The sequence below is a fragment of the Populus trichocarpa genome, chromosome 6 (genome assembly GCF_000002775.5).
Source record: "Populus trichocarpa isolate Nisqually-1 chromosome 6, P.trichocarpa_v4.1, whole genome shotgun sequence".
NCBI lineage: Eukaryota > Viridiplantae > Streptophyta > Magnoliopsida > Malpighiales > Salicaceae > Populus > Populus trichocarpa.
In genome coordinates, this window is record NC_037290.2 from 10,875,228 (window position 1) to 11,139,834 (window position 264,607).

A 264,607-nucleotide genomic window follows, 5' to 3' on the forward strand; every position below is an offset into this window, starting at 1 on the left:
GGTTTATGTCTAACCAAGGTTCCAATCCCTGATGGTCTTTCTTCCTCATTCTTTTTTTTAATCCCATTTTATCTCTAATTTGTTTGAATTTCTTCATAAATGTTTTTTTTTTGTAAATAATGCAAGAATGAGAAAATCTAAAAGCGAAAATAGTTTACTCTATTTTTTTGTTAAAAGAAATAAGACAAAAAAGAGCAATTGAGAGATTAAGAAAAACTTTATCTGGTCCAAATCTAGTGCCTCTTTTTTTTGCTCTCTTTCCTTTCAAGTTTTATAGCTGCAAAATAAGAACAAAAAAATCAAGTTTTTAAGTTGTTATAGATGTAGAAGAATTTTTAGAGATAAATAAAGAAAGCATTGTGGCCATGAGGAATTCAAGGGGGAACTTTACACACACATATAATCCTCAATATTTGTGCATAAATTTCATTTAATAAATCCGAAAATAGTGAATTTTTTTTATCATACTTTAAAAATCTATCAAATTTTCGACAGAGTTTCCCCTATACCGGGAAATCGTAAGTTATTGACAAAAAAAACCTGCTACACTTCAATATTCATTCAATCCACATTCCATTCATTGTCTAATCATCATAGACTCATCAAATCACAACTTAACATATCACATTAGTTACATTTCATTATGGTTCAATTAAATCATTCATAAAATAATTAGAAAAAGATAACATATAAATTAAACTAAGTATAATTTATCTACTATGTTAAAAATTTAATACAAACATTATCAAAATAAAATCTACATCAGATTGTCATGGATTTAGTTAACATTTAAGTATAACATATCGTAAAATTCTAGAGTAGTAATTACAATAAGTAATTAACATTCATATTATCATCCCTCAAAATTACACATAATATACAACATCATTCATATTGTTATCATAAAAAAAAACTATACACGATTGCAACTTCATTAATATTTTTATAAATACAAAATGCAAGGGTTTCATCATGAACTAGACCCAACGAAATTGCGAGGGTTCTGAAATCATTTTATACTATTAATCAATTAATATGACATAAAGTTTTTAAAGCAATATAATAAATTTATTGAATAACCTAAAGTATACACTTTCATTGGAAATTAAGTTAATCATTAACTTAATTTCTCTTTATCATTTCTTCATATTAATTAAAACAATCCCTTGACCTGAACTCGGGTAGTAGACCCTCAATTAGGGTAGCTTCTGTACTGCCTAGAAACAGGACATTAGTCCTATTCAAGATATCTAATTTCATAGTTCAGACTTAGAACACTAGTCCTTAAACCAAGAACTAGTTATCATGAGAAACAACTAGACCGTTTTCACTACTAGAAAAAAAAAAGATATTTTCGGCTATAAACTCGTTTTCTTTTTATATCTTTAACTCTTTTATCTTTTTCTTATTTCATTGTATTACATCTTAATTTTTATTATATTATTATTTTAATTGATCCCGAGGTTTACAACATATACTATCAATACCTATTTGTGATATATGACAATTGTGAGCTTAGTTTACATGTATAGAGGTTATGTTTTGGCTGATATAGGATAATTGTGAGCTTATTTTGCATTTTTATGTTAACCTAATTGGTTAACTTTATTATTCAAAAGTTTTTTTTTTTAAAAAGTATTTTTTATCAAAATAATTTTGAAATGTTAGTGTAAATATTTTTGTTATGTTTATTTAGGTATGATTATAAGAAAAACCGTTCAAGAAAATAAGACGAGTCATGATCTTATTCTAGGGAAGACCTTGATATTGTTGTCATTTAATCCATTCGTAACTAGCATGCAAATGTATGCAGCTTGATAAATTTAAAGAGTTACTTTTCTAATGTTACAAAAAACAGTGGGTTTTTTATAAGAGAAAAAAGTGGGTTATTTTTTTATACAGTTTGGTAAATAAATATTTTATTTTATTTTTATATTAATAATCATTAATTTAATGTTTTTTTTAAAATAAAGACATTTTAAAAATTATTTAGAAACGGAAGCTACTGCATTCTCAAACATGTAAGTATACAATCTCAATTAGGGGTGTGCATTTTTGGTTCGGTCCGGTTTTGGGCCAAAATAAATAACCAAACTGAAATTATTTTTTTTCAAGTTTTTGAACCGAATCAAACCGAAAACCAGTTCAAACTGACCATATTTGGTTAGGTTCTTTTCCTTCCAAACCAGTTTAAACCGGTTTGTCTTATTTCTATTTTCAATTTCACAACTTTGTGTCTATTTTCTGAGAAATCTTGGCTTTCTTAACAAGCTAAACCGGTTAGGATAATATCCAGAAATCCAACCCCAATTTTCTTTTTGTTAGATCCTTGCCCAAAAATTAAACTTTGCGCAAAAGATATACAAAACAAAAGGAAAGACAATAAGTCATTTGACTGAAAAAAAAAAAGGGGAAGATCAAAAGATATCAATTATTCAAATGTAAAACCAAAACGAGAGGAAACCAATTATAAATTTTTACATAAATCCACAACCGCTTGCTTACAGACTGATATTGCTAGACACATGACTTCTTTTACCTTCCTTATCTACCGTCCATCTGCTAATGTAAATGACTCCGCGAAGCCAGATGGCCGAGTAGGTATGCTAGCCTGGGTATTATCCCCACTGAGAAGAAATGAATAGCTGCTTCCATCAAATGCCTGCCATTTCAGGAGCACTTTGGGCAATGACATCTCAAAATCAATCCCATACATATCATCAGAATTTGGTCTGACATAACAATCTTCTTCGGTTACATGGATATGAAAAATTATATAACAATTACAAGGTTATGCGAGAAATAGATAGAAAAAGGATAAAAAGATTAAAGGCAAAAGTAAAAGTAAAGAGATGCGTGTCTGGAGAACTAAAAGAATTAAAATCAAAAGTGAAGAGAGGCGTGCCTTTGATATGAGGACAAAGGAGTATGGAGCAGCAGGAGCCTAACAATTCCTAACAATTTTAGGATGTGGAGTATAGAGGAAAATAAGAGAGAAGAGAGATCCAGAGAGCAAAAGAAGGGGGCGGCTGCTTGTCTTTAGAGAATGCTATTTTAGGTTTAGGGTTACAAAAAAATATCTTATTTATACTTGTTTTTTTTTAAATGTTGGCCTGGTTGAACCGCTTCGGTTCAGTTCGATTCAATCGGTTTCAGACTTTGAAAACCGAAACCAAACCGAACCGGAATTTTTTTGTGATTTTTTAATTCGGTTTTTTTTTCGGTTCGGTTTTTTTGATTGTTTTTTTTTTGGTTTTTTCGATTTAATTGGTTATTTAGTTTTTTCACTTACCCCTAATCTCAATTTTTCAGTCTAGTAATGGTATCGTTAATTTGAGCCCAAAATCAACTTTAAGTGTGTTTTTTGTATTGTAATGCACATGCTTTTTTTAAGAATTTTTTTCTTGAAAATATATTAAAATGATTTTTTTAACATTAACATATGAAACCATAAAAAATATTAATTTAATATATTTTTTAAGTAAAATATTCTTTTAAAACACACTAAAAAACATAAACCAAACACACTCCGAGCCTAATTTTGTAGTATGATTTTATATACGAAATTGTTGTTCTATGGTGTTTGATGCATAAAGTTGATAGCAATTCAGTTAATAATGGTGTTGCACTTTTCCTATTCACAAATCTTAACTTCCATGTTGATTTCACCCCAAGTTATGCTTTGTCAAATTGCTATCATTTTTCTTCTTTCATTATGAAATATAAGATAAGTGGCATTGGATGCTTTGTTTGAATTTTCTACATGAAAAAAAATAACACTATAAGAATATTTTTAATGAAGAATATTAAAAAACATATTTTATATAAATATATTAATTTGATATGTAAATGAAATATTTAATATTCCAATAATATTGATATGTTTATCTTCTTAAATCATTTGAAGAGGAAAAAAACAACACTCAATCATATCAAATTTCATTATAGTTGCCTTTGATTAAAATAATATAGAACTATATTCAATATTGTGTTCCTTTTCTCTAAATTTAAGAATACTTATTGCATTTCACTAGGAAAAAAAAAAGAAGAAAGGTAAAGAGAATTAAAAAAATTAGAAGAAAAGGAAAATACGACTGTATGGAGTCTTACGTGGCACGAAAGAAGATTGCACCATTTCCAACCATAATGCGCCACGCATGAGAAAGCCCAAGGACAGATCGGTCAATCCATAACCATACGTACCTTCTGGAATCCCCACCTCCAGTTGGTAGCGTCTCCGTCCAAAACACCAAACAAAACCGCGCACACTCCCTCTTCATCAACAAATACTTGCTACTCCGCCGGTGTCATCACTCTCACCGTCGCCTGCATAATCAAAAGCGCTTTCGGTTGCGAGTGAGTGTGAATTGTATCGATTTGGATGCAAATAAGAGATGCCGCCGAAGCAGCAATCAAAAGTAGATTTAGCAAAGAAGCAGAAGATCGTAGAAGACAAGACCTTCGGGCTCAAAAACAAAAACAAGAGTAAAAATGTTCAAAAATATGTACAATCCCTCAAGCAAAACGTGCAACCCCAACCTGACCCCTCTAAACTCGCCGCCAAGGTAATTTACAATTCCAATCCCCCAAAATATCGTTTCTTTGCTTTGATTAACCGATGCTGTGAAAAGTCCTTTAATTTTGACAGTTCTGAGTCTTCTGACATCTTATGTGTTTTTGAATTTCAATTATAAAAAAATAATTAAAAAAACAGAAAAAGAAAGAGGAAGAGAAGGCAAAAGAGAAGGAGCTAAATGAATTGTTTAAAGTTGCTGTTAGCCAGCCCAAAGTTCCTGTTGGTAATTACCCATTTTCTTCTTCTTTTTTTATTTTTTTTATTTGAATTTTAGCTTTTGTTTTATTGAAATTTTTGTTCCTTGGGAGTTATACCGATAGCTTAACTGATCAGGTGTTGATCCAAAGTCGATATTGTGCGAGTTCTTCAAAGTGGGGCAGTGCGCGAAAGGCTTCAAATGCAAGTTCTCGCACGATTTGAATGTTCAGCGAAAAGGAGAAAAGATTGATATTTATAGTGACAAGCGCGACCAAGGTTGTTCAGTTAGAAGATTGTTTTATTTTGGTTATTTTTCTATGCTTTTGTTGGTTTTTGCCTGTGTTTATGTCAGGTTTGGTTCTTACATATAATTTATGTTTTGATTTTAAGAAACAATGGAGGATTGGGACCAAGAGACATTGGAGAAGGTCGTGGAGTCAAAGGGAAAAGAGTATCAGCAGAATAAACCTACTGATATTGTAAGTTTGCTCTCTTAATAAGTGGATTTTGTTTTGAACGAGTATTCAGAAGTTCAGCTTCAATTTACCGTGTGTAATTTATAATCGAGTCACGAACTTCATATTTGTTGGTTGAAGCTTTACTTTCCTTTTGTTTTGGGCCTTGCTTAATGTGAACCATGTCTTCCTCCTATAATACTGAGAAATGTGATTTTAATCTGAGATACTATTGGTAGATATGAATTGAGAGATCAACTTAGAAATTGGATCTGCAGGGGAGGGACCAAGTGGGTTAAACAGTTAACTCTCTGTTTTAGATCCATTTCTGTAACTTATGGACTCTTTCTTTATGGTTTAGAGGATTCTGACACATGGAAGAGTAAAAAAGTACACTTTTAGTAATGTTCCCCCATAGGAAAAAGAAATAAACAGTAACTGTAAATGTCCAAAAGTTTTATTGCTGAAGTATCATTACCAGAATGAAGGTGGTGTTGAGAATTGTTTCCTTGCTAGTTCAATACAAAGGATCAGGGAATTTTAAATGTCTGTACTAAATTTGTTGCAGTACTTTGGAAAGATGATCTTGAGTTTGATTATGAAGGTTAGTAGTGAAAGTGCCTCAGCCCATGTGTGATTGATTGTATTTGATCAAGGGTGGAGGGTAGAAATTGGAACATGAGTCTCTAGAAAAGGTAGTGGTCAGGAAATTATATCTTAATTTTGATATAATAGTATAATATGCACATTAGGTGTGGTCACACACACAGACACAAAAGTGTCCAGGTGATTCGATGAAGCATATGTCCCCAAGGATTTTTGTTGGCATCAAGAAAAAAGACTTAAAATATAATTTAACTCCGAATTATGTCCTTAATTTGGGCAATTGAATGAGATGATTTAGCTCTAGCTGAGCAATTAGCCCAATGTTTTGTCTATGTGATTTACAATGAGTGCGGATATATATATGCAGGTTTGCAAATATTTTCTTGAAGCAGTGGAGAAGAAACAATATGGTTGGTTCTGGGTCTGCCCAAATGGTGGTAAAGATTGCCATTATCGTCATGCTCTTCCTCCAGGGTATGTTTTGAAATCTCAGATGAAGGCTCTATTAGATGAAGAGGCAGAAAAGATCTCCATCGAAGAGGAGATTGAAAATCAGGTGATGACAAATTTGCTAAGTTAGCCATGCTATACATTTGGTGCAGTGTAATTTTTCTCAATTGCATTACTCTTATATTCTTATTATCCATTAGTTTTTAACTAAACACCCATTTTTGGTTTTAGCGTGCAAAAACAACAACTTCAACCTCTATGACTCCTGAGCTGTTCATGCAATGGAAGAAGAAAAAGATGGAAGAAAGAGATTTTGGTTTGGCTGCTCAGAGGGCAGAGAGGGCTAAGAATGATCGTATGAGGTATCTTCCCACACACATATGCAGGCACATTTGCAGATGGATATATATGTCATAGCTTACTGGATATTATTTGCTAAATCTGCTATACTTTCCAATCCATTTCAGTGGTCGGGAGCTATTTCTATCAGATGCCAGTGTGTTTGTGGATGATGCTGAGGCATATGAGAAATATCAAAGAGAGGAAGAACCTGATGGTACTGAACAGAAGGTAAACTCTTTTGCCTTTTTTCCTGTGATTTCATACCAGGGTCAAATAAAGAATGATCAATGACGCATCAGCATGCCCAATAAAATGAGGTTGATATACAAAACTAGATGGGGTTGATGATGTACAAAATTAGATTATACGATCTATATGGAGATTATTGACATCATACAGTGAAAGTGATAGTTTCCTCATTGTTGAGTTTTTTATCGAGTTCTTCATGAAATTTTAAAACTTACTAGTCCTTCTGACCTTCTCCGTGTAAGACATAATGATTCTTTCACTTTGTTCAGGATCAAAAGGTAGCCTAGGTTAAGGATGACATGATGTTCTGTTTTCTTAGTTCTTTGTGCTTGTCTAATATGAAACCTGTGCTTGGTATTGATAAATACGGATACAAATGTTGGTTCTATTGTCATTTCCTATGTCTTCCATTAATTCAAATTAATTGAACTCCTGTGAATCGTTTCAATCTCTTGCATCTTAAATGTCTGGAATCCATAAACTGAAATTGATGTTTGCCTATTTAAAGTTATCTACCCCAACATGAAATGTAGTTTGCCTCTGGGATTCAGGTAAATGATAAATCCACTGCTGATGGACCGAGTACCTCAGCAGCAGCTGTTGGTGATGCTGAAGATCTTACTGATGACGACGATGAACTTGACATGGACGAGTTAAATGAGTTGGAGGCAAGTCTATCAAAAACTTCAATCCAAATTCCAGAGCGCAGTGGCAGTCATTAGTTTTGAGAGGCAGAGTCTATGGTCTACATGCCTTTTAAATGTTGACTCCATGATCCTGCTGCGAAGGGATTTGCATTGCTGTTGCATCGCTTGCAACCATCTCACTAGTTGTCAATGATATTTTCTGAGATTAATTGTAAGTTATGATCTCCCCTAATCTGGGCTGGTACGTTTTAACATGATGTCCTTTATTGTTGATGTTAAATCTTGCTTTTAGATTCGTCCGCAAGTTTGTGCTTTTTGGCCATCTCATTTGCAGCTACGTTTTGATGCTATATTTACCCCGTGATAATAAGCCATCTCACTGCCACGGCTTTTTGTTGCTTAATTTACGTGATGGAGTACTGTAGTTTTTCCCATCATGATGAAGGGCACTCTACTAGCAAGTGCCATCAAAACTTGACCCGGTAATTCGTCAAATCTTTTGACCCGAATTCATACCTAGACCATCATTAGGGGCTATAACCTGGTAAGATCTGGTTTCCATGTCGGGAAGATGGATAAAAAAAGCATGGCTTGAATAAAAAAAAATTTAAGATATTTTTGTTTTGCAAACATCAGATGATGATATATTGAATTTAAAATGTGATGCTTACTGGATAACGAGACAATAATATATTACTTTATGTCAATTAATTAAACTTGTGATTAGAGCTTTTATGAATATATATATATATATATATATATATATATATATATATATATATATATATATATATATTATGATGTTAAATCTTTAATTATCCTAAGGACGAAAGAAACTAGAAATAAAAAAATATTCAATTAAAAAAAATAAAAATTAAATTAAGTAAATTCACATTAATCTATCAAATATACATCCTAGGACAACTAGAGGTGTGATTTTGTGTATTAAATAACAATTTATTTTAAAGAGAGAAAGTGGGATAAATACGTTGGACTGAAAAGACTTGTGTAATTTCAAGCTAAATAAAAAAGGCTATGATTTCATAAAAAAAAGGAACTTCAATTGTATTGAATAAAAAAAATTAAATTATTTTTAATCAAACTATTTGAATTAATCAAAGTGTAAACAGGAAAAAGAAGGGAGAAAAAAAAAAAAAACACAAGTTTGAGCATCTAGCCTATTAATAGAGGCTAAGCTCGCACGCCAGGCCTTTTAATATGATTGTTATATTAAAGTGCAGATGACATGTTATACGCTTTTTATTTTTTAAAAGTGTCGCAAATAATACGTCACCTATTATTCTAATTTCTAACATTTAAAAGGTCACTGAAAAATTAGATCATGAGTATTTTATGCCAAAAAAATTTGATTTTCAATTAATTTTAACCCAAAACACCTAGAAAACATTTCAGAGACCCTAATAAACCTATTTATATCCTTAAATAACCCTAAAATCAGTCCAAAATCAACCTAGAATAAAAAAAACTTCCTGGGTTCAAATTTATCATCTCAAGCCATAAGAATGCCAAAGAACATCTCAATGGAACTTTCATCATCGAATGAAACTTTTGAACATCTCAGTGACATCAATAATGAACTTTTTTATGGCTAGAATCAGTGTCAATAATGACTTTCCTTCTCTACAATCAAAATACAACGACTTCATCTCTCCTTTATCAAACTAGGAACTGAGGAAAATAAAGTTTTAGACTGAAATAAAAATTTTGAAAACAAAAAGGACCAAAATCGATCATATGAAAAGTATGAGGACCAAAGAAAACTTTGTGTGCCGATTCTAAAACTGCAACCTATTTTCCCTATTTTTTCTTACTTTAGTCTCATGTCGTTTAATTTTTCCATTTATTAATAAATTATAAGTAATAGGCTGCAAAAAGACTAAATCAAAGAGAAAAAAATCGATAACAAAAAAAAAAAAAAAGACTTTTGAAGTCCCTAATGAATCAAGGTATTTTCACAATGCATGTGCATTATGCAAAATCTAGATGCTTTTTAGTATTTCCTTAATGCAAAGCAGCAAAAATGAAAACTTTAATTAATTCTAAGGGTTTTAACACTCCAGCAAAAAAAGATTCAACTTCATTTTAAGATCTAGGTTTTTTTTACATTTAGTAACATGATTTATATTCTCATTCATAAAGCAGTTACAAACTCTACGGGCTTTTAAAAAGAATACCACAACTACTTTAACAATGAAAATTTCAGAGAATTAATGTTGTATGATCGATCAAAATAGAGTAATGTAGTAATGTTTGATAAATTACCTGAATTTTTTTAGGCAAATAGCAAAGGCATATAATGTAACCAATATTCTTTCTTCGTCCTTTCTTTTGTTTTTGCGCAAGCCACACAATCATAATTAGAAAATTGAGCACTACAAACCTAACCACAAAGCCACTTATGACCCCACCACTAGTGTTTAAACCTCCTGGACCGGTGGATGATGTATTTGCAGAGACATCAGTTCCTTTGATTGATCTTGTAGTTGGAGGTATGATTTCTATTAAGAAAAAAAAGATAAATAGCCGGTTGTTTACCATTCTTACAGGTATAATTATTTTAAATAATTTCAGTGAATAATTTCTTTTGTTAGTATCAATTTAAGTACTAACTTAAAATTATCAATGTAAATATTATTGAGAGGTGAGTTTTGGGAATAATATGTTTGACAATGTAATGAAAAGGCAACTTATAATAGGAACTCAGTAATAATATTTTTTTAAAATAATTTGAATAGCACGTTACACATATAAATTACATGTAAAATTATATTAAGTTTGTGGCTTGTAATGTTAAATGATGTGGAGCTAAACATTTCAATTTAAATTCTACCCACGTTCACGAGTTTTATTAGGACAAGTTGGACATACTACATCCTTACTAGGTATGGGTTACAAAATTATTTTTATTTGTTATTTATATTTTAATGTCAATTTTTCTTTCTAATATATGTATTTTATGTATTGATAGGTTATATGAACTCCTTATACCGAAACTTTGATATTAGCACCTTCACCAATACATCAGAAGCGAGATGATTTATAGCTAACATATGTCTCGGAGCACTGTTTTGTTATCATTAAGATACATTATTGTGATCGAGTAATATGGCAGTTTGGTTGATACAAGTGACGAATTGCATAGTATCAATCATAAAATTAAGAGGAAAAGCAATTTGTTGGTGACTCATTCAACTTATCTAGATCTTTGGCAGGCTAAAAGAGATCAGATATTAGTATAGCGATATCTGACAATTGATATAGAAAGCTTTATGAGATGATATTTGAGTATAACATGTCATTTTATTGCATCTATATAGGTACTTTTTCTGAGACATCTACATAATCTAATTCATTATAATCCCTGTTATCCGAGACTTAATCAATTGGTATGCGTTAGTTTTTTTTTAATAATACTTATTAGATATCTTGTTTAAATATTATAGATTATAAGTGCAATTTTTTTGTATGTATATGTTAGATGCAATATTTAATACGAGAGGCTTAAAGATAAGTAGTTGCAATTTATGAAGGATTAAATGAGATGGGACATGTCATGGCCAATATTGTGTAATGTCTGTGCATGTAGCCAATCGCTTGGCTACAAGTGACATTGATTTTGTTCATATAAAAATATTTCATTTTAATAAATGATTTATTTATCTATAATATTCATCAAATATTTAATTAATAAATTTAATAATTGATTTATGAATTTAGAGTAAAAATAAAATTATTGGGATAAAAATACTTTGCAAAAGAAATTATAAAGTTGTTACAAATATAAGATTCATATTGCATCAAAGCATTGTTCCTAAATGTTTCTGGTCAATGCTCTATTAAGACTGAACATTAATTAGAGCTGTTACGATTGATATATATTATGTTCTTTCCTTTATAAAAGAAACCGTTGTTCTCATAAGCTGAGATATAAGGGAACTTAGAACTAATATGTAGGTGTTTATCGTATGACATGCATAATGAATTAACTCGCATGAGAATTCTATATGGAGAGATCACTTGTATCTATGAAAAGACTCACGTGATGGTTTTGCAAGTGATCTTTATATTTAATATCATTAAGTTATCTTATATAAAGAATGTTATGTTTTGATCCTACTACATGTTATTCTAATCAAGAGTAACAAATGGGCAGATATTGGATATTATATGAACTATGTGAAGATATTTAAGTAATTAAGAAATGATTCATCACTCTAGATTAATTAAAAAATATATTTTATCTTTTTCTAAATAGTATTGATTGTAAATCCTTGTGTACAGTGGGATAAAATTTGAAAAGAGTTTTAAATCTTATTCAAATAATCATTGACTATAGTGTTCAGAATAAACATAATTTGACAAAATAGACACACTTCATGCTATAATGTCTAAATCAGAATATTGTTGATAAATAGATAATAATTACACTAAGAAACTAGTCACTGAAAGATTAAGTCATATCACTTATGACTCTCATAATATTTGGAGGATCATGAACGGTTGCTTACACATTGTACTTGATTTTAAAATATAAATCAATTAATTATTGAATTGATAATTAATTAATTAATTTAATTACATTTTATTTGGAATTGTGATTTTTTTCACCCATTTGACTCAAACTTACACATTGTACTTAATTTTAAAATATATATCAATTAATTATTGAATTGATAATTAATTAATTAATTTAACTACATTTTATTTGGAATTGTGATTTTTTCACCCATTTGACTCAAACTCAACATCACAAACATCCACCTCTCTAACCCCAGCCCTGATCTCGACCAATCCAAAATCGGATTCTTCCTCTACATTCATGATTCCTAACTTCACGCTATTAACCAACTTGAAGATGGTGAAATCACGTGCGCTCTCCAACCGGATCTTATCAGGCTTGTTTTCACTTTTAATGACCTCAAGAAATACCAAAAAAGCCTCTGCAAAATGGAAACTCAAAACGACGCTAATCAGTACACAATTATGTACACAATTATGTTCAATAATATGTGATATTATTCAGAGAGAAAATTGATATTTTACTATTTATAGGGCTTTTAGATTGACCTATAAATAGAATGTTATACTTTTTATTTTTTGTGTAATAAATAGTACAATACAAAACACTTGAAAAGAAGAGAGCTAGCACTCAAAGATACATTAATACATTTCTTCTAAAAGTATTTAAGATATTTTTTACAGGTGGTTTGTGTGGATTACTATTAAAAGCCAGGCAATTGAACGACTTGTGTTTTACAACAACCCAATCTTGAAACAATTATTCAAAGCCGAAAAGAACATATAATCTTTAAGTAATCTTTGTATAAACCCTAAACAACTCTAGATCTGTCTAATGAGATCCTTGGGACTCCTAAAAAGAATTTTAAATTTATCGATTCTGCTGCATAAACGTGTTTCGGGAAACCTAACAAACATTACATTCTCTTTGTGTCGTGGTGGACTTCATGAAGTTGGAGATGCTTAGCGTTTCAAAGTGACATTAATGAATGATTAATCGTTTTTCATGAATAAGGACATTTTATTGGGGAGGCTAGCTTATCCACGAGCGATCCAGTCTCATTGCAAGCGTTCCAAACATGTTCTCAAGTATTCCAAGTCTGTCAACGTGCTAGGATTGTTTTGGTGTTGGCTCCTCCACGAAGACTCAAGCCCCATCTAAGAGTTGAAGCGATTTTTAGATGTAGTTAAATGATATATTTGAATGTTAAGAGAATTAATTTTGTTTAATTATGAATTTAGTTTAAATTAAATTACATTAAATTAAAAGATTGTGTTAATTGTAAATTGTGTTCAGCATTGAATAACGAATTATTGGATTGATTGTTTGTTGTGGCAATAAATTGAGAGGATGTAGAAACAACGCATCTTAAAATTTTAGAACTAAAGTTATATGTAATGCGCGAGTCACCGATAATGCATGTGACTCGCAAGGCACTAATATTGTTTGTGCCTCATTAAACTATGCTATTTTTTAAAATAAATTTTAAATTTTGTTATTTCCTCCAAAAAAAAGAAAAGTTTTTATTGTGCTACTTTGAAAAAAAAAACCTCATGGATTATGCCTCCTATCATCTAATGAGAATTACATTCGGAGTTTTTATGCCTTTTAAATTTTGGGTTTAGGTCGCTTCAACTTCATCCAATAAAATTAAATTTAGGGTTTAAGATTTATAATATAATTGTTATCCCAAAAGAAGCAATGAGTATAAGATTTGGGTGTGAAAAAACTTTTTCTTGATCATCCTCTGAATTGAGGATCATTTAGTACATTGTCTCATATTAGCAAATCTCACTTCAAACATATCCTTTTAAAAAATTTCTTCTACAATGATTAATTCCTACAGCTGAGCATTTTCAAAACAGAACCAAACAAGCATAATTATCATCCAGGTCAATTAGCAGTTTTGTATAATATTAAGTTTTTGTATTTTAAAAAATTAATTTTTTATTTTAAATTAATATTTTTTTAATGTTTTCAAATTATTTTAATATGTTAATGTCAAAAATAATTTTTTAAAAATAAATAAATAATTATTTTAATATATTTCCAAACAAAAAAAACACTTTAAAAAACCATCACTATTTCGCTTTTAAATATTCTATACCTAATTTCACTACCATTCCTAGATGCCCTATGCCTAACTCGATACATTTACAAATGACAAATCATGTAGGAGGAGGACAAGATAACGAAAGCAGACCAATGACATGGTGGTCGGCGAAATATTTGAGTACGAGGACAGCGGGGACCCCATGGCCACCGTTCACACGGGGGCACTTCCATGATTCAACAAATTCATCCTCGATTCGCTAGCTTGGACTCTATGATGATGATTTATTGAGAAAGTAAATTCTGACAAAAAGCGCTGCTTTGGGTTACAAGAGCTTTTCTTGATATCACTAACCAGCACAAGATATGGTGCAAGATTAGTTGAGCCATGTCCTACATTGCATTAAAGGAGAAGGTTATATTGCCAATTCTTCTGTTTAACACAGTGATGTTTCCAAGCTCCCCATTTTTTGGATGAATTAATGAAACCAGGATTGATTCTTTAGTCCAGCAATATTCTCTCAGATAAAGCACCAGAGAGGATGAGGGCTTGGGTTTGAATTGTCTGTTTTCCTTTGCTACTCTTTAGATCCTCTAATTTAGAGTGTTTCGGTACTGTATTAGCAAGTTGTTTTTCAACGAACAACGAATATCCCACAGCACAAGTTTATAGAGTCAGAAGTCGGAACCAGAGATTTTGACTGGTAGGGACTTAAATAAAATATATGGAGAGATTGTTGAGCTTTTTGGATCATCCACCAAATCAAAACGTAAAACAAAGACTCCAAAGATCAATCATTAAAAAGCATAACATGTTATGAACTCGGATGCCATGAAAGCACAGTGTAGACTTGAGTTCCAATATGATTCAGAGTCTTATCATTTAGCATTGTTGTTGGATTGATATCATGGGAAACTCTAAAATTAGGAGATAAACACTTTCTTATCAATTAGCATTCCCAAACTCCAGTGCCTAAACCATCCCAGAAATAGTAAGAGACCAAGTTCTTATCAATTAGGCAAAATAAAGCATCAAACCAAAGCATTGACCCACTAGTTTTCCTTCTTTAAGGGGGGAAGCAAATGGATATTTGTTGTCCCACTTGTAGCCCACGAATGTTTTATACAACCTGAAGAAAGCTAACCGGCCTAAAGCATCAATGCCCTCCTTTTACTTTGCTCTTTCTACACATTACTTTTTCCTCTTTTTCTTTTTTTTATTCTGTACATTTCTTTTGCATCAATACACTCTTGTTTCTGTACATCACAGGATTTCATGTTATGAAACTGGCCTTGAATTGCCTTATCCATGCAGCGGAAACAGAGAATTGTATATCACTTTTGCTGGAAAACTAGAAATTAGTATTTTTCCTGAGTTTTGACTATCTGCAACACCTGTTCATTTGTGGCAATTAAGCTATCGATAGTAAGGAATTCTCTCTTGTTTGTTTCCCAGATTCTTAGAGAGATGGAGCTTCTATGCTTAGAGTTTTCTTCGTTTTTGGGTGTCAATAGTATTGACTTTTGATCCACATAAATGCATTTTTCTGACCTTGGACCGAAATCATCCTCCTTCAAGGAAAACACTGCTTTGAAAAACCAAGGCACTGGGTAGACTTGAGTTCTAAAATGATTTATGATATTATCATCCGGCATGGTTGTTGGATTACTGATACGGAAAACTCCAGACTTACAGATAAATTATTGTTGTGAATTCCCGAGCTACAGTTCCTGTCTGAACCATCCCAGGAATAGTCGGACAAGAGTTCCCATCAGTTAAGCAATCAAACAAATGCATTGAACCGCATGTCTAGTTTGTCTTCTTTTACGGGAGAAAAAGGATATTTTCTACCCCACTTGTATTTGTCAGATTTTTCATGCAATATAAAGAAAGCTAAAGGGTCCAAGGGGATGCACTTTTTTTTTTCTTTGCTGTTTCTGTACATTATTGGATTTCATGTTAGAGAACTGGTTTGAACTGCCTTATCCATGTAGCAGAAGCAGAGATGTTAATATGTTTCTTCATGTTCAATGCATCAAATTAAGCAATAATAAGAAAATGGCATGAGACAAGTTTCTTGTTCAAGCGTTTTTCAGCTAAAAGTAGCTGGAATGAGAACGAAAGACCTTACAGCAAACCTGTTTTTTTCTCAGGAAATGCATTTTTATTTTTATTTTAATGCCTTGCTTCCAGCTATATGAAGTGACAAATGGAGAGGGGAGAGAGGGAGAGAGAAAGAGTACAGGGCTAGTTATATAAACCTCAGGTTACATGGCTTAATGAAAGCCTACCCTGCTAAGTGCTACCTACTGATATCCTGCAGTGCAGAAGATTCAATGAACAAGCTCCAACCAACCAATGCCAGCGAAATGGTGCTTGTTAAAACAAAAGGGAATTCCCATGCGCTCCACTTCCTTCCTTTCTTGCCAGTGCTCTCACTGCATTAGAAGCTACATTGGCAACCACCTTGAAAAACTTTGATATTATGCTCTTTTTTATTTGACCTCTCTTTGGAGGAAGCATGCCTCTCTTCTTTTGTGGGCTTTTTGCTGGTTCATGTGTAATGGCCATGGCTGCTTCGTAGTTTTGGAGGAAGAAATCAGCAAGCAATTTGGAGCAGAAAGAGCAGAGTTTTGTTTCTTGTAGAAAATAAACAAATAAAGAAGGAAAGAAACTTTAGAGATACTGGTAGCAGAGGAGGGATTGATGATGGGGTATATATGCACATATTCTTTTGGCGGGTAGCATTGGGTCACTAGCTTTTACATCAGATAGAAATTCGAAGCGACTTTTGGACACTAAGCTTTTGAGGTCTGCAACATTGCTAATATTTTAATGCTAATAAAATTATTCCATGCTTCAACCTAATTTGCAAGAAATCTTATTTTTAATCCCTGATGGAAACACTTTCAGATGATTAAGATACCGATTGCAAAATACTCCGATCTATCTTAATTTTTCTGTCAGGTATCTTGTGGATCCGCCACTGTTGTTGATAATGTGGCTGGGAAGGAGTCTATGGATCAACAATGTAAACGCTATTCTGATGGCTGACTTAAGTAAAACAAAGCCAAGAAGTCAAGGTCTTTGCTTTATGTGATCAGACATGGTGTCAAGGTTTTTATTTTTTATTTTTTACCATTTCTATGTTAAGACTCCAATTTCGTAGTTAACAAGTTCTCAAGTGTTTTCAGCCCCCCTTGAAAAGGACTGCAAATGTCCTTGTACATGGAAGAGCAGACACACCTAACAGGTGTTGTCTTGTGAAAAGGGAACAAAGAAAAGTGGGTGTAGAGTTGGATGTAGCCATGCGTGCAAAGAACTAGTCTCACTGGGTTTTATTGACTGCAATATTGTTAGTGGCAAACTTATTGATGGATGTTGTTTTTATTTGATTCTCCCACAAACTGAAGCCCTCAGACAATATAGTGGACGAAGTGAAATTCGTGCTAACCATCAGGTGAACATATTGAAGAGCTTTGACATCATCATCATCCCTGAATTCTTCAGTGATATTTGCTTGTCTTTTCTCACATCAGTGCTGCTCCAATGGCCTCCCACAAGCCCAAAATAGGATCAAAGGTCCACAATGCTACAGATATGCTGCCCATTTTTCATTTCTAATCTCATCCAATTAATAACTGGAATTATCTTAATTTCAACACACACGAAAGTGTTGAGATTGTGGCATTTACTTACAAGTTATGATTTTCAATCCATCCGTTGCACCAATTTCCCTGCATGCACCATCCCTTGTATCATTAAAGCACGGCGCCTGCTTTCTACGAGAGTAGCAGAATTTAAGTAGAATCACTTGGCTTGTGCGAGACAGTTACAATCGCCCCAACTAGAGTAAACTCTGGACTGGTCCATAACCTGAGATTTGGCTTCTCTGTTCTCTTGATGGGATCAACTTCTTCAGACAGTGGGTAGTTGCCTGGCGAGAACTGAGAGAAGAATGGTTTTTCCCTTTCTTCCTGAAGTTTGACCATGCCTTGTCCAAGTCTGTTGAGAATTTATCTCCTGCGGGGAGTTCATTCAATAATGCCGGCTTGAGATCTTGTTTTTGGCAGCAGTAGAGAAGCATGGTTTTCTCAAAGTTGATGTTTACAAAGATGGAGCACGCAAAATAGGTCAAAATAAAGACGTTGCAAGAACACACAGATATACACAGATTAGATGTATCCTTGCTGAGAGAATTTTTCTGATTTGGTGGGACATTAGGTTTGCATCACATAAAAAACTGTATAATATTCAAGGATGAGTTGGAGCAGAAGTTTTGCCGCTGTTTAGGCATGCCTGATTTAACTCTCATTCGCTCCATACATATCCATCAATGACACATACCCAAAGTGAAAAGAAAGCCATGATTCGACCTTGCATTTATCCTCCTACGGATTATGGAGCCTACCAATCCAAAAGAACTATACCCAAGAAGAAAAGTTCATCAATTTGTAGGTTTTGCTTTGCTAGGATTTTACTGTCTTTCCCTCATGCGAGCTTGCTTTCTTATCTCTCCTTCCTTTGCCTATACATTGCTCTTATTCACATTGCTAACCGATTGATGACGGGCGCGCTTGAAGCGAGATAAGTAACTTTAAGGTATGTCACTAGACCAAGCGCTCATTATCAAGGCTACAGACCTTACAAAAAGCTAGAGCTCTGTATGAATTGATTCTAATCTAGCTAGTTAAGACTATCTTCATGACTCTCCAAATAAATGATGCGCTAAGCTTTGTAGGAGTAAATTCCAACTGAGGTGGTTTAAGGGTTTCGCTGTTGAAATGTTTGGCGATAATACCTGAAAAGAACAGAGCATATCAGTTGTATACTCCCAGTCAGCAAGGCCTGGTGAACAAATTAGTGCATTCGTCATTTAGAGAAGCCACTCTCTCATGTCAACTTTAGCAGTGTCAATCTTGGGCGAAGCCATAAGTTTGATGAATAGAAGGATATAGGAAAGATAAGTAGACGACTAGACAATAAGTATATGTCGAATGTTATCGTCAGCAGTAAGCAATAAATCTTTCCTTATTTTGGGGAAAGTGGGTAGGCAATTCCTGCTTCCTTTTTTCCTGTATTCTGCTTCACGATCAGAGCGAATGAACCCAGCAGCCTGTGGTGACGTTAGATTTTCATTTCCACATGGGACCTATATAGAGTGAAATCACAATGGAAAAGGTGCTGTTACGAAAGTCCTACTGCCTACAAATTTAACAAGAGTTCCGAAATGACAGAGTGATCATACAGTGCAATTAAGATGATGAGGACATTGCCTCAGCTGCATGTTTTGAAAGCTGGCTGGCATGTAAAAAACATTGAAATTATGCTGTATTTGGAGGTCGTCAACCCCTCCCCAGTCCTCCATCCTACAGCGTCATCATCCTGGGTTCATAAATTAAGGTGGATTTCTGAATTTAGCCTAATCAAGATAAGCATCGTGTCCTCGAAGTAAGTAATACAACATCGTTACCCAGCGTGGAAAAGCATTTATGTTATTGAAGGTCTAATCTCAAGCTCAAAAACCCAGATTCATGATTTTGAAAAACGCCCAACCGTACCAGTCAAGCAGAGCACAGACATCATAAACTGCAGTGCTGTCATTCGACGACCAGATTTATTCGACAAAGAAGAATGAAATTGGTCATAGAAACAAAACAAGGGAAACATACTTTATGCGACAATGCCATCCCTTTTGTGTTCTGTATCTAATTTGGTACATGATGCCCATTATCTCTGAACCACGGGTTAGCTACAAAAACATAAAACGAGAGCTTCATTTGAATTACTCTGACTTAATTGGACGTACCATTTGTGTCACCATTTTGTTTGGGTTCTTGAGACTCTCTACTGGAAAAGAAAGGTGGTTTCCGAGATGATGATGATGATGATGATGATGCCTTTTGTTGAATTCTTGTTACGGTACTGATGCTACTAACTTGAATATTCATTCTGCATCTCAACAAGAAGATTCTTCCGGCTAGTTCTTTTGGGAAAACAAAAAAAGTCATCCGAAAACAGCATCAACCAACCAATAGATTCAGTCCTCTCTTATCTGAATTGCTCGGCAATACTGAGCCACGAATTATTGCTCCGTCACCTGAGAGCTCGGCATGTGGTAATTTCTGGACCCTATGCCCAATGGCAGCTGATTTCTCTCCGACGAGATCCTGGTAGCCCATAAGCAAGGCTCAAACAAAAGGTTTTCATCCATGCTAGAAAAGATAGGCCCATATGATGATACTATAAAGAAACCCAAATTGAATCCACCAAGAGACGGATTTTTTTTTCTTTCTCGATAATTATATTTTTTTTCGTTTTTTCATTTTTTTTTGTTTTTTTTCCATTCCCCACATGTTTTTTCCTTTTTTTTTCGTTTTTTTCTTTTTTAAAAAAATTATCTTTTTCTTTTTTCTATTTTTTTGTTTTTTTTAAATTATCTTTGACAATTTTATTATTTTTACTATTGAACTGGTTGAGAATTTGGCTTTATAGTTTTTTTATTTGAAACATTGTCGATTGCTACAGTGTTTCTTCTTATGGTTTTTGTTTTGTTACAGTGTTTTTTTACATGTTTTTTTCTAAAATTATCTTTGTCAAATTTATTTTTTTAATACTGATATTGTTAAGAATTTAACTTTGTAGTTTTTTCTTTAAAACATTGTGGATTGCTACAGTGTTTCCCCACATGATTTTTATATTTTTTAAAAATTATTTTTATCGATTTTTTTTTTAATATTGAGCTGGTTGATAATTACAATTGTAGCTTTCCTCATAAAACATTGTGGATTGTTTATAGTATTTCCCTACATGAGTCTTTTTTCTTTTTTTTCTTTTATAATTTTTTTCAAAATTATCTTTGTTGCTTCTATGTTTTTAATATTAAGTTGGTTGAGAATTTAGCTTTGTATTTTTTTTTTCTTTAAAACACTGTGGATTGCTACAATCATTCCCCATATGGTTTTTTTTGTTATGTTTTTTAAAAAAATTATTTTTGTCAATTTTATTTTTTAAATATTGAGCTGGTTGAAAATTACAACTGTATATTTCATCACAAAACACTGTAGATTGCTACAGTGTTTCACTATATGGTTTTTTTCCTTTTATTTTTTTTAATGTTTTTTTCTAAAATTATCTTTGTCGACTTTATTTTTTTAATATTGAGCTGGTTGAAAAATTAGCTTTGTAGTTTTTTTCTTGAAAACATTGTAGATTGCAACACTCTTTCTCCGTATGAATTTTTTTTATGTTTTTTTTTATAAATTCACGACAACATACATGCATGCTACAAGCTCATAGCAGCGTGCAGACATGACATCTAGTACATATACTAAATGGTGTTGTACTTCAATATAATTATAATTTTTTTTATTTTTTTTTTATTATAACGGTGATAAAATTATAATTTTTATTTTTTAAAAAAATAATGTTTTATATTTTTTTCCTGTATACTTGGTATTTTTATCATTTTATATTTGGTATATTTATCACCTTTTTTATCTTTATTTTTTTGTAATATTTTTTTAGTTCTTCCTTCTTTTTTCTTTACACTTCTTTGATGGAAAAACAATTATTTTTTTTATTTTTCACAATTTAAATATTTATCGCTCGGCCTATTTATACAATTCTTTTTATTCTTATTTTTATTTTTTTGTAATTTGTTTTTAATTTTTTTCCTTGTGTTTTTTTTTTAATTATTATACAAAAACTAAGGAAATGATATTTCACTATAGCAATTGCAACATTGTTCTGTTTTTCTACTATGTTAAAAATTAGTTTGAGATCTTACATGTTTTTATTTATATATTTGATATTTACTATATTTTATTATATGTAAATTCACAGTTATATTTTTTACTTGATATCAAAAACACATTAGTAATCCTATACATTAATTTTTTTGTGTTAGAAATTTATTCGACCTGTAAGGTTGTAACGAAACGAGTTGAATAAACGTTTTAACACTTTGTTTTTTGCATTTATCGGCACATATGATTCTCAATGTATTTAATTAAATGCATGAATGAGTTTTTTGATTTTTAAAAAATATATTTTTAAAAATCTTAAATATTTATTTTTTTTATAAAAAATAATTATTCAACCAGTGAAAAAGCAGGAAATACATCTCTTTGTTTTTGGCAGTTTTCAAGATTAAGTGCATCTTAGAAGAAAAAACTCATTGGAAAGTCAAGGTTTCTTTACTTGACAATTTCGATCGATTTAACTTAATCTGATGTTGTGTAAGGTGTTTTATATTATAGATTGAATTAATTAATTAATTAATTAATTAGAAATGATATAAACATATGATTAGATGTTTAGATTGATCTTAATGATGTGCCACTGGAAATAACAAACTCGAGATTGGTCCTTTTACTTTTGAGATTGTTGAGAAGATTGTTATTTTCACTTGATTTAACAAAATGCCACGTCCGCTCTCCAATGGTACAGGCAAAAAACGTGTCCTTGGTAACCATAGCACCTCATCATATTAGAAATACTTTAATATTTCTTGCTTAGTTTTTTCTCACGGATTGATGTCTCCTGTCTTATTCATGTTTTTCTATATATATATATATAATTGTTGGTTCATATGTATTTTTTGTTTTTTTAATTTTTAATTAATTTTTTTATATTTTCAAATATTTTAATGTACTAATACTAGAAATAATTTTTAAAAAATAAAAAATATTATTTTAATATATTTTTAAATAAATAATAATTTAAAAATAACCACCAACACTCTGAAACTTAAAAACTTAAAATTCACGAAATCCACGCACAAAAGTCCCCACCCAAACGGGGGACCATAAATAAACGTGTGACCGTACGGCTGCGCTGAATTGTAATAAGCCCGTGTGAGGGAGCAACACGCAATTAGGAGGGCCCAACATCAAGACTGGCTAAATTACACGCCGAGTTTGTGCCACGCACAAATTTTCTCGTGTCCGCATCCATGTTTTATCATGGTCGGCAGGTTAAGCCAAGCATACCACATATAGAAAAGTCTCTTCTCTTCCAGTGGAGGTCAAGCAACCACGTGTCACCTGATCCTTGGTTTTGAAAAAGTTTAACGAGGAAAAATTAGGGTTGGTTAGGGTTGACGTTGTCCCACGTACAGGAGAGGAAAGGAGTGATCAATCCTTAGCAGGTGGATCTTGCATGGGGTCACGTGGCTCAACATGGCTGTTTATGGGTAAATCCTAGGAGCCAAGCTGCCCTAAAATTCTATGCTGGGTAATTTTACTTTAAAGGCAATGAGTGCTATCTTCTGCATTAACTTCTTTGTTGTCTTGTATTTTATTTGGAATTCTATAATTCTACAAGTATAAATTACTTTATGTATTTGTATTTTATCTCTTGTTTAATATTTTTTTTTTCATATTTTTATATATATGTTTACTAAATCACTCCCAACAAATTATCCTCCATTTTTAAGCCTAAGTTTTTTTTTCAATATTAAAAAATAAGAATGGATCTAGTTTGAGATGGTCTGTATAAATGAGTCATAATCATAACAATAATCATATAATAAAAAGCAAGACAACATTTATGAGGGAGCTTAATTATCATACATGTCACCTTCTTTATTTTTGCCACTTGTCTGGAGAGTTTTTTCTTTTATCTTAGCATATTTTTTTATTTTGAAATGACACAATTCTAAAAATATTTTGGAAACAACAGAGTTCAGAGTCACATATATCATGTATGTGACTTGCAAGTCATGGATGATATCTACAACTCTTTTGAATTGTTAAATAATCTGAAAAAAATAAATTTAGAAAAGGTATAGACCTCAAAAATATATAGAAGCTTTAATGACGACATTACCGGTAACATTAAAAAGATCTCAACGAGATAAATCCAATAATCTTCATGTTTTTTTCTTCGCTTTCATTTCTATGAGATTATCCAAATCTTATGTCCATGGTCACGAAGTTAATGGGCTAACTTGGGTTGACACATATATATTTTTTTCATTGCTTTTTTTTTAATTATCTTTTTTCATTTTTGCCCTTAAATATTAGGTTGTTTTATAATTAAGCTTCATGGTTTTATTTATTTTACTTTTGATGGGATTATCCTGGTATCATGAACATGTTGTAAATTTGGTATTCTAACCAGGATGGACCAAATTATAAAGGATTAAATTGGAAATAAAAACCAATAAAAAAATAAAATAAAGGAAATAAAGGCTTAGGCACTTAAGCCTAGGGCAACCCACACTTCAGGGCTTGTTTATTTTTTTTGTGTTTTTTATGGGGCAGATAACATGTTATCTGCTCTTAATTTTTTTTTTTTTTGAAAAAGAAGTAAGAAACATGTCACCTACTTTACCTAGATTTTAGCGACCCCTGGTCGCTAAAAATTCAAGATAAGGGTGTTTTAAACCCTAAAACTCTATTTTCAAGCATTGTTTTGACCCAAGAACACCTAAATTACACCTAAGTGCCCAAACAAACTTATTCATGCCTTTAAATAACCCGAAAAAGATCTGAAAACAACAAATCAACCAAAAACTTTCAAGGTCAGATTTGATTTCTCAAGCAATTAAAAGGTGAAATGAGTGGAATTTTCCCCATCAAATAAAATCTGTAGACACCAAGATTGATCATTTTGGTAGTTAAAATCATTATCAATTTATATTTTCTCTCTCTACAATTAGAATTCAATTACTTTCTTTCTCCTATCTCAAATTAGAGACCAAAAAGTAAAAGAAATGAAGTTTTGGATAAAAAATGAACTTTGAAAAAATCAAAGGGATGGAAAATGGGTATGTTGCAAACTAAGAGGATTAAAGTAAATTTTTTAGTCAATTTCAAAACGACCATCATCTATTTCCTCCAGGTTTTTTTATATTGGTCCTCTATTTTGTTGTTCTATAATTCCTTAACAAAATAGAAGTAAATGACCTTCAATTTAGCCATAGAATGATGCAATTGATGAAAAAAAAAAGTTGAATTGCTTATTAAAATTATTCAAAAATACTTAAAAACATATTAATTTAATATTTTGTTATTAAGACAGAAAACAGTTTAAAAAGTCTTTCCAACAACAAAAAGAAACACTCCATTAGTAATGTTTCAAGAGGTAAAGTACTTAAGTTGTTAAGGAGAATCTATTAAAAAAAAACGTGTTGTAATGATTTAATAGAATCCCAAAAGAAGAAAGTATCATTAATCCCAAAAGAAAAAAAAGTTAACAAAAATGGGTACAAAGCAGAAGAAATGAAAGGAGCAGAGCAGCATCGTCATACGAGTCAAATGATCGTCACACAAGATTAGATCCTACGTCAAAGGATGGATAGGTGAGGCCGTTAGACGGTTAGAGACGACAAAAAAAAAAAAAAATCGGCGTAGACAAGGAGGTTAAGTAGACGATTAATTGAAAGGTCTAAAATGCAAACTCACTGTTACAGACACACAGCCCATCCACAGAGAGAGAGAGAGAGTTTGCCATTTTTGTGTCCTCTGCCCTCACGCACCCACACAGTGACCGTTCTTTTCTGTCTGTCCAACCTCCACAAAGCTGGAAACGGAGTGACTGTTCATGATTATGAACGCCAACTCCTCCTCTTCAACTTCAACTTCGACAGCAGGAGCAGGAGCAGAAACAGGTGCGAATCCTGCTGGTCCTTCTCAATCAATGGCTACACCTACATCATCATCAACACCACCAGCTACAGGTACAGGTACAGGTACAACAGCAGCAGCTAGCAGCGATGGGTCAGGCAAGAAAGTTAGAAAACCTTATACAATCACCAAGTCTCGTGAGAGTTGGACTGAAGAAGAGCATGACAAGTTCCTTGAAGCCCTTCAATTGTAAGTTTCCTTTTCGCTCTTGTTTCTATAACTACTCTCTCTCCCCTCGTTTCTTTAGTTCTCTCTCTTGAAATTCAAAATAAGAAAGAAAGGAAAACAAGTACTAATTGCTTATTATTATTATTATTATTATTAATCTTGTTTTAACAATTGACTTTGATTTGATGCCTTTGCTTCTTAGTTTTTGACAATTTGATGGTGTTAGAAGTACCTTGGAATCAATAGAAATTCTGTTTGTTAAAAGCAAAATATAATTTGACACCGTACCACGTTTTGAACTTTCAGTTTTCAAATTGCTAATCAAATACCTCTTGATTCTGTACCATGCTTATCTATTTTTTTTTTCTATCTGGTCTTCTTCATTCAGGTTTGATCGTGACTGGAAAAAGATTGAAGATTTTGTGGGTTCAAAGACGGTGATCCAGGTCTGAATCATGCAGTGTTTTCGCTTTGCAGGTTAACGTATCTATCATGTTCTTTACTGATCATATACATTTGCAGATTCGGAGTCATGCCCAGAAATACTTTTTGAAGGTCCAAAAGAATGGTACAAGTGCGCATGTTCCTCCTCCTCGCCCTAAACGCAAAGCCTCTCATCCTTACCCACAGAAGGCGTCGAAAAATGGTTTGACCTTTTTCATGGAATATGATGATAAATGCGGTTGTACTTTAGAATTGCTTTCTTGACATGCTGTTTCTTAATTATTGCAGTTTTAGTGCCGCTCCCAGCATCCATGGCTTACGCTTCATCGATGAATACCTTTGCACCAGGATATGCTCTATGGGATGAAACTTCAGTGTTAATAAACTCCGCAACAAGCAAAATCATGCCATCACAAGATGAACTTCCAAATCTTCACGGAGCTGAAGGTGTGCATACTTCTTCATTTCTTATCTTCCTGTTATCATATTAGTAGATCATTTCTACTAGAGGGAACTTTCCAGCACTTCTTATGGCTTGCAACCTTGCTGATTCAGCTGATATTGGACCAAAGTGTGTATCAAGTAGTAACAATACTGTCAGTGGCCTTGGGACCTCAAGTAGAACATTGCCAAGTGCTGAGATGCCAAAACAAGGGAAGCAAGCGCCTGTGCTTCATGGTAACCCGTGATCCACAAGACTAAAGTTGTTAATTTTCCACTTATACTGACCTCAAACTCAGGAAAAAAGAAAAAAAGAAAGAAAAAGCTCTCTCTTACTTTTTACCTATTGTCTGCAGGTATACCAGATTTTGCTGAAGTATATAGCTTCATTGGAAGTGTCTTTGATCCAGACACGAAAGGGCATGTGGAAAAGCTACAGGAAATGGACCCTATAAATTTTGAAACTGTAAGTTGAATTGAATTGAATTGAGATGGCTCCTTTTCCAATTATACTATGCGAAGATAAGTAGTTGTATAATCATAGAGAAAATTAGATATGCAGTTTAGCGGTGAGAAGTGGTTCATTATTATAGTGGAAGTCTATACTACAGTACCATAAATGAACCTCTGATTCGTATCTTTCTACTCAAGCATTGTCTATTATGCAAGGGGTCTACAGAAGTTAATAATATCGTTGGAGCACTAATAAGATTCGGTAGAAATTTGGTTGCGAGCCACGTATTGCTGGTAAATTGGTAATAAGAACCAGTGTTCTGTGTCTGGGAACTTAAACTAAGGATCTGAAAATAACACTCAAGAATGAGGATTGCCACGTGTATTGGATTGAAGATTTTAGTCTCACCTGCTATTTACAACTCAATCAGATTTTACTGGGTTACACTGCCATCCTTCTTTAGATAGACATCAATTTAATACATAAAGAGAAAAGATCTAGGTTAATTTTTCTGGTTTAACCTGACATTAGTGGATTTCATTTGGAGCTATCATGGCGAGTTACTTTTGGATATAGTGAGCCAATGTCAGGGGAAAGTCCTCTCCATCACTACATATAATTTTCATCCCATATAGCAACATTATGATTTTCTACTCCATAAAATTAAGAGCTGACCTGGTTCATGTTCGTCTCACTTGCGAGTTTGATGGGTTGTTTGGCTCTTCAAAATCAGCTCTTCATCTTCTCAAATTGCTTAAGATGGCAGTGATTCAAGTAAATTTTTAGAGAGAGAGAGAGAGATGTCATTGGTATTCTGCACAATCATGTCTATATTTCTGAAGTTTCCATCTGCTATGATGCGTAGTATCAGTGTGTTAGTGGAGTTCTCAAAATAGTACAAGATTGCATCTTTTTTCCCATCATGGTGTTAGTTAAAATAACTTTGGTGTGTACTTTCTAATTTTCCTGATTATTTCGATGTGCTCTGTATATAATTTCTTTTGATGTCTTACAGGTTTTGTTGTTGATGCGGAACCTTACTGTTAACTTGTCTAGCCCTGATTTTGAGCCATATGTAAGTGTTAATGTTTTGTAAGTATGTTCATAGCAGCTCTTACCAGCATGCATGTATATTGCCACTTATTTTGGTTTATTGAAAGAATTCGTAAATGTGATGATATATTGCAATCATAATCTGAGTATTATGGCAAAGCTGAGGTTTCATTCAATGCTAAAGTTTCAACATGTTAGATTTCTTTGTTTTTTCCATGATGCTGAGAACTTGCCCTAACAGTTTTTACAGAGAAAACATTTGCTGTGTTGTAACATGGAAGTTTCATCTGTGTAAAACTTTTGGTGGTCATTTCTCTCTGAAAAAGATCTTTGTGTAGAACCTTTGTCTAAGTGAATTTATGGGGCTGCCTCAAAAGGAATGTTAAATGATCTGATGGAAAATTGTCTAGAGGGGGATTATAAATGACGATAGAAAATGTTGAAAGTATAGCAAAGTGTTTGCCATTAACAGTTTATCAGGCCTCTTGGCTTTTTTTTTTTTTGCCTCCCTTTCTTTTCAAGTCCTGATAAAGTTGCAGGCTCTGTAATTATTTTCAATTATAACTTGCTTCTGCAGATATTCCTCACTTATTTTGACCAAGTAAGATGAAAATCTGCTGATGTTGCTCACGTATAATTCATATGACACCACATACATAACTTGCAGGTATAATGCATGTGGAAACAAGAGATAAGCATCAGCGTTTGCATCTATCTCTTCGTAATTTTTCATTCCTGAATGTGCATGTAGTTTGGTGTGTGCTACTACAAGATTCTGAATAGAATAAAAGGCCCAGGAAAAATTTTCCTATGAAATATCTTCGAACAAGTTCTTTAATTTATTTGCTAGTTTACATATTTTATTTTTATAGATTCTTCAATGATTGTTCTGTAACCTTGGCTAGTTTACCTCCTTGGTTGATTCAGAGGAAGGTTATGTCATCATATGATGTCAATACCAAAACAGTGGGAGTTTCTGCCCTGAAACAGACCAATGATATAGCATGTTGAACTACTTACATTTTGCTGACTTGTACGTTTTTCGTAATCTTCATTTATTTTTCATTTCCTAGCTTCTCTAGGCTCTAACTTCATCTCCACATCTTTCTTCGCAGTAACGTGGTGATGTTGGCTGGAATTCTTGCTGCATCACTAAAATCAAATAAATGTGTCTGCTTTATCTTTCTGCACATGCCTGGAAGTTCATTCTGAGACAGGCTGTGGCAGCCACGCCAAGGGAGAGTTTATGATGGTAGAACAAAGTTTTCTACTGATTTTCAAGGTCCATGAACGGTGAACCTTGACGTCTACTGACCTGAATAGCAATGGCTGTTTCTATATATTCTATTGACGATTTGGCCTCCAACCAAACAAGTGTGTATATCTTGTGAGACCTGTTCGGCCGTCCCTTGAGATTAATATTAGCGGGGTACATTTTGCCAAGGCCTTGTAACTAAAAGAGCTTGAACACACGAGGAAAAAGTACTTCCCTTCCCTTCAGACTTGTGAAGTAGGTTACTCTGTGTATTAGAATGAACCTCCATTTGTTGACAATATACTGTGTTTTTGCTTCTGTAATGTTTCAGCTAAGAAATCGGATTTCTTTCTCAGGATTGAACTACAGTGCGCATCCAGCACTAGCTAGATGTTTACAAAAGGGTGGACAGACTTTATCAAGAAAAAAATAATGGTCGTTACCTTCCTAGAATCAACTGTATACTGTGGGTCTTACCTTTAGCTCAGGTCTCTGCTGGTATGGTGTCGTCTTAAAACTTGCTTTATTTTTCCTGGTATTGCATTTCAAACAGGAGTTGGATAAATTTTATTTTTTTTATTAAAATTATTTTTTTATATTTTTTGATCGTTTTGATATGTTAATATTAAAAATAATTTTTTAAAATAAAAAAATATTATTTTGATATATTTCCGAGCAAAAAAACACTTTAAAAAGCAATTGTTACCACACTTCCAAACACCTCAAAATAATTTTTTTATTGCTAGTAATTTTAGCATTCGCGATGGTTGCTTGTGTATTAATAAAATTTTAATTTTAAAAATATAAAAACTTGAGTAAAACTATACTAACATAAAATATTTAAGGTACAAAAATGAACAAAGATTGTATTTTATGCTTTACTATATTTTAACATGATTATACAAATCATTTTATTTTAAAGAATTACTTACTTTATAATAATTATTACAGTTATAGATATGAATAAAAATCTTATTCTAAAATTTGACTAATGAATTTTTTTAATATTTGTAGTGCCAAAAGATATGAATACTTTCTGTCAAAGATAACATGACAAAAAAACCAAGATCAAATTTAATAATTTGTTTAATTTTAATGTAATTTAAGTATGAATCTCTCTCTTTTAGAGAGTAAAGAGCTTTATTTTTTTATTTTTAATTACTATATGTTGTATAAATAGAAACATAAAATATAGGCATAATATATTTCACGATTGCTTATATTTAAAGGAGTCTTCTTTTAATATTAGTATCAATGGTAAAAAGGAATAATAAAAAATCATATGAATCTTTTAGTCTAAAAAAATAAAAATAAAATAATATAAAAAATAACTCAATAATTTAATAATTACTAAAAAAAATCAATCATCTAATTTAATAAAATTCTGAAGCGTATCTATTATTTTCAGATTTTAATACATAGCTTTTGTTAATCTATTTTAGTCAACATAAAGTATTAATTATAATTATAAAGTATTAATTATTATTATAACAATGACTAAAAGTGGAGGTGAATTCACTATTCACCTTCTCACTTAGCATTGTTAATTGGAGTGGTGATTTGAATTTATTTTTTGGTTTTTTTGTCTTTTAATTTTTTTATTAATTTTTTTTCAATTTTATCCTTTAATACTTGGCTGGTTAGGAATTGAGTTTCATAATTTTATTTTAGTTTTCTTTCTATAGAGTTATCGCGGTTTCAAATAAATGTCTCAATATTGAGTTAATGCTTAATTTTGAAAGCAACTATTTTTGTTATCATATAATTAAATAAAAAATAGTTAAAAAAATAAAGTTATTAAACCCAGTAGAGTCCATAACTGAGTTGCGGGTTTAAAGGGTTAACCAATGTTATTAAACTCAGTAGAGTCCATGACTCGGGATGCAAGTTTGACAATTTAACTTGGGTTGATTGAGATTAAGCTTTATAATTTGTTTCAGTTTGCTTTTAATATGTAATTGTAGTCTCAAACAAACGTCTTGATATTGGGTTATCACTTGATTTTACAAGTGTCTGTTTTTGTTATCATATAATTAAATACAAAATAGTTCTATAAAATAAAGTTATTAAAACTAGTGAAGTCCATGACTTGAGTCGTGGGTTTGACGAGTTAATCAAAGTTATCAAATCCAATGGAGCTCATGACCTATATTGCGGGCTTGGTAGGTTAACCTAGGTTAGTCTGCCAACCCCGGTTTGATCCAATATATTGTCATCTTAATATTTTTTTAAAATAATGTCATCTTGATTTTTTTAAGTTAAACCATGTTTTTGTTGGTCGTTCAAGTTGTCTCTGGATCTGACAAACCGATCAGGTCACGTTGGAACAAACTCCACACGATTTAATTTGATATTAGGGCTAGGCAAGAAGTTGGGTTGAAAGACTTTAAGATTGACTCAGTAACTCGAGTTTAATGACACTATCAAAGAGATCTCTATAACATATATATTATTTTTTATGTTAATTTTTTTTTTAATTTGATTTATAGCATAGCACAAACCAATTATCAAGTTAGGTACTATATGGATTAGGTGTGACTTAAAAAGATTATTTTATAATATTTAAGATTTAATGTGATGTATAAATAGACATTTAATGAAAAAATGAGATTAACTTTTTTTTTAAAGAATTATATTAATATTTACCCTATTTTTGTTACTTAGATATAAAGTTTAATTTATAGTATTAACATATATTTTGTATTTACATGTTCATATACAACTCCACTTCTTAAAAAGAACCAACTAAACTGATGTGCAAGAAAGAAAACAGGAATATTACTACACAACTACCATGCCAAGAAATACATCTCACCACCATGAAGAGATAAGATCGTCCTCCAGATGTGATATTTATAAATAAAGAGGCAAGGCCACAATGAGTCATAATCATCATCATTATTCCTTTTAATAGCCCATAACATAATAGGCTATGATGAGGCAATGATAAAAGCCATACACACCAAATAGAAAATTCTCTATTATGCCAGAATGTGTTGAACATTTATCTTGCTAAATATTTTATACCCACAAAGATGAATATAAACAACCATGATGGTTTGTCTAACCCTAGAAAACATGAGTAAAACATGAGAAACAATCTTGAGTTAGTGATACAGGTTATCAATACAGTGTGTGAAATTCTCTCAACCATATTTCATGGATCTTCATGAGTTTGGTACCATAGTTTAGAGCCTGGTTCCATACTTACTTTCTCTTATTTATATGGTAAATTGATTGCTAATTTTAGTACAAATATTTCAGCAAAAAAGAGTTCAAATAAACATTTGGGCATTACTCAAAGAGTGAGAAATAAAATATTTAACAAATAGATGTTCAAATCAAAAGGTTTGTTGGAACCAGTAGGAACAAAAGCCATAATCAGTAAGGGTACATAACTACTCCTTATATGAATGACTTTATACACTCCTATATAAAAGTATTTTTAATACCAAAAGAATCCATAAAAAGTCATGTACAATCGACATGAGCAAATATAGCAAGACACAAGCACCCACGTTTTCATAGACGCATGAAAGAGTCTCCAAAACACATGCGACCCTATCAGGCAACTCTTAAACATTCATAAATAACCCTAGAGGTCAAATACATAACAGACTTGTATGCTCGTAACTCATCACTACTCCTTTAAACTACTATAACTGAAGTATTAATAGTCATAGGAGGGAAAGATTTCATGTAGTACCCATCACCCATAAAGAAAGACCCTAATAAGAGAAACTTAAAGAAATACTACCTTTTCCATAAAGATAGGGGCACGATACAAATGAATATTGTGCTCTTAAAAAAATATATAACAAGACTCTTTAATAGGGGGTATCTTTAACATTTTGTAAAAAAAATGGTAGAACATGAGAAACAAAAAGGAGAAGTTGATTCTCTCATATGTCATTATTAAAAATCAATATGATCATAAGAGAAATCTTAGCAGGTGAAGGAAAGCTTATGGGAAACAAGTAATCTTATCAAGAATCCAGAATTCTTGTTATGAGCCAAATATGTTTGCTTAAGAATCCAACATTGCTTCCATATTTATTTTCTTTTAGGCAAGTTTTGCACTTATTCACAATTCGACTCACATCACGAATTAGTTTAGGTCAATAAAAGTGTTTTTGCATAAGCTATTGTGTTTTCTCCCTTTCAAAGTACCCAACAAGACAACCATCATGTTTCTCATGAATTATAGCTTCCCGAACATAACTTTATGACACATGAAGTGTCTTTTCTTTGTATAAAAAGTCATCTTGCAAGAATTACTAATTCTTTGGTCTACTTATACAAGCTTTTCAAAGAAAGTTAAAATCTGGATCATCTTTATATAATTTTTTTTATATTTCAAAGTCCACTACCATAGCTTGCATTGTATTTATAAAAGCATATATTAGTTTAGAGCATCTTTAAATTGGTTTAATTTTCTAGGTTTTTATTTCAAAATAAATTGAAAGGATTAAAGAAACTCTATCCATTTTGCATGTCAAGCATTGAGCTTTTGTTAGCTACTCAAATACTTAAATGCTTCATGATTAGAATAAATAACGAATTATTTAGAGAATAAGTAATGATTTTAATGGTTGAGTGCTCGGATGATGGCATATAACTCCTTATCGTATGTTTAGTACTTCTTCTTTCTAAGTTTTTCGCTAAAATAAGCTATCGGCCTCCCTTCTTAAATTAGAACAACTTCAATTCTTATTCCAGAAGCATCGCAATCAACTTAAAAGATTGTTATAAAATTTAAGAGAGTTAGGATGGGAGCTTCGGTCATCTTAGTCTTAATAAGATCAAAATTAGCTTGAGCAACATCATTCCACTTTAAAACCCTTTATTTTAAACACTCGGTAATAGGAGAAATCAATATGCTATGAAAGCTGGCTAGCTTAAAATTGGTTTTTAAAAATGGTTTTTAAAGTTGGCTAGCTTAAAATTACCTCTACCTTAAAGTTTGCTTTGATTTCTATGTTGGAAATAATATAGCCAATAAAAAGAATGTTATTAGAAAAGAAATGACACTTCTTAAGGTCAATCCTACCATTAAATTTTTGTATATCAAACTCCATAATCAATGTTACTTTTTTCACCTTCATGAAAGTTAATAGATAACCAAGCAAGCTCTGATGTTGGTTTATAGTGGAAACAATCTAAAATATCAAACCAATTGGCAAATAGATCAATATAAAGACAAGCACAATCAATTACATATGAGTTCATATGTAATGTGTCATGGCATGCTCTTGCCTAGAACTTCGCCTACCTAACCATATCATCTCACAATCAACTAAATAATCACTCATCGGGGGATATTGTCTCACATAATTATGCTTAAAATAGATTATATAGTCTATTCACACATTTTTCCTCTACCTCATGCAAGTTCGCATGATTTATAGGTATATTAACGCTCATGAATCACCAGGTAAAGAATTCAATTCATTAAATCACTCAAAAACACACACAAAAAAACAATTTAAGAACCACATTCCATACATTTATCATCTTCATCTACCATCCTTGCAATATACAACACACAGCTTTTAATTCAACATTCCCCTACATTCTTACTAAACTAAGTGTCAAAGGGTCCCTGATACTACATAGAAGACTTGTTTTGTGGGAGTTTGTAGACTATTAAACAAACTCTTCTTTTCTAACCTTCATGCCCTTATAAATAGTTGTGAAAAGACTTGGATTTCATTGAACTTTGCTTTACATTTTGTCACAACTCAAGCGAAGTACTATCATGTTAATAATCAACTATTTAATTATTGATAATACAATAACTAATTATTTAGTTTTGATAATCAAAAGAGATTATGTTATAATTAAGTATGTGTTCTTTCGTGACCAAAAAACAAAATGTGCTCTCCCTAGCAACATGCTTTGATTATATCTTCAATATCTGGATCATCCCCTGCTTCTTTATCCTGCCCAGTCAAAGAAACTTTCATTATATTACCAAAAAAAAATTCAAGGATCCATTGCATTTTAGCATTAATACTTCAAAACGATTTAGTTTATAAAAGGTTCATAAGGCTTTAATTTGGCCTTTTATATAGCTCAATTTACAAGAAAGAATGTATCGAGGTTTTTCATGATATCCTAAAATCCAAGATATGTAAATAAAATGTTATTTAGTATTTGGGATAATGATTAATCTATATGTTCAAGTTCTTGGATTTCTTCTTCTTAATATAAGGAACATCAAGCTTAAGCTTGAGTACTTGCAAAAACAGTTCCAATAGGAGGGACTTAAGGACCCTCCAATGATAAAGTTAGTATATTTATGAGAAATGTATTAAATGACTTAAAAGAACCTTAAATTCAAGGAACAAAGATATTTATTTTTAAGTTTTAAGTTGGTTAATACTCTGAAATCTATATTTTTATCTTAAGAGATGAAAAGTTCTAACCTTTTACCTTGATGGTTCAGGGGTATTTATACCCCCTAAACCTTGTCGTTTTCATATAAGAAAAAGATTGTAAAGTCTTCTGCTTTTGGTAACATTAATTAGAGACAAATATCTCTTACATATTATTAATGAGATAGTAAGTATGGTAGGTCCCTTAATATACCTATGAGTATAGGAATGACAGTTTATCATGTCTTTAATACTTTTATTATAGAGCATTGTCCAGGATTAAACATATAGCATTAGAACTTGGTAATGTTCAAGTTCTTTGGGTCTGACACACTTGTCAGACTCATGTTATCTTGAACTTGGATAACTGTTAAGCCTAAATATTTTGAATCTAACATATTCTCAAGATCCGCCATAAATTTTTATTTATAAAAATCTTAATTAAAAAGTTAACTCATCAGTTTTCAAATTAAGGCCCCACCAAGTTTTAATTATACATGACGCCATGCCCCATGAAACTCCATGGTGATTTGGACATTCAAACTTTCCTCCATCAAGATGACTTCAAACTTGAAACAACACAGTTCCCATTCTCTACTAACTAGCTAAATCAGAATTAGAGAGGACAAGGAAAAGTCTAGGCACTAACCTTGTGGATGTATGAGATATTCGTTTTACCAGGACCTGCGACTATAATTCCACCTTGCTGCCTGAGAATCAATCAAGTTGACATTTGTCAACAAAATTTTCAGGATTATTTAAAGACCACCTAAAAGTTCTGATTGAGACCAAATGTATATTAGACATGATAGCAATTTTCCATGAGGCAAGTGTAAAATTTCGTTCTTCCAGTTTCAGGTAACTTCTTGTGAATCTCATAATGGCGACTATGATTGCGATAAGATGGATCACATACCAGCCGCCTTTAGCCACAGTGTCCCCTTCAAACGAAAGTTTCCAGTCTTGTCGATACCCTTCCATGTATGACTGTATTATCTTAAGGCCTGCCTGCAGATTTGAGAAAGCCTCTTTACAATAAAGAAATGCTAAAAATTTTGGACATCTCATCTCCAGGTCACTAGTTCTTTATAATTTTGGGATATCCCAATTACTACAAGTCAGCAGAGCACATACACTTGAAATTAAGGAGGCACTACTAAATAACTCATGGAAGATTTCAATGGATTGTGCATACATACTTTAGGAGTAAATGTGGTTGAGACCCCAGAAACAAATTGTAATGCCTTGTATGATGAGTGGCTAGGATCTGCATAAACTTCTACGAAGGAAAACAATAAAAGAAGAAAAGGTTTTGCCATTAAGTTGCAATTAGAAGAAGACCAACCATATCAATAACAGTGGCATATGGAGAATTTGCATCGGATTGCTACATGGTTATCAAGGCTATGCTATCTGAAAGTTAACATACCTCCTTTGAATTTCGTTTGCTCAGAGAATGTTTTTGCCTACACCAAGTTACCAGTGATGGTCAAAACAACAAATAGCTGGCCAACATAAGCGACACCATGGAAATGCAGTTTATAGTCAATACCACATTCTTTTAACTCGTGTTCTTGATGAATTATACAAGCATGCTATCACTACATTCTTAGTTCCTGAAAACTGAAGCAATTATGCAAAGAAATTGAGAAAACATATACCTGATCAACACTTCCAGGACCGATTAAAACAAGTGCCACCCCAGATGCATCCATTATATCCTATTGACATATTTGATATGCATAATATCACTTGCCGTGAATACTTTATAGTATAAGTCCACAAAGATAATCAATAAACAACAATTACCTTCTTGGCTGCAAGGTAATCAGCCCGTCTCCGGCAAAGTACACATCTGAAATCGAACTGAATTTACATAAGAAACAAAGCGAAAAATTAAGGAGGGGTGATGAGATGAGGCAAAGCTTTTAGTTACCCAAAGTGCCGAGCAAATGCAACAACAGCTTTCCTATCTTTCCACAAATCAGAAAATGGAATTGCGTTTCCATTCAAATCAAACACTTCCACGGTATCCAAGATATTTGTTGTGTCTTCACTAACTAAACCAGAACCAGCTTCGATTCCTATTGATCGCATCACAAACATTCAAACTTATATTGATCAACTCAAAAAGAAAAGAAAAAAAATATTGTTGAATACATGCAACAAGAAACAGATGCTAATTGCCTGGAGATCCAGAGATTGCAGAGGCTTTAGTGTTGCTTAGCTGTGGGGAACAAATGCTAATAATTTTGTTGGACTCAAGCTTTCCTGTGGATTTATTGATGAATATAGGAGTTTGGAGATTGGTGGTGATTTTTGGCTGGAGGGTTTTCGTTAACAGCGCTGCGGAGGGAGATAAAACTGCCATAGCTTCGAAGACAGGCATATTCTTTTGCTTTCTATGGAGTGGAGCTGTAGAGGTGAAGGGGTTTTAGTGGTGGTGGGTAGTTGCTCTTTATTTTAAAAGACGGTTTTTATTCAGTGGCAGGCGGGATTTACACGTGGCACTGTCCCATGCTAAAAATCTTCATATATAATTTTTCTTTGCCTATATTATCAAAATCTAATCAAAAGATGAAAAAACAAAATTACAGTATAAAACATTAGAAACACTTTCCATAAAAAAATCTAAAAACTAAAGTAAAACAATATGTATAAAAACAATAAAATATCTTAAAATATAATATTATTATAAAATAATAAACTTCTAATATATTTATATAGAGAATAATATATTAGAATATATTAATATATAATATAAAAGTATGTTTAATTGATATATTAGTACATATAATATTTTAATTTAGATAATATTTCTATAAAATATTTTAAAAAATAAAACAAGTTATATTATACAATAATCATACATTTTAAATTATATAAATTGTGTTATTAAATTAAAATACCATAAAAAAAAATTTATTTTCAATGTTGTTCAAATACCAAAAAATAGTTATATATCTATAATATGATACTTCAAATATTTATATTATATGTGTAGTTATATATATATATATATATATATATATATATATAATAAAAAAAATTCCACCATTACTCTTTTTATAAGTAATTAAATAGTTATATTTAGTGTTCTATATATGTATGTTAGATAAACTTGAAAAAAATTATTAATAAGTGATTTTTAGTCATATTTTTTACAGTATAATTAAATATCAAAAAATATTTTTTTAATTTATTTCTTATAACACTACTAAAAATCACAAAAAAAAAAAAAAGATTTACTTCTTAATAAACAACTTTCCTAAACAAATATTTTCCCACAAACAACCATGCCTAAATCATTCCAGCCAATACTATAATGGGAGAGTCCTGGCTTGAACTTCTGTAGAGAAGTGAAAATTAATCATGCATAAAAGTGTGGTAATTGTTTCTGAAAAAATGAAAAAAAGGATATTCATACAAATTATTTTTTATCAAGCTTCTTTTAAGTGTATTGTTTTTTAAATTGTTTTTGTTTTTTGAAAAAATATCAAAAGTATTTTTTTAATTGTTTTATATATTAATATTAAAAATAAAAAAATATTTAAAAAATATTATTTTAATTTATTTTTAATTAAAATTTATCATGCAGTATATTATCAAACATAAATTTAATTGTAATTTATAGATTGGGTTGCCAAAACGTGCGAGGAACTGCTCTTGTACACCAAACTCGTCGATTTCCCCTTCCATGGGCTTTTGTTTCGGCACATGGTCTGAGTAGGCCCAAGTTTGTTTTTGTTCGACAGTTGGTTTGCAAAGGCCCAAGTTTGCTCTTTACATGAAATTGGGAAAATAACATATTTGTCTCCAAACTATAACGTTCAATTTTCCTTTCAATTATAACTTTAAATTTTATTTCGAAAAAATAATCTTCAATTAAGTTTCTGAATTTTTCCAAAGTCTTTGAAGCCATGATAGCATAGAAAGCAAAGGGAATCCAAACACATGAAGGGTAGATTAACATAACATTTAAAGATGAATTTGCAATGAAATAAAACTAGATGATGAAAATACAAGAGAGAGAGAGAGAGAGTGAGAGAGATAACTTTTCAAGGAATAATAACGCCTAGCAAAAGTGAAATCAAACCAGCATAATATTTAAAGATAAAATTATGATTAAATTAAATTAAATTAAATGATGAAAATGAGAGGGGGTAGATTCAATTTTTCTTTTCGATTATAACCTTAAATTCTATTATATAAAATTGATCTTCAATTAAGTTTTAAAATTTTCGCAAAGTTTTTGAAACCATGATAGTGTACAAAGCTAAGGAAATTCATACACATAAAGGATAGATTAATAGCAATTTCTTTTTTTAAGGATACAATGGATCTTTATAATCCATTGTTCTTACCCTTTGATGATGGGAAGAACTAAAATGTCATCTTCCTCTCATAGTATTAAAACCTTTTATGTACGAAAGAGAAAAAAATATTCCTAACTCATCAAAATATTGTGATTAAAAATGGAGCCTAACAAGATTACTAGAGCCACATGTATAGCACAAGAATGATGAGTTTGACAACTTGCCGAACCCATTTGTTTGTGGGCTTAGCACTTAGTTTAGTCTAAGAATGTTGGGTCTGGAAGTTCGCTAGACTCGTATATGCTTGGGCTCATTGCTTGGTCGAGCTCAAATATGTTGGGTCTAGCAACTCGCTAGACTCATATATGATTGAGCTCAACGCTTGGTCAAGCCTAAGAATGTTAGGTCTAGCAGTTTGCTGAACCTATATATGTTTGGGCTCAACACTTGTCCAAGCCTAAGGATGTTGGGTCTCGCAGTTCATCAGACTCGTATATGTTTGGGCTCAACGTTTGGCTGAGTACAAGGATTTTAGGTTATCACCTTGCCTCTAATTCCTTTAAATAGAATCCAGGTAAAAATAAAACATGTTAATACATAAAAACAAACATGTTTGAAAAAATATTTGAAAGTTTGGACTATTATACTTTGGAGTGGGATAAAAATTACAACTAGTTCGTGTAGCTTTTTAATCTATGTGGGTATGGTATTGAAGATGTGATTAAGCATGGATTTGAGATATCCTATAAGACTGAATATCTAATAAAATTACACCCATAAATAATTTTAAAGCAAATTGCAAAATATAATTTCTCACAAGAAACGTGATAGCTTTCAACACAAATCAATTACTTCTCATTTGGTTGTAGATGAATTGACGAGTTACGAGTTTACACGCCATGTATTAATCACTTGGATGTGTTAAGAAATATATTTATTTATTTTATTTTATTTATTAAAGGTAGAATAATATTTTCAATTTAGCATATATAAATCTCTTTGTATTTAGGTTAAAGCAATCCTTCATAACATTGTGATTAATGAAAATCTTAGCCTTCTTTTCTCTTATATTCGTATTTGTTTTGTGTTAATTTAGATTACTTTAACATGGTATCAGAGCTGGTTGTATGAAACGAGGATTAATCTCAAACACAGCTTTCATGGATCCAACTATGGGATCATCTGCAAAGGTTATTCACGCAGTCAAATTTTACAAAGCAGTATCAATTAGAGAATGACATACGAGCTCTTCATCAGAAGAATATGAGTATTCAGGAGTTTTATTCTGCTATGACAGATTTTTTAGATTAATTGGCTCTTACAGAATCGGTAGAATTAAAGGCATGTGGTGCCTATATTAATCGTAAAGAGCAGCAATGATTGGTACAGTTTTTAACAGCACTTCACAATGATTTTAAATGACTTAGAGCTTCAATTTTGCATCGTTCTCCACTGCCTTTTGTTTACTCTGTTGTCAGTGAGCTATTGACTGAAGAAATACATCTACAGTCTTATTATGAAAAGGGAATTCTGTCTACTTTGAATTCCTATGTACTAGCAATACCATTTAAGTCATTCTCTAATCATCAGAATAAGCCACAAACAATGTCCGCTTCTCCTTCTGTATATCAGTTGCCTCATAGTTCCTCAGGTATGTCATATTTTTAATGGGTCTTGGATTCTGGTGCTTCACATTATATGTCTTCAGATTCTTTATCTTTTACTTATATGTTCCCTTCGCCCTTTATTCCTGTTATGACTGCTGATGGAACTCTCATGCCTTTAACAGGTGTTGGTTTTGTTGTCACACCTCACTTGTCTCTCTCTAATATTTATTTTATTCCGAAACTTAAATTGAATTTTGTTTTTGTTGGTCAATTATGTGATTCTGGTGATTACTTAGTTATTTTTTCCTTTTTTTATTGTGTACAGGATCTGCAATCTCAAAAGCTGATTGGGACAAGCCGTAGGGAGAATGGACTAATATAGTTTGGATGAGTTAAAGAGTCAGTTGTCGTTACTGTTGCTACTACTGTTGATTTGTTTTCTTTTCGTTTGAGTCCTTCATCTTCTAGTTTTTATTTATGGCATTCTCGTCTAGGTCATGTTTCTTCTTTTCATTTGAGATTTTTAGCATCCACATGAGCTTTAGAAAATTTACAAACCTGTGATATTTCTGATTGTAATGGATGTAAACTAGCAAAATTTTTATTTTACCTTTTAATCGAAGTATTTTTGTTTTTTCTTCCCCATTTGACTTGATTCATTTTGATGTATGGGGATCTTCTCTTGTTGCCATAAAAAAAGATCTTGATATTATGTTTCATTTATTGATGATCATACTGGTTATTATTGGGTTTATTTAATAAAACATCGTTCTGAATTCTTTGAGATATACACACCCTTTCGAGCTCTTCTTAAAACTCAACATTCTGCTGTTATCAAATGCTTTAGGTGTGATTTGGGTGGGGAATACACCTCTAATAAATTTTGTGAGTTGTTTGCCTTAGATGAAATCATTCACCAAACTTCATGTACAAATACTCCTGAGCAAAATAGAGTTGCTGAAAGAAAACATAGGCACATTATTGAAACTGCTTATTTTCTCTTGTTATATGCTTCTATTCCTAGTGAGTTCTGGGGAGAAGTTGTCATTACTACTGTAAGTTTGATTAATACAATTCCATCTTCTCATACTTCAGGTTTTTCTCCTTTTGAAAAGTTATATGGGTATGCCCCTGATTATTCCTCCTTTAGAATTTTTTGTTGTACTTGTTTTATTCTTCGTCCTCATGTAAAACGCAGTAAGTTTTCCGCTTGATCTGCTATTTATGTCTTTTTTAGTTATAGTAAAGGTAAAAAGGGATATCGTTGCTTTGATCCAGTAACTTAGAAATTTTATGTGTCTCGTCATGTTGTCTTTCGCAAGCATATACCCTTCTTTTCTATTTCATCCACTGCTCATAGCTTGATTAGATCTGATCTTATTTGTAAAGATCCCTTTTTTTTAGGATTCTTATAGTTTATCATCTCAGGTTCCTAGTACCTTAGATACCCTTCCCCATGTTCGACCAATTTGTACTCATCATTTTGTAGGTACTGACACTTTACTCTCTGGCACACTAATGCAACCATATTATTCGATAGTTTCACCCACATTTAACTAGTGTTTTGCCTATGTTTTATATATAAAATGTCTTGATATTCTTTATTTTATGTTTTGAAGGCACTTTTGGATGATAGATGCAAAAAGGAGTAAATTGGAGATAATTGGCAGATTTGACCTTCAGTCGATGTTTTGTGCAGAGCGTGAGCTCTAGAGGTTGAAATGAAGTGATTAAAGTGGAATTAAAAAGCTAACATCCATACCTTTCTGGACATCTAAGGCAAGAAAATAAAATAAGGAAGAGCATGGAAATCGCAGCCTTCAAAGTCAAATCTCGCAATCTGCCAGTGTTGACTTTCGGCCATTCCAACTTGAATATCTGGAGCTACAGAAGTCCAATTTATGCAAACTCAATTGTTTTGGAGTCATGACTCAAAGGTCTATAAAAGCTCCAAATTTCATCCAAAAACGATGTCATATGAGGGATATATGATTTTTCAAAGATGACATCTGAATTCTGCCAGCAAACATGTTTCGTGAAGAAACGAGTCCAAATTACGTTCCGAAGCATCTAAACCGATATCCAAGTTTTTATTTCAGCAATTTGGCTCCTCTAAGTCAAAGCTTGAAGATTTCATGCAAGGCTATTTCTCCTTTTTTAGGAAAATAGTTATTGAAGTACTTAAATGTAAACAGTCTACTTAATGGAGGACTATTTTGTAAAATAGAGACCTAGGGTTTCCTAGGATATAAAAAGAATGAGAGAAGAGAAGGGGGGCAGCCAGCCAAGAGGAGAAAAACGCCCCTCTCCTCTAAGAAGCACGAAATTATGCATTCTTCCTTCTTTTTGATTAGTTGTTCAACAAACATGCAAGGCTAAACACTTTTTCTTGGTTCTAAGGACACGGAAACCTTCGGATTTCAAGAACTGTGAGATTTATTTTACCTTTTCTTTTCAGTTTATATGATGAATATGTTTGTTCTCCTATGCTTATTTTTCTATGATTGTTTATTTTAATTGCTAAAGCGGACTCTAAGTTATTATTGTAGACAATCTATTGCTAAGTTTGATATCAAAACCGGAGTTGTGGTATATGAACTTGTGAAGCAACTGAGTTTAATAATTGTGGCGGATCTACGTTATTAATCTTAGGGAGAACATTCAATCAAATCAAACATAGACTGCGGACAATTATGTTTTCTTGATTAATCAACTTATCTAGTTCTTAAAGCTGCCATTGAATTAAATTACTAGTGCGGACACTGTAGTTGTTTGATGGTTAGGGTTAGTTATACGGCGGATCCGTTAACTAACCAATGTTAAGAAGAGATATATATTCAGAATATAAATTGATGTTTCGTTTCCATGATCAGTTCTGATTTCTGTAGGTGGATGTGTGCTTGTGACCAAGGTTTGTTCTCTTGATAATTTTCTGATTTTATTAAATTTTGTTTGATAGTTTTTTGTTTTCTTTTGCTTTAGCCTAGATAACGTCCAAACCCCCCCAAATTGCATATCATCTAGCATAAAAATCTGACTTGAATCTTCCTCGTGGGATCGACCCCTTGCTTGCTCTATACTATCTTGTGTGTTGTTTTTGAAGCTAGGGTAATTAAATTGTGCGACCGCGACATCGCAACACACACCTGAAGCTCCATTCTCATCTACAGTCCCTCAAACTTTGTTTGAGATTGTGGATCCGCCTCTACGTCAATCCATACATATTCGTAAGTCCACAGAGCTACTAGATTTTGCTTATTCTTGTTATTCTTCATCCTTTACTTTCTTTTTAGCTTCTATTCATTGTCTCTTTGAGTCTTCTTCCTATAAAGAGTCAATTCATGATCCTCTTTGACAGCAAGCTATGGATGAGGAACTTTCTACTTTGCATAAGACAGATACTTGGAATTTGGTTCCTCTACCTCTTGGTAAGAATGTTGATGGTTGTCGTTGGGTGTATTAAATCAAGACTAATTCTGATGGGTTTATTGAGCGATACAAAGCTAGATTGGTTGCAAAAGAATACTCTCAACAGTATGGTATGGATTATGAAGAGATATTTGCTCTAGTTGTAAAAATGATTACTATTCGTACTTTTATTGTCGTAGCTTTGGTTTGTCGGTGACATATCTCTCAACTTGATGTTAAAAATGCATTCTTAAATGGAGATCTTCAAGAAAAAGTTTATATGGCGCCCCCTCCTGGTGTTTCACATTACTCTGGGTATGTTTTAAGCTCAAGAAAGCGTTATATGGTCTCAAACAAACACCTTGTGCTTGGTTTGAGAAATTTTATATTGTGATCTTGTCTTTTGGATTTGTTTCTAGTAGTCATGATTCTGCTTTTTTTATTAAGTGCACTAATATAGGTCATATCATTATGTCTTTATATATTGATGATATGATTATTATTGGTGATGACAATGATGGTATTTTAGTTTTGAAGACAGAGTTGGCTAGACAGTTTGAAATAAAAGATTTGGGTTACCTTTAATATTTTTTGGGTATTGAGGTAGCTTACTCATCTAGAAGTTATCTTCTTTCTCAGTCAAAATATGTTGCAGATATTCTTGAGCGAGCTAGACTTACTGATAACAAGACTATAGATACTTCCATTGAGGTTAATGCAAGGTATTTTTTTGTGATGGTTTACCTTTGAAAAATCCTACTTTATATCATACTATTGTTAGGAGCTTGGTATATCTCATTATTACTCGTCCAGATATTGCACATGGTGTTCATGTTATTAGTTAGTTTGTTGCTTCTCCTACTACTGTTCACTGGGCAGTTGTTTTTCGTATTTTGCAATATCTTTAGGGTATAGTTTTTCAGAGTCTTTTACTTACATCCACCTCTTCCTTGAAGCTGCATGCATACTCTAATGTTGATCATGGTAATGATCCCACAGATAGCAAGTCTGTTACTGTTTTCTGTATATTTTTAGGTGATTCTCTTATTTCTTAGAAGAGCAAGAAACAATTTATTATTTCTCAATCTTCAACCGAAGCATAATATCATGCTATGACATCTACTACCAAAGAGATTGTTTGGTTACATTGGTTACTTGCGGATATGAGAGTTTCCCTTTCTCATACTACTCCTATGTATTGTGATAACCAGAGTTCTATTCAAATTGCTCACAACTCGGTTTTTCATGACCGAACTCAGCATATTGAGATCGATTATCATCTTACTCGTCATCATTTCAACCATGACACCATTACTCTACCTTTTGTTTCTTTTTCTTTGCAGATTACAGATTTCTTTACCAAGTCGTATTTCATTTCTCGCTTTCATTTTCTAGTTGGTAAACTCTCGATACTTGTAGCTGCCGCATCGTGAGTTTGAGAGGAGATGTTAAGAAATATATATTTATATCTTGTTTATTTATTAAGGGTAGAATAGTAATTTCAGTTTAGCCTATATAAATCTCTTTGTATTTAGGTTTAAGCAATACTTCAGAACATTGTGATTAATGAAAACTTTAGCCTCCTTTTCTCTTATGTTCATTTTTTTTGTGTTAATTTGGATTATTTTAATAGGTTGCACCTTATTTTATCTTAAATTTATAGTATGGATAAAACCTCTTATTAAAAACCTAAGATATGATGGGAATATATAGAAAATTAAGAGTTGGTCCTTTTGCCTATTAGCTAGTGACCTCACTTCAGAAAGGAAAAAAAGTTAAACAAGAAGAAGGAGAAGGAGAAGAAAAAGAAAAAGAAGCAAGGCATGTATAAAAAAGTGGTCTTTTACTATTCTAACACATTTTGATAAAAAAAAAAAATTTAAAATGATATAGATTAGAAAGGTACTAGGGAAATAATATAGGTTGAACATAACTGCTATTGTGAATAATGGTTATACACAACCGTTATTGCCTAAAATTTCATGAAGATTAAAAAACCAAGAAATGAGATTCAAGATCCAATTGTCAAGAAAAAAGAAGGAGATAAAGTGATGTGACATGAGAGAGAAAGATGAAAGAAAAGAAATGAAAAGAAAGAATGAGTCACCAAGGCTCCATTTTCAACACACTCGGTATTTTTGGAAAAATCTCGACGAGATAATTTTAATTACACCTTGAAAAAACACCAAAGACGGTCGTACTTGATTAAGAATTTTGTTCTAGGTTATTATAAAGTTAGTTACGACCTCGTTTGGTGGGTTTTTAAAGATGTAGTTAGAATTGTCTTATCGAGATCTTTCTAATAATATAGAATATGTCAAAAACAGTCTTAGTATATCCCCGGCAACCCATTCTTTCCTTTTTCTTTTCTCTCCCCTCATTTCTCTCTCCTGACATATCACATTATCTCCTCTCTTTTTCTTAATTATTAGATCTTGAATCTCATATCTAAACATTTGAGTTGATTTTTGTTTATGTTAATTAATTTGCATAAAACATATATTTTAAAACATTACTAAACAAACAATATTCAGAAATACAGTTATGTTTAAATTGTACTATTTCTAAATATTTTTTCATCCTATATTATTCTCCCAATATTTTTACCAAACTATGTTATTTTTTTTAAAAAAAAAACATCTTCTTAATATATATGTAAATTGGAGTAGTAATTGACGAATTAAAACTAAAATGATGTGTGGGTCTGGGAATGGGTGAGAGGACTGTATGTTGATTGGCACGTGTTGCGCATGATTCAACTACCGGTCTAGGCCTTAGAATTTTAGTTTGGAAGCCCGCGTGTGCATGTTCACCCCAGCTAACTTTCCAAATTCTCTGCATACCTTTGGCTAAACTACTTCCTCCACGCGATATCCAAAATTTTCTAAATAATAAAATTTGATTCATAAATAAACTATAATATATAAATAAATAAAAGGACGGTATTTTATTGTAGCTTTTCTATTTAACCTCTCACAAATAAATATTCATAAATAAGCACTGTACACGATGCGAATTTCTTTTCTTGATCAATCAATTTTTTTTTTCACTTTGGTGATCAAGCTATAGTTTTTTTTCAATTTTGTACTCAGAATTCTTTTGTTGTTCTCCTAGATTTCTTCCATTCTCTTCATATTATATATTTGCACATTATTTCGAGATTAAATTACATGTCAATTTTATATAAAAAAGTTTTTTAATGATTATAAAAGACACAATTAAAAAAAATTGCAGAATTATTATGAACCGATCATTCATTTTATTTTTTAGAAAAACAATAACGGCTATAAATAAATTATTTTTTGCTATATATATATATATAGCTTGTCTAATTATATAATTAAATATACAAAATAAATATATATCATATACAAGCTATTTTAACAGTAAAAACAACTTTAAATTATACTCTTATTTGTGCATTAAAACCTTCATATTCTTGCACAAGAGTATAAATTCTCACACTCACTACACTTAAATACCTTCATACATTCTAAGTGCTATTGAGTGAGTTATAGAGATATAAGTTTTAATTGTATTACATATTATTTGAGAGAATATTGTTACATTTCAAACAATTATAATCTTTCAAGAGTTTAAGTAAAATAATATTCATTATTGGTGAGGTACATTACCAAGGTGAACAATCTTGAAGAGAATGTTTCTTCAAGTAGTGAAAAAGAGCTTAGTAAGGATTTATCAAAAACATTGTTATCTCTTACTTGGATTAGTAAATTGATCAGCTAAGTTGAGTGTAATGACACTTGACAAGATGTAAGTGTTTTAGTATTTTTATGCTTTTTAATACACTTACAATAAACTTAGTAAAATGTTTTGTTTTCTTTTTGAATGGAGAGTTGCTTTTAGAATAATGATAGGATGTTGTTTATGAAAGAATTATTCGGTGAAATATTTTTAAAAAATAAAAAATAAGCACATTAAAATTTTGGTTAAAGAGATATTTTTTTATCCTTATTTTAAATTTTACATATTTTCTGGGTATATCCTCTAAATGCTTTTGGTTTTTATTAAATAAATGACATAGAATAAAATATTGGATTTGTTTTGTTGAAATTAAACATATTAATAAGAAAAGGACGAGTTTTACTAGCAAATTATTTTATTTCAATAGGACTTAAATTATTATTCTTCACATAAAAAAATATTAGTGTCCTTTAATTAAGTTTGAAAAAAATTAAATGGTTCCTTACATCACATGATTATATATATATTTCTTAACTTCTCAACTTAATTTTTAATTAAGGGTGATATTTTTTAATATTTATTAGAGTATATAATTCTCAACCTATTTTATTATTTTATTAAATATTACATGACCATTACAAAACAAGCTAGTAACATTTCAATATTTGTTTTATATTTAAAACAATTTAGCTGTACCCCCGCAACAATTATCTAGTCTTATGCTATTGTGTATATTGTGAGGGGACGTTTGTATTTTTAGATATTAGAACTAATTGCCATCAAATTCTAATGAAACTACAACTGTGCCACAAACCTGTTATGATGAGTTGAAAGTTTAAAATTTGAAAAAGTGAGTCATGACGAGTAGGGTACCATATTCATGAAGATATTGATGTGTTACCTTTAAAGCTATGATACTGCTGGCTAGTATTGAGTTGTTTATGCCTCTAGGTCGAGACTTTTCATCTTTCTAAAGTCTGATGATGACGTGGCTGTTGATAAAGAATAAGTTTCATCTTGGAGTTAAAATATTATTTCTTTAAAATTTAAAATTATTTTTATTTAAAATTTAAAATTTTAGTGTTTTTGAATTGTTTTGTTACATTAATATCAAAAATAATAAAAAATAATATTATTTTGATATATTTATAAATAATTTTGCCTGGGATGGTACGGCCAACTAACTGTCTACATTCTGCTTTGACCTGTTTGTTCCATACCTCCGAATATAATTTGCAAGACCCACTTTCATCTCTAGAGCGTGTACCCCACTTCTTGCCGATCTGGTCAGTTATGAGGAGGGCACCTGGCTAAACTCCAACCACTCAAAATCTTATCATCGCCAGATGTGGCACTGCCCAACTAGTTATATTTTGACACCTCATGTCTATCGCAAAGGCCCCCCCCTTCTTAATGATCCAATTTGAAGAGTTGAAAAGGACTCCTGCCCCATCATTTTATGTCATGAGAGGACAAAATAGTCAATGAGCAGGCTATCAATAATTTTGAACTTTTTTGGCAGCAAGGTTGGTGGGGTGTTCGTTAAAATTTTATTTTTTTATTTTTTAAATCATTAGTATTTCTTTTTCTTTTAAATAATGTCGAGATCGAGCCCAGAGCATATGAGTAAAACCTTATTTGTTAGACATATATATATATATATATATATATATATATATATAAAATAATAAAAATGCATTTTATAAATATTTTAAAAAACTTCGTGTATAATCTTAGCCAGGAATCCTAGGCTTGGAGGCAGCAACGGCAGCCCCTACATGGCTCCATGCTCCCTGTGACGCAGCTTCCGCTTCCTCCAATCATGCATAATTTTGTTGGGTCTAACGCTAATTACAAATTAGACTTTAAGAAGGTGGCCCAAAGCTACAATTTGTATGCAAAATATTCAATATAAAACGCTAAGTAGCTGAGCTTTATTTTGATTCGACCATTATCTTTGAAAAATATAAGCTGCATGTGGCAATTGAAATCAACGTACGTGAGTCATTCTATATATAATATTACTTTTGATTTCAAATCATGATTTAAAAGTTGTTTTTATAAATAACTTGGGAGAAAAATAAGTTAAAAGACAATTTTAAATTAAATCACAGGCAAACTTGTTTATAAATACATTAAAATAATATTATTTTTTATTTTAAAAAAAATTATTTTTAATATCAACACATCAAAACGATCTAAAACATCAAGAGATTAATTTGATTTTTTAAATTTTTTTAAAAGCACGGTTAAACCGCAGAAACAAACACTACCTAAATCCAGAATAGAAAAATATTAGATTGGTGGAGTCCGCGATGTAGGGTGCCATTTCAGAAAATTTTCAAGAAGAAAAACAAAATGAGGAGACAATTGTGTGTTTTAAAGAAATGAAAAAAACTTGATAATCAGGTTAAATCTTGATTAATTTTGATAATATGATAAAAAATTAAACACCAACAACAAATAAATTTTTTTAATAAAATATTGTGTCGATTAAAGCTAGGTTGACATGCATAACTCATGGCCAGACACATGAGATTGTGATAACCCTATAGAATGATGATGTTAACAAAAATCATTTGTAAAAAAAGACCTGGAAGAAAAAATCTAAGTCAACCAAGTTCAATCTTTCAAACCTATGAATCGAAAAATTAATAAAATCTTGATCAATAAAATGTTAAAAGATGAGATTGAAAAAGAAAGTTTTAATAAAAAAGGATTAAAAATAAAAAAAATATCAATAAAAAATAAAGACCAAAATTAACATAAAATAAAGTAAACTAAAATATTGAGGGATGCAATTGAAAAAATTTATCCAATTAAGAGAATGATATAAAATACCGAAGTATGCAATTGAAAAGATAATAATTAAAAAAAAATAGGGACCAAATCTAAAAGGTGAAAAAACCAAAGGAGGATTAGATTGAAAGAAAATTCCAATTCTATAAATAGTCTAAAATAAAATAAATAACAATAAAAAAACAGGGAACAAATCTGAAAGAAAAATTAATTAAAGAGTTGCTTTAAAAATATGTAGGGGTTGACCCTGAAACCTAGGAGGAGAGAGGGAAAAAAACAACCATCGACGCAAAACTTGACATATTTGTTTCCCCACACACACCCACAAATGGAGGCGATGCCATAAAAATTAAAACGCAATTGTGAAAGTTAAAGTATAGTCACCAAACTGAGTTGTACGTGCCATTCAAAGACCATAGCAAAACTTATGCGTATTATTATCGATCAGCGCCACATGCAACTACTTTTATTAAATTAAAAAATATTTTATTTATACTAAAATTAAAAAAGATAAAAATACTAAAATATCTCTTTTGAAACTAGATAATAAAAATAAAATGACAAAAACACCTTTGCCATGATAAAAACAATTCTAATTAAAAAACATTGAGGTAATTTTATTGTGTAATTAAAATGAAAAAGTCAAAAGTAGCCGTGCCTTTCCATGCTTAAATTTCTGCTTCCAAGAGCATATTAATATTTTCATCGTGCAAATAACAAAAAAGAAAATATATATTATTCCCCGCTTTCAACGTCAATTATATTAATTATATTATGTTCGCAGATATAAAATTATCATTTCATTGTTTTAATTCATAATAAAAATAAATCCATGCACACAATAATAAATGGTTTACTAGGATTCCTTTTAGTTTCTTTTTAATTAATGCACTATTATAATAAATAATAATAATAATAATAATAAATGTTGTGTAAAAAAAACTATATTCACATAAAATAAATAAATAATACTCATTCCCCCCTCATGGTTTTTAAAAAGGGAACTGTTAACCATCTAGATGGTAGCTCAGTTGTAAGAACTTCAAACCAAGAGGTTTGCTTCATATGTGGTCTCAGGTTCGAGCCCTGTGATTGCTCATATGATGGCCACTGAAGGCTTATATGGTCGTTAACTTTAAGGCCCGTGGAATTAGTCGAGTTACACGCAAGTTAGTCCGAACACTTATATTTAAAAAAAAAAAAAAAAAAACTGTTCATTGTGTCCAACTACCTTATTACTCATTCAAAAACAAGAGAGAATGCTTCTTCTTTTAGCTGGAAAAAAAAAGCAGTAGTTTAAACAGACAAGCTGGTGATTATGTTATATATCTCTAGAAATACAAGTCTGAGAGAATCACTTGTCATCTGTTGAATTGAGTCAAGGATTTCTCGTCTCCAAGGTCAAGTTCTCTCATTCCGTGTCACGTTTTTCAGTTTCTTTATTAAAAGTTTGGTGATTTTCTCACGAACTTCTTGGTTCTAGCAAATGCAGGTTATAGATTGATTAGTGTTGTAAACTGAGATAGTACGTAGTAAATGAGATCTTGCGGAAGCATTGAAACTCCTTACTAGTTTCTTACTTATAGCCATTCTGGTTAGTTTCCACTACCTCTTGCTCTTTTCTGCCTTCTTTTAGCTAAAACCTGTCTATGGTTTGTGTTCGTGTTCTCTCTCTTCTTAAGATTTCTGGTCTTTGAACCTTTTCTACAGCCCTTCGTTCTTTTTTCAGATTACGGAGAATGTTTTATTTAATGTTAAAAACTATACTGGTTTTCGTGGTAGTTCCACTAACTTTTAAAGATAAACACTTTCATTACAATACTTGAATTTTGCTGTAATTTTTGGGAGCTCGTGCTTGTAAAAAAGATCCTATCTTTCTGGGTTCTTTTTTCCTTTTCTGTTGAATAATTTTTTTTCTTAAAAAACAATAATAAAAATTGGTTATAGATTTGGCTAATTTGAGAGCCTAGAGATTAAAAGTGCACCCACGTCCAGATGAATGTATTTTGCAAGCTGGGGAGCTTAAAGGCTTATGAGAGATGTTGATGGTTTCGAGGAGAAGATCCCAAGTTTTCTTATGCTTCGTCAGCCTATATCCCAAATTTTTGTTTGTTTTAGGAAGGTAATTATGAAGATTCATGGTCACTAGAGGAATATCAGAAGTAACCAAATGATACAGCCTGAGCTTCTCGCGGATATTAGGTAACCGTAAGTAGTGATTGCAAGGGGAAATCGCAATAGTAGATGTGTGATGTGATTTTTTGCCTAATTGTAGTGAGTGAATTTGCAACAATAACTGGGCAGTCAAAGCAAAATTTTTAGTTTTTCTTCATGTTGATGGAAAGCATTGCTTTAGCAATGCACAAGTAAGTTCTGAGATTGTGGAGACTGAAATGAGTTTTTCTATGCAACCAGAGACCAAAGATTCATTCAAGTCCTTATCATTTAGAGGGGTTTTTGAAGAGATTCTTTTACATTCAACAGATGTGTTTATATTGCCCATCCCATCCACTCACGGTTGTTTTGTTTGTTTCTCTTTTGTGAGTATTCCTTGGATTTTTGCCGATGTTTTACTTGCTGAGGTCCTCTTCAAATTGTATTTTCTATCAAATTAGGTACATCGGGAACAACTTAAAGCGCTCATATATATTTTTAATTGGACTGGTGTGCTTGGAAGTGTTTCCATGGTTGCACCTGCTATTCATGTTTTAATTGGAAAGGTTTAACTTTTTCTAGAAGACGATTTCTATATTCCCCAAATTGGAAGAAGTTGAATCATTCGTGATGGAGTTGTTTGGGAAATTAGTCCTATGTTTTACCTCACTTTCCACTCGCATAAAACATCAGTAATAGAAATGAATAACTGAGAGTTGCAGAGAGATGTTCCTAGGACTAGTTTGTACTTTACTTTACACCTTTTAACATGTTTTCTCCTTCCGTAAAGAATAAACAAGACAGATTATAGAATACTCCATTAATACATGAAATGAGAGCAAGTGCCTTCGGTTCAATGCTATTATATATTGAGATAGTGCACAATGAGTCATGGATGATGATTTTTTTGTTATTGTTGTGCTATTTATGGCGTAGGTCTATTCTACCTACTTGTAAATTTAGTCATCAAATTATATTTGCCATCAATATAATTTCAGTATAATGCAGGTCTGAGAAGTTAGCGACGCTGAAGCCAACTCAAACAAACAGAAGTAGTGCTTTCCTGAGTGTCTCTAAATCATGTTTCCATCTCTGCGGCCTTATTACGTTCTGTTGGCATTCAGTTGAATGTGAATTGAGGTTTAAGAAGATAGGACTTCCAAGTTTCCCTCGATGTTGAAATGGCTGTTGCTTACACGTTTGCCTGTAAATTATAATTGACATTCCAGATATTTATTGAAAATGGAGATCAAGGAATCAGAGAGGGTGGTTATAGCTAAACCAGTAGCTTCCAGGCCTAGTTACTCAAATTTTACGTCTTTCTCAGAGTTGCTTGCGGGTGCCATCAATACCACACCCTCTAATGTTTGTTCTGGAACAGCAGTTGCTGCCATTAGACCAAAAACAGTGAGGTTCAGGCCACTGGTGAATCGTGCTCCAGGTGCACTGGTTTCTTCACAGGTGATCACGTAGCTCTTCTGAATGCCCTTTTCCATTATGAATTCTTGCCTTCTGAACTTGATGTTCTTGGACGCTTTCAGGCTGGACTCTCTGGAACAGCAGTTAGCAATTCGTTTAATAAAGCTTCAAGTACTGATAGCAAAGCCACTATCATATATAAACCACAGGCAAAGCTTGTGTCAAAGGCAACTGTTTCTCTACTGGCGAATATGGTCAGTAGCAAAATTCTACCCATTTTTAACATCTGCCATGGTAGTCTAGCAACTGCTGTTTGTATTTTTTTTTTGTCAGACACTAATGCAAGAGTTTCTTTTGACCAGGGAAACTTCAATACTAATTCACAACAAATGTTACAACCAGTTGAGACTCGTCCTCAGCTTTCAAAACAAGATAAACACAATTTCTCATCCCAGCTTACCTCAAATCCTCATCAGAATATTCCATCCCCTGCAGAAGCAGACCACACAACTGAACCCTTAAGGTTAACATCTCTGAACCAGGAGGAGGATCCTAAAACTTTATCTCATGCATCTAATGGGGACCGACCTTCATATGATGGTTATAATTGGAGGAAATATGGACAAAAGCAAGTAAAAGGAAGTGAATATCCACGGAGCTACTACAAGTGCACCTATCCAAACTGTCCAGTGAAAAAGAAGGTCGAAAGATCATTTGACGGGCAGATTGCAGAAATTGTCTACAAAGGGGAACACAACCATTCAAAGCCTCAGCCTCCAAAGCGCAACTCATCAGGAACACAAGGACTATCTGATGGCAATGCTACAGATAGGAACAGCATCCCATTATGGAGTAATCAACTCAATGAAAGAAATGAAGGCTCTGAAGGTAGAGAAGAAAATCAGAATGAAATTGGATTACCAGTGCATTCAATTTATCAGGGTAAAGCTCCACCATCTTATGATCCTGCTGGAACCGGCACAATTAATGCTGGTACGGGAACTTCTGATAACTCATGTGGTGTCAGCGGGGAATGTGATGATGGAAGCAAGGGATTGGAGGGAGCCAATGATGAACCTAAAAGTAAAAGAAGGTAAGAGATAAGCTACTCGTGAAAAGATTTGAAAATCAGCTACTATAGGCGTTCACTTCACCATTAAAAAGAAAATAATTCACTTTCACTGTGTTGTTTTGTGCTAAATTGGATCATCAAAAGAAATAATCCAAGTTAGTTTTATGCCAACTTACCTTTGCTTCTTCCTCCCACCCTTCACACCCTTACCTCACTACAATAAATTCAATAAGCTTTTGCCATGACCTGATGCCTGTTTAATTTTACTACATACATCACCCTTGAAATTATTCTCTTCATTCTTATGTAATGGAAATACTCTCTCTTCTTATAGGAAAACTGAGATACAATCCACTGAAGGTGGCATGTCAGGGGAGGGAGTACAAGAGCCCCGTGTAGTGGTGCAAAGTTCCACAGATTCTGAGATTTTGGGGGATGGTTTTCGATGGAGAAAATATGGGCAGAAGATTGTGAAGGGGAATCCATATCCCAGGTTAAGACCTAATGACTTGTTTGAGATGTATATTGCAAGCTGATCTTCTTCATATCTGATTCTAATATGGCCTTCAAAAACCTCTGGAAGACAAACGTTTTTGGTTGTTTTCATAATATTTGATCAATCCCACACATATTTGCATTAGGATATAGGGATATCATACCCGCTGCCACAGTTAGGTTGTTTCTGGATGATTAGTAACCTCTTAATCTCTTTGATTGAGGTTAACAGACCCTCCTTATGTTTTCTAGTATATCCATGGACTTGTTGCATTTTTCCAGTGTGATACTTTCCTCGAATTTTGCTCACAGCACATTAAAAACCATCTTGCAGGAGTTACTATAGATGTACCAGTATCAAATGCAATGTTCGCAAGCATGTGGAAAGAGTATCAGATGATCCAAGAGCTTTTATTACAACATATGAAGGAAAACATAACCATGAGATCCCTCTGAAGAGCACAAACCTAGCAGCCTTTGAACCTGATTCACAGGCACCTACTACTAGAGTCAAGCAGTGATCTCAGCCATGGAAGGATTTGATATCGAACTTGATGCTTTCTCTGGCCCAGATATCAGAAGAGTATGAGGGCTCCGGAAAAGCTAAATAACATGACAATCAAAAACAAAAACAAAGCTGTTTCAGTTACGGAGGCTTCTTCATGATGTCAGTCTTGTGCTGGTAATGAGAATTATCGAAACAGGCTGTGTCGTTTTCATTTCATCTTTTCTCTTTGCTGCCGATCATAAGCTTATGAATACATTCCCCCCCTCTCTTTCAGTTATTGCCTTGGCTATTCCATTGTGTACAACTTTCCGGAAAGAAGTTTATAACAATTTTCAGGCACATAAATATTTCGATACTTGAATAAATAGTACTTTCTCAGTATGTTCAACTACATAAACAGATGATTACTACTCGCACATTCTGATTTCATTATGGTGACATTGCATGTAATTAAGCATTGAAGCTCCTGCTAAATGTCTTTCCAATCATCTTCAGCATTAATCACTACGTTAATTGTCCTATGTCTGCAAACTGCAATTAATCATTATATGCAGCTCTGCGTTGAACCTGCAAGGTCGTGTCTGTGAGCTAGATGGTGAGCTAGACTCGTACTTTGAACAGGTTTTAATTTTTATATAATATGTTGGAGTTAAGAAAGAAGACGAAATGATTTTGCAAACAAGACATCAAAGATCATTGCTAAAGTTGGAGAAAAACTTCAAAGCCTTTTATGGCTGCGTTACTGGATTGATGGTTTGACACCTAAACAGTATTTTTATTTAATATTAAGATAATAATATGTTGGATAACATTAATAAAAAAAACAATACTTAATTAAAAAAATAATTTAAGTGAGTTCGAGTTAACAAATTAAATTTATGACTTAGTTGTTATTTAAAAAATTAAAAGAATAAAGTGAACTTTTTCACACTAAATGTCCTTTAATTTTGCAATTTAAAGACTCATCCGAGAAAACAAACTTTGGAGATGAAAATGATATTTTTTTTAAAAAGACTGCTTTAATCCACAGCAATTTCACAGTTGTTTTGTTATCGAAATATCAAAGATCTCTATCGTGGTCCCAGCGGAACAGTGTAGAGAGCGAGGGTGTAGAGAGCGAGAGGGGGGGGGGGGGGGGGGGGGGGGGGCGGGAGGATTTAGCTGGATCATGTTTTGGGGCAAAACCAAGTCAAGGATTGGTAATATTAAAAACCTGTGAAGTGTCCGTGATTTTGACGCCGCCTGACTGCCTGCCTGCCTGCCCGCCCGCCGGCCGGCCTGGTCCTGTTCTTAGAAAGAAGTGTTTTCGTTGGTTGTCACGTATTTTAGGACGTGCCTGTCTTACACTTTGAATCCAACCATTTGGCACACAAAAAGGTTTTTCTTTTTCATAAACAATAACTTCGAATTAGGTTAGAAGACGACGACGGCGACCCCACCCCTCCTCTTTTCCTCTTCCATGACATGACTTTCTAAATACAAACAAAGAGAGAGAGGTTTTCATTCTATTCTTGAAACAAACTACATGAAAGACGGAAAAAATAATACAGTTTGACTAAAAAGAATTAAAATGATATATATTATATTTTAAATAAAATAAATTATAGAATTTAATTCTTAATAAATCTATTGTTCAATAATAAAATTAAAAAAAATATATCTAAAAAAAACCAGAACAGATGTAGAATATTGTAGGCAGAATTTTGGAATAAACTAAGATTTTGAATAAAATGAAATTTATTTTATTTTGATTTTTGATTTTTTTTTATTTGACTAGAACGAAATATGCCAGCCAGAATTGAAACAAAATGATGGTGGGGTTCGATGAAGCCGTCAGCAGCCTGCTTGTTACTGAAATGAAATAAAAGTAAGTAAATACATCCTCCTTTTTTACTTCCATACCCCTGCATCATACGCCTGCACAAACCTCTCATCTAAACCGTCCATTTTTATTGACTGACAGACCTGACAAAGGAATATTCGATGCTCGTGGGACCCGTGATCAGTAGACCGTGATATCCCCTCGAAAACGCTACCGTTTCGTAAGAACATGGCCCAAACAATACCGTTTCCTCCAATCACCAAATATGAAAAAGAAAAGAGCACGGACAGAGAGCGCGCTTGTTGGGCTTCTTCAACTTCTCTCTCCATATCATCAACGTCCATGGCCACTGTGTATCAATCAGTAAAGTCGCTTGAGTTATCTTTAGCTAGTGCTTAAACTGTGTAGATAGAGAGTGATAGGTTTGAGAGAGAGCAATGGAATGGATACCATGTTCTGGTATATCAAAACGGGCTACAAAGAACAAGAAAAACAACGACAACAACAACAAGAATAGGGTGATCGTGAACCAGAAACCACTTGATCAGACCAAAACCTCTCCAGGTTTGTCTATAAATCTTATACTTCAGGTTTTTCTTATGATTTTCTGAATATACTAGGATTTGGTTATTTTTTTATTGATTATGAATTTTTTTTTTGCCTTTTCTTATCTGGGTGTCTTCTTAATTGATCAGAGATTTTGTCTCCTTGTTCTGACCAAAGTCAAAGAACGTTCGGTGATTGACTATTCACTCGTTTGTTCGATAATGTTACTTTGTTTTTCATTCTAAAGATTTTACTTTGTTTTATAATTGCAAGTATTTCTAGCCAATAAACTAAATCTTAATGATAACTTTCAGACAGCTCTTAATAGCTTAACTTGTTTTAGCAATCACTAATTCATTATCCTTCTTTGTGTTTTCCCATACCTCCGAAGTACTATGGTTTCATGGATCCTCGCGTTTTTTATTCTACATGGACTTGATTTTATTTTAGATCACAAATTACGAGTTCCATTGTGAGGATGAGTGGGTGCTATAAGATTGTTTGCTGTTGCCTTGTGAACAGGGACAGTAATGTTTATAAATTTTTGTTTTCTTTGGATCATTACAAGAATTCATTTGCTTGTTGGTGTTTGTCCTAATACGTGTTTGCTTTTGAGCTGTTGATGGTTGTGGTTTGGTTTCCTCTATTGGTGGAAACCCTACTTTGACACTTTCCAAATCATTTATTGTCTTCATCCTTTTCTCCCCCGTTTGTGTTTGCAGAGAGACTGAGGAATGATTACCCTTTGCGTGTTAAGGGGGAGTCTAAAAATGGAGGGTCTGATAGCACTACAGCACAGACTTTTACATTCCGTGAATTGGCATTTGGAACTAAAAACTTTAGAGCGGAATGTCTTTTAGGTGAGGGAGGTTTTGGAAGAGTGTATAAAGGATATCTGGAAAGCACTAATCAGGTTGGTCAACTTCTTACTTTATGTAGAGAACGAGTCAGATTTCCAAGCAGCGTGTAAGTCTTGCATATTCTAATTCGTGCTGCTAATCTCATGGTTCTTATTATTTCTTCTAAAAGCTATTTTTTGGATCCCACATGCACAATTCTTATAGAAGCTTAGCGTGTGAGATTTGATTATTAACTTGTTAAAAAAAATGGGGCTTCTATCATGAATATGATGTGTATGGTGAAAGGTGAATCTCTCTTTTTTCTTTGGTGCAGGTTGTGGCCATCAAGCAACTTAATCGTAATGGTTTGCAAGGGAACAGGGAGTTCCTAGTTGAAGTGTTGATGTTAAGTCTACTTCACCACCCTAACCTTGTTAATCTAATTGGTTATTGCGCTGATGGAGATCAAAGGCTTTTGGTTTATGAATACATGCCTCTAGGATCTTTAGAGGACCACCTACATGGTATATACATTATGTTCTTTTTTATTGGCATCTACTTTTTAATTTGGCTGTTGGGCTGAATCGAATCTTTTGCAGAAGTTCCACCTGGTAAGAACTGGCTTGATTGGAACACAAGAATGAAAATAGCTGCTGGGGCAGCGAAAGGATTGGAGCACTTGCATGATAAAGCTAGCCCCCCAGTTATATACCGAGATTTAAAATGTTCCAATATTTTGCTTGATGAAAGTTATCATCCCAAGCTATCAGATTTTGGCTTGGCTAAACTGGGTCCTGTTGGGGATAACACCCATGTATCTACTAGAGTTATGGGCACCTATGGATACTGTGCACCAGAATATGCAATGACTGGGCAACTAACTCTGAAATCAGATGTTTATAGCTTTGGGGTTGTTCTACTGGAAATCATTACAGGGCGGAAGGCAATTGACAATTCAAAAGCTACAGGGGAGCAGAATCTGGTTGCATGGGTATGGGATCCTTAACTTTATCATTTTATTATTGTTGAAGAATAAGTTTTGAGACCCTGCTTGGTCCTGTTGAGATCTATGATCCCTTATTTTTTCCTGCCATTATCATTTCATCAGTCTGCACAACCAGTCACTGGTTCTGGGAGGTTGGTATAAGGTTTTTTAGACAATATTATTCACTTAAGAGGGTGTTCTCTATCACTGATTGTTCTGTCAAACAAATATATGCTATGTACAAAGTCTAGAGAAATCATCATCATCATCATCATCATCATCGTACTTCCCTTGAGTGGGAGTATGATGGGGGTCACCACCCATCCAACTGACATTTATGCCAGCCGCAATAAAAACCAAGCAGACAGGCTGTGGTGCTAATTTTATGAGTCGGACTAGATAAAATAGATAAGAGTTACTAACATACTAGGCATCCCATTACTATTACTAAATATATTATATGACATGTGGTTGTTTTCACGGTTCATATGACCAATGAAATTGCTCTTTGTTTTTTTTCTTTTTTAACTGTTTCAGCCATCGGACATTTTTAATTGTGAATTCATCCTTCAAAGTTATATAATTATGGTTTTATAGGTTGATGTGTTATTTGATTTGTATTTTTTCTTATACACAAAGTGTTTAGGAATTTTTTTATTGTTATAAGAATATCTATTCATAATATTGGCATATTCTTCTACTACAATAAAAATTAATTTAGAATCTCATTCACTGCTTAGTGCAAGTTATCAACATGTCAACCAAGTGTGTGCGCTTCTCTTGCTTCACATTTCTCTAATTGTGCGACAGTGGTCTGTGGTATATGGCGACAACATCTATATGTTAATATTTTTTCCATAGAAAACTAATGATAAAGGTTATGTCAATGCAAAATTACAAACGAACTTTGACTTTAGCGTGTCATCACATGTATAATCTTACACTCTTTTTTCTATAATTTCGATCCGATGTTGATTCGTTTTTCATTGAATTTGTGGTGGATGGCTGGTGAATACAATGCTTTAAATGTTTTGATACTAATGATGACCCTGATAGAGGCTGAAGGCCATATTAAAATTTGCAGTTATCTTGTGCCAGTAATTACCTAGAGGCACTTTGAAAAAAAAAAAAAACCCGACTCTACCTGCAGTAAACAAATGTTCACTGAAACTACCAACAATTTTAACCATGAAATCCAAAAATTTGATCACATCCTTGGCAATCCATTTACTCCCCCTTGATAATCTTGTGCACTTATCATTGATGAGAATTGTGTAAAGGTGGTGATTTGCAGCTTGATTATGCATATTTGATCTTTTACAGGCAAGACCTTTGTTCAAAGACAGAAAAAAATTCTCAGACATAGCTGATCCAATGCTTCAAGGTCAGTATCCTCCAAGGGGCTTGTACCAAGCTCTTGCTGTTGCAGCAATGTGTGTTCAAGAGCAGCCTAATATGCGCCCCGTCATAGCTGATGTTGTCACAGCTTTGACTTACCTTGCTTCTCAAAAATATGACCCTGATGCAGAGACAGGCCAGAGATCCCGCTACCCCCCTGCCTCGCCTCCTCCTAGAGCAAAGAGGGGTGGTAAAATTCAATGGTAGTGGATCTGAGAGAAATCAAACAAGGAAATTAACATTGCTTTATCCTTGTGTGCAAAAGTAACTGAGATTTAGAGTTCCAAGCAGACTCCTTGCCCGACTTATTGCCAAGAAAAGGCTTGATGGATGCCTAATGGATTGTATTATGAGTAAGTAGTTTCCTTTAGAATCCATGTGGATCACAACCTCACAAAGCTCTAGAGTTCCATTGTCAGCTCATTTCTCATTTTGTTCCTTCCTATCAAATTTTGTATCATTCTAGATCAGCATGTTTCCCTACTCCAGTTATTATCAGGAGATACTGGAACCTGGGTTGTTGTGATCCTATAAATATATCTGGCTGTATAGCTCTGCCATGTATTTGACCCGTGCCGAATATAACAGTTTGAAGCACGATGATATTGCAATATTGGATTGATGTTCTCATGGAAAGGGTTTTTTTTTTTTTTTTAAAAAAAAAAAAAAACACTTGCTTTAATGGCATGGCAACAGATGGTGGGCGTTATTCACATTCTCAAAACATGTCATGCTTATCAATCTTCTTGTAGCTGTAAAAAAAGGAACAATCTGAGATGGCCAAGGGCAACATGGAACCCAGCAACTACTAGCATTTGTTTCACCTGAAACGTGGTGGCATGGTAGCATCACAAACAATAAAACATGTTAATGATCTTAATACATCCGTACAGCATCCTAGCGCCAAAATCTCAACATTTTTTTTTCCAGCCCCAAGACCGACCATCACATGTGGCATCTGTCGCGACTGTGGATCTTTTGTCTCATGAAGGTTTAAAAACATGTCAGAGAGCAAAACGGATCCACCAGGAACTCTTGCACATATAAATTCATCATGTAAGGGCAAAGAATTGTCTAATTATTTTGATTTGGCATCGATGCAGATACAAGGCTCCTTTACTCCGACCTATCTGTCCGTGCATAATTACAGACACAAATCAGTGAGTTCTTGAGCAACAGGTGCCATGTTGCCGAGAATGAATGGTGTAAAAGTCGTCTCCTAATTCCCTCCTACCCCTCTTCTTGGTTGTTTCTACCTTTCTACAAAGTGCTCGAGTTTTTCCCCTCTTTGCTAGATTAACTGGTGCCAGAATCATCATTAGTCGGTTTGTCTTTGTCCTGCCATACAAATTTTATAAATGTTAAGCTGTCAGATTGATAACAATCACAATGCAAATGGTTGAATTTTTTTTTATGATTTTAGATTGTTTTGATGGGCTAATGTCAAAAATAAATTTTTTAAAATAAAAAAAATATATATTTTAATGCATTTCCAAGCAACTTTGAATAACAATCGTTACCCCAATCCCAAACACTACATAAGTGCTTTATCCATTGGAAAATCTTAGACTGAAAAAGAAAAAGAAAAAACCCAGGGGGACAATGAGATCGGCAAGTTACACTCCGCAGTTAATGGTCCAAAATTGCGGAGGATTCTCGTCTTTTGCATATTTCAGCATAGAAATTCTAGTAGTGAATGCTTACAAGTAGATTTAACCTCTCTCTCTCTCTCTCTCCACATGATTAGAGGTTGTTTTTTGAGCATTAACAGTCATGAGAAATCAGGTGTGTACTGTTTGTGTGCAAACACTTACCTTGTTCCGGTCACGCCAGCCGAGGCCAAATAGGCCTATCCTTCTTCTGGGACTTTCCACAGAGGAGCTCACTGACCTGTAAATGAGTTAGAAAAAAAAATGCAGCTCATGATAAGAACACAAATGAAGGAGCACACATAATACCCCTGTGTGCCCAAATTGAGCTAGTGGAGAAAGGATATACTTGCAAGTGAAGAAATCTAGGAGCTAAAAGTAAGACTTGATGAATCAATGGATTTCATGGCACTAGGAACGTGCTTATAAAGTGCGCTGGAAAATCACAGCATACAAAACATGACTAGATGCATTACCGCTGCGGTCCACACATGAAAATGTTAAGCTTGCCAGAAAACCCGACCCTGATTCATAGGACCTTTCGAGAATTTTTAGGATGTTTCATTTTTATGCTGTGATTGACAGTTGGCTACATTTGTTGAAAGGACTATCATGAAAACTTATTAGATCTTATCCACGAGGAAGTAAATATTCATAAGAAACACAGATTTCTCGTGTACCTTGGTGAAGATTGTGCCTTAGCTTTGCCAGACTGGTACTGTATGGTAGCCTCTAACACTGATTCAGCCATGACCACTCTCTGTTCCATCTGAGCAAGTGAAGCCATAGCCTTCTCATATTTTTCCTGCGCAAATAACTTTATTGTGAATCAATATAGTTGTGTAGTTCAAAGACAGAAAGTGACATATTATGCTGAGTTCTTGGATCTATGTTGGCAAGGAGAGAAAAATGGAACAACCTCCTCGATAAAAGTTCCAGCCTACCTCATCATATAGCTCTTTTTTTTCCCCACAGCAATGGGTGACAGTTTAAAACAACTGGATGAAGGACCAGATAAATATTATGCTAAGTTCTCTGGAGAATGAAATTAATTTCAAGCTCTGATCTATGCTCAAGACTTCCTGTTATGAATTTAATCCTTAATTACCAAAATTGTGTTCGGCACAGTGGTTCTATCTTTTTAATTAAACTGAGTTATCACATGAAGAACATTATCATAGAATAAAACCATGACCCTGACCAAGATCAAGATCCAGGGTGAACAAAAACTGCTTGACGGAAAAAAATGCCTCCCAGTGTCATTAGCTTCTCGATAAGATCTATTTCATTTTGATAGGATAGGAGAAGGCATGCCTCTGTATTCTAGAAATTTAACTTCGAAAATAAAATAGGTACTTTCTCAAACCCAACAAAGAATTCAGTACTCTTTATTTCCATAAATGTAAATCTATGGTCTATTGTAATCTTGTATAACAAGAACCTGAAACACATTTACTGCATATCTTTGTGCAGCTGCATCTTGCTCAGCCCCTATTCGAGCTTCTTCAGTTATCTTCTGTTCTTGCTCTACCCGCATCAGGACCTACAGATAATGCGAATAATATACATATTATAAATGAGTTCCTAATATTATATAGAATAGGAATCCTTTTTCCATAAACACATGATAGAGTATGTATTTTTACTCACTAAAAAAATTAGAAATCATGGAAAAATATTAGGAAATATTAACCTTAAGCATTGCGGCTTCTTGTTCTTTCTTATTGGCAAGGGCTTGCCTTAGATCAGCTACCTCTTGCTCCAACTGCTCAACCTGCAGAACAAATTTTAGTTTCGCAGCAAGTAGAGTGGCTTGAGGCTAAAAAATGGATAGACTTTGTGACTAGCTCCTAAATTGGGGACATTTGTAACGAACTTTTATATCAGGCTTCTCATTCTCAGCTTTGCATCAATCAACCAGTCAAGTAAACATGGTGGGAGACTAGAATGGGGTGATACTAATTATAATTTGAATATACGACAAATTTAAGTCTTATGCATTGGAGCTCCATGAATACAAAGAGTCAATCGACTAGTTTACCATCAAAGAGGAAAAAATATGACACCAAATTGAGGGTACCAAACTACACAAGTCGAGAAAATCTATGTAAATGGTTCAATAAAAATTCCAAAAACAACACAAAACACTTACGAGCAGAGGGAGGAAAGTGCTTTGCATGTATACCAGAACATGTATCTATTTTGTCATGTATTCAGAAGCAATAATGGTTGTTTGAATCAACTTTGAATATACCTTTGCACTCAATTGCCGTCGATTATCTTGTTGGACCATCTCCATTAGAGCTGTCTCAAGCTCCTCGGCTCTGGAAAAGAAAAAAAATTCAAGCAGAATATTAGAGGCAAGTAAACCATGAATTTTAAACAAAAGATAGGCTCCTACATTGTGCATCTCATTTTTGTAGTGCTTTCTTCATCAAATATGATCCAGAGAAAAAGTAAAAATGCATCCCAAAAGATTGCAGAAATTAGAAGGCACTAACCTGAGTATGGCAGATCTTTTCTCCTCCATCAATCTGCACAACTCAACCTTTAGCCAAACCACCTGCACAAAAGCTGTTAATTGCTGAAATTTAAATGAGAGGGAAGTGAATTGCATGAATTTCCCACACAATCACAAGTAACATTATTAAGCCTCAAATAACTTTTGCAAATATAATTGGAAATTTTAACCAGGAAAATGTTAAATTAGGGAAAGCACAAAAATTGTCAGCTATCACAGGAATAGAAATTCATCAAAATAAAGCAGCACCAAAGGATGGTATTTGTGAATCTTCAAACATGGATCTAGCATCAGGTGGATGACTTTCATAACTCAGGAAAGCAGCACTACAGTGCAAAGAAGGAAGGAAGAGAAAAATTACCTGTTCTTGAAGATCTGGTAAAGAATCTACTTCTGGGTCAACACTTAAGCCACTGAGCAAATCATCCAGATTAGAGGAGTGAGACTCCAATAAGGACTTGTTTCCCTTGCTTACATTTTTTTCTTCTACTAGTGATCCAGGATCATGCTTAAAACTGTACAACTTAGATGCAAGCCCTTTTGAACCCTTCCAAACTCTTCCCCCTTTTGATCTTTCCTCAACTACTACAAGCACAGCTGGTCTATGCTTTTCTCTCAACTGTAGTAATCTAGCTTCGGTTACTGCCAAATAACCTATGCAAGCAGTCAAAACAAGCTGGCTGCTATCAAATGTTGACCCTGCAAGTGATTGCAATAAAGTGATCGCGTCCCCAGCATCTTTAGTTGTAACTAATGCTGGACCTACAAGAAATTACATGGCTTGGAATCATGTCATCTTAAATACTCTCAAAAGATCACTGATTCAGAATTTAAATAAAACATGTCCTCATAGTGTGTCTGTGTGCATTCAAGTACCATATAACTCCATTAAAGCAAGAGCTGTTTGAAACAGCATTACACGATTTCCTTCAAAAAGAAGAACATCCCAAACTCGGAGAACTGAAAAAAAAGGAATAGCAAAGATTCAAGTCAATCTGAAACAAGAGAATAAAGAAAAACTAGAGCATGAAACAAAACTCAGTTTAAAATATGCAATGCCATATGAAACCACCCAAGCTCACCACTTTCCCAGGGAAGCATATTGATGAAAATGGAGAGGAACCAGGGTCCAGAGATCCATGCCACCTGCACTCCCAAGTAATCCAGATGATTAACTGCACCAGAAGCATAAAGGAATAAAAGAACCATACATACTGCTTAATGTAAGAACAGAACCACAATACTTATCAACATAACAGCTTCTGTAGATGGACTAACCCAATTTAGGGAATTTTTCACGTATCAACTCCTCAAAAACAAGTTGGTCCACCTAATGAAACAAAGAATTTTTTTAATCAACATTAAACTACTGAAAAGAGCCCCCATTTGAAAAGTGGATCTATCAGAATCGAATGAACATCAAAATATATGCCAAGGCAAAAACAACAACTGTCACTAAGAAAATCTTGAGGAATATCACCTGAGATTCTATCATTTCTTCTGTATAGTAGCCATCAAAATAGTCATCAAGAATGCCCACCAAAGTCCTGAGAAGTTCCACCAAAACAAACCAGTCCATAAAACTAACTTGGCTACAGTTAGCTTGTTGTCAATTTGCTTCATGGATGCATGTGCAGATTAATGGAGGAAACATATAAAGTAAAAACAAATGCAAAAACTTTTCAAGTCCATTCCTAATGAAAAAGGGGAAAAATGAAATTTGGGTCCCAAATATAAAGCCAACAATTTAAATTCCATTCCATACTCACAATGCCCCATTCAGATGTTTTACTAAATAATTATCCCTGGTTACTTTAGAGAGCATGTACCTTGTTTAAAGCAATAGATGAAAGAAATGAGCTACTCAAACCTACCAAAAGGCATTTTCTTCAGGCATCAGAAGGAGCAATAAGCCAGCAAAGAAATTCATTGCCTGCAAATGTTTTCATACTAATTAAGGGAAGTAATAAAAGAGATCACACCAGTCTGCATTATATTAAAATAAGCCTATCACATGAGTTGCATTTAACGAGAACAAACTGCAGAAATACAAAGGTTTTGAGACAACCAAAGTAGCAGATTTTGATGTCATAGTTCTTGCTGGAATGTTTTAATAATATATCAGTTGACAATCCAAATCAAGAAATCAGTTTCCCCCCTTGTTTCTTTGGCTTAAGAAGTGCCCTCAAAAATAGAAACAGCCAAGGTCACTATTAGACAATAATCAATATATAAAGATAGTTCAAGGATTAGGAATATGGTAAAAGGATGGCCAGTTGAAGCAAGTCGAACCTGTTATGACTGGTGTACAGCCTATTACCTAACCTGATCACTTACAAAACTCAGGTTTGCCAATAAAGTTAGTTTGGAGCAAATCAGACCCTGATATGTTCAAAAACCTTCAAATTCATCTCTTTTCAGGAAAACAGTGACTTCTTCCTTTCATACAACAAGGATAAGCTTTACATAAAAATCTTTTTTTTCAATTATGAGGTCTTGAGCGTCAATTACTTAAAATTATGACACTAGTGTTTAAATATCAGAAACCAAGAAAGTAAAATATAATGAACAGTGAACTGGTTATAAGAAAATGAAACTGCAGAGGAAATGGCAAATGAAAAGAAGGAGATTGAGGGCTGGAGAGAGAGAAAAGAGAAACAAAAAGAAATTTAGAAGTGCAATCTAACAAATATCACTAGCATAGCTGTCTCAAAAGTTGGTTAGTGTGATGGAGTTTAGGCTTTGACTTCATTCTGTAGTTATTACTTATTAGTCAAAAGAAAAATGTCTACACAATTTTGGGTCCAAAAAGAAAAGATTGAGCTAAAAAATCAAAGAATTATTTGGATCGTTAGAATTAACAAAGAAGGCTTGGTCAGATCCTAATTACCTGACAATACCCCACTGAAGGGTTATGTCGAGCATATGCAACAAGTACACGCCTCAAGGAATCCCTACCACGCTCATCCAAGGCAGGATGACCTGGGAAAGTTCGTGGTATGTCCTGTAAAGTAAACACAAAAATCATTCTAGGGAGAAAACTTGATTGCAACCCAAAGAAAAAGAATTGGAACCTACAAATTTAAAAGATTGAACCATAAAATCCAAGGTGCATGCATCTAATGACCTTCTCAATCTGCTTTTTCCATTTTCTGGGTGCAGCATTTGAGTTATTGTGTTCCTTGCTTTCATCTGTATTAGTTTCTTCAGCAAGCAGCCCCTCATAATATCTCTCCACTCGACGTGTCTTCACACCGACAAAGGCTTGCCACACCTATAATGTCAGAATCATACATGGAAGATGTACTTTTGCACATATAAGGAGTTAAAAAGTCCATTGATAAACTCAACGGTGTCAGATTTACCTCTCCCCTGAGATCCTTTGGAACTCCCCCACGGACGAGGAACTCGAGCTCTTTCCAAGGAAAGAATGATTCTGGGGACTCCTTACTATCCACGTTGGTTTCTTCTGTGGATTTGTCAACATTGTCATCAGAAGTCTCTTTAATGCATAATTCCTTGTCAATTTCATCCACAGAGGATCCTCCTGAAGATCCTGTCTTTTTTATAGATGGAAGATGGTCTCCGTTTATGGTATTATGCCTGTATTTCATATCCTTTATGTTCTTAACACGTGAACTCATCATATTCTCAATAACATGAAGAGATGGTCTCGTCCAAGACCACGATTGAACCTTGTTGGCCTTTGTTTCTTTTAAAAGCTGCCCCTCCTTGTCAGATTCTTTTGAAAGCAGTGTCTCCCTTTCTTGTATTTGTGAAGCTTGCACCTCCTTCTGAGGTTCCTCTGAAAGTTGTACCTCCTTCTTTGGTTCCTCGGAAAGATGGTCCTCCTTCTCAGGTTGCTCTGAATGTTTCACCTCCTTCTCTGGTTCCTCTGAAAGTTGCACCTCCTTCTCAGGTTGCTCTGATCGTTGCACCTCCTTCTCTGGTTCCTCTGAAAGTTGCACCTCCTTCTCTGGTTCCTCTGAAAGTTTGACCTCTTTCCCAGGATAACTTTTGGTTGAACCATCAGAATCTGAATTCTTGTCACTTGAATCATCCTCCTCCTCCCGGCCCCTTTCAAAAACAGTCTCTTCTCTCAACTCATCAGCCTCAGCCTGCAATTTCTCTCTACATTCTTCCTCGGAAGAGCTAGAATGATTAGATTTTGCTTGCTGTTCAATGAAGTTGTTCCATTTATATGACCTTTCCTCTTCCTCCTCCTGATACCATGAAAGTACTACTGTGTTGGAGTGAAAACACCTTTTAACTCTTTAATTTTACAATTGCTTTCACTGTCCTATACTCAACACTCCACAATACTCGGTGACACAAATTCAGCAAAATAAGAACTGAAGAAACATTTGAACAAGAAACAAGAGGATAACATATATATGTGTGTGTGTGTGTGTGTGTGTGTGTGTGTCTGCCATACCTTATAGATATTTGCGTACTCTCTATATCTTTGTATGTGTTGAGGTCTTAAAGCAAATCCATAGCCGTCCCTGTTGACATCATCAACAACAATTTCTTCATTCTCAAATGCCCCCAAATCAGTCATCGAAAATCCCCATTTCGGAGAAAATGAAAACACTCAATGCAAACAAATTCATTCATTAAAAAAGAAAAGGGACAACATATTGCCAAAAACAAGATCTTTAAACACGAATGTAAGAAACCTTGAATGTAATGGAATTGAACTTGCCTGGATTCAACCTCCAACGCACGCCTACTCAACAAGGACAACAACATCCTTCACACGTATAATTCCAATCCTACTTCCCATAGCTCTCTCTTTTCATTTAAACGTACCAATATCACAATTTTACACCTCTCATGATAATCTCTACATATCACCCTCACAATTTCTTGAAAAAACAACTAGGCATTTCATTCGCTATCATTAAAGCATCCGAATTTCTTTCTTTTTTTAAAAAAAGAGATCAATCTAGACTGTTATAGGCATGCAACACCGTCAGCTATGAGATTCACGAGAGAACAAAAAAAATAAAACCAGAACATTTCAAAGAATTTTGAGAGAGATAAGCATCAAATGACACGTGGAAACAAGAGAAGTGTTCCTTGTTGTAATACCTTCTGTGTTGGATGATGTGGAGGAGATTGAAGCTCTTCTCCATCATCTTCGGGTTTGTTATGATTTGTCGAGATCTAAGGATGTTTCCTTGATTTACTTAGAATCTTGCCTCGTCCTCTCCTGCTGCTATACATGACTTGTTATATCGTGAGCTGCTTGTTTTGAAGCCGCTGTTGGCTCTGTTCTGGCCTGGCCTGGTCGTTACAGAATCGATTGTCACGTGCTGTGTTTGCTTAGGCGGGTAAAAGGACGTGGCCTTCAATCAATAATAGATAAACACCATCAACTCAACTGGGTTGACTTTGACACCCCCCTCTGTTTGCACATTCCACGACGTGCCGTTTAGGGCTGTGGGGAGCCCATCTCTATCGTATTCATTTCTGATTCACCTTCCATAATTGTCCAGGCTCTGTTTATGTCTCTCATTTATAGACTTGCTGGGAGCACAGCAACCTTTTCTCTTAATATCGTTGACAGAATACAAAGCTCAATGCTCAAACGACTAGAATCTTGTTGGTGAAATGGATGTTTACTTGGCGAACATTCTGGATATTTCTTTTCAATATTTTGGAGCCAAAATCATGAATCTTGAGTGGAGGAGGCTTATAGTATAGGAGTTTGATTGGTTCAATGTTTTTTTTTTCCTTGTAGATTTTAGCTCTTATTTTTTTTACAAGTTTTTTTATTAATAATTTTTTAATAAATTTATTTTTTAAAATTAAATTGAATGATATTTAAACTTTTTAATTGAACTCGGATTTATAATTTAACAAGTTGCAAGTTTTTTAGATTAGATTAGGTTTAGGTAGTTCACTTAGACTTGCTTGATTTTTTAAAAAAACTGATAGTTTCTATATTTTTTTGTTTAAATTTGATTTTTTTTCTGGTTTTTTTTAATTATGTTAATATTGAGTTGTTTGATAATCCGAATAGCTTAAGTGTATTTTTTTTCATTGTTTTTTGTTTTTATGTTAGTTTATTTTCTTATGGTATTATTTAAATTTGCAATTTAATCATTTGGGGCTTGATTTTTTTCAATCTTATCACTTTTTTTATATTAAAAAAAAATTATTCAGCGCATGATGATGCATGAACAACTAATCTAGTAATAAAACAAAAGTGGCATGGACGTCAATTAAATTTCCTTTATTAGAAGATAGGAAAGCATATCATTGCCAATACCCCCACCCATTGCATTGCATTTTTATTTTAGTGACGGTTTGGAAATGTAATTAAACTGTATTTTAAATAATTATTTTTTATATTTTGAAATCGTATTAATGTACTAATATAAAAAATAAATTTTAAAAAATAAAATAAATATACTATTTTAATATATTTTCAAATAAAAAATACTTTAAAAATAAACTTATACCCCACTTGTAAGTTGTTGCATGCCATTGTCATTTAATTTTATTTGGTCCCAAGAGCACGGCCACACGATTCACCTAACTAGTAGATATATTTTGCCACCACCCTTCTAATTTTCATCCCGTTATGTTTTTTTTATTTACTTTAATCTTTCCAAAACATATGAATTATTAATTTATTATTGATTGACATTACTACACGGATATGGCAACGTTTTCTAAGTGGTTTTCAAAGTTATCCATTTACAACGCTTTTTTTTTTTTAATTACAATGTTTTCTGTTATCATAATTAGGAATGGAATTAGCAGCTTAGAAATCAACAAAAATAACATTTACAGTTACTATTGTTATTAGGCAGTAGCTTTTTAGCTTTTTAACCCCTGTTTGTTTTTGCGTTTTAAAAATGTTTTTAAAAAAATTTCAAATTTTTTTATTTTTTTATTTTTTTCTTTACTTCACATTAATATTTTTTGGTATTTTTAGATTATTTTGATGCACTGATTTCAAAAATAATTTTTTAAAAATAAAACATTATTTTGATACATTTCTAAGTGAAAAACACTTTGAAAAACAACTACAACCATACTTATAATGACCGTAATTTATAATATTATCATGTAATGGGAGAGAATTGTCCTCTCCTTTGCAATATAAAGTGGCGTTTAGTAGTTGCTGTCTTGTGATATAAATAAGTGAAGAAAAAAATATTTTTGGTTTAAGAGATGGAAATAGATACAAAAATATAAAAATAAACTTGTTTCTAAGATAATTTTAAAGTGAATTTTTATACTTATAAAACAGGAGATACAGAAAGAATATGTTTGTTTTTGCGTTTCAAAAGCGTTTTTGAAAAAAATTGAATTTTTTTTATTTTTTTCTTTACTTCACATTAATATTTTTTTGGTATTTTTAGATTATTTTGATGCACTGATTTCAAAAATAATTTTTTAAAAAATAAAAAAAATATTATTTTGATACATTTCTAAATGAAAAACACTTTGAAAAGCAACCACAATCATATTTATACTGACCGTAATTTATAATATTATCATGTAATGGGAGAGAATTGTCCTCTCCTTTGCAATATAAAATAGTGTTTAGTAGTTGCTGTCTTGTGATATAAATAAATGAAGAAAAAAATATTTTTGGTTTAAGAGATGGAAATAGATACAAAAATATAAAAATAAACTTGTTTCTAAGATAATTTTAAAGTGAATTTTTATACTTATAAAACAGGAGATACAGAAAGAATATGTCTCTAGAGACAATATTTATTATGCAACTAAAATGAAAAAAATATCAATTTTTTTTAAAAAAATATGTAAGTTTGATAAACTCTTTTTATATTTTATTTTGTATTATCCATCTTAACCAAACAAAATATAAATACAATTATTTTATCTTGTATATCATTATCAAACATAATTTTTCATCATGTTTTTTTTTTTTTTTTTGTGGTTATTGGAACCAAATTGTACCTAATATCTTGAATGAATAAGTTTGGACCAGTAAATATATAAAATATAACATAAAGATGCAAAATCTTTATACAAGGACAAGGAGAAGGAGAAGGGTAAGAAATGGAGATCATTGCCAGTGCCTGTCTGTACGACAATCTACCATTGGCATTGCATTTATTTGGTCCCAAACTGATATATTATCAGGCACCATCAGTTTAAACGTGCCTTGGCATTTGTATCTGCGAGGCAAAGGTCTTCAATAATTGATTTTAGAGAGAGAGAGAGGCAACATAAATTCTATTAAAGAGAGATGTTGTCAGCATCATCATAATTGTGCCCATAATAGGTGCTAAAGCAATACAATCTTGAAAGTATAGCGAGCACACTAACCAAGGCATGGCCCTTGAACTCAAAGCAACAGAAACTTACAAAGCCAAGCCCAAATATATACAGTCACCAAATTAGCATAAACCTGGCTGCTGGAAAAGCCCAGAGAGCTTCAACTTCCATTATTTACTAGAGCTGTAAGGAGACCATCCATGGAGACCCGACCATGATGCGCAACCAGTAGACATTTGCACCTCGAGTGTACAAACACAACCAATCTTATTCAACTATGAGACACCTGGGCCCTTATTCAGCACAGTGGCATTTTAAAATCTAAGCCTGCAGAGCAATGATAAAGAGGAGATTGGTTACTTAACCACAACTACCATGAATTTGGAGGGGGAAAAATGATTAGATGCTATAAGCATATCAAGATAACTTTGGTACTTTACCAAAAAGCGCTTCTTGTAAAATTCAACCAGCTCTTTCGGATCAGTTTTTGTCTGCTTGTAAGCCTCAATTTTGTTCACCTCCTGCATATGGAATACTGGTTCAGGACAGGGTGTACTAGAAAATTTAGCTCCAATGTTCAGTTGCTCGACAGAACATGATTGCTCATCATACGCTTAAGAATTGGACACTATAGAGGATGCCAAAACAATAACTATACATGATCCAAGTCATGCAAGATTGAGGATCCAGAAACTACTACAAGCAGAGGGTATCTTGAGACCAAAAGAAGAAGAAGAAACGGAGGGTAAGGCAAGGGTACAGAACCAGGTACTCCCGGGAGGATCAAAGTGCAAGAACATGAGACATGGATCAAATTAAAAAAAAACATGAAGCAAGCACTTGAAGCAAAAGATTCCCAGAGTGGAGTTAAACATATAATATCAAATGGATGGATAAAATAAACTATCTCGGCAAAGAATAACTAAATTAATGATTGGATGACCTGGTAGAAAATAGATTCAAAATTACCTCAATCCAAGCTGCCAGTTTTTGTCTGCCGGCAGCAATATCATACTTAAAAACTTCTAGCAAGAAGATATTGAGTCTTTCAACAAATGGGATATAGGCTATGTCCACCTGACAACACATGTTTTTTAAACATATAAATGACACACTCAAATAATGTGGTAAGGCAATGGTCAACCATCCCACATATTTATGAATTAAAAAATAAGATTGCACTGTGATTGTGCTATACAGTGAACGATCCAACAAATAGAATAGGTTTAGGCTCTAGTAATATTAAATTAAAACATACCAAACTGAATTCTTTACCAAGAAAGAATGGCCCATCATCAAATTTATGCAGAGCATTTTCTAAGTAATCAAAAGCAGGACCTGATGCAAGTTACTAATTAAAGTTAATCCAGTTTGCATACAAAACATTAGGCATAGAAAGAGAGGAATATCTGGATTTTACCAGCTTCCTTCGCCAGGTCTCCCTTGAATGCAGTATACACTGTGCCGTTGAATTTATCAGTGTAGGAGAACAACTCTTCAGCAAACTCTTTCTTAGCAGGATCCTGCAGAACTTTTCTTTGTTAACTTTGTCTGTCTAAGTTGTAAGAGAGTTTTCATCAAGAGTGCAACAGAATTATCTGCATCTTACCTTGGGGAGAAGAGAAGGTCCTTCAAAGTTGCTCTCTAAATATTTAATCAAATCAAGACTTTCCCCGGTAATTTTGCCATTGTGTTCCAATGATGGTACCTATAAACAAAAAGGGTTTTGTAATCCAACAAGAAATGATAAATAATGCATAGGTTAAACAAATGACCATATGCACTTGATGTAACTAGGTATCATATTAGTACTAACACCAGTTATCCAAAATCTTCACGTATCCAAAAATGACAACAAAGTTGCAGGAGTTTTCGGTGGAAAATTCATGTAAGATACGAAGAGCAATAACTCAGTAAGCAATTTTATCAGGCTAAACTCAGTAATTCATCAGCTTTATGTCCACACCATTTCAATTCCTGACCTATATATGTGTAGATTAGTATTGCCACCATTATAAACAACTTGACGAAAGCCATATGGCAACAAAGCAGAATCGACAATGACTCAAAAACAAAGCTATTACAACTCATAACACCCCAATGATCACTCTACTTGGTGGGTTTTGAAAAAGATGCATGCTAGACTGATACTACAAAATAAAAGGAAGAGTAAACAATTGTGTACTAATTCTTGATCAATAGGGTATGAGTGACAGGTGATGATAAAAAGAAGCACTAATGGAGCAGTAAGAATAAGAATACTGACCTTATTTGGAGGGTAAACTTTCTCTGGATACCAAGCAGGCCTGTTTTGAAGGATTAGAGGAACTAGCTTAATCTCATCTTGTAATCCCTGAATCCATCGAAAAATTAAAGGTTAAAAAAAAAAAAAAGCATCCTTGATATAACTGAAGATGATGATGGTAAAATGCAAAAGCAACCTTGAAATTCCTGGTGATCCAAACTCGCTGGGCAAATGGACACGTGTAGCATGTATACAATCTTAAAAACACAACACAACAGCTAATTTTAGAAACAAGATTCTTACGATGTACTATCAATCAAACACAACGCAAAAGAAAGAAAGAAAGAAAGAAAAAAAACTTGGTAGTTCCATCAAAGAGTGGAGGTTGCTCTGCAGTAGCATCCAATGGTGGGGCCAATTTCTCTGGTACGCTCTTATCCAAACTTCCCATTTGGAAAACAAAAGGAAAATTAGAGAACTCACTAAAACAGCAAGCAGCAAGTTGAAGAATATAGAGAAAAGCAGGAGGAGATTCTTACGCAGAAGCAGTCGCCATGGAATGGGATTAGTGCAAGTGGTTTCAGGCTCGTTTGTTTGGTTGTTGAGTAATATGCGTGATCTGGAGAGTAATGATTTGAGGCTTGAGAGGCTTTTTATAGGTGCAAAAGAGCAGCGATTTGGGACTAAATTGCGTCCAAATGCATAGCGGGCTGGGCGAGTCTATTATGCATTGCAGTCAAAAGTTTGGATTTTTAAATACTTTAGGAATGGGTTTATTTTGGAGGTAATTTCTATTGTTGGGATTTGAAAAATAAAAAAATTTAAAAAACGTATGGTAAGTCATCGTTAGTTATATTTAGATATGTGTTTGGTAAAAATTATAGTTAAAGTTTATGTATAGTAAAAAATATATATAAAATGTTTGTTATTTTTATAAAACTCAGTTAAAAAAACATGTAAAAACTGCTGTATAAAAACTGCGTTTCAAACTCAATTTTTTAGTAGGTCTTGCAATATAAAATACAGTTTGATTTATTACCAAACATCTTGCTATGTTTATTTCACCACAAATGTAAAAGTTAATGGAAAATAAATGTATTGCTTGAAAACATGATAAGAAAAAAATTAATTAATTTTTAAATTTTTTTTAATTGTTTTAATATGATAATAGAAAAAGATTTTAAAAATAAAAAATATTATTTTAATATACTTTTAAATAAAAAAATACTTAAAAAAAAACAAAATACCAAAAAGCTAGATTAAAAGTGATGTTTGCAATGACGTAATTACATTTAACTCTTCCAGGATCTTTGTTGGGTGCAATTTTGGAGCCCAGGTTCGGACGAAGGGTTACTTTGATTAAATTTTTCACAGCACATTATTGATTATTGTAGGTTTTTGAGATTATTTAAAAAAGAATTCCGTTTTATTTAACGAAAAGACTAATCCACGGATATAGTATAAGAGGACAAAAAAACCAAAAGGTTGGAGGGAGATTCGTTCATTTCCTTCACTTTTTAAATTTACACCTTGAAACAACACTCAAGAAAATTTATTAAATTCCTTTAATTACCCTAGACAGCAATTTTAAAATAGTTCGAAGATGAATTTAATTTCATTTGATGTTAAAAAAATAGATTTAGAAATAAATAAATAAAAATAAAATTGAAAAAGATACATGTAAACAATTCCATAAAATAAATTAACGTATGCTATAATAGCTTGACTTTTCACTGTAGCAATAAACAATAAAAAGCTAAGTTTAATCCTTGGGATTTTTTAATTTTTATTTTTTTTCTTCAATTTCATCATTCAAGTCCAACAATGGATTTACTATGTATGAAGTTTTATAATTTATTTCAATTTGTATTTTATAGAGTTATCCTAAACTTATGATCCGGAATGCAAGTTTTCAAGTTAGCCATGTTGACTCGAGTAATTTTTTATCTATTTTTTAATTTTTTTTAATTTTATTTTTCAGCATTTGGCTGATTGAAAATCATACTTTATAATTTTTCTTTTTTCTTTCAAATAAAATAAGAAATAAAAACCTATTGGACTAAGCGTGAGGAAATGCTAGACATTTGGTAATTTTTCCTCTAAATAGAATAAAAGATCCCATTGAAGCGGCTAATCCCATGCATATTGTTTGTATATTTGGTCACACAAATTGCATATTATCATAAATAGCTATTATGTATATTATCATGTTAGAGAATAATATAAATCATATCTTAGAACTTCACCTAATAGTGTAAGCTATTGGGTTGAGATAATTCTTTAATATGGTATCAGAGCCTTAATGACCAAGCGGTCATGAGTTCGAATCTCACCATCCTTATTTATTTGATAAAAATTAAGCACAAGGTAATGTGGACATGTGTAAGTTTCAAGTCTAAAGGGCTTTCACTTGAGGAGATGTGTTAGAGAATAATATAAATCATATCTTAGGACTTCACCTAAGCTTAAGCTATTGAGTTGAGATGGTTCTTTAACATACTCATCAGCTAAGAGAGTTTATAAACAAATACAAGTTTTTGGTTTCACTTTCTCTACAAAGATATACTATAAGATCGATGAGTTGATTTAAGATCTCTCTATCAATATCTTGACCTAGAAAAAGTAATATTTCTCGATAAAGTCGGTTGATTATGATCAAATTATATCCTTTAAGAATTGTACATACATCTTTTTATGCAAATGGTTCATCAAAAATCACAAAAAAAAGAGAGAATCAATATGTAGATCTCATTTAACGAATAACGAATGGTTTTTTCCTCTATTTTTCAAGAAAGATGGTTTTTTTGCCCGTTTACCTATAAATTAAAAAAGCTCATTAAACTTATCAAACTAACTTCTCATTTATATATTCTTTTATCATGATCCAATTCAAATCATGATAACATTCTCTTGTTCCTGAGTAGGCTTTTTTTTAACTCTTTTAGGTTTTTTGCTCTACTCCGAGTAAAGATCTGCTTAATTTTGATTTGTACATATAAGGAAAATGCCCTAATACCGTGTCTTTTTGCTATAACTTCCTTTTTTTTCAATTCATTTCACGCATTCAGTAAAATATTTGATGTATTTATCAAATTATTTGATTGATTATGATTAGTAGTTGAAATTACTCATATTTATAATTTATAAATAGAATATGATACAAATAGTAATCATGGATATAATATTAATTGGGTTTTTCTAAGCGGAGTCTGGATACTTTATTTTTTTTTGTCCAAACAAGCTAACCATAAATTATTCTAGTTGATAATATTAATATGAATACCTCCAAAGCATATATCTAATTGCACTTTATTGCCACTTCACGCTATAATTTTTAGATGATTTACTTAATCTTTCTTTGGTGAAACAAATGATGTCTTAATCGGGGTAGAGAACGGGTAAATCTCATAAAAACCTAATGTCTTTGACAAGTTGTACTATATGTCAATCTAATTTGAATTATCCTCCTCGAGATTTTGAAAATGGACTTTTAGAACACCAATTGACATTAAATGAAATAAAAAATAATTAAAGTACTCTAGTTCACTTTGGTGTGAAAGCATAACAATGAATTTATTGTCTTAATAATATTATATGAATTTATTCTCTTAATAATATTATATTGGATAATGGCTTTTGTTTTGTTTTTTTCATGTTTTATTTTATTTGTTATTTGTACATATTCAATAAGTTCATAACATAAAAAAAAAAGACAATGAATAAAGCAAGATTCTTATTAATAGGCTCTTTGAATGATGAAATCTTTCAAAGAAGAAGGTGTTTTTTTGAATAAGTCAATTCATTTAGGACCCTGTAGATCCACTCTTTTCGAATTCAAAGATCAACTCCTTATTTATATGTTTTCATATCAAGAATGCTTCGCAGATGAAGAGATGTTAAAGAGGATTCTTACTTTCCAAACAGATCATCCTACATTTATATATAAATATTAGTTTATCAAGGATATACAAGACAAGCACTTCAAATTATTGATTCATCATCAGAGATGGCTTAGAACCAAGAGTTCATTATCTAATGAATTTTTATGTTCTAATACTCTAACCAAGAGTTATTAGTATTTATCAATTTTGTTCATATCTAACAGAAGGCTATTAGATTAAATGACAAAGGCATTGTTGAGAAAAGATGGCTTTTTCGGATGAAATGAAAATTGGATTCATATAATAGGAGAAAGGTTTCTCATTCCTTACCCTGAAAGATATGTGGCTATGAAATAGGGATTAAGTGGAACATAATTGACTGGGTGGTACAGTTAGACATCTAATTTCTTTGATTTGAGTTATCTAGAAAATGCCTTATCTATATTTTATCAAGAAAATGGACAATCAAACATATTTCTTAATTCAATAGAAGCCAAAATAGGTGAATATAATAGGTAATGAGGTCTCAAATAAAGAGGTATATATTAAAAAAGATCTAATTACGTCTATTCCTAATCTTAAATGGAATGTAGTGACGGTGGGATCCATACGTAAATATAGTCTTTATTTAAATACACTCAAATGACTTTTTCTTATAATAAGAATGTATATAAGCCTATTATGGTCTGGTTCAGTATGAAATGAACTTATAATCATGAAATTAACTTGATTATAGATTATAGATTATAGATTATAAGTTCATAACCCTAGCCCATTCTTATTTTGGATAAAAGAAATCTACTAATTCTTTTATTCTAATTAGTAAGAAAGATCTTGAACTAAGAAGTAGATTCTAGAAAATAAAAAAGAGTATTTTGAGCAATCTCAATAATCAGTGTAGTAGAAACTATCACACATACAATCATACTCAATTTGATGAAATTGTTTGATCTTAAAGGGGATCCTCTATAGTAGATAGAAAAAATGATCGTAAAGAGTTCTATTGAAACAAAGAAATATAGGCTTACTTGTCATCCACACCAGAATAAATGGAGTTTTTTGAAAAAACCTACTAGTGGAGGAAAACCTTCTATGGATAAAAAATATAGGGATAAAAAAAAAACAAAAAAATGATCTTTCATTTATAATCCTACATAATCTTGAATGTTATCAGTTCTGGTGCACAGACCAAATAATATAATGCAAGAAAAAGTTCTTAGATTCATGGATATATAGAAGAATATATAAGTTATCATCCTTGCATATCCACCATTTGAGTCTCTAATAATTACATATCCAATTTAACATATGGATAAATATGCAAGCATATGTTTCATGCTTGTTTAAGTAATAACAATAAGAATCTCCACTATAATGCTCAAAATAGCTAGGATTTCCAGAAAAAGATGCCATTTGTTTTACAAGATATAAAAAGGAATATCAAGAATTCAAGTTGATGAAGCTCAAGCAATTATTTTCTAAGTAACAAAAAGAAAAGCAATGATTGGAATGGGAGAGTCAGAGTCTTTATCGGGGAATGGCTATACTGTAAGCATTCCATTAGTTATGCATCAACTTTCCAATAAAATACTTGTATGCATAAAAAAAAAAAACTCAAGTTTAGTGAGGAAAATGCATTAAAAAGGGACAAGTTTTGGCGAGCGGTGCTGTTACAATTGATGGTGAACTCGTCTTAGGAAAAAGCATATTGGTAGCTTATTTGCCATAGGAAGGCTACAATCTTAAAGATGCAGTACTCATTAGAGAACGTTCGGTATATGAAGATGTTTATACTTTTTTTCACATACAAATATATGAAATCCAAACTCATGTGACAACTTAAGGCCCTAAAAGGGTTATTAACGAAATACTGCATCTAGAAGCTTATTTACTCTGAAAGTTAGATAAAAATAGAATCGTGATGTTAGGATCTTGGGTAAAGACATGCAATATTTTAATAGGTAAATTAACACCTCAATTGGAGAAAGAATCATCGTATATCCCTGAATATAGATTATTACGAGCCATACTTGGCACTCAAGTATCTACTTTAAAGGAAACTAGTTTAAAACTACCTATAGGCGGTAGGGGTCAAGTTATTAATGTGAGATGGATTCAGAAAAAAAAAGGTGAAGTTTCCAGTTATAATCTAGAAACAATTTGCATATATATATTTTACAAAAACATGAAATCAAAGTAGGGGATAAAATCATTGGAAGACAAGGAAATAAATGCATCATTTCTAAAATTTTACTTAGACAAGATGTGTCTTATTTGTAAGATAAAGAACTTTTTGATATGATCTTCAACCCATTAGGAGTACCTTCATGAATTAATGTAGTCGACCTAATCTTAAGCCTTAACTCACCCTCAATGGATGAACCTTGCAAATGAACCCTTAGGTTTTCAGGGCATTAGAATCTCATCGATGTTTGTGTTACTCAAGCCGATATTCTTGCTTCCATTTCATCCACCCTTGCTCGCGCAGAAGCTTCCTTTTAAGAGGAACGCTCCCCTATCCATGAATTTTTACATCTAATAACTTCAACAAATCGTTTAGCCTTGTTCATCTTTAGCGTAAGAGCGCTCGATCAGTAAGCTATTACGCACTTTTTCAAAGGTGGTTGCTTTTAGGCAATCCTCCTAGCTATCTCTGCATCCTTCTCTCTCTTTTTTTTGTATCACTAAGTGGTAATTTAGGGGCCTTAGCTAGTGATCTGGGTTATTTCTCTCTTGACAATGAAGCTTAGCCCCCGTTATCTCATTAGTCGACCTTGGCCCCTGTTATTTTGCAAATTAACACGAGATGATTCGGGTTATTTTTTTGTCCTTTTTTATATTTGATTTTTTTTAATTTAATCCTTCAAAATTGGGTTGATTAGGAATTGAGATTGATAATTTTTTTTATTTATTTTCTATAAGGTTATCACAGTCTTATGAGAGTCACGGGTTAGGTTGGTTAATTATTTTTCTTTTTTTTATTTGAATTCTTTTGAATTGCATCCTTCAATATTAGGTTGATTATGAATTAAACTTCATAATTTGTTTTGGTTTGCATTCTATGAGGTTATCTCTATAGTTTTGAAACCCGACCCGCTTATATATATATATATGACCGAAACAACGTTGTTGTGGCCTTTTACAGTTAAAAGGCCAAAACGAGAAGAATTATCAATTGAACTAGCACTGCAACTAATTAATTTCAAACCTTATTAAAGAAATCCTCAAACCCATTTCAGTCGTGAAGAAGAGCAGAGGAGCAGAAGACTCTTGAATCCTTGATCGCTGTTTCAAATATGCGAATAAGGTTAGATGAGCTGTTGTTACTTATCTCTTTCTTCTTTCGCTCTCTCTTTTCTTTCTTCTGTGCCGCTGTTTCAAATCCTTGATCGCTATTTGTTTTGAACTTGCAGCTCTTTACTATAACAGTGGCATCGATTCTTTCTTATTCTCACACCCACAGGTATGTTTCTCACTTTCTCTGTTCTTTTCTTTTCTGTAAATTGACTGTTGTTCTTTTCTTTTCTCATTGTTATTTCCGCAACTGAATAAAGGATTAATTTTTCTTGATTTATTTCTTTGTAAGTTTCATTTTAGTTAACTGTCTCATTTATCTTCTTTATGTTCATTTGAATTGCTTGACAAAGAAGATGACTTAGTAGTGCAACTGTGTTTGTGTGTTTGTTCTACTGCTTCTGCAATCCCGAATTCAAGCTAGTTGTTCGTTAACTGTGTTTCATTTTAGTTAACTGTGTTTGTTTTTTTGTTCTGCTTCTGCTTTTGCAAATTAGTTAGTTGATGTTATCAACTTTTGCTAGAGTTACTGTAAAACCTAGATTTTTATTTAAGCTGGTTGTGCTTAGTTTTTTATGGATTGATCTGTTTGCCATCCAGTGTTTAACATCATTCAACCTTCAGGATCATTTACTATCATTTTAGTTGATTTTAGTTGACTAATAATTTAACCTTCAGGCTCATCCAGTGTTTGATTTTTTATGTTAGCTTTCATTTATGTTGTGGATCTTGTTAGTAATCTAGTATCAGACTTTCCTTTCCCTCTGTCTAGTATCCTTGCAAGGTTCCATTAGGAAACAAAATTTTCTCAATATAAGAAAAGAATCTTAAAAAATAATATTGAAGTCATTTATTCATTAGTCATTGTTAATCTAATGAATGGATTGCAAAGTGTTTTGCTGCTTAGTCTGAATATATAATAAAAATATACGATTTGGCTTGAAATTATATTCCCTCTTATAAATTATGTCAGGTCCTTAAAATATCTTCACATGATGGTAGTACTCTAAGTAGTGATCCTTCAACAGCCCAATTTCATCGACATTTGATCCAAATTTTGCTCCTATGGACACAGAAGAACTTAACGTGTTCATTCAACAAAAGTGAATGTATTGTTGATTTAGAATTTATGTTGTTGGATGTTTTGTTTTAAATATTTTAGAATTTATATTTGGTTTGTGTTTTGGATATTGAATTAAATTTATGTTGTTGGTTTAAAATTTAAATTTGGTTTATATAAGTGTTGCATTGTAACTAGTTAAGTGTTTTCTATAGGTTTTTTTTTTTTGGGTTGACCCGGGTCAACCCATCTGACCCGTGACCCGATTGTTAGACCGGGTCGACGACCAGGTCGGGTTTCAAAACTATGGTTATCTTGGTCTCATGACCTAAGTCATGGGTTTGGTCGGTTAACTCGTGTAGTTTTTGTGTTTTTTTTTTAATTTCACCCTTAAGCATTGGGTTGATTGAGAATTGAGTTTCATAATTTATTTCAATTTATTTTCTATGGAGTTATTCTGATCTTACAATCCATGTTTGACAGATTGACATGAGTTAACTCGATTTATTTTTTAGTTGAATTTTGTTTTCAGCTTTATCATTCAACATTAAGTTGTTTGAGAATTGAGTTTGATAAAAAAGAAAAATCTTATTTGCTTTTTATAAGGTTTTTATGGTCTCATGACCTTGATAGTGGATTTGACAAGTTAACTCGAGTTGATTCGAATTGATCTAATATGTTATCGTTTCAATATTTTTAAAAAAAGTTGTTATCCTCATTTTTTTTTACTTCAAATAATATTTTTATCGGTTGTTTGGGTTATCTTTAAATCTATCAAATCGACCAAGTTAGGTCAATTCTTATATAATTTAATTTTTTTTGGTTAAAAAACACATTAACATATTATTTTTACATTAAAAAAAACTAGTGTTCTCACTATGTCTCGAATTACGTTTTAAATGGTGACATGATTATATGGAAAGAAATTGTGATTAAAAAAAAGGCAGCAAATTGAAAAGTATAATGAAGTAAATTGCACGAAAGAATTAATTATATATTTTTTTATTACATATTTGGATGAGTTGATTAGCGTTCGCAAATGAAAGCATATATTCGGATGTGACTAAAAAATCGACTCATAAAAGAATTTGAGTTAATATGCTAGTCACTGGTTTTAAATTTGATCTGAAAATAAAGTAAAGAAAAATCATAAACAAATTACTTGTTTGTTTGCTGAAAAGTAGTTTTTTTTTAGAAAATAAATTCCGGGGAAAGTGAATTCCGGAAAAGTATTTTCCGATATTTGGTAGTGTAATGAAAAATAAGTTGGAAAATATTTTCCAGTGTTTGGTTATATTATGGAAAATGAGCTGGAAAATAACTTATTAATGTTTTATTTTTTTCAAGTTTATTAAAATAACGAGGAACAAATCTTACAAATTAAAAAGTTGAATGAGAATGAAATTGAAAAAAAATATAATTTCATAAATTATCTCAAATAAAATAAATAATAATCAAAATAATAGAGATCAAATAAAAAATAAACAAAAATTGAAAGATGAAGAAATTAAAATAATAATAATTAACATTTCATAAATTATTTCAAATAAAATAAGTAACAATCAAAAGAATGAGGACCAAATTTGATAGATAAAAAATTTCAATAAAAAAATGATAAGGAAAAAGCAAATAGCAATTATAAAAATAAGGACCAAAGTTAATATAAAAATTAAATTTTAAGATATGAAATTAAAAAATAAATATTCAAAACAAAATATATATAGCAATCAAAAGTTTGAGGATCAAATTTGATATAATCAGCAAATAATGACATTTCTAAATTTTTCACAACTTCCGAAAAGTGTTTTCCGCCCAAATTTTCCAGGAAAACACTTTCCTGAAAACCAAGCCAAATTTTCCTTTGACTGGAAAGTGTTTTCCGTTGACCAACTTTCCTAATGGCAAATAAACACATGAAAGGTTGGAAAGTGGTTTTCCAGAAACCACTTTCCGGAAAACAAACACAGCCAAAAGGGAAAACACTTTCCTGAAAACCAAGTCAAATTTTTCTTTGACTGGAAAGTGTTTTCCTGGAAAATTTGGGCGGAAAACACTTTCCGGAAGTTGTGAAAAATTTAAAAATGTCATATTATTTGCTGATTATATCAAATTTGGTCCTCAAACTTTTATTTGCTATATATATTTTGTTTTGAATATTAATTTTTCAATTTCATCTCTTAAAATTTAATTTTTATATTAACTTTGGTCCTCATTTTTATAATTGTTATTTGCTTTTGCCTTATTTTTTTTATTGAAATTTTTTATGTATCAAATTTGATCCTCATTCTTTTGATTGTTACTTATTTTATTTGAAATAATTTATGAAATGTTAATTATTATTATTTTAATTTCTTCATCTTTCAATTTTTTATTTTATTTTTTAGATTTGATCTCTATTATTTTGATTATTATTTATTTTATTTTAGATAATTTATGAAATTATATTTTTTTTCAAATTCATTCTTATTCAACTTTTTAATTTGTAAGATTTGTTTCTCATTATTTTAATAAACTTGAGAAAAATAAAACATTAATAAGTTATTTTCCAGCTCATTTTCCATGACATAACCAAACACTGGAAAATATTTTCCAACTTATTTTCCATTACACTACCAAACATCAGAAAATAATTCATTTTCCCTGAATTCTCTTTCCCGAAATTCACTTTCCAAAAGGAAACTACTTTCCAGCAAATAAACATGGCCTTAATTAACGACACCAATTCCATATAAATAGAAGGGGGGAATTGAGGTTTAAAAAAAAAAATGGTGGGTTCCCTCAGTGGCGGAGGGAGGGGGGCTGGCAGGGGCTGGGGCCCCTGCAAGAAAATGCCCCTCCCTTGTAAATATTTATAATTTTAATAAAAATAACTGAATTTTTTTCTTTGCCCCCTCTAATTTATAATTTTCCCCCCTAACTATTTTTTCTTGCTCCGCCCCTGGGTTCACTAATTACCATTTTATAAAACAATGTAGATTTTAACAGTGTTTTGTGATTTTTTTGGATATTTAAGTTTTTTTTATCATTATTTTTTTAAATTTCATCCTTTATTATTACATTGATTAGAGATTGAACCTAATAATTTATTTGTATTACTTTCTATAAGGTTATCGCGGTCTTAAAAAACTTCACAACATTAGATTATTTCTCGGTTTTGCAAAATAAAAATGGTTTTCTTATTAAAAATTAGAGGACCAAAATTTATGGCGGGGCAAAAATGCAAGCTTTTTTTTTCTCATTGTTCATTCAACATCTTTTTAAGGAATTTTTCTTTTTGGAGTTTTTTCAATTTTTTTTTGTCCTGACAATTATATGTTTGGTTCAATACTTTATTTTGTTCACATTTTAGTTTCTAGATTTAAGAGGAGAAAGAGTTAGCAGAAAACAACAAAGAAAAAGAAGTGATTGATTAGCTTGATTTTGTGGACAAAAAGGCTAAAATTGATGTCAATGTGTTCCTTTTAATGAAAAAAATGTTATTGAGGTATTTTTTAGCTTCTATATTTCCATAAAAAATAGATAAGGATTGAGAATGGTTTTTTTTCTAGCTAATTTTGTGTTTTAAAACTAATTTAAGGGTGTTTTAAATTGAAAAATTAGTCTATTGAGGTTCTAATGTTACTTATTAGGTGTTTTTAAGTTAAATATGTCAAAAATGGATTATTGGATCCAAAAAACTCCAGCCTAATTTTTCAGCCACTTATCCTTTACTCGAAATTTGAAAGTTTGTCATAACAGACAATGTGTTGTCTAATTTCTTATAAAATAAATAATATGGTAGATGGCATGTCGTTCGCTCTTCTATAAACAAAAAAAAACATATTTACCCCCCCCCCCCAAAAAAAAAATATTTGTGGCCTAGGCACTTTGCTCATTTCTATGGTTTTTTTCCAATATTGTTTTTACTGAGATGTGCTATATATATAAAAAATGCTTAATGTGTTGTTGTTGTTGTTATTCAATTTTGCAATTGTTCTTAAATAAATATTATATATTTTTATGGGAATTTTAACGATTTCTTTTTTAATTATTATTTACCTGATATTCAAAAATAAAAGATTTCTCATGAATATTTAATGAAAATAAATTTTTTAGTTCTTTAAATTTTTTGATAGATTTCTTATATGATTTTATAACATTTATTATTATTTTTCCTTTTAATCTTATGTAATTGAAACATTATTTTAATATGTTTTGTTTACTTGCTTTTGAGATTATAATATGTTTTTATTTAAAAAAACAGTACATACAATAAAAAAAAAGCTTTCATTAAAAAATAAATAAAGAGATGTGTTGATAAGAAAAATCAAATAAATACATTTAACATTGATAATTATATTTGTTGTTTTTTGTGTGAATGTTTCTTTTTATAATCTTTTAATTAAATAAAAAATAAATTCCAAGAAGTAATGTTATTAGACTCAGTAAGAGCCATGATCTAGGTCACAAGTTGAGTGGGTTAACCTAGTTTTACCCACAAAACATCATCATTCCAATATTTTTTATTAGAAAAAATTAAATCGACGTTACATTTAATCTGTTAAAGGCAAATTAGGTTTTTTTTCGAGTTGACCAAGTCGCAAGTGCACCTGGTAGGTTGGTCGGGCCACACAGGTTAATTCCCACTTGATTAATTTTGAAACCGGCTCAATCTAAAGGCAAGGTTATTCGGTCACCATGTTAACACACATGAGTTTGGCAGAGTTTAATAACATTGTCGAAGAGTAAACAATTATGTCTTTAGCTTTTTAGTTAAACCGAGTTTGACGGAGTTGATTGCGTCGCATTAAATCAACTTCTATATAATTTAATTTGAAACCCGAGTCAAACAAGGAGTTAGGTTTGGAGGCTTCCAGGTTAACATGCCAAGACAGATATTAATTACTGCCAAAGAGTTCATAAGGCAACGCGTGTACAATATATTATTCTTATGTTTTTTTAATATATTTTTGAAAATTTATTATTTTTTAGTTAAAACTTTGTTTTATGATTATGATAAGATGTTTTTTTAAAAAAAAAATATTTTAAAAAATGCAAAATAAGAATTTATCGTGTTAATAAGATAAAGAAGTTTTAATTAGACAAACCCCTTTTTTATTTTTATTTTAAATCATCTAAAATGTTTTTTATATTTATTTTGATTACTTTTATTTTTATTAAACTGTAATATAAAAAAAATATTTAACATGATATTTCAATCGTTATAGGTTTTCATAGAAATGTTAATAATTTGTTTTTAATTATTATGTATCTAATATGAAAAAAACAATCTCATGAATATTCAATTAAAATAAATTTTTTTATTTTTAAAATTTCTTTAATGGATTCTTAACATGATTTCATTATATTTATTATTTTTTTTCTTCAATCACATAAAAAATATTAAGACTTGGACAATTTTTATTGTAAAAGAAATTATATGAATCATGAAAAATAATTTCAATAAAAAAATATATTTTTCTCTGATTATAATTTTATGTATTATCATTTCTGTAAAGGTGTAGTTTTATAATTGTTTAATAATTAAAAAAAATTCAAAAGCAAGGTTATAAAACCCGATCGAGATGCCTCGATCATAAAGTGGGTGGGTTAACTCGATTTCATCTTGATCAATCTAAAACATTGTTGTTTTATTTTTTATATAAAAATAAGCTAAACTAGCATTGTTTTTTATTTTTTTTTCTTTAAAAATTAAGCCCATGTTTTTTCCAGGTTATTCGATTTGCGGGTGCACCCACTAAATTAGCGATGTCATATTGAATCTACTTTAACAGATCATCATGTAAACCCACCATGTCACATTGAGCAACTGACTGGTGACTTCAAGTTCTACTCTATTTGAAACCAATTTTGGCATTGCTTAGTTCTTGTCTCCCATTTAATTTGATATGGAAAAAAAAAAAAAACAATACTGTAAATTTACCATGTTGCCTTTAGCGATGAAACCCAAGAAGAAAATCTCCGCCGTTCCTTTTGCAACACTTCCCCTCACTTTCCATGACTTTCATCTGTGATAGATCACCTCCTCTCTTAAATTCTGGATTTCAAGCTCGTGGCCTGATGCATGGTGGTGGTATCATGTAAGTAATGTGGTTTCAAGTCTGTGTAAAAAGTCGAGAAGTTGTAATAATTGATGGGTTCTGAAACGGGAAGGTAACGATAAGAACTGGAAGGAGCTAGGAATTGCTGTGGGTGGGTATACAAGGTTATTTATACAGAAATCCATGGGTGATTCTGCTAAGAACTTTTCTTAACAAAAAATGAAGATTTAAGAAGAAAAATGAGGAGAGAATTGAGAAGAAAAGATGGAGAGAAACGCAGCAAGCTGGGATTCTTCCGTACCTTGTTAATTTTATTTGAGGATTTCGATTCTTCTTACTACCTGACTCGTAGCTAACTAATTTTATTTGACAATAAACAAGGCTTGATACGCGTAGGGAGACAAGCCAGATGGGTCCTCACTTCAATCCATATCTCTTTCTGTAGGTAATAAATAATAAATATGGAAAAAGCTAAGCTCATATAAATGCCTCCTTATTACCCTCGCCTTTTTTGTCTCCCTTTTCCCCCCGTTAATCCATGAAGACTTTTCTGTCGCCCCGGCTACTTGCTTTGTATCTGGATTTACCGGCAATTTTTTTTTTATGGCTATAAAAGATAATAATTTCTTATCCAACATTGACTTGTGTTTATTGAAATAGTTGGCTGAGAATAACCCCAAGGTCAAGACTTTTCTCAAGGACAAGGAGCACAACCTTGAGAAGGCTCATGTCACTCTTGCCACAAGCGAAGCCATGGTGTTACGGCTGTAGCTGGTTACGAGCTTCTCCTTCATCAAAAGGTCCCTGTGGAATTGACTGCCCTCCTTTTCACTGCTGAAATGGCAGCTCTGGAAGCAGAAATCGGTTCTGTTGATAGCGAAAAAGCTGTACCGAAAAATGAGTGGCCCCATGTTACCATATGGACCGGAGAAAAAATGGCAGCCAAGGAGGCCAACAGATTGCCTCAATTGCTTCTGTAGGGAAAAGCAACGCGATTTGAAATCAATCCACCCATCACCATATCTGGCACACTGGGATTGTATCGAGTTCTTTGATAGTTCTTCCTAAAATATAAAGGTCGAGGAATGGTTTTTGCATTTTATGTAAAAGCTGTCTGAAAAATTCTGTAGGTGATAGGGCATTAGGCTACGATGGTTGCTAGGATATGCTCGCCCAAGAAACAGGTGGAAATTGAGTTCTGCTCCTGAAAATTTGTATACACGCAGGCTAAGCAGAATAACAAAGCAGATAGAATTTGTTACTTCCATGTCGTGTCAGTTCTCTCGACTTCTTTATGCTTGCCTAGGCATTTTCTGGACCATCATGATTAATGTTGTCATTATGTTCTCTATTTCTTGGCCCAGTCTCAGCAAAACCAGCTAATCAGTATTTCCAAGAGCAAAATGATGCATGTAGCGGCCAAGGCAAGTCCATGAACGGAGTAGCTAAGAAAACGCTTACTGACAAACAATTCATTTTATTGCAGCTCTTCTTTGCCTCAGGCGAATATGACTCTCTACACTTCCGGTTAAAGTGAGTCAAGGATGGTCATGCAAGGAGCAAACTCTGAACTCTATGAGAGAGCCTTGAATGAAACATGTACTAATGCTTTATAACCTAAAATAGGAGCACTCCAAGAAACCTACAAGTTTATGCCGGAGCACGCTAGTAAAAGAATTCGAAGAAAGCCAGTTTTTTTTTTTATTTTATAACTTCACCAATTCCACCACCAAGTCAAATGCAAGTCCATAAGCTAGCCATCTCCCTCTCTCGTGCGCCGACAAACACATGGGACAGAACAGGGAGGGAAAGAACTATCCTTGAAAACAGCTAAAAGAGTCATCAAATCCATTGGCCTATCTACCAAGACTCATAAATTAGAAAGTAATCAAAGCAAAGCACCTTCAAAATTTTTAGTCTGGCAATTTGCTGAAGGTTCATCAGTCCACAACATTCACCTTCTCCGCAGCTAGATTTGGTAAAATCGCCACCGCCTCTCCATCAATGACGAGAAGCTTATCGTTCTTGAAGCACCTTGTCAAGAATTTTACTCTGATCATTTAACAGCCAGAAACCGAGTCAAGTGCTGCTGTCATTACTTCAGGACAAAAACAGAAAGCGTAATGTAGCTTACATGTATCTACTCTTGTTTTCTCTTATATTAGTAGCTTGTACCTCTCCAACAACTGCATCTCCAACATATACAGGGCTTTTATAATGTAAGCTTTGAGAAACATATACGGCTCCAGGCTACAAAAGTTTGGCAATCTCAACATCAACTGTCAATTGAAGAATGAAAAGCCAATAACTTGAATCTTAAAAAAGAGGGTAGGAGTCATGTCTTACAAAGTGGGATGCAATAATCCGAGGAAATAGAGCAGCAACCAGCATTCCATGGACAAGCCGATCCTCAAATCCAGCATTCCGGGCAAATTCAGAATCGAAATGCAATGGATTGGAATCATGACTCGCCTTTGAATATTCAGTAACGTCCTCGTTTGTGAATATCCTCGTTTGTCTTAAAGTATCTCCGGTTTTCAGAACCTGCCGTGGAGGCGGGGCTGTCCCTGAAAAGTTTCTCGTACAAGGGACTGAACTCGAAACCAAACTTCTGATAAGCATCCTGTTTCTACTAAGCATTTTAGCAAACACTTGGAGTACGTAAAAGGGGAAACGGGTTCGATGAAAAGAACTTGCTAATCAGCAACAAGCATTTTAACAAACATTTGAAGTGCATTCAATCAAGCATAAGAGTAATTCTAAGGTTGGGTGAATTTCAATTTGTGGTGGTTTTTCAACACGTTTTGTTGACGGTTTCTAGTAGCCCTGTATGGCTTGTGGTTCCAATACAAGTGCCATTTTTATTCAGCTGTTGTGGAGTTGAGGCGGAAAGACATACCTCATAGTAAAACACTAGTCACGTGCCGGCGCTCCACGCTAAATAAAATGCAATCATCGGCAACTTTTCACCTATGAAAAAACACTAGGCACATATGTTGTGTGGGAAGAGCTTTTAATTTTTTTATTTGATAATATAACAATAAAATTGTTTTTTTATAAAGAAAATAATAATTTCAACTCTATTTAAAAATATAATTTTCTTACATAATTTCTGCCTTTTTTTATCTGTATACTACTTTAAAAAAAACATATTTTTCCTCGGTTTTTATTCCGATAAGAATAAAAAACAATGAGAATCAACAAGAAAAAATCTAGATGATTTGAGAAAAAAATAATAAATTTTTTTGTTCAATTAGAACTTCATTATATCATTAATTTCCTTTGCTTTTTTTTCATTGGAATAATGTTTTTAAAACAACTTATCAAAACCATGCAAGTTTTAATAATATATATTTATATATAACGCGAATGTATTAGGAAAGAAAAAAAAAACGCACTACTCATATGCTGAAACAAGAAACTTTTCAGAATCTATTTTTTTTTAACAAATTACATGATTATATATATATATAAAAGAAGTTCACAAGAAAGGCTGTAAAATTCCTACGTGAGGAATGTAGAATATGCAGATGAAAGTTCCAATAGAAGGAGAGAATGAATTTCTTGAAAGGAAAAGAAGAATTGTTCACGACTGAATAATCTGCATGCAGAGTCTTCTTCTCATTTTTCTTATTCTTTACAGATTACATGAATGAATATATATACACATATTTGAACTAACTTTCTCAACTAACTAATAATATTCAACTAACTTTAACGGTTATAACTAACTTAACTAATAATATCCAACTAACTTTGTAACTATATATATATATATATATATGAAGATATGAGGATTGCAGAATAAGGATAGAATGGCTTTAGGCTGCTGTGGGCATTGATGCTTCTGCAGGTTGCTTGTTGTTGTTTATGTGCATATTTGTAGTTTGTTGTAGATTTCAATAAAGGCAACAAAAAAATTAATGGGGGAAAATTATAGTTTTTTTTTTCAAAACCTTCTTTTATGACTCATGTTATATTTTCTTTAGTTTATTAAAATAAAGTAAAAAAATCAAAGAAAAATATTTGTGATAACTATACTGACTCGAGCTTCATTTTCATAGAATATCCCCGACCATAAATAATAATAATAAAAAAATCTGCATTTCAAAGATATTTATGATAACTATAATGATTTCTTTTTCCGATTATTTCTTTTTTTCTCTCTCAAAACCCAGAGACTATAAAACATGGTGACAATAAAGTTTAAGGAAAAAAACAAATGAATCTAAAACTAAGGGTATCAAATCTAAAAGTGAAGAAATGGATTTGAACCTAGTAGTTCTATCAAAGAGAGGAGATGGGTTGGAAGTAGAATCAGGGATGGTAGAAGAACCTCTTCAGCATTTTTGTAGAGAGAACTTTACAAGAAAAGAGGTTGTTCGAACGAAATAAGATTTATAACCCCAAGAATAATTTGAGAAGTTTTTGAATTAAGCTTACACGGTTGCCTGAGCTTAACTTGAAAGACGGAGAGTTCCAAAGCTTGCTTCGTGTGAGGAGAGGAAATATAGAAGGGAGTATGGCTGCTGCATATATGTAAGCATGGCTAAATCCTTTCTCCATGCACTAATCAACCTCGAGTTCTGGTATTTTATGTCTTGTTTCCCGAAAGAGAGAATCTTGGAGGATGCCTGGGAACACGTGGAGAAGGGTTTATTTCTCACCAAAACTCCTCTTTTTTTTCTTATTTGGAGGTCTATCATGCTATAGCAACGCGGTGGTCAGTGGTTCATTTTTCAGTATCACAATTATTGATTTTATTTTTTTTCAATCAATCCAACAGCCACCCCGCCCTAGACAACATTTTCTCAGAAGCCCATATCAAAGCTAACAATATTCCCAAACAGATCCCTCCCTAAGTCTAGCCTGGCATTCACGCCATCTTTGATGAGTTAATCTCAGGGAAATTCGAACTTCGTTTAATCTGGAGAGCTTGCGTGTGCCTGGACCCAAGACCATGTATAACCAAGGCATACATATCTAAACAACTTCTAGAGCATATCCAAGCCAGCAGCCCGCACGGTCCATGAACTTATAGCTAGTGTCAAGGCACAAGCACAACGAATATTTTGATCAGTCATCTCCTCTCCAAAGAACCCTGTATTTTTATTAGTTCGCCTTTGTTACTTGTCTGAAAGTGTCCCTGATTTTAAAAGCAGCATAATTAATTGCACAGGCAAGCGGGAAGAAACGAGAGAGGGGTGTCCATGGCAATGATACCCTAATGGAAGCAGGCAACTTGCTCCTTAATACCTTGAAACTGTTGTTGTTATGACCTTTTAGTGTGTATTTAGTAATACAATACAGGTGTTTTTCACTTGAAAATATACCAAATTGATGCTTTTTAGGTGTTTTTTTTTTTTTTTTTTGACATCTTCGTATCAAAACCATCTAAAATCACTTTAAAAATCATCATTTTGATGCTTTTACTGTCTAGACACTCTTTCAAAAGATATGAAGCCGTATTACTAAACAGGAACTTAAACGCACTTAAAATCATGTAATATGGCATGCATTCCCAATACTAAAATAGCAAGAGAATACAGTTACTTCCAGTGGCGTGAGATCTTGATCAATGTCAAAGGGCATAACCTACGCATGCAGGTAATATGAAGAGGGGTGGTAAAAGCATTCTCAACCAGGGTTTTCATACTTAACCGAGGTCCACTATCTCTTTATAGCCAAGGGAGCTCGTGTATTAAAAGTTCAAGAAACAATATTTCAAGAGAGAGAAAACTGGATCAGGAGCATATGATTATTACACATGATAAAAGGTATGATCCAGTTAATAGGTGTGCTTGATAATAGTGTTTATACAGGGTTTGAAGATCATGATTTCTTACTCGGTTGTTTATTCATTTGCTTTTCCTTCAATGATCCTCCATTGTGCCACATTATATGTTGCCTGCAAATATACAGGAATAGCATCATAAATTTGGACTTGTAAGTATTAAGATGTTATTCTGTCAAGGATATTCAGCTAACTACCATTCTTGAAATTATAGAAAAGTCACATGATGCAGAAAGAGCCAACAAATTCAAGTCATTAGATAGGAAAAAACTTAGTTATAAAATGTGGAAAGAGCAAAACTACTTCTATATTAGGCAAGGAGAATTGCCCTTTATACAAGAGTTGCACATATAATCTCTGAGATTTTAAATATAATCCATTAGGACATATGATGAGATTTCCCCGTAACAAACTCCCATTTGGAGCAGTTTCTTACTGAGGCTCATACATCTTGTATTAATCTTACTGTTTTTAAAGTGAACAAGACAGGAAAAAAGAAACGAAACAAGTTTACCACTTATGTTGTAGCAAAGAATATTTGGATCCATATCTTCAATTGCTTCTTTAGCTAGTCAGACTTCTTCATTAGACTCAATAGGACGCCTGCACCAAGACTTGTTGCCACAAATCCAAGGGACGCCTCGGTTGATATGTGAAAACCTGCATTAAAAAAATGAAATCTTGAGCTTGAGTGAAATGAAAATTTATCAGAAAGTAGAACCAGTAAAGGGCTAGAAGATCCCACCCATAAAATCCAGAATCATTTTGCATCCAATGAAACCTAGAACAATAGCTATCGATGGCTGAGGAACACAAACGCAAGACAAAAAAAAAAGATCCTGTAAGTATAGAATATAGATTCATACTTGTCAACATAGAGTGACTGCAATAACTGGACAAAGTGACAGCAAGTTAGTTTATGAACTGCACAAAGGAGGTATACTCCTCTCATTCCTTGGATGTTTCACAGATTAACCTTGCCTAGACCAGAACATGAATTTTATCTAAGGCTTGATGTGTCTGCATGTAAGAAATCCTTATGGGTATTGAGTGGATAGATGATGCAATTGTATAGAGAATTGCAAGTGACTTGCGGTTGATAGAATTCAATTACAGAGAAGGTCCTCTCATGTGCTTTCCTATCTTACCCTGATCTCTCATTTGAGCAAATACATTTTGCCATCTAGGAAATTTTGATATTTAAGGTTGTTTCTCCTTGACAGAACATCAAAACATAGAAGTTCGTTGTATTTATTCCGAACTACATCATCCCTAGCATGAACAGCTTTCATCTAATAGAAATATTTAATGTGGCAACCTAGATTGTCTATTAATGGTTCTAGCATGGAACAAACCACAAAAACTATAAAATGAAGGAAATGAGCTAAAACAAACGCAACTAAGAACCCATGAAAACTGGTACATCATGACTGTCTTGCACAAAATTAAAGTGGAGTACACGGCAGAAGTCAATGATTCATGTAAACAATAAAAACAATTTACCTGTAAATACTCCAAATCTGCCATACCCTCAGAAATTAGTGTGTAAAGAGACCTCAGACCTACATTAGACAGGAATGTGGCCAATCAGCCTCTAATGGAGTCATCTCTTATTTGACTTCAGAAGTATTCCATAATCAGTACAGATACATCTGTGGTTCAATTATAAGGTAACTCAATTGTAGAAGAACAAAGATAAGGCAATAGCAGTTTAAAATTGAAGATGCAAAACCAAACCATATGTTGAAATATATTGTATCAGAGGCACACAGGATGTGCAGTACTGGTAGCCTAAAAACCTTGAATTTTTTTTGGTTTTGCCAAGTACTAAGTGGAGTGGCAATGGGCACGCATAGAGAGAGATTTTCTTCTTTCTTTCATCCCTTTCTCTCATCTTTTCTTTTCTGTTCTTTTTGTGTGTGTGTGTGTGTGTTTGGACCAAGAAAAGGAAAAATAGAGAAACACATCCAACTTCTAAATGCTATGATTTTATCCATTTATCAAACACAGTGGATTTCAGATATGGAATTAACAATTGTAAGCCTAATATTAAAACAAAATAGAATTACCTAAAATGGCAAAGAGATTAGAAGAAAAAACTATGAAAGGATCCCGTGTAACACCAAAAACAGCTGGTATGGAGTCAACCTAAAGAACATGAACAATGTGTGAACATTCTATAGACAACATCAATCAGCAAATCCATTCATATTTACATACATGGTAAAAATGTGTTGGATATATACAGTTATTTTCCTCTGTGTGTGCAGGTGTCACAGAGATGAAGAAAAAGAGAACCTACAGCAAATGCTATATCACTGAGCTCAATAACTGCTACTGTCAGAAGTAAGGGTGTAGCCTGCCCAAAATGGTTGATGCCTGTTAGAAATAAAGTACTTAGTATAATTTAGGATGTATAAAAGCCTCTATGCTAAGTTTATGATGCGATATTATTTTTCATGCACTAACGTAACTAGTTGGACCATTTCCATGTCATGAATGACTTACTTTCCACAAACCATCCTCACGTGTTATGAATTTGTTCCCATCATAATTAGCTGCAACATTAAGGACAAAAAAAATATCAAAAATATTGTAACTATAAATCAGTTCAAAGTTTGTGACTCAATATATTTTGACCCTTAAGTTTTTGTTTGTTTGTTTATGGAAGGCTAACACAATATGTCAACGTAACGAAATTACATAAGCAATATACTTTTATGAAGTAGAGAGAAAGCAAGAGAGGTTTTTTTCTTTTTTGGAGGGGGGGTCCCTAATTATTTTGACCCTTCAACTTTTAATGAAGTTAAAGTTTGTTGAGTCTTGGTTCTTTTGATTCCAATCAACAAAAAAAAAAACCATTTCAAAATGATACTGAATGACAATTGTCATTCTCGTATCTTATTATCAAGGACCTCTAGCCACTGTCATCGACATTAGACTAATTGGTCTATTTCTAACCACATTGGGGCTTCCTGGAAATCTGAAGTTCTGGATCTAGGTTTCCTCATATTTTGAGGTTTAATTTGCTCGATGGAAGTCTCTAATAATTTCAAGGATCAAAAACAAACTTTAAAGAAAGTAAATGTCGCACAGAAGGACATTACAAGTGACAGGGATAAATCTCTGGCACGTCTTCACTATAAAGTTGTCTGATAGGTCGCTGTCATCCTCTTCAGTGGCAAATAGCTACAGTTACACAAGGAAAGCAATAAGTCTACATTAATTTAAGCAATGGGAATTAACACAAAGGGCCACATGCTGTAGGTGAAATAAACTGTCACAAAAATGACAGATTCAACAATCAAAAATTGAAATATGCAATAATGGAGGTGGTTTCCAGGCTCAAGAAGAGACCTGATATCTGGCCCACAGTGAATTCCCAACAAAACCAGCTAAAGAGCTAGTATATTTCTTGTCTTTATAGCCCGTTTTGAAAAGTAATTAAGGAAATGGAAGGCATAGATCACCAACAGTTTCTATGTCCTCGTAGAAAAGATATGTCACCTTGAAAGATGAGTAAAGGAGTATTGTAGCCAGGAATAGGTTGACTGCCTCAAACCTCTAAAACATCAAAACAGAAAAATCAGAAAAAAGAGCTCATAGACGGAGAAAATGCAAAAACTTGCCTCTCAACTAGGGATTTACCTGGAGAGTAGCTGTTCCAAGAAGTATCAATGACAAACGGAAGATGATTGCGCCAGCAATTCCATATGAAAGCACCCGATTCTATATTTCCAACACGTCAAATTTTCCATTATCACAGTTTACATGGAATGTATTGGGGTGTATGGATAAAAATATTCATGAATAATAGATTGGAAGTCCAAGACTGCATTATGTATGATCATAATGTTCATGTTGTAAATAGAAAGCCATTGCATTACCTGATACATAAGTGGCACTTTAAAATACTTGAAAATCAGAACAAAGACAAATAGATTGTCCACCGACAAGCTTTGCTCCAAAATATACCTGAAATGATCCATGATATTCATTATGGTGGATATCACTCAAGCTTAATGGTACAGACTGGCAAATGCAAGACAAGATATCAAACAAAGACATCAAAGAAAATAGCTATTTTGGACCACACTTAGCAGAAACAATTGTAGAAATTAAAGTTTAAAATGCAAAATATATGCAGTGAAAAAATGCTTCTTAAAGAAACGACCCAGAACTAGCTAGTTTCACCAACCGCATCTTTTCAGGAGCTTCATACTATATTCCTATCAATTCTCCATTGCCATCAATACAGATTAATAAAGAGGGTTCCATGAACGCCAAAATACAGACCAGGGCCTAAGCAACTGGGCATAATATTTTTCACTACACAATACCTACTACATACATAGATCCTTTCCAGGACAATAATAGCACCTGTTTCATACTCTCACAATCTCATTTTCCTTCATTCTTACATTTTAGCACTTTTTAAAAAAAAATTCTTGTAGGTCCTAAATCTTAACATGATGCATAATATAAAAAGAAAATCCAAAATAAACAAATCATGCGTCGAATCAACAGGGGAAAAAAAGGGTGGGGGTGGGGGTTTCACAGGGTAAAATTATGGTACCCGGCAAAAAACTCAGACGCCTTGCCAACACCATCTTTCAAACCAATACCAAAGCCAAATGCCACAGCAGTGCACACCTGCAAGAACCATTGAATACATTTATTCGAAGCTAGACAATGACGGAACCAACAGATTCAGGATGCACAAAGTCACTTACACATAAAGCAACAGTTTTAATCGATGTCTTATAATTTCCTTTAACTTTCTCCTCTGCTTTATCCACAGAAGGGGGAGCAGTAGAGGTAATAAATTTGCTAACATCATCGCGTGTCTGAGAACTCGTCTTCACAGCTTCTGCAGATTTAAAGAGGAAAAAAAAAAGAGCAAATGATACGCCCAATTTATATGAACAAAGCTGTAATCCCTTAAAAAAAGGGTACAAAAACCTGAAGGGGATAGATCATCCTCCTGTTCAGTGCCTCTTGCACATGAAATTGGAGAATTCTGGCCACGGCGTTTGCTAATAACTGCAATTCAACATTTGAACAACGATTAAAAACTGATTTCATGCAAATGTAAAGAGAGGGAGGGAGAGAGTGGACCTGAATTGAAAGAAGGGAAATGAGGATGAGAGAATTGGACACTATAAGTGTAATTAGCTGGCGAAACCTTGAGGGAGAGTGGAATGATGCTATTATTGTGGATTACTGAAGTTAATCTCATTGTGTTTTTTTTTTTAGGGATTTGTAGTTTAGATGGAGAATTTGGAGTTCAAATTCCAAATAAGAAAAAAGGGAATGGAGCGATGAGAATGGAAGAGAGAGAGAGAGATGGTTTGGCTTATTTAACAGTCTCTTGTGCGATCCAGCAGCACTACAAGTTCCAGCTCCTGTGTTCTAGGTTTGCGTAACAGGCAGATTAGATAAAAGTTACCTGGCCAGCGATTCACCATGAGTTAGATTAAAAAAAAAATACACAAATAAAATACTATCAAAGCGTTTTAAAACAGGAAGAAAAATTCTGATTGTAAATTTAAAATGTGAAAAGGGAGGCTTTTATGCACAATAATTTTTAGAGGGTGTTTCGCAGTGTGGTAGTGATTACTTTTCAAATAATTTTTTGTGCTAAAATACATGTCAATGATGTTTTTTTTATTTTTAAAAAATTATTTTTGATATCAGCACATCAAAACTATCCAAAACATACAAGTCATATTAAATTTTAGCAAAAAATAAAAAATTAAATTTTTTAGGAACATGATTTGCACCGCGTTCCCAAACGCTCTCTTAATGTTATTAGGATGTTTTTACACACAAAAAAAAGTCATTAGAGTTTTTTTATATATAAAAAAAACAATAATTAAAATAAAATAAAATAATTTGCTATGATAATTGATAACCCCTCTTTCTCTTATTAATATATATTATCTATAAAAAAAAACATTGTGTTACTCTATATCATTTATTTATTAAAAAAATCACCAATAACATAAAAAAAAATAGATGTTTTAAAATAAAAATAAAACAGATATTTATCTAATTAAAATATTTTTTTATCTCATTAAATCATATGGATCGAACTAGAGGTTCTGAACTCGGCTTTATGTTTAGTATGGTTTTCAAATTGTGTAGGAGTTGAGCTAATATAACTTGTTTAATTTAACGGGTCCATCCACGACATGATAAAAACCAAATTTAGCTTAAACAAATTGTAGATTTTGTTGTTTTAATTTTTTTAATAAGAGTTATCATGGTGATACTTTGGGTGGACCTGAGTCTTAAGGTTTGACCTAATTGATTTGGCCAAAGTTTCACATGAAAAACATCTAAGAAATACTCTATAGACGTTTAAAAAATTCATTTGTGTTTTTAAACTTGGAAAAAATTGGTTCTAAAACACAAAATTAACATGATTCTAAAACATTTCATAGGACCGGATCTCTTTTTAGGCAAGATTAAGGTCAAAAAACATATTAATAGAACTCTTATTATCGAAAGAAACATGTTAACGCTAAGAACAACCTTTTTCATGATCAGGATCTTGACCAACCGATAACTTTCTCTTTTTTTCATTGTTTTTCAATGACTTTTCTATCTCAAATCATGGATTAAAATAAAAATAAAATAAAGTTTTGGATCAAAACATTTGATCCCCAAACTAAATGGATCAAAAAGAATCTTTGATAAAACCACTGAGTAAAATTTATCAAAAAAAACCAAGAGAGAAAAGTTTTTTTATAACAGGATTGCCTTTTTCTATCCATTTTTAATTTTAATTTTATAACTTTCACTCTCATGCAAACAATAAAAGTAAATAGATTTTTGCAAAATTAAAAATCAATGTCTTGTCGAGACTACTATAGTACCGTGGAGGGTGGGGAGGAACAATTTTGAAGGTCGATTCTCAATAAAAACAATGTTAAATAATTAATTAAAATAAAATTAAAGGAAAAAAAAAAGAAAAATATTGCAGTGAATAGTTCATTTTAAGGATAACTACAGGGAATTCAACCATTCTTTTAGATATTTCAGCAGCAAACAAACAAGAGCTTAGGTAAATTTCATTTCTGCTAACATTCATTCATGTTCCGCCCTATTCCTATCTTTTAATTGTTTTCAATAATACCCTTCTAGTTCTCTAAAATCCTCCAACTTTCCCACCAAATATAGCTATTTTTAGAAATTGTTTTGCGTAAATTTCACTTTTTCTCTTTTAGTTTCATAAATGAATTTTGCTCTTTAGGCTTTCTTTAAGTTTATAAGTTTTTTTTCTTTGATTTTACAAAATATAGTCTTTATTTTTTCTTTCAAAAGCGCTTTTAAAAAAATTTAAATTTTTTTTCTTTACTTCAAATTAATATTTTTTTATATTTCTAAATCATTTTGATACGCTGATGTCAAAAATAATTTTTTAAAATAAAAAATATGATACATTCTTAAGTGAAAAGTATTTTGAAAAACAACCGCAACCACATTCTCAAACACGCTAGCATTTGGTTTTTTTTCTTAGTTTCATAAATGTTAATATAACATATGTTTGACAATTTTTTTTCTTTTAATTTTATATTAGATAAAATTTTAACTGAAAGATTTATAAGAATATAAACTTTTTTTTCTCGTAATCTTAACTTTTTAAATTAAATGAATAAAGCTAGTAAAACAATTTGTTTTTCGTCACCCCATGATCATGTGCTCTGGGGATTGAGTCACGTGTAGGTACGTGATTTGAAAGAGGATAATTGAATAGGTTTAGGACAGATGTCACTCACTTATTTGTTAATATGTTGACTGTTGAATTTTGGGTCCTATTTTCATATGGCTAAGAATTTCTTTTAAAGAAAACGGAATATGGCTATGAAAAGGCTGAATTACATCCACTCGTTATCTTCTTCATATTTATATTTAAATACATTCATTGCTTATAATATCACGACTCATCACTATTATTAATTATTAAAAGAAACTAAAAGGAATAGTGAAATTACTATAGCAAAAAAACATTGTAGCCCAAAATTCACAAGTATTGTGGGTTATAACAATTAATCAAAAAATAAAAGGAGTACTAAAATTCCTATAGTGAAAAACATTGTGACCTCACAGACTCATAAACACCATGAATTATAATAATGAATTTTTGCTCAAGTTTTTTTTTTTTATTTTGTCCTTTTTATGTTTGGTTGATTTAGGATTGAATTTTATAGTTTGTCTCTGTTATTTTTGCATTGCATTCTCAAGGTGTCCGGAAAAAAAATCCAACACTCGGTTGATGCTTGGTTTGAGAAAAACAAAATCAATTTCATTGACTTGAGAAATTTAAAGCTTTATGGATGAATTCAAAACTTGACAATTCAAAGACTAATTTGAACCCGAAAAAAAAAAGGAGAATTGTTTGCTGAGAAATTGAATTTCGTAATTTATTTTATTTGCCTTGTATGCGGTAATCCTGGTTTTAAGACATGGATATTAGGATGGTTCTCCCGGGTTAACTTGGAATTTCTTTTTCAATCTCATTCTTTAATATTGAGTTGATTGAAAATTAAAATTCATCTTTTCCTTTTATTTTCTTTAATAGGGTTATCCTAATATCATGACCTGGTTCGAAGGTTTGATGAATTAACCTAAATTGTCTCAGGTCTTTTTTAATCTTTTTAATATTTTTTTATTTGCAATCCGTCCTTCAACATTAAGATAGTCTGTAATTAGGCCTCGTAATTCTTTTCAACAGGGTTATCTCATTTTGATGACCCGTGTCGCAAGTTCAGAAGGTTTATCTAAGTTATCTTAAGTTATTTTTTGGCTCTTTTTTAAATATTGAGTTTTTTTTTGTTCATTTTTAGCTTTTCATCACTGAGTTGATTGAAAATTGGGCCTCATAGTTTCTTTCAATATGATTTATGTGGGGTTATTTTATTCTCATGACCTTTATCACAGCTCATACGGTTTACTCAAGTTAACTCAAGCTATTTTTTCATCCTTTTGTTAGATTGAATTTTTCTAAATTTCATCATCCAACATTAGGTTAGGAAATTGAGTTTCGTGATTTTTTTCGATTTGCTTTTTATAAGATTATCACAATCTCATGACCTTGATCGAGGATTGTGCTAGTTAACCAAAGTTGGTATGGGTCAGTCAAGTTTGTTATCGTCTCAATATGTTTTTTTAAAAACAAGATGTCGTCTAGTATGTACAATCTCAATATTTAAAACATGAATCGTCTAATATGCATCAGATTTAGAATTCATAATTATTATTTTTTGCTCGAAAACACGTTAGCAATGCATTTACACTTTTTTATTTTTAGAGAAAAGAATAATTCTACCAGTGGTGTATCGTAGACCACAAATCTAGTTATTAACAAAAACCAAAAAGATTAGTGAAAATCACTATGCATAAAGACACAATTCATTATGAATTAGAATAATGATTTTTTTTTAATTTTTTTTATTCTTTAACATTATTTTCTTTGACCATTGAGATTTTTTTTATTTTGTCCTTTTCCATTGCATTGTCATGACATTGGGCTTGACAATTTATTTTGATCTGATTTCTACAAGGTTATCACAATGCATAAAAAAAAGTCATGACATTGGGTTAGCGTTTGATTTTACATGAAAAAAAATCCAATTCTATTACCTATAAAAAAATTAAAATTTGGGATCAAAATTGACACCGAGGTAAAATAACCAAGGCTTTTCCCTTTTTTGTCATTGTTCATCCATCGTCTTTTAAAAGAAATTTGTAAGTGTGATTTTTTATATTTCATTTTTGGTTCCTTTAGTTTGGAAATTGTATATGTTAGTCCAAAACTTTATTCTATCCATATTTCAATTCCCGAGTTTGAAAGAGAAAAAAGAGAGAGAGTCATTAAAAAAAGGTAAATGAGAGAGAAAGAGATTGGTTGTCCAGATTTCATGAGTAAAAAAAGTCAAATTTGATGTCAATGTGTCTCTCTTAATGAGAAAAGTGTTGTTGAGGTGTTTTTGAACTTTTATATTTTTTAAAAAAGTATATCAAAGTTGAAAAGTTTTTTTTCGCTTTATTTTTTTGCTTTTGAATCAACTTGGGTGTGTTTTGAGCTGAGAAGTTGGTTTATTGAGGTTTTAAGGGTAATTATTAGGTAAAAATAGGCTTAAAATGTTTTTTTTTTATGTTTAAAAAACCCTAGCCTGATTTTCTACTACCTAATGGATACCTAGAATCTAGGCTAACAAATGGTGATTTGTTTGCTTTATTTTTAAAAATTAATAAAGGGTGAATGATATGCTTTACTCTTGGGAAAAAATAATTTAAGGCTAGACACGTGAGATTTAAGATTTATGTGTTTAGATTGTTTACTTTGCATGCTCTTACATATGCAACGTATCGAGGAATAATCAAATTTTGAATTAAAAATCAATTATATGAAATTGAATTTTGAGCTATAGTTAAAAGAAACTAAAAAAATAAAGACCAAAATAACAACAAGAAAGAAAGTCCAGTGTTCAAATAGAGCAAAAAATTTCAATTTGGTTCCTAAACTTTCAATTTAAATATTAATTTCCTCCCTGAAGTTTTAGAATTTTATGTTTTGATTTTTTTTTTTACATTTTAATCCTTAAGTAATAAGAAAGATGAGAGAAAGTTGTTGAAAAACAGGACTAGAGAAAAAGAGGTCAATCAGACACATTCTAATAAAAAAAATAATTTTAGTGTCAATAATTTCAACTTGTTTAGAGAAGTTTCATGAACAATAACTATTTTAATTTTCTAGAAAAATATTTTTCTTAAAATAAAAAATAATTTATTTTTCAAGAAAATACTTTACAAGAAAATAAATATTTTCTAGATAAATAAATTTTGCAAAACAAACACGCCTCTAGTGAATATTAAAAAAAACAATTTAATTTTAATAAATTTCAATAGATATGATCCATTTTTTAATTATTTTTAATCAATGTTGGTATTTAAGATTTTTTTTATTGTTATCTTATTCTTTTATAGATAATATATTTTCATTTATTTTCTCTTACTGTATTTACTAATTTTTTCATAAAAAAATTATTTTGACCTTTATATATATATATATATATATATATATATAAAACCAATAATTCGACACTTTAGTTATTCGTGAATAATCAAATCAGGCGTATACTTTTCAATAAATTAGATGCCATGTGTCAAACGATGAATAGCAAGAGCATTTAAACGAAGGAAGGATGGCTTTGAAGAATTTGTCCAAAGAAATATAAGTTGGATCCCCGCACCCCTTCTTCTGTACACCTGCTTGCTTTTCCCTCGAATTACACCCTACATCGAGCCAAGCAACAAACATCTCCAAATCCACCCAGAGTCTCTTGCTCCAGCTTTCAACGCGTTATCTCCCACCTCTAACTCTCTCAATGGCAACTGAAACAGAAAATCCTTCAACAGCCGCGGCCGCTGCCATCACCGTTGAAGATAACCCTAGCAAAACCCTAGACACGGCAGTCCCTGCTTCTACCAAGCCAGATCGAGTCGAAGATTCTACCAACACTGCATCATCTACCGTTGACTCAGCTACAGAAGGGCCTATGCAGGGCGCCGATAATTCAAAGAGCGCTGCCCCGGCCACCGACACTGACAAGAAGATCCGCCGTGCTGAGCGGTTTGGAATTACTGTTCAGCTTTCCGAGAAAGAGAAGCGCAATTCTCGTGCTGAAAGGTATAAACATATATTTCTTTTCATGTTTTAGATTCTTTCTTTTTTATTTGCTATTTTAAACTTCGCAATTAGGGTTTTGAGTTTCTTTCTTTCTTTATTATGGGAGGGGGGGTTAAATTAGGAAAAGAAACGCTTATTTTGCCTGGGATTAAAGGACCTTGATTCAAATTTATCTAATAAGAATGTACATAATGCTTGATTATTTTGGCCCACAGTTTAGGCTTTTACCTGGGCCATTCTAGGATGTTCAGAATTTGGTGTTCGTGATGCTGCTGCTTATGTGTTGGGTTTTTTTAGGAGATGCCTGAGTCTTTTGTAGAAGGTTTGTTATTTTTTTTGTGTGTAAACTTATGCCTTTTTTCTCACCAAGGAATATGTCTCTGGCATATGGAGATTTTTTTTGGGGAAGTGGGGGTTGTCGCTAGTGTTCTTTTGGGAGCTTAACTATTTATAATTGAAACTGGATAATAGAAAGTTAATAAAGCTAGGTATGGAGGACTTCATTTCTAGATTTGCATGCATATGCTGCTGTGCAGGCACTGGTATAAAGCTTGAATCTGTGAACAAGCTTTGATTAGGCGTGTGTGCTTGTGCTTATGCATGCATGCAAGTGGGTCTGTGCATGGGAGGGTGTTGTGTTGATGACTGCAGGTGTCCGTCCATGTGGTTGTGTTTTTTGTGAGTTCTATCTTCCAATGGTGTTTTGCGAGTGGAAACGTCTGTGCAGAACTTGATTTCCCTTTTCAATTGACTGAAATTATCATATGTGAACCCTTCTCTTGCATGTGGAGATGCTTTATTGGGGATGGGGTTTGTCTCTAGTGTGTTTTTGGTAGCTCAACTGGTGATTTTGTGAAGTAGAGTATACCAATTTTTTTTATGTATTGATGTTTGGGAAGCTTAAACTGTAATTTTGCTTCTATAGTGGTTGCAAAATTGATCTTTAGTCGTGCATTTGGTTTGATCTATTATTCTATTTATAATACAAAGTGAATAGTTGGAGTCCTTAAAGCAAGGCATGGGGAACTCATTTGCATGCATTTGACACTGTGCTGGCCCTGGTGTCTAGCTTTAGTCTGTGAAGGAACTTTCACTTTGGTGTGCTGTGCTTATGTGCAAGTGCAAATGGGTCTTTGTGTGGGAAAGTGCTGTCTGGATCGATTGAGTTTGTATGTGCCAATGGCATTTTGTCCATGGAGATGTCTGCGAAGAACTTGATTCCCCTTTTCTATCCACTAACTGAAATTGTCGCATGTGAACCTATCATGTTGTAGGTTTGGCACTGGATCGCAGGGGCCAGAGTCAGAGTCAGACTCAGTGAAGAAATCAGAGGAGCTGAAGAGGAAGGCTAGAGCAGAGAGGTCTTATTCCATGTCCCACCCTGGGCTTAAATAGCTTTAGTTTAATTGATCCAGCCTTGTTTTTCAGTTTACTGTTCTCGCAGTTTTGTTCTAAAACTTTTTATTTGTTTCTCCAGGTTTGGGATTCCTGTGCCACCCACAGCTACTGCTGAGGAGACGAAGAAGAAAGCTCGTCATGAAAGATTGGCACCGGCTCCAAAAATAGATGCACTTGAAGAAAACAAAAGGAAGGCAAGGGCTCTCAGGTCTGTTTAACTGGAAACTGCTCCGAGTTGTTCAGAATTTACAATGCTTGTGATTCATTAGAATCATGACTAACATGCTACTCTATGCTTCCAGGTTTTCACAAAGTTCATCTGATTCCCTATCAATGAATGGCAAGGGGGATCTTGAGCCAGTAAGACCTTTAATGGATGACTTTTCCATTTCATTGATTGTCATTTATATTTATGTTAGTTCTCCTTACTGAACTTTCTTTTGTTTGTTCCTCAATCAGAAGGCAGCTATTGCAGGCAAGGCTGGTGGAGGGTCTTGAAAAGAGATTTCCTTTGATAATTTTTAGGTATTATTTGAGATTTCATTTTCTAATTTTCAGGTATTAATTTTTTTGAGGGAATAATTGTTAAGTATTTATTGAAATATGCTTTACATTGGAAGCTCCCTTATTTGACATATTGACTTGAATTGGCATTTTATCTATTGATCAGTTTTTAAGTCTTGTTTATATAAGTTTCAATCGAGCTACTTCATTCAATCTTGGTTTTTGTTTTGTTGTTTTGTCAGGTTTAGTGTTATAACATGAGAGATTCTCTTAGTGGCTTCTATTCTCATTTTAATTTTCCAACAAAAGAACTCCCAGATGCAGCACTCTTCATTCTTGGATAATTATCTACAGGGCATTTGACAGGATTTTGGCACCTCTCATTTCAGACTACCTATTGATGTCATTTACCCGGGGCGTAGAGGAATCAACAGGGACTTTGAGTGTTCACTTTTCTCAAAATCTTCTAAAAATATCAGAAGTTCTGAATTTTGAATCTAGGAAATTTTTTAATATTTTAAGCCTATTTAAAGAAAGTATCAAGTGATCTTTTTTCTGCTGGACTACATTACTGTGATAAGGATGCGTTGCTAGTGTCTTGTATATTCATGAAGCTGCTTATGCATGATCCAGTATTACATGAGTATTGAGTAGATAATGTGTGTTGCATCATATCATTCATGACATTGAGATTTCAAACATGTTTCTTACTTCACTAAGAATTGGGGATGATTCTTATGACTTAATAAGTGATCCAGAGAATGGGCAATTATGAATAAAATTATGGAGTCTTATTTTGGTTGATGCAAGCATTTATCCATGGACCATGGTCAGTCTTTTGCTATTTAGTGGCCATTCGCCAGTCTTTTGCTTTTTAGTGGCCATTCGTCAGTCTTTTGCTATTTAGTGGTCATTGAAGCCTATAACCTAAGCAAACAAGCTTTGAGGTAAGCCCGCTTTTTTGAATTAGAACATTGGAGAAAGGCTGCATTCTTTTTGTTTTGTATGCATGTAAAGCACGAATATGTTTTCAATCCTTTAGAGAGTTCAGTGAACTAGAATCAGTTTTTATCCTTTCCTTTTTAAAAAAAAAAATTGTTTTGTTTTTGTTTGTGTTTCATGCCATGACTCTGCATTAGAACATGTTTCCATAAACCATGGATGGATTGGCTAAGTTCATCCCAAATTCCTGTGTTTACACAATACTATCAGGTGTTCTGATGTATAAGATCTGGATATAGATGCATGTGCTTCTTAATGCAACGGAGTTTCATGAGGTGTAAGGCTACTAAAGGAAATGTTGTCTAGTTAGTTATTCAGAATTTCTGATATTCTTTCTGGTATTTTGAGATCAGTGAACACACTTCGAAGGGGTTATTGATTATTTTTTCCGGCCTCATACTGAATTGCTCTGCAAGGTAGACAACTGGGAATGGAAGATATCTTGATAATTGGGCTGCTGATTTAAGTGTCTCCATTACAAATTGTGAAAACACAGCATCTGAAGTTCTTGTAATTGATATTTAGGGATGGAAAGACCAGGATGATTGGGAGAATTTCTTTTAATTCTTTTGTTGTCTTTTCCATATTTGCAACATTATATACGTGTTTGGTGTTGATTTCCTTTTCTGTTGTTGGTGTGAATTTTATTTTCAGAGTCTAGGAGTTTGCCGTGACATCTCTTGCCCAAGTGATGTGGGCACCTAGTTTGATGTGTTGTGTGTCAGATGGAAGACTTGTGTTGATTTTTCAAAGTTTATTGATCGACAGAGGTGGGAAAATGTTAGGAGGTTTATATGGGGAAATTATAGCATGAGTCATTTTTTTAGCTTGTATCCTGCGTCCTGCTAATGTGCTGGAGAGTTCTTTGAAGCAAGGCCCCGGATTTCTTCCCTTTTCCTAAGCCTTGGTTCAAACGTCTCAGGAAGAAGATAATATTGTCACCAGAAACGGATTGTGACAAATGTAGATTTAGAGTACTGCTTGAATATTTTCAAATGGAATTTAAATCTTAAAAAATAAAAAATAGCAAATTAGAAGGGGTTTTTTTTTTTTAATTTCTTACAGTAATTCTAAATAAAAAATACCCTTCTAGCTTTGGTTCTTTATCATATTACAAAGGTATATATATATAGTGATGCGAACTATTTTTGGATTTTTTGAGTGGAGTAGAATGAATCAAGAATAAATTTTTTACTTTTATTTTTATTATTAATAAAGAAGAAATGGTCTTTAAGAAAAATATATTGTTGGTCTATTATCATGGATTTACAAATGTGTATTTCTTTGGTAAGTGGTATTGAAATATACTATTTTTTTATATATAAATATATGTTTTTAATGGTGAATAGCTTATTTAAAAGTAGATAAATTGTTTTATTCCGTGAAAATTATACGAGAATCTTTAAAACTAAGAGAAATAATATATTGCTGTTAATAACAATCATTTGTTCCTGATATTTTCTACTGTCATCGCTGTTAATATTGCTTGACCATGCATTATTATTTATTATAAAATAATTTATAGATTCTATTTTTATATTAATAAAAAGAAATGATTCCTGAATTAAGAAATAAAATAGTCAAGGTTGTTATTTCAATTCAATCCCACAATAATTTTAAATAATATAATTGAATATAATTATATGATTTAATATTTTATTTTATTTCAAATATAATAACAAATAAATTGAGTTCAAATTACATGTAATTTCACAAATGATTTGACTCGGAATCATCATGATATAATTTTGCATGATTCTACTTTCACGTGAGATGGTGGCAGTGTGTAGAAGTAGAGCAAAGGTTTCGCTTGTTTCCCTGTGAATCCGGCTGGTATGCTCAAACGATGTTCGATGCTGCAGGCCATCATGGAGCCTGAATGAATAACAAGCTATTCACGAAACAGCTCGTTCTGCAACTTAAAGGGCTTAATAAGCTCAATGTCCAAGGGCAAAAAAAAAACGCAAGGACGAACCATGAATTTTTTCTACAAATAAAATATCAAATAGATATATATATAAATTATTTTTCAAGATCAATCTTTAACTTATATATATAAATTTTTCAAGTTAATAATAAAGTTTTAATTCAAATTTAAAGTATATAAAATTGAAAAAAATTCAAAATAAATTACACTATCGAAGTTGCACCCTTCCATGTTTTGTGGAATAAAATTCATTTATGATCGAATCCAAATCAATATCTTCAGCAACCTCTCGTTTAATATAAATCATCATAAAATATGCTAAAAATTCATCTTTTATTTAATTGCGAAACACAGTTTTAACATGTTTTATTGCTGAAAATGCTCGCTTTGTGGTGGCAATGAAAATAAACAAAGTCAAAATAAGACGAATCAACTTGTCAATCAAATAATAGTGCCACAACTTATTTATTTCAACTAATCATCGACATAATTCAAAAGTGGTAGACATATTTTAAAAGCTCTTATGATGAATTACATCAATCTAATAATGTTTTATCTGAGATCTCAAATAATACATCTCATATTCATTGAAATCTTCAGGATAAAATTTCTTAGCAAGTTAGCAAATAACATCAACTTTAAATGATTTAAAGTTATCTTTAGGTTCTAAAGCAGAGCTAAGTATAAGGAGTTTCACTGTCATATCACTGAATCTAGAATTTAATTATTCCAACTAAAAATCTATTGTTGAGTTAAATATATAATAATAATAATATTGGTAAATTGTCACTGATTTTTGTTATTGACATAAATGACCTGTAGGTTTTTTATACGAAACATTCATATATAGCATGTCAATCTCATATTGTGTGCAAACAGATTGTACATGTGCAAGGAGAAAATCAAATTTGGCATCTCTTAAAGTTCGAACAACACTTTATTGGTTGATAAAAATAAGATATAATTAAATCAATTTTCAAGTTCACAAGCAGGAGTTCACCATCTTTTCAAGAAGACAATATTTTCTTTTTATCTAATAAACGATAGACTATTCATATCTAAAAAGATATTTGGACATTGTATGGATAATTAAAAACAAAAACAGACATCATTGGCGAGCAATTAAAAGGTTGATTGATAAAAATGTTCTTACCTTCATTAAGAAATGGCTTAATTGAAAGACACAGACATCATTGGCGAGCAATTAAAAGGTTGATTGATAAAAATGTTCTTACCTTCATTAAGAAATGGCTTAATTGAAAGACAATAAAAATAAAAATAACATATAATAAAAATAATTATACTACAATAAACTATGGAATAATTTAACGGATGTTAAAGTTTATTTTTCAATAATTTCTTGTTTAATAATTTAATAAAAAATAGGCAATATATCAAAAACCAATTAACATATATATCATAAACACTTAATCAATTTAAGTAAAAATAATTAATAACAGTTGTATAAAGAATTTTTCACTTGAAATCGACGATGAAAAAAATTCTCTATCAGTTTCTTTCCAAATTTCACCTCAACTTCCAGCACCTAACCCTCCCGACGTCCAAAACCCCTATCCTACCGGTACAAGCGTGGGCCAAATGGCTAGAGAAGCTGCAGAAGTAATTAAATATTAAGACCTGGAACGTGCACGAGAGGATGGTGCTGCAAAAATAGAAGTCTCACCGGAAAGGAAGGGTGAAAAAAGAGAAATTAGATGATGTTGTTGAAAAAAAAGAAGGGTTGTTACATTGTGCCGCCGGGCTACTCAAAACATATCAGAGGCGGAGGCGGCTCAGCAACCCATCCTATCACCATGAGTCTGTTGAGATGGAACATTGTGTTGCCGGGCTACTCAAAATATATCAGAGGCAGAGGTGGCTCAGCAACCCAGCCTATCGTTATGATTTATTTTTTTACTTGGGCTACAGCCCACCTCAGTCTTGTATACCCCTCCGCCCTTGGAAGAAGGAGTTCATGATTTCGTAGACAATAATGCTAAATGATAACTCATTGTTTGAGCACACAAGCACGTCAGGTGCTGGTGAATGTCCCAGAACCAAAAACTTGATTTCTTTCCGCCATGTGTTTTCACAGAAAGCAAGAGGAGCCATCTGTTTATAGCCTGATATGGGGAGCGCTATGTGCAGTTACGAGCCATAATGCTAATGAATAGCAGCTATGTCAGGATCATAATATTGGCCTGCCATGTGAAGGCTTCTTGATGGAACTCTTTTTTTTAGTGACTAAATACTGAAAACATGGAGCATGGTTTCGCAAAGACTTGAGGCCTCAGTATAAGCGATAATGAGATGCATGCCAAAGATCTTACACAGGAGATGGCATTGGAAGAGATCAGACACTAGAATCTTGATCGCCACTGAGTTGGATACGGTGGGGATGCTTCCTCCTCTTATAGACAAGGGAGGACTGCTGATCAAATGAGAATCTATATACACAGCTTATGACACTAATATCATCATGAAAATGTCTCCTGATCCCTCGTGCAATCGATCTCTTTCAGATCCATATGCCTCATCTCTCTTTTCTTTGCAGCTTCCTGAAGTACAGCTTTAACAAGCCTTTTGGCAATTCCCTGCGTTGCAGAGATGAAAAAAGGATTGAGTTAATGCTTTGAAACAACTATCTTTCGTTTGTGCGCCTATTACGGACAACTGCAATGATCATGACAGTTCACTAACACAACATGTTACGTCTTAAATCTTATGAGGAAATTATAGATTATACAATTAATTGAGGTCATTGCAATTTAACATTTTTGAGCAAAAATCAAACACCACTTTAAACCATCAGCTCTGATACCAATTGTAGGGAATTCCGACCGGTGATGTTCTGATATTTGCCCATTGGAGGCTAAGCACACTGACACAATATTTAACGTGGTTCGGCAAATCGCCTACATCCACGGGAGAAGCCATTTGATTATATAGGGAGAGAACAAGATTTACAACAATAGAGGAGGAGGAATCATCCCCTCTTTAGCAACTCTCAACCTCACTCTATTTTTCTCTTCTCAGTGCTGCAATGGCAGCTACTGCTGGCTGCCTTGGCAGCCCATTCTCTCCTACATTTCTCACATCTTTGGCTCTACTTTCCCTCTCTCATTTTGCTCTCTAACGTATGCCTCTATTTATAAGCATCCATGGTAGCTCCTCTTGCTCTTTTGTCAACAATGGTGGCCACCAACTCCAGCTTATCTTCAATAATGGTGGCTGCACCAGCAGCCTTCTTTGACAATGGTAGTTTGCACATGGTTGGTGCAACTCCAGCTCCAGCTCCAACTGCTGTATTTGTCAATGGACGGTGTCGTCCATTGATGATTGCTGCACATTAATGGCAACAATCCTAACATAAACAGCTGCCAGGATGATTAAACAGGTCTACATATAATGACATTGAGAATGGGAGCTTACGCTACGCGGGAAACTTGGACAATGTCAACAGCCTCCTGGTTGCTAAGATGCTCCCATAGACCATCAGAAGCAAATATGAGGATTTGATCTCCTGGCTGGAGTTTGCGCACTAGTATTTCTAGCTCTGGACTTAAGATTGGCTTGTGGAAAGGTTCAGGCAGTCTAAACTTTAACTGTAGAGGCTCTTGGTTGAGCTCTGACATTCCAAGATAGGCATCTCCTATATATGGACCTTGAAACCTGCAAAGTTAAATGTCAATATATGGAAAATGGTTACCTTAACCATTTCAGTTTGTTAAGTTCTCATGAACGGAAGTAACATAACACCTCAATGTTTATGAAATATAATCGTTTTCCTAATGAGTGTAGCGCTATGGAAAGTAGAGCAAATTATGAAAATTTCTTTCCACTTCATCAAGTGTTTTCCAGAATACATTGAAACCTCATGCCTTGAGCAGTACTTGAAGTACATTCTAGCACAAAGCTCAATTGACTGTTAAGATAATTTTGCTCATACAGCTTTCCTTGTGTGTGAGAGCATTACAGCAAAGTTGCCGGAGCATAATCTCTAATATAAACAACTAGGTTTATGAGGATGAAAATGCTAGAAAATTACCTGTATGATGCCCTTCACGCGCCAAACTTTTTACTTGTGCATGACAATCTGTGAATCGTCGGGGTGCAAAGACCAGAGTTCATCTCTCACAGATTCTATATTAGCATTGTCCTCCGTAGATAATTGTACTGAAGCAGCTTCCCTGGTTCCTCTATCTGCTCCTCCTAAAATCGCTCGGGAGTCTCCAGCATTTGCAATATATAACAACAGTCCATTGCATATGACTACCACCAAACAACATGATCCCAAAGATGCCATATGGGGCTTACGGAGCCACTGATTTTTCACAAGTGAAAGAAAATCCTCTTCTGTAGCTGCCAAAGCCTTCTTGATAACAGTTTCTGATACATCTTGTTGCTCAGAGACAATTTCTGCATCACAAATAACTAAGGATCTGCCTGTCCATTTGAAAGATAGCTAGATCGCGCCGGAACCAAGGCATCTATTACTAATCAATACTTTGGGCCAACTGGGAAGTTAAATATATATCCACTAGAGAATCAGTCGATTTGAAATATCAAATAAAACTTCAGCAGAAACGGAACAATTTTCTACAGTCTTAACTGTATGTTTCAAGAAAATGCATCTAAGTTCTGAACTCCTTTAAACTTGACCAACTTGCAATCTATCTTCATTGAGACACAATCCTACTTGGTGACATTACTTATATACTAAAACGCGTGGGATTTTCACTGGAAACTTGTTATTGTGCAATTTTGTTTTCCAGTTTGATCTCCAAACTTTATTTTTGGGCGATCAAATCCTATTTAAAAAGCAATTGATTTCAAATTCTTATGAAAAGACGGGATTGAAAGATGAAGGATTGAAATGAAAAAAACGGCAAATATAGGTGACGTACCAAAAGTTTCGAAAACATTTACTTTGGTTCTCTAACTTAAACAATCACGCAAATTATACAACTGTGGTCCCTTGAAATTGTTCCAATTTCATTTTGGTACAAATGTTTATTTTTGTTATTTTTTGATCCTTGACTGAGAGAGGAGAGAGAGAGGCATCGTCGAATTTCGACGATAGAGAGAGAATCTTGTTGTTAGCATCGATTTAGGCCACCAAAATTGTAACATCCCCCATTTCTGGGATAAAACAACAATTTCATGTCAATAGAAAAACATAGTAGTTATTTTTTTTTTGTATATATATATTCATGGTCTTCGTATTAACATCTACCGGAATTTCGAAGGAGTCCCCCCTATACCGGAAGGTCCCAAGTTACCGACATGTAACCTGTTTACACTTCTAACAGTTCACATCTCATAACTTAATTCCCGACCCAATCATCCTGGGTTTCAATTCCACAATTATACTCACACCTATCAACCATAATATTTATGATATGCATTATATAACAAAATATCATTATGGATGGATAATTAAATAAATATAAATACATAGACATGAAATATGGTTATATGAACTATAACGTTAAATTCATCCAATCAAGTTTAAACATTTATTATACAAATTAAGTTATACAAACATTTTCATGTTTACAAAATACAAGAGTATACTCCCTAGAACCTAGATTTCAAGAAGGGAACATAAGCTAGGATCTACTCTTGTTGTGCATGCAATGATCCTGAAACAAAATACATATTATTGCAAGGTGAATATCACAATAAATATAACAATATGAATATCTAATAATTTCAACAGGGTAACATGCATTCATATTTCATTTACTTTTCCCTTCTAGTTTTTTTATTAACATCTCTTCCTTATTCAAACTATTAATAACCGTTCCCTCTGCCACTATCAATCTTCATTCCAGACCTTATAAGATCAACGTGATTACTTTTGCTTATCACATTACCAATACCAATTTCACTGGTATCGTCATCACCACCCCATAGGAGTCGATGTAAGGCGATCCCTTTGCCCGGGATCATAACATACACTAAATGTATGCTGGCCAATACATGGTGATCCCCTTACCCGGGATCCTAACATACACTCAATGTATGCTAGACAATACATGGTGATCCCCTTACCCGGAATCCTAACATACACTCAATGTATGCTAGTTTATGCCTCAAATCACACTTCTCATATTTTCTTTGTCAGTGATAATTTCATCACTTGGCAATTCACATAACAACTTTTCACCTTGAATACACATACATTCAGTAATTCACATTTCACATCAATAAAATATTAAATCATGGAATTTAACTAGAAAGCATAGGTGTGAATCACCTACCTGCAATAGAAGCTCTACTCGTGCTCCCCTGCTGTTGCTGTTGCACCACGCCTGTGGTCCTTCCTGCAAATCACAGGTTTATCTCATAAATTTTCCTCACTCAATGATATGTTTTATAATAACCATATCAACAACCAATAAGTCTTTCTTTCAGTCATTTCTTAGTACTTTATGTTTTTTCTCATTTCACTCATTATTACTGTCATTCTTTGTCCAATCCTAGTTATCATTCCTTTCTTTATATTTGGACTATCACTGTCCAACTGTTACTGTCTCGTTTTTGAACTGTTACTGTCTGACCTCTCCTCAGATTTTTAACTATATCTGGAGTTATAGAACTCTGATTCAAGCGAAATTTATGGCGTTGGAAATGTAAGACATGAGGCTACAAGTTCTATGTTTTGAGAAGAACCCAGTTCTTCCTCTAAGATAGTCAAAATCGCTCATCAACAAACACTTGGACTGTTACTGTCCAACTGTTACTGTCCATTTTTAAACTGTTACTGTCTGACCTCTCCTTAGATTTTTAACTATATCTGGAGTTATAGAACTCCGATTCAAGCGAAATTTGTGGTGTTGGAAAGGTAAGACATGAGGCTACAAGTTCTATGTTTTGAGAAGAACCCAGTTCTGCATCTAAGATAGACAAAATCACTCATCAACAAACATTTGGACTGTTACTGTCCAACTGTTACTGTCCATTTTTGAACTGTTACTGTCTGACCTCTCCTCAGATTTTTAACTATATCTGGAGTTATAGAACTCCGATTTAAGTGAAATTTATGGCGTTGGAAAGATAAGACATGAGGCTACAAGTTCTATGTTTTGAGAAGAACCCAGTTCTGCCTCTAAGATAGTCAAAATCACTCATCAACAAGCACTTGGACTGTTACTATCCAACTGTTATTGTCCATTTTTGAACTGTTATTGTCTGACCTCTCCTTATATTTTTAACTATATCTGGAGTTATAGAAGTCCGATTCAAGTGAAATTTATGGCGTTGGAAAGGTAAGACATGAGGCTACAAGTTCTATGTTTTGAGAAGAACCCAATTCTGCCTCTAAGATAGTCAAAATCGCTCATCAACAAACACTTGGACTGTTACTGTCCATTTTTAAACTGTTACTGTCTGACATCTCCTCAGATTTTTAACTATATCTGGAGTTATAGAACTCTGATTCAAGCGAAATTTATGGTGTTGGAAAGGTAAGACATGAGGCTACAAGTTCTATGTTTTAAAAAGAACCCAGTTCTGCCTCTAAGACAGTCAAAATTGCTCATCAATGAACCAGACCTGCTACCCTATAGGGTCTGTCATGACCCAGTCTCGGTTGGTGACCCATAACTGGAGTTCCATGACTCCAAATTGAGCAAGACCAATTTCATTAGTTAGTAAACATCCAAAACTACAATTTCTATGAAGGAACTTGATCCTAATTCCTTCATTCTCCTACCCAAAATCTCCTTGAAGGTCAAGAGACGAAACTGTCCAGATTCATCAACCTTTCCATTTACACACAACACATGAAGTTCTTTACTTTAACAACTCATACTTTTTCCTCAATTCAAGTCTAAGAACTCAATATATAAATTAACATCTAAGCATCAATTCATAATCGACTTGAAATGACTCATAAGACTAAGTTTAGAATATCTTACCTGGTGCGAATCAAGGCTTTGATCCCTCCTTTTCTTTCTAATGACAGCCGACCCTCCCCTCTTCTCTTCTTGTTCAATTTTTTTTCTTGTTAATCCCTTTCCCACCAGGGTTTATTTTACCTATAACCCTCAATCTGGGATGGGTTCTTGAAATTTTGGTATTTCTCTCTTGATTTTTAAAAATAGATATAAAAACTCCCTCTTTTCTTTCTTTACGTAGCTGCAGATCTGTTTTTGGTGAGAATAGGAGTATTTATGCTCTATAATTATTCTTATTTGCATTTAGGCCCCATTTTCTTTAAGTGTATTCGTTTTTTCCCCCACTTCTTTTTAGTTTAGTTTATTTTCTTTAATTTAATCCAACCTTGGTTTTTCTCGGGATTTACAAAAATGATGGAGTTTTATGTCAAATTGTTCCATTTGATGCGGGAAGTTCATATTAGGTGTTTTTATATCTTAAAAGTTCGTGACAAAATAGATATGAGCTCGAGTTGATTTTTGGTTTCAGGTTAAGTTCGGTTTTTGTGGGTGGGTTTTAGGGTTTTTTGAGGTCATAAATAGATTTTTCATGGTGTTTTATAGTTTTTTTGGGTAAAAAAAGGGTTGCAAAATAGGTTTTTGGGTCAAAAGAGTATAGACCCCGATTTTTCCCGCAGTGGCCGGAATCTGGGCCAAACAGGCAACACGTTACTTGCCTCGACAGGCGATGCATCGTCTATTACTGGCATGACCGCCAGACCAAAGACGCTTGGGTCTAGCATGGTTGCCTAACCCATTACTTTGGGTCTAGCATGGTTGCCATGAAAATATAACTTTAAAAAATGCAATTGAAAAGAGATAAAGTGACGTCACCGGTTAAAAAATTAAAAACCAAAAAATGGATAAAACCTCTTCTCTTTTATTTTGTTTAGAAGGTCTCTTTTAAATAATATTGGTTTTTTTTATGCATTTATTTTTCAAAAAGATTTTTCTGGTTCATCTATGATTTTGTTTTTATCTTTTATATAGATAAACTATGTTTTTGAAAATAAAAAAATATTTATTTTCAGATGATATTTTTAATATGTGTAGTCTTACATGTTATTCATTTTTTTCTCTTTATTTTATTCAATCAATTTAATGTTTTATTTTTCAAGATTAAATATGGTGATCTACATTTGTCTCTCGGTTTTTCAAGTTTTGTTTTTAAGTGTCATTAATGATTTTTTATTTATTTATTAGCGCATATAACTCAATTTATTTAATTACATGTGTGCATAAACTTTTTGATTTGTTATATTTTTTAACTATAAAAATGCGTTGAAAAAAATCTGCATATATATAATGTTTTTATGAAAAGTAAAAATATTTGACCTGCGGCGGAGAACATGTCACGTAGCTAGTTATTTACTAAATCTCGAGTCATGAACTTTATTTTTAAAATAATTTTCGCGGTGTTGTATAGCCTTAAATTCTAGGTTGATCAAATATACTGTTGTGTTGTTATCTAAATTTTGTTTTTGGAAAAAAAGGATGATGCTGAAATTTGTTTTAAGCATTTGTTTATTTTAAATTGATCTTCGTTCATGATATATTTTATTTTGGTTTATTTTGGATTAATTGATTTGAACTTGCTTTTTATATGGTTTCTTATTATCTTAATTTTTTTAAAACCAAAGCCACATTATTATCGGTTGTCAAGTTTGTCGAGTTATATGATAATGCAAAAAAGTTTCCTTCAATCTTTATATTTTTTTATGTTGAAAAAAAAATTAATCCGATTCATGACATAACATGGGTCAAAAGACTAGTATAATTTAAAAAGTGTGGTGAAATCATTATTGACCATGTCACCGTTCACACAAAGACATCAATATCAATTGTTATAGTGATTTGTTTTGTTTTTTTTTGTTCCTCAATTGTTTTTTTTTTTCAATTATACTCTTATAGGCCCAAACTTATTTTCAATTGAAGCAATTTATTGAAGAAGGTCAAGAATCAAAGACAGAGAACCAAAGTTAAAAATGTTGCAAAGAAGGGTGGCCTTTTCAAACTTAGGATGAAAAGTTCATGTTAGTCCTTAAACTTTTAAATTATAAACTTGCGGTCCCTCCCAACTTGAAAAAAAATAATTTTAGCCCCAAACTCTATTTTCCCTTATTTTTTGATCCCTAATTTGAGAGAGGAGAGAGAAAGTGGCTGGATTTTGGTGATAAAGAGAAAGTCTCGATTGACATCAATTCCAGCCATGAAAAAAAAAATCTTTTTATGTTGATGAGTTTCATTCGAGGTGAGGAGTTTAATCTAGATATTTTTTTCTATAAACCTTGCCTGAGATGGTAGATATGAGCCCAACAAAATCTTGGTCTCTGGTTGATTTTGGGTTTTCAGAATGATTTTTAGGTTGTTTGAGATAATTTATAAGTTTTTCAAGATGTTTAAGTTGTTTTTTTTTATGTACTTTGGATAAAAAATGGTTAAAAATAAGGTTTTTTTAGTGTAAAATACCCGTGCTCTGACTTTTAGGCGACGAAATATACCCACATTTTGACCATGTAAAACACCTCTGGTTACCGGAATCTGAGTAGGGTAAGGGACGGGTCATTTTCTAATTTTTTTAAAAGAGATTTAAGGGCAAATAATTTATAGTTTGCCCTATGAAAAAAATTTTAGAGGCCCGGGCCTCGTGGGCTGCTTCAAGCCCACTTGCCTTAACCTCTTTGTTTTCTTTTTTTGTTTTTTTTATTAGTTTTTTTTCTTTCAATTTAATCCTTCACAATTAAATCTTTATTTATTGAGCATCAATCCATTATTAGGATTTTTTTTTGGGTATCATTATAGCTTATAGAAAATAAATCAAAATAAATTGTCATTTTCAATTCTAAGTCAAAGCAAAAATAAAAATAAATTAAAGGATAAAAAAAGAAAAATCATTTTTCCAATCATAATAAACTGTGTCTTGGTGCATATATCCATCAAGTTCGCCCTGTTTTTCAATGTGCATGTTATCTCCTACCTAGGCACAATAAGAAATCCCAATTTAAAATTGAGAATAAATTACATCATAATTTGGATAGCAAGAAGCATCTACCATAATTATATAAGTCTAGCTAGTGCTGGAATGGGATTTATGCTTTTTTAATTTTCTACCACTCAAAATTTATTATATGTTATTTTTATTTATTTTTATATAAAAAAATAAAATAAAAATAAAAGAAATAACATGAAAAATAAATATACTTTTATATATTTTTTAGTAGTTGGTCAATAAAAAATTGTTACAGAAATGAGATATTTAATATATTGTATTATAAATACAAGATCTCGTAAATAAAAATCAATTAATAAAATAATATTACGTGATGTTGATAAAAATCACAAGTACCCCTACAATTCTATTTAAATAGAAGGTCTCGCCTAAACAAAAAAGAATTTTTTTTTGAAAATACAAGATTTCTTTAAGTAAAGAAACTATTTTAAAAGTTCTATTGGATAAAACCTAAAACGACCCATAAATATTCTTCAACAAGACCTTAAAAATAAATCAAAATTACTCTTCAAAACATCAAATCAAATTACTACACCTAAATTTATATTCTTATAAAGCACAAATCTTGTTTGATCAAATAAGTCAAATTACTACAAATCAAATTCAATGGAAAAATCAGATTATTTTTTAATATTTTGTAGAAATATTTTAAATAGAAATAGTACTCAACCATGTATTTTAATAAAATCATAGGTAGAGATTTATATGTGCACTCTTTCTCCTCGATTACATAAAGTTTCTGCTTTGAAAACTTGAATAGCAACATTGACATTACATTCATTTTATTAGAGAGAGAGAGTGTGTGTGGACATATATATAAGCTAACCAGGTGCAGGGACTTGGGTCAAATGAAGACATCTTTTCACGGCTAAATTTGAGGTTTTCCTTCAATTATATTATGTTACAACAGAAATTGGGAGTGAATAACAGGATTCAAGAAGCACACACATATCAATCAATAAATACTATACAATACTCATTCTATATTTCTTTTTCAGCACAGGGATTCAAGAATCAGTAACAGGATTCAAGAAGCGAACACATATCAAGAAAAACATCGGTTTCAATAACCTAACCACATGTTTTATCTCTTCTAAATTCACTAGGATCTATACGAAAAGCAACCTCTTAGTTGGCCAACATCATAAGCATCTCCATGTCTGATTGGTTTTGGAAACTTGTAATGAGACATCATTTTTCTGAGATCCATAATCTACTAGTTTTGCAATCTCAACAATTACACTGATTTTTATTGAATACATAACATCATAGGCATATCATGATCAGTTTAACCTTTTAATTATAAGTCAACATCTGTACAGGGAAATGAAACCAGAGATGTACCGAACAGTCTCGGGTCACTCAACCTTCTCCATCACCTTGATGCCATACGCTTGTAAGATGTCCAGTGCTGCAAGACCACCAAACATATCATCATTCAAAAACATATTTCAATGTCATGTCTTCTCAGCAGCACCATAAACGGAGAGGAGTGGATTTTCATTTACCTGGTACATATACTTCAGGTTCAAAAGGTCTCAAGACACCTCTTGTATTGATCTTGTTCTCTAGCAAGAGCTGTGGAAATTGAAATCAACGTCTTGGTTAGAGCATTCCCTGAAAACTGATGAAAATAAAAATAACAGTACGGGAGAATTGAAGCAAACAAATACCAGAGCTCCAATGGCCACTGGAATACCAACAGTGAGAGCCATGGCAGTGGTTGTTTTCCCATTCCCGGTCCTTCCAAATTCTAGTAGTGTGCCCTTATGGTTCTCTGTAGCTTGGCTGTCAGGGAATTCTACCTCCATTTCATGATGCAAAAGCACCATATCCTGACCATAAATTTCACAAGTGGGAATTATTAGTTTCTGCCAAGAACAAGGAATCATTAAAAGAAAAAACTGAATGATATGACACTACGTATATTATTTTACTGCAAGGTGCATACCTGTTCTGTGCTGGAATAGGCCAACCTTTCTTCCATGCGGTAACAGGTAACATCAAATGCACTTTGGCAGGAGACAGGAATTTCTGTCTGCTCATGAAGTCCTAAATATCTAGTCCACATGGTAGAACAATCTTAGCTACTTGATATGAGTATGTCACACCATGCAAAGCAGTTGATGATAAAGAAAATTACTACTGATTGGAATAGTTTATGCAATTGCAGCTATTCCACCATTTACTATGCATCTCAGCCCGAAGTTATGCATTGTTAGTTTCTCCAGCAGAATGTGATAGCTTACATAATGGTTTTGGCCGTCCTTACTGCAGTTCCTTGCTCTTTGCAATGCCCAAGTGCAACAATTCTCTCACTAATGTGCTTCTCTCCTAGCGGAACTCCATCCGGAATTTCACTAACAATGTTTAGCAGTTCACAAAGGAATCTTTTGAATGAGGGTCTCTGTCCATGTCTTAAAACTAGATGAGATTCAGTATTAAATAGACCAATACTTGCAAGTGTCCCCATTATTTCGCCGAACCCTACACAAATAATCAGAAAATAAGTTCTAGACGGGCATACAAAGTTCCTTGCCCCCCTTTTTTTGAGGAAACAAAGCATTTCAGAGAACAGGAAGCCAAGACAGTGGGGTGAACTAGGAGAAGAAAACCACTTCCATTTTCAGCTATGACAAAAAAAGTATGTTGGATTTAGTTCCTCGGTTAACAAAGTCCTAGTGCTCAATCTACTGAAAAATAACTTTTGCAATTATATTTTCTTAGAGATCAGCTTAAATAATACATATTCGAAGGAGCCAAAGACATGTTATACCTTCATAGCGGAGCGTTCCACGAAAGATGGTGGATGCTTCATCTTCTATGCCATACAGTTTTCCATAAACTAAAGAATTGCGATTTGGAAGACATTCTAATGCAAAAGCTGGAAAATTCGGTAACCGAAATCTGAATGCTGAGTCATAAAGTTTCTCACCTGCAAGTTCAAACAATAAAGTGAAAAAAAATCAGAAAAGAAAAAACCTTGAGAGATTAAACATTGATTCTTTTGAGTGATCATATAGCTTCTCACGAGTCGTGTTTAGGAGTGTGGTTGCGATTGCTTTTCAAAGTGTTTTTCACTCGGAAATGTATTAAAATAATGTTTTTTTTTATTTTTTTAAAATTATTTTTGACATCAGCGTATCAAAATAATCTAAAAACACCAAAAAAATATTAATTTGAAGCAAAGAAAACAATAAAAGTTTTTTGAATTTTTTCAAAAGCACTTTTGAAACACAAAAATTATTAGTAGCCAGCCATAACATTTATGTATGAAATAAAATAAAATTATGAATATGTGATTGTCATGTAAATAAATTAGATACATTTTGGTGATAAAGGTCAAGTATGATTTTTTCTTGCAGACATGAGAAATATTCCATTTCTGGTCTGTAATAAGAAACAAAAAAGATACATATCCTACTACTTGGATTTATAAATTTTCCTTATTCCAGGCTACTTACCATCAACATGCACAATTTCACCATGATTTTTATATGTGGCCGGATTGCGCCCAGATCTGATGGCTCCTGCAGGACTCCAGCTGAACAACTAAAAAGGTCAGTAACTGCCGTAACCCATTTTAAGTTAGAATTACTGCAAAAGAAATCCAGGGAAATGTCAAACAACCTTCAAAATTATTTTCTATAAGAGAACATTTAATGAATCTTCCTTCTTAATTTGCAGTCAGAAACTTTTACAATAAGCACAATTTATGCAGTGTGATAATGAACCAACAGTGCAGAGAAATAAGGAAATCAATTACACAAGAGATACGGAGATAAAGGTGAACATTTGTCAAAGTAAAGGGAAGAACAGCTGACCCCACTACTCGTCGTATTTGGTTTGGTATTGCTACCGCGCATGACTTCGAGAGTCATGATGACGGAGGAACGTCTTTATCAGAATCTTTTTGCTTCTCACTTCGGGCAATTAGCAATAATTTTTCTGTGGACTTCCGGAAATCTGTTTCATGTAAGTTGGCAAGGAAATTTTGAAACATGGGTACAGGACCCTTTGCGTAACAAATTCTGGATCATCTCTAGGGTATAAAATGATCAAGAATACAACTGTCCATTCATATTTAGAGGTACTTATTCAGTGAACAATCCAATACTTAGCTGTAACAGAAAACAATGTTACCAGAGCGGGAAAGGAAACAAGAAAGAAGCTGGTGATTTAAGAGTTGCTGAAACAGCCATCTCAAAGATATCTGGTTAAAAGAACCTTTAGGCCACATAACGAGCTTTACCTATTTCTCTCATTCTCTCTTGCCTTCTGTTAATATATTAGACTTAGTTGTTTATTAGTAACCAGTAGCATGAACATCTACTTGTTTACAGGCCAAAATCACAAGAAAATAGAGAATCCTGGTTCTCTAAGCCAATGCAGTAGTGATCCAGCAAAGTCATGAAGGTACCGAAGAATATCCAAACAAATTGGAATACCAACAAAAACTTATAAAAATCGCACTTAAGACATTCTAACCTTATAGTTTAACAAGTACGTCATTGTCTATTATCTTACAAACGGGCAAGCGTACTTCAAAAGGGATCAATACAACAGCATTACAGCTCATATTAAAAAGAACAGGTCGTTTTAGTCAACAGTACCCATGAGATTGTAAAACTCATTGATCAGTGTTGATTTGTGATAGAGCAGTTAATTTTCCTGATTTCCCTGATTAATTCACAATGATATGGAAACTCAATCATACTGTCCAATTGCATGGTGATGTGCCAGTCCACTTAATTTTCAATACCCAGCAAAAACATGAGAAGGAAAACCACCAGAAACAGTAACTTTCAAGGAAGCCGGGCCACATAGCTAGGTTTTTATAGTGTAAGCAGTTTCAGGAAATACCTGAATTTATATGCTAATGGGTTATTTGCAGCTGCTGGGGATGGGAGTCCTCCACAATAAGAAGTGAAGGACTTTATTCTCCCTTTCCGAACTCGTACATTGTTGATCATCTTCATTGCCATCATATGATCTGAAAACAATGTGTAATTACAGATCAAAACAAAAGCAGGTAACAGGAAACCATGTGTACATTTTGGTTTTCAAAAATCTGCCGGGTTGTTATTTTTAGATATTAATAACCACAGATACAAAGAACAAATGAAAGCTTAAAGGAAAAAAATGGCTTCAGTTTGATGAAAAAATAATTAAAACTTATATGAGAAATCTGAATCCAAGACTATAAATCTTCATGGCTGAAGTTGGAAATGGGTTCAAGTCATTAAGTTGCATGAAATGATAGTAAAATATGATGAAAAAATATGGACAGAATGATGCTCAAAATTTCAGGAAGGTCCTTTTGAAGTCAACAAATGCATCTATACTGGATACCTCCTGATTATGACTCTACATGAAATTAATAATTTTATCATGCTAAGGATATTGTAGACTGGACTGGTAATAAGTATGTCAAGCCTTTGGATCTCAAAACATAAAACTTCGATGTTTGGTCTTATAGCAAAATCTAGAATGAAAACTGACCTAGGTACTTGCATATAAATGACACCATGTGTTCATGTATTTTTAAAGGAAGTTGTTCTTTTGTGAATGCACTAGTCTAGGTGTGGATGGCCTACTTAAGAACTAAACAGAGGGACTTAGGCCCCCTCAACCAAAAAAGAAAAAGAAAAGCACATCATGGAAGCATACATTAACAGTGTAATTATACATAATTTTCTTTATAATGGAAATTACCAATTCCTGGATCCAAACCCATCTCGCCAAGAATAGTAATATCAGCAGCTTTTGCTTCTTCATGTAGAAATGACATAGAATCATCAACGTAGCTTGCTGTGACAAGATGCTTTTTAAGCTGAATCAAGAGACAAATCATGTCCTTAGCTAGAAGAAAGAAATAATGTAAAGCATATGCAATATTTCTAACATATCCAATAAATGACATTGAACTTCAAGAATTTGTGGAGACAACAAAAACAACTTGTATGATGAACCTCATTTTAGTATCAGGCTTAATTTTCCATCAAAATCAAAGTGAACGGACTACGATGCATAATGAATATCAATATAGAGTAAAATACCTTGATGCATGCATTAGCTATGATTATGTGGCAACTAGGGGGAAGTAAGCTGACAACAACCTCAACCTGCACAAGGGCAAGAAAAACATTGGCAATATATAAAACCATGATCCAGCACTTATCTTATCTTATCTTGGGAAAAAAAACATGTTATGGTGAAGTTGCAGTGATTTGTACCTTATTGCAGCCAGTTAACAACCTCTGCCTTATTCTCCAGTTGGTAAAGTATCATTCATTATAGGTGCATGATATTTTTTCTTAGGTTGTGAAGCCAACACTCATCTAAGTGTCATTAAATTGATAATGATAGAATTTATCATCACAAAATTGTTTCTCAAGAACTAGTGCAGCCAATTTCTGATGAATATATGATATATATCTCTTTGAATCATATTGCATAGAAAGAAGACTTTACCGGTGAAATATACTTGCAAAGACTTTCATCATCCATCACATCAAGCTGAACTGCCGATGCATTAGGAATTCCATCTATAATCTGCACCAGACCAATTAATATTATGTCAGAACTTTCTAATGAAAAGAATAGCAAGCACACCAAGTTAAAGCTTTTGAATGCAAAAGAATAATAAGCACACCAATTTATATCTGAATAAGTACAACATTGATATGGATGCACAATATAACCATCATTATTATGGTTACTACTAACTCACATCCTTGAGAATTAAAATTTTGTCATTATAACATAAGTTGAAACCTTGCTGTTCTCACCAGAAATTGATAAGGTAAAGTTTAGAGGTTTTTTTCTCAATTATACCTCTTCTGCATCCTTAAGATAAAGAGAAGCAACGACAACTTCGACTACATTCTGCCCTTCAAAATCAGTATTCAGACATGCCTTGTACCATTCACGAGATGAAGTGTTTTCATTTGATGTTAAAAGCTCAACAGCTGGTCGACAGACGCGGCCTGCACCAATAATTAGAACAGCGGCCTTCCTTTTTGTATCATTTCCCTTATTCATGTCATTCTGATGGACTTTACCAACCTTCAAGGAAATTCTATTTCCTTCTTTATTTAAAGTTCCATTACTTTCATCTGGATTGGCAAGAGAAGTTAAAGAATCAACAATTTGATTCAGAACTGCCCTATCATGTGCACCAACCTGTCCAAAGCAATAGGAAAACCTGTCATGAGTTTTGAAGAAATCCCATGTTGGCAATATGCAATGTTTTTTGCTTATGGTTATTAGGTTCAATAAAGTTTCCACTTCAATCTTTAATTATATGAGCATATAAAAATAATCGCTAATTTTCTGAGCATATCAACAAACAACTAGAACATCAAAAGGCAGCTATCTGTCAAAATTATTCATGACAAATAAACACAGCTTTGACAGAGGTATTTGCACGATCACAGCTGATTTGTTTCGTGTAAGAAATCAAATATAATTCAAAGATAACTTAGAGATTAAAATAAAAAAGAACTGAAAAACAAACGCCAACAACTTAAATTTTATCCAAACGTGGGAAGAAATTTCTCTTGCATAAACAGGATCAAACTGAAATAAGGTCTACTTACTTCGAGATCAGAGTATGACATAGCAGTAGCACTTTGACCCACTTGACACTTAACCAGGTGGAAGGAGCCACCAGCAGCTTCGATGATATCTAATGCCTCATTTATTAGGAATTGATCAAATAAGTGTCCACTCAGAGATACCTGTCAATTATAATCATAAGAGCAGCCGATCATGCATGAGATGCTGTAAGGAATCCTAGGATTAAAATGAGTGGCCAATATAATTTCGTGTGGCTTTGAAACGAGTATATCGCAATCAATTATCTTTTATCTTTCCAACTACATCAGCTAATCTCTTTATTGAGCAAAATGAGGCAATTATCTTTTATCTTTTATCAATTATCTTTTATCTTTCCAACTACATCAGGATTAAAATGAGGCATCACATCACCAAGAGTAAAACCTCGCTTAAGATGGTCTCTATTGGACTTTTGAACAAGTATATTTTACAAGAAAAAAAAAATTTTTGTTTTGTTTTTTTAATTAAAATAAAATATTTTAATTTTGAAGTATTTCGGCGTGCTGTTTTGAAGTTGTACTGTTTATATATATATATATTCAAGATAAATTAATTATAAATTGTGCAATACAAACACAATGCCAAACAAATATAATTTTAAAAATTAAAATATTTTTAAATGATCAAGATTAAATAGATCTTTAACTTAAAGTAATTCAACTTAAACAAAATATCAAAATAAAATGTTTTAATATAAATATTTTAAATATAAAGTTAGGTCAATGTTATCAAGGCTAATGGAATCTAAAACATCCATTGTTTTGCTCAAATTCCTACAAAGTATAAATATGAAAAAAAAACATGAATATAAACTATATATATTAGTGATAAATTTAATTTTAAAAAATTAATATCATTGTTAATGAAAATAGTAATAATAATTTTCAATATTATTATTAATATCATTGTTATTGAAAATAGTAATGAAAAAGAGTTTTTTATACTTGGATGGTTTAATTAATTAAATTGAACAATGTTCTATTTGATTCAATGAGTTTTCAAGAGCGGAACGGAACATGTGGAATGAAATCGGAACATTCCGGCTGGAATTTAGCTGAAAAATTCGGAACGGACCGAGATTTAAAATGAGATGAAAATTATTCCATTTTGTTTCGTTTTTGAATTGACATAGAATATTTCAGCCATTCTGGAAAAAACAGAATGTAATTCATAACCTTGATTAGAATAGAATACAAGAAAGTCCATGTCCCGCGTGGGTCCATGATTTGATTACTCACTATTTTGTGTTAATCTATTTCTTGTTCCTTTTCTCTTGGGAAATAGCATTACTCAAGTTTCTCTATTATGCCAGCACCCTTGGGAACAATGTTTAGAAGTGTCTACCCATTTCTTTTGGCTATAACCAGAACATGTTGAGAGAGCAGTTCTTTAGTTCCACGAGTTTTGAAAGAAAGTTGGTAAACGGGTGTGATCAGATTTTGATTACTATAATAAGAGAAGCCTTTGCATTTTTGTGCTTCCATCGTTTGATATGATGAAAACATTTGCTCCATATTTGCTGATGGAGCTAGGTTTTAAACGATGTAACGTTAACTTGAATCTTTGGCTCCTCTACTTTGTTTTCTCGAAGAAATTTGTAATCATTCTCATTTTCCAGCATAACTTATGAAAACAAATAGCACGATCTACAAATTATATTTAATCTGGAATACAAACGCGCAAGCAAAACTGAATAACTTACCAAAATACTGAACTTATTCTTGCTAGACTTTAAATTTGTAGGACTTTCTGCTATATCTCTGCACATCATGAAAAAGCGTTCATGTTATCACTAACAGAAGACAGCATATACATAAAATAGATGCAATAGCTTTCACAGATCTCTTGGATCATTTGAATGCATTACAAATTCCAATGACTTGATACTATAGCCAGAGGTTTGCAGAAACCTTGTTGCTGGTCAGTTTTATTTCATTGCCAGGTAAAAGCAGAACTAGTCCTCTAAAACTTAATATTACCCCCGCCTTCTTCCCTTCTTCGACTATATAAGTTTCAAAGGACGAAGGTGGTTTTCAAACTGTGAGGTTTGATCTGTAAATCTATGTGGTGACATCCAAAACTGGTAGGCAGTAATTCACCGCACAAATAAATAATGTCAACGAGAAGGAAAGAAAAAATATTATGAAATGGAATAAAAAAGCTTACTCTGAATCAGACTTTCGCATGCGTGAAATGTATTCAAACAAGGGGGCAAGTGCTCCTCCATGGGCTATGCAAGCATTCCTTAGATGTGAAGGTAGCTTAGTAATGTCAGTTGTTGAAGCCAAACGGCCAATAAATTGGGATAGTATGTCTCCAAAATGTTGGGAAGCCTTTCCATGATTTATTGGTTTGGTACATGTTACCATGAACATTGATTAGATAATGCACGAGCACCCTAGACCTATTGCTCAGAGAAGGAACAATTACAAGCTTGAAGGTTAAGGATCGGAATAACAAACCTCTTTTGCAAACTGTGTAGGAAGAATGTCAACGGATAAAAATATCACACCATCACCCTCCATGTCATAGTGATACGAATCATTTAATGGATCATATCTGACAACCATGATAACCAATCAACACAGGAACAGTATGATAGCAATTGAAGGTTATTGTTGGCCAGGATGCATGTTAGAGCCTCAGCTGGTGAAGGTGTGAAGCAAACTACAAATACTAGAAAACCAAAATCCAAGCACTCTAAGTGGAATCAGCAGAGACAAGCCACACTCTTTCTCTTTAGGGAGACAGTTGAAAGAAAAGTTTCATTTTGAGTTTCTGTTAATCATTTGTGACAATTTCCTTCTTAGGTTCCATCATCCTTTGGGGTTGCACATCTTCCAAGAGCAATTTTTAAGGGGTGTAAAAGTTGGTTTTTAAAGATGTTCGGTGTATTCATAAATTGAAGGGTTAAATGTTATTAGAAAGAGAGAAAATAATTAAATGAATTAATTTATGCACCATCTCTTAATTTCCCCCAAATGGGATGTTAGATTGATGTTATTTAAGATCTTAGTTAAAGCTACGCAAGCAAACAAGCGTAGTAAAACACCTAAACGACTCCCTGCACGATCATCACCATCTCCAATTTCAGTCAAACTAAACAAGGAAAAAATCAATGAAGCAGGGGACAAGAAAAGAGTTGGCATACAATGTATTTCATGAAATACAAGAAGCTAAAACGTAATACCTCACGAATGGTGAGTCAATTGATGTGGTTTGGTTAATGAACTCTAATGAGCCCTCAATATCACAAGTTATGTCAGCAATTCCAATAAGCGGACAACCTCTCCTCGTTAGATCTTGAAGCTGCTGGGTACTCAACAACCGAGGAAATCTTTTTTCCCAGTACATGCAATTGACTGCAGTACAGTAAAGTTAAACAGTTACTAATAGCACACAATGATTCTATAACTAAAAGGAGAGAGAAACACATTAATATACTAGAAGTTTGGCCATTTAATTAGAAACTTTTTATCTATTCATCTACCAAGAAAAAAGGATTTCTATAACTAAAAGGACAGAGAAACACATTTTGACCCGAATTTGGGTAGTTTGTAAGCATAAATCAGGAGCTTGAGTATAAGCATAAATCAGGAGCTTGGGCTCAAAAATTATTTTTGAGATAATCTAATAAGGCTTGACAATTTGGAGGTCAACAAGGAAACTCCATCAGCAAGAGCTCGCTTGTAATAGCAGAAACTTTACTGTGTGAACTCAGTAATGACAATATCTTACGGAAAAATAAATATTATACCAATAACAGATGCATATGGGGCTATTTTTTCATGGAAAATGGGCTTGTAGTGCTCTGGATGTGCATAATAGTCTGTCTGCACCGAAAACAAAACATCCATGGTCAGAATAGTTCAAATTTAACACATACAATCCCAATGAATTCAAAGAAACCAAGTGTTCACTCTTAATTGAAGATAAATGGCTTCCAAGGCTTTAAAGAATTACTAAGCACATTTGCATCTCGAAAGTTAGGAATCTAATAACTGATTAGCACTTTAGGTTATTAAGCAAACTATAAGTGAAAATTGATTGTCCTTGGTATGCTAAGAGTTAATTGAGCAGCTAAAATCTATCGAGGCTGACAGTAAGGCAGTTCACACAAAGATGAGATATCAACTCTATGAACGATACACCACAAGACCTAGTAGAAATGTATCATGCCCTCTGGCAAGGGAAAAGATAGTTGATCAGGTATGACAGACAGCAAAACCAGAAATAGAAATACGGAGAATCTTACTTTATCAAATGTTTTTGAAGAATCTCGGTGTTCAACCATGTCTTGACAAGTGACAACACAACCATATACTTGGAAAACTCTCTTCGAAGCCTTTTCAGGTGGAATGACATCCCTGCCCTAAGCAAAAACAAGAAGTTGACTTAGGTGAGCGCCAAAGAAATGTTGCTGAGCAAAATAGCAAAAGAGACAGTGAGAAAATTGAAATGATGAAGAACAGGAGTACATAGTATCATTTTTAAAGTATAGTGGCAATAAATTAGAGCAAAATGATGACTGAAGACCCCTATAGAACTTTCTGTGGTTTCTGGTCAGATTTTTCTATTCATCTTAACCTGTTCTTTAAAAAAGGTAATCAGGTGGTTTCTTCTGCCAAAAAAGTTGCTCGAAACTTACTTGTGCAAACAGCTCTGGAAGTCTGCTTGGATCAACAAAAGTGTGTGGAAGAAGCTTAAATATCTCTTGTGCGCCATGAGAAACTATTAGGAAAAGGAAAAGACAAGAGAGACATACTGCATGAGAAATATATGCCTTTAAACGTTTGCAGCAGAAATCATTGTGTTTGCGTGTATGTGGAGCAATTTAAATGTATAAACATGAAAATCAAATTCCACTGCAACTAGTAATTGAATTAACAGCAGCACTTAAGAAACATGTAAAATACTTCAGAACAGAATGATATATCATCAAGTGATCTAAGAGTGCAGAGACTGAACTTAAAACCATGATCCACATCTTTGATAGCAACAATATTGAATCTATCAGCTAAGGACATCATGGATGTTTGGGAAATAGAAAATAAAGTAGCTCTTTACGATACCATTTCCATTTCCAGATCCGGTGAATAGGAATACCAAAGGACAGATTCCTGATGGCAATCCAAAAGTAGCGATCTCTTCTCCGACAGAAATAACAGCAGCTTTGGCAGCAGCCAAGGATGAATACATGTAAGCTTCACCCAATGAGAGGAACGGTGTTGAATATCCAAGACTTAGATAACCTGAAGAAAAATTGTAGTAATAAAAACAAAAGGGTTAAAATCAACTCCAGCTGGAATATTCCAAACATAGGAGAACAGGATCATCATTTCAGCATCACTAAATGAAATAAGGCCCTATAAACATAAACAGCCTCCTCGTACCGGAAGTTAAAAAGAACAAGAAGAAAAGGTAATTCCACAACCCTTTCCCTCAAAGGAGAAACAGGGAAGAAGTGTGCAGAAGTAATTGTGATTGTATGCGAACAAGCTCTACAAAAACGAGACATAAAAGTGCATAACAACAGTTCATCAAATCAACAGTGTAAGATCAGTAAAAAGGATTCCAGAAGTGGAGCATACGCTTTCCTAATCCACCCAAGAAATCAATGAACCCGGCTCTGCCAGCAAATTTCCCAAATGCAAGTAACCTTTTACCATGGTCCCCAACAATGAGTTCATAGTCATACAATGACACCCTCTGAGCTAGTACCTACATGACAGAGAAATCAGCATGAGCAAAATTATCATCATCAATTTATCACAGCCAACAAGGACATGAACACAAAGAAATACCTTATCCAACAAAGGCATGTTTTCTTTCTGAGCCTTGTGAGTATGAGAGAAGAAGGCATAAGCTCTATCAGGAAGAATCATATCCAGCTGCACCAAAACCAAACAAATCCAATCAAACTTCCAAACATAGTTACCCTTCAAAACCAGAGAACATACGATCTCATCACCTTGGGCTGCTTAATTCCCACGATGAGACCACATTCGGACAAATCATCCGATATCTCACAGCCAACATCCTCATACATCGCATCAAGATGAATACGCTTCGTCGACGGCTGCACAATTAACCGAGCCACCCCAGTTTTATCCTTCCCACTATGCAAAAGTCGAGCACAATGAGAGGGGGTTAGAGGCGCCCTTCTTTCCCACTTGTTCCCTGACTCCGAGAGGATTCCAACAACTCCATTACCAAGCATGGTGTACGTACCTTCTTCCCTGTTCTTCCTGAATAAAGCAAGCATACACTGAGCATTATAATTTAAGATTACCTTGTTGCAAGATGACGAAACAAACTGTTCCTTGGTATGCTTGATTTTGAAACTATTTATGCCATTCCAAACAAGATAACTTTCAAAATAAAATTAAAAAAATATTAAAGTAGAACAAAACCAGATGCACTTGCAAACGCAATCAAACAAATTATTTAAAAACATAGCCTCCAATTATCGTCTCGATAAAGAACATAATCGATCAATAAATAAATATATGACGATGGACATGCTTGAAAGTGAAAGAATGATTATCCAGATTTTTTTATTTCTTCCTCAGAGGTGGAACAAATAATGCATGCATGGATTACATCAACAAATATAAATTTTGAACAATATTCTTATATATGTAAAAGAATAGTCATGGCAGGATCACAGTAATTGAAACTTTAATGATCAAAAACCCCACAGTGATCTTCATCAGCTTTATTATTTGTTTTTACGTTTTAAAAATGATTTTTAAAAATTTTAATTTTTAATTTTTTTTTACTTTAAATTAATTTTTTAATATTTTCAGATTATTATCATATTATTAATAAACTTTAAAAAATAATCAGAGATCAAATATTAAAAAATTAATCGTGGTGCTGATTCATAAAAAGAAAAGAGAAGAGATGAGAAAAGGCCACCTTTTAATCACAAAAGTCTTAGTCCCTCCACATTTAAAAGAGATAATCTCGGATGCAAGTGCTAGAACAGTCATATCAGCACTTGATAATGTATTATAATTAAAATAATATTTTTTTATTTTTTAAATATTTAAACAAACCGCCTCTTACAACTTTTTCTTAATTTTTTTTGTTACGGATTTTGAACTAAAGTACAAACATTTGAGTAAAAAACACTTTCGCTGTTTCAGAGGAAGATGCGTTACGAGGTTTCAGTTTATTTGTTTGTTTTTTCTTGAGCAAAGACTTGTGTGTGACTAGACGATTATTCTTAATATCTTATGATATGGATATGGCTGACGTAATTAGCAAGAAAGTTGTGGGTACACACATTTCCTATAATGTTGTGCCACGTTTGTTCCATTTGTGAGTTATCTACCCACGTCCACCCGCACTTCTTTCGAGTTCGTGGTTACTTCTTATTTTAGAATAGACCATAAAAATAAAGTATTTGGTTATATTTTAAATGTAAATTATTGTTTATGAACCCGTTAACATTTTCGTTGAAACCACAGGATAAAAAAGGGTAGCTTTTAGTTATTTTTTTGAGACGTATTTCACAAGGTGAATAGTATAAAGTGAATTAATTCACTCTTCACTGTTTACTCTGCACAGTGAATAGTGAATTATTTCGTTGTCCACAATTCACTGTTGACGTGAACAGTGAAGAATGAATTAATTCATTCTCTACTATTCACGTTAATAATGAAGAGTGTTTTTATTGTTCATGGTCAGACCGGATCCAACCCAAATCTAAGTGCAAATTTTATAATGAAGTAAGGTGCAAGCAGCGATTTTTCATGTGGGAGATTCAGTGAGGTGAAAAACAAACTCTTAATTAGATGTTCTTGTACTCGCCATCATGTTTTCATATGGCTATGTCATCCAAATTTAGATGCTACATGGATTTCAGAGGCTGACTTTCTTGCATTGGATCTCGAGCTTCGGGATGCTTATCCCCAGACAAACTCTCCATCCTCAAGTTCTTTCTAACCCGGGAAGAATGATGCGGGTCCGCATAATAGATTTTGTAGGGATATTTATTTTAGAAAGAAACTAGATTAGTTACATGGGCGGATCAAAAACATTTAACTCAAAAATAATAATTTAAGAGATGATTATGTTTTTTTAAAAAGTAAAAAATAATTGATAATCCGGTTAAATTTTAATTAATTTAATAATATGATAAAAAAAATAAGGTGACAGCAAAATAAAGAGCCAAAAAAATAGAAAATAAAAATAAATTTTTAAGACAAATTTCAAAGCCCCTATTTATTTCACTTGTTTTTTTTTTAAGTCCTTTATTTTTCAATTTAATTATCTCTAAACAAAATTATACAATTGAGTGTTGATTTGAATTTAAAAAAACTTAATCGTGCAAAATAAAAGTTAAAGAATCAATTAAAAAAATAAATAAATCAATGCTCCAATCCACCATATATGTGAGATAGTGAGTAATAATCGCTTAGTACATGTTAATATAGTGTTTAATTATAGTTTTTGAGTCTCTCTCTCTTGGTCCCTTAAAGATTGAGTGTGCTCCCATGATTTGGCGATCTTGTTCGTGCATGCAGCATATCAGCTCTTTCTTGAGACAAAGCATTAGCACATGAATGGAAGGCTCTTTTCCATGTTTCTTAATTTATTACTTGCAACTAATTTTTCTCAGATGAGTCTGAAGATGAGAGTGATATTATGGAAGCTTCTGAGGATAATGTGGACGGGGAGGACACTTTCATGAACACTTATTCTGATGCTCTGAATGAGGAACTGAAGAACACCACCCTTAAGAAAAGTTTGTTCATAATGTAAAAATTAAGGAATTAAGAAATTTTTTTGGAAATACAAGATTTCTTCAAGTAATCTCAAGTCTTATTCATCTATGGTTGGATAAAATCTAAAACGATCCATAAAAATTCTTTGACAAGACCTTAGAGATAAATGTTGCTTGATTTCACAAATAAACCATCCAGTTTCATAACATCATAGGCATATCATGATCAGTTTAACCTTTCAATTATATGTCAACATCTGTACAGGGAAATGAAACCAGAGATGTACCGAACAGTCTCGGGTCACTCAACCTTCTCCATCACCTTGATGCCATACGCTTGTAAGATGTCCAGTGCTGCAAGACCACCAAACATATCATCATTCAAAAACATATTTCAATGTCATGTCTTCTCAGCAGCACCATAACCGGAGAGGAGTGGATTTTCATTTACCTGGTACATATACTTCAGGTTCAAAAGGTCTCAAGACACCTCTTGTATTGATCTTGTTCTCTAGCAAGAGCTGTGGAAATTGAAATCAACGTCTTGGTTAGAGCATTCCCTGAAAACTGATGAAAATAAAAATAACAGTGCTGGAGAATTGAAGCAAACAAATACCAGAGCTCCAATGGCCACTGGAATACCAACAGTGAGAGCCATGGCAGTGGTTGTTTTCCCATTCCCGGTCCTTCCAAATTCTAGTAGTGTGCCCTTATGGTTCTCTGTAGCTTGGCTGTCAGGGAATTCTACCTCCATTTCATGATGCAAAAGCACCATATCCTGACCATAAATTTCACAAGTGGGAATTATTAGTTTCTGCCAAGAACAAGGAATCATTAAAAAAAAAAAAAACTGAATTATATGACACTACGTATATTATTTTACTGCAAGGTGCATACCTGTTCTGTGCTGGAATAGGCCAACCTTTCTTCCATGCGGTAACAGGTAACATCAAATGCACTTTGGCAGGAGACAGGAATTTCTGTCTGCTCATGAAGTCCTAAATATCTAGTCCACACGGTAGAACAATACTTGATATGAGTATGTCACAGCATGCAAAGCAGTTGATAATAAATAAAATTACTACTGATTGGAATAGGTTTATGCAATTGCAGCTATTCCACCATTTACTATGCATCTCAGCCCGAAGTTATGCATTGTTAGTTTCTCCAGCAGAATGTGATAGCTTACATAATGGTTCTGGCCGTCCTTACTGCTGTTCCTTGCTCTTTGCAATGCCCAAGTGCAACAATTCTCTCACTAATGTGCTTCTCTCCTAGCGGAACTCCATCCGGAATTTCACTAACAATGTTTAGCAGTTCACAAAGGAATCTTTTGAATGAGGGTCTCTGTCCATGTCTTAAAACTAGATGAGATTCAGTATTAAATAGACCAATACTTGCAAGTGTCCCCATTATTTCGCCAAACCCTACACAAATAATCAGAAAATAAGTTCTAGAGGGACATACAAAGTTCCTTGCCCCCCTTTTTTTGAGGACACAAAGCAGAACAGGAAGCCAAGACAATGGGGTGAACTAGGAGAAGAAAACCACTTCCATTTTCAGCTATGACAAAAAAAAGTATGTTGGATTTAGTTCCTCGGTTAACAAAGTCCTAGTGCTCAATCTACTGAAAAATAATTTTTGCAATTATATTTTCTTAGAGATCAGCTTAAATAATACATATTCGAAGGGGCCAAAGACATGTTATACCTTCATAGCGGAGCGTTCCACGAAAGATGGTGGATGCTTCATCTTCTATGCCATACAGTTTTCCATAAACTAAAGAATTGCGATTTGGAAGACATTCTAATGCAAAAGCTGGAAAATTCGGTATCCGATATCTGAATGCTGAATCATAAAGTTTCTCACCTGTAAGTTCAAACAATAAAGTGAAAAACAAATCAGAAAAGAAAAAACCTTGAGAGATTAAACATTGATTCTTTTGAGTGATCATATAGCCTTCCATTCGTGTTTGAAAGTGTGGTTGTGGTTGCTTTTGAAAGTGTTTTTCCCTCTGAAATGTATTAAAATAATGTTTTTTTTTTAAAAAAAAAAATGATTTTTTCTAAATGTTCTTTTGAGTGATCATATAGCCTTCCAATAATGTTTTTTTAAAAAACAAAATAGTGTTTTTCATACATTTATGTATGAAATAAAATAAAATTATGAATATGTGATTGTCATGTAAATAAATTAGATACATTTTGGTGATAAAGGTCAAGTATGATTTTTTCTTGCAGACATGAGAAATATTCCATTTCTGGTCTATAATAAGAAACAAAAAAGATACATATCCTACTACTTGGATTTATAAATTTTCCTTATTCCAGGCCACTTACCATCAACATGCACAATTTCACCATGATTTTTATATGTGGCCGGATTGCGCCCAGATCGGATGGCTCCTGCAGGGCTCCAGCTGAACAACTAAAAAGGTCAGTAACTGCCGTAACCCATTTTAAGTTAGAATTACTGCAAAAGAAATCTTCCTTCAAAATTATTTTCTATAAGAGAACATTTAATGAATCTTCCTTCTTAATTTGCAGTCAGAAACTTTTACAATAAGCACAATTTATGCAGTGTGATAATGAACCAACAGTGCAGAGAAATAAGGAAATCAATTACACAAGAGATAAGGAGATAAAGGTGAACATTTGTCAAAGTAAAGGGAAGAACAGCTGAACAAATTCTGGATCGTCTCTAGGGTATAAAATGATCAAGAATACAACTGTCCATTCATATTTAGAGGTACTTATTCAGTGAACAATCCAATACTTAGCTGTAACAGAAAACAATGTTACCAGAGTGGGAAAGGAAACAAGAAAGAAGTTGGTGATTTAAGAGTTGCTGAAACAGCCATCTCAAAGATATCGAGTTAAAAGAACCTTTAGGCCACATAACGAGCTTAACCTATTTCTCTCATTCTCCCTTGCCTTCTGTTAATATATTAGACTTAGTTGCTTATTAGTAACCACTAGCATGAGCATCTACTTGTTTACAGGCCAAATCACAAGAAAATAGAGAATCCTGGTTCTCTAAGCCAATGCAGTAGTGATCCAGCAAAGTCATGAAGGTACCGAAGAATATCCAAACAAATTGGAATATCAACAAAAACTTGTAAAATCGCACTTAAGACATTCTAATCCTATAGTTTAACAAGTACGTCATTGTCTATTATCTTACAAACGGGCAAGCGTACTTCAAAAGGGATCAATACAACAGCATTACAGCTCATATTAAAAAGAACTGGTCGTTTTAGTCAACAGTACCCATAAGAGTAAAACTCACTGATCAGTGTTGATTTGTGATAGAGCAGTTAATTTTCCGGATCTCCCTGATTAATTCACAATGATATGGAAACTCAATCATACTGTCCAATTGCATGGTGATGTGCAAGTCCACTTAATTTCCAATACCCAGCAAAAACATGAGAAGGAAAACCACTAGAAAAGGTAACTTTCAAGGAAGCCGGGCCACATAGCTAGGTTTTTATAGTGTAAGCAGTTTCAGGAAATACCTGAATTTATATGCTAATGGGTTATTTGCAGCTGCTGGGGATGGGAGTCCTCCACAATAAGAAGTGAAGGATTTTATTCTCCCTTTCCGAACACGTACATTGTTGATCATCTTCATTGCCATCATATGATCTGAAAACAATGTGTAATTACAGATCAAAACAAAAGCAGGTAACAGGAAATCATGTATACATTTTGGTTTTCAAAAATCTGCTGGGTTGTTATTTTTAGATATTAACAACCACAGATACAAAGAACAAATGAAAGCTTTAAGGAAAAAAATGGCTTTAGTTTGATGAAAAAATAATTAAAACTTATATGAGAAATCTGAATCCAAGACTATAAATCTTCATGGCTGATGTTGGAAATGGGTTCAAGTCATTAAGTTGCATGAAATGATAGTAAAATATGATGAAAAAATATGGACAGAATGATGCTCTAAATTTCAGGAAGGTCCTTTTGAAGTCAACAAATGCATCTATACTGGATACCTCCTGATTATGACTCTACATGAAATTAATAATCTTATCATGCTAAGGATATTGTAAACTGGTAATAAGTATGTTAAGCCTTTGGATCTCAAAACATAAAACTTCGATGTTTGGTCTTCTAGCAAAATCTAGAATGAAACCAGACCTATGTGTTTATGTATTTTTAAAGGAAGTTGTTGATCAGCACATGTCATTCATGTGGTTATGTTTAGAAATAGAAGCTAGCCTTGAAAGGCTTAGCTGGTTGGTAAATGGGTTTGCTCCCATGCTATCATCAGGGTTTGAATCCTACAAGAGGCGGCAGAAAAAATTCTTTTGTGAATGCACTGGTCTAGGTGTGGATGGCCTCCTTATGAACTAAACAGAGGGACTTAGCCCCCCTCACCCCCCCCCCCCCCAACCCCCCCACAAAAAAAAAAGGAAGAAAAAGAAAAAGACATCATGGAAGCATACATTATCAAGGAAAATGTGAGATATAGTAACAGTGTAATACATGATTTTCTTTATAATGGAAATTACCAATTCCTGGATCCAAACCCATCTCGCCAAGAATAGTAATATCAGCAGCTTTTGCCTCTTCATGTAGAAATGACATAGAATCATCAACGTAGCTTGCTGTGACAAGATGCTTTTTAAGCTGAATCAAGAGACAAGTCATGTCCTTAGCTAGAAGAAAGAAATAATGTAAAGCATTGCAATATTTCTAACATATCCAATAAATGACATTGAACTTCAAGAATTTGTGGAGACAACAAAAACAACTTGTATGATGAACCTCATTTTAGTATCAGGCTTAATTTTCCATCAAAATCAATGTGAACGGACTATGATGCATAATGAATATCAATAAAGAGTACAATACCTTGATGCATGCATTAGCTATGATTACGTGGCAACTAGGGGGAAGTAAGCTGACAACAACCTCAACCTGCACAAGGGCAAGAAAAACATTGGCGATATATAAAACCATGATCCCGCACTTATCTTATCTTATCTTGGGAAAAAAACCATGTTAGGGTGAAGTTGAAGTAGATTTTCCAGATGTCATAATGCGGTGATTTCTACCATATTGCAGCCAGTTAACAAATCTCTGCCTTATTCTCCAGTTGGTAAAGTATCATTCATTATAGGTGCATGCTATTTTTTCTTAGGTTGTGAAGCCAACACTCATCTAAGTGTCATTAAATTGATAATGATAGAATTTATCATCACAACATTGTTTCTCAAGAACTAGTGCAGCCAATTTCTGATGAATATATGATATATATCCCTTTGAATCATATTGCATAGAAAGAGGACTTTACCTGTGAAATATACTTGCAAAGACTTTCATCATCCTTCACATCAAGCTGAACTGCCGATGCATTAGGAATTCCATCTATAATCTGCACCAGACCAATTAATATTATGTCAGAACTTTCTAATGAAAAGAATAGCAAGCACACCAAGTTAAAGCTTTTGAATGCAAAAGAATAATATGCACACCAATTTATATCTGAATAAATACAACACTGACATGGATGCACAGATATAACCATCATTGTTATGGTTACTACTAATTCACATCCTTGAGAATTAAAATTTTGTCATTATAACATAAGTTGAAACCTTGCTGTTCTCACCAGAAATTGATAAGGTAAAGTTTAGAGGTTTTTTTCTCAATTATACCTCTTCTGCATCCTTAAGATAAAGAGAAGCAACGACAACTTCGACTACATTCTGCCCTTCAAAATCAGTATTCAGACATGCCTTGTACCATTCACGAGATGAAGTGTTTTCATTTGATGTTAAAAGCTCAACAGCTGGTCGACAGACGCGGCCTGCACCAATAATTAGAACAGCGGCCTTCCTTTTTGTATCATTTCCCTTATTCATGTCATTCTGCTGGACTTTACCAACCTTCAAGGAAATTCTATTTCCTTCTTTATTTAAAGTTCCATTACTTTCATCTGGATTGGCAAGAGAAGTTAAAGAATCAATAATTTGATTCAGAACTGCCCTATCATGTGCACCAACCTGTCCAAAGCAATAGGAAAACCTGTCATGAGGTTTGAAGAAATCCCATGTTGGCAAAATGCAATGTTTTTTGCTTATGGTTATTAGGTTCAATAAAGTTTCCACTTCAATCTTTAATTATATGAGCATATAAAAATAATCGCTAATTTTCTGAGCATATCAACAAAGAACTAGAACATCAAAAGGCAGCTATCTGTCAAAATTATTCCTGACAAATAAACACAGCTTTGACAGAGGTATTTGCACGATCACAGCTGATCTGTTTCGTGTAAGAAATCAAATATAATTCAAAGATAACTTAGAGATTAAAATAAAAAAGAACTGAAAAACAAACACCAACAAGTTTAATTTTATCCAAACGTGTGAAGAAATTTCTCTTGCATAAACAGGATCAAACTGAAATAAGGTCTACTCACTTCGAGATCAGAGTATGACATAGCAGTAGCACTTTGACCCACTTGACACTTAACCAGGTGGAAGGAGCCACCAGCAGCTTCGATGATATCTAATGCCTCATTTATTAGGAATTGATCAAATAAGTGTCCACTCAGAGATACCTGTCAATTATAATCATAAGAGCAGCCGATCATGCATGAGATGCTGCAAGGAATCCTAGGATTATAAAATGAGTGGCCAATATAATTTCGTGTGGCTTTAATTGAAATGAGTCAATAATCTTTTATCTTTCCAACTACTTCAGCTAAGCTCTTTATTGAGCTGGCATATGAGGCATCACATCACCAAGAGTTAGAAAATAGAAAACCTTGCTTAAGATGGTCTCTATTGGACTTTTGAATAAGTATATTTTACAAGAAAAAAAAAAAGGAAGCCATTAGAATAGAATACAAGGAAAGTCCATGTCCCGCGTGGGTCCCATGATTTGATTACTCACTATTTTGTGCTAATCTATTTCTTGTTGCTTTCTCTTGGGAAATAGCATTACTCAATTTTCTCTATTATGCCAGCACCCTTGGGAACAATGTTTAGCAGTGTCTACCCATTTCTTTTGGCTATAACCAGAACATGTTGAGAGAGCAGTTCTTTAGTTCCACGAGTTTTGAAAGGAAGTTGGTAAACGGGTGTGATCAGATTTTGATTACTATAATAAGAGAAGCCTTTGCATTTTTGTGCTTCCATCATTTGATATGATGAAAACATTTGCTCCATATTTGCTGATGGAGCTAGGTTTTAAACGATGTAACGTTAACTTGAATCTTTGGCTTCTCTACTTTGTTTTCTCAAAGAAATTTGTACTCATTCTCATTTGCCAGCATAAATTATGAAAACAAATAGCATGATCTACAAATTATATTTAATCTGGAATACAAACGCGCAAGCAAAACTGAATAACTTACCAAAATACTGAACTTATACTTGCTAGACTTTAAATTTGTATGACTTTCTGCTATATCTCTGCACATCATGAAAAAGCGTTCATGTTATTACTAACAGAAGACAGCATATACATTCTGAATAGACGCAATAGCTTTCACAGATCTCTTGGATCATTTGAATGCATTACAAATCCAATGACTTGATACTATAGCCAAAGGTTTGCAGAAACCTTGTTGCTGGTCAATTTTATTTCATTGCCAGGTAAAAGCAGAACTAGTCCTCTAAAACTTAATATTACCCCCGCCTCCTTCCCTTCTTCGACTATATAAGTTTCAAAGGACGAAGGTGGTTTTCAAACTGTGAGGTTTGATCTGTAAATCTATGTGGTGACATCCAAAACTGGTAGGCAGTAATTCACCGCACAAATAAATAATGTCAAAGAGAAGGAAAGAAAAAATATTATGAAATGGAATAAAAAAGCTTACTCTGAATCAGACTTTCGCATGCGTGGAATGTATTCAAACAAGGGGGCAAGTGCTCCTCCATGGGCTATGCAAGCATTCCTTAGATGTGAAGGTAGCTTAGTAATGTCAGTTGTTGAAGCCAAACTGCCAATAAATTGGGATAGTATGTCTCCGAAATGTTGGGAAGCCTTTCCAAGATTTATTGGTTTGGTACATGTTACCATGAACATTGATTAGATAATGCACGAGTAACCTAGACCTATTGCTAAGAGAAAGAACAATTACAAGCTTAAAGGTTAAGGATTGGAATAACAAACCTCTTTTGCAAACTGTGTAGGAAGAATGTCAATGGATGAAAATATCACACCATCACCCTCCATGCCATGGTGATACGAATCATTTAATGGATCATATCTGACAACAATGATAACCAATCAACACAGGAATAGTAAATAGCAATTGAAAGTTATTGTTGGCCAGGATGCATGTTAGAGCTTCAGCTGGTGAAGGTGTGAAGCAAACTACAAATACTAGAAAAGCAAAATCCAAGCACTCTAAGTGGAATCAGCAGAGACAAGCCACACTGTTTGTCTTTAGGGAGACAGTTGAAAGAAAAGTTTCATTTTGAGTTTCTGTTAATCATTTGTGACAATTTCCTTCTTAGGTTCCATCATCCTTTGGGGTTGCACTTCTTCCAAAAGCAATTTTTAAGGGGAGTAAAAGTTGGTTTTTAAAGATGCTCGGTGTATTCATGAATTGAAGGGTTACATGTTATTAGAAAGAGAGAAAATAATTAAATGAATTAATTTATGCACCATCTCTTAATTTCCCCCAAATGGGATGTTAGATTGATGTTATTTAAGATCTTAGTTAAAGCTACGCAAGCAAACAAGCGTAGTAAAACACCTAAACAACTGCCTGCATGATCATCACCATCTCCAATTTCAGTCAAACTAAACAAGGAAAAAATCAATAAAGCATAGGACAAGAAAATAGTTGGCATACAATGTATTTCATGAAATACTAGAAGCTAAAAACGTAATACCTCACGAATGGTGAGTCAATTGATGTGGTTTGGTTAATGAACTCTAATGAGCCCTCAATATCACAAGTTATGTCAGCAATTCCAATAAGCGGACATCCTCTCCTCGTTAGATCTTGAAGCTGCTGGGTACTCAACAACCGAGGAAATCTTTTTTCCCAGTACATGCAATTGACTGCAGTACAGTAAAGTTAAACAGTTACTAATAGCACACAATGATTCTACAACTAAAAGGACAGAGAAACACATTTTGATCCGAAGTTGGGTCATTTATAAGCATAAATCAGGAGCTCGAGCTCAAAAATTATTTTTGAAATAATCTAATAAGGCTTGACAATTTGGAGGTCAACAAGGAAACTCCATCAGCAAGAGCTCGCTTGTAATAGCAGAAACTTTACTGTGTGAACTCAGAAATGACAATAGCTTACGGAAAAATAAATATTATACCAATAACAGATGCATATGGGGCTATTTTTTCATGGAAAATGGGCTTGTAGTGCTCTGGATGTGCATAATAGTCTGTCTGCACCGAAAACAAAACATCTATGGTCAGAATAGTTCAAATTTAACACATACAATCCCAATGAATTCAAAGAAACCAAGTGTTCACTCTTAATTGAATATCAATGACTTCCAAGGCTTTAAAGAATTACTAAGCACATTTGCATCTCGAAAGTTAGGAATCTAATAACTGATTAGCACTTTAGGTTATTAAGCAAACTATAAGTGAAAATTGATTGTCCTTGGTATGCTAAGAGTTAATCGAGCAGCTAAAATCTATTGAGGCTGACAGTAAGGCAGTTCACACAAAGATGAGATATCAACTCTATGAACGATACACCACAAGACCTAGTAGAAATGTATCATGCACTTTGGCAAGGAAAAAGATAGTTGATCAGGTATGACAGACAGCAAAACCAGAAACAGAAATACTGGAGAATCTTACTTTATCAAATGTTTTTGAAGAATCTAGGTGTTCAACCATGTCTTGACAAGTGACAACACAACCATATACTTGGAAAACTCTCTTCGAAGCCTTTTCAGGTGGAATGACATCCCTGCCCTAAGCAAAAACAAGAAGTTGACTTAGGTGAGCGCCAAAGAAATGTTGCTGAGCAAAATAGCAAAAGAGACAGTGAGAAAATTGAAATGATGAAGAACAGGAGTGCATGGTATCATTTTTAAAGTATAGTGGCAATAAATTAGAGCGAAATGATAACTGAAGACCCCTATAGAACTTTCTGTGGTTTCTGGTCAGATTTTTCTATTCATCTTAACCTGTTCTTTAAAAGAGGTAATCAGGTGGTTTCTTCTGCCAAAAAGTTGCTCAAAGCTTACTTGTGCAAATAGCTCTGGAAGTCTGCTTGGATCAACAAAAGTGTGTGGAAGAAGCTTAAATATCTCTTGTGCGCCATGAGAAACTATTAGGAAAAGGAAAAGACAAGAGAGACATACTGCATGAGAAATATATGCCTTTAAAAGTTTGCAGCAGAAATCATTGTGTTTGCGTGTATGTGGAGCAATTTAAATGTATAAACATGAAAATCAAATTCCAATGCAACTAGTAATTGAATTAACAGCAGCACTTAAGAAACATGTAAAATACTTCAGAACAGAATGATATATCATCAAGTGATCTAAGAGTGCAGAGACTGAACTTAATACCATGATCCACATCTTTGATAGCAACAATATTGAATCTATCAGCTAAGGACATCATGGATGTTTGGAAAATAGAATATAAAGTAGCTCTTTACCATACCATTTCCATTTCCAGATCCGGTGAATATGAATACCAAAGGACAGATTCCTGATGGCAATCCAAAAGTAGCGATCTCTTCTCCGACAGAAATAACAGCAGCTGTGGCAGCAGCCAAGGATGAATACATGTAAGCTTCACCCAATGAGAGGAACGGTGTTGAATATCCAAGACTTAGATAACCTGAAGAAAAATTGTAGTAATAAAAACAAAAGGGTTAAAATCAACTCCAGCTGGAATATTCCAAACATAGCAGAACAGGATCATCATTTCAGCATCACTAAATGAAATAAGGCCCTATAAACATAAACAACCTCCTCGTACCGGAAGTTAAAAAGAACAAGAAGGAAAAGGTAATTCCACAACCCTTTCCCTCAAAGGAGAAACAGGGAAGAAGTGTGCAGAAGTAATTGTGATTGTATGCAAACAACCTCTACAAAAACGAGACATAAAAGTGCGTAAGATCAGTAAAAAGGATTCCAGAAGTGGAGCATACGCTTTCCTAATCCACCCAAGAAATCAATGAACCCGGCTCTGCCAGCAAATTTCCCAAATGCAAGTAACCTTTTACCATGGTCCCCAACAATGAGTTCATAGTCATACAATGACACCCTCTGAGCTAGTACCTACATGACAAAGAGAAATCAGCATGGGCAAAATTATCATCATCAATTTATCACAGCCAACAAGGACATGAACACAAAGAAATACCTTATCCAACAAAGGCATGTTTTCTTTCTGAGCCTTGTGAGTATGAGAGAAGAAGGCATAAGCTCTATCATGAAGAATCATATCCAGCTGCACCAAAACCAAACAAATCAATCAAACTTCCTAACATAGTCACCCTTCAAAACCAGAGAACATACGATCTCATCACCTTGGGCTGCTTAATTCCCACGATGAGACCACATTCGGACAAATCATCCGATATCTCACAGCCAACATCCTCATACATCGCATCATGATGAATACGCTTCGTCGACGGCTGCACAATTATCCGAGCCACCCCAGTTTTATCCTTCCCACTATGCAAAAGTCGAGCACAATGAGAGGGGGTTAAAGGCGTCCTTCTTTCCCACTTGTTCACTGACTCCGAGAGGATTCCAACAACTCCATTACCAAGCATGGTGTACGTACCTTCTTCCCTGTTCTTCCTGAATAAAGCAATCATACACTGAGCATTATAATTTAAGATAACCTTGTTGCAAGATGACGAAACAAACTGTTCCTTAATATGCTTGATTTTGAAACTATTTATGCCATTCCAAACAAGATAACTTTCAAAATAAAATATTAAAGTAGAACAAAACCAGTTGCACTTGCAAACGCAATCAAACAAATTATTTAAAAACATAGCCTCCAATTATCGTCTCGATAAAAAACAGAATCGATCAATAAATAAATATATGACGACGGACATGCTTGAAAGTGAAAGAATGATTATCCAGATTTTTTTATTTCTTCCTAAGAGCTGGAACAAATAATGCATGCATGGATTACATCAACAAATATAAATTTTGAACAATTTTCTTATACATATATAAAAAATAGCCATGGCACTATTTGAGGTGGATCACAGTACTTGAAACTTTATTGATCAAAAACCCCACAGTGATCCCCAGCAGCTTTACACTTAAACCTGAAAATATAACCAGAGAATAAATATAAAAAATTAATCGTAGTGCTGATTCATAAAAAGAAAGAGAAGAGATGAGAAAAGGCCACCTTTTAATCACAAAAGTCTTAGTCCCTCCACATTTAAAAGAGAGACGACTCTGTTTTATCTTCCTCTTGTTTATCTATTTTCTGTCAGAGAACGAGAGATAATCTCTGATTCTGATTCCGGGCGTTAAAAGTGAGTGCGGATGCAAGTGCTAGAACAGGTCATTCAATGTGATATCAACATCGTATGTATTACAGCTAAAATAATATTTTTTTATTTTTAAAAATTATTTTTAATATTATTATATAAAAATATAAATAAATAAATTTTAACCGACAGTGCCTAATAAAAAGGTATTTAAAAATATTGTAGTAATTATTTTTATAAAAAAATATTTTTTTTATTTTTTAAAAAATATTTTTAATATTATTATATAAAAAATAAATTTTTAAAAATTAAGTTTTAATCAACAGTGCCTAATAAAAATGTATTTAAAAATGTTATAGCAATTATTTTTATAAAATATTTTTTGATTTAAAATATTTAAAATTAATATTTTTTTATTTTTTAAAAATTATTTTAACATTAACCTATCAAAATATCTAAAACCATAAAAAAATAATTTAAAAATAAAACAATAAAAAAATTTAAATACTGCCTCTAGCAACTTTTTAATTTTTTTTTTTACGAATTTTGAACTGGAGTACAAAAATTTGAGTAACAAACTGTTTATTTCAGTTTTTATTAAAAAAATAATTAAACTGAAATTTTTTTTAAAAAAACTTAAACCGGGTCAAAATGACCGGTTTCGATTCTGTTCTGTTTTTAGGATAAAAACCGGTTCAAACCGGTTTGGCTCGGTTTTTTCCGGGTTTGGCTCTGTTTTTTTTATTTGGCTCGGTTTTTTCGGTTTTGCTCCGTTTTTTTGGTTTCGGTTTGGTTTTTTTGGTTTTTTGCTTATAAAATCAAAACCGAACCGAACTGGCCTGTTTTTTTAAATTTTTAATTGGTTTTTTTTAATTCAGTTTTTTTAATTATTTTTTTTTAATTTTATCAATTTAATTAATTTTTAGATTTTTTTCGTACTCCTCCATTGTCGTGCTGCTATTTCAGAGGAACATGCATTCCGGAGTTTCAGTTTATTTGTTTGTTTTTTCTTGAGAAAGGACTTGTGTGTGACTAGACGATTATTCATATGATATGGATATGGCTGACGTAATTAGCAAGAAAGTGGTGGGTCCACACATTTCCCATAATGTAGTGCCACGTTTGTTCCATTTGTAAGTTATCTAACCACACCCACCCACACTGCTTTCTTGTTGGCAAATGGGACAAGTTAGAAGAGGAACACCGTGGCGTCACGTTTTCCTTGTGAGAATCCCAGACTACTTCCCTTCCGATTTTTTAAGATAAAATTAATAAAATGATATATGACATATTGCCACCTATGCTAATGTTAGATTTTTTTAAGGTAATATTTATAATTATTTTATGAATAATTATATATAAACCTAATAAGTATATTTTTTTAAAAAGCTTTGGCTCATGAATATTCAATGAGAATAATGTTTTATATAATTTTTCATATTAATTGTAGTTTTATTTTTTTATATAGTCATAAAAAAATATAATTAAAATATATTTTTTTGTTTGCTGAAAATTTCTATATAGATCATGATAAATTCTTATTTGAAAAATCATTATTCTGATAAAAAGACATACTTTAGTCAAAATAAGAAAAATAAATGAATAATAAAAAGGAGATTTTTGACTAAAGAAACATTTTTTCTCCTTCTAAATTTAAACCATTTATATTTGCAAGATTATCTATTTTAATTGCTTTAAGTTTTCATTTAAATAACCATTGCTATTCATAAGAAAACATTTTTCATCGAAATTAAAAAATTACATTAACAAGAAAAAAATAATTTTATCTAAAAAACATATTTTTTATTTTAAAATTTTAATCATTTGAATTTTAAAAATATTTATTTTAAAAACTATAAAATTAAATGAAAGTAGATTTTCAAAGTGCACGGGAAAAAAAACAAGTGGCATCCTATAAAGTTTAGAAAACAACTAGGTTTTTTTTGGGCACATTATGTTACAAGTTAGATAAAAAAAAATCGTAAATAAAAGTTGTTCAGATCGTAATAGATTATTTGATATTATTATTAAATATGACTCAACGAGTTAATTTTGAATTTTACCAACTGGATTTCTTGTTTAATTCGAGTTTAAAATTAACCCGTATTAAAGTTTCTATAATGTAATCCACATAATTTGATGAATTCAAAGATAACCTAGAAGACTAGTAAAAAACATGATTTGTGTAATAGCCCGGCCCAACCTATCGTATATTGTCTGCTTTGGGCCTTATTGCCCTCACGGTTTTGTTCTTTGTGACGCAAGCCCGCTTTTGAGCTTGACGTCCCAAAACCCGTACAACAGATTAACGATCAACACTACTCATACAGCCTAGCTCTGGACGCTCACTTTTGATGTTAGATATCACAATTTGACTTGATAGTATGATAACAAAAGCAAACACTTGCAAAATTGAATGCTAACAAAATATCATGATATTTATGTTAAACTACGATAATGACATTGACGAGAACAAAGGATAATCAAGTTTGTTATATGTGATGATGTTTAAAACTCAAAAACATTATAAGAGAAAAAAAAACTAAATGACTATAATAATCTAATAGAAAAAAATAAACTAAAAAAAATTCCTCTTTAAATAGGAAAAAAAACTTTAAAAGCATCATAATAAAGAATAGATAAAATAAAAACAAGAAAATATCTATTCTTCTAAAAAAGTATATGCATTAAATAACAAATAATCTCATAAAATAAATTATGATAATTCATTTAAAATTAACAAAACATTAACGTATGAAATTGAAAACAAAAATCTAAAAAGCACTCAATTGAAAAAAGAAAAAATTGAAAAATAATTTTTATTTTCTTAAAAAGGCTACCTCCTTAATTGATGACAAGCGGGGAAAATACAGTGGGTAAAGGTAATACGCAAATCTCTCTTCGAGAAATGAGGTGGAAGGATTTCGAAGTTCAATTTCTAAAGTAGCCCAAAGCAAGTCCCGAAGGAGACTGAAGCCCCCTCCGCGAGTTTATATGCGACATGAATCGGCCCATTGAGCCCCTCCTCGGCCTTTGTTCAGTTGTGGAAAATAAAAGAATTAAAAAACATGGTAAGGTTCTGGTTTTCCCCAGAAAGTCCTCACTCTCTCTTGCTCTTTTATCACCTTCCCCGCCTGTCTAATTCTTCATTGATTTCCCTTCTACCCAAATGATCAAAATGGCTGACCAGTCGCAAGCACACTCCCGAGTCCCAGACGACACTGTTTACTACGCTATCTTCCCGGACTCCTCTTCCCTCTCTAATCCCTCCGCTTCCTCTCAATCCCTCCACCTCTACCTCCAAATCCTTGACTTCATTTCTCCTTACACCTCCTCTTACATCTGGCAACACGAACCCTTCTCTCTTTCCCTCTCCTCCTCCTCTTCTCCCCCTCTCCCTCACCTCCACGGCAAGCTCCGCTTTGGCGACAACATTGAAGATGAGTGGTTCACTGTTTTCCTTCTCTTCCAAATCTCTCACCACTTCCCTTCTCTCTCCATTCGAGTCTGGGACAACGACGGTGAATTTCTCCTCATTGAAGCTGCCTTTCATCTCCCTCGTTGGATTAACCCCGAAACCAGTGATAACCGTGTGTTTATTCGCCGCGGTGACATCCATATTGTCCCGAAAAGCCGGTTACCCAACCCGAAGTTGATCGATTCCTTGAAGTTCTTGATAGACTGCGAGGGTGAGTCACGTGCGGCGGAGTCTGTTCAGATTGCGGTGAAGGGTCGGATTTCTGATTATCCAGAAAGAGCGAGGCGAAATATGCATCAAGCTAGGGTTAGGGTTCCGGTATCGGTGGCACAGGTCTTAAAGCAGGAGCCGTGCTTGATTTCTTTGGCGGTGGAGGGGTTTTATGATAGGGATATTGATACAATGAAGTATGCGGCAAAAATGGAGAAATTTCTTAGTAAAGGGAAAGAGGAGGAGTTGGTTTGTGTGGTGATAAAAATGTCTAGAGCTATGTATGCTCAGTTAATGCAGCAGAAGTTTCAGGCACCCAAGTGCTATCGTATGCCAAATCGAGGAGATGACCTGGGTGCGTATCTGGAGGCGGAGTTAGGTATGAAGATTGCTTGTGGGTTCGAGATGATGTATCAACAGAGGAGGAGGGAAGGAGAGGAGGGTAAAGGGAGCACGTGGTTGAAGTACAAGGAGAGTTTGGAGAGGAGTGGGTATTTTGAAGGATTTTTGCCAGGTTCGAAGGATTACAAGAGGTTGATGGAGAATGCTGAGGGGTATTACCGAAATAGTACCTTGTTTTCGAGGACCAGGTATTTATTTTTCTTGATAATGCAAGAGTTTCTAGTGCATGGTTTGTTTATATGATTGTGGTCAAACTCTAAATAAATTGCTGAATTGGTTATCCCCTAGCAGAGGAAACATAATTGGCTAGCAAAGCTGGAAGATTCATGAATTGTTAGACATCAGGTTCCATCTTCTAGTTTTGTAGGAAAATTGATTATCTGTTGCAGTTTGTAGAAATGCCATGCATCCAGCATCACATCTCATTTTTATAATTGTTTTTAAATTTTCAAATATGAGATGTGGATGTCACAATATCAATATTTTAATGGCTCTTGGAAGCCTTTTTCCTTCGAGTTATGCAAAATAAACCTGATTACTATTTGATGTTACACAAATGTAGTGTTGCTTTCTTTGGTTTTTGTTGTTTAGTCATTTCTAATGATGAAATGCTATTGCAGTCAAATGATGAGTGCTCCAGTGAAACGGATTGATGAGATTCTTGCTTTACCACACTCAGCTGATGATTTTAGTTGCCAGGAGGTTCCACCTTCTGATGATGATTCTTGGCTGTATAGTGGAGAAGATGAGTTGAATGCTGCTCTACAACAGAGACAAAACGAGATGGATCTCTACAACGCCAAACATAAAAAGAAACAGATGCCAAAAGAGTCACAAGATGCTGGTCCTTCATCCAGTAGTAATTTTGATGATTTTGATCTTGGTGAAATGGCAAAAGCTATGCAAGCATTCGTGGATAAAGCATCAAGTTACAAGGGAGCAGAGGTTCCAGAAAACAGGTTTGCACATAAACCCTATGGCGTCCGAATTGCAGAAATCTTGTGCCTAAACTCTAGTTTAATTGTATAATTCTAAAAGATCAATGCTCAAATGTATCTCCCTCATGAAAGTTGTGTTTTTTGGTTGACATTTTTATCGACTGTGATTTTTAAACTTGTATTGGCTAGAGAGTGGTGTACCTTGGTGACTTTAGTATTAGGAATTCCTGAACTCCAATCTGCCCTAGCTTGGGCTGTACGTAACTTCCTGATTTCAATTCAGTTTGTATAAACATAGTTTGTCAGGTCTTAACTTGCTTACCCCATTTCAATTTTTTTAATCTTCTTCTTCTTCTTTGGAAGGGTGGTGGGGTTAGATAGAACTTATTTGTAACCATTAACTCCAGGATAATGCACCATAACTTGTATGTTGATGTAGTATACCTGGTAGAAAATTAAAGTTTTCAAGCCACTGGCTTTTCTTGCTTGTTAGGATCAGATTTTTTGTCATTCCTTGTTCAGATTTAAAATGATTTGATGTGAAGTCATTACATAGATTATATGTTGTTAACCTTTTGATTTAAAGCCTTGCATGGACATGTTTAAGATGCTGCATACCCATTCATTCAATGAAGTAAAGGAATAATGTTTATTTTCAGTTGCTAGTTATGTGATTAGAATACCATTGTTGATCTCTGGTTGGAGCTATGATAGTCTTTTCTGAATCATGTTGCTTATGTACTCTAGGGAACAAGAGGCATCAACACCCCTTGGTTAGACTAGAGATTTATTCCCTTCTCCCTTCTTATATTTCAGCCTAAATTGCCTGTATCTGATCCATGCTGCACTGTTCTTTAGATTGGATCAGCAACTAAGCACAACATTCATGTATTTTGCTGCTTTTATTTGAAGGAATATGAAAGAGGTGGACCTTGATGTGGAGTGTTTTCTAAATGACATGGAATCAGTAATGAAGCGCTATGGCCCTAAAGACGGTGCTGCCGATGTTGATTCTGAAGAAGCATCCTCATCTGACATGGATTTTGGTATGTTTATTCTTTAGTTTATTATGTTGCATAAATTTTTTATTCTCACATGTGCTGCTTGTGGGAATCATATACTTTCTTCCTTTTATGTTAGCTGGTCAAGTCTCACATCATTTTAATCTAGAAGCAGCAACACAAATCTAATTAGCTTTCCCTATACTTAAGGAGCTCTCTGTCTAGAGGGTAGTGATGTTCGTTAGAAAATTTTATGTGGTCCTTTGATTTCTAAATCTTATGGCTAGACTTATTACACAATAATAGACAACAAAGCTACAACTAAAATATGATGCCTGACGGCATAAGATAACTGTCAGTTTGCTGTTTTTGCAAGAATTTGCATGCTTTTTTAAGAGGCTTTTCTGTTAGCGGCCAATTGTTTTTTATTTTTTGGGTGGGATGGAGTTTGGTTGGGATGAGTGGCTGTGCTGGGAGCTTAGTAAACTTTCAAATTGTTATAAATCACGTGGCTTAATCATGCACATGGATACCTATTGTCTGGATGTTTTGGGTTTTTCCGCTCTTTGTTGTGTTAGCACATAAAGCCAACTCCTCTTTGCTAGAGAATATTTAGTTAACTTGCATGAGCTCCAAAGTATATTTGGTGAATTTAGATCAAGTTGAAAATTTATACTGAAGTAAGGTGCATGTTGTGATTTTTCATTTGGGAGATTCAGTAAGGTGAAAAACAAACTCTTATTTAGATGTTCTTGTACTAGCCATCATGTTTTCATATGGCTATGTCATCCAAATTTTGATGCTACATGGATTTCAGAGGCTGACTTTCTTGCATTGGATCTCGAGGTTCGGGATTCTTATCCCCAGACAAACTCTCCATGCTCAAGTTCTTCTTAACCCGGGAAGAATGATGCGGGTCCGCATAATAGATTTTGTAGGGCTATTTATTTTAGAAAGAAACTAGATTATTTGCCCATGCAATGCCATGGGCTGGATAAAAAAAATTTAACCCAAAAATAATAATTTAGGAAATGATTATGTTTTTAAAAAAGTAAAAGAAATTCGATAACCGGATTAAATCTTCATTAATTTAATAATATTATAAAAAAATGAGGTAACAAAAAAAAAAAAAAAAAATGAGCCAAAAAAGATGGGGAATGAAAATAAACTTTTAAGACAAATTTCAAAGCTGCCATCTATTTCACTTGTTTTTTTTCCTTTCTGTCCTTTATTTTTCAATTTAACTCTCCCTAAAAAAAAAATACAATTGAGTGCTAATTTGGATTCAAATGAGCTTAATTGTGCAAAATAAAAGTTCGAGAATCAATTAAAAAAATCGTTGCTCCAATTCACAATGATCTGTGAGATAGTGAACAGTAATCATGCTACTATAAAAGAAAGAGCACTTTTAGTATATACATCTTGTTCGTGCATGCAGCATATCAGCTCTTTTTTGAGACAAAGCATTAGCACATGAATGGAAGGCTCTTTTCCATGTTTCTTTTGGTTCTTAATTTATTACTTGCAACTATTTTTCTCAGATGAGTCTGAAGATGAGAGTGATATTATGGAAGCTTCTGAGGATAATGTGGACGGGGAGGACACTTTCATGAACACTTATTCTGATGCTCTGAATGAGGAACTGAAGAACACCACCCTTAAGAAAAGTTTTGTTCGTACAGATGACCAATTGTCCAAGAAAAACGAGGTAGCTTTCTCATATTTTGCTTGTGTGGAGTCTGCTGAAATTTGGATTAGGCAGCAATATTTTGTTCCTATTCAGTGAAATGCCTTGTAATGTGCAAAAGAAGATACTTGTCTTTCTAGAAGGGTGTTATTTATTTATTTTGCATGTGTTCTTTTTGGTAGATTTTTAGGAGGTTCAAATGCTCGGTTTATTCTTGCTCTGCTCCATGTAGTGTCAAGTTAAAGAAGTTTAAGCAAAATGTTCAGACAATATGCACATTTAAAAGTAGGAATTTACAATATCTGCACTCCTTTTTTTTTTTTTCCTAGAGTGCCTTGTTGCGTCAATTATTTAGATCAAATTATGAGATATATGAATTTATTCGCGTGTAGGAGACATCAAATACCATGGAGGGCATGGATGAAGAATTTACTCCCGTGGATGTTGATGTTAACCTGGTGAAGAGCCTGCTTGATTCCTATTCATCTCAACAAGGACAACCTGGCCCCACTTCCAATTTGCTGGGGCTCATGGGTCTACAGCTCCCTCAAGATACCACTAAGGGCAAATGAAGCCATTACATCTTCTCCCCTCATCTCATATTTCTTGTGCAATGGGGTTCATGATTTTGCGAGGTAACCCATCTGCACTGCTTAGTGTCAACTGAACTTTTAGATGCAGAATTTCCTCATGTAACTAGTGCCTATATACTCTGAACCATCTAGTATAATGTTTGAAGTGTTAATTATCCAATTTCTGGTTTGATCAGTTTGTATTTAGCCTGACTACGTTTGATACTTCTGAATTGGATTATGGATGAGGTGGTGGATGCGATTTTAGGACAGGAATTGAATTTACATGAAACAGACCTGAAAACCAGCGAAATTGCCTAGAGTGCGGTGCGGTATGGTCTGCCTGCGGTAGCACATTTATTGTTGAAAAGGCTTGCCTTCTACTAGTCTCTCTCTTCCATAGGGTCTCATCTCATGTCTGTAAAGGTGAAGACATTGATAAGTAATTCACCTGCCATTTGTCATTATATAATGAGCTGGAGGAGTTCTGAAGGCAAGATGACGAAAGATACCAACTCATCACTGAAGGAATGGGTTTTTACCCTATGGCTAACAAATCATAATGATGTTTTCGTTGGAGAAATTGTGCTATTAGCATACAAAATTAAAAAAAATTAAAGAATTGATATAGTAACAAAAAGCTTTGGTAAAATAGCACGGATACAAGTTGTTAAATTATGTTATTTTTTATTTAATTGGTTGACCGGTTTTGAAAATAACAAGGAAAGTCGTAAAACTTTTAAAGGTACAGGGTTTTGGTGAAATTTTTTATATTTAAAGATTTAATGGTCTGTGTAGTGATACAGTGACTATCATAAAGAAAATGGTTTATGGAAACTCTTGGAAAAAATTAAGTGCAATCTAACAGTCGGATTCAAATTTATAACATTTATGAACTATTATTCTATATGGCGTGACCAGATCTTTTCTTGGACTTAAACTTATCTTGCTGATTTATAAATGTATTTGCTAGACCATTCACGTAATCTATTTGGAGTAGATTTTTATTTAAATATGAATGACTTATACTTGATTGCTCAGAATCACTTACTACTACATCGAACAATAACTTTTTAAGATTTTTATTGGAGTCTATTTTTAAGTTTACAAGTTGAATAAAGATAATTTTGTCTCATAAAACATATTTGAAAGAAAAACTTTTTAAATTTATGATTTTTATATAAAACGGTCAATAGATTAATACAATTGGATCCAACCAGCTGATGTTGAAGATTGTAGTTTGACTATGCTACATTTCAGAAGCACGATATTTACTAAATGTTGTTATTTTAAGATGCGATAATTATCTTATTATATTTATAAATAATAATATTTAATAAATATTGCATTTATGAAGCTGAACATGATCACACTGTTATTTTAAAAATAAAATCCGTTTTCGTGACGATTTTTCATGAATTCTGACCCAGCAGATACGGCCATACTATTTCCCCTGATGTAAAAGGACCAATTCTATTAGACTGATGAAATAAGCTCAAAGGGATAACCCGAGAAAGATTTGCTTGGACACTATGGAGAGGATAGCTGACAAAAACGGAGTCTTGCTTCGACTTGATGAGAAAAACCTCTCTCGAGTGAGGCTCTAGCAAAATCTACAAGTTTAAGGCCCAAATGGTTGTCTCTGGGTTGTAATGCATTGTGCTCAGCTGAACCAATTTGTTTAATGAATTTCAATATACTATCGACCTGAAGTTTTGTTGGGTTTGAGCTATGTGTGTATATATATATATTACCGCCCTTATTTCTCTCTAAATCATTGATGCGAGAGGGATTTACTTGGCATCATCATGCCAGACATTTAACGAAATGTTTTAATGATAAATTTCTTCGAATGCCATCATCAATAATATCTGAGTGATACAAAGGGGGCGAGGTGGGGAAAGAACTAGCATTAAAAAAAAACTTGCAGGATTGTTTCCTATGAAGTTCAAATCTGAATGCAAAGCTAAGTTAGCATGGAGGATTTCAGTGAAAACCTTCATATGCAGTAGTGGCAAAAGTACAGTGGCAAGCAGCAAACAAAATCGAAATTACAAATTGCAGAGCATGAGGGTAGGTAGGTACAGCTTAGAAAACTGGAAAAATTGGCGGTGGTCAAAAAAGCATTGTAAAATGGGAGGAGGACCATTACAATGCAGACTGAAATAAGTGATGTTATAGACCCTGAAGGCTGGTTTGAGTGGGATGGTGACTTTGCTATATAATTATATTTTTAGATTGTTTTGATATGCTAATGTTAAAAATAATTTTTTTAAAATAATTTTATTTTATTTTGATGCATCTTTAAATGAAAAATACTTTGAACCGTCACCGCTACTATAATTCCAAACAGACCCTTTATCTACAGAGAGTATACCAGAATACTTGACCAGGTGCTAACACTTCCAATTTATTTTTTGTTTTTTAGGATAAAAGTGTTATTTTACTGTACATGAAAATTGAGAAAACCTGAAATATAATTATCCAAAAATCCATCCTTTTTTTAATCTTGAGGACAAGAAAATATTTTTACCGTTACGAATATTGTGAAAAGTCAAGAAAGCTCTTAGTTAACAGTTCTAAATTTTATTGACTCTTAGGGTAAACGAGTAGTTTTACTGTGTTAAAAAAGTAAAAAAGACACATACATCTCCAAACAATATTCTAATAATCACTAAACCAACTGAACCAGATGAAAAGATCCAAACACCCCGAAACCGAAACCGAAAGCTTAAATTTAGTTTTTTTTAATGAAATACTATAAGATATTTAAAAAAAAAAAAGAGAAAGAAGAAGCTTTCCGTCCGGCCCAATATTTGGGTGGAGCGGATTGGAATAAATCCAATACCTCATTCCATAAGAGGCCAGGAAATGGGAGGTAACGAGGGATTTCCTCCGTGCGTTCAGTCCATTTTGCAAATGGAATCTAAGCTTAGAGAGTTAAGATCGCAATCTTTCATGTCTTCTCTTATTTATTTCGACAAGACATATCGTATCTCTTGGTGGGGTTGGTAAGTTTGAGTTTGGACATTTATGTTTTAATCAACAATGTTGACCATTCAAATAAAGTATGAAATACAAACTAATTTAAGAATAGGTTATTGAAATTATTATCTATGAAATCAGCTCATCTAAGAACTCGAGTTGTTAGGTGAATTTATAATAATAATTTTATATTATTTTCTAACATATTTTATTAAATAAAACTCTTTAAACTTAAAATTTAATAAAATCTTAATACCATATAATTCGATAATTTTATGGGAAACTTTAAAATGTATAAGGAAGGTATCAAATATAATTTTATTTGCAAGTATAAAGAGATGAAGGGCTTGGAAATGTGGAGCTAAAGCATTCTACTGACAAATCCCAATAAAGAGAGATCGGAGATTTTGTACAAGCCATGTCAGTAGACAGAGGCGGCCAAAAGTCGGTTGCAGGTAGGTCCAAGATGAGAGAGAGAGCCTTCAACCTTCTTCTTCCTTTTTTTTTTTTTTTTCCAATGTTTTGAAACACATTAAGAGAGTGGCTTAACATCAAAAGAGAGATTGATTGATGCATGGCCTTCAAGTTATTCCAAAAGAGAAGGAAATCGTGTCAAGATAAACCTCTTCATTTGTTGAAAATATTAATGGCTTTTCTTCTTCTTTTTGAAGTATTTCGATTTTTCACTACAAAACAAAAGAAAAAAAGAAAAAAGAGAAATTGATTGATTGTACATATTTTTAAATAAGAATTATACTTTAAATAAAAATTATAATATATTTATTTGGAACACATTGAGAATATATATTAAATAGAATAGCTTATTTTTCTAACAGACACTCTTAAAATAAAATGATTTTTGCAATATATTTTTAACACATTATTTCAAACTGAAATACATTTTTAATATTGTTTTAAAATTATAAATTAGTCTAAAATATTTTTTTCAAGCAAAGAAAGAATTAAAACCGAAGATCATGGCCAATTCATTTGGCAAGAGATTATTAAAATTCATTCACCGAAAAAAAAATTAACAATTTAATAATTTCATATTTCCTGATTGTTGAAAGACAAGTTTCGAAACTTATTTTGATATAGTTTTAAATGAATTTTATTTGGGGTTTTTTTTTGTTTTTATCTGGGTATTTTCATATCTTTTTAAAGGATGAGACTAGTCCCGTTTGGGGTATGTAGCTGTCCCTCCCAATAAGTGCGCTTTCTGGGGATCGAACTTGTGTTCTCACCATTGCAAGGATATAACAGTGTCTTAACCGCGAGACCAACACTTCATTGGTAGATTTTATCCGGCTCTAAATCATTATTTCAATGCGATAAGAAATTAAATATGGTTTTCCACGTGGGGAAAATAATTTTTATTTTTGAAAATAACAAGCATGAACTCCAATTATTCATATTCATAATAAGAGGATTGAATCTCACAAAAGATAATATTGCTCTCCAAACCACCCACACATGGTCCACATCTTGGTGCGTTCAATTCCCGATTCAAATGATCAAATATAGTAAAAAGTATTAATTAGCCGATTGTGGAGCACAAGCATGTGAGGTTGTTCTTCTATGATGAAGAAACACAGAAAAGAAGAGATCATACAACTATAGCTAAGCTAGGCTAGGGCAAGGTCCCCTCGTAAGAGCCTTTGCATCTTATACCGTCCCCATGAAAACATTAATTAAGAAAACGAAATAAAGTTTGAAAATGAAAACATACACACACTATATATTAATTATATTATGTTGAGAATAAAGCATACTAGCTGGTTCAAAAGGTACGTAAGATGACAGGAACAAAGCACATGCAACGTATAGGAGACGGTATCCATGCCCACATTAGCACAGTACTATTATTAGTGAAGTGGGTCTCAAGAAATTACATATAGAAGGCTTGATAAGGATTTTGGCTATATATAATACACAGACAACGAAGCAAGTGCAATTTGGATCGAATTGACATTTGAATTTGTGGCATGGAAAAGCTTAAGACCGCGTCGGGTGCTTTCTGCTTTGCTAGCTGTAAAAAACGCGTTTTCGCTTTCCTCTTCTTTAATGCCATCTCTCTCCCATGTATCTTTTCCAATTGTCTAAAGAGAGAGATCCCTCTCTGTTCCTTTTCTTTTCTTTCTATATATTACTACAGGAAAGATTTCTCTTTTGATAGCCACATTTATGTCCCTCTGTTAGCATATTCTTGTAGTATTATTATTGGCCACAATGTCTACAGTACTGTTACTATACATTTCCATTCTATATATATATATATATACAATGTCTACAGTACTGTTACTATACATTTCCATTCTTAATATTACCCCCGCCTCCTTCCCTTCTTCGACTATATAAGTTTCAAAGGACGAAGGTGGTTTTCAAACTGTGAGGTTTGATCTGTAAATCTATGTCGTGACATCCAAAACTGGTAGGCAGTAATTCACCGCACAAATAAATAATGTCAACGAGAAGGAAAGAAAAAATATTATGAAATGGAATAAAAAAGCTTACTCTGAATCAGACTTTCGCATGCGTGGAATGTATTCAAACAAGGGGGCAAGTGCTCCTCCATGGGCTATGCAAGCATTCCTTAGATGTGAAGGTAGCTTAGTAATGTCAGTTGTTGAAGCCAAACTGCCAATAAATTGGGATAGTATGTCTCCAAAATGTTGGGAAGCCTTTCCATGATTTATTGGTTTGATATTTTCATCCGTTGACATTCTTCCTACACAGCTCAGAGAAAGAACAATTACAAGCTTGAAGGTTAAGGATCGGAATAACAAACCTCTTTTGCAAACTGTGTAGGAAGAATGTCAATGGATGAAAATATCACACCATCACCCTCCATGTCATGATGATACGAATCATTTAATGGATCATATCTGACAACAATGATAACCAATCAACACAGGAATAGTAAATAGCAATTGAAAGTTATTGTTGGCCAGGATGCATGTTAGAGCCTCAGCTGGTGAAGGTGTGAAGCAAACTACAAATACTAGAAAACCAAAATCCAAGCACTCTAAGTGGAATCAGCAGAGACAAGCCACACTGTTTCTCTTTAGGGAGACAGTTGAAAGAAAAGTTTCATTTTGAGTTTCTGTTAATCATTTGTGACAATTTCCTTCTTAGGTTCCATCATCCTTTGGGGTTGCACATCTTCCAAGAGCAATTTTTAAGGGGTGTAAAAGTTGGTTTTTAAAGATGTTCGGTGTATTCATAAATTGAAGGGTTAAATGTTATTAGAAAGAGAGAAAATAATTAAATGAATTCATTTGTGCACCATCTCATAATTTCCCCCAAATGGGATGTTAGATTGATGTTATTTAAGATCTTAGTTAAAGCTACGCAAGCAAACAAGCGTAGTAAAACACCTAAACAACTCCCTGCACGATCATCACCATCTCCAATTTCAGTCAAACTAAACAAGGAAAAAATCAATGAAGCATGGGACAAGAAAATAGTTGGCATAAAATGTATTTCATGAAATGCTCGAAGCTAAAAACGTAATACCTCACGAATGGTGAGTCAATTGATGTGGTTTGGTTAATGAACTCTAATGAGCCCTCAATATCACAAGTTATGTCAGCAATTCCAATAAGCGGACATCCTCTCCTCGTTAGATCTTGAAGCTGCTGGGTACTCAACAACCGAGGAATCTTTTTTCCCAGTACATGCAATTGACTGCAGTACAGTAAAGTTAAACAGTTACTAATAGCACACAATGATTCTACAACTAAAAGGACAGAGAAACACATTTTGATCCGAAGTTGGGTCATTTATAAGCATAAATCAGGAGCTCGAGCTCAAAAATTATTTTTGAAATAATCTAATAAGGCTTGACAATTTGGAGGTCAACAAGGAAACTCCATCAGCAAGAGCTCGCTTGTAATAGCAGAAACTTTACTGTGTGAACTCAGAAATGACAATAGCTTACGGAAAAATAAATATTATACCAATAACAGATGCATATGGGGCTATTTTTTCATGGAAAATGGGCTTGTAGTGCTCTGGATGTGCATAATAGTCTGTCTGCACCGAAAACAAAACATCCATGGTCAGAATAGTTCAAATTTAACACATACAATCCCAATGAATTCAAAGAAACCAAGTGTTCACTCTTAATTGAATATCAATGACTTCCAAGGCTTTAAAGAATTACTAAGCACATTTGCATCTCGAAAGTTAGGAATCTAATAACTGATTAGCACAAGGTTATTAAGGAAACTATAAGTGAAAATTGATTGTCCTTGGTATACTAAGAGTTAATCGAGCAGCCAAAATCTATTGAGGCTGACAGTAAGGCAGTTCACACAAAGATGAGATATCAACTCTATAAACGATACACCACAAGACCTAGTTGAAATGTATCATGCACTTTGGCAAGGGAAAAGATAGTTGATCAGGTATGACAGACAGCAAAACCAGAAACAGAAATACTGGAGAATCTTACTTTATCAAATGTTTTTGAAGAATCTAGCTGTTCAACCATGTCTTGACAAGTGAGACAACACAACCATATACTTGGAAAACTCTCTTTGAAGCCTTTTCAGGTGGAATGACATCCCTGCCCTAAGAAGAAACAAGAAGTTGACTTAGGTGAGCGCCAAAGAAATGTTGCTGAGCAAAATAGCAAAAGATACAGTGAGAAAATTGAAATGATGAAGAACAGGAGTACATCGTATCATTTTTAAAGTATAGTGGCAATAAATTAGAGCGAAATGATAACTGAAGACCCCTATAGAACTTTCTGTGGTTTCTGGTCAGATTTTTCTATTCATCTTAACCTGTTCTTTAAAAAAGGTAATCAGGTGGTTTCTTCTGCCAAAAAGTTGCTCAAAACTTACTTGTGCAAATAGCTCTGGAAGTCTGCTTGGATCAACAAAAGTGTGTGGAAGAAGCTTAAATATCTCTTGTGCGCCATGAGAAACTATTAGGAAAAGGAAAAGACAAGAGACATACTGCATGAGAAATATATGCCTTTAAACGTTTGCAGCAGAAATCATTGTGTTTGCGTGTATGTGGAGCAATTTAAATGTATAAACATGAAAATCAAATTGCACTGCAACTAGTAATTGAATTAACAGCAGCACTTAAGAAACATGTAAAATACTTCAGAACAGAATGATATATCATCAAGTGATCTAAGAGTGCAGAGACTGAACTTAATACCATGATCCACATCTTTGATAGCAACAATATTGAATGTATCTGCTAAGGACATCATGGATGTTTGGAAAATAGAATATAAAGTAGCTCTTTACGATACCATTTCCATTTCCAGATCCGGTGAATATGAATACCAAAGGACAGATTCCTGATGGCAATCCAAAAGTAGCGATCTCTTCTCCGACAGAAATAACAGCAGCTTTGGCAGCAGCCAAGGATGAATACATGTAAGCTTCACCCAATGAGAGGAACGGTGTTGAATATCCAAGACTTAGATAACCTGAAGAAAAATTTTAGTAATAAAAACAAAAGGGTTAAAATCAACTCCAGCTGGAATATTCCAAACATAGCAGAACAGGATCATCATTTCAGCATCACTAAATGAAATAAGGCCCTATAAACATAAACATCCTCCTCGTTCCGGAAGTTAAAAAGAACAAGAAGGAAAAGGTAATTCCACAACCCTTTCCCTCAAAGGAGAAACAGGGAAGAAGTGTGCAGAAGTAATTGTGATTGTATGCGAACAAGCTCTACAAAAACGAGACATAAAAGTGCATAACAACAGTTCATCAAATCAACAGTGTAAGATCAGTAAAAAGGATTCCAGAAGTGGAGCATACGCTTTCCTAATCCACCCAAGAAATCAATGAACCCGGCTCTGCCAGCAAATTTCCCAAATGCAAGTAACCTTTTACCATGGTCCCCAACAATGAGTTCATAGTCATACAATGACACCCTCTGAGCTAGTACCTACATGACAGAGAGAAATCAGCATGAGCAAAATTATCACCATCAATTTATCACAGCCAACAAGGACATGAACACAAAGAAAGGCATGTTTTCTTTCTGAGCCTTGTGAGTATGAGAGAAGAAGGCATAAGCTCTATCATGAAGAATCATATCCAGCTGCACCAAAACCAAACAAATCCAATCAAACTTCCAAACATAGTTACCCTTCAAAACCAGAGAACATACGATCTCATCACCTTGGGCTGCTTAATTCCCACGATGAGACCACATTCGGACAAATCATCCGATATCTCACAGCCAACATCCTCATACATCGCATCATGATGAATACGCTTCGTCGACGGCTGCACAATTATCCGAGCCACCCCAGTTTTATCCTTCCCACCATGCAAAAGTCGAGCACAATGAGAGGGGGTTAAAGGCGTCCTTCTTTCCCACTTGTTCACTGACTCCGAGAGGATTCCAACAACTCCATTACCAAGCATGGTGTACGTACCTTCTTCCCTGTTCTTCCTGAATAAAGCAATCATACACTGAGCATTATAATTTAAGATAACCTTGTTGCAAGATGACGAAACAAACTGTTCCTTGATATGGTTGATTTTGAAACTATTTATGCCATTCCAAACAAGATAACTTTCAAAAAAAAATTAAATATTAAATATTAAAGTAGAACAAAACCAGTTGCACTTGCAAACGCAATCAAACAAATTATTTAAAAACATAGCCTCCAATTATCGTCTCGATAAAAAACAGAATCGATCAATAAATAAATAGATGACGACGGACATGCTTGAAAGTGAAAGAATGATTATCCAGATTTTTTTATTTCTTCCTAAGAGTTGGAACAAATAATGCATGCATGGATTACATTAACAAATATAAATTTTGAACAATTTTCTTATACATATATAAAAAATAGTCATGGCACTATTTGAGGTGGATCACAGTACTTGAAACTTTATTAATCAAAAACCCCACTGTGATCCCTAGCAGCTTTACACTTAAACCTGAAAATATAACCAGAGAATAAATATAAAAAATTAATCGTCGTGCTGATTCAAAAAAAGAGAAGAGAAGAGATGAGAAAAGGCCACCTTTTAATCACAAAAGTCTTAGTCCCTCCACATTTAAAAGAGAGACGACTCTGTTTTACCTTCCTCTTGTTTATCTATTTTTAGTTCGGTTTAGTTTTTATTAAAAAAAAATAACCAAACCGATTTTATTTTTAAAAAAACCGAAACCGGATCAAACCGACTGGTTTCGGTTCGGTTCGGTTTTTTATGGCAAAAACCGGTTCAAACCGGTTTGGCTCGGTTTTGGCTCGGTTTTTTCCAGGTTTGACTCGGTTTTTTTTCTGGTTTTTTTTTTAATTTCGGTTCAGTTCGGTTTTTTTTGTTTTTTACTTATAAAACTGAAACCGAACTGGCTGGTTTTTTTTTTAAATTTTAATCAATTTAATTATTTTTTTTTAATTAATTATTTTTTAATTTTTTCAATTTAATCAATTTTTTAGTTTTTTACTCACCACTGCAATACTGCGCTGCTACTTCAGAGGAACATGCATTACGGAGTTTCAGTTTATTTGTTTGTTTTTTCTTGAGAAAGGACTTGTGTGTGACTAGACGATTATTCATATGATATGGATATGGCTGACGTAATTAGCAAGAAAGTGGTGGGTCCACACATTTCCCATAATGTAGTGCCACGTTTGTTCCATTTGTAAGTTATCTAACCACACCCACCCACACTGCTTTCTTGTTGGCAAATGGGACAAGTTAGAAGAGGAACACCGTGGCGTCACGTTTTCCTTGTGAGAATCCCAGACTACTTCCCTTCCGATTTTTTAAGATAAAATTAATAAAATGATATATGACATATTGCCACCTATGCTAATGTTAGATTTTTTTAAGGTAATATTTATAATTATTTTATGAATAATTATATATAAACCTAATAAGCATATTTTTTTAAAAAGCTTTGGCTCATGAATATTCAATGAGAATAATGTTTTATATAATTTTTCATATTAATTGTTGTTTTATTTTTTCATATAGTCATAAAAAAATATAATTAAAATATTTTTTTTTTGCTGAAAATTTCTATATAGATCGTGATAAATTCTTATTTGAAAAATCAGTATTCTGATAAAAAGACATGCTTTAGTCAAAATAAGAAAAATAAATGAATAATAAAAAGGAGATTTTTTACTAAAGAAACATTTTTTCTCCTTCTAAATTTAAACCATTTATATTTGCAAGATTATCTATTTTAATTGCTTTAAGTTTTCATTTAAATAACCATGCTATTCATAAGAAAACATTTTTCATCGAAATTAAAAAATTACATTAACAAGAAAAAAATAATTTTATCTAAAAAGCATATTTTTTATTTCAAAATTTTAATCATTTGAATTTTAAAAATATTTATTTTAAAAACTATGAAATTAAATGAAAGTAGATTTTCAAAGTGCACGGGAAAAAAAACAAGTGGCATCCTATAAAGTTTAGAAAACAATAGGTTTTTTTTGCGCACATTATGTTACAAGTTAGATAAAAAAAATCATAAATAAAAATTGTTCAGATCGTAATAGATTATTTGATATTATTATTAAATATGACTCGATAAGTTAATTTTGAATTTTACCAAATGGATTTCTTATTTAATTCGAGTTTAAAATTAACCCGTATTAAAGTTTCTATAATGTAATCCACATAATTTGATGAATTCAAAGATAACCTATAAGACTAGTAAAAAACATGATTTGTGTAATAGCCCAGCCTAACCTATCGTATATTGTCTGCTTTGGGCCTTATTGCCCTCACGGTTTTGTTCTTTGTGACGCAAGCCCGCTTCTGAGCTTGACGGCCCAAAACCCGTACGACAGATTAACGACCAACACTACTCATACAGCCTAGCTCTGGACGCTCACTTCCGATGTGAGATATCACAATTTGACTTGATAGTATGATAACAAAAGCAAACACTTGCAAAATTGAATACTAACCAAATATCATGATATTTATGTTAAACTACAATAATAACATTGACGAGAATGGAGGATAATCAAGTTTGTTACATGTTATAATCTTTAAAACTCAAAAACATTATAAGAGGAAAAAAAAAACTAAATGACTATAATAATTTAATAGAAAAAAATAAACTAAAAAAATTTAAATAGGAAAAAAAACTTTAAAAGCATCATAATAAAGAATAGATAAAATAAAAACAAGAAAATATCTATTCTTCTAAAAAAGTATATGCATTAAATAACAAATAATCTCATAAAATAAATTATAATAATTAATTTGAAATTAACAAAACATTTATTGTTGAAAAGGCTTGCCTTCTACTAGTCTCTCTCTTCCATAGGGTCTCATCTCATGTCTGTAAAGGTGAAGACATTGATAAGTAATTCACCTGCCATTTGTCATTATATAATGAGCTGGAGGAGTTCTGAAGGCAAGATGACGAAAGATACCAACTCATCACTGAAGGAATGGGTTTTTACCCTATGGCTAACAAATCATAATGATGTTTTCGTTGGAGAAATTGTGCTATTAGCATACAAAATTAAAAAAAATTAAAGAATTGATATAGTAACAAAAAGCTTTGGTAAAATAGCACGGATACAAGTTGTTAAATTATGTTATTTTTTATTTAATTGGTTGACCGGTTTTGAAAATAACAAGGAAAGTCGTAAAACTTTTAAAGGTACAGGGTTTTGGTGAAATTTTTTATATTTAAAGATTTAATGGTCTGTGTAGTGATACAGTGACTATCATAAAGAAAATGGTTTATGGAAACTCTTGGAAAAAATTAAGTGCAATCTAACAGTCGGATTCAAATTTATAACATTTATGAACTATTATTCTATATGGCGTGACCAGATCTTTTCTTGGACTTAAACTTATCTTGCTGATTTATAAATGTATTTGCTAGACCATTCACGTAATCTATTTGGAGTAGATTTTTATTTAAATATGAATGACTTATACTTGATTGCTCAGAATCACTTACTACTACATCGAACAATAACTTTTTAAGATTTTTATTGGAGTCTATTTTTAAGTTTACAAGTTGAATAAAGATAATTTTGTCTCATAAAACATATTTGAAAGAAAAACTTTTTAAATTTATGATTTTTATATAAAACGGTCAATAGATTAATACAATTGGATCCAACCAGCTGATGTTGAAGATTGTAGTTTGACTATGCTACATTTCAGAAGCACGATATTTACTAAATGTTGTTATTTTAAGATGCGATAATTATCTTATTATATTTATAAATAATAATATTTAATAAATATTGCATTTACGAAGCTGAACATGATCACACTGTTATTTTAAAAATAAAATCCGTTTTCGTGACGATTTTTCATGAATTCTGACCCAGCAGATACGGCCATACTATTTCCCCTGATGTAAAAGGACCAATTCTATTAGACTGATGAAATAAGCTCAAAGGGATAACCCGAGAAAGATTTGCTTGGACACTATGGAGAGGATGGCTGACAAAAACGGAGTCTTGCTTCGACTTGATGAGAAAAACCTCTCTCGAGTGAGGCTCTAGCAAAATCTACAAGTTTAAGGCCCAAATGGTTGTCTCTGGGTTGTAATGCATTGTGCTCAGCTGAACCAATTTGTTTAATGAATTTCAATATACTATCGACCTGAAGTTTTGTTGGGTTTGAGCTATGTGTGTATATATATATATTACCGCCCTTATTTCTCTCTAAATCATTGATGCGAGAGGGATTTACTTGGCATCATCATGCCAGACATTTAACGAAATGTTTTAATGATAAATTTCTTCGAATGCCATCATCAATAATATCTGAGTGATACAAAGGGGGCGAGGTGGGGAAAGAACTAGCATTAAAAAAAAACTTGCAGGATTGTTTCCTATGAAGTTCAAATCTGAATGCAAAGCTAAGTTAGCATGGAGGATTTCAGTGAAAACCTTCATATGCAGTAGTGGCAAAAGTACAGTGGCAAGCAGCAAACAAAATCGAAATTACAAATTGCAGAGCATGAAGGTAGGTAGGTACAGCTTAGAAAACTGGAAAAATTGGCGGTTGTCAAAAAAGCATTGTAAAATGGGAGGAGGAATATTACAATGCAAACTGAAATAAGTGATGTTATAGACCCTGAAGGCTGGTTAGAGTGGGATGGTGACTTTGCTCTTGATATTTTAAAATATATTTTTTTTCATGTTATTAGATTGTTTTGATATTAAAAATAATTTTTAAAAAATAAAAAAATTTCATTTTAATATATCTGTAAATAAAAAATACTTTAAACCGTCACCATTGCTATAATTTTAAACAGGTCCCATAGAGTATATCAGAATACAGGACTAGGTGCTAACACTGCCAGTATGGTGAACTAGTAAAGCTTTCACTGCTAGAAATTTCATCGGCGGGGCTAGTGGGTTGCCTTGCGCATTGGTTTTCCTTTATCTCTTGATCTTTAAATTCAAAGCTAAATATATCTATTTAATCATCTTATCTTGTGCTTTCTGCACTTAAATCAAGTTCTTAGTTTTCTGTAGTTGTAAACGTATTGATGAATAATGAATTGAACAGAGCTGCCAATAAATCCGGATGGTACGGATAACCTTCCAAAATTTGATGGCCATGACTCATAAGCATAATGGGATCGCTTTGGAGCTCACACTATTGCAGGTACAGGCAAGCCACCATATGATGGAGAATTTTCAACAACCGAAGATATTATAAAATTATGTACGACGAAATCAAAAGAAATAAAATAAAATAAAGTGAGAATATGTTTGTCTTCAACCAATTAAATCTATTTAATTTAAGAATAAAATTTATTTTAAAAAATAAAATTAACAAAGAACAATAAAAAGACTCGAGATAACCAAATTAAATAAAAATAAAATAAAATAAAGGTTATAGAAAGCAAAAGAAAAAAAACACAGCTCAATTTTCAATTAAATAAATGTTGAATGGTGAAATTGAAAAAAATATTAGCTTAATAAAATTAAAAAAGCCAAAGTAATTCTAGGCAAACCTTTTGAAGATAAATTAATTTTCAAAGCTTGCAACCTGTGAAATACTAGGCACAAACTTAATAAAAAAGGTCAAATCCAAACCACTTATATGTTGAAGGATGAAATAAGATAAAATAAATACCAATCTAGAAAATATTGCATAGCAAAAAAAAAAATACAATTAAAAAAACGAGGATAAGATTTAATAGGAAAAAAATTAGAGGGTGGAATCGCAAAAAAAAAATACGATTCTAAAAATTATCTTAGATTACAAAAATTGCAATAAAAAGAATGGAGACCAAACTTGACAAAGTAAAAAATTGAATGAGGATAAAATTGAAATAAAAATCCAATTTCATAAATTATTTTAAATAAAAATAATAATAACCATAAGAACAAGGACTAAATAAAAAAGAAAGAGAAATTTAGGAGCTGATTTGAAAAATCAGGGTAAAGCACAAATACCAAGGAAGAGAGAAGAAATAAATAAAAAAAGTAAAGGTTGTCACCACCAAACCAGAGTTATTCTCGGTGCACGCACCACATGTTAATGCAGGAGATGTCAACATGAAGAGAATGCGACCTCAGAATGACCTTTTGGCTATTGAAATAAGTCGCATACTTGTTTTGTCCTTGATCAATTTTAAAATTTCAAAATAGCTCTACTGTAAAGACAATCTCATCCTCAAATTTAGCCTATAATTTTATTTTTTTTAATGGCAAGATAATGAATTCACTATTCTTGTTTATAGTGCAATATATATATAAAAGAGAAAATAACTGTATAATATCTTATGCCTTGTTTGTTTCAAGGAAAATAAATTTCTAGAAACCATTTTCTTTCCTTTTCTATGTTTGATAAACACAAGAAAAGTTAGTCAAAAAAAAGTGAATTCTAGTCAAAGAAAAAATTAACTTTCATAGCAGGAAAGTGTTTTTCTTTTGATAAGAAAAGGAAAACACTTTCCTTCCTTTACAAAAACAAAAACATAACATCGTCTCACATGATCATTCACTAAATTTGACACTCGTACAAAACCGAGAGCCTTGTCAAGACAAAAGCAGTACTTTCATGTTCATCAAATTGGAATTAAGATACATACACACAAATAAATATTGCAGCCCGACATTTAACCAAATATACAAATTGAAGTTGGCTTTCTTCATATGAAAAAAACATAATTTAAACTTTTAAAATTAAAAAAAATATATTAATAGGTTTTACTTAAGAAATATTTCACAAGATTATATCCCTATAATATGATATGACATATATAATTATATTTTATAAAATAAGCTATATATAAATATAGAATATAATAAAAAAATTCATCATTATACTTTTTAGATTTCATTCTTTAATTATAAGTGATTAAATATTTATATTAAATATTAGATAAGCTTGAAAAAAAAATTAATTCATTAATAAATTATTTTCCAGTTCATTTTTCATAACATAACCAAACACTGGAAAATGTTTTCCAGTTCATTTTCCATGACACTACCAAACATCGAAAAATAATTCACTTTTCAGGAATTCACTTTTCAAAAGAAAACAACTTTCCAGCAAACAAACAGAGCCTTACTCTCTTGTCAGTTATTTTAGGGGTTTTTTTTTTAATGCCAGAAAGAAAAAGAGAGTAGAGAGTTTTCGTGAAAAAAAAAAACACTCTCCATGCTGACATAAAAGAAAACCCTTTGTCACTATTGATTATGTGAAATATTTTTTAATCAGAGTTTAAAGTACATCTAATTAAACTCATCGCTTTTGCCATTATCTTTTATTCATTTGCTAACATTTATAATTTTATTTTATTATACATCATCTAACATACATCCAAATCCATCAAATACCACATATGAATACTTCATAATCTCGAACTTAATCAAAATTATAGTGATAAAAAGAAAATTTATTTTAAGCAAATAATTTTAAAATCTTAATCACTTTTAAACTCAAATTTAAGAGAAGAAAGATTTAAAGTTAGAACTAAAAATTAAAATTTTGGTATTTCAATTCTTGATTATTAAATTATGTTTGGTGTGACTGAAAAGTTTTCCTTATAATTTTTCACCTCCTTTCTCCTTATTTGATATTCAGAATTTAAAAGGAAAAAAAATTATGAAAGGTAATACTTAATTCTAAAAATTATGAAAGGTAATTTTGTCCAAGTCTATAGTGGATTGTGTGTTGGTCTATAATATACTTGTATAGGGTTGTCAGATCCAAGTGGTTTGAGTTTGACAACTATGCCTGATTTGACAAACAAAAAATAAAGAAGACAATTATGCATTTTAGTTGTCAGGAGAGATAAAAAAAAGAAAAAAACACAAATAATCGATTATTGACAGCAATCCAATCATTATCTGTCTACATACGCCACGCTATATGGTAGATGGCACGACTGCACATCCAATTAGACGGTGGATGACCAGATTTGGCTACCAGAAAGCGTCAGACGCTTCTCCTTAATGGCGAGGGCGCTGTCTATTCGTTGGGGCGTGAGGAACACACTCCAACAACTTTTCAATTAAAAAATAACAAATAAAACATGAAAAAAATACTAAACGCTCTCATGGTCCTCTTAATTACACAAAATACCCATGTAAAAATACCAAAATACCCTCAGGCAAAGCTTTTTTTTTTTTCTTTTATGAGGCTAAAAACGTTATTTTACTATACATGAAAATTAAAAAACCTGAAATACCCCTGTCCAACAACCCATCCTTTTTTTTTATCTTGAGAGTAAAGAAGTATTTTTATTGTTACGAATATTATGAAAAACCAAGAAAGCCCTTGATCAACAATTCTAAATTTTGTTGATTCTTGGGGTAAAACAATAGTTTTACTATGTTAAAAAAAAAACACATTCAACCCCAAATAATCTTCTAATAACCACTAATGAAAAGACCCAAACACCCCTAAATTTAGCTTTCTTTGCAATGAAATGCTATAAGATATTCATAAGAAAAAAAAAAAGAAGAAGAAGGAAGAAGAAGCTTTCCGTCCGGCCCAATATTTGGGTGGAGCGGATTGGAATAAATCCAATACCTCATTCCATAAGAGGCCAGGTAATGGGAGGTAACGAGGGATTTCCTCCGTGCGTTCAGTCCATTTTGCAAATGGAACCTAAGCTTAGAGAGTTAAGATCGCAATCTCTCATGTCTTCTCTTATTTATTTAGACAAGACATATCGTATCTCTTAGTGGGGTTGGTATGTTCGAGTTTGGACATTTATGTTTTAATCAACAATATTGACCATTCGAATAAAGTATGAAATAAAAACTAATTTAAGAATAGGTTATTGAAATTATTATCTATGAAATCAGCTCATCTAAGAACTCGAGTTGTTAGGAGAATTTATAATAATAATTTTATATTATTTTCTAACATATTTTATTAAATAAAACTCTTTAAACTTAAAATTTAATAAAATCTTAATACCATATAATTCGATAATTTTATGGGAAACTTTAAAATGTATAAGGAAGGTATCAAATACAATTTTATTTGCAAGTATAAAGAGATGAAGGGCTTGGAAATGTGGAGCTAAAGCATTCTTCTGACAAATCCCAATAAAGAGAGATCAAAGATTTTGTACAAGCCATGTCAGTAGACAGAGGCGGCCAAAAGTCGGTTGCAGGTAGGTCCAAGATGAGAGAGAGAGCCTTCAACCTTCTTCTTCCTTTTTCTTTTTTTTTTTCCAATGTTTTGAAACACATTAAAAGAGTGGCTTAACATCAAAAGAGAGATTGATTGATGCATGGCCTTCAAGTTATTCCAAAAGAGAAGGAAATCGTGTCAAGATAAACCTCTTCATTTGTTGAAAATATTAATGGCTTTTCTTCTTCTTTTTGAAGTATTTCGATTTTTCACTACAAAACAAAAGAAAAAAAAGAAAAAAGAGAAATTGATTGATTGTACATATTTTTAAATAAGAATTATACTTTAAATTTCAAATTATAATATATTTATTTGGAACACATTGAGAATATATATTAAATAGAATAGCTTATTTTTCTAACAGACACTCTTAAAATAAAATGATTTTTGCAATATATTTTTAACACATTATTTCAAACTGAAATACATTTTTTATATTGTTTTAAAATTATAAATTAGTCTAAAGTATTTTTTTCAAGCAAAGAAAGAATTAAAACCGAAGATCATGGCCAATTCATTTGGCAAGAGATTATTAAAATTCATTCACCGAAAAAAGAATTAACAATTTAATAATTTCATATTTCCTGATTGTTGAAAGACAAGTTTCGAAACTTATTTTGATATAATTTTAAATGAATTTTATCTGGGGTTTTTTTTTTCTTATCCGGGTATCTTCGTATCTTTTTAAAGGATGAGACTAGTCCCGTTTGGGGTATGTGGCTGTCCCTCCCAATAAGTGCGTTTTCTGGGGATCGAACTTGTGTTCTCACCCTTGCAAGGATATAGCAGTACTGCCTTAACCGCCAGACCAACACTTCATTGGTAAATTTTATCCGGCTCTAAATCATTATTTCAATGCGATAAGAAATTAAATATGGTTTTCCACGTGGGGAAAATAATTTTTATTTTTGAAAATAACAAGCATGAACTCCAATTATTCATATTCATAATAAGAGGATTGAATCTCACAAAAGATAATATTGCTCTCCAAACCACCCACACATGGTCCACATCTTGGTGCGTTCAATTCCCGATTCAAATGATCAAATATAGTAAAAAGTATTAATTAGCCGATTGTGGAGCACAAGCATGTGAGGTTGTTCTTCTATGATGAAGAAACACAGAAAAGAAGAGATCATACAACTATAGCTAAGCTAGGCTAGGGCAAGGTCCCCTCGTAAGAGCCTTTGCATCTTATACCGTCCCCATGAAAACATTAATTAAGAAAACGAAATAAAGTTTGAAAATGAAAACATACACACACTATATATTAATTATATTATGTTGAGAATAAAGCATACTAGCTGGTTCAAAAGGTACGTAAGATGACAGGAACAAAGCACATGCAACGTATAGGAGACGGTATCCATGCCCACATTAGCACAGTACTATTATTAGTGAAGTGGGTCTCAAGAAATTACATATAGAAGGCTTGATAAGGATTTTGGCTATATATAATACACAGACAACGAAGCAAGTGCAATTTGGATCGAATTGACATTTGAATTTGTGGCATGGAAAAGCTTAAGACCGCGTCGGGTGCTTTCTGCTTTGCTAGCTGTAAAAAACGCGTTTTCGCTTTCCTCTTCTTTAATGCCATCTCTCTCCCATGTATCTTTTCCAATTGTCTAAAGAGAGAGATCCCTCTCTGTTCCTTTTCTTTTCTTTCTATATATTACTACAGGAAAGATTTCTCTTTTGATAGCCACATTTATGTCCCTCTGTTAGCATATTCTTGTAGTATTATTATTGGCCACAATGTCTACAGTACTGTTACTATACATTTCCATTCTATATATATATATATATATTCTTGTTTCTTTAGTAAGAGAGCAGCTTCAGCTTGGTATACTATGATCATATATATATCTTCAATTTACTAGCCGAGCCAGGCTTGCTATGGTGAATTCACCACCCCTATTTATTATTATTATTATTATTATTATTATTGTAATTGTAATGATATAGATGTGATTAAAGTCTTCCTTGCTAAAGCTAATAACTAACGAGATAGCAATGATCAGCCAAGGTTAACAAGGAAGACTTTAATCACATCTAATATCATTACAATTACAAAAAAAATCATTAGGATAGTGAATTCCTTACACCAGACACAATATATTGTTGACGAGAATAATGTAATTATGATTGTGTTTGTTTTTCGGAATCAAACTTTTCTGTATTTGTTTGTTATTAGGAAAGTTGGTAAACGGAAAACACTTTCCAGTAAAAAACAAATTTAGCTTGGTTTCCAAGAAAGTGTTTTCCTTTTATTTTGGATGGAAAACACTTTCCAGAAGTTGTGAAAAATTTAGAAATATCATATTATTTGCTGATTATATCAAATTTGATCCTCAAACTTTTGATTGGTATATATATTTTGTTTTGAATATTTGTTTTTAAATTTCATCCCTTAAAATTTAATTTTTATATTAATTTTGGTCCTTATTTTTATAATTGTTATTTGCTTTTCCCTTATCATTTTTTAATTCAAATTTTTTGTCTATCAAATTTGGTCCTCATTCTTTTGATTGTTACTTATTTTATTTGAAATAATTTATGAAATGTTAATTATTATTATTTTAATTTCTTTATCTTTCAATTTTTTTATTTTTTAAATTTGATCTCTATTATTTTGATTATTATTTATTTTATTTGAGATAATTTATGAAATTATTTTTTTTTCAATTTCATTCTCATTCAACTTTTTAATTTGTAAGATTTGTTCCTCATTATTTTAATAAACTTGAAAAAAAATAAAACATTAATAAGTTATTTTCCAGCTCATTTTCCATGACATAACCAAACACTGAAAAATATTTTCTAACTTATTTTCTATTACACCACCAAACATCGAAAAATAATTCACTTTTCCGGAATTCACTTTCCAAAAGGAAACTATTTTCTAGCAAACAAATGGGGCCTATATTTTTGTTCTTCTAAAAAAATCTATTAGGCTAGTTATTAGAAGCAATACTATCATTTTACAAGGATAAATTTGTCATTATCATCATGATTGGGGACAACGGGGTCTTTTTGCATTTTCAAAGCACCGTGTAATGACTAAAATACCATTAAAATCAAAATTACAAAAATAAAATAAAATTGATTGGGGTAGTGAATTCGCTATACACCTAGACAAAATGAATTGTGGATAGGAACAAAGTAATTATATTTTTGTCATTCTACAAAAAACCATTAGGCTACCTATTGGGGGCAATACTATCATTTCACAAGAACCAATTGGTCATTATCATAATGATTAGAGATAACAAGGTGTTTTCACATTTTAAAGCACAATATAATTTTTAAAATACCCTTAAAATCAAAATTACAAAAATAAATAAATAAATGGGATCGACAATGAATTTACTGTACATCTAGACGAAATAAATTGTGGATGAGAACAAAGTAATTATATTTTTTTCATTCTACAAAAACTAGTAGGCTATCTATTGGGGACAATACTATCATTTCACAAGAACCAATTGATCATTATCATAATGATTGGGGACAACAAGGTCTTTTTGCATTTTCAAAGCACAATGTAATTTTTAAAATACCTTTAAAATCAACATTACAAAAAAAATAAAATTGAATGGGGTAGTGAATTCACTATACACACAAATAAAATGAATTGTGGATGAGAACAAAGTAATTACATTTTTGTCATTTTACAAAAACCATTAGACTTTTAGTAAGAGATCCTTTATATTCCATTGCCACTTCACTGCCTTTTCACCCAAGATATTTTCCTTTTCTTTTTCTTTTTCCAAAAAAACTTGTAAATTCAACAACTTATCTATTTTGGTTTCAATCAATATGTATGAATAAGAAAGAAGTGTATTTACTCTTTGTCTAATTATTGATAGGCTAATAGGCTTGAACATGAGAAATTAGTTATGCCAATTTTTTTATCCTTTTTCTGTTTTTAGGTTGATTTCAGAGCTTCACAAGTTATGCCAAATGTATGCTACTAGATTGTTTAACCTTTAAAGCCAAGTTATTGATTTTATTAATCATTTTGTTATTATTGTATATGTTGTATTATAAGGGGTTTTATCTTTCAAATTATCATGTGACAATGATAATAATCAGGTAATAATAGATTATGTCCATTCAAGTTACAATTTTATGTATTTAGTGATCTGAGAGGTAAAAGTAAATTTCTGCTTTCTTCTTGTATTTGGTTTTGGTTTTTCTAGTTCCATAAATTATGTGGTGAAAAACCCCTTTTCAATCTTTATGTTTGAATTAACAACATTTCCTGAACTTGTCCTCTTAAAGGTGCCATGAAATTGATGCTCAATTAGGTGCTAGTAAAACATTATTCAAGATTATTACAAGGTTAAGATTGCTAAATTGATGAAGAGCATAGAAAGCTAAATGGGTATGCATGAAAAAGAAAGAAAGAAAAGAATATGAGTTGCAAAAGAAGAATAAGGAAAACCAAATGGAATTATAATGTACACAAAATGTTTGATAACAGTAAAAAACAAAAATAGCAATCTAGTACTTATTGGATTGTCATTTTTTATTTGGTGGTATTTTTGTTATTTTGCACTAGGAATGTTTTTAGTCATTAAATAAAATGTAATGACAATCTTGTAAATAATTTAAATTTTTTGTTGAATTTTTTTGTCATTAAATAAAGTGTTATGAACTTATAAAGTTCAAGATGTAAATTGTATTTTTTCAAAGGATGGTGACAAAGTAAAAAAAAATAAAAATAAACTACAAGATGATCATAGTAATTTTTCCAAATCTTAATTGTGATGACGAAAAGATTAGGTTATAATCAAATATGAAAACATAGGGATTTAATATTAGTTTTTTTTTAAAAGAAAATGATTAATAATTATTTTATTATTTTATATTAGTATCAATATTTTTGTAATGGTGTTTCTAATGTTAGCGTTTAAAAGATATAAAATATGGTTTATAATGTACGTAAAATTTTTAAAAATTAATGAATAATAATACATGAAAACAACATCCTAACAAAAACTCAATTGAACTAAGCCAATTAATGTGTCAAAGAATAAAAGTTTGTAACACTACTAAGTTTTTTCCAACTTAATTTCCAATACAACTAAACCCTAGAAATTAATCTCCAACTTATTTTTTTAAAGCATAGTCAAACACCAGAAAATAAACTATATTTTTAACATTCATTTTCATGGAATTCACTATTTAGTAAACATGCAAGTCTTAAAAAGACTAAATGTGACACTAGTTTTAATCATTTGAAAGAGTGGTAAAAACAATAAAAAAGCTAGCCCACAAGCTAGAGACGCCTCCCTTTTTTAGAAATATTATTTTCGCACAAGAATTTAGCTTACATGATTACAAATAATTAGACTAAATGCCTAATTTGCTCAAATTCAAAATCTTATATCATACATGTATGCTGATGAGATTTATGAAAAACACTACAAGATTAAGGTATTTTCAAGGCTAACGGATTGACTAGAAAATTAAGACTACTCGACTTGGACTTCATGAAGACCTGTAAAACAAGTCTCTTCCTAGGCTTAGGAGATTGTCTGATATTTAAGTTAGTATTATGATGGAGTAAAAGAGTTTCAAAGGTTGTGCTATATTTATTTACAAAAAAATTATAAGATATGATCAAAAGTGGAAGGAAAAAAAAGTGATTTGAGAGATTACAACCATTTATCTAATGGCTAATAGAGATTTGTATAGATATGAACAACACCAAATTGCATGGATGTAGAGGTAGATATGAGAAAAACATTGAGGTACTTATCTTAGAGGCTAACATTTAAGATAACAACCTTTAATGATTAATGGTTCATTGTTGAGTGAAAAAAATAATACCACGAGGGCCATTGTCTAGGTATAAGCTTGATACAATGCTATTTTATGGGCTTTATATGACAAAAGGATGTGTGAGCATTTAATGCATATGTATTTTATCTCTACAAATAATGGTGAACATACAAGTTTGACTATACAAGCGTAACTAAGGGTAATGTACCTAGATTGCAATAGTTGGATTCAGGGGTATAGGCTCCGTTACTAACGATTGCCTTTATACCTAGGCAAGATGGGTTTTTTTTATACCTAGGTAAAGTTGTTCCTTGTACACAGAGTAAAGAATGTCTTCGTGCTCAAGCAAAGTTGCTCCTTATACTCAGGGTATAGAATTTGTTATTCAAAAAGCACATACAAAGCCATTTTATACCAAGATGTAGAATATAATATCTTCTCGTATTAGTTGTTCCTTGTACTTGAGTGAAGAATGTCTAAGTATTCAAAAAAAGTTATGTCTTGCACCTAGGATGAAGACTATCTTATTTAAACAACATATGAAGAGCCATCTTATATCTAGGTTACAAAATGCCTTTGTACTTGGATTATACAGTTACAGGGAGAGAGTTTCATGTAGATTAATTGTATAAAGAGCAACTAGTCAAGAAAGTTTCATGGATATCAATCATATAAAGAACATTTTATAGAGAATAACTCATTGATAAATTTTCATAAAGATCAATTGTATGAAGACTATTTTATGGACAATACTAAATGAAGAACATGTTATGAAAAACATTTTATGAAGAATTATATATGGAGAAAATTTTAGAGATAACAACCTTTATTCTAGTGGTTGTTTTTGGTGGCCCGAGGAATATCTAGATACTTACCATATTTGGAGGACATATTCTTATAGTTTTGAAAACAAGAGTTAGATTTTCTTACCACACTCATTTCTTTTACTTAAATATGGTCTTCAAATACTTGTTTTAAATTTAAGATATTTTTTCCCTAGGAGAGTGTGTAGCTCTCTCTACAATATTAGGTTATGGAATACATGAATTAAGGTAATTATAACAATTAGCTCTAATAAACCTTCTACCTTTAACATTTCTTCACTAAACCTATTCAAATAAGCCTTAGTGCCTTCATTCTCTCTTTGAGTGATGATGAACAATTATGTGAAGCTTTTCTTGGTCAAGATGTTTATGTTAAAGTGATTTATGAGCTTTACAAAAAGATACTCATTGCCAATATTGGATCAAGAATCTAAATAAGGTTCCACATCTAGACTGAACCTCATAAAGTCATAGGGAGAGAATTTTACATGATGCATGAATCCTATATAATCAACTTTAAATTGCTACACATATTTTATGTGTTCTTTTAGATCTGTCATCCTATTTTTATTGTTTAAATTCATTTAGGTGAAGATCAGATATCTCAAAAGATAAGTGTCTAATACATTTTTTTTTTCTAATAGAGAGGCCTTTACCTAATAAATGTTATACACTTTTGTATTTGAGGCCTATATCAATATAGACTTAACATCTCTCTAGGTTCTCTTTCTATTTGGACTACCTAAAAAAGTCCCTAATAGAGAATGATGGTGATGGTAGTAGCTATTATCACAATCGTGGTTTTATATTGTTATATCCTTGGACTTCTTTTTATTATGTTTCGAGTATCCACTTATAGAATAATATTTTTGATGATAATAATGAATTTTTTAACGGTTGTGCGAGTGGAGGGATTCTTTTTTACTCTATTGCATGTCAATTTAGCCTATTTCCTCTTCAAACTAGAATTGTTTACATATATTGAGGATTGTAGGTGGTGGTTATAATGAATAAATCATTTAATATTGAAGAAACATGACCTTTAATTGATGTTCTATGGAATGATAGAATGTATAACCTTTCTATATTCTGGAGTTTTTAGGTTGTCAATCATGAAAATAATTAAAAAATATATGAAAAGATAAGAGATTGAATTGACTTTTGTTTAATAATTTCCATAGACAATGTTGCTAATGCCACTAATGAGATTTACAGAAAACTTTACAAGATGAAAGTCTTTAAAATGATGATTGATGGATTAAAAGATTGAGACTGCTAGACTTGAGACTCATGAATACCTGCAAAGCAAGTCCCTTGTTGGGTTTATGGTACCTTTTAATTTTTAAGTTAATATTATAATGGAGGAAAAAGGGCCTTAAAGATTATGTTGTGTGTGATTACAAAAATTATATAAAAAGTGATCATTGATTGAAAAAGAAGAGAAAGTAATATAAGAGATTGTAATTATTTACATTATGGCTCATATACTTTTATATATTCATGATCCATATCAACTTGCATGAAGAGAAGGCTAGGAGGGAAAAACATTATAACATCTAATTTTAGAGGCCATCATTAAAATAAAAACCCTTTAAAACTTATAGTTCATTATTAAATGAAAAGAATAACTTCACAAGGGCTATACTTGGGTATGAATATTGCCATATCACCATTCTATAGGCTCTATGATAGGAGGGCGTGTGAACATTTGATGAATATATTTTTTGTCACTATAGTTAGTGTTGAGTAGACTACGTTTAACTATAAGATAGTTCACTCGAGGTATATAATCTGGATTCAAAGGTATAAATTGAAAGTATTTAAAATCAATATTAAAAGTATTTTAACAGTTTTAAATAAATATAAAAAAGTTATCTCTTTAATCACAAGACCTTTCCCTTGGTAATTGATTTTTTTGACTTTTTTTTTATCAAAAATATTAATTTTTAAATAAAAACTTATCATAATTTTTAAAGAAAGTTTTGATAAAAAATAATGAATTGATGATTTTAACGTGAATGTATTAAAAAAATAAGAATAATAAAATTGAAAAAGTTACATTAAAAAAATAAACACTTCATTAACATTTAGAAAATTATACATATTAAGTTCAAATATAATTATTCAAAAACAAATTGTTAATATTACCATAAAAAACACTAATATTATTTGAAAATAAGAGCATACTTTGATGATTATTTAAACATAATTTAAATAAATTCATTTAAAAATAATCTAATTAAACAATGCAAAATGAGAAAAAAATATTGAAATAAAAAATTAAAGGGCTAATTTATGCGTCCGAACCATTTTAAAACCTAGGTTCTTGGACATAGAAGCCCATACCTTCAATTACAAGGCGAATTGCTTGTCGCATGCCTTCATTTTTTTAATAAAAAAAATAGGTGGACAATACATCACCTACAAGGCAACACAATGTGTCATTCGTTTGCAATCTTAATTTTTCAATAAACTTTTTAAACTGTAAAAGCCTAAATTCTAATAATTGTTTTCTCACAAAAAAAACTTGAGTAAATCATCTCATGATCCTCTATAACCTTTTTTTTTTTTTAACAATAACACACATTCTAATTAACCAAAAAACTCAAAAATCAATTCAAATATAAAAACTTCTTTTAATTCTAATATATATTTTTTTTAGCATCATTAAAGGTGGAAATCACCTCCATTAAGTTCCTTTCTCAAAGTTGACTCTATAGACACTAAAACTAAAGTTGTTAGTGGTCGTAATCTAACCACCCGAGAGCTTTCTCTCTCCTTAAATTTTCTGACTATTTTTCTCTAATCTCTCAAGATTTAGACATTATACCGTAAACAAATGGTTGGGATCCAAATAAAAAATCTCAAAAGAAAAGGGATCAATATATAAAAAAAATAAACACTAAGGTATCAAAGTGTAGACTTACATACCTTTTGAAAAATACATATGAGATAAGACTACTTACTCTGAATAACAAATTTAATTTTTATTTTTTAAAATGACTAAAAACCTTGCATGTAAATTTGATTTGTCATTTAATCTTGTAACGATCTCCAAAACCCCAAACATATCATAGCATGCAATATGAAGATAATACAAAATTTGCAAGGATTAAAATGAATTTCATTATTAATTTAATGACTTAGTGTAATGTGATTGTTTTGGTATTTATGGATTCGACCATTTGACTCTGAAAAAAATAAAAATAAAAAGTGTGACCGCCGACACATTGATGATAAAAATAAGAATAGTTGCGAGAGAGAGGACTGAGGACCCCATCTCAACCCTCTAGCACATTTTGACCCATGCCATCACCTTGTCTTAAATTCCCTTACCTGCCCTCCAACACCCATCTGATCTTTGCCTTAAATATTCACTCACACCTCTCTTCACTTCTACAATACAAATCCATGTCCTGAACACCTCTCCTCATCTCTCTCTCTCTGTCTCTTTCTTCTTGTTTATGACTTCGATAACATTCATTGCACGATGACTTTTTCACACCCCACTAGAATGTCTAAAATCTCAACTCTTTCACTCTTCCTTTTGTTGCTTACATTTTTCCTCCCTGTATGTACTGCACGTGCAAGTTCCATCACTGATGATCTCCAGAATAACTGCTTGAAGGTACCTGTAAATCAATTTGTGGGATCTTTGACGAGCACTCTTGATATAATCCGAGATGTCATCTCTATAATCTCAAATTTCGGCAATGTTTTTGGTGACATTCGCCTTACCAATGCCATAACTGATTGTCTTGACTTGCTCGACTTCTCTGCTGATGAGTTGAGCTGGTCCATGTCTGCTTCCCAGAATCCTAATGGTAAAGAACAGCATCCTCTTCTTGGCATTCAGTCTTGAGTTTGCTTGTTTGTTGTTTTTTTTTTTTTTTTGTATTACATAATGCTAAGAGAGTAATGGGGTTCCAATTCCACTTAGTATCCACCAAATCTCTCTTTTGCCATGTAAGATAGAGGGGACCTCATCTTTACTATGTAAAATTCTTCATTCTCTTCTTTAATTTGGTTTAGTTCTCATTTTCATTATATTTGCAGGTAAACACAACAGCACCGGCGATTTGAGTTCTGATTTAAGGACATGGTTAAGTGCTGCACTTGTTAACCAGGACACATGCATTGAAGGATTTGATGGTACTAACAACATTCTTAAAGGTCTGGTGTCAGGTAGCCTTAACCAAATCACTTCATCAGTCCAAGAACTTCTCAAGAACGTGGACCCACATACCAACTCCAAGTCCAGTGGAGGTGGCTTCAGTGGTAGCAAAAGTGGCAATAATGACCGATTTCCTTCATGGGTTAAGCATGAAGACCGCAAATTGTTAGTCTTAAATGGGGTCACTCCTAATGTAATTGTAGCAGCAGATGGGACTGGGAATTTCACTAAGATAATGGATGCAGTAGCAGCTGCACCTGATTATAGCATGCATCGACACATCATTTACATTAAGAAAGGTGTGTACAATGAATATGTGGACATCAAGAAGAAGAAATGGAATCTGATGATGGTCGGAGAGGGTATGAATGCTACAATCATTACCGGTAACCGGAACTTTATCGATGGTTGGACAACTTTTCGCTCTGCAACCTTCGGTAAGCTGGAACTATCAATTTTGGTGGTTTGCTTTTTTGTCTATGGAAAAGATGGTTTTGATGTGGATTTTATCTGCGTTCGATAATAATAATAATACTACTATAAAAAATGATATTCTCAAACCTGAGATGTGAGATGATCTACATGTTATTTTCCTCATAGTAAACAGTGTTGTGATTGTTTTGATCTTCTATTTGAAGTATTTCAATAATTATGCCTTGAAGTGACACTGACATGGCATAAATATGACTAATTTATATAGAAATTTGACTCTGCGATTCATCCATATAGAAATTTGAAGTATTTCCCTATATTTTATTTTATTAGTAACATGTGATGGCCTGCTGGCCTTGATAATTACTACTTATTGAACATGATTGCATAAGTTCCCTATATATACCTGATCGTTATGTCAATTAAGAATCTGATTTGGATATGATGCAGTACTTTTGTTTTTCTAAATTTTCTGAAGTATCAGTGGCTAATCTTACAACAACGACACTACTTTTTTCTCGTCTGCAGCGGTCAGCGGCAGAGGATTCATAGCTCGAGACATCACTTTTGAGAACACCGCAGGACCTTCAAAACACCAAGCAGTTGCTCTCCGATCTGATTCAGACCTATCAGTCTTCTTCCGGTGTGAAATTAAGAGCTACCAGGATTCACTCTATACACATACAATGCGTCAATTCTACCGGGAATGCCGTGTGAGTGGGACGGTGGATTTCATTTTCGGTGATGCAACTGCAGTGTTCCAAAACTGCCAGATTCTAGCCAGAAAAGGCCTACCAGACCAAAAGAACACGGTAACAGCTCATGGTCGGAAGGACCCAAATCAACCAACAGGCTACTCTTTCCAATTTTGCAACATCTCAGCAGATATTGATCTCTTGCCTTATGTCAACTCCTCCTACACTTACCTTGGCAGACCCTGGAAAAATTTCTCAAGAACCATAATTATGCAATCCTACATGAGCAATGCTATAAGACCAGAAGGATGGCTGGAGTGGAATGGCAATGTGTATTTGGATACTTTGTACTACGGCGAATACATCAACTATGGCCCAGGAGCTGGTGTAGGTAGGAGGGTTAGGTGGCCTGGATTTCATATGTTGAACGATTCCACGCAGGCTAATAATTACACAGTGGCCCAATTCATTCAAGGCAACTTGTGGTTGCCATCAACAGGAGTGAGATACACAGCAGGATTGGAAGTTTAGTATATGTAATCATGATTTTCGATTTGTTTAATATGTTTTAGTTGAAGCTGTTCCAAGGATTGCAGACTAGTTTGGGTTTTGAAAAAATAAGTATATCATAACCCAAATTTGACCCCTCTTTTATTTTTATCAAAACTCTCCTAAAAATAAAAAAAAAATCACAAAAATACCTTTTCATACAAATTCATTATTTTCCCAAATATTAGTCATTTTAGGAGTTTTTCATAATTTTTACTTTCTTTTTCTTTTTCTGCATATTTTTAGTGAGTATGAAAAACAAAAAAAGCAAAAACAAAAATCAAGTTAAAAAAATATATGAGAAAAAATTCAACAAGAAAAAAATCAGTTAGAAAATTTGAAAAAAGAAAATGAGAGAAAACTGAGAAATAGGAAAAATATATAAAAAATACAAAATATAATATGCAAGTTGGATATCTTATCCCCATTTTATTTATTTTTTCTTATCCGAACTTTCTTGAATAATTTAATTCTGCTTAAAAATTATTCCAATCATTTAGCCTAACACCAAAACTCACTTCTAGATAATCATGAACAAAACACCAATTTATCAAAATACTTAAAAGCAAGAGATAATGATAAATATACTCTTTAACCCATCTAGGCACACATCCCACTTAATAAGTATAAAGAAAAAACTCCTCATGAAAAGATAAAAAAACAAAAAAGAAACCACATTTTCTCCTCCTATTTGATGTAGGCGGGCTAAATAGGTTTGAAAATTCTAAACAGTCAGATGAAAATCTATTACTAACAGATCTTGTAGTTAGCCTAACAGATATAGGACCAAACCAATAACTTGGTTACAAAAAGCTATAATTTTTAATCTGATCGTTAGATCGGTCTTCAAGTTTTTCAGGTTATTCTAAAAGCCTAGTTTTATAGTGGGGTTGGCATACTTGCACCAGCCCACCTTTATAAGACCTTCAAATTAAGGAACGAAGATACTATTTAAGCTAATTTTGTTATTTTTTCTTGATTTGTTTTTTGGATTTTATGCATTTTTTTTTCCTTTCTGTTGTAGAATTCTGATTTTATTACATTGTAATGGTCGGTTTTTCATCTATTTAAGAAGTTAAAAGCCCAGGACATATATCAAAATTATCTTTTGAAAATAAAACTATGAATTTATGGTTCTTTATGTGCAATTATATTTGGCTATTAACTCTATCATGTAGGAAATGACGAGAAGGTTCACCCTTGAGATAAAAACATTTAGGAGCTCATGATCGAGGATATATAGAGACAAATCATATAGTTAACCTATTAGTTGGCATAAAGAACTTTATGTTAATAGGAACAAGAGGAGAGTGGCCATAGGTCTTTGGCCAGTATCAATAACCTGTTGCAGATGAGGTATTTGTTTTATCAGAAAGATTATCATAGGGATTTAGAATTTTAGGTGAAGCTTTCTAACTTTTCAAGAACTTTACAAAAAGATGAATTTATTGACTGGATGAACAATATTGAAAGTTTTTTAATACAAGGATGTCCTAGATTAGACAAGAGTGAAGACAGTCATCATCAGATTGAAGGGGGGATATTTTACTTAGTGAGAGTAATTGAAGAGGACACAAGAGCGAGAAGGAAAACCAAGAATCAATGAATGAGAAAAAAATAAAGAAGAAGATAAATGATCACTCTCTCCTTTTTTTTTTTTTTTTATCATGCATAGAAATTGTATCAATGACTCCTCACACTAAAATAAGATGGTAAGTCTCTTGATGATTACACTAACAAGTCATATCAATTAGTAGTAAGGAATGACTTGCTAAAAATAAAGGAGCAACTAGTGGTAAGATATCAAAGTGGGTTATGATAGACCATTGAAGATGTATTGTGTTTGTAGTCTCTATGAACAATATCAAAGGCATAGTAGAAGGCCTTGATAATGAAGAAGCAACAAAGTGTTTGGACAATCAACAAATTTTTAGAGCTGACTAGTACTCCAAAAGAAAAACAATAATAATTAGAGAGCAATCACTACTCAGCCCAAACTATAACAAACTCAGACTCAACAAATAATAGGTCAGGGTTCTAATTTTAGAATTCACTGTGAGGAATATGTTAAACTAGGATATTGAGCCAATGAGTGTCATATGCTAGAGGTCATCCAGAAAAGAATTTATTGATAGAAGAGCTAAATGATTTTAACTACGATGATTCTAAAAGTAATGGAGAGATTCTGCATAAAGATGATGGTGCTACTCTAATCATATAAAAGAGTTTGTTGACATTTAATAAAGATTCAAGTAAAGATTAGAATTATACTAGCATCTTTCATTCCACATGCACCAGAAAGGATAAGACATGTAATTTAATAATTGACAGTGATAGTTGTGAGAATATGGTGTTTATACAGATATTGAAGAAACTCCATCTAAAATCTAAAAGGCACCCTAAGCCTTGCAAGTGGACTCAACTAAATAAAGACACTTAGGTAGTTATTGATAGATGATTTTTTTTGTTTCTTTTTCATGGTATAAAATTATTTTGATAATGCTTAGTATGACATGGTTTTAGTGGATGTGTGCCATATTTTGTTGGGTAGGTCATGATAGTTTGATAAGAGTGTTGTGAATAATGAAAAAAATATATGCACGCCTTTTATACAAAAAAGGAAACATATAATTTTTTTAGCTATAAAAAAAGAAGTCGCCACTAAAATTGGTAAGGGAAAGAACTTGTTGCCACTGTCGTGGTTCATGAAAGAGATAAAGAGAGAGGGAGTAGTATATGCCTTAATGCTAGTAGTAGTGTTATAGAGGAAAATGATGATGATGCCCTGAACAAGTACAAAGTGTGCTAGTAGAATTTGTGGATTTGATGCTAAAAGAGTTACCCTAAGGATTACATCTTATGAGGGATAACCAATACTAGACTGAATTGATTCCGAGTTCCATCCTTCCAATGTAGCTCACATAAGAGATGTCTAGTAAGAAGCAAGAGACTGCCTTTTTCTCTTTCTCTATCTTAGTGTTTGGAAAAACTTTATGGGACTAAACTACCTTGGATTATGATTTATAATATTTATTAAACTTAAGATAAGCAATAATAAAGTTGGAATTATTGAATTAAATATTAATTACCTATTAAATAGTCAGTCTTAGGATTCTAAAATGAATAAGAGCATTAAAATTGGTTATGCAATCATGGTATTGGAATCTCCAAGAAGTATAAAGCAGGAACTCTTTGGAGCCTTTTTTGACCTTGAAATTAGGAACCTCTATTTTATAATTAGCCAAGAATACATCTAACTCTGTTTTGAATTTGAACAACCTATAAGATTGTTATTTTAGGATTGCTTTTTTTTTTTTCCTAGTAAATGTTGGCTACATTTCTACTGGTAGACAGTTTCTAAATAAGGTTTTTTTTTGGAGTTTGTCCGACTTTTAACTTACATTGCATGACTTTGTTTCTTAAAAGACTAGTGCAATGAAATATCCTAAATTTGAGACTTTTTACACTAGAAATATTTTTTTAAAAAATGAAAGCATTCATGCTTGGATAGAGGCTAAAGATAAGTTTCGTGAAAACCTAACATTCCGTAAGAAGGTTTTATTTTATAAAAAATGCTCTTTAATGGAACTTGAGCTAAAGTTGGTTATGACAAAAAAAAAAAAAAACCCATATGTTTTGCCTGGTGGGTCGAGAAATTTCATCTTAAATCTTGTCTTTTTATTTTATGTCGAAATAATATTCACTAGGAAAATATTTTATTAAATTAATAGGTAAAAATTATTATTTTTATTTTTTAAAAAAGGTTTAACTATAAAGATATCTCTCATACTAATTACATGCCATTTGAAAAAAAATTCTCGTAGCATAATCTTAAAGATACATTTACATCAACTTGGTTTACTCTTAATAATATTTTTAGATGATATCCTCAATATTTGTAATAAGAAAATCAAGAAAAGAAATAAAATTTTTTAACTATCAGGTCAACCCTAACGATTATAAATTATATTAAAATCACATTCATAGGGAAAAATCCTAATTCTAGAAAACAACGAATAAAATACACTTTTTGAAAAGCCTAAATCAATTGCATATTAATAGTTTTATCTCTCGCATTGTGCCAAAAGTAAAATTCCAAGTTGATTTTGAACATAATAAAAAAATGTGTTAACGTTCCGATACATTTTAAAATAATATGATTTTTTTTCAAAAACACAAATATGTTGCTTACACATATATTCGGTTTACGTTACAAATAGGATATCAAGTCAATTTCTAATGTGATTTTTTTTTGTTTGTATATGTTTTTATGTATCATAAATTTTTTTTAATTGAAAAACAAAAAGATATCATTTATGCTTTATAAAATAAAATAAAAATTATATGAACCAATAAATCTTAAAAGAGTTGTTAACACTAATTAAATATTAAAACATGAAGTTAATCTTCATAGCTTAAATAAAAAAATAGATACAAATATAAATGTTTTACACCGATTGTTCTTTTTATTTTATTCGTTTTGATTTATTATTAACAACTAGATATTGTTGATAATAACAATTGGTTTATGTTGTTATAAAAACTTCATACAAATACAATTAATTCATATAAAGTATAAGCGGTATTTGTTTTATACAAACCAAACTAATCTCTTTGAAGTATTATGCAACTAAAAAAAATATAAAAATATCAATATTTAAATAAAAACAATTAATGGAAAGGACAATAATAAAAACAAAAAAACAAAAGGTCAGGCAATCATAGGTCAAGGCCACACACTTGCCTTAATAAAAGACTCAGACATATTTGGGCTTGAAAGACTAGATATGCATCTATTTTTTTTCTTACATTAATAGTAGATGATTTGTCACCTATTTCTATGCACACAACACATTCATATAAAGGTGGACAACAAGTCACTTGCAATGGTAGGTGACCTGTCGACGATTGATCTTTTTCTTAGAAAATTAGGGCTCATGTTTTCGGACCCTAAAAACCTAATTTCCAACTTTTTTTTTAATCTAAAAACATCTCCAAAACACCATATAAACCTAAAAAAACACATAGCAACCACAAAACACCCTAAAATCACTATAAAAAAACAAAAATCAACTGAATCAAAATAAACTAAATGAAACACAATCTACTTTTCTCACCATGTTTAAAGAGAAAAACTATCTTTATTGAATTTCTCTTGGGAAGATGAACCTATTAACATAAAAATCCTCTTTTTTGCTTGTTGAAATACAGTCAATCAACATTTTTCTCACTTTTATAATTTTTTATCGAGTTTCTCTCTTGTATTTCCAGTTTAAAGGCTGAAAAATATACACATAATATTTTGGATCAAAATAAGAAATTCTAAAAACTTTGAGATTCCCATCAATTTTGTTCTTATTTTACATTGTGGTCCTTTATCTTTTAATTTTGTTTTTGTATTACAATTTAAAGTTTTATCTTATAAATTTGGCTGCAAAAGAATTAAATAAAAAAATTGAGGAAAAAATAAAAAAAAAGGTGAAAAAAAAAGCTTCAATGTTAAGATGAACAATGAAGCCGCCTCAAAAACCCCAATTCTTTTAGTTTTATTTATCATTATGATTATAATTATAATACAATGACCACCAATTTTTTTGTTATGATTCCTTTCCAGTTGTCCTCTTATGTATCAGTGTTGAGATCAAGAGTATAACACACGACTTAAGAACAAAAAATCTCTCAAGTGCTTCTCTTATGAGATTTGAATTGCTGTCGAAATTCTCACCACCGAGAGATATCCCTTGGTAGTTGACAAACAAGGATATAATTATAAAAAATACAAGTTGCTAGAGGAAATCAACCACTCAGGCAACCACACATAATAATAATAATAATAATAATAATAATATATTAAAAGGACTTTATTATCTTATCGCAAAAATTTCTACTTTCAAAATTAAAAAAACTTTTACTCTAAAAACATATAAGAAAATATTTACTTTTTTCTATATAACAATGAAAAACAATATGTCAATACCAATATGGAAATTCAATGCTATTTTTAATAATATCAAATAATATTTTTAAATCATTATAAAGTACTTTATAATTTACATTTTATTTTAACTATCAAAACTTTAAAAATACTTCAAAACAGGTAAAAAAAATGCAATAATTAAATATAAAAAATAAAGAAATTTACATCAAAATTTATCAAATTATTAAATCGAATCCTAATTAATTCCTTTTATATATAAGATACTTGGTTATTGTTTTATGTCATTTTTCACTTCTTTAGATGAAGAGGTTCATAAAGTTTTTTTAATTCTTAATTTTTCACCATAGCTACTAATATTATTAAAAGAAGACTACGTACTTAAAATGAGTCATAAAATTCATGTCATGTCTATTCTTTTAATTTCTATTCATTTCCCATATAATTAAAATCTAAAACTTATAAAATTATATCAAAATTAAATAAATTATTGATTGGACCTTTGTTCTTTTTTTTATAGGGAAACTTTGGTTATTTTTATGTTATATTTATATGTTATAGGATTTATATATTTTGAAAAAATATTAATATTAAAAGGACTCCTTATTAAAAAAACAGAAAAAACTTTTTTATTCCTATCTATATTTTTAAATAAAGTCTTTAAAATAGAAGAATCTGTTAATATTAGTATAATTATCTTAAAATTTAGTTGAATATATTCTTATTCACACATGCACCTTATATATTTATGTAATGTATAGATGGTTTTATTTAATTTTTATTCGTACATGGTATTTTATTAGATCTTAAACTCTTGATTTTTTGGAAGAATATTATTAGAATTAATTTTTAGCATTTTTATATAAATTTTATGAATATAGCATATGCTAAAAATACTAGTACATATAAAAGAGGAATTCAATAAATATTTTATTTTTTCACAAATCTTTAGCCCTTGATGCTCCAAGGATAATAAAATATAAGCTTTCACATATCTCATTTTTTTTTATAAGTGTTGATTTATATTAATTTAATTAATTTTAATTACTTTCTATTTTTGTTTAATAGATTTTAAAATATATATATTTTTATATAATCACTGATGATTTTACCAATAGATTAAGTCCGTCGGTATATATATTTTTTATATATATTTTTTTGGTATGTTTTTTGTGTCAGTAAATCCATTAATGATTATATTATTGACGATTCACTGACATACCATAAATTATTGATTATAATTTTTTTAATAGCTTGTTTTTATCTGTGAATCTATTGGTAAAATACATACCAATACCAATAGATTGTAAGTATAAATATCAATTTTTTTTATAAATCTAAATTTTTTATTAGTGTTCTCAATTAGAATAAAATTTATTCTTTTGATAAACTTAAGGAAACAAAAAGCGGTTACTTTATTTTACTTGTATAGAAATGAAAGGCTGATTACAAATTCCTAGAGTCTTCACCCAAACTTCCAAAAAAAAAAAAAAAAAATCTAAAACGGATTAATTTTGGTGCGTCCTGAATTTTCTTATTAAGATCCTATAAATTGATTGAAAACCATATTACATAAGAAAAAGGAATATACTAAGGTCATAAGTTTTTATGTATTTTGTTTTTACAAGTTAAAAAGAAAAAGAAAAAGAAAAAGAAAAAGAAAACTAAAGCCAAATGATTTATAAAAAACAACACCTTAGCAAAAGGTTTTTTTTATATATATATAATTTATATAGAAATCATTAATTTTAATCACTTCCTTCAGCTATGCAAAAAATAGATTTAGTATGTCTGTTCGTGCCGTTCTAGGTTTTCTTTTTTTTTCTTTTCGTTTCAATATCTATAATCAGTCAGATGCAGCATTGGTTTGACAAGTCAAGCAAGTTGAATATTAGAGGCCGATTTAAAAAATGAAAGAACACTAGTCGAAAAAGACATAATGATCACGAATCTTACCATGTGATAATCTGGAAGCTGAATGGCCAAAAAAATAAAAAAAATAAAAACACCGTCAAACATTATCCTGTGATTTATCACCAGACAAGCATGGTCAAGTTGTAACAAGTGTCTAGATGCAAGGGAGCTAGCCACATTCAAACTTCTGTACATCATCATATACTCCACAGTAATGATGAAGCCATAACAACACCACTGCTTGTCGTCATTTTGGTATTGGTTGTGTTTTGCGTGGCTGCAGAGCCACAATTTCATGAGATTTTGAAATGTTTTTTTGTTTTAAATTAGCTTTTTTAATATTTTTAGATCATTTTAACATATTAATATCAAAAACCATTAAACATGCTCTTAACCGACACTCATGAGCTGAGACCATGAAGGGAGGTTGCCCCAGAGCCATAGAGCAACGTCCACTGAGCCTTCAAATAATGGCTTATGAAATCAGCGAGGTTAATATCTAGGACAGTAAGTATAATGGGGAAGAGACGAAAGGCAATAGAGTCGGAACTTCAAGAAAGGCCGAAAGTGCTCTCAGCGCTGGAAAAATGTGGGTGCATGGACATGCAGCTGGCTGACAAAATAACGTGCAGTAAGAAAGAGTTATGGGTTATGGCCTAACTAGCTATAGATGCAGAATTAGCGGTAGGTATGACCCCTCTTTCCTCCTAGCTGCAAATGCACACAAATGTGTTTTGGAGTCATTCGAGACTGGTCATAATTCAATTATTACAGCTTTAGAATTCTCTATTCCACTCATTCAGAGCCTATACCTACGTTTGCTAGCCTTGAAAAATGATCTTTGCTAGCGCTTCCTACCGCTGTTCCTGATAAAATAAACATTCACTTGAATTTTTCATGGTATACTTCAAGTTTTAAGTTTGTTTTCTAGTAATTATTAGTTCAGGAGACAAATCTTAAGATCATTAAAAGATTAAATAATTATTAATTTAAAAATTTAAAAAAACAAAAAAAACATACAACTAGGGACAAAAGGACAGCTGATTGAAGTGGGAAAATGCAAAAGAAAACATCAATCAACATGGTCTGTGGGTAATGCAGCCCCCCCTCCCCCTCTCTATCCATATTGGGAACATAAGTCAGACTTCAGAGTACTTTATACATATTATAGACAGTCTAATTCCACAAGGACTAATTAATCAGGAAAAAGCCATTAATTTGTAATTAAGAAATAATAGAAAGAAAAAGGGCGTGCGTGACCCTTGTGTTTCCAAGACATCATTTAAGACCATTATAAAAGAGAGATCACTGTCGCCCAAGAATTATATTACTATTTATTGGAATAGTAATTGGAGGAGAGGTTACTGTCGCCCAAGAATTATATTACTATTTATTGGAATAGTAATTTGATCATATCATCTCTGGTATAAAAAACCTTTTAGCTAGGTATTTATTGAAGATAAGATGTTTTTTTTTTTTTTTTTGAGATATAACTATTTTTTTTATAAATTATATATGGTTAGATTTGTCATTTTGTTTTTTTATAGTAAGAATACAAATTTAACCCTAGAATGAAACATAATATAATATCAATTACTCGGGGATGTTTTGGTTTTTTCAGGTTTTTTTTAAATAATATAATTACTTTGATGTCCTTAAAGAAAAAATCAACTTAACTATCTCACAATGTTTTTTTTATTACATTGATTTTATTGTAAATTTGAAGGTTGTTTAGGGGCTTTTCTGTAATTGACATATATTAAATATATTTGAAAAAAATTTGTTGGCTAATGCGTGATACGCACCCGCTTGTAGATGGCCCCTGCGTTGTTCGGGCGACTCATGTGGGGCTGTCCAGTAACTAAACGCCGCCTTTCTAGAAGGCATTTAAAAAGTCTCAGCGCCTCTAACCCGGTGAGGCGGTGCGTGTTCCAAGATTCATGGTGGTTTAACTTCGACAGTCATTTTCCATCTTCTTCTCCCTCTCCTCACCTAGATTTTCACGCTAACCCCCTAAAAATTTAAGAACAACCTTTTAATTTATTGATTCTTCATATTTGATCCCCTTTTATGATTTTTTTTAATGTTGGATAATTTATTAAATTGGTATGCCTTTTCAATTTTATCCCTCTTGAATTTTTTCATCTTTCAAATTTGCCCTCTATTTTTTTAATTGCTATTTGTTTTTGCTTTAACAAGTTTTTAAAATTGATATTTTTTAAATTGGTTCATAATAAATTTCTTGATTGAACTTAGATCCAAGATTTTATAAGTTACAAGTTTTTAAGATTTGATCAAATCTAGGATATGTTTGCCTGGGTTTACTTAGTTTTTTTTCCCCTTTGTCTAGGCTAATTTTTTTCTCTATTTCATCCTTCAGTGTTTATTTAATTGAAGACTGAGTTTCTTTTTTAGCTTGCTTTCTAAGAAATTCATTGTTGGTCTTGAAAATGACTCGGTTATCTCGGGTTTTTATGTTTATTGTTCTTTATTGTGTTTTTTTTACTAATTCTTTAAATTTGTATTTTCTCCTTATCCTTTCCTTCAATATTTGATATGATTTTTTTAAACAATGTATACGGTTAGAATTCATTTTCTATTTCATCCTTTTTTATTTTGTTTTTCTTTCAAATTAGTTCTCATTTTTTTTTATTGCTATTTATTTTATTTGAGATTAAATTTTTTATTTGTTTGGGAATTAAGCTTCTTGATTCCAGTTTGAGTCTAAAATTTTACAGGTTATGAGTTTTAAAGATTCAACTAAGTTTAGAAGGTTTGTTTGGATTTGTTCAAATTTTTTTCCCTTTTATAAGTTAATGTTGTTTTTTCTTTTTTTTTTAAAGTTTTTTGCTTTTTTTTTTTTTACTTTAATAGGGTTAGTTTTGAATTCATGACCAGAATCACCGGTTACAAAAGTTAATGCAATTAACTTTAGTTTTTTTTTGTTATTTTTAAATTTATTTATTTTATTTTTATCATTTAATACTTAATGTATCAAAATTAATCTTCATGATTTTTTCTTTTTTCCTTTCAAGTAGCTCAATATCACATAATTTGTGAGTTAATCCAGTTTAACTTAGTTTTTTTTTCTTATGTTTTTTTATTTTTTCAGTTTTGACTTTCAAGTTTTTTATATTGGGCTCATGTCCTGTTTTTTTTTTTAATATTTTTTTGTTATTATTTTTTGGTGTTATATATTTCTTATTTATATTATTTAAATTATGAATTGATCCGGATTCAGTCTCAATTTGTTTTTGTCTTCCAAAAACATTTTTACTGGCCCGCAGAAAAGTGCGAGCCACCAATCTAGCTAACAAAAATCATCCTTGCCTCTGCAACATTAAAACAAAGAGAAGCCTCTCCTCTTGCTTCAACTATCATGGCTTTCTCCATTCTAAAGCTTCTTCTCCTGCTCATTTCTTCTGTCTTCTTCACTTCTACATGGGCTCTCAACACATCTTCTACAACTTCTCTAGACGCCCATCTCTCTACAATAAGAACTTTTTGCAATAGCAGACCATATCCAGATGCCTGCTTTAACTCGTTAAAACTTTCCATCTCAATAAACATCAGTCCAAACATCATCAACTTGCTCCTCCAAACCCTCCAAACTGCGATATCTGAGGCCGGAAAACTAACCAATCTATTCTCAATTGCTGGTGGTTCAAACATCATTGAAAGACAAAGAGGAACAATCCAAGATTGCTTAGAACTACATCAAATCACGGTCTCATCTTTACAAAGATCAGTTTCAAGAGTCCGTGCAGGTGATTCTCGTAAACTAGTTGATGCAAGGGCCTATCTTAGTGCAGCAGTCACCAACAAGAACACTTGCTTAGAAGGCCTAGATTCTGCTTCTGGTCCTTTGAAGCCTGCTTTATTGAATAGCTTGACTAGTACATATCAGCATGTTACCAACTCTCTTTCAATGCTTCCTAAGTCAAAACACAGCAAGCAGGGTTACAAAAACCGTCGCCTTTTAGGATTTCCAAAATGGATGTCAAAGAAAGATCGCCGGATTTTGCAAAGTGATGAAGATGAATATGACCCTAGTGAAGAGCTTATAGTAGCTGCTGATGGCACTGGAAATTTTAGTACCATCACTGATGCCATAAACTTTGCTCCAAATAATAGTTATGATAGAATAATTATTCGAGTTAGAGAAGGAGTATATGCGGAGAATGTGGAAATTCCAATCTACAAAACCAACATTGTTTTGCTTGGAGATGGAACTGACGTCACTTTCATTACTGGTAACAGAAGTGTAGTTGATGGTTGGACTACTTTCAGATCTGCAACTCTTGGTACGTTTCACAATCTTTACAAGTTTATCCTCCATTTATGTTCTTACAGTGAAGATTTATGAAAAAAAAAGTGATTTCCTTTTGGTCAATTATGCTTCAAAGAATTTACTCGGCCCCTATTTCCTGTCCCATGTCTTTGTAGGCATTTACTGTTTGGTTGAACTTGCTTAATTCAAGAAACGTTAATCACAGTTTGAATCGAGCCAATTATTATATTGTTCATCTTAATTACAGTGCTAAGATACTTTGTGACTATTAAATTGCAGCGGTATCTGGTGATGGTTTTCTGGCACTGGACATAACCATTGACAACACAGCTGGACCAGAGAAGCACCAGGCAGTTGCCCTTCGAGTAAGTGCAGACCTAGTAGCACTCTACAGGTGCTCCATTAATGGCTACCAGGATACATTATATGTGCACTCATTTCGACAATTTTATCGAGAGTGTGACATATCCGGGACCATAGATTACCTATTCGGCAATGCTGCAGTAGTCTTCCAGGCATGTAATATTATATCCAGAAAGCCACTGCCTAACCAATTCACAGTCATTACTGCCCAGTCTAAAGAAACCCCAGATGAGTATACAGGAATCTCGATACAAAATTGTTCAATTTTGGCTACAGAAGATTTGTACTCCAACTCAAACACTGTTAAGAGCTACCTCGGGAGGCCATGGAAAGTTTATTCAACGACGGTTGTTCTTGAGTCCTACATTGATGATTTCATTAATCCAGAAGGTTGGAGCAAGTGGTCTAATGATGATGATCAAGGATTAGACACTTTGTATTATGGAGAGTACGAAAATTATGGGCCTGGTTCTGGGACCGAAAACCGGGTTACATGGGCAGGGTACCATGTGATGGATGATATTGATGCTTATAACTTTACAGTATCATATTTCATAACTGGTGATGAATGGCTGGATTCCACTTCAATTCCTTATTATGATGGGATTCAAAGCTAGTTTTGATGCATTTGTATGACTTGATATAAGAAAGAAAAAGAAGAAAAATATGTTAATAGTATAGTATTTTATTTTACATGTTACACATGAATTTGTGCCTTGTCTTGTAGTGCCTGGTTCCTTCTTGATACACAGACGGAGAAACACGGTTTTTTTGCTAGAAAATCTAATGCTAGGATTGAGATCCTGTAGAGTGATTTTGATTTATCAACGAGAGATGTCTTGAAGAAGTGAAATTGAGTGGGACATCACAGCAACTTGTTTTAGATGCCTGGCTTTATTATCATGTGAGAATTTAATAAGCAAAACAAATATCTATATCCTTTGCCGTATGATGAATAATTGCTTAACGCGGCATGATATTTTCGCCGGTGGGGATGTTTAAATTTGCTGAGAGTGAAATGGCAGTACGGTGAGCAGTTGTGATTCCTAGACAATGTCCAGTCTTTATCATTTTTTTGAGATCTAATTTCGGAGCTTTTTTTTTAAAAAAAAACTATCATAGTTGTAGATTTTTTTTTTTTAACAAACTAGCCTAGAGAAACAACGCAGCTGGAAAAGATTATACTGTTAAAAGTAGAGCAATCTTCACAATTTCTTTCTCTCTGTTCTTAGTGCTACTCCACAAAAGGTCTGTACAACTGGGAGCAACGCCTTGATAAAAAAGTTCCCCTTTTTTCCTCTCTGTTCTTAGTGCTGAGAGTAATTATTGTTTATTGACAAGTGATGGCAGCACTCACCGACACAAGATGTTTACTGGGATGATTTTGGACACGAACAATAGGGTTTTTTCTGTATTCTGCTCTAGTCGAAGGAGATACAAGTCACAACCATACATGGTTTTCAGATTGCATTCACTGATACTTGACAGTCAGTCTAATCACATTCTTATTCGAATTTAAAATATCATGTTAGAGATATGATCTTAGCTAGGTAGATTTCATTATTATTCTTCAGAGTAACTTCAACACAAGGTTTAATGATCTTACTTTAAAAAAGTTTGAAGTTTGATGTGTTGTAAGCCATAAAAGAGAAGATCTGATAACTGATGCGCTCAAGTGATTGAGAAGGACACACGGATAAAAGAACAATAGAAGCTGAATCAAAAAAAGTTTCAAGTTTGACATTTGTGCTAGTTCTATATATATATATATATATATATATATATTCTGGGGATAATTGATTGATGGTTTTTGATCTCTTGACATGGTCTTCATTTTTGGAGTCTTTGAAGTCCACCCCGCGTGGTCCATTGCCCCCCAAAGGAGACGAAAGCCACAACCGACAAGGGCTCTTGATTCTTAAGTACACTTTGCGTCTCTTTCTACTATGAAGTCCAAGTATATATTCCTGGTTTGTGTGTCCTCTGCGTATCAACATGTGAGCCAAGATTAACCCAGCATTTATGTGAGCCAAGTTAACCCAGCATTTTGAACAATTCAAGATATCAACATGTGAGCCAGCATTTTGAACAATTCAAGATATCAACATGTGAGACAAGATTAACCCAGCATTTATGTGAGCCAAGATTAAGCCAGCATTTTGAGCAATTCCAGATATTAGGATTTTCTCTTTTCTTTATGCGGCAATTAGTCATTTCTCTCCAAAAATATTTGGATTACTTTACGCTGTAATTATAAAATATATTAAAAGAGCTAGGTACATCACTATAGTTGCTTATAATATTTATTTTATTTTCTAATCACATTTTTTTATGTCTAATTTCATGACTAATTTGTTAAAAACTTTTATGGAAAGGAAAAAAAAACCAAGAACAATAGAGGATCAAAGTATAAAATAAGAACAAACCCTAATGACCAATCTCAAATTCAGTAGAAAAGTTCTCTTTAGTTCATATATATATATATATATATATATATACACTTTGCAATGATCCCTTTAGTTTTTGCAATTTTAATTTTAATTTAAAAATTCATTTTCATAACATTTCAATCACTGAATTTGAAAGAAAAGAGAGAGAGAGAAAGAGACACCTGAAAATAACGAAGCAAAGAGAAAGTTGATAAAATGACTACTATTCGATAATGAAACTCGTTATTTTTTATGTCAATGAGTTTCATTCGACAAGAAAATTTCTATTGTGGAGGCTTTTTTCTTATCTAAAAATACTTGAAAAACTAGAATATGCCCGATTTAAATATTTTTTACTAAGTTGATTTTTATTTTTTTGAGTGATTTTGTGGTATTTTAGGGCTGGTAGGTGTTTTGTAAAAGTTTTTATAATGTTTTGAGGTATTTTTAGGTGAAAATAGCTTGAAAATAAATTTTTAGGCCAAAAAACCCTTCTCGTGACCTTCAGTTACCAAAGTGGTGGCCGGATTCTAGGCCAGCACTAGTAGGCGACCTGTGACCTACTAAAAGAAAAATCCCTGAAGCGGACGATGTTTGCTCTTAAGGCAAAAAAGAAAAGAAAAGAAAAAACAGGTGTGGGGCTTTTAAGGTAAAAATAAAAAAAAACTGGACGCAAACCTTGGCTTTTTTTTTTATTAAGGCTAGGTAAGTGGGCCTAACCCATCAGCATTTGACCTGTTAATTTTTTGTCCTTTGTTTTTTTTATTGATTTTCTTTTAATTTCATTCTTTAATATTGATTTTTTATGGACATTTTATTTTTAAATTTCATCCTTTAACATTTGATTGACTTTGAATTGGACATCATAAATTATTTCAATTTTTTTCTATAAGTTTCTCGCAGTACAAACATCTTGATATTTGATTGATACTCAATTTTATGAGCATTTATTTTTTTTATCATACAATTAAGTAAAAATAGTTTTAAAAAAACAAAGTTATTAAACCTACTAGAGTCCATGACACGTGTCGCAGGTTTGGTGAGACAAGCCATGAAACACGAGTTAATTTAATATATCGTCATCTCAATATTTAAACAAAAGATGTTATCTTAATTTTTTTTATAAAGTCAAATTATGTTTTTACTAGTCATTCTGGTTACTTTTCATCCTATCAAGTTAGCTGAATTATATTTGTACAATTCCCAAGATGATTTCATATGAAGCCTAAGGTAGGAAATGAATAAGATTGAAAATTTAAAGGTTTATCTGCTAAACCAAATTTAATTACAATGTAAAAAAATTTCATATTGCCTGGACACTCATTCTACTACCCCTTCAAAGAACTCTCCCTCCCTTCAGTAGGGCACCAAAATGGATGTTGGGTTGCCCAGTGAATAGACAGAGCCCTCCACTCGAACCAATCAAATTAGAGGCAAGAAAGAAAACAGGTGATGGTTGAAGGTATTCAAGTTGATCCTTGTCGATGAGTGATTTCTAGATATGAAATCCAGTTTTCATCATTTAAAAAAGATATAATAATAAGCATTGTGTCCATCTTTTCGAACAAATTAATCATTGCTTTGTATTGCCAGCTTGCTTATAAAAAAGAAGCAAATGGCTATGTCCAGGATTAAATTAAAAAAAAGAAAAAGAAAAACCCAAAATATGATATAGCTCTAGTATACATGTCTCGCGCTGATAAGTATGTAATTTTAACATGGTAAATTGTGAAAAAAATATTAATTTTAGAGTTCTTACAAGAAGATTATAAAGAAATTTATATGAACAATTAATTATTATTACATGTCTCCTGTTAAACTCTCACCAATTTAAGGCAGAAAAACGTTCAGGTCGTCGAGGAGGCTGCCAACGCCAAAACACGACCACATCAAATGCCCTGTAACTATGGAAGTGCTGAAATGACAGTTTCAACAACAACAACATCAGTTGAGGGATAATTATAAGAAGAATATGGATCGAGGAGAAGTCAAGCAAGTGTTAGGTTTAGTCATAGAAGATGAAAAAGGATGATGGCCATGGAGATGAAATGAATAGAAATGCGGGCAGCAACCTCAAGCATTAGATATCGAAGAGGAGCGCAGGAATTCTGAAAAAGAAGCTGGGGAGGTCGAAATTGATGGAAAGGCTTATCTGACAGAACAGGAAAACATTGTTGACATCACCTCTACAAATGGGTCTGAACAGAAAGTATTTGTGAAAGCAGGCTTGAGTTACCATGTCGAAAAGCCACCGGAGACACTCGTAAAGATTGCATCTTTCCTGCCATGTCCTACGACAGAAAGATAATTCTGGTCTTCATGAGGGCTTTAAGCAACATTTGGTTTCTGATCTTGGAATCCCATTGGATGCAAGGTTATCAAAAATATTTTTTTTTCACGACACGAAAAATACAATATATTCTCGGATTGTAAAATTATAAACTCATAAGTAATTTTTATAACTAATTATATATTGATAATTCTAGTCAAAAAATTAAATTACATTAAAATGTGATAAAATGAGTCAACAATATTAATGTAATAAGTGATCTAAATAAAATGAAAGAGATAAATAGTATGAATCAATAAATTAATGACATGAAGATATAAAAAGTTTCAGAACAAAATTTTTCAATAAAGAGGAATTATATATAAACTTAGTGACAACCTGGTTGTTCTCATCACAATAAGTCTTGAAAGACCCCTTTTGGGTTGCAAGCTAATGAGTTTAAATTAGTAATTAACTAATATAAATTTAATAATAAAATAAACCCCTAAACAATGTCTAATGTGTTAGAAAAAAATTCAAATTAAAAATAATTATTTAAAAATAAATAAATAAATAAAATAGAATAATAGAAAAAGTCTTCATGTTAAAATTCCTCCATGTAGTCTGAATCTTCAATTTTTACATATTCTTGATAGATTTGACTTCTGATTTCAAACATGTGGTTCTCTTTTGTTTGGATGAATTATTAGACCTATAATATATAGTTTAAAAGTTTTAGATGTCTAGTTTCTATCCCAACTTTAATCAAAACAAAATTCCACCGGTAACTCTAGATATATCCCAAACAGTACACGAAAGTCTTGTTCGACATATTTGACAATATTAGTTTGCTAACTTTGACCATATGAAATATTATGTTTTCTAACTTCATTTGACCTGAAAATTTACCACGATATATTTTCATGTATATAATATTTTCTTATAAAATTTCAGTTTTATCCAATATAAAGTTTGAAAGATATGTTCAATTTCGCAAAACTAGTCAGTAGATATTTTAAGGTCAAATTTGAACCTGACTTTGGTACATATAACAAATTTAGTAAACTCGTAAAATCGGACCGAGTTTACCGATTTTACTGATTTTGCACGAGTTAAGTTTGATTTTACTGATTTAGAGTTTTTAGTCCGATTTAGCACATATTTACTCGTGAAATTATAAAATTTTAAGAATTAACTCTTAATTTTAACAAAATAATTGAATGTTATCCTGCTTCTTTGAATCCCACACCTGAGGACATAAAGCGAGTCAGGATTATAAATGGACAAGGAGGATTTTATAGCCAGCAAAAGTTATTTAGAGATATGGTTTTCTAAATAGTGTAAATATAATTGTTTTTACATGTACTCTAATGGAAAGAAACTTTTAATGAAACAAGAAATTTTTAAATAATTTATTTTAATGTTTTGGAATTTTTGATAGATATATATATATAGGAATGATTTTTCTTTGATAAAAAAATCATTTTGACTCTATATATGACTCTTCTATTGAAACTGCAAAATCAGGGAAGAAAGCTAAAAAAATAAGTCTTTTCTTGCCCTTGACGACTCTAGGCGGTTGGTGCTCCCATATTCATTATATTCAAAATATTTTTAGAAATTAATTTTGAAATTTTTTATTCACATAATTTTTTAAAAAGACAAAAAATAAAAGAAAAGATTAAGAACATTTTGTTGTTTTTTTTTTTTTATTGATTTACACTCGAATGTTTTTTATTTTTTAGTATTTTTAATTTTATTTTCAAAATCAAAAGAAGAGTATTAGAAAAGAAATAAATGTTAGGTAAAGATTATATAAAATATCAAACATATAAAATCAAAACTTTCATGAAAAAATCAAATTGAAAAACCATGCTTATAAAAAAACACACAATTTGAACTGAATATATTTTATAAATAAATCAATAATTTTATCTGAAGTAAGAAAAACTACATTTTTTTTCAAAATAAAGTTAGAAAAAAAGAGGAGCTTTTTCTATGTATAGTAAACAAGCAGTTATCTTTAAAAATTAAAAATAATAAATCAATAATATTCACTCCAGCATAAATTAATAAGGAAATATTTGATTATTTGTCATTTTATTACAAATTAAGAAAAGTGGCACCAAACTGAGAGTCATGGTCATGTTGGACACTCGACACTTCGCTAGCTTAACTGATCTCCTGACTAAGGGAATCTGAAAGTAATATATAGTAGAGAAGTTCCATTAATCATGACAATAATAGAAGCTCGTCCTGCATAATCAAGCCCCTGCTGGATCATATACAGAAGAGAAGTTACTGAAATTATCGCTGCCTTGCAATCGCAAACTAGGAGAGAAAGAACTTTGAAGGCCACAGAATTACAGGGAAGCGCGGTAACAAGGGACAAAATCTCTGTCACCCGTTTTTGCAAAGCCCTTAATTAACCAAGTCTTGAATAGATTTACCTTAAAACTCTCCTGGCCAGATCCCTTCTGTCATTTGCACAGCAATAATAATCTGCAGTTTCACAACCAAGGATATCGAGGCAAGTTTAAAAAATAGCAATAACACACACTCCTCATCTCTTGCATCTCTCTGCCTTGGCTGAATTCTAAGGCAGAGAGGCCTCTGCCTCAAAACATATCATCGTCAAAATGGTTTTCCAAGATTTTGATCAACTATCAGAGCGAAGAAAATTAGAAAGGCAGCAAAAACTCAGAAAGAAAATTATCATTGGTTCGGTTTCAAGCATTGCCTTCTTTGTTATAGTTGGTGCTGGAGTTTTTGCCCTTGTTTCTAATCACAATATTAGCAGCCCAGGAAGCAATGGAGGATCACCATCAACTGTATCTCAGCCTGTAGAATCCGCAAAACCGACTTCGCATGTTGCAAGGGTTATCAAGACTGTATGTAATGCTACCACTTATCAGGATACATGCCAAAACACCCTCGAGAAGGGGATGAGAAAGGACCCTTCTTCAGTTCAACCCAAGGATCTTCTCAAGATAGCAATCAAAGCAGCCGATAAAGAGATAGAGAAGGTTCTAAAGAAAGCCTCCTCGTTCAAATTCGACAAGCCACGGGAGAAAGCGGCATTTGATGATTGTCTAGAACTCATTGAGGATGCAAAAGAAGAATTGAAACACTGTATTGACCGTGTTGGTAATGATATAGGAAAGCTGACTAAAAATGCCCCGGACTTGAACAATTGGCTGAGTGCGGTCATGTCTTACCAACAAACTTGCATTGATGGATTCCCCGAAGGGAAATTGAAATCTGACATGGAAAAGACCTTTAAGGCAGCCAGAGAGCTTACCAGCAATTCCCTTGCAATGGTCTCATCATTAGCTTCATTCCTGAAAAACTTCTCCTTTTCCGGAACACTTAACCGTCGCCTTCTGGCTGAGGAATACAATTCACCCTCATTGGACAAGGATGGCCTTCCTGGATGGACGAGTCATGAGGATCGGAGGATCTTGAAGGGTGCTAATCAAGACAAGCCAAAACCACATGTTACTGTGGCAAAAGATGGTAGTGGAGACTTCAAAACTATTTCCGAAGCATTGGCAGCCATGCCAGCAAAATACGAAGGACGGTAAGCAATTTTTACAACGTTGGTGTATGAAACTACTACGTTAATTGACAATCCGTCATGTTTGTTCAAAGTGAAAAGTTGCTTATATTTTACAAGTTTTCTTCATTTCTCATGCCAATGCAGGTATGTTATCTTTGTTAAACAAGGAATTTACGATGAGACCGTGACCGTGACGAAGAAGATGGTAAATATCACCATGTATGGTGATGGATCACAAAAGACCATTGTTACAGGGAACAAAAATTTTGCTGATGGAGTTCAGACTTTCAGAACTGCAACTTTTGGTATATTGATGATCCCTTTGACGCTATGTCCCTCACAACTACTTTCTGTCATATTATGTGGTTTAGCATACAATCTGAACTCATCATAGTAGATCAAATTGCTAGTTATAAACTTAGAATTGACGAGTATCTAATGTTGCCATCATTGGGGATACGCCTTAATTCTTCATTCTTATTAGCAGCTAGGATGACATAAAAATTGGAATGAAAATTTGGAAACTTGATAACTTCAATTCCAACTTCCTTTCTCCGAGACCAGGATTATAACATGAGATATATGTTCTGCAGCGGTGTTAGGAGAAGGATTTTTGTGCAAAGCTATGGGATTCAGAAACACAGCAGGTCCAGAGAAACATCAGGCCGTGGCCATCAGAGTCCAAGCTGATCGTGCAATATTCCTCAACTGTCGTTTTGAAGGATACCAAGATACCTTGTATGCACAAACTCACCGCCAATTCTACAGAAGCTGTGTCATTACCGGCACTGTTGATTTCATCTTTGGGGATGCAGCTGCTATCTTCCAGAACTGCCTTATTACTGTCAGGAAACCATTGGAAAACCAACAAAATATTGTTACAGCCCAGGGTAGGATCGATGGACATGAAACTACAGGAATTGTTCTTCAAAATTGTCGCATCGAGCCAGACAAGGGTTTGGTTCCTGTGAAGACCAAGATCAGGAGTTACCTTGGAAGGCCTTGGAAGGAATTTTCAAGAACTGTTATAATGGATTCAACAATTGGTGATTTTATTCACCCTGATGGATGGCTACCATGGCAGGGAGACTTTGGGCTCAAAACTCTTTATTATGCAGAGTACAACAATAAAGGAATTGGTGCCCAAACAAATGCTAGGATCAAGTGGCGTGGCTATCATATCATTAAGAAAGAAGAGGCCATGAAATTTACCGTTGAGACTTTCTATCAAGTGGATTGGATTAGTGCTACTGGCTCCCCTGTTCGCCTTGGCTTGTAATAGAGTAAATTAAGCTCAATTAAACCTTACTCCATTAGTTTTTTTTTATCTAAATGTCCATTTTTCTATACATGGCAAAACTGTATTCCATGAAGAGTGGCTAAGCCTGAAGATTTGACGTGGACAAGAATATTGCTATTTAATTATTGGTTTTTGTTATTTTGTTTCTTCAATCAATTAAACTATATGACAATTTTTTTTAAGAAATTTGTTTAAATAGAATATCGTAAATTAGACCAAATTAGGATTCATTCACTTTTTGGGTTAATATTTTAGTGGAAATTATTCTCCAACAAAAATACTTTAATATAAAACATCAACTTATTTAAAATAAATTGCAGTTTAATGAGAAATTGATCTAAAAAATCCATTAGTTTGCATATTTTGTGAACCTAAAACCTCTTAATTTCACATTAAAAGATTATAATATTTTCTTATGGCTTGTATAATGGAACTTCACATAAGAATTAGGCTATCAATAGCTATGTCCCGCGCTGATGATTGGTCTTGATTTTAGGTCCAATAGGTGTTCACCTTTATACTCCATCAAATGAGAAATCGAAGAGTTAAAATTAAGCACGTACACTTTTAAAGATTTAACCCTTAACACTAATGTAATATGCATCTATTATATAATCTAATTGTTTTACAACAAGTTATTCATATTGGTACTACTTTAATTTAATACTTTAAGACATATGTTTAAACTTTAATACTGTCTATATTAGTATGTATGTTAATAACTTTATTTAATTTAATTGCTTGTTTAAATTTTTGTTCTTACTTTTTTTTTATCTTACATATAATTTATAGAAATACCTTAAAACTTGATGTGATTTATTTATTGATCATATTAAACTATCTATTTAGTTGAATAAAATAAAATTTAACCTAAGCAATTGCAATTAAAATTTACTATATTTGTATCCTATGATATATTTACAACATATATGTAAGATATATAATTGTATCAGCCTAACAATTAATTTGTTGAAATAAGGTTAATGATATACTACTTAGCTTATAACTAGATAGGTAATCTATGGTGTGCTACGGGCCAAATCAAATTATAAATCCTATGCTAAATAACATGATTTATAAACACAAAATAATAAAGCAGGAGGAAAATTTATATGACTAAAGGTGGAAATTCCTAGTTAGGAAGTGTAAAAACTAGGATGAAATAAAAAAAATCAGTATGTAAAAAATACGGTCAGTCAGAGATTTAACAAATCATACATTTAGGATATTAAAATAGAGAAATTTCAGTAAATTATAGAAAAAATGTTTCCTTTCCACTATAAAAGGCTAATGATTTGGAGGAGAGGGAGAGAGCTTGGAAAATTTCTTCTTTTCCTTTAATTCTTCTTCTTCTCTCAAATTTTAAGGCATGAAGAGTGAGAATTGAGTGATTTCTTGCCAAAGTAATCTGAAAAGTAGAATAGAAAAAATCCTAAAGAGAGAGAGGTTGGGAAATTGGAGGTTAGAGAGATAAACTTTGCAAAATTAGAATAGAAAGGAGGAATCCTTGGAAAGGTTTGCAAAACGCTTACCAAACTGGGCAAAATAGTATTTGTAAGGTGTTCTTTTGAAATCAAATTCTATTTTTCTCTTGTTTTTGTTTAGGGGATTGAAAATCCTCAAATTAAAAAAATTAGGGTTTGTGGGAATTTTTGGGAGAAATGCTAACTTGTGATAATTATTTGTTAATTGTGATGTATATGACATGTTAAGGGTTAAATTAGAGGAATTGAAAACCAATTTTGAAAAGATTGGTATGTTATTAGCCGACCATGATTGGGAAATTAGGAAATAAAATTAGAAATATAATTAAATTATGTTGGTTTTGGTATTTCAAAAATATAAGGAATATTTAACATTGTTTGTGAATGATGTAATGTGGATTACATGAAAATTTACTTATTATTGTTATATGTAGAAATGATGTAAATGAGGAAATTGGACTAAATACTATTGATTTTAATGTTTTAATTACATTGGGGAATGTTGGGATTGGTTTGGAATATGATATTGTGAAATAAAATTTGATAATGTTGATTTTGATTATATTGGTTGAATGTGAAAAAAATTTAAAATTTTAGAAAGTTGTGGAAAGATGTAAGTTTCAATGTTTTTGATAATGATATTATGTGTAAATTTTATTAAAATGAAAATGGTGGGGTTTGTAAGTCTTAGAGAGTAATTTATATGAAATATAGTAGTTGATATGAGTCATGTTTGTTAAGTGTGAAAAAAAAAATGAAAATGTGAAATTTATAGACTTGTAAAAGTTGTGGGTGTTTAAATGATGTTTTATGCTTAAAATTGATGAGGGTTCATAATTTAAACGATTATATATATATATATATATATATATATATATATAATTGGTAAAATGAAAAATAAAAAACAAATATATTGAATGCATAATAAGAAATGTGAAATTGTATTGCTATACATAAATGAGAAATACAGAAAATGTGGAATCATATTAAGATATAAATTGGCAATATGAAAAGAATAATGATGTATTTGAATATGCATGAATAATGGTTATAAAGATTTGAGGTACTAATTGAGGATGTTTTCTTGGAAATTAGAAGGGATATTCAAGGGAAAACTAATGATAAAGGGTGCACATACTACTAGAGTGCCAAGTAGGTGCCCATGACCTTATTTTTTTTATTTATGAAAATTTCATTGTTAAAATCTTTGTATATATGTAAAATAAGTTACGGAGAATTGATTGAAAGAGAGTTAAGCCAGTTGCATGAGTAGGGGTTATTTTTTAAAAGAGTTAAGACAAACATATGAGTGAGGACTATTTTTAAAAGAGTTAAGTCGACCACATGAGTAGAGGTTATATCTAAACAATTAAGTCGGCTGCATGAGCGAAGGCTATTCCTAGAGAAGTTAAGTTAGTGAGAGCTAGTTTGATTAATGGTATAAATTTAAATTGGCCATCTTGGCAGGGATTAATTATGTGGTAATATACTGGTTGTGATGATGTAAATTATGTTCGAGAAGTTTATTAACTGTAATAATGAAGTCTTACTTGAAAAGGTTACATTTTAAAAAAATTGGACTATTGTATGTGCATCTATGTTTTAGTTTAGTAAGTAAGTATAAGGTATATGTAATGCGTTTAACCATTGTCTATCTTACTATATATATTTTAGATTCATTTTATCAACCACCATAAAGGGACATAATTGTTAGAACCCCATAATTTTTGTGTGAAGTATAATTTTGTAATTTCCATCTTTTGACATGTAGTCGAATTTGATAAATATGTTATGTGTTATGATTATTGAATTTGTAAATAGATAGAATGTTATATATATATATATATATATATATATATATATATATATTCCATATCTTTATATATTGTAAAAATAATATAAACTCTAATGATGTATTTAATGTGATGAACATTTGTGATTGATGGAATATGTGTTAGGCATGCGTTGGGTTGCCTATGAGTATTGTTTGGATGAATTAAATGTGATTTGGATTGCAATTGTGTTTTTGCATGTATTAATTACGAGATAAGATTTTAGGTAGTTCCTCGATGCATGAGAGACTTTACCAAAATTTTATTAAATTGGATAAACACTTTAATTAAATTGGAAAAATACCTTTGCATGGGTGACGGACATGTATAGAGTAAATCTTATGCTCATGTGTTGATTCAAAAGAACTCCATGTAAGGGAGACTTGGTAAAAAGAAATTCACACCATCTATCTTTAATGTATACATTGAAATTACATTAAAAGTATTGGGGTGTTACATGAATATTTTCTAAGGTAAAAAAAATACTTAGGAGATAGTAGTGTTTTTAAAGAAACAAGAAAAATCTAAGACCAGGATCATTGACTTAAATAAGTTCAATAAGCTCAATTAATTTAATAATATAATTAATTGGCTTATTTCCAAATCAATGAACATATTAGTTGGCTTATTTCTATTGACATGCGCCTCACCATCTAGAAGACCATCTAAAAGATCTTGGTGTGCCGCTCCTTACGACACCATGAAAATCTGCTTTTGGTATCTAAGAGATGCCTTACTAACCCTTTGAAAATGGCAAAGGCTCTTCACTTTTATTTTTTTAATTATATTTTATATTTATTAAAATATTAAATTGTTTGTTAGTCAACTTAATTATAACTAAAAAATCAGGATAAAAATATAAAAAAAGAGATGCCTTACTAACCCTTTAAAAATGGCAAAGGCTCTTCACTTTTATTTTTTTAATTATATTTTATATTTATTAAAATATTAAATTGTTTGTTAGTCAACTTAATTATAACTAAAATAAAAATATATAAAAAAAAGACTTTTAGATGCTCGTTTAAATTATTGATTTGTCTCCCCCTCAATAGAATAATAGAATAAAGACTAGTTGATCTTGAGAAAATATCATGTTACCTCAATAAAAAAATGTATGCAAATGATAAAATCATTATATTGTTGCAATTTACGGTATTCTAACTCCATGTTTACAGTTAAAAAGTGAGTCGTTTTAGTTTGTTTTCAATAGTTTATCTTTTCATCGACTCGAGAAGACAGAGAGATATCAACCTTTGCAACAAGCGCAAACTTATGTGATAACTGCAGTTTCCATCTCAATATCCTGTTTTAAATGTCAAATAATAATAATAATAATAATAATAATAATAATAATAGAGTAGTTTCGTGATATCTTCTTACAGATAGTGATATCATGTACTTCTGCAAGAGAAGTGACAATATGGGATGGCGTAGGATGCTTCTCATGTTATAAAAAACAAGGAACCATATTTATTATGCATGTAATATCTTAAAATTGGCATTGTATATTCAAGAAAAGAAAGAATAGCATTAATGCATGGTGAAATTATGAGCAGATTGTAAGTTGTCTTGGGTAAGGCCGGCTATATTGTCGAGATTTTCAAATTCAGACAAATGGAAGCTGCATCTGACTAGGGACCAAGTCCTAGTCCTTTTTGTCTCCATAGCTCATGCCATGTAACCGTGACATTGTCTTCAAACAGAGAGAAAAATAGAAAGGAAAGAAAAAATTGTTTGGTTTGCCCAATGCCGACCCTATAATGCTTTGTCTACTTGCAAGAATGTTTGCACATGCTCCGAAATTTGCAGTGCTCGGTTGACACTATGAAGCCACTATTTACTATAAAATCCTGAGCTTCAAAGAGTAATGCGATTTCATGTAGGAATGTTTTTAAAAAAGTAATGGATCCAAGTCACAGTTTCACTAGCCATAGCAAAGTAGACGAGCAAGCAGAGCAAGCATTTCGCAGGAAGGCCCGGAAACGTCTCATAGTCATTGTTGTCTCTGCCGTGGTTTTGGTAACAATCATCATTTGTGCATTAGTAGGTACTTCTGTATCAGCGGACAATAAATCCAATGGCAAAAATCCTTCATCTCAAACTAGCGAAGCTCAGTACATCAGAGCCATGTGTAATGCGACAAGGTACCCTGATTCATGCTATTCAAGCATGTCTTCATCTCTTAAAGCCTCCTCTAATGATACCAATCCAAACCCAGATCCTAAAACGTTATTCTTGTTGTCTCTCCAAGTTTCACTCATTGAGCTCACAAAACTTTCTTCCTTGCCTCAATGGATCATGTCCTCAAATAGTTTTAAGAATGAGACCAGTGATTCCCTTGTACAATCTGCATTGCATGCTTGTGAGATTCTCTTTCTGGACGCCATTGATCAGGTCAATGAATCCATGTCATCCATACAAGTTGGCCAAGGAGACAAGACCGTGTTCTTGACCTCTAAAATCAACGACATCAGAACTCGGCTAAGCACAGCAATCACGGATCAAGATACATGCATTGCTGGGCTGCAAGACACCGCCAAGCACTTGATCTTAACCGATGGGGTGAGATATGCTATGACCAATTCCACTGAGTTCACTAGCAACAGCTTGGCAATTGCGTCTAATTTAGTGAAAATACTTGATGATCAATTAGGCATCCCAATTCATCGCAAACTCTTAACAGTTGATCATGACCTTGACATGGGCTTCCCTTCGTGGGTCAACAAAAGTGACAGGAGATTGCTACAGCAGGAAAATCCTGAACCGAATCTAACAGTAGCGAAGGATGGTAGTGGGGCTTTCAAGACTATAAGAGAGGCAGTGGATTCCATCCCCAAGAATAGCAAATCAAGATTTGTCATATACGTAAAGGAGGGTATTTACGTAGAGAATGTGAAGATAGAAAAGCAACAGTGGAATTTCATGATGTATGGTGATGGAATGAACAAGACCATAATCTCTGGCAGCTTAAATAATGTCGATGGCGTTACCACATTCTTATCTGGTACCTTAAGTAAGTTCCTTTTGAATTAAATAATGAACTTCTCTCCATTTTTAAATTTCGACTTCAATCTGCTCTTTAATTTTTTCTACTTTCTGTTTTTCTGATGAAAATATAGTTGCTGAGGGGAGGGGATTCATTGCAAAAGACATGGGCTTCAAGAACACAGCAGGACCGCAGAAAGAACAAGCAGTAGCCGTACGCTCATCATCAGACCAGTCAATCTTTCATCGCTGCTCCTTCGATGCATATCAAGACACTCTCTACACGCATTCCAATCGTCAATTCTACCGAGAGTGCCGGATTATAGGCACCATTGATTTCATTTTCGGCAATGCAGCTGCAATCTTCCAAAACTGTACCATACAGCCAAGGCAGCCCATGGAAAAGCAAAACAACACCATCACTGCCCAAAGTAGGACTGACCCAAATCAAAATACTGGCATCTCCATCCAACAATGTCAGATGACCCCGTTTGACAATCTGACGGTTCCCACATTTCTTGGCAGGCCTTGGAGGGATCATGCAACTACCGTAATCATGGAATCATACATTGGAGATTTCCTGGACCCCTTAGGATGGATCCCTTGGGAGCCAGAAACGGACCCACCCAACACTACATTTTATGCTGAGTATCAAAATTTTGGGCCTGGGTCAGCGATAGATAAAAGAGCAGGATGGCTTGGTGTTCTGCCCAATATTACATCCGATGAGGCAGCAAAATTTACAGTGGAGCCCTTCATTCAAGGAAGGCAGTGGTTGGTGCAAGCAAATGTGTTTTTTCAAGACACATTGTGATCAAGATTAAGAGATGCATACTCAATGACATCTGGGTTTTCATCTTCATATTCATCACTTCCTACATTCTTGTTATGCTTGTTTTAATTAATTTCGTGATTTTTGGAATATATTTTTGCACATGAATTATTCAAAGAAAGGAATTTTAAAATCAAATCCCATTTATTTGCTCCAAACTAGATCAAGTCTAAATCTGTTTAAGACTCCATCTGAAAAAAAAAAACCAGTCTCCATTCATAATAAGAAATGATCCAATGATACTTTCACTATTAAAACTTCAAAAAAGAAAAAAGAAGGTTCTTTGCTGAGATAAGCGGTGATCTTGTACTGCTTGGTGGGACAAATAAGCTTAAAAAATATTATTTCTTTTGAACGAAAGAAATAATATTTAAATAGTGAATTTTTTTATATTGTTGTTAAATCTGAATCAATAAGTTAATTTTTAAATCTTCTAAACCCACTCTTTATCTAGCTGACGCTTCAAGTTAAATTATTTAGAAGTTGCTATGATATAACTCAATTAAATTCACTTGTTTAAATGTAATCTAGATGACTGTAAAAATATAATTTGATTTAAAAAAAATTAAAAATGATATATTTTCTTTTAAAAAATTAAGATGACGATATATTGGATTGACTCGAATTAACTCGTCAAACCTGTGACTCGGATCATGGATCCATCACTGGATTTAATAACTTTGTTTTTTAACAAAACTATTTTTTATTTAATTATATGATAAAAAAAATTGACATTCGAAAAACCAAATATCAACTCAATGTAAGGATGTTTGTTTGAAACTATAATAACCTCATAGAAAGCAAATCAAAACAAAATATGAAGTTTAATTTTTAGTTGAGAAATGAAAAGATGTTATTTATGTTTTATAAAATAAATTAAGAAATATATCTAATTAAATATTAAAGCGAGAAGCTAAGATAATCTTCATAATAGAAATAAAAAATAGATGCATATGCAAATATTTTACACCAATAGTCATCTTTATTTTAAATAAGCTAATTTAATAAAAACAATTAATGAAAAGGGAATTCAACCTACTTTTTCAAACCTATTTATAGGGGAAAAAATCACAATCATCGAACTCTTCTTGTCGAATAGAATTCATTAACATCAAATACGGTGAGTTTAGTCGCTAAAAAATGATTATTCACCAACTTTCTCTCTACTTTACCATTTTCATTTTCAAACGATTTTCTTTCTACTTCATTGTTTTCAAGTGATTTTCTCTTTTTTCTTTCAAACTTAAAGATTGAAATGTTAAGAAAATTAATGAATCTTTGGATCAAAATCAAAATTTGTAAAAACTTAAGGCACTATAGAGTTAGAAAAAAGATAATAAGTGGATTAAACAAAACTTTTTCTAGCGAATTTGAGATTAGCCGTGAGATTTATCTTTATTTCACACTTTGGTTTACTATTGTTGAATTTTTTAACTTTCCTTATCAAATCTTAATAAATTGGTCAATATTAATTTAGGCATATAGGGGCTGTAATTAAAAAAAAACGTTTGGGGATAAAAGTGAAAAAGAAAACTTTGCCTATTGTGAATTGCTATACCTAAACTTTGCCTATTTGATATTTTAATTTCAAACATATCTAAGATTTCCTTTCCAACTTAGGAAAACAAATAAAATAAAACTTGACTGGAGATTTTTTTAAAAATATATATATCTAATTCAAGCAATATCATCCCTCTAGTTAATACTATTGGTAGGAAACTTAACAATAAACTTAAATGGTGTCGTTTTATCACACATTGAAATTACAATTTCTAAAAAAATGTTTGTTTTCAATTTTTATTGACAGAGAAAAATTAACTACCGATTCTAATTTCTACATTGTTAACATAGTAATTACTTTCTCAGTTTTTCTTTCCACCAATAGATTGAAAGAAATTGTTGTGAGGGATTTTGGTATGCAAAAATTGAATTGCTTTTTTTTTTTCTCTCTTAATTATGACAAGTAAATTCATGTTTATTTATAAATAAAGAAATTTTCTTGATGGAATTTCCAACTCAATCATGCCAATTCAAAAGGCAAGATCACTAGTGTGTAAGAACTCAAATGATAGGTTCATATTTTGCTTTCCACATGAAATGGTTAGATTTGTTATGTTTTTATATTACACTTGGATAATCACAAAATGGTTTTGTAAACCCGATTTTTTTTAATTTTAAATACTAATCATGCTCTGGAGCAAAATAAGGGGGAGTTTAGCAATACGGTCAATACTTTTAATTTTTTTTTTAAATTAATTGTTTTTAATATTTTTAGATCGTTTTGATATACCAATATCAAAAATAAATTTTAAAAATTAATAATAAAATATTATTTTAATATATTTTTAAATAAAAATTATTTAAAAAAATAACTTCTATATGTATATCAAACACCTTAAAAAATGAGTTCCCTTTATCTTTTAGTTTCCGTTTATTGCATCATCGTTTTCATTTAAACACCTAGTTATGACAAAAGTTAAAATCAAGTAAAAAAAAGGTTGATTATTTACAATTTGGTTGTTTACAATTTAAAAAGAAAACTAATAAAAGAACAAAATCATGTTAATATGTCTCTTACAAACTTGTGAGCATCCAAGCAAGGTAAAAATTCATATTTTTTTTAGGAGAGGGAAAATGATATGAATCAGTATGCATCATCAAATAATACTTTTGAGGTACTAATTTAATTTATTATAAGGTCTGAAACTAAGATGACCCAAGAGAAATTGATTGAGTTGATTCTGGATATTTAGATTAACAAGTTGTATATTTGTCACATTGAATCTTTGTTTATTGTCTAGGTCATATCTAGAGCTATAAAAAAGATTTTTTTGTGATTCTATCTGGGTTAGAAACTTATATTATAAGTTGGAAAATTTTTTAAATAACTAAAAAGAATAAAATGTGATTTAAATCATTTATAGGTAAAAAAGAAAAAACCTCGATGCCGCTGGAAAAAAAAATAAAACAGGAGAGGCATATGCGAGGCGCGTGGACCAACACACTAACACTGACAGGGATTGGGAAGCTTGACCGGCTGGATTTGATGCGCTTTCTTCTCCTCTTCCTACCTATTCTGAAAGGTGCAGTTCACCTCCATATTACGAGATCAGCGTAGGGGAAGCTTTAGGTATTTTCTTTTGCTTTCTTTATCTTCGTCAGCATGAGAAGGACTGCAGCATGGGTGGTTTATAGCATTGCAACTGTTGTGACTGGAACAAGATGTCGTGGCAAAAAATCAGTGCCTCCTGGCTAAGTCATTGTTTAAATGATGTTACAGTCATGCTAAAGTTCTCATCAATAATGGAGGACAGCGTGCAGGCTCAACGAGGTGTCTATTACCATGGTCTACTCTAGTTGATCAGCAATAAATTGTTAGGAGAAGAGTTTTGATGAGGTGCCGGCTAGGAGATATATTGATGGTTTTGATGATTTATATTCTCTTCTGGGGAGAGTTTTCTTTTTTCTTTTTGATTTTGCTTAATTTTTCCTTTCTCTCCTCTCCTAGTCTGTTTTTGTTATGTGTTTCTCTAGTGGAATACCTTAATTTATAGCGTTGCGAAAGCTTGAAAAATTAAATCCGTCAATTAATTGGAATATCTTTCTTTTCTTATTAAGTTTATTGAGATTGATAATTGGTAATTCTATAAATATATTTATTAAAACTTTTCATGTCATTCAGTAAATTACAATATTTTTAATTTTGTTTGAACTTGTAATTTATGAAATCTTCGAAATTTCCAAAACTTATTTGATCTTCTAATATTTTTTTATTTTTCATTATCATAATCCTCCTTTTCTTCCATACCTATCATTAATTTCACCCACTAATCATTTTTATTTGTTTATTTATTTTTTATCTTTTTATATAAACTTGTTATTCAAAACAAAATAATTGAAAGTTCCAAGAATCATAAAATGATCTAAATTGATTGAATTGCATTAAAAATATATTTTTTAAATTTTTTTTTTTTGCATTTTTAAACTATGTTAGAAAATAGGGGTTATAAATGGGTTATAACAATTATCCTTTCTATATAATACTTATACTATAAAGTCATTGGTAAACTCTCTCTTTTTTTTTGCTTTGTATAGCAAGTCTATATAAAAAAAAAAGATAACAACATAAAATAAAGTTTTATTTTTATTTTCTTACATAAAACAGTCTCATCAGGGTCATTTATCCTCAAAATAAAATAAAATAAAATAATTTTATTAAGAGGTAACTACCCTCAACATAAAAAAGAAATAAAACAATATCATTAAGAAGCAACTACCCTCAACATAATGTAAAACACTACATTGATTACAAAATTTAATTTAACTTACTTGACTATGAAATTATGCTATGAACCTCCTGAGTTGCAGAACTGAAACGTTTTAGTGATAGGGTTAAAATTCCTAGGGGAAAGGTTTGATCTTTTTGAAGGCAGGACTTAATCTTCCTGGTGGAAAGGTTGAGCTTTCTAATGGCAGGGCCTCAGCTTTCTAATGGTAGGGCTGGACCATTATTTAAGCTATCATATCATTTGATTCCTTGTTTGGTAACAGAATTAGGTTGAAAATATATGTAAATAAGTTCTCACCCTATTAGAAGGGCCCTCCACCAGAAGGACATTTGTTTTTGTTCTTTAGGATAATTTGTCTGCAGGCCGTGACCAAAGTTTAACAAATGTTTATCAGAATTAATTTATTTCTAATGATCGCCACTGTAATTATGTAGAATTAGAAGCTTTCACAATATTGTCCATACAAATGAAGGCAACAAAGAAATGACAACTAGAAAAGATTGTTTAATTGGCCAGGCGATTAATTTGTTCTCTTATGTTATTATTGAGGTTTTGAACTTAATTTAAACAAGATTATAAAAAAATTATTATTTTTTTAATACCTAAATTATGTCAAAATATTTACTTTGTATATTATTCATCATGCTTTACACAGTCATTTGTTATATATATATATATATAAAAGATCAGAATAAATCTTCTATTTTAGCTATACAAATCAGGTTAGTACTGTAAGTATGCTCTATTGGGATGGAAAGAAATTATTTCCGTCCCTCTTCATATAATTCCTCTGATCATTTACCCATATATTACAACTCACCAACAAATTCAAATGTAAACAAATTAACTACTTAAAATCTGATGGAAAATAATTTATTTTAATAAAAAAAAAAAATCAACAATACTCTTGATCTTAAATAAAAGATAATGATAACAAAAGATTTTTCAGTTCAACAAAAAAGAAACGCGACAAAATTGCATTAAAATGAGACATAAGAAAAGGCCAAATTATCTCGAATTTGGATCCTGAGATTGTATAATTATATTGCATGAATCTCACGTGCCTGGTACAGCTTCTTTTCGAACCACTTATAAACTCTGTCTTGTTCCGAACTTGTTTACAAAGCGCACACAGTCCCATAGAGAAAGCAATGGCTTCATTTAAAATCTTTCAATCTTTGTTAGCTCTCGTCTTCATGATAATTTCTTCAGCTTTCTTAGGCACTTCCATAAGATTGCAAATCGCCGGAAAAGATGGAATCCGGAACTTGATCTCTGCTACATGCAATCACACCCTTTACTTCGAAATGTGTGTGTCTGCCTTGAGATCTGATCCTCGGAGCCAAACATCAGATCTCGTAGGACTTGCCAATATTGCACTAAACATTAGCATAGCCCATGGAAGTGAGACTCTAGCCTTCCTTAAGGTCTTGAAGTCTAATGCTGGTAATGACACCCAACTCTCTGGTATCTTGAGTGAATGCACAGAAGAATACATCGAGGGAACTGAAAATCTTGAAGAGGCAATTCATGCACTAAGGATTAGATCCTTTGATGACATGAACACATTGGTCAGCACGGCAATGACGGATTCGGATACTTGCGAGCAGGGTTTCAAGGAGATGAACAGAAGTTCTCCGTTGACAGATAAAAACGAGTCTTTTAGCAAGCTGTGTAGTATATTTCTCTCTATTACCACTCTTCTAAGTTAATAATTTTGCACTTCTTATAAGACCATTAGAGAAGTTATTTTCTAGAAAAAGAAATTATTACTGAAGTTTATGTTCGAAAAGTTATTTCAATAAAGTAATGGAAAATCGTCATAGGCAATTCATTTGTTTGTCTTCAAGATGTTAATTTCTAGTGTTATTATCATTCCATAAATTGTTAATCTTATTTCACATTTGTTATAAATATTTTATTAATAGACTATTATTTTTTATATTTAATATAATTATGTGTAGATTATACGTATTGTTATTAATTTGCAGTTTTTATATTAGACCATTAGACGAGTTGGGTTTCTTAGGAAAAAAAAATTACTGAAATTTATATTGAAAAGTTATTTCAATCAAACAATGGAAATGTTTCACTTTTAGGCAATTCATTTGTTTATCTATATGATCTTCCTATTAATTTTTGAAAATTTGTACTGAAACTTTAAGATCCATCGGTCACCGGTCCCTCGTTTGTTGAAAATTTGTACTGAAACTTTAGGCCAAAAGAGTCACGGATTACGGGCAATGCTTTGGTGATTAATTAAGAGCCATCGGTCACTTGTCCCTTTTTTTTCTGCGAGCTACGAGCTACGAGCTGCGAACTGCCCAATTTATGGAGGCCTATTGCTTCGACTATGTTCAGGTGTTCTGCATGCTGACGATAAAAGGACTGCTTCGGAAAATAAACTCTCCATTCTATTCTATGATCCGATTTCTTGAAAAAGATAAAGGTCAAGCATGGTTAAGCCTTTAGGTAAAGAACTCTACATTACGAAGGAATTGCTAGAGATTGTGATGTATGCAAAAACTTAAAAAAAAAAAATAATAACAATATATATTTTTTTTTTTAGTGAAGAGGGTTGTATATGTGAATCTTAAATTCACAAGTTTATTTTCTCTAAAATAATGATAATGGAGTCTCTCTTTTTAGGAGGTTTACAAAGTTTTAAATAGATCAAAAATCGTACCCTAACTAGGAAAAGAAAATAAAAATCTAAAATTCCAAAAGAAAGAAGCATAAAATCCGAAATAAGTAAGGAATCTGAAAAAAAAAACAAGGAAAATCACAAAAACTATCAAAATCGGGGTTCCCATCAAGATTTTTTATATCTAAAGATTCAACGGTCCGCATAGAGACACAATAACTATGATAGGGAAAATGACCTCCGAAAACTATTGTAAAAATTTAAATACGATCCAATAATCAGATAAAAAATTATGACTCTTTTGAATTGTTATTTTGGTTTGGTGTCCTCTTGGACCTAGACCAGATTCTAATGACAAAATCATATCTAATTACTTAAAATCACTTGTTATCACATGCTCGATTACATAATCAGATTGATTCTTAATATGATTAATAGGCATAGTTCAAATTTAAAATAGTATCCCCTCACATTATGCTTTAACACAAGTATTTTAATATAGAACATTAACATATTTACAATTAATTATAGATAAATAAAAAATTAATTTCAATAATTCTTGGTTAACAGAATTTTTAAGTTTTTCAAGTGATTTATATAGTAATGTACTGGGAAGTAAAAATTGGGTTGGTAAGGCACCCAAACTTATAGATAAAAGAATAACTAAGTAATATGGGCTTTAGGCTAAAACAAAAGGCTTTCGCTCAATTCGAATTCGGGTTAATTATAAAATAATTTTTTAATCTAAAAATTATATTTAGTCCATGAACAAAACTTAACTGAATTTGTCTGATCAATTTAAGTCTTGTTTTGCACCTAGTTTTTTTTATATATAAGTTTAGAATGTTTGGTTATTAGATAAATTTTTTTGAGGTATTTATGTACAAAAGCACTACCACAATCTTTATATTTATCGATGGAATTTTCTGTTGGTAATTAACTTACCAACGAAATCACCAACTGAAATGCTCTGTCAGTGAATCTTTTATTAGTAATTTTTTTTTCTGTTCATAATAAAAAAAATACTATTACCGATGGATTTACTAACGGAAAAGGTGCGAAAAAAAATTTATCTGTTTCATTCCATCGGTATTTCCCTCGAAAAAATACCGTATGTAATTCCGTCGATAATTATTTTAAAAAAATCTATTTTACAAAACTATAAAATAATTAAATTAATATAAATCAACACTCTATAATACTCAAAACGCTTGGGAAAAAAAGAAGAAGAAGAAAATCAACTTAAACAAGTTTGCAAAAAATAAATAACATGAAAAAATAAATTCAACTAAAAAAATTCATATGAAAAAAATAAAGTTGTGATTGCTAAAATTTTAAAAAATATTATAAATAAATCAACTAAAAATTGATCTCATAAGAAAAAAATTCCTATAACAATATTCATACAATTATTAAGAACAAAAACAATTAAAAATAAAATAAAATAACAAAAATAGTGAAAAAAAACACGAAAAAAGAAAAATCTTACCTTAATGTGGTTGCAAGTGAAGCTAGGAAGAGAGAAAAATAAATTCATAAAGTATATTAATTAAAAAAAAAACTGAGATGAAAAAAGAGATGAGAAGAATACATACTTGAGCATGGAGGACAAGAGAAGGAGTTGATGTTTTTTACATATGGGGAAGAAGAAGAAGAAGAAGAAGAAGAAGAAGAAGAAAGGAGCCTCGTCCATTGTGAAATTAAGGATTCAAGACTTTTCATTGAGGTATTTTACCGACTGATAATTAAATATTAATATTTTTAATCATTCCGTCGGTGATTTCGTATGTAATATTTAATTTAAATTTTCAATTTAATCAAAATTTTTCAGAAAACCATCAAATAACACCGATGATTTTTCAATCCGTCGGTGATTTTGTCTGTAAAGAACAGTAATTAACAATGCAATTAGGAAGTGAACAGTTCCAGAGCTCTCTGGAAAATACCGACGGAATTTTCCATTGGTGATTCTCTTTGTAATTGACATGATGAACAATGTTCACAGTTTACCAACGATTTTACCGATTAATTTTACCGATGGAATAAATGTCGTCTGTAATTACATTGGTATAAATGACACGTTGTTCTTTTTTTGCTTTGTTTTAGATTTTTTTTCCCACTATAATTCCCTCGATATATACCGAGGGACTATTTCCGTCGGTATAATCCATCTGCAATTCATTAAAAATGATGATAATTAATTCAATTAAACAAAATTAGTTCCTTAAGCAGTTTTAATCCTAAGACTACGTACTATATAAAAAGGGGTTGGGGGCAGTTTCTAATATAACATTTGAGCAAAGTATTCTACTACCTGCAACCCTTTGCCTGCTTCAGTTTTTTTCTACTTCTTCTGGTTTTCTTTTGCTTTTTTCTATTGTCTAGTTTTAGCTTCAGGTTACTGTGCTGTGGAGAGAAATTTGAGTCTATTTTATAGTTCACTTACCTCATCAAAGAGTGCAACTTTTCAAGGAGGAGTTAATAGAATTCTTGGAGGCTACTTGTGTTGATAACCATTTACACTTAGTGACAGGTAAATTAGCCTTCAGGATAGAGCGTTTAATCACTGTCAACAACGTTCTTCATTTTATTTTATTTTATTTTTCTAATTCGACAAGTACTTCAATTATACTAATCTAAGTTTAGTTACTTTTTGCTTGATTATTTATAATTTTTATGCTTATTTTATGCAAAATGTCTCGATCATTTTGAATTCAACCAAACAAATGTAACAATTTTCATTTTTCTCCCCCTAATTCTGGAATTATTGTTCATCATATTGAAAATTAGGAAAGCATGCTATAAATATATTCTCAACTAATTATTCAAAATATTTAGTAATTGATAAAGATTCAAATTCAACATAAACTCACAATCTTTTTTATGGAGTTATTTTTGTGCGTTGTGATGTGGCAATTGGAAAATTTACTGTGCTTATCATAATTCTAGAATTTCTATTATTATTTTAGTTTATTATATGCTTATAATTCTACATATATTCACATTGCATTATACAAAATGATTAATTTTTATCAACAATCTTAAGGCTAATGTTTTGTTTATTTCTTTGGTTTAATTTTATTTGCATACGTTAACTTATCTGTTGTTATTTAGTTTACAAATTTTTTTTCTTTATAAGTTCTACTATAAAATATATCAAAGTTTATTGTTTTATTTTTTGTGATTGTAATTAAAGGAAATATGAGTTATATTCAAAAGAATGTTGCTTCTACAAATGTTGTTACCGTAAGTTTTGCTTCGATAAGGAAAATTCCACCATCAATTTTTATGATCTATGTAAGAAAAGTTCAACAGTCTAAAATTTAAAAGGTGGTAATAAAAAAGTATTACTTTATTTAACCCTCTTGAACTTGAATTTTTTTTATAACTAAAGATGTACCAAAATGGTCAAATGATGAGTCTAATACCACTATAGATTTAATAGTTTTATCAACGAAAATTTATATTGGTATTTACACTCACAGTCTGTCGGTAAGTATGGATTTACAGAAACGCTCTATTAGAAAAACTCTTGTCGGACATTTGAGGTTTGTCGGTAAGTCCGTCGGTAATAAATTTACTGATGGATTTACTAAAAGACAAAACATGCCAAAAAAATTAGCCTCTTCATTTTGTCAGTGTTTTTATTTATCCGTCAGTATATCCGTAGGCAAATATAACATATCATCAATGGAATACCATCTGTAATTTCATTGGAGAGTTAATGATAGCAGTGGCATTTGCAGTAATTCTTTTCCAACTCTCTAGAATATACCGACGGATGTGGTTCGTTGGTAACCCCGTTAGTAATATTTTAAAATATTTTAAAAAATATATATATATTGAACAGAAGTAGAAAATAATTGAAATACTAAAAATAAAATATATAAGAAGAAATTAAAATAATATAAAAATTAAATATTTATTACAAATTTAAACATTTGTACGTTTAAATACAATAAATCTAAAAAAAAGATGGCGGTGGAGGAGGAGGAGAAGGATAATCGTCATCGGGACCGTGGGGCCAAAAGGGAGGAGAATATGGACCACCCATATGTGATCTCATCTCCATTACTACTCGACAGAGTTCTTCATAATCCGCAATGAGTCGTTCATATTTTTCATTAAGATAGGTCGTCTGATCCTGTACTCGTTGATCTAACATCACTTCAAACTACTTAAACTCTGTTATTAATAAATAATTTATCTCTTATAATATCATAAACCAATACATTGTTGAATATCTCGTAGGCAACATCGTCAATATTTATTGTCCCAAAACTTACAACTAACCGAATCTCAAATATTTCAATTATAAGATAAACAATTTTTCATGTGGTTCAAAACACATGTAAGTATTGTTTAATTATTATTATTATTATCTATTGGGATATTTAATTTCATTACACATTTCTCCTTAATTGTTCATGGTTGTACTTCATGTACCAGGTTTATAAATTGGGAGGGAATACTAGTGTTACTTTGTCTTTGCTAAGTTTTGGTCCTAAGAGAAGGGTGAAGTGCTATAATGGGTATGTCATCAATGGACACGTATTTCATACAGAAGAACATGGGTAGGGTAGAAAGACACATAACAGTAGGGTTTGTATTAAGAGATTGACTTCTAATGAGTTTGAAGTTAACTATTATGGGAAATTAGAAGAGGTAATTGAATTGCAGTATCATAACGAACAAAATAGAGTATTTTTATTCAAATGCTATTGGTATGACACCACTGAAAGAGGAATCAGAGTATATCCTCATCATGGTTTGGTCAAAATTAATTTAAAAGCTAGACTCTGCAACGTTGACGATATATGTCTTTATTTTTACCAAGCAATACTAGCAAGTTTATTACACATGCACTCCTTCCTTTAGAAAGGATCGTTCAAAAGTTGATTGGCAATCTATATTGAAAACCAAACCCAGGGGTCATGTCGGGGTTGTTCAGAATGGGAATGATGAATCAAATGTGGGAGATGATGTCTTTCAACTTGGTGAGTTAGTTGATTCATATCAAGTTGCTTTATCACTTGACTTAAAATAAAATTTAAATTTTCGCATCGCCAAGAATATTTTTGTTCATATTGCAATTGAGGAGTTGAATGTTGTTTAGAACTTCAGAGAACATGCACAAGTCGATGAAGATGATGTTAGCAATGAAATCAACGTAGAAGATTACGATGGAGCTAACTACGAGTCAATTGAAGAAGAAGAAGACAATTCTGACTAATTTGCAAAACATGAAACTGTAATGTCATAAATTATAATGTAATATTTATGGATGAAATTCACAACAAAGAAATATTTATTTTATTATTGTGATGTGAACTAGTGTTATTGTATTGTGCGTGCAACAATTAATTTAAGTATTTGCAGGATAGATAGATAGGGAATACAAATACAATATGATGTCAGACATTGATTCACACCGAAGGAAATACCAATGATTTATTCATCACACAAGGGTATATCGACGAGCTGTGTCCGTCGGTATATTCCAAAGGTGATGAAAATTATCCCCTTCTCCCCGGCACTGTTCCTAATGTTCATTGCACACGGATATACCAATGAACTATGTATGTCGGTATAATCTAGAAGCAACGGGAATTGTTCCTCTTCTCACTAGCACTGTTCATGGTGTTCATAACACACTGGTATACCGACGGGCTGTGTTCGTCGATATATTCTAGAGGCGATGGGAATTGTTCCCCTTCCCAAGGCGGCGATGCTAATTAAAGGTTTTATTGTTTCCAATGGAATCACTAACAGAATAGGATTTCCAATGCGCTAACAATTAATGCTTTTACTGTCTGAGGTACATGCTTTTACAGGTTTCTTAACAGAATCACCAACATAATAAGAATTCTAACACGCCAGTAATTAATGCATTTCTGATTGAGGTAACATTTATGACTCTTGACTGCTTACTATTTTATCGATGGAATAACGAATAGAATTAAAAATTTTGGAGGGGTTATTGAAATTTTTAGTGTGAATTGAAAATTTCAATTTGACTTTACAGATGAAATCATCGACAAAATATATAAACATAATAATATTTAATTGTCGGTCGAGAATTCCATCCGTAAAACCTAATATAAAAGCTCTACGGGTGCAACAGACCTTCATTTCCTTCTCTCGACTTAAATAATTAGCTCTTCTCTCTTATTCTATCTGGTCTGCTCTTTTCTTCTGTCTCTCAAGAATCAAGGCTGGAAATCAAGCTTCTTTTCTCTCAACACAATCAACAAGTATTTGTAGGTGAATTTTTTTAAGTATTTTTTTCTCTCCTTTTTGGAGGGTTTTTAACAATGTATTTTTGTGTTTTTTTTTTTTTTTTTGTATCACACCTAGTTCAACTGTGAAATTAAGCACGTCATTAAAGTAAGTATTTTTCATTCCTTATTCCTTCTTTGTTTTTGCATTATTTTTTATTTTTTATCTTTATGTTTTTTTCAATTATTTGTTAATAATTTTATGAAGTAATAGTTGTGTTGAATTTTAGTTGTTATTGAAATAACATTTCATTATTTTTTGAATTTTATTTAGTTTTTTCAAATTTTTTGTTCAATTTCAATTAAATATATAGGATTAATTTTAATTATTATTTTGTATTGTATTCCATTTAGAATAATTTAGGATTAAAAATATTATCATGTAGAAAATGAGAATTTTCTATGAAATTGCATTATTCAAAATTGTTGGTAGAAATTGAATAAAATCAATTGATTTGTGGCATACATGTTGTTTATTTGTAGGATTAAAAATTTTGAGTAGCTTCTTATATAGCGGGAACATGCATCAATTGCATGTTGTGAGCACAAGATCGCTGCTAGTTCTTCTAGCAGCAATAATGACAACCACTAGTCATTAGGTGCCGACCAAAGAGAGACACTTGAGGAACATGCATCGAATCACAACACTGCCTTGTCGAGTGCGATGTTGCAATATAAAGGGGGTCCCTTCACAGCAGGATCCATTCACCAGCAAGTATGAGGAGTAGTGGAAGGACGACCGTTCAATGTAAGTTTGTTTTGCTTTCACAATGACATATTTAATAATTTATTCAATTTCAGGTTTATAAATATTAAGGTTGTCTGAATAATAACATTAACATTTAAATCTTTGATGGAAATTCCATTGTTTCAATGGAGCTAAATTTTCAAACATCTTGAATGGAAACCACAGATCGACGCATGTTTTTCAAAGTTTAAGGTTAGTATTAACTTAATTGTTTTTTTATTATGTTAATTCATTTACTTTATTGAAATTACTGAATTTTTTCTTTATATAAATTTTTACTACAAGGGAAAATTTGAGTGGGATAGAGCTAATGATAATGTTGCGAGGAGGGTTTGGGCGAATCATGCTAAAACTAGATAACATCGAAATCAGGATATTAAAATTTTATTTGTCATTTACTTATAGATAATTCGTTTGTACAATATAGGTTGCATGATTTTTTGTACGAGGCACAAAACAAATCCAAGCAATATGCGAAAGAAAACGATCTACCAGGCTGGAATGACGTGGTGGTTTGGAAGAATTTCAGGCTGCCATGCATCTCGGAGACTATTTGGGCGTAATACATTCAGCACATGATGTCCGAGCATTTGTTGATAAATTCATGATTTCGTTACCACACACATTAGCGGCTTTGTTCCGTTCATTTTGCATGCGAAGCGGCTGGTAAGAGTTTTTTTAATTACATCCATTTTTTTTAATTTGTTGTTTTCATAAATATATTTAACCGATAATATTTTTTATCATGCAGGCTACGTTTCTTGGACGTGAGTCAAGCCCAATGGAGTTTTTTGTGGGAACGCACGTACGGAGTGATGATCGCCAAAAAAAGGTGCAGTAGTTCGTGGATAGTCGAGCTCAACACTTTATGGTATGTTGGTTTTCAACCTTTTTTTTTCTTAAGTTATTATTTATTTGAATTTGATGAATTTATCTTTTATTTTCAAGAGACATATAACATTCGGTTAAAGGAGAGATATGGGAACGATCCTTCAACCCACTCGGATATCAATCCGGATTTGTAGTTGAAGGCGGGATCGTCCAGTGGACCCGATAGAAATCAGGTGTACGGACTCTCTAACATTACGGCTAAGAACTTGCAGATGGCCCATAGTGTTTTAACCGTTAGATGCTCACAATCCATCCCGAGCACTCAGTCTCTGGAGTTCACGGCCTTGTTAGATCAAGGAGTACAAGCACATACAAACCATCTCAATGAAAAATAACGACGACTCTCTGCGGATTATAAAAAAACTTCGCCGAATGGTAATGGATATGAGATCATAGATGGGTGGTACATGTACATCCCTTTATTGGCCCCACGGTCCCGATGACGACCAGTCTCATTCTCCTCCGCCAACGTTGTTTCTATTCTAGTTTTATTTTATTTGTACGTATAAATTTGTAATAAATATTTGATTTTTATATTAAAATAGTTATTTTTAAATATTTGAATTTTATATTAATTTAATTTTTAAAATTTTTTTCTATTTCTATTTAATAGATTTTTAAAAATATATATTTTTAAATTATTATTGACTGGGTAACCGACGGACTTATTCCGTCGGTATATTCCAGAGAATTGGAAAAGAATTATAGCAAATATCAATGTTACTGTTAACTTACTGATGAAATCAGTCTGTTGGTATATTTCAGAGAGTTGGAAAAGAATTACTATAAATTTCACTGCAACTCACCGAAGGAATTACATACGGTTCTCCTATCAGCGATATGCTAAATAGGACCAAGAAAATTACCGACAAACTAAAGCTGGTGATTTTTATTTTTTTTTGTGCTTGGTCCGTCTGTAAAGTCATTGGTAAATTTATTAACGATGGACTTGCCAACATGTCAGAATTTACTGATGATTATTTTTCAAATGAACATTTTCTATTCGTCATTCCATTGGTAAAATAATCACAGATAAAATGTTAGTGTAAATACCGATAAAAACATTTGTCAGTAAAACTATTAAATCAGGTGGTGATCCTCTTTAACGAAGTTAATTAGTTTGATCAAATGTTATTAATCGACATGACATGAATCAATAAATAGATGACACTTGGCACACAAGTTCACTAAATGTTTTTTAAAAAATAAGGAATTGTTTTTCAATAAAAATAGAAAAACTAAATAAAAACTTAAAAAATATTTCTTCAAATAATATATTTATATACTTTTCAAAAATATATTTATCTTTTCTTTTATATTTATAAAAATAAATATATATTCTAAAAGTATATAAATATACTTTTTGTGAAATTTATTTATTTATTAGAAAAATAAAAACATTCTTGAAACACATACAAATTTATTTTTTAAGTATTTTTTATTTCTTTTAAATTATTTCCAAGCAACAAATTCCAAAAAAAAAAGCATATTTGAAAAAACCTTTCTAAAAAAATAAATATATTTTTGATAAGAAAAAATACATTTTACTTATTTACTTTTTAATTAATATTTTTTTAAAAAAATAATTATTCTTGATTTTTTTAAATTAGTGGATTTGTGTGTCTCATGCCATGCATTCGTTAGTTCACTTTGTCAAACTATCACACCGCACTAACGAAATTGGATGGAGTCCTAGTTGTCACCATGTTAATGGTGATGTCAATTATATCCTTTTGATGTGAAAAGATTAATATAATGAAATCGATTGGTATAGGATGTGCGTTGATTTTAATTAGTCCTCGATATTTTTCTGTATAATTTTCTTCTTTTTATAAAAAGAAAATGGAATTATACATCAATCAAATTCCACACAAGTGTTTTGAGTTGTCTGGTAAACATCAGCATTCTCATTATCAAGTTGCTAATAATTTATAGGGAGAACCTTTTATTGGTGGCCTGTCATGTATTCTCATTACCTGCACTTTACCCTCTCTTTTTTTTTTCTTTTTTTTTTATTTTCTTTTGTGCTTGCCCTTGTTTCACGAAATTACACACAACTATGCCAAAATGTTTAAGAGTGAAGTAAAACTCGTGAAAAGAATATCATTTTTTAAATTTATTGAAAATGTATGAAAAATATATATTTTGTTTTGAGAAATTTTTACAAATTAGGGAAAGTGAAAAATAAGTTATGATAGGGCTATTTGCGTTCTATTTAAAGATGAATCGTCCATGCTAAAACTATAGCACCCCCTCAAGTTTTTTTTCCGACTTTGAAGCTTCGATGATAAGGAAGCAAGGCATAGCCTTTAATCGCTATTGTTAGGCCAATTAATCTCTTCAAATAAGGGGGGTCGATTTATTGTTTATACAAGCAATTTTTTAGGGCTTGCCCATGTACGGAATTCACTCTGGATTTTACTTTACGAAACCCAGAAAGTTGGTGTTCTAATATCATCTCCAGCTAGGTTTAGAAAGGCACAAGTTGCAGGACCCCTTAAAACTTCTTTTATATACGTGACATGCATTTTCAAGAATATTGATGCCTAAGGGACAGTTAGATCGATGCTGATTGGCGCTGGATTTATATTGTAGGACTTCATAAAAGAAAAGGGCATATCTGTATCAAGTTCTTAATTAAGTTGTGAAGAATAGTTCATGAAAATTTTAGATTGAGTTGGAATTTCCACAGTAGTGTTTTAGGCTGGAATGCGACGGGCTTGGATGTAGAATTTTATCTTCATCTGTGCTGTTTTTGAAAAACAAGTACCTTCCATCAACTGTTGCTTAAGGTAATAAGTGTACACGAAAGAGAAAGGGAATGAACTGTTGTGAAGTAATGAGTTTGAATGGCTTAAATTTCGCCATGTCTTGCCTTAATTACTCTAATTGTCTTGCTTGTGTTTAGGTTGTCTGCCTTGGTATTTATAGATTTTGAAAAACGGTACATGGCCTCTGGGGTAAAAATGCTAGGCTAGAATGGGAAGCCCTGCTCTTGAGCCTGGACAAGCACTAAGATGGGGAACCCCTTGGGCCATGCCATATCGCAGAGAATTTTTTTTGTTTTTTTGGTGTACCATCAAGTTGCAATGTTTTACACGTGGGGCATAGAAAATCTTCAATTTCGTGGTTTTTAATTTTACATTGCGATATATGGGCCTATTCAAGATAAGTTGTGGAGTAGAAATTTGCAAGTTCTCAAGAGTTCTTTGGTCAGGTCATCCTCGGTGGCTGAACAGAAAGTGCACTTTTCTCCTTCAGGCATGTGCTTATGTCCCTAAGAACTCAAAGCAAAGTTTGATAAGGAGTGGCATTTATATGGTTAACAGGTCTAGTCATCTGTCCAATTTGTGTTCCGCCACCTGAGTTATCTTATCCAGAGACGTGGATGAAGAACTAATAAGTCGTGCTAGCAACAGTCTTACTGTCTTGGCTCCTTTGCCCCGGTCTTTTATAAAGTAGCACGTTCCTCTACGAAGGTGCGTTTTAGGCCACGGTAGCAAGTGTTCTGTAAGGAGCTGTGGGACTAATAGAAAAGGCTTATGCTTATCGAGCCCTTAATTAAGAGGAAGATGTGATTTAGTTTTCCCTGTTTTTCGCAAGTTAATCAGAATCGGCAAGATCCCCTCTTGTTCTTGCTGCTTGGGAAGAGCAGGAAGAGGTTATAGCCTTTTATTTTACTTATTAAATCGCAACCAAGCACCTGAATCCGCTTATGCACTGAGCATCGACCATGCAAGTTGTTGACTGGACTATGAATGCCTTACAGAAGCTACTGCAGACCTGAGAATCTGAGATATTCCAAGCATTCTCCACATTTCTATAGCTTCCTCTTTGTCAATTACCAGTACTCTAGAGTACTCTATTTAAATGATTTTTAAAGAAAAGTATGTAAATAAATTATTTTTATCAAGAGATGAATGGTGTGGAAAAAGCGAGGAATAGTCCATCACCGACTTCTTTATCCTTCTGGTCCAGTGAATGCAACTTTTCAATGTCTCTATCCAAAAGTATAGTCAATTTTTTAATGGAATACATAAGTAGGACTTTTACATGTTCTATCCAAAAAAAAAAAAAGATTATATATAATCAAATCAATCGGCTTTTTTTTTTTTCAAATAATCAATACTGTAAAAAACAGTCTAATATTTGTTTTTTGGCGCATTTGTATTTATTCAGTTTTTATTTACACTTAGTTCAAAATGTTTTTAAAAAAATTAGCCTAGTGGTTTTTTAGTCCAAACCTAACCATTAACCAATGATCACCTTTAATAAATTACTTACCTTACTTACTAAACAATTGGATTGTTTATCTTTGTCCTGTGTAAGATTTGATATAATTGTCATTTGCTTTTTATACTCTACGAAGTTAAATAAAGTTGCAATGAATGAAAAGTTTACTTCCCTCGTTCGGGCACTTAGGAATGACAATGGGATGGATTTGATACGGGTTGTACTTCCCTCGTTCGGGCTCCATGTGAATCAAGTTCAAGGCATATGAAAGAAAATTTTTTCTCTATCGAATATGGGAGGGTTTGAGAATTTACATTGATAAAAAATATATATAAAATATTGCAATTACAATGTAATTATTAATAGTTAATTCACTACTAGAAAATTAATAAATACAAATGGAAATATCGATAAATTGTTTTCGTCGGTAGATTGCAAAGAATTTTACCAACAAAATACTCTCTCACAATATACATCGGTAAACATCGACGGAGCTATTATCTCGGTATATGCCGAAGAAATTACAGTGGTGAAAATATTTAAAAAAAATAAAAAGTACAAGGACTTGTCATTTATACAGACGATATTACCGACAGTATTAAATATCATCGGTAAAATCGGTCCATAAATCCATCGATAAATTGTTCCCTTCTATCTGATACTATTCATTGTGTTAATTAAAGAGGATATCACAAACGAATTAATTCCGTTGGTATATTCCAGAGAGCTCTAGAACGGTTAACTTCTCAATTGCACTATTCATATTGCAATTACATATACAATCACCGACGGATTAATTTTGTTGGTATTTTACAGAGAGCTCTAGAATTGTTCACTTTTCAATTGCATTGTTAATTACTATTCTTTACTGACAGAATCGTCGATAGATTGAAAAGTCATCGATGATATTTGGAGGGTTTCTGAAAAAAATTTATTAAATTGAAAAGTTAAATTAAATATTGCAGATAGAATCACCGACAAATTGAAAAGTTATTAGTGATATTTGAGGGGTTTTTAAAAATTTTTGATTAAATTAAAAATCTAATTTAAATATTACAGATAAAATCACTGACGAATTGAAAAGTCATCGGTGATTTTTTAGGGGTTTCAAAAAATTTTAATTAAATTCAAAATTGAAATTAAATATTACAAATGAAATCACTGATGGATTGAAAAGTCATCGGTGATATTGGGGTGGTTTCTGAAAATTTTTATTAAATTGAGAATTTAAATTAAATATTACAAACAGAATCACCAGCAGATTGAAAAGTTGTCGGTGATTTTTAGGGGATTTCTGAAAAAAATTTATTACATTAAAATTTTAAATTAAATAATACCGACAGAATCACTGATGGAATGGTTAAAAATATTAATATTTATTTATCTATCGGTAAAACTTTTAGTAAAATGTCCTATTAAAGAGTTTAAAATCTCTCATTTCATAACAGACACGCCTCTTCTTCTTCTTCTTCTTCTTCTTCTTCTTCTTCTTCTTCTTCTGTAAAAACCACCAACGTCCCTTTCTTTCTTTCTCTTCTCTCCTCAACTCCTTCTCTTCTCTTCTCTTCTCCTATCTTCTCTTCTCCTCCACGCGCAGGTATGTCTTCTCCTCTCTTCTTATTTTCTCTTCTCAATTTTTTTTAATTGACATACTTTATGATTTTTTTTTCTTTTCCCTTTTCAACTTCACTCACAATTAAATTAAGTTAAGATTTTTCTTTTTTCTTTTTTATTGTCTTTTATTCCATTATATTTATTTTTTTATTTTATTTTTAAATTTTTCTATGCTTAATAATTGTATGAATGTTGTTGTGGGATTTCTTTTCATATGAGATCAATTTTGTTGGATTGTTTTTTAATTTTGATGTTCAATTTAATTTAAATTAATTTATTTGTTGCTGGATTATGGATTCTCGAATAGGTTTTCTAGGTTAGGTGAAAATATTTTTTTGTTGATTTATTTATTTGTTTTTTATGTTTAGTTTTTAGTATTATTATTGATATTACTATTTTTCTAGTTCCGTTAAATAGATTTTTTTAAATAATTACAGACGGTATTATCGATGGATTAAGTCTATCGACATATTACAAGAGTTAGAAAAGAATTAATGTATATTTTATTGTGTCACTATTTAATCACCGATGGAATTGCATATGGTATTTTTATCAGTTATATGGCAAACTTTCTGAGGGAAATACTGACGAAAAGAAGTAGGTAAAAAAACAATTTTGATGCCCTTTTCCCGTCAATAAATCTATCTGTAATTTTATTACCGATGGACTAACCGATAGATCAAAAATTACTGATAAGGGATTTACCAATGGAGCATTTCCATCTATAAGACTATCGATAAATTCATTGCCGACGAAATGACATTATAAATACCAACAGAAAATTTTGTCGGTAAATCTATGAATTTTGGTAGTGATTTACAATGCAAAAGTTAAATATTAAATCCATATAAATCCTTAATTTTACCATAAATATAATCCATAGATATAAATAATTAAAAAGTAAACTCAACAATAAATTTATTGTAAAAGATTAATTGTTTAAGAAACACTACTAGAATATTGCATAACACTGATGAGATATTCTTTTGGTCTTTAAACATTGATTCTGTCAGGAAAAAATATGCCGACAGAATCACGAAGACAACTGGTCATCAAAAAACATATCATCATTTATTTATATGCTTTTGGTGATTCCATCCGTAATATAATTACCGATGGATTACCAAACAAAAATGATGTGCCAAACAAAAAAAAATGGGCATCCATTTCATTAGTAATTCTATCTATGATTAAGGCATATTACTAACATAATAAACCATTGGGAATTCCATTGGTGATCATATACATATTACTGATGGAATTAAACTGTTAGAGATTTACATCTAATAGTGGCAAGTCCTGTAATTTTTTTAACTCTCTAAAACTTTTTGATGGACCTATTTCATCGGTAATTCTGTCTGTCATTGTCAGTGGCAAAATCTTGTAATTTTTTTCCAACTCTCTAGAACTTTTCGATGGACTTAGTTCGTCAGTCATTTATTTAACTTGTTCTTGTACAATCATCTGGACAGTCAGGGATTACTTGCTTGAACCTATTTGCGAAGAGCCAATGATCGATACACTATGAATCGTATGCATATCCTTATTTGTGGTGTTGGAGATACCATAAACTTTATTTTTATCGAGTCCACCAGACGATCCAACCTTCAACCACAAATTCGGATCAAGTTTTGAATGGGTTGAAGAATTATCCATATATCTCTCCTGCAATTGGGTGTTATGTTTCCTGAAAAAAATATTAAAACAATAACTTAAGAAAAAAAATTGTTAAAATCCAGCTTACTATGAACTTCTAAGCTCGGCTATCCACAAGTTGTTGCACCCTTTTTCAACGATCCTCATTTCTCATTTGAGTTTCAACAAAAAGTTCAATCGATCTTGGATCGCATCGAAGCACCGTAGCCTGCAAAAAGAATCTATTGTTAGCTAAAAATTTTATATAATACAATAATTAAACAAAAATATCTTATAAAATAGATTCTTATCATCTGTTTTTCATGTGAAATGAATAGAATGGATCTGCTAGTGTGCGTGGTAATGGAACCATGAATCTCTTTAATCTGGTTCTTCGGACCGAACTATAACCCCTGCATGAAACGCTTAGATGTCAAGTGCTAGATATAAGCATCCCATATAGCTTCTGAGATGTGCAAATGTCTAAAATCCCTCCACATAGTCATGTCTTCTCATCCTAGAAGACCTTTTTATTTTGTATATTTCTTTGATTTTTTTTACGCCTCGTATCAGAAATCACACAACCTAATTTGAAGAGAGAAAAAACATATTCTATCAAGATTATGAAAAATAAAATTTTAAAATTTTAAAAAAATATATCATATTTTTAATTCAATCTTATGTAACGGCCTTGTGATTCTCCCACACTCTTTTGGTAGCAGTAATGTCAGCCTCTTCCTAGTAATTTTTTTCCTTGCACGTTAATTTATAAAATAATTAGTTTATTAAAATTAAAAAATTGAATAAATTAATTAATAATAGTAAAAATTATTTATGAATATGCTAACTTTTAACTTTTTGAACAAAGCATTAGTCATAGCTTCCATTCAGGATTTTGGAAACCTAATTCCACTAAAACCAAAGTGCTTTCATCGATGATTTCATCATCGATGTTATCGTGCGAGCAGCCTTTATATCTGTAAACTTGAAATTTTATTTATTCATTGAAATTAATTATTGAAAAGTTATCCATTGTTATATATTTTTTTATTGTGCAGGAAAGGAAAATAAACTTACATGATATTGTTAGGCTTCCACCAATCAATGTACTTCTTAGTGTATAAATCATACTTAGAAGCATAGTTATTAAACTCGAACCGGCCCAGCAGGTCAACCTGGTGGCTAGACCGATCCACGTAAGGTGAAAGACTAGTAAGAGCAAAAAAATAGTCAAACTCGGTCGATCGATGACCGAGGAAACCCGGCAAAACCTGGCAGAGACCTTTTTTTTTCAAATATGTTTTTTCTCCTAGCCCACCCCTCTTTTTTTATATTTTTTAGTTGGTTATTAACCCTTTTCAAAGTTCACTATATAAATACTAGAAGAATTATTTATTTTTTCAATGAAGAATTTGAAGCCCTTTAGTATATATACACTATATTCATAAGAAAAAATATAAGTCGCCCTCGCACTTAATGAGCTTGCGTTGAGAGAGGGTGCTTGTGCCTGAGGCACCTGGTCATGGTAGGTGTCTGGTCATGGTTAGCACCTAGCGATTCAATATCATCAGAAGCGCTACCAAAAGAACCAGCAGCACTCTGATCAATATTACTCTCTAATGACCTTCTCTTCGTCATCTAAACAAGTTAAGTATAAAAAAAGATAATAATATATCATTATATCCTATTTATAAAAATAAAAATTTGGTAGCACCACTCTCATATGAGAGACTACCTAAATTTTTATTACCTGTAAATACATATCAATAAATAAAGCCAAAAATAAATTGATTTTATTTATGACTATTATTTTATTTATTTATTTTCAAATCTATGTGGACAATAACTCATTACCTCAAACCCAGTTAAGAAAACTCTTACAAATATTATGGCATTGTTTTTTTCTTTATAGTTTACATACTATGTAGTTATTACTCCAAAATATCATATCAATGCCCCTTAAATTATGAAAATTCAACAAGTATCTAAGAAAAAATAAATAAGAGAATACCTTTAAAAATATTTGAAAAGAATTGAGCGCTTTAAGTAGACAAAGGGGTCTAATTAAAGAGATTTTTTTTATCATCATTTTAAATTGTCCAAATTTTGTTGGGCATTTGTTATGATTGCTTTTGATTTTTATTTGATGAATGACATGGAACAAGAAAGTAGATTTTTTTCCTGAAATTAAAAATATTAATAAGAGAAGGAAAATTATACTAGAAAATCAATTTGTTTTAATGAAATTTAAATTATTACTCTTCTTATAAACAAATTGTCACACAATTAAATATAAAAAATTAAAAGGCTACCAGTTAAGACAAGATCAGATATCTTAATCTATATTTATTTCTCAGCTTAAAAACTTAGGTTTTATTTAGCATTAAAAACTCTTTTAACATTAATTATTGACACTTATCATCCTTAATCGATTTGATGTATGCCTCAAGTCTTAAGCTTATATTACCCCCCCTCCTAACACACACACACACACACACACACACACACACACACACACACATATATATATATATATATATATATATATATATATATATATATATATATCTTTCAACAAAATCTTGCCATGACTAGATGACTGGAGGTGAATTGCATGCCAATTATCTAGTTACTAATAAACTAAAAGATATAGGTGTACTTTCATTTCAATCCTTATAGTTTTATTTTTATATATTTAGTCCCTTTGACTTTAGTTGTTTAAATTTTGAACATAAAACTTTATTTTTTTCACATTTTAGTCTCACGATGTTATTATGAGAAGTTCAATTTGGTTCCATTTTTTTAATTTAGATTCTTGTAGATTTAGGTGTTTGCTTTCAATTCTAAAACTTTATTTGTTCTCATGTTACAACTACTAGATGTTGCAAAAAGTTCATTTTGGTTCTTGAAGTTCTCATAAAAGTTCAATTAAATCCCTAAAGTTTTTTTTCATGATTTTTGTCCTTTTAATTTTAGGTATTTATATTTTGGTCCCAAAACCTCATTTTTTTTTTATGTTTAGGGCTTTGGAAATTGAGAGGGGAGAGAGAAAGTCATCATAAAAAGGAGAGGAGAGAGAGATTTTGGTCGGCCATATTTCAGTCAAAAAGGTCGATTTTGTTGTCAATGAGTTTATCTTGGAAAGGAGAGTTCCATGAAAATTGTTTTGTCATTTAACCATGCTAAAAAAATTAGATAAAGGTTTGTAAATATTTTTATTTAGTTTAATTTTCAGTTTTTAAACTAATTAGAGGTTGTTTTGAGGTTGGAAATAAGGTTGTTAAGGTTCATATGATGTTTGTTTTGGATGAAAACAAGTAGAAATTTAGAATTTATGGATTCCAAAACTCAGACCCTGATTTTTCAATTATCCTGTGTGACCAAAAAATATTCTAGTATATGACATGTTGTCTACCTAGATAAACAATGTGTCATTCATTCTATTTAAAAAAAAAAAAAAACTTTGGCAAACAACGTGTCTTCTAGACCCTTACAAAAAACACACACGTGGGCCTACCCTTCTAAACCCATACACACCTAGGCATTTTTCTTTTAGGCCAGACATGCGGACTTGGCCTTGCAAGCCTAATCGCTTGGGTTATCCTTTGAAGCTCATACACGCATATGCTTTGTTCACTATCTTTAATTGTTTTTATATTTGAAAATAAAATTCTCTTTAAATAAATAATTACAAAGTTATCCAATTATGCCATTCTCTTTAAATACAATTATAGGTTTTTATGGTAATATATGAATCTAACATGCAAAGTCTTTCTTAAAAATATTTCATATGAATATTCAATGATAATAAAATAAATATTTTATTATTGTAAGTTTTTAATGTAGTTTTTATAAAATAATTATTCTTTTACTTTTCCATATAAGTGCATAAAAGTTATCAAGTCATTATTTTTTATTGAAATTTTCTTTTCAAACCATACTAATTTCTTATTTCAAAAAACATTTTTTTTTATTAACAACATGATTTCTTAATAGAAACTTAAGATAATTAAAATAAATATTCTCAATAATAAAAATAATAAAAATTCATGAAAATTATTTATTTAGTCAAAAAACAAATGTTGCACCCGGGTCACTTGAGGTCGTGGCCTAGCGGGGAAGTGACTTGTTTTTTTCCTCTGCACCCGGGTTCGATTCTCTCTGTGCATGCCCGTCACCCCCGCGGTGCCTTACATGCCCACTGGGCTTGCAAGATGTTCAGTGGGCTCAGGGATTAGTTGTGGTGCGCGTAAGCTGGCTCGGACACCCTGGGTTATCAAAAAAAAAATTATTTCTTCAAAACAAGAAAAGATGCATAAATAAGAAAAGATGATTTTTACTAAAGAAATTCATTTTTCCTCTAGAATTTAAATTATTTTAGACTTTTTGAATATTTATTGTAATTGACTTTGAAATTGGTCATATTAGCTTTGCTCTTTCCTCTATTCCATATGTGTTTCACCTAAGTTATCGTTATCTATGTTATCATTAATTAATAGGACTCTTTATAGTCAATATTAGTTAGTTGGCCGCACTATGCCATGGGCTCACCAATGGCTAGTTTGGATCCTGCATATTGCTGGACTCAAGGCTATTTGGGTCCACCACTAGCAGGACCCAAGTTTATTTTGGGTTCTGCATAGCCAATGACCCAAGAATATTTTAGGTTCTACAGCTGTAAGACCCAAGGATAGTTGGATCTTGGCGTAACTCAAGCGCCACCTGTACGATTGGTATGCCGACATACAGGCAGGCAGCCCAAGCGCTAGGTGTCCCCACGTGGTTTTTCTTCGATAGTGATAAACAGTTTTTTTAAATTTAATAATAATAATAATAATAATTTTTAATTTACCTTTCAAATCAAATTTTGGTTTTTTTCAATATTAATAATAATTGTTTTTCTAATTTAGTAATTATTTTATTAATAATATTCATTAATATAAAAATAATAATATTTATAACACAAAAGATAATATTTTTAATATTAATACTTTAGATTATAGTAAAAATAATAATATTCATAACATAAATAATACTATTTTTAATTCCAAGAATATTTAGAATACAAATAATAATATTTTTTATATTAAAACTTTGAATTATTATAAAAATAATAATATCTTTGATATGAATACGTTGAATTATAAAAAAATATTTAAAACGCAAATAATAATATTTTGACATGAATACTTTGAATTATAAGAAAAATATTAATATTTAGAACACAAATAATAATATTTTTTATATGAATACTTTGTATTAGAAGAAAAATAATAATATTTACAACACAAATTGTAATATTTTTTATATTAATACTTAGAATTTTTGAATATTTTTAATAATACTACGTCGCGGGCTCACTTTTTATTTTTATAAAAAGAAAAAATGTATTATATAAATAATAATATGTTGGGCATGGGGTTGGGCGGACGCATCCAGGTCCAACATGGAGTTGGACCTGGTCGCGTCCAGGCCCAACGTGGGGTTAGGCGTGGAGGTGTCCAGTCCTAACGTGGGGTGGGTGCAGATGCGTCCAGCCCAAAGTGGGTTTAGGCAGGGATGCGTCGAGGTACAACATGGGGTTGGGCGCGGTCGCGTCCAAGCCAACGTAGGGTTAGGCGGGGACGCGTCCACGACCAACATGGAGGTGGACACGGTCGTGTCTAGGCCCAACGTGGGGTTGGCCATGCACGCGTCCAGGTCCAACATGGAGGTTGACGCGATCGCGATCGCGTCCACGCCCAACGTGGGGTTGGTCTGTCAGCACACAGGCAGGCAGCCCAAGCGCCACGTGTCCCTATGTGGTTTTTCTTCGATGGTAATAACATGTTTTTAAAATTTATTAATGATAATAATAATAATAATAATAATTTTTAATTTTACCTTTCAAATCAAATCTATGGTTGTTTTTCAATATTAAGAATAATGTTTTTCTAATTTAGTAAGTATTTTATTAATAATATTAATTTTTATAAAAATAATAATATTTATATCACAAAGTAAAAATAATAATATTCATAACACAAATAATACTATTTTTAATTCCAAGAATATTTATAACACAAATAATAATATTTTTTTATATTAAAACTTTGAATTATTATAAAAAATAATATTATTATAACCCAAATAATAATATATTTGATATGAATACGTTGAATTATAAAAAAAATAAAAATATTTTGATATGAATACTTTGAATTATAAGAAAAATAATGATATTTAGAACACAAATAAAAATATTTTTTATATGAATACTTTGTATTAGAAGAAAAATAATAATATTTACAGCACAAATTATAATAGTTTTTATATTAATACTTAGAATTGTTGAATATTTTTAATAATACTACGTTGCGGGCTAACTTTTTATTTTTATAAAAAAATATCATAAAACAATTATAATATAAATAATAATATGTTTTCAATATTAATAATAATAATTTCTTTCAAATTTATTAATTATTTTATTAATTATATTATCTATAATAATAATAATAATAATTCTCACACAGGCATCAGCCCAAGCGTCTTGTGTGCGCTGAGTCTGCCCAGCACATAGGAGGTAGCCCAAGCGCCCAAGGCTGGGCAGACCACACGCCAGGTGACTACAGCCGAGGGTGCAGCCAGTGGGCGTGGCCTGCCCAGCGCCCAGGCCTGGCAGCCAAACGTCAGATGTCCGCAACCCCAGTGGACGCGCCTCCAGCCTGGCGCTTGGCGTCTGTTGCTGCAGCCTCCCACATGCTCCCACCAAACAGTGCAGTCCATAGTGAAAGCACTCACAATGCTGCTATAGAGCAATTTGCAGTGAATTCACTCGCAGTGTACAGTATCCCACGCTACAGTGAACAATAGTATAGTCCACAGTGAAAGCATTCACGGGACCACTACAGTGCAGAACAGTACAATCCAAAATAAAAACACTTATAGTGCACAGTATCCCGTGCTACATTGAAATACTAATCATTTTTAATTATAATTAATATATAAAATATTTATATATGTACCTTTTTTTTGTTTTTTACTAGGAAACTTAACTTTACATTCTAGTTTTTAATTTGCGTTCACAAATTTTTATATAATTTATTAGTTTATATATTGTTTATTCATTATATTAAGCACGTACACCCATTTTTTTCTTTTATATTAAAAATTAATATAAAATCTTGTCCTATCATAGCAACAAATAATTTATAACCACCAACCCGTTTTTTTTTTTTTTTACAGAAACAAAGGTCATATCTAGGTCCTATCATAGCAGCATCTTAATTAATCATACAATTTTTCCACGCAATTATTTTTTTCACAGGCCAATGTGTTATAGGTTTCTACTGTGTGTGTGTGTGTGTGTGTGTAATAGTAATTAATTAATTGTCTTGTTACCATTTTTGTTAATATTCGAATTGAAATGACAAATCATAAAATGTTCTACGTGTAATAAGGGGAAGGAGATTTATTATTGGGTCCCTCTACTATTCCTATATATGACAACTGAGAAAAGGTCCGTATGTACAAAATGTTCATTTTGTACTGAGTCGTGCCATGAGTACAGTGGCTAATGAGATCATCGGGGACTTTTAAAAGTTTTATAGTAATTATTTTTAAAGTTTTTTAAAAAATAATATATATTAAAATAATATTTTTTATTTTAAAAAAAATTATTTTTAATATCAGTATATCAAAACAATATTAAAATATATATATAATTAATTTAAAAAAAATTCTAAATTCTAAAAATTACTTCTTTGTCAAGGTACAAGAGAATTATATAATCAAATTAATTAAATTATTATTTTTTAAAATAATTTTTTTACTGAAAATATATTAAAATAATATTTTTTATTTTTTAATTATTTTTTATACGAGCATATCAAAACAATTTAAAAATACCTAAATTTAAAGTAATAAATAAATAAATAAATAAAAATTAAATTTTTTAAAAATATTTTCAAAACCAACTTGCTCTAACATTCTGTTGACTAGACATGGACATTTTGGCACCACTTCTTTTTCAGAGTAAGAGAAATAGACCACCAAACTAACTGAAAGGTCCTGTAAGAGCACTTTTAAACGTCCGAGCCAAAGAGAGCTTCCTTTGCTATAAATACCAATGCCATTTGCTCTTAAGTGATCATGTGAATTGTTTAAAAAACACTCAGTTAAATCTCTTAGGCTATAAGCATTTTGTCTGGTTACTCTTTTGATTTCTTGTTTGATATGGGACTGCTGGTTTTGGTGGTGCTTTGGCTGCTCGGATATACATTAGGAGGGGCGTCCATGTCATGGGCTGCAACTCACAGTTTCCAAATGCAAGTCCAAACACAGTGCAGCTACACTAGATATCCAGGCCTCTGTCTCCAGTCCTTGAAGGAGTTCCAAGATCATCCTCTTGACATCATGACTGCTCTTGTTAACAAAACTATATCTGAGACCAGGCTGCCCAATTCATACTTCGAAACACTGAGCTCCCATTTGGAAGCTCAAGAAGCCGAACGTGTCCTATCCGTCACAGGTTCTATTTCCCTTATATGTACTCCATGCGTGACTTTTTTATTATATTTTGTCATTCCATTGCGATTTTCCTAAAAACAATTGCTTGAAAGCAACTGATACTATGTAGCACTGCCAGGTCAAATAAACAGGGAAGTGAAAATACTATTCAACATTGACAATGACATGTTAAATATTTTTGTGTTTGTGCGTGCCAGTCTGTAATTTATACAAGCTTATCAGCTGAAAATCTCCCTTTACTGTGCCTGCAGACTACTGCAAAAACCTGATGAGTATGTCTCTGAAACGGTTAGACCAGTCGTTATTGGCACTCAAAGATTCTCCAAGAAAAAACAAGCATGACATACAGACATGGCTAAGTGCTGCTTTGACCTTTCAACAAGCTTGCAAAGATTCTACCGACAGCCTTAGTCTCTCTGGTGACCTCATGCCACGTATTTCTGAAAAAATGGATTATCTCTCACAACTGGCCAGTAACTCTTTAGCCCTAGTCAGCAGGATTACTCATGATTATGGGACTAAGCTTAAAAACAGCACTAAAAGACGACGTGCAGAGGAGAAATCACAAGGTTTTCCCAAATGGGTATCAGCGAAAGATCGAAAACTACTTCAAACTAGCACCATCAAGGCCAATGCTGTGGTTGCAAAAGATGGAACAGGTAATTATAAAACAATATCGGAAGCTATAAACGCTGCTCCTGGGAAACGGTTTGTGATTTACGTGAAGGCAGGAGTCTACAAGGAGAAGATTCGTAGCAACAAAGATGGTATCACCTTGATAGGAGATGGTAAATACTCTACTATTATTGTTGGTGATGACAGTGTTGCCGGCGGCTCTTCCATGCCTGGTTCTGCTACATTTAGTTAGTACTCTCTCTCTCTCTCTCTCTCAGCTAATAAATTTTTTTCTTCTTCTTTTTGGCTACAAGGTCCTATAAATTAAAGGCTCTTTAATCTTTAATGAACTATATATTCACATGCTAGGCCTAGGTGATCATGCAAAGCTCTTAATCAGGATCTTCCGATATTTACAATAACCTCTAGAGTTCTTTTTTTTTCTTCGAAAAAGAAAGTATCTGTATATAAATTAAGCACAAATAGCTTGAATTAGGTTCTTGCTATTTTTTATTGAAAGAGAGAGGCTCGGATCAATAGGTAAGAGATCTCTTGGAAAGTTGAGGACATGATTGTCATTGAGCACAGGATTATTGGCAGTACAGGTTTTTTTTACTTGCATCTAAAAATACAGTAAATATATTTTATATCTATCCTCAAAAATGAAAACTTAACATAAAAGTATTGGTTTTATGCAGGAAATTAAATAGAAAGGTATTGGTTTCATGCTACTCATATATATGGGGTAATATTCCATTATTCCATTAAATTAATATTTTCATCCCTATAAAAGAAACGAAAAGGTCATATGAACTTTAACCGGTGACTTCTAATTTGTAATTGCTCAATATATTTGATATATAATTTTTTTTTAGTTAATATGCATTATCTTCCTCGATCGTATGGAATTTTGTGTGTGTGTGTGTGTGTGTAGCACCCCGGTAGTCATTTTCTAGTAGAGTATTAAATTGACTAAAATTAATTTTTTAAAAATATATTTGTTTGGGAGTTGCGTCGTGCGGCATACCTTACAAAAAATATAAATTTCATGCTTTTTAAGAGATGCACTATGCGGCACATCTCTTAAATAAACTTTTGTTTTTTACCTGCATCTAAAAATACAGCAATATATATATTCTATATCTATCCTCAAAAATGAAAACTTAACATAAAAATATTGGTTTTACGCAGGAAATTAAACAGAAAAGTATTGGTTTTATGCTACTCATATGGGGTAATATTCTATTATCCAATTAAATTAATATTTTCATCCCTATAAAAGAAAAGGTCATATAAACGTTAACCGGTGACTTCTAATTTGTAATTTTCAAATTAAATAAAAAAAAAAGAGTTCTTTTTAGTTGCTCAATATAAATATATATTTGATATATAATATTTTTTTAGTTAATATGCAATATCTTCCTCTAATGGGATTTTATATATATAAAGCACTCCAGCAATCATTTTGTATTAGAGTTGTGTATTAAATTTGAAAGAAATCATAATTGACCTTTAAAAAATATGTTTGTTTGTGAGTTGCATCACACGGGTACATCGAATCTCACAAAAAGTATGAATTTCATACTTTTCAAAAAATATACTTTACAGCATACCTTTTAAATAAACACATTAATTATTAATGCATCCATCTCTTAAACAAATTAAGACACCATTAATAGAAAAGAAGTATATAACATGTCCTCTGAAGCTGGTAATTACGTGCTAATATATAGTTTTTATACTGTTTAACTTTTTTTCCCCTCGAGTGGAAATTAAGGATATGACTCGCATCTATCGCTCTCGCTAGCTTGCCAAAGGAAACAAAAGAAAAGGAGTCTCTTTCTTCTTCTTCTTTTTAACAACAAGCTTGAGTCCAAATTTAAATTATAAGGATAGAATTGACATAGAAAATAGTATGTCGAGTCAGAGCTCATTAACAGAAGAAGCTATGCATGATTAATGCTATATAAAAACAAAATCATCCAACTTTTCTTACAAACTTATGTGTCAACTGTTAATTTTGTTCATATCGACTCAATTATTTAGTAATATTTTCCGTATCACCAACATCAATTTGTTGAAATGTTTAAATATCAGTGTGATCTATTGAGTTTGTAAATCATTTAATTCCTTTTTTAATAATTAATGAAGGCTGACATCTTTAATTTTCCCGGGTGAAGCAATCACAGGTGATGATTTCATTGCTCGAGATATTGGATTTCAAAACACGGCAGGCCCCGGAGGAGAACAGGCCTTGGCTCTACATGTAGCTTCTGACCACTCAGTTTTCTACCGATGCAGCATAGCTGGCTACCAAGACACTCTATATGCAGTTGCTCTCCGTCAATTCTATAGAGAATGCGACATTTTCGGCACCATTGACTTCATTTTCGGCAACGCTGCTGCTGTCTTCCAGAGTTGCAACTTGGTCCTTCGGAAGCCGCACGGTGATAGCTACAATGTGATTCTAGCAAATGGAAGGGATGACCCTGGACAAAACACTGGTTTCTCAGTACAAAGTTGTAGGATTACTGCGAGCTCCGATTTTTCTCCGGTTATGCACAACTATAACTCATATCTTGGGAGGCCCTGGAAACAGTATTCAAGAACAGTGGTGATGGAATCAAGCATTGGTGATGCTATTTCCTCAAGAGGATGGATTGAGTGGCCTGGTGAAGGTTCCTATGCTAAGTCACTCTACTTTGCTGAATACTCGAACACAGGACCTGGCGCTGGAACTTCTAACAGGGTAAAATGGCCAGGGTTCCATGTTATTGGACCTTCTGAAGCTACCAAATTTACTGTCGGTAATCTTATTGCTGGAACCTCATGGCTGCCTTCTACTGGAGTAACTTTCATTTCTGGCCTCCAGTGATTTGACTAAAAGCTGGACATGGAATTACTATTCTTAGTAATAAACTAAGGATAGTGAGCAATAATGTAGTATCTAGGAACTCAGAGAAACCTCAATTGCTCACACAAGAATTATTTGCTTAAGATGCTTGTAATAATCGAGAGGTTGTGTATGATAGATTTGTTACTGTATAGCAGAATGATTCTTCCTCTGCCGCTAAAAGAACAAGTGTATTATATTTTCCAAACTATATGTTTAATAATATTGATTCTTCCTCTGCCTCTAAAAGCACAAATGTATTATATTCTCCAAACTATATGTTTAATAATATGCTAAATGATGGATTGAGCATTATTAATATTGTTTATAAAAAAAAAATTGGAGTTCAAATCTTTTTTTTCGATGATCTTTTAATTAACCTTTTTTTTTTATGGAAGCCATAATTTAGACAGCGAAATCAATTATATTCCAAAAAAAGATCAATCCTGTCCAATAATTGCTCTGGACAAAAAATTCCAAGTCAAGAACAAATTGATGACCAGAAGTGATAATAAAGCTATCTTGAGGGCTACTAAAGTTGTGTGAACACTATTTATCATCCACAGAAACTGCTTTTCCATGGACATGGAACACAAGGGGTCATTTTATGTAATTGGTCTCCCATCCTACCAGGGGTGACGTCCACCTTTTATTTTAACTTCATTAGAAAAGATCCGCAGTGACCCAAAAAGAAAAAAAATAAGAAAAATAATAGTAATAATAAATAAATAAAAAGCCCACGAATGAGATGTGGAGGTGGGAAATGAATTTTTTTTTTTTTTGATACAAGTGAAATAAAAAGCAAAACTAAGAACCTCTACGAAAACAAATGTCCATAGAATCCGTAAGCAGGAGAGATAATAATCCTGCAGGGAGATCATCCAAAATATAAAGCTCCCTACGATCTTTAGCTCCTAATTTGGCTAGAAAATCCGCACAATAATTGCCTTCTCTTCGAGTATGACGAAGTTGAACTTCCCATTCCCTTGAAAGGATATACAGATGCTAACTTAGCAGGGTGTCCCTTTTATCGTGGGTTTATATTTAGATACTTTACTTTTATAAGAAGAAATCTTGTCATTTGATGTAGTAAAAAGCAAAATCACTATAACATTTAATAGTTTTATTGATATAATTTTTCTATTTATGTAAGATATATATTTCGTCGGTAATTAATTTACCAACAAAATCACCGACGAAAATGCTCCGTTGGTGAATCTTTCATCGGTAATTTTTTTTCCGTCGATAATAAAAAAATATTATTACAGACGAATTTACTGACGGAATAGACGGGTAAAAAAAAATTATCCGCTTCATTCCGTTGGTATATCCCTCAAAAAATATCATTGGTAATTCCGTCGGTAATTATTTAAAAACATTTTATAAAATTCATTTTATAAAATTATAAAATAATTAAATTAACATAAATCAACATTCTATAATATATACTCAAAATGCTTGGAAAAAAGAATAAAAAAATCAACTCAAACAAATTTACAACAAATATTTAGATACTTTACTTTTATAAGAGGAAATCTTGTTACTTGGCATAGTAAAAAGCAGAATGTTATAGCATGATCTTTGGCTAAAGTTGAGTATCATAGCATGGCTCATGGTATTTGTGAATTACTATGATTGCGATTGTTGCTTTCTAAATTAGGTTATCCACCTTCAAGTCCTATGAATCTCTATTATAATAATAAAGCTGCTAGGAAAATTTCTAATAATCTACTTCAGCATAATCGCACAAAACATGTTGAGTTGAATTGTCACTTTATTAAAGAAAAACTAGACACCAAGATTGTGGCACTACCTTTTGCTAAGTTGATCTTAGGTGGTGATTGTTAGCTAGATTGGCTCAGTTAACTCACTTGTAGAGTGAATTAAATTCACTCGCACTATAATCTCAATTTTATTCCTGATAATATTTTATCTAATTTTATTGTACGCTCAAAAAATCATGGAAACTGTAGTTCTTGTCGGATGAATTTTGTACGTAATGGAATTGTAGATGATTTAATGGAATAATAAAAAATATTTTTTAATTATTTTATAACCTCAATTTGAAAAGCATTCTTTTAACCAAACACATTAAATTACTTTTTGTTCCACCTCAATTTCAACCATAGTTTTAACCAAACATATATTTTTTTCCAAACCAACCTCAACTAAAGGTACTTTTTATAAAACAATTTTTTTCAAACCGCAACCACAACAGCTATCACAATACCAAACACACCAGCAATGATAATTTTTTTTTTTTTTTTTTTGGCATTGCACTCCACCTTAAGGGCATTACTTGGAGATTAAAAATATAAGTATCCAAAAGTCAATTGAGAAACCAAGTGTCGGTGCAGACTGGGAAGAGACTGGCTATTTATAATGTATAATCAAGGCATGCATGTAGTTGGTTACCAATCTAAACTGATCTAAAGGTGACCTTCCTAGCTAAGCTAAGCTACGCTAAACCTCATAACTCTCAAGGGGATCGATTGATTTGTAGTTGTGGAGTGTGCCCATATGTGTCTGCATTCAAGCTTTATCTTAATAATTTGAAAATGATCTTCAATTTCCTGGCTAAGAATTTGTTATAAAGTCAAGATCAAAGTCACTGCAACATAATAATGCAAAGCCTGCCGGACCGGACCTATTACAACCACTAACTATTAGCTAATTGGGTATGGTGGCCTCTCACTATACGTAGAGCAATCCTAACATTCAGTTCTAACTCCAGCCTAAGCCCCACTATTCCAACAGTTGGATTGAATTTAGGACGGTTTGGTGTAGTCGTTGAATTTTTATTTTTTCTGGGTTGAGTTTTTAGATTATTTTGATATATTAATATTAAAAATAAATTTTAAAAAATTAAAAATAAATATTATAATGCATTTCCAAATAAAAACACCTTGAAAAATAATTTATATTACTGTCTCAAACATCCCTTTAATAGATGTGTTAATTGATATAATTCCAGTATATAGCATTAACATAAAAAATCGGAAAAGCAAAACTTTGTAGTTGTATTTGATAGTGTTTGGCATTGTAGTAGTGATTGTTTTTCAAAGTGTTTTTTGCTTGGAAATGTATCAAAATATTTTTTTTAATTTTTTTGACATCAGCGCATCAAAACGATCCAAAAACATCAAAAAAATTCATTTGAAGCAAAAAAAAAAATCATTTTTAAAGGACAACTATGCCGCAATACCAAACCGGCTGATTTGGTTGCATCGAGTTTCAAAAAAAAGCACATTGTACTTTGTTCAGGTATAAAAATACAAGACATAGTTAACAATATTTGAGCTTCGTTGTGGGTTGAATAAGTTTTTTTAAATATTAAAAAATAAATATGATAACATTTCTTGCATGTTTTTTAACATAAAGAAATCATAATTGTATATTAAAAAGTTTATGTGTGCATTTAATTAAATAAATCAAAAATTAATAGTGTAACCGAAACAAATTATGAAGCTTATATCCTAACAAATTAAAGTTAATCAGCCAAACTTGTTACCCGGGTCATGGACTTGATTAAGTTCAATAATTTTTTTCTTATGATTTTTTATTTAAAGTAGATGCTTGTAAAATTAAGAATCAGCTAAATATAGCGACGTTTGTTTGACATCATGATAAACCTACAAATATCAAACCAAAACAAATTGTGTTGGCCAAATAAAAATCAACAAAATATTAAAAGATAAAACTAGAAAAAAAAATAAGCTAGAAAAAATTAATAAATATCTAGTTATGAAGGATCAATTGGAAAAACAAAAAAAACCAATCAAAAAAATAAAAATAAAGAAAAAAGAATTAGAAGCACAATCCTGGTTGACGTAGCAAACCTAGGCCTATAGAAAGGCTCAAACACGTGGGCCTAGAGCAGGCCACTTGCTTGGTCGTGTTGATTTTATTTTTTAATGGAGTGGACAACCTAAAGTTTTGAAAAGAATAGCAAGTGACACATTGCTCTGCCTAGATTTTGACAATCAAATGTCACTGGAAAGCCAGGAAAGTTGTTTTACACAAGAAAAAAATCTATTTCAACCGTATAAAAAACACTTAAACAACACCCTAGACACCTTGAAAGATATATCAATGACCTCAAACAACCTAAAAATCTAAAGTCAACTAGAAACTAAAAAACTTTTCGAGCTCATATCTATCATCTCAAGTAAGGCTGACAACAAAGAACACATAGGGTAAAATATTCTCATCGAATGGTACTCATTGTTACCAAAATATTCCTTATTCATGGCTGAAATCGATGTCAATCGAGACTTTCTCTCTCTACCACTAGAATCCAGCTACTTTCTCTCTCCACCACTAGAATCCAGCTACTTTCTCTCTCCTCTCTCAAACCATGGACAAAGCATAAGAAAAATGAAGTTTTGAAATAAAATAAAATTTTGAAAATATTGAGGGATCAAAAGTTTATAATTGGAAAATTTTAAGGATCAAAATGAACTTTTTGCTCTAAGTTTGAAACAACCACCATTTCTCTGTCTTTTTCAGTTTAGTCATATATCTTTGAATCTTACCCTTCCGTAATAAATTTATTTTAATTGACCATCACTTTTGGCTTTTAAGAATGTAATTAGAAAAAATTATAGAGATAAAAAAATAATCATGGTTGCAATCTACAACGATATATTTGTCTATGTTTGAATAAAGATTTCACCACAACTTTTAGATTATAGTTAATATAATTTGCACCATTTGATGTTAGACGTGGTAAATGATGGATGTGGATTGGGTCACATGAGTGTGGGTCATGTTTTATTCATTACTTATTTATTTTTAAATGGGTGTGTTTGGTATTGCGGTAGCTGCTGTGGTTGTGATTTGAAAAAAGTTATTTTATAAAAGTACTTTTAGTTGAGATTGGTTTGAAAAAATAGATATTTGGTTAAAACTATGGTTGAAATTGAGGTTGAACAAAAAGTAATTTAATGTGTTTGGTTAAGAATGCTTTTGAAATTGTGGTTATAAAATAATTTGAAAAAATAGATATTAATATTGATGGTTTTTAATTTAAATATTGTAGATTTAACTATTGTTATTACATCATGAAATAAATAATACTTTATAGAAAATATTTTTTATTGTTCCATTAAATCATCTATAATTCCATCACGTATGAAACACATCCGACAAGGACTACAGTTTTCACAAATTTCTAAAGAGTGCAACAACATCAGGTAAAATATATAATCAGGAACAAAATTGAGATTGCAATCAAATTCTGTAAATGCGGCGTCATCAAGCGATCTCCGTCTAATTTATGTAGTCATTGAATAATGTTTAGCACTAATTTTTCGAATAAAACATAATTAAAAATAAGAAAATATATTTTTTATTTTGTTAGATCGGACCCGGTTCAATGCATTTTCAGCTTTGAACCGGACCGGTCCGGCCGGAACAATGCTCCACTGTTCATTGAAGAAACCCCATGAACAGTGGAGCATGGCTCCACTGTTCATAGGGTTTCTAATCACAAGAAGCAGCAAAGAGCTGCTTATTGTAACCTGCGGCTGTGCCACAGTTAATAGTGGGACCCACTAGTAAAAATTTGTGGTAGGAGCATTATCACCCGCAGCCACAATAGCAAACGGCCACTAATCTCTACCATGTTCTACAACACTAATTTTGATCAACTTTACAATTTGATTTTTATAAACTTAATTGTTAAGAAAAAAAATTCAATGAGGTAATAAATGTGATTTCAAAGAAATACGAGGACAAAAAAATCTCAAAAAACAAAAAAGAACTAATTTGTAAGCAAAACAAAATATAAGGACTAAAAAAACCTTTTCAGAATCTCAGGGACAAGAGTTAACATGTTTTGAAAGTTTTATTTTTCAAATTTTTTTTAATGGGTTCAATTCTTGACCAACTCATATATTGAATTTCTTAAAACCTATACTCTCTTGAAATACATGCATGTGAATAGATTAAAGAAAATGGATAGCTTTTGCCATCACAATGGGATGTTTCGAAAGCTAGAATATTTGCAAGATCAACTGTGATCCACAACATCATTCATATAGTTCTCCCTGTCGGATGTCAATAGCATAGTGCTATTTTCCAGTTGTTCTGACTGTGGTGTTTTTAATTACAATAGAGCTGTAGCTTTTCACGTCCATGTCCACTTTTTGAGCACCTATTAAAAGGATGGTTGTACTGCCTCCCTTTTCTATCAAACTTCTACTCCCAAGACTTTTCGACGAGCTGATTAATTAACTTTCGAATCTTTAATGGCCATGCCAGTACGTATTTGCTGTGTTAACTTTAGGGAGTGGATAATTAGGGTTGCGAGTGACAGGTTGATAGCAATCCCTGCAAGTTGTGGCATGCAGGCACCCACCCCCGTCCATGCATGGTTTTATATTTCTATGGAGTGGAAACACCATGTCTTGTCACTGTACATGAATTACAAAAGGATAGGATCGCTTGGATTTGTCTGTCCTTTACTTTTGTTATCGAATTAATCATACCAGGCATGGATTTCAGGATTGTTGTGAAGAGAAATTAGTGGTCAGTCTGTAATGGCTGCCTGCCTGTCTCGTGAATGTGTGGTAAGTAATGCAGCCCAGGTAGCTGTATAATTAAAGACATTAATTCAACCTTTTCAACCACAAAAACAAACACTTGAAACTTAATTAGGGCACTGAGAGAGATCACGAGAGTGTTTTTTGAAGTTTCGGGGAAACCTTCACTACGGGCTGGGTTATTATTTTTTAAAAAAAATGATATTAACTGCTGCAAATGATATTTAAAAAAAGAATAAAAATATGTGACTCAATCTAATTGTGTCGAATAAGTTGATTTTAATTTAATTAAATTAAAAAATAATAAATAGTTTAATTTTAAAAAGAAAAGTGATTAGGATAACTAAAGAAAAAATATTTTTTTTCAAAATAGAAGAAACGATGTATCTTAATTCATATCTCATTATATACTGAAGAATGAACTGAAATAAAAAAAACAAACATAAAAAAAAAGTCATAGCTAACCTGAGTTAGCATGACAAATCTATAACCCTGGTAATCAAGGTCAAGCCAATCCGAAATATCTTGTTAAACATGTAGCCCAGATCATGAAATTGGAATAACCCAATAAAAAAAATTATAAAGCCCTTTTTTATATAAAAAAAATGTGTTAACTTTTCAAACTTATAACCCGGGTCATTAGACCTGAAGCATCTTATTTGAAAAAATTATGAAGTTCAATTCTCAATCAATCAAATATTGAATGAAGAAATTGAAAAAAGAATTTCAATTAAACAAAAAGATTCAAAAAAATAGCAACTAAAATAATGAGGATCAAAACTAAATTAAAAAATAAATTTTATATTTGAATGAAGGGTGAAATTGAAAAGAAATATCAATTTAGTAAGAGGGAAAAATAAATCAAAAGAATAAGTATCGGATTTGACATGAAAAATAAAAAATAAATATTTGATATATTGAAGAGTGAAATAATTTTTATAAAAAAAGGTAAAAAAAAAAAATTATAAACCAAAATAATGAGAACCAAACTGGAAATTAACGTACGTAATACTATGAATTTGGATTGAATGATGAAATTAAAAACTAATAAAACTTTTATAAAAGGGCCAAGGAAAAAAATTATAAATTAAAAGAATAAAGATCAAATTGAAAAATATAATATTTTATAAATTGAGAT

At 32.2% G+C, this 264,607-nt stretch overlaps 18 protein-coding genes, 1 long non-coding RNA gene and 1 pseudogene across 61 annotated transcripts; 12 read left to right on the plus strand and 8 right to left on the minus strand.

Annotated features, from left to right (window-relative positions):
- The first annotated feature begins 4,225 nt into the window (after positions 1-4,225).
- Positions 4,226-7,845, plus strand: LOC18109866 (zinc finger CCCH domain-containing protein 11). Of its 2 annotated transcripts, none has more exons than XM_024604800.2 (8): positions 4,226-4,565; positions 4,715-4,799; positions 4,910-5,050; positions 5,165-5,253; positions 6,203-6,391; positions 6,517-6,647; positions 6,753-6,855; positions 7,410-7,845. In XM_024604800.2, the coding sequence occupies exons 1-8, from the start codon at positions 4,395-4,397 to the stop codon at positions 7,596-7,598; spliced, it is 1,098 nt and encodes a 365-aa protein (XP_024460568.2). In that variant the 5' UTR covers positions 4,226-4,394; the 3' UTR covers positions 7,599-7,845. The 2 variants fall into 2 exon arrangements, with proteins under 2 accessions (XP_024460568.2, XP_006388158.2); XM_006388096.3 differs by having other exon boundaries at positions 4,232-4,565; positions 7,428-7,845.
- A 10,496-nt stretch (positions 7,846-18,341) lies between these two features.
- LOC112328039 (uncharacterized) lies at positions 18,342-20,402 on the minus strand. Its single transcript, XR_002982640.2, has 3 exons — positions 19,926-20,402; positions 19,365-19,501; positions 18,342-19,268 (listed from the first exon to the last, which is right to left on the minus strand). It is a non-coding gene; the product is annotated as an uncharacterized LOC112328039 (long non-coding RNA).
- A 5,104-nt stretch (positions 20,403-25,506) lies between these two features.
- Positions 25,507-29,919, plus strand: LOC18100248 (protein REVEILLE 8). Of its 5 annotated transcripts, none has more exons than XR_002982637.2 (9): positions 25,509-25,938; positions 26,306-26,363; positions 26,440-26,563; positions 26,650-26,808; positions 26,917-27,039; positions 27,159-27,268; positions 28,272-28,331; positions 29,215-29,342; positions 29,425-29,919. XR_002982637.2 is itself a non-coding variant. In XM_006381450.3 (9 exons), the coding sequence occupies exons 1-8, from the start codon at positions 25,667-25,669 to the stop codon at positions 29,318-29,320; spliced, it is 990 nt and encodes a 329-aa protein (XP_006381512.2). In that variant the 5' UTR covers positions 25,509-25,666; the 3' UTR covers positions 29,321-29,342; positions 29,425-29,919. The 5 variants fall into 5 exon arrangements, 4 of the variants coding, with proteins under 4 accessions (XP_024460265.1, XP_006381512.2, XP_006381511.2 ...); XM_006381450.3 differs by having other exon boundaries at positions 29,237-29,342; XM_024604497.2 differs by lacking the exon at positions 26,917-27,039 and having other exon boundaries at positions 25,507-25,938; positions 29,237-29,342.
- Positions 29,920-35,251: 5,332 nt separating this feature from the next.
- Positions 35,252-38,388, minus strand: LOC18100249 (thioredoxin-like protein AAED1, chloroplastic). 2 transcript variants are annotated; one of them, XM_006381454.3, is made up of 9 exons: positions 38,129-38,388; positions 37,878-38,025; positions 37,751-37,796; positions 37,603-37,662; positions 37,371-37,407; positions 37,141-37,217; positions 36,858-36,949; positions 36,591-36,651; positions 35,252-35,506 (listed from the first exon to the last, which is right to left on the minus strand). In XM_006381454.3, the coding sequence occupies exons 1-9, from the start codon at positions 38,328-38,330 to the stop codon at positions 35,450-35,452; spliced, it is 780 nt and encodes a 259-aa protein (XP_006381516.1). In that variant the 5' UTR covers positions 38,331-38,388; the 3' UTR covers positions 35,252-35,449. The 2 variants fall into 2 exon arrangements, with proteins under 2 accessions (XP_006381516.1, XP_006381517.1); XM_006381455.3 differs by having other exon boundaries at positions 37,141-37,220.
- Positions 38,389-53,002: 14,614 nt separating this feature from the next.
- LOC18100250 (WRKY transcription factor 44) lies at positions 53,003-57,805 on the plus strand. 7 transcript variants are annotated; one of them, XM_052453562.1, is made up of 8 exons: positions 53,012-53,176; positions 53,269-53,372; positions 54,968-55,060; positions 55,160-55,391; positions 55,472-55,603; positions 55,712-56,442; positions 56,756-56,914; positions 57,251-57,805. In XM_052453562.1, the coding sequence occupies exons 4-8, from the start codon at positions 55,173-55,175 to the stop codon at positions 57,435-57,437; spliced, it is 1,428 nt and encodes a 475-aa protein (XP_052309522.1). In that variant the 5' UTR covers positions 53,012-53,176; positions 53,269-53,372; positions 54,968-55,060; positions 55,160-55,172; the 3' UTR covers positions 57,438-57,805. The 7 variants fall into 7 exon arrangements, with proteins under 7 accessions (XP_006381519.2, XP_052309522.1, XP_052309521.1 ...); XM_052453561.1 differs by having other exon boundaries at positions 53,269-53,370; positions 54,929-55,060; XM_052453559.1 differs by having other exon boundaries at positions 53,269-53,370; positions 54,939-55,060.
- A 1,688-nt stretch (positions 57,806-59,493) lies between these two features.
- LOC18100251 (probable serine/threonine-protein kinase PBL7) lies at positions 59,494-63,644 on the plus strand. Its single transcript, XM_006381458.3, has 5 exons — positions 59,494-59,810; positions 60,515-60,705; positions 60,966-61,155; positions 61,231-61,622; positions 62,940-63,644. The coding sequence occupies exons 1-5, from the start codon at positions 59,684-59,686 to the stop codon at positions 63,219-63,221; spliced, it is 1,182 nt and encodes a 393-aa protein (XP_006381520.2). The 5' UTR covers positions 59,494-59,683; the 3' UTR covers positions 63,222-63,644.
- A 147-nt stretch (positions 63,645-63,791) lies between these two features.
- Positions 63,792-72,906, minus strand: LOC18100252 (uncharacterized). 10 transcript variants are annotated; one of them, XM_052453557.1, is made up of 20 exons: positions 72,279-72,906; positions 71,620-71,689; positions 71,153-71,407; positions 71,093-71,122; positions 70,550-71,062; positions 70,312-70,458; positions 70,075-70,188; positions 69,059-69,117; positions 68,665-68,731; positions 68,463-68,514; positions 68,267-68,359; positions 68,061-68,144; positions 67,546-67,946; positions 67,165-67,226; positions 66,918-66,987; positions 66,357-66,437; positions 66,105-66,206; positions 65,344-65,480; positions 64,829-64,904; positions 63,792-64,352 (listed from the first exon to the last, which is right to left on the minus strand). In XM_052453557.1, exons 1-20 carry the CDS (start codon positions 72,323-72,325, stop codon positions 64,311-64,313), a joined length of 2,502 nt encoding a protein of 833 aa, XP_052309517.1. In that variant the 5' UTR covers positions 72,326-72,906; the 3' UTR covers positions 63,792-64,310. The 10 variants fall into 10 exon arrangements, with proteins under 10 accessions (XP_052309517.1, XP_052309515.1, XP_052309518.1 ...); XM_052453555.1 differs by having other exon boundaries at positions 70,550-71,122; XM_052453558.1 differs by having other exon boundaries at positions 70,550-71,032; positions 71,093-71,407.
- Positions 72,907-75,390: 2,484 nt separating this feature from the next.
- LOC18100253 (glutathione S-transferase L3) lies at positions 75,391-78,401 on the minus strand. Its single transcript, XM_024602971.2, has 10 exons — positions 78,234-78,401; positions 78,054-78,137; positions 77,891-77,951; positions 77,716-77,802; positions 77,059-77,157; positions 76,870-76,972; positions 76,708-76,787; positions 76,419-76,526; positions 75,890-75,970; positions 75,391-75,776 (listed from the first exon to the last, which is right to left on the minus strand). Exons 1-10 carry the CDS (start codon positions 78,248-78,250, stop codon positions 75,771-75,773), a joined length of 726 nt encoding a protein of 241 aa, XP_024458739.1. The 5' UTR covers positions 78,251-78,401; the 3' UTR covers positions 75,391-75,770.
- A 15,246-nt stretch (positions 78,402-93,647) lies between these two features.
- LOC18100256 (uncharacterized) lies at positions 93,648-95,016 on the minus strand. Of its 2 annotated transcripts, XM_024603347.2 has the most exons (4): positions 94,870-95,016; positions 94,317-94,593; positions 94,105-94,220; positions 93,648-94,022 (listed from the first exon to the last, which is right to left on the minus strand). In XM_024603347.2, exons 1-4 carry the CDS (start codon positions 94,872-94,874, stop codon positions 93,911-93,913), a joined length of 510 nt encoding a protein of 169 aa, XP_024459115.2. In that variant the 5' UTR covers positions 94,875-95,016; the 3' UTR covers positions 93,648-93,910. The 2 variants fall into 2 exon arrangements, with proteins under 2 accessions (XP_024459115.2, XP_006381527.2); XM_006381465.3 differs by having other exon boundaries at positions 94,317-94,968.
- Positions 95,017-97,596: 2,580 nt separating this feature from the next.
- LOC7479513 (thylakoid membrane protein TERC, chloroplastic) lies at positions 97,597-103,198 on the minus strand. Of its 2 annotated transcripts, XM_024602586.2 has the most exons (15): positions 102,883-103,188; positions 102,727-102,807; positions 102,498-102,634; positions 102,341-102,417; positions 101,652-101,739; positions 101,413-101,493; positions 101,272-101,328; positions 100,872-100,953; positions 100,273-100,322; positions 100,067-100,123; positions 99,834-99,912; positions 99,268-99,326; positions 98,510-98,567; positions 98,279-98,424; positions 97,597-97,878 (listed from the first exon to the last, which is right to left on the minus strand). In XM_024602586.2, the coding sequence occupies exons 1-14, from the start codon at positions 103,001-103,003 to the stop codon at positions 98,333-98,335; spliced, it is 1,119 nt and encodes a 372-aa protein (XP_024458354.1). In that variant the 5' UTR covers positions 103,004-103,188; the 3' UTR covers positions 97,597-97,878; positions 98,279-98,332. The 2 variants fall into 2 exon arrangements, with proteins under 2 accessions (XP_024458354.1, XP_024458355.1); XM_024602587.2 differs by lacking the exons at positions 97,597-97,878; positions 98,279-98,424; positions 98,510-98,567 and having other exon boundaries at positions 99,268-99,416; positions 102,883-103,198.
- Positions 103,199-108,967: 5,769 nt separating this feature from the next.
- LOC18100257 (protein MODIFIER OF SNC1 11) lies at positions 108,968-112,988 on the plus strand. Of its 2 annotated transcripts, none has more exons than XM_024603859.2 (6): positions 108,968-109,462; positions 110,737-110,823; positions 110,940-111,068; positions 111,163-111,220; positions 111,320-111,382; positions 111,605-112,988. In XM_024603859.2, the coding sequence occupies exons 1-5, from the start codon at positions 109,161-109,163 to the stop codon at positions 111,356-111,358; spliced, it is 615 nt and encodes a 204-aa protein (XP_024459627.1). In that variant the 5' UTR covers positions 108,968-109,160; the 3' UTR covers positions 111,359-111,382; positions 111,605-112,988. The 2 variants fall into 2 exon arrangements, with proteins under 2 accessions (XP_024459627.1, XP_006381528.2); XM_006381466.3 differs by having other exon boundaries at positions 108,970-109,462; positions 111,320-111,385; positions 111,607-112,988.
- A 3,274-nt stretch (positions 112,989-116,262) lies between these two features.
- Positions 116,263-119,002, minus strand: LOC18109186 (probable protein phosphatase 2C 38; annotated as a pseudogene).
- A 7,195-nt stretch (positions 119,003-126,197) lies between these two features.
- Positions 126,198-172,378, minus strand: LOC18100258 (alpha-aminoadipic semialdehyde synthase). Of its 18 annotated transcripts, none has more exons than XM_052453567.1 (27): positions 172,325-172,371; positions 153,805-153,861; positions 153,100-153,376; positions 152,934-153,020; positions 152,719-152,848; positions 152,226-152,405; positions 151,802-151,884; positions 151,410-151,526; positions 150,911-150,986; positions 150,467-150,638; positions 149,739-149,835; positions 149,443-149,609; positions 148,978-149,035; positions 148,039-148,179; positions 147,506-147,622; positions 132,084-132,314; positions 131,721-131,801; positions 131,306-131,371; positions 130,962-131,079; positions 130,110-130,239; positions 128,711-128,790; positions 128,023-128,181; positions 127,496-127,733; positions 127,198-127,306; positions 126,920-127,081; positions 126,755-126,824; positions 126,198-126,657 (listed from the first exon to the last, which is right to left on the minus strand). In XM_052453567.1, the coding sequence occupies exons 3-27, from the start codon at positions 153,346-153,348 to the stop codon at positions 126,605-126,607; spliced, it is 3,171 nt and encodes a 1,056-aa protein (XP_052309527.1). In that variant the 5' UTR covers positions 153,349-153,376; positions 153,805-153,861; positions 172,325-172,371; the 3' UTR covers positions 126,198-126,604. The 18 variants fall into 18 exon arrangements, 17 of the variants coding, with proteins under 17 accessions (XP_052309527.1, XP_052309526.1, XP_052309530.1 ...); XM_052453566.1 differs by lacking the exon at positions 172,325-172,371 and adding an exon at positions 153,948-154,102; XM_052453570.1 differs by lacking the exons at positions 147,506-147,622; positions 148,039-148,179; positions 148,978-149,035; ... (8 more) ...; positions 152,934-153,020; positions 153,100-153,376 and adding exons at positions 132,848-132,988; positions 134,569-134,626; positions 135,033-135,199; ... (7 more) ...; positions 138,671-138,757; positions 138,838-139,114 and having other exon boundaries at positions 132,084-132,431; positions 172,325-172,378.
- LOC18100261 (protein ecdysoneless homolog) lies at positions 157,103-162,706 on the plus strand. Of its 2 annotated transcripts, XR_002982631.2 has the most exons (6): positions 157,103-158,310; positions 158,743-159,081; positions 159,973-160,106; positions 161,603-161,769; positions 162,141-162,383; positions 162,518-162,706. XR_002982631.2 is itself a non-coding variant. In XM_006381478.3 (5 exons), exons 1-5 carry the CDS (start codon positions 157,202-157,204, stop codon positions 162,318-162,320), a joined length of 1,929 nt encoding a protein of 642 aa, XP_006381540.1. In that variant the 5' UTR covers positions 157,103-157,201; the 3' UTR covers positions 162,321-162,516. The 2 variants fall into 2 exon arrangements, 1 of the variants encoding a protein (XP_006381540.1); XM_006381478.3 differs by lacking the exon at positions 162,518-162,706 and having other exon boundaries at positions 162,141-162,516.
- An 18,535-nt stretch (positions 172,379-190,913) lies between the features above and the next one.
- LOC18100262 (pectinesterase/pectinesterase inhibitor PPE8B) lies at positions 190,914-193,478 on the plus strand. The gene is made up of 3 exons (XM_006381479.3): positions 190,914-191,354; positions 191,587-192,141; positions 192,665-193,478. The coding sequence occupies exons 1-3, from the start codon at positions 191,021-191,023 to the stop codon at positions 193,360-193,362; spliced, it is 1,587 nt and encodes a 528-aa protein (XP_006381541.2). The 5' UTR covers positions 190,914-191,020; the 3' UTR covers positions 193,363-193,478.
- An 11,029-nt stretch (positions 193,479-204,507) lies between these two features.
- On the plus strand, positions 204,508-206,591 carry LOC18100263 (probable pectinesterase/pectinesterase inhibitor 12). The gene is made up of 2 exons (XM_006381480.3): positions 204,508-205,533; positions 205,800-206,591. Exons 1-2 carry the CDS (start codon positions 204,609-204,611, stop codon positions 206,498-206,500), a joined length of 1,626 nt encoding a protein of 541 aa, XP_006381542.1. The 5' UTR covers positions 204,508-204,608; the 3' UTR covers positions 206,501-206,591.
- Positions 206,592-213,058: 6,467 nt separating this feature from the next.
- Positions 213,059-215,578, plus strand: LOC18100264 (putative pectinesterase/pectinesterase inhibitor 45). Its single transcript, XM_006381481.3, has 3 exons — positions 213,059-214,161; positions 214,285-214,445; positions 214,734-215,578. Exons 1-3 carry the CDS (start codon positions 213,221-213,223, stop codon positions 215,417-215,419), a joined length of 1,788 nt encoding a protein of 595 aa, XP_006381543.1. The 5' UTR covers positions 213,059-213,220; the 3' UTR covers positions 215,420-215,578.
- Positions 215,579-220,650: 5,072 nt separating this feature from the next.
- LOC18100265 (pectinesterase 3) lies at positions 220,651-222,663 on the plus strand. The gene is made up of 2 exons (XM_006381482.3): positions 220,651-221,769; positions 221,876-222,663. Exons 1-2 carry the CDS (start codon positions 220,659-220,661, stop codon positions 222,553-222,555), a joined length of 1,791 nt encoding a protein of 596 aa, XP_006381544.1. The 5' UTR covers positions 220,651-220,658; the 3' UTR covers positions 222,556-222,663.
- A 5,335-nt stretch (positions 222,664-227,998) lies between these two features.
- On the plus strand, positions 227,999-228,729 carry LOC18100266 (putative invertase inhibitor). Its single transcript, XM_006381483.3, has one exon. The coding sequence runs from the start codon at positions 228,014-228,016 to the stop codon at positions 228,572-228,574; it is 561 nt and encodes a 186-aa protein (XP_006381545.3). The 5' UTR covers positions 227,999-228,013; the 3' UTR covers positions 228,575-228,729.
- A 24,261-nt stretch (positions 228,730-252,990) lies between these two features.
- Positions 252,991-257,173, plus strand: LOC18100268 (pectinesterase). The gene is made up of 3 exons (XM_006381486.3): positions 252,991-253,417; positions 253,668-254,279; positions 256,212-257,173. The coding sequence occupies exons 1-3, from the start codon at positions 253,123-253,125 to the stop codon at positions 256,904-256,906; spliced, it is 1,602 nt and encodes a 533-aa protein (XP_006381548.1). The 5' UTR covers positions 252,991-253,122; the 3' UTR covers positions 256,907-257,173.
- The last annotated feature ends 7,434 nt before the right edge of the window (positions 257,174-264,607 follow it).

Bases quoted from the DNA above. Each gene is read 5' to 3' on its own strand.
- LOC18109866 (XM_024604800.2), top strand. From the start codon at position 4,395: ATGCCGCCGAAGCAGCAATCAAAAGTAGATTTAGCAAAGAAGCAGAAG. The intron at 4,566-4,714 runs GTAATTTACAAT...TTAAAAAAACAG, and splicing joins CCTCTAAACTCGCCGCCAAG to AAAAAGAAAGAGGAAGAGAA. The intron at 5,254-6,202 runs GTAAGTTTGCTC...ATATATATGCAG, and splicing joins AGAATAAACCTACTGATATT to GTTTGCAAATATTTTCTTGA.
- LOC18100248 (XM_006381450.3), top strand. From the start codon at position 25,667: ATGATTATGAACGCCAACTCCTCCTCTTCAACTTCAACTTCGACAGCA. The intron at 27,269-28,271 runs GTAAGTTGAATT...GATGTCTTACAG, and splicing joins ACCCTATAAATTTTGAAACT to GTTTTGTTGTTGATGCGGAA. The intron at 28,332-29,236 runs GTAAGTGTTAAT...TGGTTGATTCAG, and splicing joins GCCCTGATTTTGAGCCATAT to AGGAAGGTTATGTCATCATA.
- LOC18100249 (XM_006381455.3), bottom strand. From the start codon at position 38,330: ATGCCTGTCTTCGAAGCTATGGCAGTTTTATCTCCCTCCGCAGCGCTG. The intron at 36,950-37,140 runs GTATGTATGCAC...TCAAATCTGCAG, and splicing joins CAACCACATTTACTCCTAAA to GCAGGCCTTAAGATAATACA. The intron at 35,507-36,590 runs GTTAGTGCCTAG...TTGACTGGGCAG, and splicing joins ATATCTCATACATCCACAAG to GATAAAGAAGCAGGGGATGA.
- LOC18100250 (XM_006381457.3), top strand. From the start codon at position 55,173: ATGGAGATCAAGGAATCAGAGAGGGTGGTTATAGCTAAACCAGTAGCT. The intron at 55,392-55,471 runs GTGATCACGTAG...GGACGCTTTCAG, and splicing joins GTGCACTGGTTTCTTCACAG to GCTGGACTCTCTGGAACAGC. The intron at 56,443-56,755 runs GTAAGAGATAAG...CTCTTCTTATAG, and splicing joins GAACCTAAAAGTAAAAGAAG to GAAAACTGAGATACAATCCA.
- LOC18100251 (XM_006381458.3), top strand. From the start codon at position 59,684: ATGGAATGGATACCATGTTCTGGTATATCAAAACGGGCTACAAAGAAC. The intron at 60,706-60,965 runs GTTGGTCAACTT...TCTTTGGTGCAG, and splicing joins ATCTGGAAAGCACTAATCAG to GTTGTGGCCATCAAGCAACT. The intron at 61,156-61,230 runs GTATATACATTA...AATCTTTTGCAG, and splicing joins TTTAGAGGACCACCTACATG to AAGTTCCACCTGGTAAGAAC.
- LOC18100252 (XM_024603980.2), bottom strand. From the start codon at position 72,325: ATGATGGAGAAGAGCTTCAATCTCCTCCACATCATCCAACACAGAAG. The intron at 68,515-68,664 runs GTGATATTCCTC...TTGTTTCATTAG, and splicing joins AAGAAATGATAGAATCTCAG to GTGGACCAACTTGTTTTTGA. The intron at 68,145-68,266 runs GTGAGCTTGGGT...CTTTTTTTTCAG, and splicing joins TATGCTTCCCTGGGAAAGTG to TTCTCCGAGTTTGGGATGTT.
- LOC18100253 (XM_024602971.2), bottom strand. The intron at 77,952-78,053 runs GTTTTTTTTCTT...TGTGTTTTTAAG, and splicing joins CTCTTTGATGGAACTACCAA to ATTGTATACATGCTACACGT. The intron at 77,803-77,890 runs GTTGCTTTTGCA...CGATGGATTCAG, and splicing joins GGATCACCAGGAATTTCAAG to GGATTACAAGATGAGATTAA.
- LOC18100256 (XM_006381465.3), bottom strand. From the start codon at position 94,610: ATGCTTAGTAGAAACAGGATGCTTATCAGAAGTTTGGTTTCGAGTTCA. The intron at 94,221-94,316 runs GTAAGACATGAC...AAACTTTTGTAG, and splicing joins GGATTATTGCATCCCACTTT to CCTGGAGCCGTATATGTTTC. The intron at 94,023-94,104 runs GTAAGCTACATT...TTAAATGATCAG, and splicing joins GAAAACAAGAGTAGATACAT to AGTAAAATTCTTGACAAGGT.
- LOC7479513 (XM_024602586.2), bottom strand. From the start codon at position 103,003: ATGAGATTAACTTCAGTAATCCACAATAATAGCATCATTCCACTCTCC. The intron at 102,808-102,882 runs GTCCACTCTCTC...GTTGAATTGCAG, and splicing joins TTTCCCTTCTTTCAATTCAG to TTATTAGCAAACGCCGTGGC. The intron at 102,635-102,726 runs GTTTTTGTACCC...TTAAATCTGCAG, and splicing joins GGATGATCTATCCCCTTCAG to AAGCTGTGAAGACGAGTTCT.
- LOC18100257 (XM_024603859.2), top strand. From the start codon at position 109,161: ATGGCAACTGAAACAGAAAATCCTTCAACAGCCGCGGCCGCTGCCATC. The intron at 109,463-110,736 runs GTATAAACATAT...ATCATGTTGTAG, and splicing joins CGCAATTCTCGTGCTGAAAG to GTTTGGCACTGGATCGCAGG. The intron at 110,824-110,939 runs GTCTTATTCCAT...TTGTTTCTCCAG, and splicing joins AGGAAGGCTAGAGCAGAGAG to GTTTGGGATTCCTGTGCCAC.
- LOC18100261 (XM_006381478.3), top strand. From the start codon at position 157,202: ATGATCAAAATGGCTGACCAGTCGCAAGCACACTCCCGAGTCCCAGAC. The intron at 158,311-158,742 runs GTATTTATTTTT...ATGCTATTGCAG, and splicing joins ACCTTGTTTTCGAGGACCAG to TCAAATGATGAGTGCTCCAG. The intron at 161,770-162,140 runs GTAGCTTTCTCA...ATTCGCGTGTAG, and splicing joins AATTGTCCAAGAAAAACGAG to GAGACATCAAATACCATGGA.
- LOC18100258 (XM_052453565.1), bottom strand. From the start codon at position 171,757: ATGATTGCTTTATTCAGGAAGAACAGGGAAGAAGGTACGTACACCATG. The intron at 153,021-171,463 runs GTGATGAGATCG...GTTTTGGTGCAG, and splicing joins TGGGAATTAAGCAGCCCAAG to CTGGATATGATTCTTCATGA. The intron at 130,240-130,961 runs GTAATTTCCATT...CATTGTTTTCAG, and splicing joins GGGTTTGGATCCAGGAATTG to ATCATATGATGGCAATGAAG.
- LOC18100262 (XM_006381479.3), top strand. From the start codon at position 191,021: ATGACTTTTTCACACCCCACTAGAATGTCTAAAATCTCAACTCTTTCA. The intron at 191,355-191,586 runs GTAAAGAACAGC...TTATATTTGCAG, and splicing joins TGCTTCCCAGAATCCTAATG to GTAAACACAACAGCACCGGC. The intron at 192,142-192,664 runs GTAAGCTGGAAC...TCTCGTCTGCAG, and splicing joins TTTTCGCTCTGCAACCTTCG to CGGTCAGCGGCAGAGGATTC.
- LOC18100263 (XM_006381480.3), top strand. From the start codon at position 204,609: ATGGCTTTCTCCATTCTAAAGCTTCTTCTCCTGCTCATTTCTTCTGTC. The intron at 205,534-205,799 runs GTACGTTTCACA...ATTAAATTGCAG, and splicing joins TTTCAGATCTGCAACTCTTG to CGGTATCTGGTGATGGTTTT.
- LOC18100264 (XM_006381481.3), top strand. From the start codon at position 213,221: ATGGTTTTCCAAGATTTTGATCAACTATCAGAGCGAAGAAAATTAGAA. The intron at 214,162-214,284 runs GTAAGCAATTTT...ATGCCAATGCAG, and splicing joins CCAGCAAAATACGAAGGACG to GTATGTTATCTTTGTTAAAC. The intron at 214,446-214,733 runs GTATATTGATGA...TATGTTCTGCAG, and splicing joins TTTCAGAACTGCAACTTTTG to CGGTGTTAGGAGAAGGATTT.
- LOC18100265 (XM_006381482.3), top strand. From the start codon at position 220,659: ATGGATCCAAGTCACAGTTTCACTAGCCATAGCAAAGTAGACGAGCAA. The intron at 221,770-221,875 runs GTAAGTTCCTTT...ATGAAAATATAG, and splicing joins ATTCTTATCTGGTACCTTAA to TTGCTGAGGGGAGGGGATTC.
- LOC18100266 (XM_006381483.3), top strand. From the start codon at position 228,014: ATGGCTTCATTTAAAATCTTTCAATCTTTGTTAGCTCTCGTCTTCATG.
- LOC18100268 (XM_006381486.3), top strand. From the start codon at position 253,123: ATGGGACTGCTGGTTTTGGTGGTGCTTTGGCTGCTCGGATATACATTA. The intron at 253,418-253,667 runs GTTCTATTTCCC...CTGTGCCTGCAG, and splicing joins ACGTGTCCTATCCGTCACAG to ACTACTGCAAAAACCTGATG. The intron at 254,280-256,211 runs GTTAGTACTCTC...TCCCGGGTGAAG, and splicing joins GCCTGGTTCTGCTACATTTA to CAATCACAGGTGATGATTTC.